The 288,358-nt window shown below is 39.3% G+C and overlaps 2 long non-coding RNA genes across 2 annotated transcripts; one reads left to right on the forward strand and one right to left on the reverse strand.

Annotated features, from left to right (window-relative positions):
• Positions 1-18,692: 18,692 nt before the first annotated feature.
• On the forward strand, positions 18,693-217,198 carry LOC149150686 (uncharacterized). The gene is made up of 3 exons (XR_016263085.1): positions 18,693-19,060; positions 20,385-20,502; positions 216,399-217,198. It is a non-coding gene; the product is annotated as an uncharacterized LOC149150686 (long non-coding RNA).
• LOC149150687 (uncharacterized) lies at positions 205,595-228,142 on the reverse strand. The gene is made up of 5 exons (XR_016263086.1): positions 227,594-228,142; positions 215,044-215,216; positions 214,638-214,847; positions 205,934-206,586; positions 205,595-205,745 (listed from the first exon to the last, which is right to left on the reverse strand). It is a non-coding gene; the product is annotated as an uncharacterized LOC149150687 (long non-coding RNA).
• Between the last annotated feature and the right edge of the window lie 60,216 nt (positions 228,143-288,358).

Here is a 288,358-nt window from a genome sequence, read left to right on the forward strand (position 1 = left end):
TTAGACGGGGAAAGTGGACAATACAACTGTATTCTGTATTTGAAAGCGTGGTTTGGCAACAATCGTTCCCTTGAACATGGCACTCCCTCAGATAAACCTTCATTTTGATGGCCTCTCAATATGAACCCTACCAACCTATGAGTTTTAGCCTATATACCCTGATGTAATTGCATCTCTGTATCCTAACACTCTGTAGTGTTCATGAGTCTAGTGCTATCTGGTTAAAACCGTTGTCGTGCCTTCTATTGTTCAAGGGTCCCCATTTGTTTCCTCTATCAACCGATCATACATATCCTTTCATCATGCCCTCCGTTGTTTAGACCCAAATGCTTAAAAGATTCCTCAAAAAACAAAATCATTCTTGTTCGATTTCGTGTCGACTGATGTAGGACATGTCATTGCCTACCTTTCGACATGTTTCTTCCTATCAACTTCAACACTTTATCTAGGAAGATAACCGAGAAACACATTCAGTGCCTTGGTACTTGCAGACATTAGTGGTAGGTTACCTTGTGTTTGATCACGGGTTTTCATTATTGGCTCCTGGTTAAGCGATTCTACGAGTGTTCAACGACAAAGAAATCTTTCACACTCGCTAGTTTGCACTGTGCATCTTGGAGACCATCACCATTATCGGTGGCCTTCCTCGCATCTGTTAACGATCTCCATTATTGACTGGTAATCAGATGATTTCGTGCATGTTCGATATCAACACATCTTATCACATGTACCAATCTATGCTGTTCGGTGAAGCGGAAATCAAGACCTTGGGTAGAGGCTTGCATCATTCAGCCTTGTTTCCTCTCCCAAGCTACGGATATTGTTCTTTGGAGACAGCTATTTCAGGATGATCTATTATGACACTGGATCCGCTCTGTGCTTATTGGCGGCCAGCATTGTTATATCTTAGAAGAGAAAATTACTCTGACATAGCTACTAAGCATGGGAATGCCCGACTCAAGACATGATTTTAGCAGTTTATATATATGTATATGTGTTGTATCAGGTTTTCCTTGCCGCCCGAAACTTCTCTCTCTCTACAAAATTTTGACAGAAAATTACAGTTTTAGTAAAGTATTTCGGCCATCGTCTCTGCCTCTGATCTCATACTTTAGGGGGCATCTGTTATAGGACAAAATGACCTCCTCATCAACTCAGAGGTGAAAGACAGGATGACTGAAGCAAAGACCACAATTGCAGGCCTTGATTCCACACTAACACTCTCTGCACACTGCTAACCTGCTTTATAAAGCTTGTTACCAAGCATAGAGGAGTGTTAGTCACCTTGCTAACTCAAGTTGTTAGACCAGGGGGAGCGTTAGTGAAACTAAGGGATGTTCAGTGGGTCAAGCCAATGAATCTGCTCACAAATATCTAGATATTTATCCCTAAATTTGCTCAAGAAAAGCAAGGAAACTCCAAAAATCGAATTATTTGGGGAAATTCCAATATGAGAATGAAGGCAAATGGGAAAAAGCTTGAAAACAGGGCAGGTTCATGGCTTTTGCCCTAATGAACTCTAGGAGGAGCTTGGCAACCCTAATTCGATTGCTACATAAGCAGCGAGAGGGCCATTGTGAAAGGGGTCAGAGCATTTGGAAGGATAGCCCATTAAGCTGTTGTGAAATTGTCATACACTTGAAGAAGTGAGCTGAAAGAGAGAGAGAGAGAGAGGAAGAAGGGGCAAGGGAAGGCTAATACAACGGATGGTTCTAATCACTCTTCCACTATAAATACAGAACTACAGTTATGTTCCCTACTCCATAGTGTCGGTAATGTTGTTCATTTATTTGTTCATTATAATGCTTGTCAAGATGAGTAGTTAAGTTATACACTAATATATGTTTATTGTGCATTCTTACATTAGTTTTCAAGAGCGTATGCTGTGATTGGTTTACCTTGGCCTTTGTGTAGGAATTGTCTTAGAGCCGGCCTTGAAGGAGTTCTTCTTGTCGCATAGAGATCTCCAAACAAATCTAGAAGTAACTAAAGGTAAGCCTCTTTCCATACCTTGTCAATTTATGTTTTATAGATGAACATGTGCATAACTTGGTACCTTCTGCAGATAATCTTACAGTCTGTCGAAGGTCCCAGGAAGGCCTTTGAGGGTAGTTTTCATCCTACATACACTGTGCATTTTACCCCATAGCAAAGAAAAATGTCCAACTATTATAATAGGGCATTTCATCCATCCAAAAAGTTATTGTATGGTGAAGATAATCAATCTAGTGGCCAAAGTACTTCAACAACATAATCTAGATGACTATATTCTAAATAAGGTCAAGAAGAAGGCTAAAGAAAAGCCACCAAAGAATCAAATTATGGTTTCTAATTAGAATTCTATTGCTTCATCATCCGATAAATGGATTTTAGACACAATTTCCTCTAATCATAAGGATGTATCAAAGCATTCTTCTTTGATATGTTGCACTAGTCCCACTACAACTTCTCCAACACCTCTTTTTGAGGGAGATCTTCAAGATGGTTTTGTATAATCTCTGAATCAAATTTATGATTATATTTTTAGGATTTGATTTAGAATTCCACAGGGAAGCCATTATAGATCCAAGTCACATGCTATGGATACTCTATGGTCAACTAGTCAACTATGGGCAAAACTACCAAGTCATAAGGAATTTGTTTTCAATTTTTTGGTGTTCCATGAGCTGCCATTGTAATTTTAAGTAAGAACAAGGCTCAAACAATAGAAACATGATTCTCATAGATGGCATGTGATAGATTCATTATTTGGTTGACCAACAACATCATCCTTCTTCATAACAACTACATAGTTGACATAATGTGCATTGTATTTTGAGGGGAGAGGGTTTCTTCCCACTAGATTTTCATGAGTACCTAACATGGTTACAAATTGCTAGGATTCATTGATTGTTTTAACATAGTCATTGTGCATGGGTACCTAACATGGTTGAGAATTATTGGGACTCATTGACTAGCATAATCCCTAGTTGGGCTTTAGGAGGTGTTGGGAACATTGCACTTAGTTGTTCATTAGGGCCTCATTGAGACCTACACTTTTTCCATCATTAGAACCTCTTCCAGACATTATTAGGGGAACATATAACCACTTTTTATTCACTACTAGACATTCCCTATTATTGGGTACATTTTCTATTTTTAGAAGGTGTATTCTCAGCAAGGGGTTTCCACCAAGGATGACATGTGGCATTGACTGTCATTGATTGGAGGATAACATGACTAATTTTACTCCGTTATTTTGAATTATACCATGCCTGAGTATCCATAGAGTGTCTGCATAATTCCTCCCACATATTTAGTAGTTGCCACCTAAACTTATCTCACCTACCAAGTGTTACTTGACTTTTAGTCCTATTTTGGAATTTGACTAAGTCTAACTGAGTTAGTTTTTTGCATGTGAGAATTGCACGAGAATTGCTAATTAGTTCTAATGGATTTCTAACTCCACTTACTTCTAGTTCACCCCATTATTGGATATTTTTATAATTTTGGGTCTCCAAGTCTAAGTTTGACTTACTTTCCAACTAGGGGAAAGTGCTTTTGAGCTATGCTGAGTGCATGCACATGGAATGCCAACATAATTCCAATTTGTTCTTCCTCCCGGAGAGTCCATATATTGTACTCATATTCAACAATCATCAACATATGATTTTATGAGTAATTCGAATTGTCTCCTTGGTTCATTAGTTATTTTCCAACTAATTTCATTCTCTTTTCTTTCTTGTTTTGCAAGTAGCTAGTCTAGTATTTTTCCACACATAGATCATATGATCATGCTTAAAATCCAACACACAACAATTATTTTTCTTTCCCATTTCCATATACAACCACATCTTATTCTACTTGGTAAAACATAGAAATTGAAAGAGGTTCAAGGGTTGTACATTGCACATTGAGATCCTTGGAGGCTACATATCTATTTATTCAATGTCTGGAGGCCATATATTAACCTCTCCCTCCCTCACCCTTATGCTCATGTTAGAAGAATTTCAAGTTGCGCATAGGTTGTATAGGATGTGCATACCCTTGATTACCTACCTCTCTTTCTTTGAGAGCATTGGTTCTATCTCATTTCTTTTCTCAAGAAGCCAATTCAATCAATTATCAATTAATTGCCATCTTATATGCTAAATGATGACACACTCTTACATAATTCATGAGTGACCTCTCATAAATGTGCTAATTCACTGCCTTTTCATTTATACTCTAGATATGTGCCATTTCTTTTATATATGGTTTATACAATGTCTATCTCATATATGTTTTAATGGACGGTGTTCAAAGTTTGGATTAGGGCTTGTTATTTTAAATGAGTAAACAAACTTTACATTCCATAGATTACAAGTATATTAAAGACAACATTTATATTTGTAAGCCCCTAACTAATGTGTTGGATAACATAGTACTTTTGTTTTGATAAGAGGAGGGTAACCATAATTATCCTCTTAGTTGATTGGTGAACAATTTGGCATTATGTTGAAGAACCTTCGATAGTGGCTTCTTCTTGTATCAAGATTGCCTTGTAATCAAAGCACTGCAATTAGAACTACACACACACAAAACCATGATAATGTCTCAACCTTGATCTATTTGATATATTCTAACACAATTGGAATTTCACATGTGAAGGAGTTGTGTCGAAGACAAGGTTATCAGAGACAAAGTAATTGCAATCTTGGATATTAGTGGCATTGTCAATTGGTTGCTTGCGTGCAAAGTACACTGGAGAAGATGTCGTGTCACCAATCTTGAGTAGTTGCCTTCAGAATTGTTACAAGAACGCATGCCTTGTATCCATTCTTAATAGTGATTTCTTTGTTGAAAGCCATGCATAGAGAACATAAAATTATTTCCACGAAATATTTGTGTTTGTGAAATTAGTGAGCCATACGTCCCTTGTTTATGGATCATAACTCACAATCACTTTGTGTATCCAATCCTAGATTCAATCTTTAAGTTAAAACTTTGAGTCAATATAATATGGAGTTTTGACTCACAGCCTCCCAGAAGACCTGCAAATAACACTTTGGTTCTCAAACCAACAACTTTGATAACATATTAAAGAAATAAAGAATTACAAAGACGAATATTTATGAATTCCAAAAAAAAGGTAGTGTTTAAAGGCAGTAAAATAACGTTGAAGCACAATTAAACATAATTCAATATAAACTCCACATGAATCTCTTTGGTGAACAATTGCTTACTCTATGTGGGGCCTTTGATTTAGTCATTTGTAATGGCTTGACTAGATGGGAAAAGTCCGGTAATTTCACTTGCAATACTTACAATGGAGCAAGTGTGGTAGATTATGTAATTTTCTCGCATGGTTTGTGTGGGAAAATGGAAGAAGTTTTGGTTGGAGATTAGCTGTGGGATTTGAAATCAGATCACAAGCCAATTTTTTATGTTTCTCTTGGATTGGAAAGAAATAATTAGAGTAAAAAATTCAACAAGTCCAACAAAATCTCCCACAAGGCAAAATTCTTTTGACCCCAGAAAATTGTAATACCTTCAAAATGACGCTATAGAGGCTCTTCGAGAAGGAGAGAATTACAATTCACAGCCTTCATAGTCATGAATTAACACATTTAATTCAATGCGCACTTGCAAAGTGCAAAAGAACAAAAATTAAGATGTCTGAAACAAATTGCTTTCTGGTTAATGCTTGGTTTGACAAGGAATGCAAAAATGCAAGGAGAATCTTACAAGCAGTTATTAAGCAAGAAAAAGACTGATTTCATGGTTTCAAGGAGGGAAGAACTAATCTTCCTCGGGAAAAATAATCCCAAATTATTTTGGAAGGAGCTCCAACAGAAAATGATACAAATTGGAAATAATATTACAACTTCTAAATGGTTTGATTATGCAAGACAACTCTATGAGTAGGTTCCCAAGGTTGACCCTTCCCCCTTGGTCAACATTGATACAGAACTCTTCACGGTACAAGAGGTAGAGATGGGTATCAAGAAGTTGGGTGTTGGAAAAGCAAAAGACTTAGCTGAACTCCAAGCAAAATATCTAAAGTGGGGCTCAAATATTCTTGCACCTCACATTACAAAAATCTTCAACAACATCATACAACAAGGGCACCCACAAATTGGAGAACTAGTCTGGCAATACCTATTTTCAAGAGCAATGACGTCAATTATCCCTCCAATTATAGGACCATCATGATAAACCCTTTGTTTGCAAAGCTATTTGGAAGCATGCTAGAAAACAAAATTAGCAAGTGGGCAAAAGAAAGAGATAAGCGTGCTAAAGGGAAATAAGGTTTTAGACCTAAACATTCCACAGTTGATCATTGCATAACTTTAAGGCACATCATTGAAAAAGTTTGGGAGAAAAAGGAAGAAGTCTTTTGTTGCTTTGTTGATTTCAGAAAAGCGTTTGCCGCAGTTCCTAGGGATAAACTTTGGCACAGAATGGAGGAACTTGGGGTTCCTAAACATTTGAGAGCAGCTTTGCATAGGCTGTATGAAGAGGTGAAAGTCAAAATTAGAACTTCAGCAGGTGTTGGTACCATTTCATTGCCATCATTTTCTTCTAGAAATCCATCATTTGTCTATCTTTTTCTCCCATAAACCCCTCATAGTCCATTGAAATTGATTAATCAAAGCATTATAGTTGTTAATTTACATTATATTTTTTTGTGAATTTTTATGTTAAAAATTAAGAATTTTCAACAAAATTTACAGGATGTCATAACTTCCTGTAAATGGTTTATGATGTGACACGTGGCATGGTAGGAAAGTCAAAACAAATGATAGGAATGTGATTTGGAATGTACATACATGGTGAAATATCTATTCAACAACGAATCTAAAGCTCCTAAATACATGGTCAACGTTGGTCAAACCCAGCCTTTTTGGTCACAAAAGCAGCAAAAAGCCAGAGTTTCCCAAACTGATTTCATTTTGCTTTGGAAATCAGTTAAGAATAGAAAAGACAAAAATCACTCTTTTGTAAAAGCAGAAACATCTGCATAATGTATGTACATTCGATTTAGAGGGAAAGTTAGTGAACATAGGATAGGAGACAAGCAGATAAAAGACTACGTATTGTATTGTCCAGAACGATTATTATTCCTGTGTATTGTTTCCAGAACATTGTTCTTGCTTCCAGAACTTAATTACAGTCATCGTTTTACCCTTACAGTGTTTATGCGTTAATATTCTCATTGCTTGAAGTTTCTTAACTGTGCTAGTGAAGCGTGGACGGGCCCTACGTGGAATTGGTATACTTTTATTTTCATTTCCATAGCGTTTTCGAATCTGAATAGTGTGAATAGCGTTTAATGTTATTTTCTTGCATGTGAATTTATTGATTTGATTAGAAGTTCTTGCAAATAATATTCATGGTCATAGCTTGAGAATTCGAATGCTAGATCATTGAACAATATCTTGTAAAAGATTTGATCGATCATTAGATTTCAAAGCATCTCTATGTACTCTGTTTTCATGCATTTAAAATTTCAGTGTGCTTAAAAGAGCTTTTGGTTTTCATGAATGCTTAGTGTGTTAGTTGGAAAGAGATTTTGTGGATAATATCCTTGTAAGAGGGTTGAAAACTCAGCCTAGCAACACGCTGTTTCTTTAGAACAGTTAGATAAATTAGATGATTTGAGTGCTAAAGTGTGAGAGGAAACATATTTCAACCTCCTGTAAAAGAGTGTTGTAGCCTGTCACAGTAAACACTTAGTTAGGTAGATGAGATCCTTGTAGGTCTATAGACTTTAGACACGTGCCTCTAAGTTTACCTACCTTGGTTGATATTAAATCTAGTCTAATCTAGCACCCTAGATTGGCCACTACATTTTGGCGCCGTTGCCGGGGATCGAACCAGCTAGATGAAATGAGGCAGCAAGCAGAGGAGACAACACTCCTAATGCAGAAACAAAGGAAGCAATGGCATGATGCACACATCAAGAAGAAACAGTTCAAAGAAGGAGACTGAGATTTACTCTTTGACTCTAAATTCAGAGATCATAAAGCCAAATTTACCACACATTGGATGGGACGATACGAAATAGTTCAAGTTTATGAAAATGGATCAGTCAAGCTTATTACCATTGATGGAGAAGGCCACCCCTTTATTGTCAATGGCCATCGGTTGAAACTTTACCATAAGCCCATAAGCAAGGAGGATTTTCTTCAAACTGTATCTCAGCAAAGGGAGGTTGAGATATTGCAGCCTTTAGCTGTGATATCTCTACCTTAGTTCATTTCATTTCAATATATATATATATATATATATATATATATATATATAATAAATAAAATAAATAAATAAATTTAATAATGGTTTAGATGTGAAAACCAGACTCTGGCACACTCTAACCCAGAATTCTTACTTGAAAACCAATTCTTTGGCTGGTAAGAATTCCTTGTTCTATTTGTTTACTGTTTGGTTCATCGCTTCAATAATGACTTGAGGACAAGTCAAAGCTTTAGTGGGGGAGAAGCATCAGCATTTTTGTTTTCCTTATCTCATCTCCTCATTGTAAATTTTCAAAGAGTTTGTTTCAGCACTTCAGTATTTCAATAAAGAAGTTGTTTTTGTCTTTGTTCTAATCAGAGGGACCTGTTCAAAGTGTAAATGCAGTGGGACCTGTTCAGAAGATTATGTTACCAGCACTAATATTAGAGGGACCTGTTCAACAAACATTAAAGGGATTTGTTAAAGACTGCTACATCAGGCTACTTCAACAAAGTTTCAACAGAGTTTCAAAGGTTTCTTATCATCAAGGCTACATCAACACCAAAGATCAAGGAAGTTGCACACACATAGTTCTTCAGATTTCAAAGAAGTTGCACACACAACATTCTTCAGATCTCAGAGGGACCTGTTATATCCAATTTTATCTCAGAAGGGACCTGTTATGGACAGTGAAGATCAGTCCTACCTGTAGTAAAGATCAGTCCTACCTATGCATGCCAACTCAGCTCTTGGTCAACCATCAAAGTGTAATGTATTGTTGTAATTTTTATTTTTAACATTTAAAATTCTTGAATTATTTTAGTGTTAAATATAATGATCATGATTGCTTATGATCAATTTCAAAAACACCCCTATACCCATCACCCTTGTAACATTCCTAACTACTATCATTTCCGAACACATTCTAGTCTATTGCCATATTCTTCGTACGATTTTCTCCTACACCACCCTTCAAACCTTGTCATTGAATCGGCCATCAAACCTTATCATCAATCCATCATCTTCCTAATTGGCCAAGTACAAACAAGTAATGGACAAGTGGTGAATCATTGAAGAGCCAAGTGTTAAACGATTTCATTCATTTCTTTTGAATCGGCCAAGTTATAAAATGATCGTTTGACCCAAGTCAACTCATGCAACAACTATCCGTTATCATCACTCCAACATTCCTTATATGTCTACGGTGTTCTCATGATTGTACCTATGGAAACCAGTACATCGCCTTTGTCTTTGTGATATGAATGCACTCTGCATTATCATTATAGTAAATTGGGTAAGGTCGGTTGTTAAAGTTTCATTTCATTCTCAGTTCGTAAAAAGGGCGTTGTTATACTAGTAATTCAAACTCTGTGATTTCAAAAAAAAGGCCGAGAACAATAGGCGCTTCAAAGGGAGAGCATAGTAATTGGGCTCACCACGAGTTTCTACCTCCGCCATAATCCGAGGACATTAATCTGGTCGCTACCTAAGTCATTGAAAAGGAGACCCCGAGAACAGAGGGCGCTACCAGGTCGGTTGAGTGGAGCGCAAAACAGAGGTAACAAATCAAGAGACCCTTGTTGAATTATTAAGCAAAAAAAAAGGGTTAGAACAGGAGTTTCTTTGTCAAAATGACCAATAGAGCAGAGCCTACGACATTTGATAGTTCCCAATATCATGACGACTGCATTACAATTTTAAGGGAAAAACAATGGTTATCCTTCCTAGAGAAGTTTAATGGGAACAATGAAGAAGTAACCAAGCAGTTTGCATTTACATTTAATGGAGAGAAAGCATTGATAGGCAACTTCTATTTTAGGATTTCAGAGGATACCATAGCACAAACCCTGGGAATCAATCCAGAAGAAGAAAAATATTTCAAAACAAAACAATTTAAGGAAAAATCATGGACTCAATTCATGTCTAGGTCAAGGGTGTCCCTAGAAGTTGGCTGATGCACCCATGGGATGAAATGGTGTACATTATTCAGAAATTTATTATGTGTGAAGGTCATTACAGCATAGTCTATCTATATCACATTAAACTCCTGTTGCACTTAAAAGGGCAATGCACCGTCAGTTTACCTTACTTCCTCTTACAGAGCTTGACTAAAATGGCAAAGACCATTCAGAAACGAAAGAGTAATGAAGATAAAAGCTTGTGTCATTTTGGGTTGATTAAAATTCTAATTGAATTTGAAGTGCAGAGGAGCGGAAAAACATGGAAGGAATTTTTGGTTGCTAATCAAATCAAAGATGGAGAAGATGAACAGGAACAACAGTAAGAACGCACTGAGTATATGCTTGATATTGATGAGGAAATCCCTGTGCGCAAGTCAAGCAATGTTCCTCCACACAGCAGTGCAAGACAAAATTTTCACTACATATACAAGAAGATCAAGGAGAATACAAAAGACCCAAACACAAGAAGATCAACCAGAGTCAAATGCACATGCACCGATGGACATTGAGAGCAGTGCTCATTCACAGCCAGGACCGGAAGCCGAAATGGAAGTCGAGAGTAACAATGGACAAGGGAAAGAGCCAGCACCTGCAAACAAGAAACAAAGGAGGTTAGAAAAACAAATTGAAAAGCTAAAAGAAGAATTGATGGAGGCCAACATGCTGGAGAAGGTCATTAAGAAGGAGAATGAAATGTTGAGAGTTCAAAGCAAGGAAACTCAACAGAAAAATGAGAAGCTGAAGGAGCAAATCAAAGAACTTGAGGCTGAACAAACCGACATTTGCAAGTGGGCAACCAAATGGTATACTCAAAAGAAAGCTCTCAAAGAGAAATACAAGAATTTGAAACATAAGCTCCACGTTCAGAAAAATGCCCAAGCTCAGAAGAATATAGATGCATTGTTACAAGCGGCAGAGGCACAGGCAGGAACATAGTATAAAGGGAGCACATCAGGATTAGCATGAGGAAATGCTAAATCATTGAGCTTGGGGGAGATGTTGGTACCATTTCATTGCCATCATTTTCTTCTAGAAATCCATCATTTGTCTATCTTTTTCTCCCATAAACCCCTCATAGTCCATTGAAATTGATTAATCAAAGCATTATAATTGTTAATTTACATTAAATTTAATTTGTGAATTTTTATGTTAAAAATTAGGAATTTTCAACAAAAATTACAGGATGTCATAACTAACTGTAAATGGTTTATGATGTGACACGTGGCATGGCAGGAAAGTCAAAACAAATGATAGGAACGTGATTTGGAATGTACATACATGGTGAAATATTTATTCAACAACGAATCTAAAGCTCCTAGATACATGGTCAACGCTGGTCAAACCCAGCCTTTTTGGTCACAAAAGCAACAAAAAGCCAGAGTTTCCCAAACTGATTTCGTTTTGCTTTGGAAATTAGTTAAAAATAGAAAAGACAAAAATCACTCTTTTGTAAAAGCAGAAACATCTGCATAATGTATGTATATTCGATTTAGAGGGAAAGTTAGTGAACATAGGATAGGAGACAAGCAGATAAAAGACTGCGTATTGTATTGTCCAGAACGATTATTATTCCTGTGTATTGTTTTTGCTTCCAGAACTTAATTACAGTCATCGTTTTACCCTTACAGTGTTTATGCGTTAATATTCTCATCGCTTGAAGTTTCTTAAGTGTGCCAGTGAAGCGTGGACGGGCCCTACGTGGAATTGGTATACTTTTATTTTCATTTCCATAGTGTTTTTGAATCTAAATAGTGTGAATAACGTTTAATGTTATTTTCTTGCTTGTGAATTTATTGATTTGATTAGAAGTTCTTGCAAATAATATTCATGGTGATAGCTTGAGAATTCGAATGCTAGATCATTGAACAATATCTTGTAAAAGATTTGATCGATCATTAGATTTCAAAGCATCTCTGTGTACTCCGTTTTCATGCATTTAAAATTTCAGTGTGCTTAAAAGAGCTTTTGATTTTCATGAATGCTTAGTGTGTTAGCTGGAAAGAGCTTTTGTAGATAATATCCTTGTAAGAGGGTTGAAAACTCAGCCTAGCAACACGCTGTTTCTTTAGAATAGTTAGATAAATTAGATGATCTGAGTGCTAAAGTGTGAGAGGAAACATATTTCAACCTCCTGTAAAGGAGTGCTGTAGCCTGTCACAGTAAACACTTAGTTAGGTAGATGAGATCCTTGTAGGTCTATAGACTTTAGACATGTGCCTCTAAGTTTACCTACCTTGGTTGATATTAAATCTAGTCTAATCTAGCACCCTAGATTGGCCACTACAGCAGGCATTTCTGAAAGTTTTAGAAGCGATATCGGGGTCAAGCAAGGTTGCCCACTGTCTCCTACCCTTTTTGGTTTATATATCGACAAGCTTGAGGAGTGGTTAAATTCACAAGGGGGTGATGGTATCTATTTGTGCAAGTTTATTATAAGGCTTCTTTTGTATGTAGATGACCTTATCCTGATTGCTAAATCGACTCTTGGTTTGCAAGATCACTTACTATCCCTTGAGCATTTTTGTGAAAGTGTGGGGATGCAAGTCAATATCAGCAAAACAAAAGTAGTGGTCTTCTCTAAGAAAAGAAAACATAATCAACATAAGTTCTACTTTGAAGGCAACATTCTGGAAGAAGTTGCGGATTACAAATACCCTCGGAATTGACTTCAACAAAAATCTAAGCTGGAATAGTTGTAGAAAGAAAAGAACAAGGGGGATTTTCTTCAAACTGTATCTCAGCAAAGGGAGGTTGAGATATTGCAGCCTTTAGCTGTGATATCTCTACCTTAGTTCATTTCATTTCAATATATATATATTATATTGTATATATATATATATATATATATATAGATAATAATAATATAAATAAAAAGAAAATAAATAAATAAAGTTAATAATGGTTTAGATGTGAAAACCAGACTTTGGCACACTCTAACCCAGAATTCTTACTTGAAAACCAATTCTTTGGCTGGTAAGAATTCCTTGTTCTATTTGTTTACTGTTTGGTTCATCGCTTCAATAATGACTTGAGGACAAGTCAAAGCTTTAGTGGGGGAGAAGCATCAGCATTTTTGTTTTCCTTATCTCATCTCCTCATTGTAAATTTTCAAAGAGTTTGTTTCAGCACTTTAGTATTTCAATAAAGAAGTTGTTTTTGTCTTTGTTCTAATCAGAGGGACCTGTTCAAAGTGTAAATGCAGTGGGACCTGTTCAGAAGATTATGTTACCAGCACTAATATTAGAGGGACCTGTTCAACAAACATTAAAGGGATTTGTTAAAGACTGCTACATCAGGCTACTTCAACAAAGTTTCAACAGAGTTTCAAAGGTTTCTTATCATCAAGGCTACATCAACACCAAAGATCAAGGAAGTTGCACACACATAGTTCTTCAGATTTCAAAGAAGTTGCACACACAACATTCTTCAGATCTCAGAGGGACCTGTTATATCCAATTTTATCTCAGAAGGGACCTGTTATGGACAGTGAAGATCAGTCCTACCTGTAGTAAAGATCAGTCCTACCTATGCATGCCAACTCAACTCTTGGTCAACCATCAAAGTGTAATGTATTGTTGTAATTTTTATTTTTAACATTTAAAATTCTTGAATTATTTTAGTGTTAAATATAATGATCATGATTGCTTATGATCAATTTCAAAAACACCCCTATACCCATCACCCTTGTAACATTCCTAACTACTATCATTTCCGAACACATTCTAGTCTATTGCCATATTCTTCGTACGATTTTCTCCTACACCACCCTTCAAACCTTGTCATTGAATCGGCCATCAAACCTTATCATCAATCCATCATCTTCCTAATTGGCCAAGTACCAACAAGTAATGGACAAGTGGTGAATCATTGAAGAGCCAAGTGTTAAACGATTTCATTCATTTCTTTTGAATCGGCCAAGTTATAAAATGATCGTTTGACCCAAGTCAACTCATGCAACAACTATCCGTTATCATCACTCCAACATTCCTTATATGTCTACGGCGTTCTCATGATTGTACCTATGGAAACCAGTACATCGCCTTTGTCTTTGTGATATGAATGCACTCTGCATTATCATTATAGTAAATTGGGTAAGGTCGGTTGTTAAAGTTTCATTTCATTCTCAGTTCGTAAAAAGGGCGTTGTTATACTAGTAATTCAAACTCTGTGATTTCAAAAAAAAGGCCGAGAACAATAGGCGCTACAAAGGGAGAGCATAGTAATTGGGCTCACCACGAGTTTCTACCTCCGCCATAATCCGAGGACATTAATCTGGTCGCTACCTAAGTCATTGAAAAAGGAGACCCCGAGAACAGAGGGCGCTACCAGGTCGGTTGAGTGGAGCGCAAAACAGAGGTAACAAATCAAGAGACCCTTGTTGAATTATTAAGCAAAAAAAAAAGGGTTAGAACAGGAGTTTCTTTGTCAAAATGACCAATAGAGCAGAGCCTACGACATTTGATAGTTCCCAATATCAGGACGACTGCATTACAATTTTAAGGGAAAAACAATGGTTATCCTTCCTAGAGAAGTTTAATGGGAACAATGAAGAAGTAACCAAGCAGTTTGCATTTACATTTAATGGAGAGAAAGCATTGATAGGCAACTTCTATTTTAGGATTTCAGAGGATACCATAGCACAAACCCTGGGAATCAGTCCAGAAGAAGAAAAATATTTCAAAACAAAACAATTTAAGGAAAAATCATGGACTCAATTCATGTCTAGGTCAAGGGTGTCCCTAGAAGTTGGCTGATGCACCCATGGGATGAAATGGTGTACATTATTCAGAAATTTATTATGTGTGAAGGTCATTACAGCATAGTCTATCTATATCACATTAAACTCCTGTTGCACTTAAAAGGGCAATGCACCATCAGTTTACCTTACTTCCTCTTACAGAGCTTGACTAAAATGGCAAAGACCATTCAGAAACGAAAGAGTAATGAAGATAAAAGCTTGTGTCATTTTGGGTTGATTAAAATTCTAATTGAATTTGAAGTGCAGAGGAGCGGAAAAACATGGAAGGAATTTTTGGTTGCTAATCAAATCAAAGATGGAGAAGATGAACAGGAACAACAGTAAGAACGCACTGAGTATATGCTTGATATTGATGAGGAAATCCCTGTGCGCAAGTCAAGCAATGTTCCTCCACACAGCAGTGCAAGACAAAATTTTCACTACATATACAAGAAGATCAAGGAGAATACAAAAGACCCAAACACAAGAAGATCAACCAGAGTCAAATGCACATGCACCGATGGACATTGAGAGCAGTGCTCATTCACAGCCAGGACCGGAAGCCGAAATGGAAGTCGAGAGTAACAATGGACAAGGGAAAGAGCCAGCACCTGCAAACAAGAAACAAAGGAGGTTAGAAAAACAAATTGAAAAGCTAAAAGAAGAATTGATGGAGGCCAACATGCTGGAGAAGGTCATTAAGAAGGAGAATGAAATGTTGAGAGTTCAAAGCAAGGAAACTCAACAGAAAAATGAGAAGCTGAAGGAGCAAATCAAAGAACTCGAGGCTGAACAAACCGACATTTGCAAGTGGGCAACCAAATGGTATACTCAAAAGAAAGCTCTCAAAGAGAAATACAAGAATTTGAAACATAAGCTCCACGTTCAGAAGAATGCCCAAGCTCAGAAGAATATAGATGCATTGTTACAAGCGGCAGAGGCACAGGCAGGAACATAGTATAAAGGGAGCACATCAGGATTAGCATGAGGACATGCTAAATCATTGAGCTTGGGGGAGATGTTGGTACCATTTCATTGCCATCCTTTTCTTCTAGAAATCCATCATTTGTCTATCTTTTTCTCCCATAAACCCCTCATAGTCCATTGAAATTGATTAATCAAAGCATTATAGTTGTTAATTTACATTAAATTTAATTTGTGAATTTTTATGTTAAAAATTAGGAATTTTCAACAAAAATTACAGGATGTCATAACTAACTGTAAATGGTTTATGATGTGACACGTGGCATGGCAGGAAAGTCAAAACAAATGATAGGAACGTGATTTGGAATGTACATACATGGTGAAATATTTATTCAACAACGAATCTAAAGCTCCTAGATACATGGTCAACGCTGGTCAAACCCAGCCTTTTTGGTCACAAAAGCAACAAAAAGCCAGAGTTTCCCAAACTGATTTCGTTTTGCTTTGGAAATTAGTTAAAAATAGAAAAGACAAAAATCACTCTTTTGTAAAAGCAGAAACATCTGCATAATGTATGTATATTCGATTTAGAGGGAAAGTTAGTGAACATAGGATAGGAGACAAGCAGATAAAAGACTGCGTATTGTATTGTCCAGAACGATTATTATTCCTGTGTATTGTTTTTGCTTCCAGAACTTAATTACAGTCATCGTTTTACCCTTACAGTGTTTATGCGTTAATATTCTCATCGCTTGAAGTTTCTTAAGTGTGCCAGTGAAGCGTGGACGGGCCCTACGTGGAATTGGTATACTTTTATTTTCATTTCCATAGCGTTTTTGAATCTAAATAGTGTGAATAACGTTTAATGTTATTTTCTTGCTTGTGAATTTATTGATTTGATTAGAAGTTCTTGCAAATAATATTCATGGTGATAGCTTGAGAATTCGATTGCTAGATCATTGAACAATATCTTGTAAAAGATTTGATCGATCATTAGATTTCGAAGCATCTCTGTGTACTCCGTTTTCATGCATTTAAAATTTCAGTGTGCTTAAAAGAGCTTTTGATTTTCATGAATGCTTAGTGTGTTAGCTGGAAAGAGCTTTTGTGGATAATATCCTTGTAAGAGGGTTGAAAACTCAGCCTAGCAACACGCTGTTTCTTTAGAATAGTTAGATAAATTAGATGATCTGAGTGCTAAAGTGTGAGAGGAAACATATTTCAACCTCCTGTAAAGGAGTGCTGTAGCCTGTCACAGTAAACACTTAGTTAGGTAGATGAGATCCTTGTAGGTCTATAGACTTTAGACATGTGCCTCTAAGTTTACCTACCTTGGTTGATATTAAATCTAGTCTAATCTAGCACCCTAGATTGGCCACTACAACAGGCATTTCTGAAAGTTTTAGAAGCGATATCGGGGTCAAGCAAGGTTGCCCACTGTCTCCTACCCTTTTTGGTTTATATATCGACAAGCTTGAGGAGTGGTTAAATTCACAAGGGGGTGATGGTATCTATTTGTGCAAGTTTATTATAAGGCTTCTTTTGTATGTAGATGACCTTATCCTGATTGCTAAATCGACTCTTGGTTTGCAAGATCACTTACTATCCCTTGAGCATTTTTGTGAAAGTGTGGGGATGCAAGTCAATATCAGCAAAACAAAAGTAGTGGTCTTCTCTAAGAAAAGAAAACATAATCAACATAAGTTCTACTTTGAAGGCAACATTCTGGAAGAAGTTGCGGATTACAAATACCTCGGAATTGACTTCAACAAAAATCTAAGCTGGAATAGTTGTAGAAAGAAAAGAACTTTGGGGGGTTGGAAAACATTTTATGCTTTTCAAAATAGGTGTAGAGAGGCAGAGTTATGGGACTGGAAAACCACTCAAACTCTTTTTGGGCTTCTAGTGATTCCAGTGATTCTCTATGGTTGTGAATTGTGAGCTAGCAGTACCTCCAACATGCAGTGGAGACAAATTGAGAAAATTCAAAAGCATTTGATTACAAACAAATTTAAGATTAAAAGTGCAGTTCCTTATGATATCTTGTTAAGCGAAACAGGGACTGCTCCTATTGAAGCAATTGCTATAGTGCGAGTCATAAGGTATTTAAAAAAAATTGTGCAAATGCAAGAGGGTAGAGGGCCTAATGTTGTCTTTAATGATAGATTGTGCAAGAGCAAAAAAACTTGGATGCAGCAAAATAACAAATGGTTTAGTAAATGGGGTATTTGCTTGAACGCGTGTCCCATAAACAACGAAGAGATAAAAGCTTTTGTTATGGAAAATTTCCACAAACGTACTTGGGATAAGGAGCTAGGAAAAAAGAAAAATTACTATATTGAAGTGTTTAATCCCACTCATAATCATCAACCAAAAGCATACATAGAGGCCAATATCTCTTGGAGAACCAAAATTCTTATTGCTCAGTTAAGGACTAATTCTTATCAACTCCGTTGTGAAATAGGGCGCTGGAAAAGGCCAAAGGAAGTGTGGGAGGAAAGGGTATGCATTTTCTGTTATTCCGGAAAAGTGGAAACAGAAAAAACATTTCATTTTAGAATGTGAGGCCTTCAAAGACAACAGGGAAAGTTATGTAGATATGCTGGCAGTTAGCTCTTAGGATAATCTATTTAGCGAGGGGTTTGTCGAGAAGCTAGAAGTATTTAATTTGAAGCTTCACAGGAAAAAGGCCGAATACATCAAACAAATGAAGAAGCAATCTGTCCCATAGACTATCTTTAGCCTAATAGACGTTAAAATAATTTATTTCTTCTTTCTATCTAAAAAATAGAATACTAATTCATAGTATTCTCTTGCCCTTTTAATGCCAATATTTTGCGAGTAAACTCATTAGAGATTCAATGCCATCCTCCCCGCCAGCAGAGTAAAGATTCCATGTATTTTCCAAAAAGCCAAAAAGCTGGGACAAAAGCAGAAAACAGAAAAGGACGAGGATGATGGGAGCGGAGGATCGTGGGAGAGAAGGTGGATTGATGATGGAACTGGCGAGGAAGTGAACCAATAGACGTTGCAGTTCCAATCGAACGTTAAATGCGCCTCTATAAATAACGATTTGCCTCTCATTCATTCATACCCAATCCATCAGTTCAAGAAGAAATGAGTCCATCAATATGAATTCAATAAGAAATGAGTCCATAGCCATATGAATTCAAGAAGAAAGGAATCCATCAATATGTCCATCCGCGTCGGTGTCTCGCTTCAGTTTATCATCTCAGATCAGGTAGGTGTGTTCCCTGGACAAGGCCTGTATACTTGCGTTAAATCAATGATTGTCATTCATAACTCTGCATTGTGTTTTGAATTTTGTGTGTTTATGCATGTTCTTTGTTTATAATTGAAGTGCTTATGCTCAATGCCTATGGTGGACTAGCCCCGGAAGACTCTGCTTCTTTATGCATGAGGAATTTACATACTCATGGATAAAGAGGTTGCATACATTATGTAATACACTAGCTTCTGAGAAACATAGAACAAAATAAACCGTTTCCCTTCCTTCTTGCATGTTATCTTCGAATTAGCTGGTGAGTTAATCCAGTGGTTAGAGGTTGGGCTTCGATAGGGCGAACTAACTTGAGTCAGGGTTTGAGACTAGACGAAACGAGTCCTGGTGCTCTGTTTTATGAACAGAACATGCAGATGATGATGTATGTTGGGTCACGTGTGGTAGCCTAGCCTTATTATTGTCCAGAACTTATCCTGTTCTTCCCCTAAATTTCATCTCATTTCTGTTTCGATTATAAGGCTGGTTGGGTGTAGCTTGAAATTAGTTTCCGTAGCTCTGTTTTGCTTACATTAGAAATGAACAGAGGAATTCAGTATGACACTTCGTTTAAATTTGTTCTCATTTCTGTTTCAATTGGTGGATTGGTTAGGTCCAGCCTCAACTTAGTTTTCATGACTGTGTTTTGTTTAAATTGGAACTTGAACAAATGAATTCTATATGCCATAAATTCAGTATGCAGCATGGTCTCTACTGTACAAAATTGATCTACATTACTCTCTTCATTATCCTTGCCCCCTTCAATTCATGTAATTTACTGAAATGACATGGTGTATCATGATAGAATTAAATATAAATATGAAGCTCAATATCATATCATATCGCGGATGATGTTGTTTTTTGCGTTCTTTTGTTTAATATTTTGTTTATAGCAACAACCTTAGAAGTTGATTGGTTGACTGTGAAAGAGTCCATCGTTTTTTCTGTCATAGTCAGGGTTTAGGGTTTAATATCTGGTTTTATGTTGTTTTGCATTCTTCTGTTTAAGAGTTTGTTCTCGCAGCCTGTTAGAATTTGATTGGTTGACTGTAAAGGGATTCAAACATCGTCTCTGTAACAGGCAGGGTTTAAGGTTTAAGATTTGGTTTATGTTGTTTTTACATTCTTCTATTTAAGTGTTTGTTAATAGCAGTAGCTTGTTAGAATTTGATTGGCTGACCATAGAAAGAGTCCAGTGTTGTTTTTGTAACAGGGAGGTTATAGGGTTTAGAATTTGATTTTCTTCTCGTTCTTACGATGTTGTACTCATCACGTTATATGGCAGAGGAAAATAATGAGAAGAGATAGAAGATTGCCATGTTGGATGTTGGAAATGGTGTGCATAACGTTGGATAGCACTTGCACCCTCTCACTCATTGACACAACTCGTTGTCTCCAAATTGGTACATACATTTTGCCCTTCAATATGTTGGCTCTATAATATTGTCGGCTAGTTTGCAGCGTAATGCATGGCATGAGTAGGAGTATGATGGAATGGAGAATAATGTGATGCTCAACAATCATATGATGGCCCTTTGAGTGTTTTGGTGGTTACATGATCTCCGGAAACACTCTTTAATATTCATCTTTCTTTTACATGTGTCTTTATAGTTGTGTTATGGAATTATATTATGCCACTCCCGCTTTGTTTGCAAAAGAGAACATACAAATACAACATATCTAAACCTTCTATAGTATTAAATCCATGTAAGGAAAGCATAAATTACAAGTTAACAACTACTAAGCAAACAACAGCTACAATAACCTAGATTGGTTATGCAGCATGATCTAGTCACATGCTAGTTATGTATGAACCAGAATCCAAATAATGAAAGACCATGTCAGGTATGCAATCATCAGTTTTAACATCATAAAAGAAGACCACTCCTGCAAGTTTTCCTACTTCCTTTACTTGATATTCTTTGATTTTCCAAGTTCTAGTGTTTCACTCAATAAAAACTAGGGTAATAATAATGGACTGAAGTTATTTGCTTTCCCTTTCCCTAGATAATTGGTTCCATTTAATCCCTCGTATGTATTTACTGAGCTAGATATATTTTAGAAAATAGTAGATTGATCTTTTTCTTGAACATGATATGTTTGATATTGTGCATTTTGTTTCTTTGCATTTTCTCCCTCTAGACTCATTTCAAAAGACTGAGCATCAGGACTCGCGTTTGATTGTATTGGTTCCTATGCACTTTCTTCCACTAGTCACATTCAAAAAGACAAAGCATTAGGAATCCTCTCATAGTTTAGGTATAAGAAAATTATCAATTTAAAAAGAGGAGACCAATCAAACTAGATTTATATGAATGACTTGTTAGACAAGGGGTGGGTCCTTGCATTTAGACTAGTTTGCCCGTATGAGAAGTTTGAAATATTATTTTGGGCCAAAAATTATGAAACTTGTGTGAACCACACACACACATATTTCAATTAAAGTTGTTCGCCAATAAAACTTAAGAATGTTATATACCTAAATTGTACTTGACACCATGATGAGAGTGCATATGTATATTACAATGCTTGATTTAGGTTTTGGGGTAGGGAAAAACATGGGTATGACCAAGAAATTAGCAATGACAATGATGGGGTTGTCATGGGCTAGGGCATGAGTTTGGACAAAGAACCAAGCAAGGATATTGGCAAGGCCATTAGGCATTGGAAGACTAGGAAAAAACATGGTTGAATACTGAGTAGCTAACAACAATTGTTCCATTTGAAAGCATCAATAATGGGGAAGTAAGATAAGAACCCTAATTTTTGTTGTTGTTCAATGCTAGTTCACTTTGTTCCATTACTCACGAGGCCTTTTGATAAGAACACTCGACCTCTTTATCATTTTAAACTTTCATTTATTATTTTAAGAGAAAGGATGCTTTGTCACGTGTATACAACATTTCTTATAAATACTTAAATTTTTGGAATTTCTTTTTAGGGCTTCCCACCTTCCATGTCTTTTCACCTTTATTTGAGTTCTTTTTGCCTTTTTATCCTTGTTGGGTTCAAATTACCTTATGCATCCTTGCCCAACAATTATCCTTAATTTAGGGTGCTTCCTCAAATAGGCGGGCTTCTAGAGCTACTTAATCTACAATATTATTGCTATAAGTTATTTGTTTATTTAAGATATTTCCCACTTTTCTACTAAACGTTGAAGGAAAGAAACTTTAAGGCTTTTTCCTAGTATTCAATCAAGTCAACATCTTTATAGGGGTTTGATTATATGCCATCCACTTTTATGTATTTCTTGGCAACATGAATGATTGAGTAGATGAGAAAGTTGAAACATTAGGCTTGAAGGTTGTTTGAATAACTTTTTCTTGTGCCTCCCAATAATAATAATAGTAAAAAGATTGACCAAGGTAGCCCCCCACATAAGATTAAAACCATAGAAAAGGGTTTTCCAAAAAACTTAAAATATAAAAATCTAGAAAGAACCTTTGAAGCATTTAGTGCTTGTAGTTAACCCCCAACGATAATAATAGTAAAAGGAGTGACTAAGGAACTGCTCACATAAGGTTAACACCATAGAAAAAGGTTTGCGAAAAAGAAGAAACGCAGATCTTGAAAGAAGTTGAGCACTACAAGCTTTCTGGAATGTAGGATTTTGCTATTTGACATTACAAGATTCTTGGAATGTATGATTTCATAGTGTGACATAATCTTTAGTGGAGTTTTGGTTGTAATTGCATCAAATTTTTTATTCCAACTCATTTTGAGTGAACATTCACCCCCTCGAAGGATATTGTTATGAAAAAAGTCATTTGTGGCCCTCTAGTAGGGATTTGATGAGAGTTGCCCATGAAACTAAAGAATTAGGCCTAGTGTGTCTATGGTGATGAGAGGCTGACCAATGTTAGAGTTGTTATGGCCAATATACATACTAATGATGATTTGTTTCCATGTATAGTGCTAGGGATAACACAAATGTCAAGCCATAGGGGGCACTATTATGGTGCCAACAAAGTTCAACAAGAAGGCATATTTGCCCATAGTAGTGCCCCCCACCCAATCGCAATTGATTTGCATGCCTCTTTGGACAGTAACCCCTCTAGGGATGTCAGTGTTAAAAACTCATTTGTAGTAATCAAACAGGGACTTGGCAAGACTTTCTCTTGAAGTTGAATATTTTGGCTTGAAATGTTAGGTGAGTCTTTTGTGATGAGAAACCAACCAATGTTAAAACCATCATGGCTAATTTGTTTATTGATATGCTCTTCCTTCAAGAGGTGATTGAGTTGCACTTGTTGATGCACAATTAAAATGGCGAACACATTGCTACTTCTCTTGAGGAAAACAAAAGGGGGTTATTTGTGTAGTTTTCTCTAGGCTAGTTCCTCATATTCTAGATAATGGGGTGGATTCGATGGTTTGGTGCTACTGGATGACCATCATCCTAACTTTTATGGTATGGGGCTTTTGTTTGGTGTATGCCCCTAGTGATCCCATTGGTGGAATCCAACTTTGGTGATGGATGGCCCAATCATTTGTTGAAAAATGCAAAGTGGCAGCTATTAATACCACTTTTGCTTAACCTTAATACTTGTGTTTCTTTATTAGATATTTCTTCATCAAACAAATATCAAGAGCAAAAATAATAAAGATAGTGGACACAGAAGTTAGGCTCCAAGCCAAGGCAAAACCCCTCCAAGGGGAAAACCTAGAAACTCTTCTCTTCTTATAAAATCAACTTCAAATGAGACAACAAAGACCCAAACCCTAGACTAAGTCCTCCTCCAAGTACCAAGTCAGCCCTTCCGATATCATAACTCAATCTTGCATCAACTAGCTTCCAGCTGCAACTTCGACTTACAACTTCGACTTGCAACTTTGACCCTGTCGCTGCTGTAGAAACCCTAATTCAACTTCTTCAAGAGATACTTCTTAGAGCAAGACAACTCCTCTCAAGGTCAACGAGGTCAAGACAAAATATTCGTTCTTCTAGCAACTCGATACTGTAACCTGTCTTACTGCAACTCTATCCTGCAATTTTGGCCTTCTAGGAAGTAGCAAAAACCCTACTTTTTCACACATGTGAGAGATTTACCCAAAAGCAAGATTTTCTTCCTTCTTTTCTCCTCCTAGACCTTTGCTCTTCTTTTCTTCTGCTTCCCAGCTACAGATCAAACTTCTTTTCTTGAGATCGAACTTGTGTGTGAGTGAGTCTCAAATGAGGTCGAACTGTTCCTTTATATAGCCTTTCCAAGGGGAAACCCATGCTTTACAATAATAACTTTTTATTTTCTTCTTTTGTTTGTTACATAAGATACATATTGAAATGAGTACAACAACAATTATGAAGACTGAAACTAGTTACATTTCCATCATCATTGCCTACTATTGAGTGGGTCCTTGAAGTGGGCTTCAACGTTATTGAGTGGGATGCGGAATTCATTGGAAGGCATGAAATGACTCTTTGATCTTTGATTAGATGAAAGGTAGGATTGCAATGATTGTAAAAGAATCACTCTCTTCTCTAGTGGAGTGGTACACTTGGTCCAATTGACAAGTGCGCAGTCATTGAATCCACGCTAGTCTTGATAGGTTATATGCAAATTCTCATATTACCACATTCTCCTCTAGTGGTGAGCAATTTGTCTATTTGAACTCGACTATTACTAACTTAAAGATTATTTTCCTATCTCCACTATTATGCTCATTGGCCTTGATTCATAGTATGAGGTTTACTCTTCCTTCAAGTGAAAAGTTTCTCTCCTTGAGTTTGAACAATGTCAATGAACTATTTCAAAGGTTTGTTATCTGGTGCCTTTTCCAATGGGGTTAATAATTTGATTTTATGGTGGGATGCAACCATACAATGCACAACCAAGTTTATTATGGGTTGGGGAAAGATGATTGCTATAACTAGAAAAGGAAAAGAAAACCAAGCTAAAAATCAATTTCAACATGTTTGACATTGAGTGGAAGGAAACCCTTTTAATGAACCACATCAAGTAGTGAGTGACTTGGAACCATAGTTTTGATTATTTGAAGGGTTTCCTAATGGCCAAAGGAGCTTAGATTAGGGGACGCATGCAATGGATGGGAGACAAGGATGCATCTTCTTAATTCTCTTTCCAACACCTAAAGAGAACAAAATTCATAGTGTTTGGTTTTGGGTGATCCTGGTGGCAATCTTACAATGGATGAGATGTAATTCTGATAGTTTTTTCAAGAACATATCTAAAGTATCTTCATTAGAATAACCTTATATCCATAGCATGGTGTTTTTATGCATCTTGTTAAATAGGTTGACCCCCAAAAGTTAGAAACTTATGAGAGGGTTTATCTTTATAGGGAACTAGAGTTGGACAAATTGGAGGCATCTATGAAGGAGCTCAAGAATGACAAGTTTCAAGGGTCTAGTTTTCAAGGATCCAAATGTAATTCCTCAAGTAGATGTGGGATGTTGGTAGCCCTACATATTTGAGTGTGTTAGGATTGATTAGGGAAAGAGGAACTTCTCTTGATTGGGCATTATAGGTTACCCATAAAGAATTTTTTTAAAATTGACTTTGATAAAGTCCATGATAGGATAAAATGGTATTTCATCCTCAACATGTTGGATTGGTTGGGGTTGGGTTTCTTCTATCGTAGTTTTGTGGAAGTGCTCTTTTTGTGAGCTTTCAACAAGGTTTAATGTGATTGGTATACTTCTTGATCCTATTCTTCTATAATGATCCATTTAAAAGGTTTCTATTTTTCCCCTCATACCCATGTGATTGCGTCAAATGTTTTGGTTTATATGTTCGATGTGGCTATGGTGCAACGAAAAATCAGAGAAACATCCTTACTTGGTGGGAATTGACTTCTCAAAGGCCATTTTTTGGATGACTTGCTTTAATGCTTGAATTAATTCAACAAGTTGTGAAGGATACCATACTTTTCTTGGAAACCTTTGTAGAAGTTTCTAGTGTGGTTGTGTGTGAGGAAAATACAAAAATTTCAATTATAGGTCATGATGATTCCCCTAATTAGGTGGATTATAAATGAAAGTTTATAAAATCCAGGGGGGGATCATTTGATATTTGGTTGTTCCCTTAGGTATGGAAGGCTCTCTCCTTGACTAGATGAAGTAAATAATGGCCAAAATTTTAAAAAACTTGAATCTTGGAGTCATGTTAATCTTTGGCTTTTTGGGAAGGCTATAATTGTTGATAAAGTTCTTGCGGCAAGGGCACATTTGTTATTCCTCTTGTCTTCTTTCTTCTCAAGTAGCCTATAAAACACTAGAGAATGTCCTTAGAAGCTTTCCATGGGGAAAGTGTGGTGGTGTGAAAGGGATTTCTATAATGGCTTGGGAGATTTGCTTTTTACCGAAGGATCAAAAGGGATTGGGTCTCCTTGACATATTATGCAGCCTTGCCTGTAAATTGGTAGTATGAGCAACAAAGGGTTATGCTTCATGGAAACATTTATTCTATCACTAAATTCAACATGCTCAATGCATTTAGTGTAGCAAAGGACCTTTTCATTTATGTGACATAATTTGATGTTAAGGCTTTTGTGCTTTTTCAACTCCCTTCAAAAGAATGTGAGTTGCACGGTAGATAATATCTATCTTTCTCACCTGCTAGTTTCAGGGGCCTTTGGAAAGTTAGTACTTGGTGTCAAGATTTATTTAGGAACTTTTGTCGACTAGCAATGAACTTGGTCTCTCAACTATATTTGTTGACAAAAGGTTGGCTAGAAGGAGTTTTTTCTATTGCAGGTATTTGTGTAATCATGAGCAATATCCATGGCTTACCCCATGTGATCTTAACCAAGATCAAATGTTAGACCGTTGAAAAGATTTTTTATGAGGCCATCTATAGTGTGAATCCTAAACTTTCCTTTTTAAAATGCAAGTCTATAGGTTGGGTTCATTTTGGAGGGATTGGAGATGGAATAGTGGTAAAAACTTCTAAATCCATGTGGCAAAAGACCTTTATGACCTTGCATGACTCACCTTCGACATTGGCTCATGATTAAGGGATCTTGAACCACATTGTTTAATGGGTGCAAGTGCACTTGAAAATTTATCTTATTTTAAGAAAAAAAGTGTGGGGTTGTCTTATACCTCACCAAGGCTTTGTTATCATGACTAGGCTTCATAAAGTTTATGTTAGGAATATTGCATGGATAATGTGTGGTAGGGATGAAAGGTGGATCATGTGTTTTGGAGATCTATGTCTGCTAAGATCTTTTGGACGTGTTTTAACTCTGAATTTCACTATTTCTTTATTGCCCTGCTTTATTGAGAAGGTCCTCTCCTATGGGACACTTCGATGATTAGGGACTGTTGCAAATATTTATGCCACATAGTTTGGCTCTCAATCGTTTGCTTTCCGTGGAAATATTGGTGTAAAGCAATTGCAAGTCTTGCGTCACAACCTTCATCATTTTCAGGTTTAGCTTTCTTTGAGGTTGCCAAACAAACGAGTTTCACATCATTCTTTAGATAAATGTAATGTTGGAATAACTAAGGGGGTGTTATTACTCAAAGCTATGAGGCCTCAAATACAATGTCTAGAAAGTATGTGAAATAAACTAATCATACTATCCTCTCATTTATGGGATGATACATGTCAACCAAGTGGGGATTCCTCCAAAAAAACTTGAAGATTAGGCTCAGGATGCGTGGGAAAAGTACTTCAAGCTTTGAAGAGTCATCGCTGTCCTGTTTAGATATGCAAAGGGAAATACAATGAACAACAAGAACTTTTGCTTTAAAATAGCAGATTGTGACTATTAGGATAAGCTAAATAAAGTAATAACTTAGAATATAGATGGTGCAATCAATCTGGTGTCGAAGAAAGAGGAAAACCAGTTAGAGGAATGTACTAGCATATTTGACAACTTGATTTCCACTAGTAATCAAGAAAAACATAAATGCGCAGCCACTGCCAAAACATTTGAAATCTTTAGATGATGAAAAGAGGAGCTAAGCAGTGTCTAGTTCATAATGAAAGCTTGAAACAAGTTTGCAACATCAAAGTGAGCCTCAATATTCAGATCCACTTAGTAAAGAAACCTCTAAAATTCTGTTCACATGTTAAGCCTCAATGATGAAAATAGAATGTGAAAGACAAAATGATGAGGAAAGAAAAAAAAGATGGAAAATGCTAAAGCTCCCTCCACTGATTAAACCCCCTCTTTATCTTTGAATTTGCTCAAATAACTTTCGCCCCTTGGAGTGAGTGCCCTTGTGCTAGGGTAACCTTCATCAACATAGTTGACAACTAGAGTTCCAATAGTAAACAAGAGAGACCATAGATAAAACTAAGTTTTCACCCACAAACATGAATGTGAAGCCACTGCCAAAACATATCAATTCATTCATTTGATGAAATGAGGAGCAGATTAGTGTCTAGTTCGTAATGAAAGCTTGAAGTCAGTTTGAAATATCAAAGTGAACCTCAATATTCAAACCCACTAAGTAAAGAAACCTTTGAAATTATGGTCACATGTTAAGCCTCAATGATGAAAATAGAATGTGAAAGACAAAAAGATGAGGAAAGAAAGAAAGATGGAAAATTCTAAAGCTCCCTCCATTGATTAAAACCCCTCTGTATCTTTGAGATTTACTCAATTAAATATGTCGCCTGTGAGAGATATTCTAGGCTTAGAGGTTTAAGCGGACACAATAGACTCCTAAAGGATGGCTCTACTTAGGTACAAGGCTTAACCAATGATAACAAGGAAATTTTCATCCCTTTCGAGTGGCCAAGTTAGGGCATGACCTAGGGTTTGAGTAATAACTTGCAAAATGGAATATCCTAAGGTCTAGGTGCCAAGGAAAAGGTTCTCAACAATGAATACAAGCAAGTCAATGGCATATGAAACCTTCAAGAAGTCCTCAAGTTGAAGCTTAACCAAACTAGGGTTCTCCCTAGGGTAAGAGAAATCATGGTGAATAATGGATGGATTACCCACCAAGGAGGTTGATTTTGAGGCAACCAAATGTACCCTTGATGTTGAATCCTTCCACACCCAAAAATTCCTCTCCTAGATAATTTCTCTCCAAGCCCTAATTAGGTCGCTTATCTTTAAGAGGGATGAATTTAGAGAGAGAAAGAAAGCGAAATTCAATTTATGGATAAGATAAGGTTTGATCACCAATTAGACAAGGCCAATGCCTAGTCCTTGGGTGGATGGAGTCTATGGATGTTATAGATTAGCTAATTCTTGCAAAGGAGTAAGGATGTTTTGATGCCCTTGCACAAAACCCTAGGTCTTTGATTTGTTGCTACAAAAGCTAGCAGGCCTTGGAGAGGGGCACCCTACAAGGCTAACACTAGACCAAGAGACAACAATGGGGTAGTGGCCCACTGTCACCACAGCGAAAACCCCAGCTCTTCATGGATTTTCACCTATGGGAGGAGTCCCGGTATGTGAGAAGGTCACCTAATGGATATTCCAAGTTTAGGGTACAAGGTGACACAATAAAGATTTCTAGAAGAAAGGCACAATTTAGGTTCAAGGCTCTTATTGGAGGCAATTCACTTTCTTGATAGAGGCCTATTCGATGAGGCGTAAGACCTAGGTTTTGGTTCATGAGTTGAGTGTTGGTGTAACCAAAGGTGAAGGCTTGGAGAAAAGGTTTCCAACTATATATATTAGCAAGTTAAAGGCTTATAAAAACCTTCAAAGAAGACCCTAAGTTGAAGCAAAACTAGACTAGGGTTCTTCCTTGGGCAAACAACTAGGGCACGAAATTTTATGGATATGATTGAAGTGGATGCCCACCAAAAGGATAGATTTTGTGGAAAATGCAATGCTCTTGATGTTTAGGCTCTCCAATCCCACAAGGATTTGCACCAAGCCCTAGTTAGCTCACTTGGCCTTAAAGGGGCCAAATTTAGAGAAAAATAAATTGTGGATCAAAAGATAGTTTGATCATCAACAAAATGGACCAGTCCCTTATTCATTGGGAGTATGGAGTCTATGACGTGTTAGATTTGCCATATAGTCACTAAGGAGGCCGAAATTTTGATGCCCTAGCACCAATACTTCAAGCAAATTATCTATGCAATGGAAAAATGTAGTTTTCATAGGAGAGCTAATGAAGGATCACCCCTAGAACATTCATTCACATGTTATGTATGAGTAATGCATGCAATAGATCATCTATAATAGCATTCAATATATCTTCAACAAATTTAGGCACAATTGTAAACCCTAGAATCAACAATACTTTAGACATGTAAAAAAATATATTCAACAATTAAGCGCGCTTGCAAGATAAGATGCAAAAGATCCACCCATTCATCCAAAGAATAGCTCCAAAGCACAATGATTTACCTCCAAGTAACAAAATACATAAATAGATCCAAATTATCCACAAGTATAAGAGGCTGAAAATGCACAAAATGGCCGAAAATCCAAGTGTGTTGTGATGATGAGATACAAATGAAGGCCTCCTCTATTTATATGAGGAGGCCGAATTCTAATTTAGCCTATTAGCCCCTTAAAAGGATAAAATAATGGGCAAGTAACACTCTAGGTCACAAGCCAACCTAGTAGCCAATGAAACAAACTCAATTTAACCCACACTGTGAGCCGAAATAGAGAATATGCTGTCATCATGCTAGCGTAAGCCTTCCTATGGCTAGTGTTGATGGCCAATGGTGCCATATGATGTGTAGAGGCCCTCTAAAACTATCCCTTAGGGGTTGGCCCCTAGGTCTCTGTCAATCTCCCTCAGTGGACCCAAATTTTGGTTTTGGGGCACAAAAGTGGTCTCATGGGTCTCTAGGTGGTCAAAATGTGTCTCTTGCTCCAACGCTGAGGGATATCAAGGTTGTGCTAGCCCTCCCATGTCTCAATGTGTGAGACCATCCTCCTCTCATACCTGGATTCAACTACGAACACTCATGAAGTTCTAAGCCAACTTGGGGCATGCCTGGTCTAGGTGCCTCATCCCATAAAAGTCATCAATGTGGGGCAAAGTGCTGGAACGTTGTGCATGCTCGGGGTGCCCATGGCTATGTGTGATGCTCTAATGCTACTCAGAGACCCATGGCTCTCAACACCTCACCTATGGATGCAAATGTGCTCCTCTGAAGGACTTGGGCCCCAGTTAAGTTGCCCAAGCCATGATAAAACCACCTAACAGTTACATACAATATCTAGTTCTAACATCTACATCATCAAGTACATTAAGTCATTTTTGCGTCTAATTGAACCAAGCTTGCAAGTAATGGAAAATTTGACACTTCAAACATGGCTTCCCTTCCAAAATTAAGGCTTTGAACTCATTATAGTGTTACCTCCCTAAGAAGGAGTGGTTAATATACCACCCTATTAAGTGTTTCCAACCCCCAAGGGGAGTGACATGTCCTTGGTCCACCCTTCGATGGATAAGTGTCAAGTGAATAATGATGGAATGATGGGGAGAAGACATCATGGCTAAGTGCCATGGTCAAAGGGACCAACTATGATGGGGCTCCTCATCCTAAGTGTATAGATGTTGGGAGGTAGCAATCGTGGATGCACGAGTTACCAATTTGGCGTTTGTTTCTCCACTTGTCTTGTGCGCCTTTTACTTTTACTTGATTTTTCTTTGTATTACTATTCCTAGCTCAAGGGTTAGAGCTTACTTTGTATGATGTATATCAATGTTTACCCCCTTAAAGGTGAGGCAACTCATTTCCCATTAGAGTAGGCACATGCAAGGGTTCCTTCATAATATGAAGAGCAACATGCGCTCAGTAACCGGGTGATGGCCATAATGAATGAGGTAGAGCTCATGCTAGGATTTTTCCCACATGCTAATGTGTATGTCCTGACCATCTTTTGCATTTTAATCTTCTTTTGTTTTTTATTTGTGGCCATTATTCGCTTTTTCCTTTTCTTTAGCTGCATCAAAATCCCAGGGCCAAGTTCTGAGGCCCTACTCAAGAATGAGAATGTTTGGTGCCAATTCCAGAGAACCAATGGTTAGTTGAGCACGAAGAAGGGAGGTGGAATACGGGTTCGTAATGTAAGATGGAAAGTGGTAAGTATGGAATAGGGAGAGATGGGACTATGCTATCTCAATTGGGGTTTCCCAAGTAGTGCCCTTCTTATACCCATTGGGCCATTAGGGGAGGCTCCAATGGACTAGGATGAAAGATTAACCCCCTTATTTAAGGGGAGGGAACAAAATGACGTTCAAAACCCCTCTTCCTTCTAGGTTACCCCATAGTCCTTGTTAAATGCCCAAAATACAAACAAGTGTAAGCACCCAATTGCAAAATGAACAAAGTAACTTTTGATTGGAAACCCACCTTCCAACACGCACTCATGCCAAATGGGCGAGGAAACATATGACTGACATAGGTGGCGGAGATATGAATGGCACATCGTCATTGGCTAGTAGTGGTTGTTAGGGTCTGCTGGCTGGTGGCTAGAAGAGATGGTAGGAGAAAAAACTCTCCTATGGGGTCATCAACTTTTGGTGGGTAACAGGATCAAAGACACTTGGCAGAGCTATAACAAGAGTTCACCAAGGGGATTACCATTCACATTCCATATATGAGTAAGGCATACAATGAGGATATCTAGCTTCTATACAATTAATCTTCAATAATCAATGGTGCAATGAAGAAATAACCATTACATTCATACATTAGACATAAAATAAAAATTCATCAATGACAAGGTACACTTACATGATGAAATACATGAATAACCCAATATTGATCCAAGTTCTTGTGTTTCACTCAATAAAAATTAGGGTAATAATAATGGATTGAAGTTTATTGATTTCCCTTTCCTTAGATAATTGCTTCCATTTAGTCCCTCAAATGTACTTACCGAGCTAGATATATTTTAGAAAATACTAGATCGATCCTCTTCTTGAACTTGATGTGTTTGATATTGTGCATTTTGTTTCTTTGCACTTTCTCCCTCTAGACTTATTTCAAAAGACTAAGCATTAGTGGTTTTGTGTTTGATTGTATTCATTCCTATGCACTTTCTGCCTCTAGTCACATTCAAAACGACAAAGCATTAGGAATCCTCTCATTGTCAAGGTCCAAGAAAATTATCAATTTAAATAGAGGAGACCAATCAATCTAGCTTTCTATGAATGACCTGTTAGACAAGGGGTGGATCCTCACATAATGCATTTGAAATAGTTTGCCCATATCAGATATTTTAAATATTCCTCTGGCCAAAAGTATGAGACTTTGGTGAACCCTACATACATACGTACACATATACCTATACACATATCTTTCAATTAAAGCTGTTCATAAATAAAACTTAAGAATGTTATATAAGAAATTGTAGTTGACACCATGATGAGGATGCATATGTATGTGGTTAGGTTTCTAAATCTACTTAATCTACAAGATTATTGCTATAAGTTGTTTCTCTATTTACTTAGAATATTTCTCACTTTTATACTAAAACCTTGAAGGAAAGAAATTTTAAGGCCGTCTCCTAGAATTCGATCAACACAAGATCTTGTAGGGTTTTGAGTATATGATGTCCACTTTTATGTCTTTTGTGGCGACATGAGTGATTGCTTAGATGAGAAAGTTGAAACATTAGGCTTGAAGTTTGTTTGAATAACATTTTTTCTTGTGCCTCTCTTACGTTAATAGAATACATCAAACTATTGTTAGATAAAGTGTCATTTCTCAAAATTTGTAAGTAATCGCTATTTAATGTTTTAGTAGATAAATATTATTAAGGTTAAGGAATTAACACCTTATGTTGTAGCTAGCCAATCCCATCTTTTCTTGCTAGTTGGGTTATAAGCTACTCATTTTGACATTGATGGGCATTTATTCTTTCGAAAGCTTTGTCTAACAGGACGCCCAATTTTTATATAAAAATTTAAAAACTAGAAGGAACCTTTAAAAAATTTAGTAGCTTATAGTCATGCCCCAACAATAATAATATTAGAAGGAGCAACTAAGTCACCTGCCACATGAGATTAAAACCATAGAAAGGTGTTTTCCAAGAAATCTTGAAATATAAAAAACTAGAAAGAATCTTTGAAGTATTTAGTAGCTTGTAGTTATCCCTCAACAAGAATAATAGTAAAAGAAGTGACTAAGGCACTACCCACGGAAGATTAAAACTATAGAAAAGGGTTTTCCAAAAAGAAGAAACACAAATCTAGAAAGGAGTTGAGCCTTACAAGCTCTTCGGAATCTAGGATTTCACCATCTGACATTACAAGATTCTTGGAATGTAGGCTTTTGTAGTTTGGCATAGTCTTTAGTGAGTTTTTGGTTGTAATTGCATGAGAATTTTTGGTCAACTAATTTTGAGTGAACACTTTACCCCCTCCAAGGATTTTGTTATGAAAAAAGTCATTTGTGACCCTTTAGTAGGGACTTTATGAGAGTTGCCCATGAAGCCACAGAATTAGGCCTAGAATGTTAGGTGGGCCATCGGTGATGAGAGACCTGTTACCACAAAATCGTGAAGGCCTTGGAGAGGGAAACCCGACAAGACAAAAGCTAGATAAAGTGCTAACAATGGGGTAGAGGCCTAATGTCAGCTCGACCAATACGCCTTGCTCTTTATGGACTTTCATTGATGGGAGGAGTCCCGGTAGGAAGGAGAATACTTAAAATAGAGATGTTAGGTATATGGCACAAAGTGATCAAGCTAGAGCTCATTCAAGAGAGAGGCTCAATAATGGTTCAAGGCTTCAAATAAGCAAAACACTTTCAAAGAAAAGCCCTAAAAAAGAAGGCTCAAGACCTAGGGTTTTGAGACTTTCGATGGTGATAGGTATTCAAAAGGTCAAGGCCCGAGGGAAAGTGTTTCTTACAATGATATTCAACTAAGCTAAGGCTCATGAAACCCTCAAGAAAGTCCTCAATTTGAGGGGAAAAAAGGCTAGGGTTTCCCTCTTAGAGCAACACCCAGGGCAAGAGATTTTATGGATGAAATTTGAGTGGATGCCCACCAAATTGATAGGTCAGGTAGCCTAAACCTATCTCTTGATGTTTAGACTCTCAAATCACCAAAAATCCCCCTCCCTAAAAGCTTTATCCAAGCCCTAGATTTTCGCCCTAGTCTTAAAAGGACGGAATTTTAGAAGAAGAAATTTATGGATGAAAAATGAGAATGATCACAAAGGACTTGGACTAGTGCCTTGTCCTTTAGGCATATGGAGTCAAGGATGTTCAAGATAAGCTAAATCACTTCTAAGGAGGCTAAAAACTAATGCCCAAGGTATCAATTTCTAGCATTTACCCACTTCTAAGGAAAATGGAATTTGAGGGAGAGTTATAAGAATTCATCCACTAGGAACATTCATTACATGTTATACAATGAGTATCATATACAATTCACAACTAGATAGCCTTTCAAAAAATAATTTTCAACAATTAGGGCACAAATAAGCATAATCTAGAAGCAACAATTCCATACATTAGACAATTTCAAAATAAAATTTATCAACAATATGCACTTACAAGATAACATGTAGTATATCCATCTATTCACCAAAAAAATAGCTCCAAAGACAATCCAAAATAGCTTCCAAACATCAAAATGCATCCAAGATACTCCAATAGCCAAGAAGGAAACAAGTGTGAGTTCTCTAAAGAGGTTTGAAATCTCCAAGTGATGATGATGAGAGAATAGAATTATCTCTCTCCAATTTATATATGTCAAATGATCTCTAATTTAGCATAAAAGCTCCTCAAGTTGTAAAATAATGGGCAAAACTAGGTGAGGTTACTAGCCAACTTCATAGCTAGTGCAAAACATAAAAATTAACCCACAAAAGGGGCCGAAATGTTGATGTCATGCATGTGTAGGCCCTTTGAGGGCATGCGTTTGACTCCTTTTGAGGGCATGCGTTTGACTCCTCTAGTTGCAAGTCGAGTGTAGAGGGCTCAAAAAATATGTATCCAGGGGTTGGCCCTTAAATGTCCATGTAAATCATCCCGTGGGCACTAGTTTTGTGTTTGGGGCACAAAATGGGTCTCATGGGTCTCCTCGTTCTAGAATAGGTTGGTTTTGGTCCAATGTTGAGGGCTTAGAGAATGGTGCTAGCTGTCCCATGCATCAAGGGGTGAGATATACCTCATCTGGTACTGTGTATGCACTGCTAAGCAATGGGCCTCATATTGGGTGTATAGATGTGAGGAGGGAGCAATTGTGGATGCATGAGTTACCCCGACCTTTATTTTTCCAACCCTGTTATTACCTTTTACCTTTTCTTGTTTTTTTTGTTTGTATTACTGCTCAAAGCTCTAGGAAATGAGAGCATGCTGTGAGTGGTGTGTAGTAGTGGTTACGCCCTTAATGGTGGGGTGGTTCATCGCCCACCAGGGGTTGGGACATGCAAGGGTTCCTTTTTAGTGATGTAATAGGGCGACATTGGCCCTAGGAACCAAGTGATGGCCATAGTGATAAGAGTTAGAGCTCATGCTTGGCTTTTGCCCATGTGCTAATACAAATATCCTAACAATCTTTTGCATTTTATAATTTTTCTTTCTTTTGTTTCTTGCTTGTGGGCATGGTATGATTTGATCTTTCTTTTAGCTACATCAACCTTCGGGGCAATGTTTCAAGGCACGACCTAGATATGTGGACAAGGGGAGAGGGGGGTGTGCTAACACCATGTGGACCCAATGGTCATGTGGACATAGAGGCGAGATGTTGGATAGGGCTCGTAATGTGTGGAGCAAAGTGATAAATATGGAACAGGAAAACGGGACCACGCTATCAAAATCGGGGATTCCCAAGTATCGCCCTTCCTAAATCCATGGGCGAATAGGGGAGTTCCCACTTGACTATGATTGAAGATTATAACCCCCTATTTGAGGGATCAAAATCATGGTCAAAACCATTCCTTCTTCTAAATCAATGCCATATGCCCAAATGAAAAACAAGCATAAGCACCCGATTGCACAATGAATAACATATCTTGTGGATCAGATTGCCCACCTTCTAACATGTGCTCTTGAGAAATGGGCGAGGAAACATATGAGTGATGTAGGTGGCGGAGATAAAGTGGCACATCACATAGGCTACTGGGTGGCTATCAGGGGGTGCTGGCTGGAAGAAGATGATTAGGAGAAAAGTTCCCCTACGGGTACCCACTTTTGGTGGGTAGCATCTGGCTCCGACTGGGACATGAGCTCACCGTAGAGCGCATGATCCATGTACTCGAACGGTGTTAAAATTGGCTACTAGGGCCAAACTCCGCATGGGTCATCTTATTTATGACAACTGATATTTTTTCTTGGATTCCTCTCTCCGAGAGGTGTAGGATTGATATAAAGATTATCTGATTCTGACATGTACAAATGAAGTTATGAATTTATTTTGATTATGGTCAAATTATCAAGGTCGGCCAGCAAACTTATGTAGGCTCAAAAGCCCAACAGTCATGTCTATTCATCCTCAACGTTGCATATAAATAGAAGGTAACTTAGCCTCATTTGGACACACTCATCTTCACACTTCTCTCTCTCTCTCCTCATTGATTGGGTACGGATTTCTAGGCCTCTCTCTCTCCACACGTTCGAAATTTCAAGAGGCCGAAATTTCAAGAGGTCAAATTTTAGGACAATTTGACCAAGCGTTGACCTCATTTGACTGAGTTTTTTTGAGGACTATCTTTGTTTGGGAAGGCCACATTTCTGGGCACAGAAATCGAGGCAAAACTTTGACTGTTGACTGCAGCTAGGGCTGACCGCAAGTGGGCTTTTTGACCAGACTTTGACTGGGCTAAACTTGACTATTTTGAGGGTTGTTTTATCTTGTTGTTTGGAGGATGAAGTTGACTGAAGTTGACCGATTTGGTAAGGGTCAAATTTGCCTTGTTGACCAACGTTGACTTTTCTGGTTAGGGCTCTTTTGTTGCTGCTATAAATTATCAGATTTGTAAATTGTATATCTCTCTCTGTTGAACTATTGAAGACTAAAAGAAGATTTGATCAAGGGTTTCCCCACATTGGGGTTTGTCCCTGGCTGGTGCCACATCTTGTGTCCTCTTGTCTTGGCTTGTCTTCTACTGTTTATGTTTATGTTCTATCTGCATTTTACTATGATGTTGATGTGATTTCTAATCTGAATATTGATGCTGGGCTAATAAAGAAATTGAAGTAAAATTGCTTTAAAGCATAGAACATAGCATTGTTGCCTAAAATTAACAAATGGGGAGGTGATGAGAACTCCAACAATCTCATGGAACACAAACCTGCATTCTGCACATCACAATACGACTATTGGAAGCATGTGCACTGAGTGTACTTTTATCACCCATGTTTTTTATCAAGTAATAAATCCATTCCGAAAAATAAATCTATTCTAAGTGCAAGTCTAATCTACCATGCAATCTACTCTAGCTTGAGAACATAATATGATGATAATAGCTATGCAAAAGAAACATGCAATGCAACCTGTATTATCATGCGTGCTATATTATTATGCTAATGCTAAGTATAGTCATACAAACAATGTAACCAACATATCATCAGATCGACATCATATTTCCTACTCCTATGATCAATTATGATATGAATTTGGGAGCAAACATAATAATTATGACACTCATATGCTAGGTCACAAGGGTGGGAGGTGGGAAAATAAGAGAGCCATACATCATGGAAGGGAGTTATGGATGAGGGGAATAAATCAAGCTCGTACCATCGAATCCTTTCATGTAAACAACGAATGGAGGATCCAACAATCGAGCTCATGAATTCCTTTTCAAGAGCCTTCTTAGTGGTGACATGCTTCATGGTGGCCTTAGGGGCACAAGGGGGAAAATGAGGGGATGGCTGGCACGGAGTATCCCAACAAGTGCGTTGTTCATTACAAGGATCATATTGAAAAGGGTCCACCAACACAGTTTCTTTAGTGATAGGAGGGCTCAATGATGACTCCTTTTGATCACTAGGGAGATAAGGACAGACAACGTCTCTATTAACATCACCATCGGTATCATAGATGGGATATTTGTCAAAACGATGGCTATTAACCTCCCATTTTTCTTCGTCAATATGCATGTTGTCTTCAATGCCAACTTCTGGGGAATACATGTTGAAGAAAAGTGTAACTAGGTTCTTTGTCAATGTAACTTTGATCTTTGTACTTGTCAAGAAAAAGAAATATTATTTTTATAAAATTATATGAATGAGTTTCTTGCTCATTCCATAGGTCTAGGAAAGTCAAAGAGTCAAGATTATGTTAAAGAGCTCTTTATGAGCATTTATGTAATGTACATGGGTCAACCTAGTGTCAAGAAGCCCTCCAAGACAAGCACCATTCTTCAACAAAGAAGACTACAAGCAAAACGATGAAGAGAACATCATGTCGGCCTGCAAAAATGAATTAAACAACTAAAATATGACATGTCGGCTCGTATAAATGACACAACGCTTCACTTGTTCAGGTAGGGTAAAAAATGGAGGCATAACCACTATATATACCCAGATAGGGTCACTGCAAAAAATGAAGTACCTCACATTTTTCTGAGATGATTTGGTGAAGAGCAAGGACTGTAATCCGCATTACAAGAAGGTATCAATTTAGACTCATCTACAATCTCGGATAAGGACAAAGACTCGAATTCACCATGACTGTTGGACGTTTACAGGATGGGATCCTCACAGTTAGGATGACAAACAGTGAAGCAATTACAAATATATACCACAAAAGTATAAGTCTTGGCATGGGTGAAAGGAAGAAGGTCTCGGATCTCTGTTTCAGAATACAATCATAATCTCGGCATCCCTTATGAATAGCTCTCACAAAAACATACACTATCTTAGCATACAAATTGTCTCGATGCAATACTCTATCAACATATTTTACATAGTCATGATCATAAACCCTCCAAAGATAAGGTCATAATGAAGAACGATATGATGACCTTGTAGATATAGTGAAGATCTCTATGGAAATGCAACAATGATGTTCTCAGTAAGTGTAGCAGTGATCTAGATGAAGGAGCACTCATGGTGCAACATTGATCTAGATGAAGAAGCAGTTTTGGTACAACTATGATGATAATCTTAACAGTGACTTCAAAGAGGATTGGTGTCTTGGTCTTGGAGTGGCATAGTATGTCAAGGGTCAAGGTCTTGGTATTCGTTAATTGGAATCTCTATAAGAAGAATTTTGTGCGGGTTTTCTGAGGGAGGGGTTTTTGCCCTGGCAGAAAGCCAAACATCTTGTGTTCTTGTCTCTTTGTTTTGATAGCAGTTTGATGAAGCAAGCACACACACTAATAATAAGAAGAAGATCAAGCTAAGATAAATTGTAAAAGCACTTCACAAATTGCTATCAAGTCTAGAAGAATCCTACTAATACTAATTGCCCTAGATTCTTCAACAATACATAGGATCACCCTCCTTGAGGTGCTCATGAGGCTCATCATCCAAGTCGACAACCACTGTGTGGATTGCCTGAAATTCACCTCCCAAGGATTCATTTTTGTCATGCATGTTTTCAATATCACCAGTAATAAAATCCTTGATAAAGGTAGGGCTAACCTCAACTTCACTGTCCATAGTTCCATTTTCATCATCAGTGTCTTAAATTAGATCATCCTTGTAATGATGGTTGCTTCCATCCCACTTTCCCTCATTTATATGCAAGAATTCACAAATGTCAATGTATGGTGAACCAATGGGGTCCCCCTTTCAAAATCTTTAGAGAGCACATCATCTAATATCGCTTCTTGTGCCCAAGAATCACCTTTATCATGTTCTTCAACATGGGTCAGGGGCTTCACAGAGATTTCCTCTTCATTCTATCATAGTCAATTCCCCAATTTGCAGTAAAAAATTCTTCCATATATCCTTCATCGACTTGATAATCTTTTATATTTATGGCATTGTTTGGGTCACCCCAACCCTCTTTTGGCTTATATAGCTCTAAGACCTCTTCGGGGATGGGGTAACATTGCCGGTGACCTGTTGTGAGCTACAATGTATTCCTTGTACAACATCACATAAGATGTTGACCGTATAGTGCTTGTAAGCGAGGTTTATGAGAGGGATGTCTGTAGGATTCTTTTCATATTCCTGTTGCATCTCACAAAGCTCCGTTCCTTGTTTGCTACATAAATTCAATAGGAAATTTTTATCGATGCATCCTTCAACTAGCTGTTTGCAGACTCTCCCTACATTTATTCACTTTGTCTTGCAGTATTTGGAGAGTTTCAGAATCTAAGACTTTATCATCATCTTGGTTATTGCAAGGCAAATCAGACATCATTTCTTCATGACGAGGACCCCCAAAGGTATCCTTCATATGGTCTATTCCTTTAAACCTTGCATAGTAACCGAATGTAGCATTGTCAGGGTGAATTTCTAGTGCCTTAAAGAATGCTTGCTTCACCCTACAAGCATTAGATCTTGAAGCTTAATGAAGAACAAGGGCTTTGCTCTTCCAATGGAGTCACCAAATAATGATCTATATTGATGATGATGTTGAATATTTCTGGACAATTGTGTGTTCTCAATGAGATGTCCAACGTTTCGGGTGAACACTTCACCCATCTTCAGGGAAAAAAAGCTTAATTGATGATATAAAGAGTGCCAAACCATGAATAAATAGTGCAAGAACACGACCGTTAGAGATGGTATATAGCTGTTAGAGATAGATAAAAGGATTTGAACGTTGATTTAATAATTAATTAATTTTAATTAAATTTATTATTAAATATTGAAGATTAATTATGATATGGTCAACTTGATATTATTGTTACAAAAAATATATTTTTTTGGATCAAGAATAATATATTTTTAATTTAATATTATTTGGATAGTGGATTGGAGTAAATTATGGCTAAGATATGGGGAGAAATATAGAAAATTCATGTTGAATTAGGAGATTATAATTTATTTCTAAATAAATGGAGAAATTTATAAAAATATATCAAGGATTGGAATAAATTAGGGGAAGAAAAATATAATAAGGTTAAACTTGGGAAATTATAATAAAGTTAAATTTGGTAAATTATAATAAATTAGAGCTAGATCGATATATTCAAGATTTGGTCAAAATGACAATAATGGCTGAAATTTAATATTAGAATAGAGTAGGACTTGACCAATTGCTAGTCAATGGGTTTGAATTATAAAATGGATTCGAATTGCTAGTCAATGGATTCAAAGCCTACTATTCATTTTTTGTCCTCTAATTTCAATACTAATCATCATCCTTAAGCCTCCACCCCCGCCTTTCCAGTCTCTTTCCTATTGTTAACCCCCCCTCTCCCTGCCCCCGCTCTATCCTTTATTATTATTAATATTAAATAATATTATTAATCCCTATGATTTCAAATTTATAATGTTTCTATCTCTCCTCCTTTTCTCTTTCTAATCATAAATTAATCCAATCTATTTCTAGTTTCTAAATTAATTTTTTTTGTACTTAATCATAATCTAATTCTTGTTCAAAATTAATTCTATTCCATTCTTTTCTAATGTTTATATTAGTTTATAGCTAAATTCTTTCTAATATTATTTAATAATTTGAGTCCATTGACACGCAATTGGTCAAGACCTACTCTATTCTAATATTAAATTAAAAATTTCAGCTATTATTGTCATTTTGACCAAATCTCGAATATATCAATCTAACTCTAATTTATTATAATTTACCAAATTTAACTTTATTATAATTGTCTAAATTTAACCTTATTATATTTTTCTTCCCCTAATTTATTCCAATCCTTAATATATTTTTATAAATTTCTCCATTTATCTATAAATAAATTATAATCTCCTAATTCAACCTGGATTTTTTATTATTCCTCCCCATATCTTCGCCATAATTTACTTCAGTCCACTATCAAAATAATATTAAATTAAAAATATATTATTCCTGATTCCAAACTTTTTATATTCTTTGTAACAATAATATCAAGTTGCCAGTCTCATAATTAATCTTCAATATTTAATAATAAATGAAAATAAAATAAATTAATTATTATATCAACGTTCAAATCCTTTTCTCTATCTCTTAACAACTATGTCCCATCTCTAACGGTCATGTTCTTGCCCTATTTATTCATGGTCTGACACTCTTCTTATCATCAATTAAGCTTTATGTCCTTGAAGATGGGTGAAGTGTTCACCCGAAACGTTGGACATCTCATCGAGAACACACAATTGTCTAGAAATCTTCAACATCATCATCAAAATATGAACTGTGGAAATCTACATACTAAAAAATGATCTATATTGTCGTTAAGGAAGAAAGTAAATATTTCATAAAGGTGGGTTTGCTTCTTCCCTGGCAACGGCGCTGAAATGGTACCACAAAATCTAGCAAGCCTTGGAGAGGGAAACCCTACAATACAAAAGCTAGATAAAGTGCTAACAATGGGGTAGAGGTCTAATGTCCCCTTAGCCAACACCCCTTGCTCTTTACAGACTTTCACCGATGGGAGGAGTCCTGGTTGGAAGGATATCACTTAAAATAGATATGCTAGGTATATGGCACAAAGTGATCAATCTAGAGCGCATTCAAGAGAGAGGCTCAATAATGGTTCAAGGCTTCAAAGAAGCAAAACGTTGTCAAAGAAAAGCCCTAAAAAAAGAAGGCTCAAGACCTAGGGTTTTGAGACTTTCGATGGTGATAGGTATTCACAAGGTTAAGGCTTGAGGGAAAGGGTTTCTTACAATGATATTCAACTTTGCTAAGGTTCATGAAAATCTTAGGAAAGTCCTCAAGTTAAGGGGAAAAGAGGCTAGGGTTTCCGTCTTAGAGCAACACCTAGGGCAAGAGATTTGAGTGGATGCCCACCAAATTGATAGGTTAGGTAGCCTAGACCTATCTCTTGATGTTTAGATTCTCAAATCACCAAAAAGCTCCCTCCCTAATATTTTGCTCCGAGCCCTAGATGTTTGCCCTAGCCTTAAACAGATCGAATTTTAGAAGAAGAAATTTATGGATGAAAAATGAGAATGATCACCAAGGACTTGGACTAGTGCCTTGTCCTTTAGGCATATGGAGTTAAGGATGTTCAAGATAAGCTAAATCGTTTCTGAGGCTAAAAATTGATGCCCTAGGTATCAACTTCTAACATTTACCCACTTCTAAGGAAAATGGAATTTGATGGAGAGTTATAAGAATTCTTCCATTAGGAATATTCATTACATGTTTTTTTTTTTAACAAGGTCGGATAGTTGATATATTATCAAAAGCTTTGTTGGAGCAAGCCCCTACTACAAAAGACTGCAAAAAAGGAAAAGCATCTAAGCTAGGAGATAGGAACGTAGTCTCTTCTCCTAGGCTAGTGTTCAAGACTTCATGTATTTTTATGGGTATTCTAGTGTACTGCCTAACAAACTGATCTATTAGAAAGAGGAATTTACAAGCCATGGATTCTCTGACAGTTTTTCAAGGCTTATAGACTGTTTGCTCTTGAGTTGGCTGTTTCTTCTTTTCATATTTGATCGAGTTCTCTCCTTCATTACTTGTGCTGCTGATTTTGTAATGTGCCACTGTGGTTCCATTTGAGTTGATTTCCTGTTCTTCCTTTGGCTTTGCATTCTGCTCTTTGTTTGTTGTGCTTCCTTGGGGTTGTAATGCCTGAGGTGCTTTTTCTTCTTTTGGCGTTGAGCGCTTTCCTTTTGTCGGGCCATTGGATTCGACGATCGGGGTTTTCAGTTTAATAGCCCAGATTAAGTCGCAGAGATCAGAATCATGGGAAGGACGCTAGAGATTAACCAGAGGTGTTGCAGTTTGGAGGAACTGTCGCTGCCGTCGATGAAACAAATCAACAGTCATCGGGCGCGGAAAGGTTCGAAAGATAATCAATGAGAAAGGCGGGATTAAAGGCGAAGGTGGTATTTCGGGCGGATAAGAAACCGTGAGTGGTAAAAAGGGGAGGGGGCCCGATTCCATTGACCGGGTGACACGTAGCAACGGAGGAGAGAGAGAAGACTGCTTTTCGGGCAGGTAATCTTCGAGCATGTTGTCGGCCTGAAATCGATAAGAACCGTCAGATCCGATGGGGACAGATCGATGGTGGGTGGAAGGGAGGGTTGATCGCCAACCGTCGAATCAGGCGCTAGATCAACGATCCAGCTTTGATCAAGATTGGAGAGAGGAGGGAAAAGCGGTGCGATGAAGGCTTGGGGGGGCAGACCCGGTGACATAATTAGGTGCAAAATTGCAAATGAAAGCTTATTTGAAGTCCGGCTTAAGCTCTCAATCTTAGGAATATTCATTACATGTTATTCAATGAGTAACATATGCAATTCTCAACTAGATAACTTTTCAAAAATTAATTTTCAATAATTAGGGCAGAAATAAGCATAATCTCGAAGCAACAATTCCATACATTAGACAATTTCAAAATAAAATTAATCAACAATAGACACTTACATGGTCACATGTAACATATCTATCCATTCACCAAAGATATAGCTCCAAAGACAATCCAAAATAACTTCCAAACATCAAAATGCATCCAAGATACTCCAATAGCCAAGAAGGAAACAAGTGCGAGTTCTCTAAAGAGGTCTGAATTCTCCAAGTGACGATGATGAGAGAATAGAATGATCTCTCTCAATGTTATACATGTCAAATGATATCTAATTTATCCTAAAATCCCCTTAAGTTGTAAAATAATGGGCAAAAATAGGTGAGGTTAGAAGCCAACCTCATAGCTAATGCAAAACATAAAAATGAACCCACAAAAGAGGCCGAAATGTTGACATCAAGCATGATTAGGCCCTTTTAGTGCATGTATTGGGCTCCTCCAGTGCCAAGTCGAGTGTAGAGGGCTCCAAAAATCCGTATCTAGGGGTTGGCCCCTAAATCCCCATGCAAATTATCCCGTGGATCCCAATTTTGTGTTTGGGGCACAAAATGTGTCTCATGGGTCTCCTGGTGATAGAATAGGTTGGTTCTGCTCCAATGTTGAGTGCTTGGAGAATGGTGCTAGCACTTCTATGTATCAAGGGGTGAGACAAACCTTATCTGGGCCTCAAATCAGCTGCCAAACCGTGCGTACACTACTAAGCCGGTTGGGGGCATGTTGGTCCAAGTGCATCATCTCATGAATAATGTGGGGTGAAATGCAGACTGCTGGGGTGTTGTAGGTGCCCATGGAATGGAGTGATGCTTTGCATGTGATAGAAGCCCCATGACTCTCAATGCTTCACCTGTAGGGTGTCATAATGATCCTCTAGTGGACTTGGGCCCTTGTTAAGTTGCTTAACCCATGATGAAAACCACCTACCAATCACACACAATGTCTAGTGCTGCGTCTTCACCATCAGGTACAATAATCATTAGTGCATCTAAGTGAACCAAGCTTGTTAATCATGGGCAAATTGACTCTTCATATGAGGCTTCCCTTCCAAATTTGGGGCTTTGATCACGTAATAGTGTTACCTCCCTAGGTAGGAGTGGCTAATAGACGACCCTAATAGGTGTTCCCAACCCCTAAGGGGAAAGACAGGCCCTTGGTACATCCATTAATCAATAGGTGGCATGTGAATAATGATGAAATGGAATGGGGACAAGGTTGTCTCAAGGTCAAATGCCATGGTCAAAGGGGTAGCAATGATGAGGAAATCCACATATTGATTGTATAGATGTGAGGAGGGAGCAATTGTGGATGCATGAGTTACCCTTCCCTTTGTTTTTTCACCCCTGTTATTTCCTTTTGCCTTTTTTTGATTTTTTTTTTGTATTACTGCTCGAAGCTCTAGGAAAGGAGAGCATGCTGTGAATGATGTGTAGTTGTGGTTACCCCCTTAGTGGTGGGAAGTTCATTGCCCACCAGGGGTTGGGACATGTAAGGGTTCCTTTTTAGTTATGTAATAGGGTAACATTGGCCCCAATAACCAGGTGATGGCCATAATGATAAGGGGTAGAACTTATGCTTAGCTTTTTCCCATGTGCTAATACAAATGTCCCGACCATATTTTGCATTTTATAATTTTTCTTTCTTTTGTTTCTTGTTTGTGGCGATGATATGCTTTTATCTTTATTTTAGATGCGTCAACCTTCGGGGCAACGTTTCATGGTTAGACTTTAATATTCCCAATGGAAATTTACAATGATAAACAAAGTAGACATGGTAAAAACATATACAAAAATTTATAGCACATCAAACAACCTGAAATCTCCATAAACTGCGTTGTGTTGAGCCATTTTATTAATATAATTATTGGGTGCAAAGGTAAATGTAACAGCCAAAATAAATATGTAATTAACTTTCTAATTAACATTAAATTTAAATTAGAGTGACACTTACTTGTGTTACCTGTGGTTGACGTCTGCTAACAGCAACAAGGTTTTGGGGATGACTCTCCACCCAACCGTAGGTTCAATTGCGCAAGGATTTGCTACAACTGGCCACCCTCAAGCCCTCAATCAACGTACTACTGCAAGTGACTCCTATGTCTTAGAACACCATTCTCCCAAGAGAATGAAAGATAGAATCTTGGAATGATGGAATGCAGGAATGCCTCTCATCTTCCTCACCATCTAATAAATAGAACAAACATTGGATGGGAAACCACATGTACACACTCCATGTGTCTACATGCGACTTTCTTTTGATTTTTAGCTTTCTTGTTTTATTTCTTTACTTTTCTTTTGATTTTTAGCTTTCTTGTTTTATTTTCTTCTTTTTGATAGTTTTCTTGTTTTATTTCTATTTATTCTTATTTAGAGCTTTAGTATGGTTATTACTATTTTTATTTTTATTATTTTTATTTATTTTCTTGTATATATTTTTAATATCATTTATTATTTAACATTTATGATTTATTATTTTTTATTATTTATTACTAAGTGATTTATTTATTATTTATATTATTATTTATTATTTTGTAGTATTTTATTATTATTATTATTATTTATTATTTATTATTAAGGGGAGAGATATTACATAGATTCCGAAAGTGGGAAAAAGGACAGAGATTCCTTGAGATTTCCTGGGGTGTTGGGGACTTTCGATGCCTGCTTGTTATACTAGTTCAACAGAGGGTGTTGGCAACATGAAGTAAATAAAATAATAAATAATAAATAATTCGACTTAACTTCAGGACAAAGTTCCTTAAAGTGGGAGAATATGTAATATCCCTCCCCTTAATAATAAATAATAAATAATAAAAATAATAAATAATAAATAATTCAACTTAACTTTGGGACGAAGTTAAGTTGAATTATTTATTATTTATTATTAAGGGGAGGGATATTACAGTAAAATCAGAAAGCATGCACTTGGGCTTGCTCAAGGCAAGCTAACAATATCCAGGTGATGAAATCAACTGCTCTAACATGCAATATGGTTGTCCCCAACAAACTCTGTGTTGTCCCAGTGAAAACTGCACTATTGGCTGCAAATAATAGTCGCTAGGGCCTCCTCCGGTGCTCAGAAAATTCCAGGAAATTAATCCCGACCTATCCACCAATAACCCACAAAAACCCATGAAGGAATTGGCCAAATGTTGACCTTAGAATTTCGGCCCAAATTTCCCCTAGCTCCTCTAGCTGTTGGCTGAATTGGGATCCCTGTTTGACCCCTCAAATCTGCTGAGAAAATTTTGGCAAATTACTTTTGAGGTCCTTGTCAAAAACGCAGAAAACCCCAAAAAGGGTTTGTCCTAGTTTTGATGCTCCAAAATTGACCCCAAATGCTTGGCCTTCCTCCACAAGCAAAAGATGTAACATGTAGCAAATACTGCGTTTGCTGCTCCGCCATGCTGGAAAACGCCCCAAAACACTTCCCCGAACTCCACCTCAAGTTTTAGGCCAAAACTCCCTTCACTCCTAAGCTCCCAAGTGTATCTCCTCCAAGCACTGTGCAGTCCCTGTGTTGCTGCTAGTGTCTCCTCCAGACAAACTCGCACTCCCATTGCTGGAACAATCAGAAAAGGATGGAACTCTCTCCTTGGGCTGGCAGTCGAAGTCCACCGAAGCAAGGGTTGAGATCTTCGCTCGGAGAGACTCGTGTGCTAAATAACACTTGCAGACTTGGCTTCCGCTCAATGTTGAAGAATCTAGGGAAAATGAAGTTAATGAGATTTTCTTTACATGATAACTATTTGTGAGGCATTTTAAACTTTTTCTTATTTGCACAATCTTCTCTTGATATTATAAGGGTGTGTCTTCTTAGTTCATCAAATAGCTACCAAAACAAAATAGAGAATGACACAAGATGTTGGCTTTCTACCAGGGCCATAACCTCTCAGTCTTTGAGAGGAAAACCCGCACAACATTCTTCTTATAGAGATTCCAATTGACTAATACCAAGACCATGACCCTTGACCTATTAGGCCACTATAAGACCAAGACACCAATCTTCTTCTTTGTCACTGCTAAGATCATCATCATGGCTGCAACATTGAGGCCATCTCTACTGCACCAGTGAGATCTTTATTACTGCTGCAACACCAAAGGCCATCACTACTGCACCATTGAGATCTTCACTACTGCTGCAACATCAAGGCCACTTCTAACAAGATCTTCATCAAGATCATGACTAAGATCATGATTACCATCATCCAAAATGCATGCTGAGATAGAGTGTCACTGTTGGATAACTTCATTACATATATACTGAGACCATGACTGTGTTTTCTTCCCGCACCGAGATCTTTATGAGATTGTTCATTATGCCAAGACAGTGATCATTGTGAGACTTTACTTCTGAGGTACCCATTCGAGAAACACAGAACCATTGTACTTATCCGAAGTATTGAACCACCATACTTATCCGAAGTACTGAACCACTGTACTTTCCTTCGAAAATATCAGATGAATCTGAGTTCTGCACCCATCTTTTGCGCAGACCCTAGTTGGGTATTTATAGTGGTTTCGTCTCCATAATAAGTCGACATGAGATAGTGAATTGTTGTGTCTTCATTTTATGAACCGACATGAGTTCCTTTTTGCATTTAGAGGCCGACAAAGAAGAGGATTGTGTGCTTATTGTTGGAGGGCTATTTGACAATGTTTGTGACTCAAATGCATTTGATACATGCCCAAGAAGGGTTCTTCCTACATGACATTGATTCTTTGACCTTTAAAGATAAATCCTAAGGCTCTCAATGGGAGCCATCTATACATAAAAAATCTTGCTCATGAAACCCATGAAGCAAGCATAATAAATTCATTTTCTTATTTGCTAAAATCATAATTATAATGTCATTATGAAGATTGAACCTAGTTACACTTTCTTTAACACTCAAGCGTGCTATGTCAAAGACAAGTTTCTGAGTAGATGAATGAATGACCAAAATGAGTGACTCAAGGCAACAGACAAATGTAACATCATATCTCAAAGATTATGAACACAATAACACTTTCTATCAAGTCAATCCATCAATTTAGGGCATTCAGTTTTACCATATGCCATCAAGACATGACCACAGGTAGTAAGAGATCCATAATATAAAATCTCATAGTTATACCTCTATAATCATGGTTACCATGCTTATTATTATTAATAGGATCAAGTTAGGTAATTCAATAAAACTTTACCAAAACAACAAGAGTGTCAATCTCTCTTTCCATATGATTTCATCATGCTTATCACAAGCATTATCAATAGTATCATGTATAAGGACTTATGCATGACAAGTATCAAGAGTATCATCTACTAGAGTCAAGGTGCTAGCCTTCTTTATGGGATTAGGATATCCAACAGATAGATGTTAGCCAAACATCAAGTATACCAATATATCAAGAACCAATATTAAGTGGCTAAGAATTTCATCATGTCTAAAATGTAAGATACTTGTTCAATATCAAGTGAATCATTCCATCATAAGAACCATGAATCCAAATCACTTTCACATGCATCTATGAGCCATTAAAGAAAGAGACATTCTCATCGTACCTTGGGGCTTACCTAGCCATCCATTGTTACAACTAGAATACAACATACCATGCATACCTTGTGGTATTCAAATACCTATGCACCTTTTCATTAGACATAGGCAACTTGTAGCACTTTGTCATCTTTTCATATAGTGCCTCTTTACCTTTTCCAACTCTAGCCATCTTTCCTGCATTTCAAATGATCCTCAAGAAGGATCCACTAATCACATCTCATCAAGGAGGTTAGAAACATCCATATACTCAAATACATATGCAGGAAGTATAAACAATAAACATAATAATCAAATCCATAAGTCTAAACAAAAGTAAGAGGCATCATAAGTCAAGAAATACTTATCTTCAATGAGAGGTGATCCTCTCCCTCTTGAACCAGCCATCACCATCCATAGTCCACATAACAATGTTACCTTTAATCAACCAACCAGGCCTACTAGGGATTATCCCATCTAGGGCTTCATCAAATCTTTCACAAGTGCTTGAGCATCTTCACATTGACCATGCTAGGTTTCATATCTCATATCGTTTCCATAAACTAGGGTTTCTCTCAAACCCTAACCCTAATAACGAAGTTGTTAGGGTTTTCTTCAAACACTAGAATTCTTTTAGGCCTCCACTATCCTCTTCTTGCTTCCATCAAAGGTGTCATCATCGGGGTGATCTCCATGACTGATACCATGTTAATTTTTTTGAGGGCTATATTGTTCTTTGCTTAGATAATTGCATTTCTTCATTAACACATTAAGTTCACCCCATATCATCATTACATTATTCAGATTTACATCATTATTCATCAGCATATGCAATTATGTAGAAAGAACATCATTATCATCAATGCAGTGGAACATAAAGGAACAATAGAAGAAAATCATGCACACATAGAGACACCAGTATTGGTCTGAGACTAGGGAAAAACTCACTATGGGGAAAACCTTTGCAAATTCTTCTTCTTCTTAGATCGTCATCAAATGGTTCAACAAAAGAGAGTACAATGATCCATATCTTCGTCTATGCATCTAACCAGTAAAACAACTATGACATCCATGAAATGAATCTAATCATGTTTATACTCAAAACCTTGACTCTGAGGACTGTAATGTACTATCACTCTCTGTAGTCAATTGCTGAACACTGCTGTCACTAAGCAGAGTCTTTGGAATATTCAAATTTCATCTTTTAGTCCCAGTTGCACTGAGAAGGAGATGTGCGAGCGTCTATCGTAGTCCTGGATGCTCCCTGGCGAACTGTATGAGTGCGACTGGGAACAAATACACTCAGAGCTACCTCAAACCCCCAGACGCACCCTTCACGCTATTGTGTGAGCGTCTGAGACTTCCCAGAAGCACCCTTGACCACTCTGTGTGTGCGTTTGGGGACCAAACTGCCCAATTTACTTCAGACACCCCAAACACTCCCTTTAGGCTTATGTGTGAGCATCTGAGGCTTCCCAAACGCACCCTTGACCACTCTGTGCGTGCATCTGGGGTAAAAAATACTCAATTACATGCGTGCGACTGAGAAATAGAAACCCTAGATTTGTGCGAGCTTCAACCCTGTAGTTTCGGACCCTTGTGCAAACAATCTCCGTCAGACCTATGCGAATCAAGACAACAGAAGAGAAGAGAAGATGGCTTGATCAATGTGTCCAAATAACCTTGAGGTCTCTTCTAAATATAGGCTTCCATGAGGGTCCACTTGATGTTGAGGCCGACCTGTCCAATTGTTCAGGTGCTTAGGGCCGACCTATTCCAATATACTTGAGTGGATAAAATAAATTCAAAAACCAACTTCTGTTTGTCCAAATGAGGTGATCTTTAGGTCTATTTTGGTCCTTTTGAAAAGAGGAATCTATTGCAATTATTATCTTCATAATATGAGCTGTCCAAAATGGAATTTGATTGCAGTTGCATAATTTTAACACTAAGTGAGTCCTCGATTGGCATGATGAAGAAGAGGGCTCCATGAATGATGGTCGAGGGGGTGGCCCCTTGATCTCCATGTAAAACATCATGTGATGCCCCAATGTGGCTCTAGGGCATAAGTAGTGGTCTCATGGGTCTCTTGGTGTAAAATAAGCCTATAAATTGCTCCAATTGAGGTCATAGAAGATGATGCTTTCCCTCCCATGTCTCAAGAATGAGACAAACCTCCTCTGGGCCTCGGATCAGTTGCCCAACCCTGTATAGAATGCTAAGCCGACTGGGGGCATTGCTCGTCCAAGTGCATCATCTCACATATAATGTGGGCAATGAACACGCTGTTGAAGGTACTGAGGCTGCCCATGGCATGAGATAATGCTTTATCACATTATGGAAACCCATGGTTCTCAACGCATCTCCTACAAGTGTCAATATGATCCTCTGGTGGTCCTAGATCTCATCTAGGTAGGCCAAGCCCAAAGTGAAACCACCGGCCAATCCTGTATAAAATCCAATGTGTTTACTTACCTTCCAATACAATAATTCATTAGTGCAATTAAGTGGATAAGCTTGTTAATCAAGGGCAAAAATGAATACTTCATAGTGGGTTTCTTTTCCAGATTTGGGGCTTTGAGTAGGAGTAGTTAATAGACCACTCTATTAGGTGTTCCCAACCCCTAAAGGGAAGGACATGTCCAAGGTACACCCTTCAAGAGGTAGGTGTCATGTGAATGATGAGGAGGTCGATTGGTACACAACGGTCTCAAGGCCAAATGACACGAGCTCAAGGGTGGTAATGATGAGGGATGTCCACATATTTGGGTGTATTAATATACGAGGGAGAAATCGTGGTGTATGAGTTACCTCGACCTTTGTTTTTCAACCCTTCTTAATTTTCCTTTTGACTTTTAGTGATTTTTCTTTTATTTTACTGTTCGGGCCTCCAGGGGATGAGAGCATGATGCGTATGATACCCCCTTAAGGCGGGGCAGTTCATTGCCCACCGGGGGTTGGGACATACATGGGTTCCTTAATGATGTAAGGGGAACTCATAGGGGCCATAGGAACCAGGGTGATGGCCATAATGATAAGGGGTAGAGGTCATATTTGGGTTTTGCCCATGCGCTAAATTTTATTGTCCTGACTATCTTTTGCATTTTGTAGTACATTTCCTGTTGTATGTAGCTATGTTATGCGTTTATCTATTTTTTTTTAGTTGCATCAACCTCCGAGGCATCATTCCAGTCCCGTACTAGGCATGTGGACAAGGGGAGGGGGATACCAGAGCTTTTTGGATTTCGTGGTCATGTGGACCCAGAGAGGGAAGATGATGAAATAGGGCTTTTAATGTGTAGAGGGTAGTGAAAAATGTGGAAAGGGAAAATGGGACCACGCTACCAAAATCGAGGTTTCCCAAGTAGTGCCCATCCTAAATTTGCAAGCCAGTAGGGGAGATCCCACAATATTAGGGTTGAGGATTAACCCCCTAGTTAAGGTAAGGGAGCAAGACTACAGTCAAAGCCCTTCCTCCTTCCAAGTCACCCAGTAATCCATACCCAAGCGTGCCCATGGAAAACAAGCATAAATGCCCAATTACATGATAAAAAATCATACCTTTGGGATTGGATGCCCCACCTTCAAAAATATGATCACGACAAATGTGTGAGGGGACATATGACTGGCTCTGGGAGCGGAGACATCTGACACAATATCGACTACACTGGTCGCTGTCAGGGGTTGTTAGCTGCCAAATGAAGACAAATCTAGGAGAAAATTTCTCTTATGGGATCACTCACTGGTGGTGGGTAGCATGACTGTTGGCTGGAAGAAGATGTTTAGGAGAAAAGTTCTCCTACGAGTGCCCACTTTTGGTGGGTAACATCTGGCTCCAACTGGGACGAGCTCACCGTAGAGCACATGATCCATGTACTGTAACAGAGAGGTGATGAGAACTACAACAATCTCTTGGAAAGCAAACCTGCTTTCTGCACATCATAATACAACTATTGGAAGCATGTGCACTGAGCGCACTTTTATCACTAATGTTTTTCATCGAGTAATAAATCCAAAGAATATCTCCAAAACACAATGATTTACCTCTAAATATCAAAATACATCAATAGGTCCAAATTCTCCAACAGTACAAGAGGGTGAAAATGCACAAGATGGTCAAAAATCCAAGTGTGTTGTGATGATGAGATACAAATGAAGGCCTCCTTTATTTATATGAGGAGGTCGAATTCTAATTTAGCCTATTATCCCCTTAAAAGGATAAAATAATGGGCAAATAACTCTAGGTCACAAGCCAACCTAGTAGCCAATGAAACAAACTCAATTTAAACCACACGTGTGAACCGAAATAGAGAATATGCTGACGTTATGCTAGCGTAAACCCTCCTATTGCTTGCCTTGATGGCCAATGCTGCCATATGATTTGTAGAGGCCCTCTAAAATTATCCCCTAGGGATTGGCCCCTTGGTCTCTGTCAATATCCCTTAGTGGACCCCAATTTTGGTTTTGGGGCACAAAAGTGGTCTCATGGATCTCTAGGTGGTCAAGACTCAAAATGTGTGTCTCTTGCTCGAACTTTGAGGGCTCTCATGGTTGTGCTAGCCCTCCCATGTCTGAAGGTGTGAGACCATCCTCCTTTGGCACCTGGATTCAACTGCCAACACTCATGAAGCGCTAAGCCCACTTGGGGCATGCCTGGTCCAGGTGCATCATCCCATAAGAGTCATCAATGTGGGGCAAAGTGTTGGAACATTGTGGGTGATGGGGGTGCTCATGGCTATGTGTGATGCTCTAATGCTGCTAGGAGACCTATGGCTCTCAACACCTCACTTGTGGATGCCGATATGCTTCTCTGAAGGACTTGGGCCCCAGTTAAGTTGCCCAAGCCATGATGAAACCACTTGACAATTACACACAATATCTAGTTCTAGCATCTCTACATCATCAGTTACATTTAGTCATTTTTGCATCTAAGTGAACCAAACTTGCAAGTAATGGGCAATTTGACACTTCAAGCAAGGCTTCCCTTCAAAAGTTAAGGCTTTGAACTCATTATAGTGTCATCTCCCTGTTACCCACCACCTGTGGGTGACACCCATAGGAGAAATTTTTTCTCCTAGGTGGTCCTCAGCCAACTGCCAACGGCCCCTTGTAGCCACCAGATAGCTTGATGTGCCACTATCTCTGCTGCCTGAGCCAACCATGTGGTCCCCCGCCCATTTGTTACGATCGTATGTTTGAAGGTGGGCTCTCCAAACCCAAGCGTATGGCCTTTCTTTGTGTAGTTGGGTATTTTTGTTTACTTATCATGGACACTTGTGGGCATGGATTAGTGGGGTGATTCGGCGAAAAGAGTGGCCTAGGTCTGTACTCTTGTCTCCTCTATCTGATTTAATGGTTAACCTTGGATCCTAGTCCCATGGGATCTCCTTTACTGGCTATTAGCTTTAGGGGTGGCACTATATGGAAACCCTGATTTTGGTTGTGTGGTCCCACTTCCCGATACTATATACATCACTCCCCTTCCATTCATTACAACCCCATTCATCATTATTCCCATCTGGGTCCACATTTGTCCATTTGGTCCACAAGGAGTTAGCCTCCCCCTCCCCTTGTCCACACCCTGGGTCAAGCCTAGAACGATGCCTTGGAGGTTGATGCAGCTAAAAGAAAAGAAAAAGCATAATTTGGCCACTCTCAACAAGAAATGTACCACAAAATGCAAATGATGGCTGAGACATATAAATTTAGCACGTGGGAAAAAGCCAAACATGAGCCCTACCCCTTATCTATGGCCATCGCCCTGGTTGCTATAGGCCCTATATGAGTCCCCTCCATCATTAAGGAACCCAGGATTGTCCCAAACCCTGGTGGGCAATGAACTGCCCCACCTTAAGGGGGTATCCATTGCTATACCCTACACGTCATGCTCTCATTCCCTGGAGCCTCGAGCAAATATGAAGAAAATCCATCAAAGGAAAAAGGCATATGAAGAAGGGTGGAAAAACAAAGGCCGGGGTAACTCATATACCACGATTGTTCCCTCTTACATTCATGTACCCAAGTGTGGGCTTCCCCTATTATAGCTACCCTTGTAACATGGCATGCGGCTTGGAGCCTTCCCTTGATCCCCACTCCATTCCATCATTGTATCACATGCCACCTATCACTTGATGGATGGACTATGGACATGTCACCCCTTTAGGGGTTGAAACCACCTAATAGAGTCCTTGGTTAACCCTTTTATTGAGCTTGGAGACACCTGTACATACCAAAGCCCACTATGGAAGGGCATGTCACTATGACGTGTCCACTTGATTCCATGATTTGTAAGCTCTTTTACTTGATTACTCTAATGATTTGTTGTACTCGAAGGCAAGGGGTCACATTGGATTTGATGCATGATTGCAGGTGGGTCTCCATTTGGGGTTTGGTCCAAGCCCTCCAGAGGGTCACATTGGCACTTGTAGGGTGAGTGTTGAGAGCCATGGGCCTCCACCATAGCAAAGATAAATTCATGGATCCCCAACACCATTCATTGATTGCTCGTGTTCCACCTTTTGGATGAGGATGATGCGCCTAGATCACCATGCCCAACTGAGTTCACAGTTGTACCATACACTTGGCAGACGTTCCAGGGCCCAGATGAGGATGTGTCTCACCATGGGAGACAAAGGGAGGGCTTATGTCATCATTCTAGCCCTTACAAATGGTTTACAGGCATTGTCGATCCACTTGGAGACCCATGAGGATGTCATTGTGCCCCCACACCCACTTGGGGACACCACATGTGACTTGCTTGGATATCAAGGGGCCAACCCCTTGATCACTGTGTTTGGAGCCTATTCTCTCAACTTGGCACACTTTGGACTCCACTAGGCCTTCTCAATGGCCCAATGACTCATCATGTTTACTATTTTTCCCTCTTGAGAGGCTTATCTTTCTATTTTGGAGCTATCTTGGTGGGCTTGTCACCAAGGCATATCATTATTGTACATTATTTTATTATTTGGGGCTAAATTAGGCAAATTAGGCCATTCAAATCCCCTATTGGATTGTATAAATAGATGAGAGGATGATTCATTTCTCTCATCATCACTTGGATTGGATTTGTAGCGTTTGTGAGAATTCCGCATTCCCTTCTAGAGGACGAGTTTGGTTTCGTGGATGAATTTTGATGTTTGAATACTATTTTCTTGGTCTTGGAGCTTCAAATTTGTCTTGAATTAATGATCGGAGATACTCATTGTCCATGTAAGTGCTCTTTTTCATGTCTATTCTTTTACATTTATCTTGTCACATGAATAATGTATGGGATTTTCATTCTCTAGATCTGAAATTTGCCCTAATTTATGTGAAATTGTGGAAATTTTGGACTTTTGAAGTGTTGCATATGTTACATGTGTCATGTATGATGAATGAATGTTCCTAGAGGTTTAATTTCATTGAATGCACCTTGATAAGTCATCAATTCTTGCACATCGAAGTATAAAATCCTTTGGTAGCCAAGTTCATGCCCTAATTTGCCATGCGAAGTTGCCTAAGGACTCCTTGATTGGGTAAAAGTTTCTCCAAATTTCAAAATCACCTTGACTCCATCTCTCCCAGGGCAAGGCACTGATCTAGCCTCTTGGTGGTCACCAAAACGAATATTTTTCTCACCTTTTTTCTAGGCCTAACCCTATTAGGTCACCTAGGGCATCAAGCGAAATTCTTTGTAGCCATCCAAAACCCTTGAATTTTGGTCCACTACTGCGCTGGGGTTTTCTCAAGAGGTCCTCCAAGTTTGAGGCAAATCCAATGGTGGAATCCTGAGATATAGCAAGCCCTAGCCACAAGACCATCTCTTTCCCTAGGTTGATTTGGGTTAGTGTCCTCACTTGGGTCATTGCATTTGTATTTCAAAAGAAAAATTGTCCTTTGATCCTATTCTCCTCCCTAAACAGGTCAAGCCCCTCTAGTGTTGATCAACTCCATATCCTTGACCTAGTTTGGGTCCACTTTGGTTCTTTGTGGTCCCACAACTTTATAACTCAAATTCCACAAGGATTGCATAAAAGCCATTTCTCCACAAGGATTCTTAGGTCTAGGAAGCTTCTTGTTAAGGGATATTCTCCAAACCTAGGCTTAAGTATCCTCTTAGCCCTTCCTAGAGAGTCCATAACCTTGCTTCTTAAGCAAGCAAGCCATTTAATTGAGTTTCTCTTCTGAATAGGCTCTTGGAATCACTCCTCATCTCATCATTGATCTATTCATCTTTGTGATTCCTGTTATACCGGGTCTCCTCCCATTGGTGAAAGTCCGTAAAGAGTAGGGAGCTTTAGCTGAGGTGACAATGGGCTAGTGATTCATTGCTGCCACTTGACCTAGTAGTAGCTCTATAGGATCCCTGCTAGTTTGAGTGGTAACATTCCCTAGGCAGGAGTGGTTAATATACCACCCTATTAGGTGTTTCCAACCCCTAAGGGGAGTGACATGTCCTTGGTCCACCCTTCAATGGATAGGTGTCATCTTGAGTGTATAGATGTGGGGAGGTAACAATCATGGATGCACACGTTACCAACTTGGAATTTGTTTTTCCACCCCTCTTGTGCGCCTTTTACTTTTTGTTGATTTTTCTTTGTATTACTATTCCTAGCCCAAGGGTTAGAGCTTACTTTGTATGATGTATATCAATGATTACCCCATTAAGGGTGATGCAACTCATTGCCCACTAGGGGTTGGGACATGCAAAGGTTGCTTCATACTATGAAGAGCAACATGTGCTCAGGAAACGTGTGATGGCCATAATGAGTGAGGTAGAGGTCATCTTAAGATTTTGCCCACATGCTAATGTGTATGTCCCGACCATCTTTTGCATTTTAATCTTCTTTTGTTTCTTATTTGTGGCCATTATTTGCTTTTTCCTTTTCTTTTAGCTGCATCAATCTCCCAGAGCCAAGTTTTGGGTCCCTACCAAGAATGAGGATGTATGGTGACAATCCCAGAGAACCAATGGTTAGTTGAACCCAAAGAAGGGAGGTGGAATATGGGGCTCGTAATGTAAGATGGAAAGTGGTAAGTATGGAATAGGGAGAGATGGGACTACACTATCTCAATCAAGGTTTCCCAAGTAGTGCCCTTCCTATACCCATTGGGTCATTAGGGGAGGCTACACTGGACTAGGATGAAATATTTGCCCTCCCATTTAAGGTGAGGGAACAAAATGATGGTGAAAACTCCTCTTCTTTCTAGGTTACCCCATAATCCATGTTAAATGCCTAAATTACAAACAAGCGTAAGCACCCGACCGCAAAATGAATAAAGTACCTTTTGATCAAAAGCCCAATGACTAACGCAGGTGTTAGAGATATGAATGACACATCGTCATCAACTAGTAGTGGTTGTCAGGGTCTGCTGGCTGCTGGCTAGAAGATATGGTAGGAGATATTTTTTTCCTATAGGATCATCCACTTTTGGTGGGTCATAGGGTCAAAGACACTTGGGAGAGCTATAACAAGAATTCACCAAGGGGATTACCATTCACATTCCATATATTAGTAATGCACACAATGAGGATGTCTAGCTTCTATACAATTAATCTTCAATAATCAATGGTGCAATGAAAAAACCATACATAACCATTACATTCATACATTAGACATAAAATAAAAATTCATCAATGACAAGGTACACTTACAAGATGAAATGCGTGAATGACCCAATATTGGTCCAAGTTCTGTGTTTGACTCAATAAAAATTAGGGTAATAATAATGGATTGAAGTTGCTTGATTTCCCTTTCCCTAGATAATGGGTTCCATTTAGTATGTCGAAGGTATTACTGAGCTAGCTATATTTTAGAAAATACTAGATCGATCTTTTTCTTAAACTTAATGTGTTTGATATTGTGCATTTTGTTTCTTTGCACTTTCTCCCTCTAGACTCATTTCAAAAGACTAAGTATTAATAGTCCTATGTTTGGTTTTATTCATTCCTATGCACTTTCTCCCTATAGTCACATTCAAAAAGACAAAGCATTAGGAATCCTCTCATTGTCAAGGTCTAAGAAAATTATCAATTTAAACAGAGGAGACCAATCAAACTAGTTTTCTGTGAATGACTCGTTAGACAAGGGGTGGATCCTCATATAATGCATTTGAACTAGTTTTCCCATATCAGATATTTGAAATATTCCTCTGGGCCAAAGATATGAGACTTTGGTGAACCATATATACATACATACACATATACCTATACACATATATCTTTCAATTAAAGCTATTCATAAATAAAATTTAAGAGTGTTATATACCTAAATTCTAGTTGACACCATGATGAGGATGCATATGTATGTAGGAAGGTTTCTAGATCTACTTAGTCTAAAAGATTATTGCTACAAGTTGTTTCTTTATTTAGTTAGAATATTTCTCACTTTTCTACTAAAACCTTGAAGGAAAGAAATTTTAAGACCCTCTCCTAAGATTCGATCAACACAAGATGTTATAGGGTTTTGAGTATATGATGTCCACTTTTATGTATTTTTTGGCGACATGAATGATTGCTTAGATGAGAAATTTGAAACATTAGGCTTGAAGTTTATTTGAATAACCTTTTTTCTTGTGTCTCCCTTATGATATAAGAAGACATCAAACTATTGCTAGATATAGTGTCATTTCTCAAAATTTGTAAGTAATTGCTATTTAATGTTTTAGTAGATAAACATTATTAAGGTTAAGGAATGGACACCTTGTGTTGTAGCTATCCAATTCCTTCTTTTCTTGATAGTTGGGTTAGAAGCTACTCATTTTGACATTGATGGGCATTTTTTTTGTCCAAAGCTTTGTCTAACAGGGGGTGCAATTTTTATATAAAAAATTAAAAACTAGAAAGAAACATTAAAACATTTAGTAGCTTGTAGTCATCCCCCAACAATAATAATATTAAAAGGAGAAACTAAGTCACCTGCTACATGAGATTAAAACCATAGAAAGGGGTTTTCCAAGAAATCTTGAAATATAAAAAACTAGAAAGAACCTTTGAAATATTTAGTAGCTTGTAGTTATCCCTCAACAAGAATAATAGTAAAAGGAGTGACTGAGGCATTGCGCACATAAGATTAAAACTATAGAAAAGGGTTTGTCTAAAAGAAGAAACACAAATCTAGAAAGAAGTTGAGCCTTACAAGCTTTTCAAAATGTAGGATTTCACAATTTGATATTATAAAATTCTCGGAATGTAAGCTTTTGTAGTTTGGCATAGTCTTTAGTGAATTTTTTGGTTGTAATTGCATGAGAATATTTACTATATAGTCAACTCAGTTTGAGTGAACGCTTTACCCTTTCTAAGCATTTTGTTGTGAAAAAAGTCATTTGTGGTCTTTTTGTAGGGACTTTATGAGAGTTGCCCATGTTGAAGAAATGTAACTAGGTTCAGTATTTATACATGTAATTTTGATCTTTGTACTTGTAAAGAAAATAAATATTATTTTTGTAAATTATATGAATGTGTTTCTTGCTCATTCCATAGGTCTAGGAAAGTCAAAGTGTCAAAATCATGTTAAAGAGCTCTTCTTGAGCATATTTGTAATGTATATGAAGCTACCTAGTGTCTAGAACAACCCTCCAGGACCAGCACAATCCTCTTGAAGAAAACGATGAAAAACTGTCGCGTCGGCCAACAAAATAATTTAAATTGAAGTAATATCGGCTAACAAAAGAGACACAACAGATCACTTGTTTATGTCGGATCATTATGGAGGCATGACCACCGCAAATGAGAAAAACAAAATCTCGCATTTTTCTCTGAAATAACTCATATAAGAACAGGGTCTGCAACTTCTCATATCTTGAAGAAGTACACTCTCAGATGGGATAGTTAGGAGAAGGATCTTGATGATAAGGTACAGTGATACCTTCACATTCCACTTTGAAATCTCGGTCAAGTTCAAGGTGCTGAAACTCGGATGGGTACAGGACTGTGTCTCTTTGCATAAGGATCAGACTTTGGATAGCATCACTGTGATTTCAGATGAGTGCTATTGTAATGGTTACATTCTCGACATAAGTCTAAAGATAAGGGTCTTGGTGCTACTCTCTATAGTCATAACCTTAAGCATAGTTATGATTCAATGGTGACTCGGTCTCAAGGATATAATCTCATTGAAGGAGAAACTATGTTGAAACAGTGAAGATCTCGGTGGTGCAGATACAATGATGATCTCGGAAAAGGTGCAGTGGTGATGATGATCTCAGCAGTATGAAGAAGAGGTTTGATGTCTTAGTCTTGGTGTGGCTCAGTCAGTCAAGGGTCATGGTCTTGGTGTTTGTCAATTGGTATCTCTATAAGAAGAATTTTGTGCGGGTTTTCCTCTCCAAGAGGGAGAGGTTTTGGCCCTGGCAGAATGCCTACATCTTGTGTTCTTGTCTCTTTGTTTTTGGTAGCTATTTGATGAAATAAGAAACACACACTCTGATAATGTCAAAAAGAAGATTGTGCTAATAAGAAAATTAAAAATGCCTCACAAATAGTTATCAAGTCAAGAAGAATCTCATTAACTACATGTGCCCTAGATTCTTCAACATGGTATCAGAGCTATGGTTGTAGTCTAAGGAAGGGCATAAAAGAGACACTTAAGGATCAACTTCAAGAAGGACATCAGAACAAGTTGAAGGAATTGAAAGATCAACCTTCAACAATTAGTATATAACAGCAAGACAATTCAAGATTAATCTCAGATAAAGTGAAGTCTCAATAATCGTGCTCAGAAGTCAGATCACTCTGAATATTCAAATGGTATAGATTGGTACAGGCTCTCGATGACACAGAACAATGACATATTCGAACTCCTCTATCAGTCTTGATGAGCACAACAAAGTATAAATCCTCAGTATATGAACTCGGTGGATACTCTATCTCGATGAAAAGGGGGTACCCCTGTGTCGACACTCTTATGATTTCTATCTCAGTGAGAACACTGTCTTGATGTCAACGTGATCACTGTCGTGGTCTCCTCATAATCGAAGTCTTTGACATATTCTCGGCATGATCATGGTGATACTCTTATAGACTTACTATATTCATCTTGGTCTCTGTTTCGGTAATTTCTTGGCATAAGAATAATGGTCTCGAAGATCCTACAGGAAACACACAATCTCAGTTTGACAAAACTATATCCACATTTTGATGAAATGGTATAGTTTGACGAAGTATTACATAAGCATGGTGATCTCAATACTACTCATGATGCTTAGTTATTGAGGATCTTAGGTAAAATGCCATCGTTTGGGTAACTCCATATAAGTCCTCGATACAAGGAGACATTTCTTCTCTGTCTCGACAAAAATTATACTTTTAGAAACTTGGGAAAGGAAGATAGACAATCTCTCTATACACAGTTCAATTACTATCTCTGTCTATGTTATTCAGTGACAAGTGCCTCTCTACACAATTCGTATGTACAGTGCTCATAGAACTCACTGTCTCGGGACAATGTCACGGCGATATACTTGTCATAGTTTCAAATCTTGTCCATGAACATGATCTTAATAGCATGATGCTCAGATCAGAGCATGAATTTGATGATTCCAAGTATAATAAGGTCCACTTGTGGGATGGCAGTAGCACAAGCATGTCAACAATGTGTTCAAATATAGGAGTCGTCGAAAGTACCTTGAAGATGAATTAGAAATCAAGATGATCTCAAGATCATAAAGCAATTTCAATGATGACAAGATCAAAAATGTCATGGTGCTAGAAGGTATCCAAAGAAGTCTTGGTAAAAGGATACTAGCAGTTCATGATGGGCAGCTCAAGCAAAGGAAGCATCAAGGTGAAGAGCTCCTCTTCACATGCCAAGTAAGTATTTCTCATGTTTAATCAATTTTTGGTTTAATGACTTCGGTTTGCAAGGTAATGGAAATGCTAGAGGATAATCATAATCCTCATAAAAAAAAAGGTCCTTGCATGAAATAAGGACGATAGTTATGGTCCTCATAGATGAGTGAAGTCGTTGAATGAGGTCTCCTTTGAATTCATAAGGTAGACATTAGGGAAGCTAGAAAAGGAATTACGAACAATATGGTTCTTAAAAGAACATTGATAGAAGGAAAAGAAAATTCATGTCACTGGATAGGATGGAAGAAGCTAAATGCAGCCCATGGTAAGAGGGAGTAGAATTCTTTAAGTTAGTCTCTCTCTATAAGTCTCCTTTTGGGCTCCTAAATCTTGCGAAGAATGTGACTACAATATATTATCGGATATGATGTGACATTATGGAAGTATTAGAAACAAGATCTCGTGACATCATCATGAGGGTGACTATAATCACAAGGATAAGTAAGATACCTCTGTCAACAACTTAGGGTTTCTATGAAAGAAGGAAAGTTGTAGGCAACAACTTTGCAAAACTCAAACATTTGAAGAATGCTCATCATGCATCAAAAGGGAAACATCTGCTGAATAGGGATCTGTAAGATCCTCAAGATTCTCTGATGGAATCTTCACTAGAAGATTCACTGATCCAAGGATGAAGCAGGTGTTTCTGTGAAGTTCATGAATAATGATATGATGACGTACGAGCAGTTCAAGGAGTTGAAGATGTTTCGATCAAGGAACCTAAAAGGTAAAATGAGGTATGTATACTTGTATTTAAGTTTTATAATGTCATGTTGTATGGTTGTAGAACAATACCTCTATCTTGAGAAGCATGATCGAAGGAAAAGGATCTCCTCCTCTGAAAGGATGCATAAAGACATAAGTCACACTAGATGAAATCAACATAATATGTCCTCATATGAAGTATGAGGTGATTGACTACAATGAAGAAACTCTAATTAAAAGCTGCTGGAATGGAATGTGTGAGGAAGGAAGAGATTGTGAGATATGCAACCATGATAAAAGGAAATCAACATCCAAAAGACCAAGAAGATTGGAATAGGAAATCTCCCGGAAAGATATGAAGACTCTGATGAAAGTTTGAAAAAGATGAAGACCCTTAACAATGGATATCTTTGGGAGATATGTTAGTATGTGTGCAGGATGTTGATACCTACAGAAAGTTATCGTGATGAAGAGCCACCTAGGTACGATTTGATTTAATGATATACTTGATTTCTTGAATAATATCTGGATAAGTTCATGCAGGGCTACTTACAAGTACAACTAGCATTCATGTGATGAATGGAAGAAGCATGATGAGGAAGAAGTAGTCATATGATGAAGGTTCCAGCTATGAAGAAGGCCACTTTCCATGAAGAAAGGGATGACATGGCGAACTAAGGAGGAAAGTGATAAATGACTATTGCCCTACAAGAAAGAAGCTCAACTAACTTTCATGACATCAAGAAGAGAAGTTGATCAAGCAGCTGAAGGACCCACGAAGAAGAAGTTGTTGATGTATTGAAGAGTCCCTCGCTAAGAAGAAGCTTTGACAGGTCCCTGATCAAGAGGGAGCTTGAATTAGATCACCCCTGATTACAAAGGAGTGGCAATTGTGTTTTTCTATTTCATGTGGCATGCACTAGACCAAGACTAACAACTGTAAGTCTAGATGAAGGCCATGAATGGAAATGAAGACACATGATAAACACAATATTCTTGTCTTCACCTGAGAAGAAAGAATGGAGGGTTGGGTAATCATCTGGCATTCGATACTCTTTGAGGATGTGTAGGGCATCCAAGCTAAGCGTAGGCAAAGAGGATTGATATTCTTTGAGGGCTGGGAACCCAAGATAAGAATAGTCCTAGAAGGTCATACTCAGTGAACACCCGGGTGGGTATGTACCTTGAGAGACAATGATGAAGGTGTTTATAAATCATTGGTCTCGCCAGCATTGTAGCTCATGGAATCGTGGAGAGATGGAGCTGTTAGTCAAGGCCTTGCACTGTGACAATGCTAGTTGATATGATGCTATATAAATGGGATTACCAATCCGATTCTTCTTATGAGAAATTCTTTAGATTGAGAATGACCAAGTATCATTGTAAATACCTCCCTATTTAAGAGGGAGTGTTGACGAAAATGTAACTAGGTTCGGTATATATACATGTAATTTTGATTTTTGTACTTGTAAAGAAAAGAAATATTATTTTTGTAAATTATATGAATGAGTTTCTTGCTCATTCCATAGGTCTAGGAATCTCAAAGAGTCAAAATCATGTTAGAGAGCTCTTCTTGAGTGTATTTGTAATGCATATGAAGCTACCTAGTGTCTAGAACAACCCTCCAAGACCAGCACAATCCTCTTGAAGACAAGCAGGGAAAACGATGAAAAACTTTGTCACATCGGCCAACATAATAATTTAAATTGAAGTCATGTCGGCTAGCAAAAGAGACACAATAGGTCACTTGGTTATGTTGGCTCATTATGAAGGCATGACCACTATATATACCCACCTAGGTCACCGCAAATGAGAAAAACAGATTCTCGCATTTTTCTCTGAAATAACTCGGATAAGAATAGGGTCTGCAACTTTGTATATCTTGAAGAAGTACACTATTGGATGGGATAGTTAGGAGTAGGATGTCAGTGATAAGGTACAGTGATACCTTCGCATTCCACTCTGAAATCTCGGTCAAGTTCAAGGTGTTGAAACTCAGATGGGTACAGGACTGTGTCTCTTCGCATAAGGATCAGACTTCGGATAGCATCACTGTGATTTCAGATGAGTGTTATTGTAATGGTTACATTCTCGGCATAAGTCTAAAGATAAGGGTCTCAGTGCTACTCTCTGCAGTCATAACCTTAAGCATAGTTATGATCTCAATGGTGACTCTGTCTCAAGGATATAATCTCATCGAAGGAGCAACTATGGTGAAACAGTGAAGATCTCGGTGGTGCAGACACAATGATGATCTCAGAAAAGGTGCAGTGATGATGATGATCTCAGCAGTATGAAGAAGAGGATTGATGTCTTGGTCTTGGAGTGGCTCAGTCAGTCAAGGGTCATGGTCTTGGTGTTCGTCAATTGGTATCTCTATAAGAAGAATTTTGTGCGGGTTTTCCTCTCCAAGAGGGAGAGGTTTTGGCCCTGGCAGAATGCCTACATCTTGTGTTCTTGTCTCTTTGTTTTTGGTAGCTATTTGATGAAATAAGAAACACACACTCTGATAATGTCAAAAAGAAGATTGTGCTAATAAGAAAATTAAAAATGCTTCACAAGTCAAGAAGAATCTCATTAACTACATGTGCCCTAGATTTTTCAACAACCCATGAAGCTGAAGAATTAGGCCTAGAATGTTAGGTGGGCCTTCGGTGATGAGAGACCTATAACCACAAAATCTAGTAGGCCTTGGAGAGGGAAACCCTACAAGAGAAGCGCTGGATAAAGTGAGAACAATAGGATAGAGGCCTAATGTCACCTCAACCAATACCCCCTACTCTTTATGAACTTTCACGAATGGGAGGAGTCCCTGTGGGAAGGAGATCCATTAAAATAGAGATGCTAGGTATATGTCACAAAGTGATTAAGCTAGAGCTCATTCAAGAGAGAGGCTCAATTATGGTTCAAGGCTTCAAAGAAGCAAAACGCTTTCAAAGAAAAGCCCTAAAAAAGAACGCTCAAGACCTAGGGTTTTGAGACTTTCGATGGTGATAGGTTTTCAAAAGGTCAAGGCTCGAGGGAAAGGGTTTCTTGCAATGATATTCAACTAAGCTAAGGCTCATGAAACCCTCAAGAAAGTCCTCAAGTTGAGGGGAAATGATGTTAGGGTGTCCCTCGTAGAGCAACACGTAGGGCAAGAGATTTTATGGATGAAATTTGAGTGGATGCTTGCCAAATTTATAGGTTAGGTAGCCATGTTTAGACTCTCAAATCACCAAAAAACCCCCCCTCCCTAAAATTTTGCTCCAAGCCCTATATTTTCGCCCTAGCCTTAAAAGGACCGAATTTTAGAAGAAGAAGTTTATGGATGAAAAATGAGAATGATCACCAAGGACTTGGACTACTGCCTTGTCCTTTGGCATATGGTGTCAAGGATGTTTAAGAAAAGCTAAATCTCTTCTAAGGAGGAAAAAAATTGATGCCCTAGGTATCAATTTCTAGCATTTACCCACTTCTAAGGAAAATGGCATTTCAGGGAGAGTTATATGAATTCTTCACTAGGAACATTCATTACATGTTATACAATGAGTAACATATGCAATTTTCAACTAGATAGCCTTTCAAAAATTAATTTTCAAAATTAGGGCACAAATAAGCATAATCTCGAAGCAACAATTCCATACATTAGACAATTTCAAAATAAAATTCATCAACAATAGGCACTTACAAGATAACATGTAGTTTATCCATCCATTCACCAAAGAAATAGCGTCAAAGACAATACAAAATAGCTTCCAAACATCTAAATGCATCCAAGATACCCCAATAGCCAAGAAGGAAACAAGTGTGAGTTCTCTAAAGAGGTATGAATTCAACAAGCGGTGATGATGAGAGAATTGAATGATCTCTCACAAATTTATATATGTCAAATGATCTCTAATTTAACCTAAAAGCCCCTCAAGTTGTAAAATAATGGGCAAAACTAGGTGAGGTTACAAGCCAAGCTCATAGCTAATGCAAAGTATAAATATTAACCCACAAAAGAGGCCAAAATACTTATCTAGGGTTTGTCCCCTAAATCTCCATGCAAATCTTCCCGTGGACCCCAATTTTGTGTTTGGGGCACAAAATGGGTTTGATGGGTTTCCTGGTTCTAGAATAGGCTGTTTATGGTCCAATGTTGAGGGCTCAAAGAATGGTGTTATCCCTCTCGTTTCTCAAGGGGTGAGACAAACCTCATATAGGCCTCACATTAACTCTCAAATCGTGTATAGATTGCTAAGCTAGCTGGGGGCATGATGTTCCAAGTGCATCATCTCATAAATAATGTGGGGCAAAGCACAAATTGTTGGGGTGTTGTAGGTGCCCATGGAATGGAGTGATGCTTTGCAACTGATAGGAGTCCCATGGTTCTTAGGGATTCACCTATATGGTGTCATAATGCTCCTCTAACGGACTTGGGCCTAGTTAAGTTGCCCAACCCTGGATGAAAACCACCTTCCAATCACACATAATGTCCAATGCTGCATCTTCACCATTAGGTACAATAATCATTAGTGCATCTAAGTGAACCAAACTTGTTAATCATGGGCGAATTGACTATTCATACGAGGCTTCCCTACCAAATTTGGGCTTTGATCACGTAATAGTGTTACCTCCCTAGGTAGGAGTGGCTAATAGACAACCCTATTAGGTGTGCCCAACCCCTAAGGGCAAAGATAGGTCCTTGGTACATCCATGAATCAATAGGTGGCATGTGAATAATGATATAATGGAATGGTGGCAAAGGGGTCCCAAGGCTAAATACCATGGTCAAAGGGGTAGCAATGATGAGGAAATTGGAATATTTGGTGTATAGATGTGAGGAGGGAGCAATCGTGGATGCATGAGTTACCCCGACCTTTATTTTTCCACATCTGTTATTGCCTTTTGCCTTTTCTTGTTTTCTTTTTTGTATTACTTCTTGAAGCTCTAGGAAATGAGAGCATGCTATGAATGATGTGTAGTAGTGGTTACGCCCTTGGTGGTGGGGCAGTTCAGCGTCCATTAGGGGTTGGGACATGTAAGGGTTCCATTTTAGTGATGTAATAGGGTATCATTGGCCTTAAGAACCGGGTGATGGCCATAATGATAAGTGGTAGAGCTCATGCTTGGCTTTTTCCCACGTGCTAATACAAATGTCCCAACCGTCTTTTGAATTTTATAATTTTTCTTGTTTTTGTCTCTTGCTTGTGGCCATGGTGTGCTTTTATCTTTCTTTTAGCTACATCAATCTCTCTAGAGCAATGTTTAAAAGCTCGACACAAATATGTGGAGAAGGGGAGGCGAGTGTTCCAACACCATGTGGACCTAATGGTCATGTAGACCCAGAGAGGGGAGATGGTGGATAGGGCTCGTAATGTGCAGAGGGAAGTGATAAATATGGAACAGGAAAATAGGACCATGCTATCAAAATCGGGGTTTCCCAAGTCTTTCCCTTCCTAAATCCATGGACCAATAGTGGAGGTCCCACTGGACTATGATTGAAGATTAACCCACCATTTAAGGTGAGGGTACAAAATCATGGTCAAAACCCTTCCTTCTTCCAATTCCATGCCATATGGCCAAATGAAAAACAACAGTAAGCACCTGATTGCACAATGAATAACATACTTTTCGGATCGGATTACCCACCTTCTAACATGCGCTCTTGACAAATCGGCGAGGAAACATATGACTGATATAGGTGGTGGAGATAAAGTGGTACATCACATCGACTACAAGGTGGTTGTCAGGGGCTATCAGCTTGTTGCTACACAATCTAGCAGGGGTCCTAGGAGGGGTACCTAAGGGACAACTACTAGACCAAATGACAACATTGGGACAATGTTAATTTTAGATAACAATGGTATGTTCTATGCTTGCAACAATTACTTCAATGGCCTTTTCATTTTTTAGCCCAATGATAATTTCCACTTAATTTCCAATAGCAATCACATAAACCATTAATTCACATTGACAGTAACTGTTGATAGAACATAAATAATAATTGTGGGAAGACAAGCCAAGACAAGAGAGCACAAGAATTTGGCTCAAGCCAAGAAAAAACCTCAAGATGGGGAAAACCTTGATCAAATCTTCTTATTATAAATATAAAATGTTCAACAGAAAGAAAGAGTACAACAATATAAAGTCAACGTCAAAATTGACTTTGCCAAATCACTGTCCAAAACAACCCTATCAAATCTGCAATCGTGCTCTCAATCAACAATAGTCAAATCAGCCCTAAGCAGTGAATAGTCAAACTTCCCCTCTTGAGCTTAGTCAACCTCAGTCAAACTCAAATTTCTTTGCTGGTCAAAGTCAGCCCAAAATAGTTAGCAAAACAACAATCAAAATCGTTGAAACTGAAGTCAGCCCTATGGTCAAACAAGGCTGTAGTCAACGCAAGTCAAAGTGCTCAGAAATCCTCGGTTTTTGTGCCAATAAATGTGGCCTGCTGAAACAGAGATTCTCCCAAAAATCGCAGTCAAATCTAGTCAGAATCACCTCGGTCAATGCAGGTCAAACTTTAGCTGAAACAGAAAAGTCAACGCAGTCAAAAGATGCCTCCTGAAATCCGCATGTGTGAGAGAAGTATAGCTGCCTGCAACTTGTACGACCCAATCAGATGATGAGAGAGAAGATTTGTTGAATTGAGATGATGCCAAATGAGGTTGGAGGTTTCTTTTATTTATATGAGTCGATGAGGGTCAAAAGACATGTTTCTTGGGCTTCATGAGCCTACATGATGTTGTGGCCAACCTTGACAAATTACACGTGTGGGCTTCACTTCAAAAACATATTCTCCTTGTCCGATTTCAGTGAATCTTATGTCAATTTTGGTCCTCTCAAAAAGAGGAATTCAATGCAATAATTATCTCCATCGAATGAGCTGTCTAAAGTGGAATTTGTCCCTAGTTGCCAATTCTAACACTCCCTCTCAACTAGGGAGAATTCCACCTGACAATATCTGACCATCGATCATCATGCCATCCTGTCATCATGTACAATCTCTGCATCTTGTCTCAGCTTTGCTGAACACTAATATAGATAATAAGAAGTATCAATTGAGAGTGAGTCACAATACCTTACCACTCTCCACTGACAAAAGTCAGTCCACATAACTAGAGGTAGAACCCCAATCAAACTTGATCCTGAATGATCAAGTTGTCGAACAACATGCATCCTAGACATAGGGAGTATGGCAGTACACAATACGTCCTTCCGTAGTGCTATGGCATCCTCTTTTCCCAACTCATTGGCCAGATGAGAGGTACTTCCCAAGAGTCCTGGACTACATGGGTGGGATGTATGCTGGGGCATCCGTAGGAAAAGGTGAACCACTCATCCTGCTCATATGCCATAGAAGAAGGTGACCACTCATCCTATGCATATATCATAAGCTATAGGGGAAGGTGGACCACTCACCCTATGCTCTCATATATCATCATAGGGTATCACAGGGGAAGGTGAACCACACTCTTTATACACAACGTACCTATAGGGGAAGGTGAATTACTGACCCTATGGTTGCACATAGCTCCAAGAAGTACAACAGGCCCCCATGAGCTCCTAGAGCTCAATGTGCAACTCAAGCGGGACCCTCATGGGAGGGTCCTTCCACGACCCCAAGTCTCTCTCGGAAGGTTAAGAACTTGACCTTCCTCAAGGGCTTCGTGAGGATGTCAGCAACCTGCGCATCAGTCCTGATGTGTTGGAGCCTTATTGCTCCCCGTTGTACTATATCTAGGATAAAGTGTTACATGATATCAATATGCTTGGAGCAGTTGTGGAAGACGAGATTCTCTGAAAGGCCAATCCTGGGATTCTCTGGAAGGCGAATCTCACTTTGGTTATCGCAATAGATAACGTTGGTATCCAGCACGTTCTCAAATATCTCACTGAAGAGCTTCCTCAACCAAACAACTTCACAACAGGGCATACTAGCTGCAATGTATACGGCCTCAATGGTGCTTAGAGCAACTGATTTCTACTTACTACTCACCCAAGAAATTGAAGCAGGTCCCAAAGAGAAGCAACATCCTGATGTGCTCTTTCCATCTACCACACTGCTAACCCAGTTAGCATTAGAATATCCATGTAGCCTCAAATTCCCAGCAGTGTATCTTAGTCCATAGTTGATAGTGCCACGAAGATATCTTAAGAGATTCTTTGCAGCAACCCAATGTATGTGATGAGGCTCAACCATAAATTGACTCAAAGTATTTACAGCGAAGCACATGTCTGTTTGGGAGTTCACCCAGAACATCAGGCCCCCCATACGTGTTCTATATTCAAAAGGATTTGCCAATACGGGCCCAACAACACTTCCACATAACTTCTTGAAGTTGAGTTCCATCACAGTAGACATATTCTTGCATTCCACCATCCCGCATCTCTCTTGTAGCTCTTAGCAATGTATTTTCCTTGAGAAAGGAAAATCTCGCTTGGCTTTTGCCAAACCTCAAGGCCTAGGAAGTAATGCATCAGTCCTACTTCCTTCATCTCGAACTCGGAAGTCAACTCCCTATTGTTGATAAATGAGAGGGTCTGCACTAGTCAGAAATAGATCATCAACATAGAGGACTAAAATAAGAGGCATGTCCTTTTCAACCTTGAAGTATAGGTTTGGATCGACATAGCTTTTAGTAAATCGCAGCTTCATGAGATAGCTATCAATCCTTTCGTACCAAGCCCTAGGGGCTTGCTTCAACCCATAAAGGGATTTCTTCAACCTGAATACATGTGTCCTTCGATCTTGTACTTCAAACCCCTGAGTTTGTTCCAAGTAGACTTCCTCCCGAATTGAGCCATGCAAGAAAGTAGTCTTGATGTCCTTTTGATTTAGGCTCCATCCTTGATTTGCAGCGAGAGAAATTATTGATTGGATAGTGGTGTATCGAGCAACCGGTGCAAATTTTTCGTCATAGTCCACTCCTTCCTTTTGAGAGAAGCCACGAGCAACGAACCTGGCCTTGTATTTTTCAGCGCTTCCATCAGGTCCATGTTTAATTTTATAAGCCATTTGGAGGTGACCACGGACTTGTCCTCAGGTCTAGGCACAACGTCTGAGACATCATTCTTCATGACTGATTCATATTCCTCATTCATTGCATCTTTCATACTTGGTGCTTTATGACTTCTTTGAATGTGCAAGGTTCAGCTTGAACAATAATACTTGTGGCAGCTAAGTACCCTTGATACCTGTTTGGCTTCTTACTTTTGCGAAATGTCCCTCTTGGAGCAGTATCTTTGAGCCATAGAGGTCTTTTCCTTGAGGTAGAGGAATCACCAAGAGGTGGATCAATAGGTTCCATTGGGCCATCAACATTGGGCATAGGCTCATCCGTCGGAAGTTCATATTGTTTTTTCAGCAGCCTGATCATCGTCCTTCCGTGGGATAGGGAGATCTCTGGCTTTCCCAAGGGCAGTGTCTTCATCAAAGGTAACATCACAACTTACTTCCACATCTCTTTGATCAGGTACATAGATTCTATATGCCTTTGAACTTTCACTGTAGCTAACAAATATACCTTTCTTCCCAGAAGCTTCTAACTTATTCTTTTTCCCTTTAGGCACATGAAAGTATACCAGACAATCGAAGATTCTAAAATGAGAAACATCAGGTTTCTTACCAATGAAGAATTCCTCGGGTGTCTTGAAATCCAAAGCTTGATGTGGACTCCTATTTTGAACATATACGGTAGTGTTGGCAGCTTCTCCCCATAATAATTTTGGTAGACCTTGATCATAGATCATGGCACAGGTGGCTTCCATAATTGTTCGATTCTTCCTTTCAGCAACGTCATTCTGCTTAGGAGTGTATGGAACAATTTTATCCCTCTTAATGCCAACCTCTTTGCAAAAGTCATTGAATTCATTTGATTCATATTCGGTTCCATTATTGGTCGTCAACGTCTTGATCTTCTTCCCTGTTTGATTTTCCACCAATGCTTTGAAAGAATGAAACCACTTGAACACTTCATCCTTCCTCTTCAAGAAATAGATCCATGTTTTGCGTGAGTAGTCATCCACAAATATTGCATAGTATAGGTAGTCATCCACAAATATTGCATAGTATAGGTATCCTCCTAAAGAAGTTACGAGCAAGATACTAGATAGATCAGAATGGACCAATTGAAGAATATTGGTTGTCTTGCTTTCACTAGAAGGGAATGGTCGCTTTGTATGTTTCCGAGACAACCTTGACAAACACCTTAATGGTTCATGTTAAACTTGGGCATACCTGTGACCATCTTCCTTACCCTAGGTAAGGCTTTGTAATGTAAGTGGGAAAATATTTGGTGCCATAATTCACATTGAAGAGAAGTATCACTCGCCAAAGCTCCCAAAGGACTTCCACCAACTTGATAGAGACCATCAACCCTAAATCCAAGAGTAAATGCATCTTTAGGGTTTCTATGCCAAATACATACCTTTCCATCAATGAATGCTACCTTGAAGCCTTTATCTTCCATCGCAGAAATAGACACCAAGTTCTTCTTCAAATCAGGCACATACAACACTTCTTGTAGATGAATGGTTTGACCTTGATTCAAGTGAAGAGTGACAATACCTATCTCTTTCATGGGGTAGGTGGCATTATCATCAAGTATGATCTTTAGATAAGTTTTTTTCTCAACCAAATTTGAGAGGGCCTCCTTGTATCCAGTGAAGTGTCTTGAGGCTCCACTGTCAATCAACCAATGATCCAAAGTATCCTGAGGAGAGGCAGTAAATAGAGCATAAATTAGATAGAAATCATGTTGTTTTTCTACAACATTACTTTCATCATACCTGACATTTCTTGTCCTTTTGGGAGGTTGACCATTTCCATTTCGAGCAGCTGGAGCATTCCTCTTTCCCTTGTTGTTCCTTTGATTGCCATTGCTTTTGTAATTGTTGTTGTTGTTGTTGTTGTCATCATCCCTTGGAGGATTCTTCTTGTGATGGCACTCTCTAGCATAGTGGTCGAACCTGTTACAATTGTAGCATCTTCCTTTGCCTCTTCCTTTGAATCCCTTCTTGGATCCTTGACCCTGTTTCCTTGGACCAACATCATTCTTCCTCTTAGCATGTGTAGAGAAAGCAATAGGTTCATTTCCATTGTTCGATTTATCTCTCTCCATCATCCTCGTCTCTTCTTGAGTGCATCTAGCCAATAACTCATCGAAACCAGGTATCCTATCATTGTTGAGAATGGTGGTGGTAAATATATCCCATGGTCTTGAAAGACCACCAAGAGCAATGAGAGTGAGCTCCCTATCGGCAACAACTTCTCCAATAGATAGCAGGTCATTCTTGATTTGAGTTATTCTCATGAAGTAGGATTGGATAGACTCCCCTTTATCCATCTTGATATCCTTCAACTTGTTCTTGAGAAAGAGAATTTGACTTGCATTGTTCACTTTGAACATCCCAACCAACTTATCATATATTTATTTAGAAGTTCCCAAATCAGAAATATAGGCAACCAAATGCTTTTGAATGGAGTCAATCAAAATTTTCTTTTCTTTGACCTCACCTTTTTTATACTTCATTTTCGCAGCAACAAGTGCATTTGAAGGAGGCTCCACCACTTTTCCTTGCACATAGTCCAATACTTCATGCTCCTCCAAAGTCAGGTCCAAAGTCATCTTCCATGCATGATAGTCAGATTTGTCATTGAGCTTGTCCTCAGTCTTGAAGTAAGATGTAGAGGCCATGGAGACTTGTCTAATAATCTTTGTCCAACAGATCTCTTAGTGATTGCTTCTCTCTCTTGCTTGGGCTTTGTCTTCACTTGGGCTCTGAAACCATGTTAATTTTAGATAACAATGGTATGTTCTATGCTTGCAACAATTACTTCAATGTCCTTTTATTAGCCCAATGATAATTTCCATTTAATTTCCAATAGCAATCACATAAACCATTAATTCACATTGACAGTAATTGTAGATAGAACATAAACAAAAACTGCAGAAGACAAGCCAAGACAAGAGAACACAAGAATTTGGCTCAAGCCAAGGAAAAACCCCAAGATGGGGAAACCCTTGATTAATTCTTCTTATTATAAATATCAAATGTTAAGTAGAGAGATAGAGTACAATAATATAAAGTCAAAGTCAAAATTGACTTGCCAAATCATTGTCCAAAACATCCTTGTCAAATCTGCAATCTTGCTCTCAGTCAACAATAGTCAAATCAACCATAACCAGTGAATAGTCAATAGTGAAACTTCCACTCTTGACCTTGGTTAACCTCAGTCAAACTCGGCCTTCTTTGTTGGTCAAAGTCAGCCCAAAACAATCAACAAGACAATAGTCAAAATTGGTGAAACTGAAGTTAGCCTTGTGGTTAACGCAGGTCGAAGATCCCAAAAATCCTTGGTTTTTGTGCCAATAAATGCAACCTCGTGAAACAAATATTCTCCCACAAAATCACAGTTAAATATGGTTAGAATCACCTTGGTCAATGTTGGTCAAACTTCAACTGAAACAGAAAAGTCAACGCAGTCAAAAGATGCCTCTTGAAATACACATGCAAGAGAAGTATAGTTGCTTGCAACTTGTACGACCCAACTAGATGAGGAGAGAGAAGATTTGTTGAGTTGAGATGATGCCAAATGAGGTTGGAGGTCTCTCTTATTTATATGAGTCGATGAGGGTCAAAAGACATGTCTCTTGGGCTTCATGAGCCTACATGATGGTGTGGCCGACCTTGACAAATTACACGTGTGGGCTTCACTTCAAAAACATATTTCTCCTTATCCGATTTCAGTGAACCTTAGGTCGATTTTGGTCCTCTTGAAAAGAGGAATTCAATGCAATAATTATCTCCATAAAATGAGTTGTCCAAAGTGGAATTTTTCCCTAGTTTCCAATTTTAACAGACAAAGACCCACTATTACCTCAGCCAGTGCCTCGTACTCTTTACAGACTTTCACTAATGGGAGGAGTCCTAGCATTAGGGAAATCACCAATGATGATATGATCAATGATAAGGTATGATGGGACTTCCAAGGCCCATTCAAAGGAGAGGCTCAAACTAAAGGCTTAATGCTTCAAAAGAAGCTAATGGCTCTCCTAGAAAGGCCTATGAGGTAACCTAGACCTAGGGTTAATGATATTCAATAATGACAAGGATCCCTAAGGTCAAGGTTCCTTAGATGATTAGGACCTCTCAAGAAGATTTTTAAGATGATTATATGCCTTTATATAAGCTTTCGCTATTCTTGAGAAGGACCTATATTGGGACCACATGAGGCCTAGCGTTTATGTATAATCGTGGGGGAAGACTCTCCAAAGTGCTCTCTAGGTCAAGGTGGGATGAGAGAAAGGGTTCGAATGATTTATTCCATCAAATAATGTGCACAAAAACACACCTAAACATTCAAGATGAGCTTCCAAAGTTAGAGCTAGGGCTTTCGTTTTCTCACAAATGAATCGTGGGAATCTCGTGAAACCTTGGGCAACTCTAGGGGAGACACCGACGCAGTACTTTATCCAAGTGGAATTGAAAAATTACCCCCTCCCCCCAAATAGGAATTCACAGCAACCCTAGTAAGGTCATCTAGGTTGGAGGCCAAAATTTTTGGGAGGAGAAAAAGAGAAGGGAAAAAGGGGTGATCACCAAATTTGCTTGGATCAGTGCCTTACCCTTGGGCTATGGAGTCCATGTGATTCGAAATTGGGCCGAAATTGTCTTCAAGGAGGCTAAAAAGTGATGCCCTAGCAAGCACTCTTTAACATTTACCTACACAAAATTAATGGACATTTATGGAAGACAAACAAGTTTTTCTCCACTAGGAACATTCACTTGTTATCAATGAGTAACATACATAAATTTGCAAGCTAACAATATTTTACAATGATATTCAATAGCTAGGGCACAAAAGAAAAAACTATGTACAAAATTTCTACACATTAGACATTTTTCATGTAAAAATTTTCAACAAGATTACTTACAACTACAAGATAACAATATATATATATATATATATATATATATCCAATCCAAGATCAAGAAGATGGCACTGAGAGAGAACGAAATTTCCGCTCCAAAAATATCGAAATGCATCAAGAGAACTCCAATAGACAACCAAGAGAAAATTGCAAAATTCTTCCAAGAGAGCTAATCCAAGAAGTGATGATGACGTTCAATAAAAATGAGGCTCTCATTTATTTATTTTAGCCTCTAAGAGTTTGAATTAGCCTAAGATGCCCCTAATAATGTTTTAATGTGCAAAATAACATCACTTTGGTGAGAAGCCCAACAAATAGCCATAAAATGTATGACAAGTCATCCAAATGAAACCAAAATGATGTAGAAATGGTGTAGGAGGGAAGTTGGAAGGCCTAAGTGAGTTCTCAAGTGCCATGATGAAGAAGAGGGCTCCACGAATGATGGTCAAGGGGGTGGCCCCTTGATCTCCAAGCAAAACATCATGTGGTGCCACAGTGTGGCTTTGGGGCACAAGTAGTGGTCTCATGGGACTCTTGGTGTAAAATAAGCCTGGAGGTTGCTCCAAATGAGGGCATGAAAGATGGTGCTTTCCCTCCCATGTCTCAAGGATGAGACAGACCTCCTCTGGGCCTCAAATCAATTACCAAACATTGTATAGAATGCTAAGCTGGCTGTGGGCATTGCTGGTCCAAGTGCATCATCTTGCATATAATGTGTGCAATGAACAAACTGGTAAAGCTGCCGAGGCTGTCCATGGCCTGAGATAACACTCTATCACATGATGGAAAGCCATGGCTCTCAACGCATCCTCTACAAGTGCCAATATGATCCTCTGGTGGTCTTGGATCCCGTATTGGGAGGCCAAGCCCAAAGTGAAACCACCTGCCAATCTTGTATAAGATCCAATGTGTCTCCTCACCTTCCAATACAATAATTTATTAGTGCAATTGAGTGAATAAGCTTGTTAATCAAGGGCATAAATTAATACTTCATAGTGGGTTTCTTTTCTAGATTTAGGGCTTTGAGCATGTAATGGTGTTTCCTTCCTTGGTGGGAGTAGTTAATAAACCACTCTATTAGGTGCTCCCAGCCCCTAAAGGGAAGGACATGTCCAAGGTACACCCTTCAAGCGATAGGTGTCATGTGAATGATGAATGTAGGAGGAAGTAATCATGGTGTATGAGTTACCACGACCTTTGTTTTCCCATCCTTCTCCATTTGCCTTTTGCCTTTTAGTGATTTTTCTTTTATTTTACTGCTTAGGGTGACAGGGGATGAGAGCATGATGCGTATGATATAGCAGTGAATACCCCCTTAGGGTGGGGCAGTTCATTGCCCATTAAGGGTTGGGAGATACATGGGTACCTTAATGATGCCAGGGGCACTTATAGGGGCCATAAGAACCAAAGTGATGGCCATAATGATAGGGGTAGAGGTCATATTTGGCTTTTGCCCACGCGCTGAATTTTATTGCCTCGACCATCTTTTGCATTTTGTGGTACATTTCCTGTTGTATGTGGCCATAGTATGCTTTAATCTCTTTTTTTTTTGCTGCATCAACCTCCAGGGCATCGTTCCAGTCTTGTCCCAAGCATGTGGACAAGGGGAGGGGGATACTAGAGCCTTGTGAACCCAGTGGTCATGAGAACCAGAGAGGGAAGATGATGAAATGGGGATTTTAATGTATGAAGGAGAGTGAAAAATTTGTAAAGGGAAAACGTGACCACGCTACCAAAATTGGGGTTTCCCTAGTCGTGCCCATCCTAAAGTTGCAAGCCAGTAGGGGAGATCCCACAGGACTAGGGTTGAGGATTAACCCCCAGTTAAGGTAAGGGAACATGACTACAGTTGAAGCCCTTCCTCCTTCCAAGTCACCCAATAATCCATACCCAAGTGTGTCCAAGAAAAGCAAGCATAAACACCCAATTACATAATGAAAAATCAGACCTTTGGGATAGGATGGCCTACCTTCAAACTTACGATCTTGACAAATGGGTGAGGGGACATATGATTGTTTCAGGGAGTGGAGACATTTAGCACAATATCGGCTACACTGGTGGTTGTCAGGGGCTGCGAGGCTGACTGGTGGTGGGTAACACTGCTGTCGACTGAAAGAAGATGATTAGGAGAAAAGTTCTCCTACAGGTACCCATTTTTGGTGGGTAACATCTAGCTCCAACTGGGACATGAGCTCACCGTAGAGCGCATGATCCATGTACTCGAACGAGGAGGTGATGAGAACTCCAACGATATCCTGGAACGCAAACCTGCATTCTGCACATCACAATACAACTATTAGAAGCATGTGCATTGAGCGTAATTTTATCGCCCATGTTTTTCATCAAATAATAAATCCACACCAAAAAATAAATCTATTCTAAGTGCAAGTCTAATCTTCCATGCAATCTACTCTATGCAAAAGAAACATGCAATGCATCCTACACTATCATGTATACTATATTATGCTAGTTCTAAGTATAGTCATACGACCAATGTAACCAACATATCAGCATATCAACATCATATTTCCTACCCCTATGATCAATTATGATATGAATTTGGTAGCAAACATAATAATTATGACACTCATATGCTAGGTCACAAGGGTGGGAGGTGGGAAAATAAGAGAGCCATACATCGTGGATGAAGGGAATGAATCTAGCTTGTACCATCAACTCCTTTCTTGTATACAGAGAATGGAGGATCCAACAATTGAGCTCATGAACTCCTTTTTAGGAGCCTTCTTAGTGGTGACATGCTTCATGGTGGCCTTAGGGGCACAAGGGGGAAAATGAGGGGGTAGCTGGCACGAAGTATCCCAAAAAGTGGGTTGTTCATTACAAGGATCATATTGAAAAGGGGCCACCAACACAGTTTCATTATTGATTGGAGGGCTCAATGATGACTCCTTTTGATCACGAGGGAGATAAGGATAGACAAGGTCTCTATTAACATCATCATCGATATCATAGATGGGATCTTTGTCAAAATGATGACTATTGACCTCCCATTTTTCTGTGTCAATATGCATGTAGTCTTCAATGCCAACTTCTAGGGAATGCATAAGATCACCCTCCTTGAGGTGCTTGTGAGGCTCATCATCCAACTCGACAACCATGGTGTGGATTTCCTGAAATTCACCTCCCAAGGATTCATTTTTGTCATCCATGTTGTCAATATCATTAGCAATAACATCCTTGATTAGGGCAGGGCTAATGTCAACTTCATTGTCCACAGTTCGATTTTCATCATCATTGGCGTAAATTGGATCATCCTCAAAATGATGATTGCTTCCATCCCACTTCCACTCATTTATATGCAAGAATTCAATTCACAAACGTCAACCTATGGGGAACCAGTGGGGTCCCCATTTTCAAGATCTTCAGAGAGCACATCATCTTATATCTCTTCTTGTGCCCAAGGAACACCTTTATCATGTTCTTCAACATGGGTTGGGGGCTTTACAGAGATTTCCTCTTCATTCTATCATAGTCAATTCCCCAATTCGCAGTCCAAAATTCTTCCATATATCCTTCATCGATTTGATAATCTTCTATATCTGTGGCTTGGTTTCTTCTAGCTTATACAACTCTAGGACCTCTTCGGGGATGGGGTAACATTGTCGGAGACCCTGTTTTGAGCTACAATGTAATTCTTGTACAACATCGCATAAGATGTTGACCGCATAGTGCTTGTAAGTGAGGTCTATGAGAGGGGTGTATGTAGGATTCTTTTCATATTCCTGTTGCATCTGATAGAGCTCCTTTCGTTGTTTGCTACATAAATTCAATAGGGAAGTCTTATCGGTGCATCCTTCAACTAGCTGCCACAACGCTCCCTATATTTATTCACTTTGTCTTGCAACATTTGGAGACTTTCAGGATCTAAGACTTCATCATCATCTTGGTCATTGCAAGGCAAATCAGACCTCATTTCTTCATGACTTGAAAATTTGTAACTAGTGTCGGCCTTCATAATTATATTTGAGTCATGATGTAATGAATTTGTCAGAAGAAAGAAAAATAAATTTTATTATAAAAGAAATTGACTTATTAAAGCATAAGTTTAATGCTTGGGTCAATGTTTTTAGGTCAAAGCCTCCATTGTAGGCTAAAAGGATTTATGTCAAGTCCTTGTCCTTGTCAATATGTAAAAGACCTTTCTTGGGCTTTATGTATCAAAGAAGAAATTTATTTTTTATGTAAAATACATCATTTAGGCCTCCTCTACCAAGTCGGTCTCATCAAAGGAATTCGACCTCAGACAAACACTATATAAAGGAAACAATTCGACTTCATTTGTTGAATCCACTCAAGAAGTTTGATTTGTAGAGTTGGAGGCAGAAAAAGGTTGTGAAGTTCAAGGAAGAGGAAGAAAACCCTAGCGAAGAAAAAGGAAGGCTTTGTTAAGCAAAAAAGCAGTCGAATTTTCTGTCTCCTTGTCTCACACGTGCGGACTTGCTGGATTGTTGCTGGGCCGTAGTTTTGGAGTAGCTGGGGGTCGAAATTTTGTATTGTTGCTGGGCTGAAATTCTGATGTTGTTGGGGGTCGAAATTCTGGATTATTGCTAGGTTGTAGCTGCTGGACAAGAAGAGACCACTGAAGGTTGTTGAATCATATTGGAAGGTTAACTTGGTGGAGGAGGAAGGTCATTTGGTTTGGTCTAAGGTCTTGGTCTATCTCAAATTGAATAGTGGAAGAGTTTGACAAGGTTTTCCCCTAGAAAGGGGTTTTAGCTCTGGTTGAGTGCCTACTTCTGGTGTCGCTGATCTTCATGTTTTGTTTTGATGATTTCGATGACACAAATATAAAAGAAGAACATAAAGAAGATAATAAGAACACAAGAATAATACAAGTAATTATCAACATAAAGAGATCTTTCTGCCTTTTTGATTTTCTAACACGGTATCAGAGCTATGGTGAAGAAGGAAGAAAAAGGCAGCTTGAAGATCTATTGAAAGGGTCAAAGGAAAGGATCATATAAGAGGAAGGTCTGCTATCTAAAAGAAGACTTGACAATGAAGTCTGAAAACAAGTTAGAAGGAGCCACCAACTATAGAGCATGGAAGAAAAGGATAGATCTTATCCTCGCTAAGCATAAAGTATTGGATCATGTTCAAGGGAAAGTTAAGAAACCTACAGATGATGCAGTAAAGGAGAAGTTCAGAGAAACCAAAATCTTGGCTATGAATTTGATAATAGACGGAGTAAAGGACAACTTAATCCCATACATATCCAACATAGACACTGCTCAAATGTATGAGACTCTCTCCAAGTTATTCACCATCAAGAACATGTTGAAATATGTAACTAGGTTCATTCTTCATAATAACATATGTAAGCATGATTTTATATATTTAATGTAAAGAAGAAAATAAAATTATTATTGTTATTCTTGAGGCATGGGTTTCATGCTCAATGTTATTTGTTTTATAGGTCAAGCACCCATTGAGTGCTTCTAGGGCTTGTCATTGAGTCTACAAGTCAATTGTGTGATTGTCATGTCTGGAAGACCCTTTTGGGCATGTTACATATTGTAAAGAAAATTTATTTGAGACAAAAATAGAGTCAAAGACCCTCCAAGATCTTGTCAACGTGCAAGCAACAAGTCGGCCTATCAAACAGTGAAGTCAGCCTCATAAAGTTGACATGTCGACCTAATGAGGCTCTCTAGAATCCTATATATAAGAGGAAGGTCAATCACATTTGACATCCATCCAATTACATCACAGAAGTTTGATCTAAAGACAAGGGGAAGTCTCATATCAAGCGAAGAAGGAAAATGACAAGAGGAAAGATAAATCGAAGTCTTTCAAGGTTTGTTTTGGGCCAATCTCTCACACGTACAGACTATAATTAGGGCACATTCTTTGTTGGAGAAGATGTAACTAAGTTCGGTCTTCATATATGTAATTTTGATATTTGTACTTATTCAAGAAAAGATAAATTATTTTTTGTATTATTTGTCAATGGGTTTCTTGCTCACTGAAAATAGGTTAAGCACATTTTGAAGTGCTTCTAGAGAGGCAAAGTCAAAATGTAATTATGAAAAGACCCTTTGAGGGCATGTTACATCATGTAAGTCATCATACAAGGTCAAGGAAATAACTCCAAGCATGGTCAAATCCTCTCCTAGCTCCAACGAAGTCTACAAGCAACAAAAACGATGAATAAATGTGAAATATAATGCAACTGTCAAGTCGGCCTAATGGACAGTCATGTCGGCTTGAGAGAGGAGGGACAGACCTCTATAAATAGAGGTTGTCCACTCCTCATTTGGACACATACACTCAAGCTCTGAAATCCGCAAGAAAGGAGGTGACAAAAGGGAAGAAGGACAACCAAGTAAAGGTGGATAAGAAGTCTGTTAGGGCAGCGAAGGAACAAGGAAGAACAACGAAGTTAAGGGGTTGCTTTCTAGGGTTTCTGCAGCCACACGTGCGAAGAAACTAAGGATAGTCTGCGGCCATATCAACAGGGGTACATTCTTTGTGGTTTGGGCTAGCTATTCGGTCAACAAAGGTCTCCCACTCCAGCATTGAAGGCAACCTCACAAGCGAAGGATAAGGGACTGGTTTTAGGGTCATACACAGTCACACGTGCGGTAATCTGAAGTTGTTCCTGCGGCTAGGGCAGCAGAAAACTACAGTCACACATCCACCCTTGGTTGAGGCTGAAACTAGGCCTACAAGGCCTACTACACTAGCGTAGAAGAAAGACCTTCAAGCGAGGAAGAAGGGCACTCCAACAAAGAAGAAAAGGAGGCTACAACAGTCACACGTGCGAGGTGCAGGAAGGGCTTGACAACAGTTTAGGGCAGCAGCATAAGAGGCCTATTTCGGATGAGCAGTTGGGTCTACAAGGTCTCCTAAGGACAACAAAGAAGGATCTCCTTATAACGAAGAAGAGGAGCCCTAATATTCTAGGGTATCCTAACCTAGAAGACAAAGTGCTGGAAGAAGTACCGGAAGATGTGTCGGAAGTGACAGTGCAGAAAGAGGAAGGATTTGACTCATGCTTGGAGGAGATCTTAGTCAAGGGTCTAGGGTTTGGCAGTTGTTCAAATAAGAAGCTTCAATAAGAGAAAACTTACAAAGGGTTTCCCTCTCAAGGTGGAGAGGGTTTGTCCTTGGCAAAGAGCCAAATTCTGTATTCTTCTTATTTTGTTTTGGTAGCAGTTTGATGAAGCACACACATATGCACTAATAAGAAGAAGAAGAAGTATAAGCTAACTAAGAAAAAGTAAAAAGACTTCACAAATTGTTATCAAGTCTCAGAGAATCATCACAACACTACTTTGCCCTAGATTCTCTTAACATTCTCAGCTACAGAAAGACTAAATTATAGTCAGGTCAAGAAGGTGAATCAAGGGTCAAAGAAGCATGAAAGTACAGGCGGAGTAGTCAAATAAAAGGATCCTATCCAAGCGAAGGTAAGAATTCGTCTAAAACTACCTCAAATTTGTCACACGTGCGAAGTGCAAGAGGCCGAAAATTACAGGTAAGAGAGGTTGAAGTTGCAGTCAATGTTCTTGGTCAAAGGAGAAGTGAAGGCTTCTAGAAGGCGAGTTTGACTTGGGTTGAGAAAGTGCTTCAAGGAGAAGTTTGACTTGGTCTTGGAGGGGTCTTGGTCGAGGGTCCTAGGTCTTGGAATTTGTCATTTGAAGTTCTATAAGAAGAGAAGATTTCTTGTAGGTTTTCCTCTCAAAAGGAGAGGTTTTGGCCCTGGTTGATAGCCTATATATTGTGTCCTCTTGTCTCATTATTTTTTATGGTTTGGTAGCTGTTTGATGATAAGAACATAATAATAATAAGCGGAAGAAGAAGCTAATCAAGCTAAATTTAAAATACATCACAAACAGTTATCAAATTAAGAGAAATCAACTAATTTGTTGCCCCAAGATGTTTCAACAAAACATTGGCCAAATAGCTAGCCTTAAGAATGAAATAAGGACAATAAAGATGGCAAAAGAGGATACAATGTCATCATATTTTGCAAGAATATCTAGAATAAGAGACGAACTCCAAGCAATACATGAAATTGTACTAGAAAAAGAACTCGTGATTGCTGCTCTTCTAGGTCTACGAAAATCTTGGAGTTCTTTTGCATCAGGAATTAACAGTTGAAAGGATACTCGAACTTTTGAACAAATGTGGAATGGCTTCAGTCAAGAAGAAGCAGAGATATCATTAATAGACAGCAAGAAGAAGGATGAAGAAGACAACACCTCTAATGCCTATTATGCTCATCACAAGAAGAAAGGAATGTTCTAGAAGTTCAAAGCACCAAAGAAGAAAGTTGACCTATCCAAGATTGAATGCTACAATTGTCATAAGATGGGTCATTACAAAAGTCAATGTCCCGAGAATCCAAAGAATAAGAAGAGAGATAGAGAACATGCAAATGTAGTCGATGAAGCTCCACCTAAGAAGAACAAGACTAAAGAATCTGAAGTCAAAGAATTACACTATTAAGTTTCCTCTTACATATCCTTCTTAGTCTACTATTTTAAGTTTTATGTTTTGATCTCTAAACTTTGTAGATCTAATATATCTTTTAGAACTTTTTGAATTGTTTTGATACGCTGTAGGTATCCCTCCGAAAGATTGAATTAAGAGGGAGCTTTCACCATTTTACCAAAAGATAAGTATAGTGTTCTTTGTTTTCATCTTTCATGTTTGGTTTCCTCCTCACATTGAGATTTGTTTGTATTGTATACTAATAATCTTTTCTTTATAATTTTCCTTAGTAGGAAAGCTTACAGAATACATAAAGGCTATGGAGGAGACTTCAAAGAAAATAGTTGAATCATGGAAAAAGTCTTGTTGCAAAGGAAGCCCTTCAAGAACTGAAGTTGTACAAGGTTTGTTAAAGAACAACTCAAGGTATGTTTTAAGATTGCAAGTTTTGTTACAAGGTTCTCTTCATGCAAAAGGTATGATCATTCTCTTTTGAAATTTGCTTTACTAACATCTTTATGTCTAGGTTTTGAATCATAAAGATTCTTGTTAGGGTGATTAATTATTAGATTGAATCTACCCTTATTACATTATCTCTTGTCATTTGTTTGTGAAACCCTAATCCTTAGGGTTCACGTTAAAACCCTAGCCTCTTGTTGCTAATGATATGTCAATGTTAATAATGAAACCCTAGTTTACTTAGGCACTGTTGATGAAGTCTAGGAATCCTATTCTCTTGAAGTTTAGGGTTTTGGTAATGTCGGGGTAAAAACCTTAGTCCTTTAGGGTTTGCTATAAATGTCTAAATGAAACCCTAGATCTTTAGGGTTTGGTGAATTAGGGTTTATAAGCAAAACCCTTGTAGTAGCTATAATAAGATCCTAGGAATGAAACCCTAGGTGTATATTTGTCTGTTTAAACCCTAGGTTGAATTGTTCGATGTATTGATCTTGGGTTTACCTAGTAGATATCGTTGTGAAATGCATGTGCATGATTATGAAATGCTAGATATGTATATGCGAGTATGCTAAACTGATTGTTGATACTCATGTTTTAGTCCGTGAAATCTAGGGTTTGTAACAAAAACCCTAGAAGAGATTGATATTCTAGGACATGATGATATTGCTTTCAATTATTGATATAATTTAGCTTTGATGATAAAATCTAGGGTTTGGAACAAATGCTAGTAGAGTCTGACATGTAATTCTAAAAGTATATTGTTGAAACCTTAGATGTATAGTACTATGATTGGATTGATATTACCGATATCTAAGGCTTTGTGTCTCGAATATGGAGTCTAGGGTTTATGACAAAACTCTAGCAAGAAGTTGAAGTCAATTATGTAAAAAGATGTAACCCTTGCTGAGTATGAACCGAACTAGGTTTAGGTATTTGTTGTTTAAAGTTCGAGTGTTTTGATGCTTCCATTGTAATTACATGATTTTGATTGACTTCATGCTTCTATCTATTTGTATTTGGTTGTACTTGCTATTAAATTTTTGCAAGTACATGATCTTCAAGATGTTGAAGATGTTCGTAATTGAAGATGATAATAACGATGAACATGATGAAGGGAGCTATAAGAATGATGATGATCAAGTTGACATTGATGCCATAAAAAAAAGAATGAAACTTTGAAAGGATGAAGTTACTTCGATATCATAAAAGAAGGAAGTTGTTGATCTCCCTAAGTTGAGAGGGAGCTTGGATAGAAGAAAAGATATATCTCCCCAATTGAGAGGGAGGGCATATTATGACAGTCATAGTGAATACCTTGAAGAAAGAATGAAACTGAAGATTGAATGAAAGTACTACAAATGGATTTGCAAAAGACTTGAAGAGTATTGAGACTGTATATGGTGCTACTGAAGAAGTGAAAGAAGAAAGCTTCCGACAAGTTGTATTTGATAACTTGATGATGATATGAGTAACATCAAAATGACTGAGTACCCTGAAGGTTTGTATTTACTTGTATATATCTTTAAAGGTTTATTACTGTTTGGGTTTGTGATTGCGCACACGACCTCTCCGTAAATAAGTTGAATTTTTGAAGCATGCTTGGATTGATGGATATATATCTGGTTTAGTTGATAAGGAGAGATGAAGCATCTTGTGGCAACAAGATGCTTGGGAGGACATCTGGCTAGCCTATGTGTTGATGTCTAGATCTCGAAGTAGGGAGGGTGGCATTGGTCATAGATCCCTGACCTTGGATACACACCTAGATCCCTTGGTTGGTGTTAGAGTGGAAGCCTAATGGTACCTATAGAGGTTGAAGCTTGGAACACACCTTAGTCCCACCTGATTAGAGTACCCTGGTCAGGTATCTAATCTATAGCATTGCGTGTGTTGTGACTCTTCATAGAGTATATCACTTGAGATCTTCCATGTACCTCTGTATATCTGCAATTATGAATGCCTCCCTAGTTAAGAGGGAGTGTTGAAAATTTGTAACTAGTGTTGGTCTTCATAATTATATTTGAGTCATGATTTAAAGAATTTGTCAAATGAAAGATTTTTTTTATTATAAAAGAAATTGACTTATTAAAGCATAGGTTTCATGCTTGGGTCAATGTTTTTAGGTCAAAGCCTCCATTGTAGGCTCCTAGGGTTTATGTCAAGAGTCCTTGTCCTTGTCAATATGTAAAAGACCCTGCTTGGGCTTTATCTATGAAAGAAGAAATTTAGTTTTTATGTAAAATAACTCATTTCGGCCTCCTCCACCAAGTCGGCCTCAAGAAGGACAAGTCAACCTCATCAAAGGAATTTGACCTCACACAAACACTATATAAAGGCAACAATTTGACCTCATTTGGTGAATCAACTCAAGAAGTTCAATCTGTAGTAGTTGGAGGTAGAAAGAGGGTGCAAAGTTCAAGCAAGAGGAAGAAAACCCTAGTGAAGAAGAAGGAAGGCTTTGTCAAGCAAAAAAGAAGTCAAATTTTCTCTCTCCTTGTCTCACTCGTGCGAAGTTGCTGGATTGTTGCTGGGCCAAAGTTTTGGAGTAGCTGGGGATCAAAAGTCTGGATTGTTGCTGAGCCGAAATTTTTGAAGTTTCCGGGGGTCGAAATTCTGGATTATTGCTAGGCTGTAGCTACTGGACAAGAAGAGACTACTGAAGGTTGTTGAATCATATTGGGAGGTTAACTTGGTGGAGGAGGAATGTCATTTGGTCTGGTCTAAGGTCTTGGTCTATCTCAATTTGATTAGTGGAAGAGTTTGACTAGTTTTTCCCCTAGAAAGGGGTTTTAGCCCTGGTTGAGTGCCTACATTTGGTGTCGTTGATCTTCATGTTTTGTTTTGATGATTGCTTGATGATACAAAGATAAAAGAAGAACATAAAGAAGATTATAAGAACACGAGAATAACACAAGTAAATATCAACATAAAGAAATCTTTTTGCCTTTCTGATTTTCTAACAACGAGGACCCCCCAAGGTATCCTTCATATGGTCTATTCCTTTAAACCTTGCATAGTAAGCAAATGCAGAGTCACAAGGGTGAATTTCAACCCTACAAGCTTTAAACCTTGAAGCTCAATGAAGAACAAGGGCTTCACTCTTCCAATGGAGTTGCCAAATAATGATATATATTATGATTATGTTGAAGATTTCTGGACAATTGTGTGTTCTCAATGAGATGTCCGATGTTTCGCGTGAACATTGTGAAAATTCCTAGATCTAACAATCTCAGGAATCCTACTACAACCAGCTGAATCTACTTCATTGAGATCGTAAATTACATTACAAACTTATTACAGATTTCTTCTTGAAACATTGAAGTAAATTACTGAAGCAGCCTACACCAAATTAAATATGATTCTGAAACATAGAAATTGAGCAAGGAAATACAAACACATAGGACATCGTTATTTTTGGACAAAAGTCCCCGGAAAAACCCAATGCAGGAAAACCGGTGCAACAACTCTGAGGGTTTTATTATTATGCAGGAGAAAATCTGAGTACAATTCTAGGATGCTCAACTAGCAATCCAATACAGAGAGAATACTGAACAAAATATTGGTGAAATGATCTCACCCTGTCACTGGGAGAATCAGTCACTGATCCTGCTGAACTGGAGGCTCTGCGTCACCCTTTGCGTGACCTCTGCGAAGAACTGCATCACTCCTGACAGTTTCTGTGTCACCTCTCTTGGGTATTATGCCGCTCCTCTTCTGGATCCTCTGCTGGCTGAGAAAATCAATCTTCTACCTCCTGGACTCACACCCTGGTTTCTGGCAACTAAAACTCGACTTCCCTCAGCAGGAAACTCGACTTCCCCTCAAGGACTGTGCTGCCTCTGCATTAGCACTGCGTGGGCCAGCGTCAACCTTCATCTAGACATCTTTCTGTATCTCTGCCTCATACTCTTCGGAAATTCCTTCTTCCGGATTCTCACTGCCCCTCTGCTGCAAAAAATCTCCTCAATCGATTTTTCCTCTTGAGAACTTCTCACTTCAGAAAATCGATTTTCTTGATCTCTGTGTGTGTCTTCCAAATGACCCTCAAGCCTCTTCTTATATTTTTTTGTTGGACAACCAACGACCTAGATTAAATCTTAATCAAAGGCTCGGATCGTTTTGGCTTGATCTGTGTTTTTTTATAGAAGTTTCACCCATGATTAGATTAATACCCATTAATATTTTAATTTTCTTAAGTTTAGACTTAGGAACCCCATTAAAAATATTAATTATTTTAATAAAATCACTTCTAGGTGGAATTTCCGAAAATGCTTTTTGGGTTCTTTGGAATACATGTGCCCAAGCCTCCCTACAAAATTTGAGGCTTAGAGCACATCCGATGCTACCCCAAATCAACACTCCCTCTTAGCGAGGAATGTGCTCTAGTAATATACTCCTACTGCATACTTCTCTGAATCTAAAGCATCGTCCTCTGCGCTGCTGATGTCTGACACGCTGTCCACCAACTACTATGCTGTTGCTGTAACTGTACTACTGCCTTTGACACTACCACTGCCAATGCTATATCTGTACTACAACTCCCTCTCAAATGCTGCATCTGCTATGCTGCTAACACTACATCCGTACTGCAACTCAGTTGCTAAGAGAGGCAACTGTAAACACCCAAAATTGGATAAGTATCATGTGGATACACCTTGGTGCTGAAAGCCTGATTGCTACTAGTCCCACGCTGTCTTCTGAAGCCATTGCATTGCTGAAGCTCTGCACTGTGCCTCCATGCACTGTTGCCTCTCTGGTAAGTTCTAGCGCTGCTAACTACTGTATCTGTCGCTCCAACACTCCATGGCACCAACTGAAAACTCCTCCATCCCGCTACTACTGACCATGGTCTCCCGTAGCAAGGTGATGATCCAAGAGGTGGGCTCCTCAAGGATCCTGCCCACCTGTAGCTCTTGGCTGTCATGGTGAAATCCTCTTGTTCAATCTTTGCGGCAACAACCTTAGGATCATGCTTCTCATCCTTGTCCTTTTTCTTCAAAGAACACTGGGATGCATAGTGGCCCATCTTGCCACATCTGAAACACTTCACCTTAGAGACGTCCTTCTTCCGTCTATGTTGTCTGTGCTGTCCCTTTGATGCAAGGGTTGTGTTATCCTCCTCCTCTACTTTGGGCTTTGACCCACTGCTGCTGCTGCTTCCGTCAAGTTTGACCTTGACCAGGTCTCTCCTCAACTCTTCTTGTTTCAGAGTTGCCCACATCTCATCCCAATTTGGCAATGCTGCTCTACCCAGGATACTCTGGACAAAGACTTGCCATTCATCTGAGGCAGAATTTAGAGCCAGTCTCACTAACTTCGAATCTTAAGGTGTGTGCCCCGCAGCCGACAAGTCATCATGGGTCTCCTTCAATTTCGTGAGCAATGGATCCACACATTCTCCCTTCTGCATCTGCGCAGATCTCAGCTTCTGTTCTAAGTACATCTTCCGCTGCTTGGAAGATCCCTGATACAATGTGGCCAAGGCATCCCACATTTCCTTAGCAATGCCTCTACTAGCAACGTGGAATACCACATGATCCTTGACTCCAGCCAGGATCATCCTCTTGGCCTTCGCCATCTCAACTATGTACTTCTTCAGTGGATCTGCATCCGCAGGGACGACTACCACACTATCAACATACGTCTTGAGGGCATGCTTATTTAGAAGGAAAGTCATTCTAGCCTTCCAGATGATGTAGTTGGATGCTCCGTCCAACTTGTCCTAATCCCTCAAGCCACTGGTTTCCATATCCTCCGAAAAATGTTGAACAACTCCCTCTTTCTCTCTACTGCATAGCTCCTAGGCTGCCTTACGCACTCCCTGATGGAGCTAGTGAGTCTGTTGTTCCTCTGCTGCTTAGTAACTGAGAAATATTGATTTCCTCGGCAAGAAATCACTGAGGAAGTATTCCCTCACTATGCGATCTACTTCCTTCTGACGACTTTTCTGCCCAACACTCAGCTTGTAGAAACTGCGTCCCTCTAACTCTGCGTGGCTCTGCGTAACTCCCTCTGCCTCGGCAAATTCTCGATCTGACAGTCTTACCTCTCTGTTAGCTCACTTAGAGAGAGACACCCACAAAAATACAACCCTCCTAGTTAGAACTGCACAATCCCTCAGGGGTTTCGAATTGCTGCTTGCTGTAGCAAGTTGGCCCTTGCTTTAGTGCTAGATCTGCTCTTCCCCCCCTGTTTCACATCAAAAACTCCGATTCCATGTGAAAATTCCTAGATCTAACAATCTCAAGAATCCTACTGCAACCAGTTGAATCTACTTCACATAGATCGTAAATTACATTACAAACTTATTTAAGGTTTCTTCTTGAAACATTGAAGTAAATTACTGAAGCAGCCTACACCAAATTAAATATGATTCTGAAACATAGAAACTGAGCAAGGAAATACAAACACATAGGACACCGTTATTTTTGGACAAAAGTCCCTGGGAAAATCCAATGCGAGAAAAACCGGTGCAGCAGCTCTGAGGGTTTTATTATTAAGCAAGAGAAAATTTGAGTACAATTCTAGGATGCTCAACTAGCAATCCAATACAGAGAGAATACTGAAGAAAAGACTGGTGAAATGATCTCACCCTATCACTGGGAGAATCAGTGATTGATCGTGCTGAACTAGAGGCTCTGTGTCACCCTTTGTGTGACCTCTGCACAGAACTACGTCACTCCCGACAGTTTCTGTGTCAACCCTCCTGGGTATTACAGTGCCCCTCTTCCAGATCCTCTGTTGGCTAAGAAAATTGATCTTCTGCCTCTCAGACTCACACCCCGACTTTCGAAAACTGAAACTCGACTTCCCCTCAAGGATTGCGCTGCCTCTGCATCAGCACTGTGTGGGCCAGCGTCAGCCTTCCTCTAAACGTCTTTTTGTCCTCTCTTTGCCTCGTACTATCCGGAAATTCCTTCTTCTAGATTCTCACTGCCCCTTTGCTGCAAGAAATCTTCTCAATCGATTTTTCCTCCCGAGAACTTCTCACTTCAGAAAATCGATTTTCTTGATCTTTGTGTGTGTCTTCCAAATGACCCTCAAGCCCCTTCTTATATCTTTCTATTGGACAACCAACGACCTAGATTAAATCTTAATCAAAGGCTCAGATTGTTTTGGCTTGATCCGTGTCTTTTTCTAGAAGTTTCACCCATGATTAGATTAATACCCATTAATATTTTAATTTTCCTAAGTTTAGACTTAGGAACCCCATTAAAAATATTAATTATTTTAATAAAATCACTTCTAGGTGGAATTTCCCAAAACGCTTTTTGGGTTCTTTGGAATACATGTGCCCAAGCCTCCCTGCAAAATTTGAGGCTTAGAGCACATCCGATGCTACTCCAAATCAACAAACACTTCACCCATCTTTAGGGACATACAACTTAATTGATGATATGAAGAGTCCCAGACCATGATTAAATAGGGCAACAACATGACCATTAGAGATGGGATATGGTTGTTAGAGAAAAGGATTTGAACGTTGATATAATAATTAATTTATTATTAAATATTGAAGGTTAATGATGATATGGTCAACTTGATATTATTGTTGGAAAAGATATAATTTTCTGGAATCAAGAATATTCTTTTTTTAATTTAATATTATTTTGATAGTGGATTGGAGTAAATTATGGCTAAGATATGGGGTGAAATATAGAAAATTCAGGTTGAATTAGGAGATTATAATTCATTTATAGATAAATGGAGAAATATATAAAAATATATCAAGGATTGGAATAAATTAGGGGAAGAAAAATATAATAAGGTTAAACTTGGTAAATTATAATAAAGATAAATTTGGTAAATTATAATACATTTTAGTTAGGTTGATATATTCAAGATTTGGTCAAAATGACAATAATGGCTGAAATTTAATATCATAATAGAGTAGGTCTTGACCAATTGCTAGTCAATGGATTTGAAGCCTGCTATTCATTTTTCGTCCTCTAATATCAATACTAACCATCCTTAAGCCTCTCCCACCCCCCTCACCTTTCCTATCTCTTTCCTATTGTTAACCCCCCCCTCTCTTGCTGCCTCTCCTCTATCCTTTATTATTATTAATCCCAAAATATCAAATTTTTAATGTTTCTATCTCTCCTCTCTCTCTTTCTAATCATAAATTAATCCAATCTAATTCTAAATTATAAATTAAAATTTGTTGTACTAAATTATAATCTAATTCTTTGTGTAAATCATCTTCCGGATTCAGATCGCATTAGGTTTGTTGTTATGATCGACGTTTCGAACCAGCAACGGTGGTTCATCATCAGGATGAGAAAGATTTATGGAAAACTGGTCTATTATTTAGATCAATAAATAGATGTTTGAGATGCACAACCGACAATTATCTTAAGGAGTATTAATTTAATTATTAAATTAAAGTTTTATTATTTTTTTAAAATTCCATTAAATTCATTATAAATTTAATTAATAAAAACTTTTATTATTAAATTATAATTCATTCAATTTGATCTTTATTATAATTAGTTTTTATTCTTAATTATAAATTTAATTAATAAAAACTTTTATTATTTAAATTATAATTTATTATCTTTCTCATCCTGATAATGAACCACTGTTGCTGGTTCGAAACGTCGATCATAACAACAAACCTAATGCGATATGAATCCGGAAGATGATTTACACAAATATGAAGATCGCAGAAATCTAATTCTTGTTCAAAATTAATTCTATTCCATTATTTTCTAATGTTTATATTAGTTTATAGCTTAATTCTTTCTAATATTATTTTATAATTTGAATCCATCGACTAGCATTGGCCAAGACTTACTCTATTCTCATATTAAATTTCAGCCATTATTATCATTTTGACCAAATCTTGAATATATCAATCTAACTCTAATTTATTATAATTTACCAAATATAATTTTATAATAATTTACTAAATTTAACCTTATTATATTATTCTTCCCCTAATTTATTCCAATCCTTAATATATTTTTATAAATTTATGGATTTATCTATAAATAAATTATAATCTCCTAATTCAACCTGAATTTTTTATGTTTCCCCTTATATCTTGGACATAATTTACTCCAATCCGCTATCAAAATAATATTACATTAATTATAATATCAAGTTGACCATAATCATAATTAATCTTAAATATTTAATAATAAATTAAAATAAAATAAAATAATTATTATATCAACGTTCAAATCCTTTTTTGTATCTGTAACAACTATATCCCATCTCTAACAGTCTTGTTGTTGCCCTATTTATTCATTGTTTGGCACTTTTTGTATCATCAATTAACCTTTATGTCCCTAAAGATGGGTGAAGTGTTCACTTGAAACGTTGGACATCTCATTAAGAACATAGTGGTCTAGATATCGTCAACACCATCATCAAACTATAATTGTGGAAATCTATAAACTAAAAAATGATCTATATTGTTGTTAGGGAGGAAAGTAAATTTTTCAAAAAGATGGATTTGCTTCTTCCCCGACAACTACACCAAAATGTTACCACAAAATCTAGCAGGCTTTGGAGAGGGAAACCATACAAGACAAAATCTGGATAAAGTGCTAATAATGTGGTAGAGGCCCAATGTCACCTCAACCAAAACCCCCTGCTCTTTACAGACTTTCACCGATGGGAGGAGTCCCAGTAGGACGAAGATCAGTTAAAATAGAGATGTTGGGTATATTGCACAAATTGATCAAGCTAGAGCTCATTCAAGAGAGAGGCTCAATAATGGTTCAAGGCTTCAAAGAAGCAAAACAATGTCAAAGAAAAGCCCTAGCAAAAGAAGGCTCAAGACCTAGGGTTTTGAGACTTTCGATGGTTATAGGTATTCACAAGGTCAAGGCTTGAGGGGAAAGGGTTTTTGACAATGATATCAACTAAGCTAAGGCTCATGAAACCCTCAAGAAAGTTCTGAAGTTGAGGGGAAAAACGGCTAGGGTTTCCCTCTTAGAACAACACTTAAGTTAAGAGCTTTGAGTGGATTCTCACCAAATTGATAAGTAAGGTAGCCTAGACGATCTCTTGATGTTTGAACTCTCAAATCACCAAAAATCTCCCTCCCTAAATTTTTCTCCAAGCCCTAGATGTTTGCCCTAGCCTTAGATGGACCAAATTTTAGAAGAAGAAATTTATGGATGAAAAATGAGAATGATCACCAATGACTTGGACTAGTGCCTTGTCCTTTAGACATACGGAGTTAAGGATGTTGAGATAAACTAAATTGTGTTAATTTTTCTGAGGGCTTACATTGTTCTTTGCTTAGATAATTGCATTTCTTCATTACCACATTAAGTTCACCCCATATCATCATTACATTATTCAGATTTACATCATTATTCATCAGCATATGCTACTATATAGAAAGAACAACATCATTATCATCAATGCAGCGGAACATAAAGGAACAATAGAAGAAAAGCATGCACACATAGAGACACCAAGATTGGTCTGAGACCAGGGCAAAACCCACTATGGGGAAACCCTTGCAAATTTTTCGTCTTCTTAGATCGTCATCAAAATGATGCAACAAAAGAGAATACAACAATCCATATCTTCATCTATGCAACTAACCAGTAAAACAACTATGACATCCATGAAATGAACTTAATCATGCTTATATTCAAAGGACTGTAATGCACTATCACTATCTATAGTCAACTATTGAACATTGCAGTGACTAAGCGGAGTCTTCGGAATACTAAAATTTCATCTTTTAGTTGCTGATGCATGAAGGAGGAGTTGTGCAAGCGACTATGGCAGTCCTGGATGCTCCCTGGTGAACTATATGTGTGCATCTAGGTACCAATACCTTCAGATTTGCCTCAAACCCCTAGACGCTCCCTTCACTCTACTGTGCGAGCGTCTGTGGCTACCCAGACGCTCCCTTGACCACTTTGTGCGTGTGTCTAGGGACCAAACTGCCCGATCTGCTTTAGAAACCCCAGACTCTCCCTTCAGGCTTATGTGCAAGCGTTTGAGACTTCCCAGACACACCCTTGACCAATCTCTGTGTGCTTTCGGGGACCAAATTGCCCGATTTGCTTCAAAAACCCTGGATGCTCCCTTCAGGCTTATGTGCGAGCGTCTGTGACTTCATAGACGCACCCTTGACCGCTTTGTGCGTGCGTTCGAGGCTGAGAATGCTTAGTTATGAGCCAACGACCGAGATACAAAAACCCTAGATTCGTGTGAGTTTCGACCTTGTAGTTTCGGACCCTTGAGCAAACTTCCTCTGTCAGACCTATGCGAACCAAGACAATAGAAGAGAAGAGAAGATGGCTTGATCAATGTGTCTAAATGAGCTTGAGGTCTCTTCTATTTATAGGTTTCCATGAGGGTCCACTTGATGTTGAGGTCGACCTGTCCAATTGTACATGTGCTTAGGGCCAACCTATTCCAATATACATGAGTGGATAAAATAAATTCAAAAACCAACTTCTGCTTGTCCAAATGAGGTGATCTTTAGGTCGATTTTGGTCCTCTCGAAAAGAAGAATTTATTGCAATTATTATCTTCATCATATGAGCCGTCCAAAGTGGAATTTGACCGCAGTTACATAATTTTAACACTCCCTCTCAAATAGGGAGAATTCCACCTGCCGATATTTGTCCATCAATCAATATGCCATTCAAGTGTCATCATGTATCGTCACTGATCATCTTTGTCATGTAGTCGTCATTCCATGACCATCTCAAGTATCTCATCATCACAAATCATCAATGTACATCTCAATCTATCCCTTGCTTATTCTTGCTTATCTCTTGATTGTTTCTGCTCACAAGCTGGACATTCTCGAATCTAAAAGAAGAAGAAGTTGTCATCAGAGGGGAGCTCAATATACCACCCTCTATCCATCGGGCTATTACCCAAAAACTTTACTAGCAGCCTACTGCTTCTCGTCCTGCTGCTCCCTTTGAACAACGAATTTCTGCCTCTGCTTCTAAGCTTCCCTTTCTGATCAAAATTGCTCTGATACCATGTGAAAATTTCACTATTGAAATTCTATTGCATCATCTGGATTTAATTCTTCTAACTAATAAATTAATTATGCAGTTTATTGCCACGACAACAGTAAATTAATCACACTGCAATATTCTCAAATAAAAATACTGCAGAAGATAAATTGGAATCTGAGAAAATAGTGGCACACACACAAAAATTGACATAGTTATTTTTGGATAAAGGTCCCCAGAAAAGCCCAACTTGGGAAAACCGATGCAGCAACTGAGGGTTTTTATTGTTCAGTAGCAGTGAGAAATTCTGAGTACAATTGGATGTCGAAATCTGGCAATCCTACAGAGAAAAATATTGGCAAAAATCTAGTGAGGAATTTTCCTCATCCCACAAGCAATCTGGGCTCTAACTGTCAGCTCCAAGTAAGCTGTCCAAACAGCTTCTGTGCACCCCTGCATCACCCTAGTGCAGTCCCTTCTACGCTCTGCCTGAAACAACTACTCCTCAAGCCATCCTGTCTACTATTGACTGAGAAACTCTCTTCGACACTTTGGGAAATCATCCTGACCTATGGAACTGAAAACGAGCTTCTCTTTAGCAAAATCGAACTGCCCTCTAGAGACTTCTACACAACCCCTACATTAGCTTCTCTGTGGCTATTTCTGCCTCTCTGTAAGCTACTCTCCGGAACTAGAATCTCTTCCTCTAGACTCACTGCCCCTACCCTTCTCTGTCTTTGCTTCCTTCTCTTGCTCGAACTCTTTTGGCAACTGTTGTTGCTGAACTGCTCAAGGAAATTGATCTCTAGTGTATGTTCCCCATCTACCATTCACCTCGTCTTATAATCTCCAGTTGGGAATCCAACGACCATGATTAAAACATAATTGATGACTAAGATCATCTCTGGATTGATTTGTATGATTATCTAGATGATTCACACCTTTCTCAATTAATACTAATTAATAAACCCCTTTTCCTAAGTTTATATTTAGGAAATATTTAAAGATAGGCTAATAATCTAATTGAGACACTTTTAGATGGCATTTCTAGAAATGATTTCTAGGTTATGGAGAACTCTCGTGTTGTAGACTCTCCTCAAAGTTTCGAGATAAGAACACCTTTGATGCTACAAAAACTAACATTGCTAGGGTAACCTTCATCAGTCTAGTTCACAATTGGAGTTCCAATAGTAAACAAGAGAAACAGTAGATAAAACTAAGTTTTCACCCACAAACATGAATGTGAAGCCACTACCAAAACATTTTAATTCTTTCAGTTGATGAAAATAGGAGTAGAGCAGTGTCTAGTTCATAATGAAAGTTTGAAATTAGTTTGAAATATCAAAGTGAACCTCAATATTCAAATCCACTAAGTAAAGAAACCTTTGAAATTATGTTCACATGTTAAGCCTAAACGTTGAACATAGAATGTGAAAGACAAAATGATGAGGAAAGAAAGAAAGATGGAAAATGCTAAAGCTCCCTCCACTGATTAAACCCCCTCTTTATCTTTGAGATTTTCTCAATTTACTTTCTCCCCTTGGAGTGAGTGCCCTCATGCTAGGGTAACCTTCATCATCAATGCCCCTTGTGGCTTCTCATAACGAAGAATGTAACTCCCATAGTTGGTGCACCCTTCATTACTGTTGGCTCAAAATCTAGTAGGTCTTGTAGAAGGGTGCTCTACAAGGCAAGCACTAGACTAAGTGACAACAATGAGGTGTGGCCCATTGTCACCATAACCACTACCCCCTATTGTTTATGGACTTTCACCAATGGGAGGCTTCTCGGTAAATAGGTCACCTATGAGAGATATTCTAGGCTTAGAGGTTTAAGGTGACACAATAGGCTCCTAAAGGATGGCTCTACTTAGGTACAAGGCTTAACCAATGATAGCAAGGCAATTTGTATCCCTTTCAAGTGACCAAGTTAGGGCATGCTAGACCTAGGGTTTGAGTAATAGCTTACAAAATAGAATATCCTAAGGTCAAGGTGCCAAGGAAAAGGTTCTCAACAATGAATACTAGCAAGTCAATGGCATATGAAACCTTCAAGAAGTCCTCAAGTTGAAGCATAACCAAACTAGGGTTTCTCCCAGGGAAAAATAGCTAGGGCAAGAGAAATCAAGGTGAAAAATGGATGGATTAGCCACCAAGGAGGTTGATTTTGAGGCAACCAAATGTACCCTTGATGTTGTATCCTTTCACACCCAAAAATTTCTCTCCTAGACAATTTCGCTCTAAGCCCTAATTAGGCTACTTATCCTTAAGAGGGATGCATTAAGAGAGAAAGAAAGCGAAATTCAATCTATGGATAAGATAAGGTTTGATCACCAATTAGACAAAGCCAATGCCTAGTCCTTGGGTGGATGGAGGCTATGGATGTTATAGATTAGCTAATTCTTGCAAAGGAGTAAGGATGTTTTGATGCCCTATCACAAAACCCTAGCTATTATCTTTGTGAGGGATTTGTTACTGCGAAAGCTAGCAGGCCTTGGAGAGGGGCCAAGAGACAACAGTAGGGTAGTGGCCCACTGTCACGACAGGCAAAACCCCCTACTCTTTATGGATTTTCACTGATGGGAGGAGTCCTGGTATGTGAGAAGGTCACCCAATGGATATTCTAAGTTTATGGTACAAGTGACACAACAAGGTTATGGATGTTATAGATTAGCTAATTCTTGCAAAGGAGTAAGGATGTTTTGATGCCCTATCACAAAACCCTAGCTATTATCTTTGTGAGGGATTTGTTGCTGGTAAAGCTAGCAGGCCTTGGAGAGGGGCCAAGAGACAATAGTAGGGTAGTGGCCCACTGTCACGACAGCCAAAACCCCCTACTCTTTATGGATTTTCACTGATGGGAGGAGTCCTGGTATGTGAGAAGGTCACCCAATGGATATTCTAAGTTTATGGTACAAGTGACACAACAAGGCTTTCTACAAGAAAGGCACAATTTAGGTTTAGGGCTTTAGTTCGAGGCAATTCACTTTCTTGATAGAGGCTTATTTGATGAGGCACAAGACCTAGGTTTTGGTTGATGAGTTAAGTGTTGATGTAACCAAAGGTCAAGGCTTGGAGAAAAGGTTTCCAACTATGTATATTAGCAAGTCCAACAGTCATGAAACCTTCAAGGAAGACCCTAAGTTGAAGCAAAACTAGATTAGGGTTTCTCCTTGCGCAAACAACTAGGGCACAAAATTTTATATATTTGATTGAAGTGGATGCCCACCAAAAGGATAGATTTTGTGGCAAATGCAATCCTCTTGATGTTTAGGCTCTCCAATCCCACAAACTTTCCTTTCCTAGGGATTTGCACGAAGCCCTAGTCAGCTCACTTGGCCTTAAAGGGGCCAAATTTAGAGAAAAGAAATTGTGGATTAAAAGATAGTTTGATCATCAACCAAATGGATCAGTCCCTTATTCCTTGGGAGTATGGAGTCTATGATGTGTTAGGTTTGCCATATAGTCACTAAGGAGGCCAAAATTTTGATGCCCTAGCACCAACACTTCAAACAATTATCTCTGTAATGGAAAAATGTAGTTTTCGTGGGAGAGTTGATGAGAGATCACCACTAGGACATTCATTCACATGTTATGTATGAGTTATGCATGCACTAGATCATCTAGAATAACATTCAATATATCTTCAACAAATTTAGGCACAATTGCAAAGCCTAGAATTAACAATATTCCATACATTAGACATGTAAAAAAAGATATTCAACAATTAGCCAGACTTACAAGATAACATGCAAGATATCCATCCATTCATCCAGAGAATAGCTCCAACGCACAACGATTTACCTCCAAGTATCAGAATACATCAATAGATCCAAATTCTCCACAAGTACAAGAGGTTGAAAATGCACAAGATGACTAAAAGTCCAAGTGTGTTGTGATGATGAGATACAAATGAAGGCCTCCTATATTTACATGAGAAGACCAGATTCTAATTTAGCCTATTAGCCCCTTAAAAGGATAAAGTAATGGGCATGCAGCACTCTAGGTCACAAGGGAACCTGGTAGCCAATGAAACAAACTCAATTTAACCCACTCACATGAGTCAAAATAGAGAATATGCTGACGTCTTGCTAGCGTAATCCCTCCTATGGCTAGCATTGATGGCAGGCCCTCTAAAATTACCCCCTAGGGGTTGGCCCCTAGGTCTCTATAAATATCCCTCAGTGTAGCCCAATTTTGGTTTTGGGACACAAAATTGGACTAATGGGTCTCTAGGTGGTCAAAATGCGTGTCTCTTGCTTTAACACTGAGGGCTCTCAAGGTTGTGCTAGGCCTCTCATGTCTCAAGGTGTGAGACCATCCTCTGGGACCTGGATTCAACTGCCAACACTCATGAAGTGCTAATCCGACTTGGGGCATGTTTGGTCCAAGTGCATCATCCCATAAAAGTCATTAGTGTGGGGCAAAGTGCTGGAACGCTATGGGTGTTGGGGGTGCCCATGGCTATGTGTGATGCTCTAATGCTGCTGAGAGACCCATGGCTCTTAACATCTCACCTATGGATGCTAATATAATGGTCTGAAGGACTTGGGCCTGTTACTACTCAAACTAGCACGGGACCTAAAGGGGATCCCTAAAGGGCAAATGCTAGACCAAGGGCAACAAATGGAGACTTAGCCCACTGTCACCTCAACTAAGGCTCCCTTCTCTTTACTGACTTTCACCGATGGGAGGAGACCCGGTATGTTATGGAGTCACTGATGAAGGATAAATCAATGAATAGATATCAGTGACCCAAATAATCCTCTTCCCAGAAGAGTTTGAAGGATGGAGCTTGCTTACTTTCTAAGAAAGGTACAATGTCTTCTAGGGAAAGGAAGGGAGGATTTGGGGGTTAGGTTTATGAAATATGACTTGTGAATGAGTTTCCCAATCCCTAAAATCCTTATTGAAATTAGTATCCTTGATGGTTCTTGAAGGATTGACTTTTCAAAGGAGCGGGACCACATGGGACCAACTAGACCCAGCCTAGGGTAGGAGGAAAGGGTATGGCAACCAATAATATTCTTACCCTAGACAAGGTGGGGTAAAGGATCAAAGAAAGAATTTTCACTTGAAGGTGTTGTATTGATCCAGTAAGGTACTAGCCTTTGGGGATGCTAGGGCAAAGTTTGATCTTGGATCTAGGGCTTGGCTTTTCTCATAACTCTAGTGTCGGAATGGCCTCAAATTTGGAGGAGGTCTTGAGGAAACACCAGCGTAGGAGGGCTAGGAGATCGAACTTTTTGGAGGGCTAGTTCATCGGGAAAATGATGCCCTAGGTGCCCCAACTTGGCTAGACCTAGAGAAAGGTGAAAAATATGTGATTTTTGGTGACCACCCCTTGGTAGATCAGTGCCTTAGTCTTGGGAGAATGGAGTCAATGATGAAATAATGAGTAGGATTCTTGATTCTTAGTCAAGGAGGCCTCAAGATCACTTTGCTAGCCTTATAGGTCAAGGAGAAGCAATCTTGCAGCGTTTATACTTTGATGTGCAAAGGAGATGGCTTATCAAGGTCAAGTTCTTTGATAGAATTACCCCTAGGAGATTTCATTCACATTGCATGGCCCATACATTGAGAGAAGCTATAATAGAGACAATTCCACAATTTTACGCAGTAAATACATGCAACAACTAGCCCTAGAAATAGCGAAAATCCCAGTCCAATGTATATGATAAGATAGACCAATATCCACACATCAAAATTCATCCATAAAGCTCCAATTCATACTCTAGGAAAAGTGCGAAATTCTCAAGAGAGAGAAAAGATCCAATCCAAAGTGATGATGAGATAATGAACTCATGTCACTTGTATTTATACACTAATGAGGAGTTCAAATTAGCGTCCTTGGCCTACATAAGCCCCAAAAATAAAATAATGTTCTAATAATGTAACTTTTGCTGACAAGCCCACCAAACTAGCCCACAAATGAAAGAATAAGCCTCTTAAGAGGTCAAATAATAATCTGTGCATGTCATAGGGCCCTCTAAGAGGCCTAATGAGATCCATGGGTGCCATAATGAAGAGTAGGACCCTCAAAAGAGACGGACAAGGGGTTGGCCCCTTGTTCTCCAAACAATAAACCTGTGGTGCTCCCAATGGGTGTGGGGGCACAATAATTGTTGATTTTGGGTAGCATCGGATGTGCTACAGCCACGAAAGTTGGTGGAGAGGCTATAGCACATGAGATCTCCAAGACTGTTATGAATAAATATATATGAAATAATGTAAAATAATATAAATGATAATAATCATAAATAATGATTAGTTAAACTAGTAATTAGGTTGAAGAGGCATGTCTAAATAAGACATGACTCTCCATGAAGAGACACCTGCTTGGTATATAAGCAAACCTCTTGTTCTCATTGTATAATCCTTCTTATTCGCACATTTAATATATAATATTTGTATCCTCATGGATATCTTTATATTCCAATTTTTTTGGAGTAATTAATTCGTAGAAGGAACTTTGTTCGCTTCATTTGGTATCAGAGCAGTTCGATCCTTTGGCTGCTTCACCGCTGCACAGAGCTCATTCTCTAATCCATGTCCTTGGCCATAAAAATTGTTAACTTTGTTGTCATTGTGACTGAAGCATTCGCTACAGCAAGCTTGGAGTTTCTCCATCACTAATTTCGTGAGAGGCCTTTGGCCAATAAAAAAAAATTCAACCAAAAAAATAATATTAAAAAAATATAAGTTATAAAAAAAGGGGTCAAAATCTAATACACGCCATACAAACAGAGCCGAATCGTATTCAGTGCTTGTTATGGCCACCAACCATCACCACCGACTACGCCAGATCACCACTTTTACCGCCACACCTGACTGCCATCACCGTCGTCCAAGAAATCGCCCTGCAAATCCATCGTTGACTGGTGCTACAGGGCTTTACCCCATCCGTTGCCCTTCCCTCACGCTGGTATTACTGTTAAAAAAACTAATTGTGGTGCCAAGAGGACAATTTTTTGTTGGAACGGACATATTTGCAGGGATCAAGTTTGGGTTTCCTTGAGCCTCTCACTCAGCCTGAAAACACAATCCATTCCAGACTTCCGGCATAAGTAATAGGGCAGAATCCTTCAAAAGTTCATTATCATTTGGATGCTGAATCATTGATAATTTAAAGGGCTTAGTTCTGTGGATTTAATTCTTCCTGTATGCAGAGGTATATTTCAACAGTTAAGACAATTCCCTTGAAAATAAATCACCAACTACATCTGAAGTTTACATTTTCACACTAGAGGAGGACGAGCTTGGTAATTTTAGGGGTTCAGTACCTAATAGGCCGAGTTTCTCCTTGCAATTAGAGAGAAGAATTAAATTAAAACAAGTGGCTGAGTTCTGAACTGATTTGTGAAATGTGTGATCTCTCTTCAAGCTGTTTGAAGTGCCTATTTGTTGTCTGAATATTTCCCATCGCTCCATCACATTCAAGTCAGGCTACATATCCGTTCCCTATATCACCATTCCTCCGCCATTTCCACTTCATCATCAGCCAACGCTATATTTCGTCCCACTCATATCATTGTGGTCAAACGTCATATTCTCTGCCTCATAACCTTAGTTAAGTTATAATTAAGTTAGTTAAGATTATAAAAGTTGAAATATATAGCTATAAGTTATATAAATTGAAATATTATATAGTTATTAAAAAAGTCAGAAATAGAAAGAAGAAATTATATAAAAAGAGAAAAGAAAAAAAGGGTTATATATATATATATATATATGTTTAAAATGAAAAAAGGAAAAAGGAATAACAATAAAAGTTAATAAAACAAAAAGAGGGAGATAAAATAAGTTAAAAAAAAATAATTTTTTTTTTTATTAAAAATAAATAAATTAAGAGGAAATTAGTAGAGTCAAGGTTATTTGAAAAAAAGAGGGAATATTTGAAAAAGATATATGGAATAAAGGGATTTATTTAAAAAAAAGTAATTTAAAAAGTATTTAATATTCAAGATGCAAAATGGAGCCTAACACAGAAATGAAGGCCAAAAGATTCCCAGAAACCTTACCCAGAGAGACGGTAAAGCACTATTTAGCATTAAAGGAACTATTCCAGGAAAAGATGTTATTATTTCTAATTCTCCAACAGAAGATACAAATTATATAACACCTAAAATCGTAAACCAATTAGTGATCCTGGAGTCAAATATAACTGAAAAATTAGACTTTTTGGCAATAAAAATATGACATAGCCAATTTACAGTTAAACATTGAAGATTATACATTTGTATCGCAATTCTCAGTTCACACCCTATGGAACAATCAAGGTGACATTATTTCTGGATCACCCTGGATGGAAACGGTAGGATCTGTCATCTTAAATATGAAGAAAAAGTTTCTAACACTCTCTTACAAGAAGAAGAAAATAACACTCCAAGATGTTACACTAAAACCAAATTCAGTAACGCCAGAAGATATATCAAATATTTCAAAAGTAATTTCTCAAGAAGGTAAAAAAGTATTACAAAATATGCAAAATGAAATTGACAAAATCACTGTTGATAGAAATGAAGAAGTCTTGCGACTTAGGGATCATAGTGAAAAATTACTAACACAAATTAAGAAGCTTAAAAAGGACAAAAAATCATTAACAGACAAGTTAGAGAAACTTAATCAAGAAGTATCGAAGTCTCTAGACATAACAATCCAGGTTGAAGATAAGGGAATTAATACCGAACCAGTCAATAGCAGAACTCAAGAAGAGGATCAATCAGTGGAAGGAAAAACACATTCACATGTTACAATCCAGATGATGAAAATTCCAAACAAAGATTATGTACCTAACTCAAAAATCGTAGTACCAGAAGGAAATAAAAAAATTTCCACACACCTAATAAGGGGAAGTCAAACCAAAAAGGTTCCCTATCAACATCCGAATCATGAGAGTAGACAACTCAACCAAGCTACGTATCGGGACCATTCAGAACAGAAACAACAAATTGATGTTCCAGAGAATAGTGATGTAACCTCAATCCAATCCTATGATGACAAGTCGTTACAAAATTCTAGTGATCAGAATATTGCACAAAAGATTAATCTAGGATGGTTTGATTCCTTTTCAGTGTGACAGTTTTGTTTGTCACTTAGAACATCATATCAACATGTATCGACAAAGATGACAGTTTTGAGACAGAAAGACATTCAAAACCGAAAAAGAGATCAAGCTTTTTTCATTAACAAGCTTTGAGGACAAAGCTTTTTGAGGAGGAAGGCAATGTTATGAATAAATATATATGAAATAATGTAAAATAATTTAAATGATAATAATCATAAATAATGATTAGTTAAACTAGCAATTAGGTTGAAAAGACATGTCTAAATGAGACATGACTCTCCCTGAAGAGACACCTTCTTGGTATATAAGCAAGCCTCTCGTTCTCATTGTATAGTCATTCTTATTCACACATTTAATATATACTATTTGTATCCTCATGGATATCTTTATATTGCAAGTTTTCTGGAGTAATTAATTTGTAGAAGGAACTTTGTTCGCTTCAAAGACCAAGAAATGGTTTGGGCCGAATCTAACCAATTTGGGAGATATTAAAATAATTAATATTTTTAATGGAGTTCCTAAGTCTAAACTTAGGAAAAATAAAATATTAATGTGAATTAATATAAAATTGAGTTAGAATGGTCCAAAAGTCATGGATCAAGCCAGATCTAATCTTAGCCGTTGATTAGGGACTTAATCTCGGCCGTTGAATCGTCAACGAGAAAAGTATAAGAAGAGGCTTGAGGGTCAGTTGGAGAACACACCGAGTTGATCAAGAATTCGATTTTCTAGGGCAGGGCTTGCTGAGGAAATCGAAGGAGTGATCAGAGTTGCAGTTGAGGGGCAGTGAATACAGTAGCAGAGAGGCAGAGATAGTACCGGGAGCATCAACACAGAAGCCAGGAGAGGGTTGACACAAAGCCAGCTAGAGGCCACGTAGAGGCAGCCAGAGGCCACGTAGAGGCAGCTAGGAGCTGCGTAGAGCCTGAGGAGGGCCAGCGTGGGAGACACAGAGGCTCCAGACACTGATGTAGAGCCCCGAGAGGTTGACGTTGGGCCAGAGAGGCTGACGTTGGGCCAGAGAGGCTAACACAGACCCTAGAGGCTGACATTGGGAGATTTCGTGGGATAGATTGGAGTTGGAGAGCTGGATAGGGTGACGCAGTCCTTATCAGGGTGACAGAAAGCAGCAGAAGAGCTACAGTGTTGCTGTGGGATCATTCATCCAGTGATTTAGTCGGAATATCTGTCTCCGACTGAGAGGTACTACTGCTGAGGGCATTCTCTGTTGGGTGAGCCATTTCTGGCACCCAAATTGTATTATGAAATTGCTTAATAATAAAACCCTCTGATAGCTGCTCCGGTTTTCCCGCATTGGGTTTTTCCGCGGACATTAGTCCAAAAATAACGGTGTCACTTGTGTGCTTGTTTATTTTAGTTGATGATCTGTATGTGTTGATACTGTACTTGTATTTATTTTCAGTATTTACATGGTAAATAACTTGTTAAGTAAATGAACAAGTAGGAAGAAATAAATCAGATAGTATAGGAAGAATTTCTAACGGATAGACTTAGAAATTCCAACATGGTATCAGAGCGAGGTTGCAGATCACAGGATAATTGTTGGAATTTCTAAGTTTAATTGTTAGAAACCCTTCATGTCCTTTACTGATTTATTCCTACTTACTTGTTCTGTTAATTAACAAGTTTTTTACCATGTAAATACTGGAAATAAATACAAGTACATGCTCAACACAATATAGATCATCAACTGAAGGAAACAAAACGAGCACACAAGTGACACTGTTGTTTTTTGGACCAATGTCCCTAGAAAAACCCAATGTGGGAAAACCGATGCAGCGATATGAGGGTTTTATTATTATGCAATTTCTGAATATAATCTGGGTGCCGAAACCGGCTCACCCAACAGAGAATAATCTCGGTAGTAGTACCTTTCACTTGGAGACAGATGTTCCTACTAAAACCCTGGATAATCACTCCGACAGCTTCACAGCTCCAATCTGCCCCACGAAACCCCAACGTCAGCCTCTAGGGATAGCGTCAGCCCTTTCTAGCCCAGCGTTTGCCCAACGTCACTCTGGCTTGGCCTGCGTCAGCCTCTGGAGACACTGCGTTAGCCCTTTGGCCCTCTGCGTCACCCAGGCTGGCTCTTTGAGGCACTGCGCAGCTCTTGGCTGCCTTTGCGTGAGCCCTGGCTGGCTCTGCGTGAACCCCTGGCTGGTTCTGCGTTCGTCACTCTTAGCTACTGTGCTAATCCTCCTGGTGCTATCTCTGCCTCTTTGCTTCTGTATTCACTACCCCTCAACTTCAACTCTGATCACTCTCTCGACTTCCTCAGCAAACCCAGCCCCAGAAAGTCGAAATCTTGATCAACTCGGTGTGTTTTCCAAGTGACCCTCAAGCCTCCTCTTATACTTTTCTCGTTGACAAATCAACGGCCGAGATTAAGTCCCTAATCAACGACTAAGATTAGATCTGGATTGATCCATGTCTTTTGGACCATTCTAACACAGTTTTATATTAATTCACATTAATATTTTATTTTCCTTAAGTTTAGACTTAGGGACTCCATTAAAAATATTAATTATTTTAATATTTCCCAAACTATTTAGAATCTGCCCAAACCTTTTCTGGGTATTGGAGATCTCATGTGCCTTAGCCTCTCCGCCAATTTTCGTGGCTAGAGCAGATCTGATGCTACCCCAAATCAACAATAACTGAAGGCATCAGCCGAGTAGAGCAGTAGTAGCAGAAAGAGCCGTCCCGAGTGACAGAAATTGTTCCTAGCAGTAGCAGCAAGGAAGGGGTGACGCAGAGAGCCTGCGTCATCAGTTCAAGCTAGGAGGAGGATCAGCACTGAGGCAAAGAGGGGCATACCTAACCTCCGCAGTGTCCGATCATCTTTCTTTGTCAGGAAGGATCGACGCTATGGCTAGGAGGTGCATATTTTGCCGTTGCCGAGATTGCGCAGAGCCTAGAGGCTCTAACCTTCAGATTGCTGGGGCATAGGAGGTTGTGGGTAAGTTGTGGAGTGAAGCTGGTGGGGTACTGTGGTCAGAACAGTACCTAACAGGGCAAAACCAAGGAGGAGGGAGTTGCTGTCGAGGATTTCTAGCCAAGAAATCTAGATCAGTGGTGCAGCGGCACAAATAATCGGAGTGGGGCATCTCGACATTGGCAGAGGGATTTCCAGAAGGGAAATCGAGGCTCAGAGGGAGTCAAATCGAGAACTTCCAGACGGGAAGTTGAGAGACTTAGCAGGAGTCGATCAGAGGACTTCTAAGAGGGAAGTAGAGAAACTCGAAAGAGTCGAAAGAGGAGTAGCAAAAAGGCAGTGAATAGGTTAAGAGATTAGGATAGACTGGACGGACCTTCGAACTTGTTAGTCTGGAAGGCCAGGATCTTGTCCATTCTAGACAGGTATCGCATCAAACACTTCGCCTTGAAAACGATAGCGATCCCAGTTGACCCAGCTGAAAATGAGAAGTACGAGGAGGCAATGGCCAGGGCTAAGTGCCCCATTCTTAATGGGGTCAAGGATCATGTGGTGCCACACATCGTTGAGAAGGAGACGGCAAATGAGATGTGGGAGGCCCTGAAGAAATTGTACCAGCATACTTCTATGCAGAGGAGGATGTTACTTGAAAACCAGCTGCGGTCATATCGGATGCAGAGGGGAGAGCAGATAGATGTCTTCCTCGGTGGATTGAAGGAGATCTGTGATCAACTAACTTCCATAGGGGCCACACCGGATCAGGAACTAATGGTGAGGACCACATTGAACGCAGTCTTAGAGGATTGGGAGGTATTTGTCCAGAGCATACTGGGCAGGGCGAGCCTTCTAGATTGGGAGGAACTGTGGGTGGCTCTTCGTCAAGAAGAGATCAGATGGGTGTCCAAGGCGGGGAGTAGCAGAAAATGGGTCAAAATCAAGGAGGAAGAAGAAGATACGGCTCTCGCATCTGCGGGAAAGCAGGAGAAGAGGAAGAAGAAGGACTTCTCCAAGGTCAAGTGCTTCCATTGTGGGGAACTGGGTCATTTTGCGAACTAGTGTCCTAGGAAGAAGAGCAAGGGAGAGGCTTCTGAGACCAAGGCTGCGCCAGCTAAGGTGAAGAAAGAAGCGGAGATTGATGACGACTGTGCCATGAGTGCTCATGCACCTCGAGAGAAGAGGTGGTGAGACATCAAGCTGTAATTAGACAGACTATAGGCGATGAGGGGCAGGATCCTCGAGGTACCCAACCTCTTGGATTATACCTTGCTACGGGAGCCTCGAAGAGGAGTAGCAGGACTAGTGGATGTCGGTAGAGACGGATGCGGATGGAGCGACAAAGAGTGCTACAGTGCAGGAGTCCCAGGACAACGTAAGGTAGCAGTGCGAGATGCATGGAGTTGTTGCAGCAACGCAGAGGTCTGTAGAGGGAGCACTTGTCAGCGACAGAGGGAGCTTCAACATTGGGAGCGTCTCTAGCCTGACAGAGATCTCAGAATTGGGAGAGTTAGTTATTTACTTCTCAGTAACTGAGTTGCAGTGCAACAGTTAGCAGTGGCAGTGTTATGGGTAGCACGATACAGCATGATGAGAGGGGATGCAGTGCAGATGTAGCAGTGGCAGGGCCATGGGTAGCAACATAGATGCAGAGGGAGTTGCCGTATAGATGCAACAGTGGCAATGGCAGGGCCATGGGTAGTAGTACATGATGCAGCAATGCAGAGGATGTTGGGCAGCAAGCTTATCATCAACACAGGCACTGATTTCGGATTATCAGGGTGATACTCAGTTAGGAGTATTACTAGAGCACAATCCTCGCTAAGAGGGAGTGTTGATTTGGGGTAGCATCAGATGTGCTCTAGACACGAAAATTGGTGGAGAGGCTATAGCGCATGAGATCTCTAAGACCCAGAAATGGTTTGGGCAGAATCTAACTAGTTTGGGAGATAAGTAATTAATATTTTTAATGGAGTTCCTAAGTCTAAACTTAGGAAAAATAAAATATTAATGTGAATTAATATAAAACTGAGTTAGAATGGTCCAAAAGTCATGGATCAAGCTAGATCTAATCTTAGTTGTTGATTAGGGACTTAATCTCGGCCGTTGAATGGTCAATAAGAAAAGTATAAGAAGAGGCTTGAGGGTCAGTTGGAGAACACACCAAGTTGATCAAGAATTCGATTTTCTAGGGTAGGGCTTGCTGAGGAAATCGAAGGAGTGATTAGAGTTGCAGCTAAGGGGCAGTGAATACAGTAGCAGAGAGGCAGAGATAGTACTGGGAGCATCAACGTAGAAGCCGGGAGAGGGTTGACGCAGAGGCATCCAGAGGCCATGCAGAGGTAGCCAGGAGCTGCGCAGAGCCTGAGGAGGGCCAGCGTGGGAGACACAAAGGCTCCAGAGGCTGACGCTGGGCCAAAGAGGCTGGCGTTGGGCCAGAGAGGCTGACGTAGACCCTAGAGGCTAACACTGGGAGATTTTGTGGGATAGATTGGAGCTGGAGAGTTGGATAGGGTGACGCAGTCCCTATCAGGGTGACAGAGAGCAGCAGAAGTGCTGCAGTGTTGTTGTGGGATCATTCATCCGGTGATTTAGCCAGAATATCTGTCTCCGACTGAGAGGTACTACTGCCGAGGGAATTCTCTGTTGGGTGAGCCATTTCTGGCACCTAGATTGTATTATGAAACTGCTTAATAATAAAACTCTCTGATAGCTGCACCGGTTTTCCTGCATTGGGTTTTTCTGGGGACATTAGTCCAAAAATAACGGTGTCACTTGTGTGCTTGTTTCTTTCAGTTGATGATCTGTATGTGCTGATACTGTACTTGTATTTATTTTCAGTATTTACATGGTAAATAACTTGTTAAGTAAATGAACAAGTAGGAAGAAATAAATTAGATAGTACATGAAGAATTTCTAACGGATAGACTTAGAAATTCCAACAATAATAACCTCATGGGTCTCCAAATGAGTTGAGGATACTTGTAGATTGTCTGGAAATGCTTTGATGATGGTGTAGGGGATGGCACATCATCCTACAAGTCCTGGGTCAGCTGCCAAGTGCTTGGTACATCTGTGGGGCTGGATGGGCAAAGGTGAGCTAGGTGCATCATCCTTGTCCAATGGGAGTATCTTGAGCATCCATGATCATCCTCGGGGATCCATGGAGTGCTGTCTACAGTTGTGGAGGCCCATGGCTTTCAACACACACCCTACATGTGCCAATGTAGCCCTCTAGAGGTTTAGGACCCCATATAGGGAGACCAAACCCAAGATGGAGATCATCTGCAATCCTGCATAAGATCCAATGCGTCCCCTAGCCTTCCAATACAATAAGTCATTAGGGAAATCAAGTAAATGAGCTTACCAACCATGGACCACAGGCGGGGACTTCATAATGGCATGCCCTTCCATAATGGGCTTCAGGATGTTCCAATGTCTCCTAAACTCCAAATGGGTTTAACCAGGTATCTTATTAGGTGATTTGTACTTCTAAAGGGGATAATATGTTCAAGGAACATCCTTCAAAAGGTGGTGGCGTGTTACAGATAGGTGAATGAAGTAAGGGATGAGAAGGGGAACCCCCTGGTCACATGTTGGGGTAAAAGAGTAGCTAATAAGAGGGAAGCCCACACTTGGGTTTATAATGTATAGGAGGGAGTAGTCGTGGCACATGAGGTGCCCCTGCCTTGTTTTTTCCACCCTTATTTATATGCCTTTTGCCTTTTTATGATTTTCTTTGATTAACTACTTGGGTCTCAAAGGGGCAAGAGCATGATGCATAAGATATAACATTGAATACCCCCTTTTAAAGGTAGGGTGGTTTATTTCCCATCAGGGGTTGGGACAATCATGGGTTCCTATGTGATGAAGGAGGCTCATAGAACCTGTGCGAACCAGGGTGATGACCATGATGATGGGGTAGAGCTCATGTATTGGCTTTTGCCCACGTGCTAAATGTGTTTGTCCCGACCGTTTTTTGCATTTTGTGGTACATTTTCCTTTTCAATGTGGCCAAATATGTTTTTATCTTTCTGTTTCGCTGCATCAATCTCCAAGCATTATTCCAGGTCTGACCTAAGGTGTGGGCAAGGGGAAGGGGCAAGCTAACCCTATGTGGACCCAGTGGAGGAATGTGGACCCAGGTGGGAGAAACGCTAAATGGGGTAATAATGAGTGGAAAGAGAGTAATATAAACAGATAAAGGAGCGGGACCACGTAACCAAAATTGGGGTTTCCCATTAAATAACATCCCTAAAGCCAAATGGTCAGTAAAAGAGATCCCAAGGGACTAGAATGCAAGGTTAATATCCAAAAGGGGTCTAGGGGACAAGGGCACGGGCCTAACCCATTATTTTCGCAGAATCACCCCATTAGTCCATGCTCATAAGTGTTCATGATAAGCAAACTACAATACTCAATTTCCAAATCACAAGGCATACCTTTAGGTTCGGGAGGTCCACCTTCAAACATACATGATACGATCATGACAGATGGGCGAGGGACCACATGGTTGGCTTAGGTGGCGGAGAAATGGCACAATGAGCTAGCTGGTGGCTGCAGGCTGAGGACCATCTTGGAGGAAATTTTTTCTCCTACGGATCACCCTCAAAATGGTGGGAACAGGGCCCCAGTTAAGGTTTCCCAGGCCATGATGAAACCACCTGAAAATTACACACATTATCTAGTTCTAGCATTTACATCATCAGGTACATTCAGTCATTTGTGCATCTAAGTGAACCAAGCTTGCAATTAATGTGAAATTTGACACTTCAAACAAGGCTTCCCTTCCAAAATTAAGGCTTTGAACTCATTATAGTGTTACGTCCCTAGGAAGGGGTTGTTAATAACTTAATACACCACCCTATTAGGTGTTTCCAAACCCCAAAGGGAGTGACATGTCCTTGGTCCGCCCTTCAATAGATAGGTGTCATGTGAATAATGATGGAATGATTGGGAGAATACTTCATGGCCAAGGGCCATGGTCAAAGGAATTAGCTATGATGGGGCTCCTCATCCCAAGTGTATAGACTTTGGGACGTAGTAATCATGGATGCACGAGTTACCAACTTGGCCTTTGTTTTTCCACCCCCCTTGTGCGCCTTTTACTTTTTCTTGATTTTTCCTTGTATTACTGTTCTTAGCTCAAGGGTTAGAGCTTATATTGTATGATGTATATCAATGATTACCCCTTTAAGGGTTAGGTAATTCATTGCCCACTAGATGTTGGGACATGCAAGGGTTCTTTCATAATAAGAAGAGCAACATGTGCTCAGGAACTGGGTGATGGGCATAATGAGTGAGGTAGAGCTCATGCTAGGATTTTTCCCACATGCTAATGTGTATGTCTTGTCCATCTTTTGCATTTTAATCTTCTTTTGTTTTTTATTTGTGGCCATTATTTGCTTTTTCCTTTTCTTTTAGCTACATCAACATCCGAAGGCCAAGTTTTGGGGCCCTACCCAAGAATGAGGATGTATGGTGCCAATCCTAGAGATCCAATGGTTGGTTGAACACGAAAAAGGGAGGTGGAATATGGGACTCATAATGTAAGATGGAAAGTGGTTGTATGGAATAGGGAGAGATGAGACTACACTATCTCAATTGGGGTTTCCCAAGTAGTGCCCTTCCTATACCCATTGGACCATTAGGGGAGGCTTCATTGGACTAGGATGAAAGGTTAACCCCCCATTTAAGGCAAGGGATCAAACTGATGACCAAAACCCCTCTTCTTTCTAGGTTACCCCATAATCCATGTTAAATGCCCAAAATACAAACAAGCGTAAGCATCCGATTGCAAAATGAATAAAGGACCTTTTGATCAAAATCCCACCTTCCAACACGCGCTCATGCTAAATGGGTGAGGAAACATATAGCCGACGCAGGTGTCAGAGATATGTATGGCACATCGTCGTTGGCTAATGGTGGATGTTAGGGTTTGCTCGCTATTGGCTTGAAGATATGGTAGGAGAAAAATTTCTCCTATGGGGTTATCCACTTTTGGTGGGTAACAGGATCAAAGACACTTGGGAGTGCTATAATAAGAGCTCACCAAAGGGATTACCATTCACATTCCATCTATGAGTAATGCATACAATGAGGATATCTAGCTTCTATACAATTAATTTTCAATAACAATGGTGCAATGAAAAAACCTTACATAACCATTACATTCATACAATAGACATAGAACAAAAAATTCCTCAATGACAAAGTACACTTACAAGATGAAATGCATGAATAACCCAATATTTATCCATGTTCTTGTGTTTCACTCAATAAAAATTAGGTAAATAATAATGGATTGAAGTTGTTTGATTTCCCTTTCCTTAGATAATTGGTTCAGTTTAGTCCCTTGAATGTATTTACCGAGCTAGATATATTTTAGAAAATACTAGATCGATCCTTTTCTTGAACTTGATGTGTTTGATTTTGTGCATTTTGTTTCTTTGCACTTTCTCCCTCAAGACTCATTTCAAAAGACTAAGCATTAGTAGTCATGTGTTTTGTTGAAGAATGTAACTAGGTTCGGTCTTCATAATTGTATTTGTCAAAAGAAAGAAAAAGAATTTTATTATTATTATTATTATTATGACTTATTAAAGCATGGGTTTCATGCTCAGGTCATCATGTTTTAGGTCAAAGTCTCCATTGAGGACTTCTAGGTTTTTTCTTGAGTCATTAGAGTCATTGTCCATTTAAAGAGACCCTTCTCGGGCTTTTCAATCATGTAAAAATAATTATTATTGAGTAAATTAAGTCATTTGTCACCTCCACACCAAGTCGGCCTACATGGGGGTAATTCGAACTCCTAAAAAGGGTATATATACAAGCAGTTCAATTCATTGGAAGATACTCACACACAAGTTCGATATCAAGAAGAGGAAACAGAAAAGGTGCAAAGTTGCGGATAAAAAGGAGAATTGCAGGAGAAGAATAAAATCGAAGTTTTGGGCTATCCCTCTCTCTTTCCTACGAAGTTATTGAGGTCGAAGTTCTACAATTGCTGGGGTCGAGATTCTGCTGCTACATAGGTCGAAATTCTGCTACTGCTTATAGGTCGAAGTTGTTGCTGCTAGAGAGGTTGAAGTTATGTTGGAGAGGTCGAAGTTTCTGCTGCTGCTACTGAGTCGAAGTTTCTGCTGTTACTAGGTCGAAGATTTGTTGTTGCATCTAGGTTGAAGTTATTGTTGGAAGGTTATCATCTGCTGAAGAAGGGAAGGGTTGACTTGGTGATTGGAGGAAGTCTGTGTCTAGGTCAAGGAGTCTTGGATCATCTCGTGAAACTAATAAAGGAAAAGTTGTTGACTAGGTTTTCCCCTAGATAGGGGTTTTGCGCTGGTTGTCCCCCTACATTTGGTGTCTTTGATCTTCGTGTTATGGTTTTGGTAATTGCTTGATGAACTAAGTTAAAAGAAGAACACAAGAAAGTTAATAAGAACATAAGAATATCACAAGTAATTATCAACATAAAGAAAATCTTTTTGCCTTTCTGATTTTCCAACATGGTTTCAGAGCTAAGGTGAAGAAGAAGGAAAAAGGAAGCCTGAAGATCTATTGAAAGAAGAATAAGTAGCTTTAAGAAGTTTGAAGAAGGGTCATCAAGGAAAAGGATCATATAAGAAGTCAAGCTTACTATCTTCAAGAACAATGTCTAACTCATTGAAGGGAGAAAACAAATTAGAAGGAGCATCCAATTACAGGGCATGGAAAAAGAGGATAGATCTCATCCTCGAGAAGAATAAAGTCTTGGATCTAGTCAAAGGAAAAGTAAACAAGCCTACAAATGAGTCAAGTGATGCAGAAAACGCAAAATTCAAAGAAATAGAAATATTGGCCATGACCCTAATGGTGGATGGAATAAACGATAACCTCATCCCATATATATCCGACATAGATTCTGCTCAAGAGATGTACAAGGCATTATCCAAATTATTCACAAACAAGAATCTTGGCCAAATAGCAAGTCTTAAGAATGAACTAAGAACTATAAAGATGACAAAGGAAGACACTGTGGCTTCCTTCTTTGTAAGAATAGCTAGAATCAGAGATGAACTCCAGGCAATCGATGAGATAGTACCTGAAATGGAGCTTGTAATCATTGCACTTCTAGGATTACCAACATTTTGGAATGCCTTTTCATCAGGTCTCAACATTTGGAAGGAAACTCCTACATTCGAATAATTATGGAATGTATGCACTCAAGAAGAAGTCATAATTTCATTAGTAAGCAACAAAGAGAATGGAGAGAAAGTTTCAAATGCCTATTCCACTCATAACAAGAACAAAGGAACCTTCAAGAAGTCTAAAGGGCCAAGATTGAATGCTACAATTGTCACAAGATGGGTCACTATAGAAGTAATTGTCTTAAGTATCAAAGAAGAGATAGGAATCTAGCAAACATTGCCAACTAAGTTTCACCAAAGAAGAAAAAGATGGAAGGATTTGAAGTCAAAAACCTATTTGCTAATGACTCTATGCCTTGCATATTTTTCTACTCTAAGTTTTGAATTGTTTTCCTTTATGCTTTGATTTCTAGTATTTATAGGTTTAACATGCTTTAGAAAAACATTTTTTATTTTTTTTAAAGTTATAGGTATCCCTCGAGATTGGATTAAGAGGGATCCCTCACCATTTTTACAAAGATAAGTATCTTACTCCATGTATTATCTTTTATGTTTGGTTTTCCTTTTCCTATCTAAATGTGTTTGTATTAGTGCTAATAACATTTCTTTTCATATTTTCCTTGTTTAGGAAAAACCTGCTGATATGTTGAAGGGCTATGGAGAAGATCTCACAAGACAAAGCATGATAGAAGTTCTATTGATGTATTATAAGTTTTGTCTAGAAAACAACTTAAAGGTATGTTTTAGACCATAAGCTGTGATTCTCTTCAAGATAAAGGTACATTCATTCAAATATGCTTTAGGACCTTTGAATCATAGAGATTCTTATGTGGGAGATTAATCATTAGATTGAATCTACCCTCGTTAAAATCATCATGTTTGTGGAACCCTTAAAGGTTCTCTATAAAACCCTAACCTAAGGGTATGTCAATGTTAATGGGAAAACCCTAGCCTCTTAGGGTTACTGATGAAATCTAGAAAAATTCTTTTAATGTTTGGGGTTTTGATGTTAATGTCATTGTTATGGAAACCCTAGTCCTTTATGGTTGGATGGTAATGTATTCCTAGACCTTGAGGTTTTGGTAAATTAGGGTTTATGAGCAAAACCCGTATAATATCTAGAGTAAGTTCCTAGGAATGGAACCCTAGGTGTATGTGTGTCCGTCTGATCAAAATCCTAGCCTAATAAAGATTGTTATATGTTTGACTTTAAATGTATTGATATTTGTCTTGGGTTTGTCCAATATATGTTATGATATGCTTGTGCATGATTATCCTAGATATGTATATGTGTTAACCTATTTGTTGATAAGTTCTAGGGTTTGTAACTAAACCCTAGTAGAAGTTGGTCATTTAGTTGAAACCTTAGATTGTGTTGTGATTGGTTTTGATTGTTGACATCTAAGGCTTAGTGTCTCGTAGATGGAATCTAGTAGAAGTCTAACATGTGAATTCTAAAGTTATTAGATGCATACTTGTTTGAATTGCTTTTGTGGGTTTGAAATATACTATAGTAGAGTATGTCATATCTCTGGAAGAAATATTGAGGCCCTAGATATAATGAGATTGATATCTTGATTGAGTTACTGATGTGATCTAGGGGTTATAACCTAACCTGAGCAAAAAGTTGAAGTTTAAAAGTATGTGTCTCTTGCTAACTATGAACCTAACTAAGTTTAGGTATTTGATGTCTAAAGTCCACTGCTTCCATTATTATATGATTATGATATAGTTAACTTCATTCTTCTATATATGTATTTGGTTATACTTGCGGTTTAAGTTGTGCAGGTACATAATCTTCAAGAGGTTGAAGATATTCACAAGTAAAGTTGATTTGATTGACAAGCATGATGAAGTTAGATGAATGATGATGATCAAGATGACTTTAATAAGAAGGGATGAAGCCATGAAAGATTCTCTGATGCTATGGAAAAGAAGTTGATCTCCCTAAGTTAAGAGGGAGCATAGATAGAAAGAAAGGGTATATCTCCCAAGTTGAGAGGGAGGGCATATTATAGTCATTATGGATACCTTGAAGAAATTGGAGGATGAATGTTGAGGTGTTGTTGAAAGAAGGAAAACACGATCCAGTTGAAGAATATGTTGCTGCATGTGAAGTAGGAAAGGAAGTTGTATGATTGTGGAAACTTCTGTCAAGATTTGGGAAGCCTCTATGTCCTATTGTGATAAATTGTGAAGCAACATCAAGATGATTGAAAACCCCAAAGGTTTGTGTTTACCTATGAGTATTTGAAAGGTTGCTATTGATTGAGGTTGTGATTGTTTAGGTAAATCCATCGAAGTTTTGGAAGCATGCTTGATGTTACCGATCTGTTTGATCGGGATAGATTTGATGTGTTGAGACATTGTGTGTAATAATGCTTGGGAGGACATCTGGTTGGCTTGTGTGCTGATGTCTAGTTCCCGAAGTGGGGAGGGTGGTGTTGGTCATAGAGCTTTGACCTTGCATTACGCACCTAGGTCCCTAGGTTGATGGTTAGCAGGTAAGCCTAATGGTACCTAGAGAGGCTGAAAGCTTTAGTCCATTTTAGTCCCACCTGGATAGATTTCCTTGGTTAGGAATCTAGTCTGTGGCACCGTAAGTGCCTAAACTCTTCATGGTTCATGTGTTTCGAGATCTTCCATGTACTTGTATATGTATATATGAATACCTCCCTAGTTAAGAGGGAGTGTTGAAGAATGTAACTAGGTTTGGTCTTCATAATTGTATTGATCAAAAGAAAGAAAAAGAAATTTATTATTATTATTATTATGACTTATTAAAGCATGAGTTTCATGCTCGGGTCATCATGTTTTAGGTCAAATTCCCCATTGAGGACTTCTAGGTTTTGTCTTGAGTCATTAGAGTCATTATCCATATAAAGTGACCCTTCTTGGGCTTTTGAATCATGTAAAAAGAATTATTATTGAGTAAAATAAGTCATTTGTCACGTCCACACCAAGTTGGCCCTTACCTGATCAAGTTGGCCTACATGAGGGTAATTTGAACTCCTGAAAAGGGTATATATACAAGCAGTTCGATGCATTTGGAAGATACTCACACACAAGCTCGATATCAATAAGAGGCAGCAAAAAAAGTGCGAAGTTGCAGATAAGGAGAATTGCAGGAGAAGAACGAAATCGAATTTTTGGGCTCTCTCTCTTTTTCCTACGAAGTTATTAAGGTCGAAGTTTTGCAGTTGCTGGGGTTGAGATTGTTGATTTCTGGTAGCATCGGATGTGCTCTAAGCCTGAAAAATTGTAGGGAGGCTAGGACACATGTCTTCCAGAATACCCAGAATCGTTTTGGGAAATTCCACCCGGAGAAGGTTTTATTAAAATAATTAATTATTTTTAATGGATGCCTAAGTCTAAACTTAGGAAATTAAAATAATTAAAGGGTATTAATTAAACTGGTGGTGAAACTTCTGGAAGAAGACGAGGATCAAGCCAAAATGATCTGAGCTATTGATTAGAATCTAATCTGGGCCGTTGGTTACAAAACGAGAAGATTATAAGAAGAGGCTTGATGGGCATTTGGAAAACACATTGAGTGAGAGATCAAGAGATATTTCTGAAGAGAGAAGCACAACAGTGGCCGGAGAAGTGATCGAGGTGATTTCTTGCAATGAGGGGCAGGGATAGATTTTGGAGGAAGTTTCCTTGATTTGGAGAGTACAAGGCAAAGAGGGTAGAAAGATGTCTAGAGAGGCCGACGCAGGGCCACACAAAGCTACGTTGTGGCAGCGCAGAGCTTCAGAGGGAGTCAGAAATTCTGTTGAGGAATAGTCGGGATCAAGTGCTAGAGTCGGGGTTTGAGACTGGGAGGACAGAGGGCCGAATTTTCCAATGGGTAGAGGATCAAAGGAGGTGCAACGCAGTGCCAGCAGCAGTGACGCAGTGATTGCGTGGGTGTGACGTAGTACTGCACAGAGGCAACGCATAGGCTCACCTCCAGCGCAGATCAGTGTCGGGTTTTCCAGTGACAGGGTGAGATCATCTCACTATCTTTTTGTCCAGTTAGATCTCTATATAGGATTGCTAGTTTGGGCATCCAAAGAATTGTACTTGAAAATTACTGCTTAATAGTACAAACCGTCAACTGCTACATCGATTTTCCCACATTGGGTTTTTCCGGGGACATTGGTACAAAAACAATAGTGTCACTTGTGTGTGTTATTTCTTTCTTGCTCAGATTCTTGTTTCCGCATATTATTTTAAGTTGTGAAGGCTATAGTTGTATTTATTTCTATGTTTACTATATAACACTGTAAATAACTTGATTCAGTAGGAGAAATATAATTAGTTGTTGCAATAGTGATTTTGGGCTTCTCGAATTTTCATATGGTATTGGAGCGCAGGTGAAGCAAAGGAGTAGACTGGAAAAGCCCAACGTTGAACAGAAGGAGGGAGATCGAAGTGCTATGTAGGTAGAAGATTGAATCCCCAGAGGGATTGCGTAGTCAAGGCCAAGAGGGCATGATTCTCAAGGAAAATCTCTCTGTGAGTGATTCGACAGAGAGGTAAGATTTTCAAATCGAGATTTGTCAGCGACAGAGGGAGTAGCGCAGCAGCAGGTTCAGCGCAAAGCAGTTTTCTAGTGAGACGCAGTTTTCTGCAACACTTGTTGGGGTAGAAAAACGTCAGAAGAGGGAAGGAAACAATATTTGAGGGAATTTCTTCATCAAAGAATTCTTAGCCAGGGAATTCGATTTCTCACTTGCTGAGCAGCAGTAGAGAGGAGCAGATCTACTAACTCCAGCAGGGAGTGCGTAGGCCAGCCCAGTAGCAGTGCAGAGGAGAGAGGAGGCAGTTCGACATTTTATTGGCAGAGATGGCAGCTAATGGGCTGAGAGATCAAGATCGGTTGGATGGAGCATCCAACTATGTGATTTGGAAGGCTAGGATCTCATGCCTTTTGGATGAGCATGATCTCAAGATGTATGTCGATAGTGTGGTAGTTGTACCTAGTGATGTAGATCCACTCAAGAAGTACAAGGTTGAGATGGCGAAGGCCAAGCAGTTGATCCTCGATGGAGTGAGGGATCACGTTGTATGTCACATTGCTGGCAAAGTGACGACCAAAGAGATGTGGGATGTCTTGGCTATGTTATATCAAGGATCTTCCGAGCAGCAAAAGATGTACTTGGAGGAGAAGTTGAGATCAGCAAGGATGGAGAAAGGGGAATGCATTGATCCGTTCCTATCAAAGCTTCAGGAAGTCCGAGATCAGTTGGCAACTGTAGGATCAACACCTCAACCTACAGAGATGGTGAGGTTGGCCCTGAATTCAGTTTCAGAAGAATGGAAAGTGTTTGTCCAGAGTATCCTGGGCAGAGAGAGATTGCCAGATTTAGAGGGAATGTGGGCCACTCTTCAGCAAGAAGAGATGAGGCGAGACTTAGTCAAGTGCAAACTTGATGGCAGTAGTAATAGTGGGACGAAGCCCAAGGAGGAGGAAGAGAATGCAACCCTTGCATCAAAGGGGCAACAAGAGCAACGAAAGAAGAAGAAAGATGTCTCAAAGATCAAATGTTTCCGGTGTGGTGAATTTGGTCACTACGCTACGCAATGTCCTCTCAAGAAGAAGGACAAGGACGAGAAACATGATCCGCAGGCTACAACCACAAAGATCGAGGAAGAGGAGTTCACCATGATTGCCCAGATACCTCCAGGGGAGAGGTGGGGTGATCTAGTACTGTAGTTCGAAAGAACTGCAAATGGGTAGGATCCTTGAGGAGTCCACCTCTTGGATCAATACCTTGCTATGGGAGCCCATAGAAGTAGCAGGATGGACCAGGGTTAGTTGGTTCAGAGGAGTGTCAGAGTGACAGTTGCATTGGCTAGGAGCGCAAGAATCGGAGCAGTGCAGAGCTAGTGTTGGCAGCAGTGCAGTTGGCACATAGAAGAGTCAGCAGCAACACAGTGGCTTTAGTGACAGTGTAGAGACTAGCAGCGGTCAAAACTCCAGTAGCAGATGCATCACGCTGAACACCTTTGGTTCAGTATTTTGGATGCTTTTCCGTTGTTGTTGCAGTAGCAACATCAATTGGAGAGGGTTGCAGTGCAGATGCAGTGTTGGCAATGACAAGGCCAACAACAACACGGATGCAACATTTGCGCAGTAGCTTGGTGGACAGTGATGTCGGACATCAGCAGCACAGAGGGAGATGTTACAGAGAAGGGTGATGCTTTAGCAGATTGCATTACTAGAGCACATTCCTCGCTAACAGGGAGTGTTGATTTTTGGTAGCATCTGATATGCTCTAAGCCTCAAAATTTGCAGGGAGGCTAGGACACATGTATTCCAGAATACCCAGAAATCGTTTTGGGAAATTCCACCTGGAGAAGGTTTTATTAAAATAATTAATTATTTTTAATGGATGCCTAAGTCTAAACTTAGGAAATTAAAATAATTAAAGGGTATTAATTAAACTGGGGGTGAAACTTCTAGAAGAAGACGAGGATCAAGCCAAAATGATCTGAGCCATTGATTAGAATCTAATCTGGGTTGTTGGTTACTCAATGAGAAGATTATAAGAAGAGGCTTGATGGGCATTTGGAAAACACATCGAGTGAGAGATCAAGAGATCGATTTCTGAAGAGAGTAGCGCAACAGTTGCCAGAGAAGTGATCGAGGTGATTTCTTGTAGTGAGGGGCAGGGATAGTTTCCGGAGGAAGTTTTCCTGATCTGGAGAGTACAAGGCAGAGAGGGCAGAAAGATGTCTAGAGAGGCTGACGCAGGGCCACGCAGAGCTACGTTGTGGCAGCGCAGAGCTTCAGAGGGAGTCCAAAATTCTGTTGAGGAACAATCAAGATCAAGTGTCGGAGCCGGGGCGTGAGAGCGGGAGGATAAAGGGCCGAAGTTTCCTCGCAGTAGAGGATCAGAGGAGGTGCAGCGCAGTCCCAGCAGCAGTGACGTAGTGACTGCGTGGGTGTGACGTAGTATTGCGCAGAGGCTCACCTCCAACATAGATTAGTGCTAGGTTTTCCAGTGACAGGGTGAGATCATCTCACTATCTTTTTGTCTAGTTAGATCTCTGTATAGGATTGCTAGTTTGGGCATTTGAATAATTGTACTCAGAAATCACTGCTTAATAATACAAACCCTTAGTTGCTGCACCAGTTTTCCCACATTGGGTTTTTCTGGGGACATTGGTCCAAAAACAAAGGTGTCACTTGTGTGTGTTATTTCTTTCTTGCTCAGATTCTTGTTTCCGCATATTATTTTACGCTGTGAAGGCTGCACTTGTATTTATTTTGTGTTTACTGTATAATACTATAAATAACTTGATTCAGTAGGAGAAATATAATCAGTTGTTGTAGTAGTGATTCGGGGCTTCTCGAATTTTCACAGAGATTCTGCTGCTACATAGGTCGAAATTCTGCGACTACTTCTAGGTCGAAGTTGCTGTTGCTAAGGTCGAATTTGTTGCTAGAGAGGTCGAAGTTTCTGTTGCTGCTACTGGGTCGAAGTTTCTGCTACTACTAGGTCGAAGATCTGTTGTTGCATCTAGGTTGAAGTTATTGCTAGAAGTTTATCATCTGTAGAAGAAGGGAAGGGCTGACTTGGTGGTTGGAGGAAGTTTGTGTCTAGGTCAAGGAGTCTTGGATCATCTCGTGAAACTATTAAAAGAAGAGTTGTTGACTGGGTTTACCCCTAGATAGGGGTTTTTCCCTGACTGTCCGCCTACATCTAGTGTCTTTGATCTTCGTGTTATGGTTTTGGTAATTGCTTGATCAACTAAGTTAAAAGAAGAACACAAGAGAGTTAATAAGAACATAAGAATATCGCAAGTAATTATCAACATAAAGAAAATATTTATGCCTTTCTGATTTTCCAACATGTTTGATTGTATTCAGTCCTATGCACTTTCTCCCTCTAGTCACATTCAAAAAGACAATGCATTAGGAATCCTCTCATAGTCAAGGTCTAAGAAAATTATCAATTTAAATAGAGGAGACCAATCAAATGCATTTTCTATGAATGACATGTTAGACAAAGGGTGGATCCTAACATAATGCATTTGAACTAGTTTTCCCATATCAGAAATTTGAAATATTCCTTTGGGTCAAAATATGAGGCTTTGGTGAAACATACATACATACACATATACCTATACACATATATCTTTCAATTAAAGTTGTTCATAAATAAAACTTAAGAATGTTATCTACCTAAATTGTAGTTGACACCATGATGAGGATGCATATGTACTTATGTAGGTTTCTAGATCTACTTAATCTACAAAATTATTGCTACAAGTTGTTTCTCTATTTACGTAGAATGTTCCTCACTTTTCTACTAAAAGTTTGAAGGAAAGAAATTTTAGGGCCCTATCCTAGTATTTGATCAACACACGATCTTATAGGGTTTTGAGTATATGATGTCCACTTTTATGTATTTTGTGGCGACATGAATGATTGCTTAGATGAGAAATTTGAAACACGAGGCGTGAAGTTTGTTTGGATAACCTTTTTTCTTTTGCCTCCTGTTGTTTCTCAGATTGTACAGGCACCGTGACAACGGCTCAAGGCGAGGGTTGTCACTCTGATCTCCGCCCACTCCGTTCTAGCTGTCTCCCAACAACAGGCTATGGGGGGTAGTCCCTATGGAAATGAGATGATGCAAAACAACTTGGGAACCAACTTGCCCGGGAGACACAATTGAGTGGCTTAGCAACTTGGTGAAAATTTAGCAAGATTTCGGATTCAATTAGATTTAAAATTGAGACCAATGCCTTATGGAGACAAAGGTTCTTGCTTATTATAGATTATGACCAAGTAACCAGATGGACAACCGTTGCTTATATGATTAACTAATCTATATGAGATGCGACTCTTATGATCTAAGTGTGATGCAAGGATGGAAGCCAACGGGAAGCAAGCAAAGGCTTGATCAATGATACCTCCCCCTGTGTTCCAACCACCCAGTGCCTGTGGCACTGTAGAGACTGTGGCTCTAGCCACTGCCAGATCACTGTATTAACCACTAAGAAGTGTTGAATCCCTCAAGCTAGATGAGAGAGGGTTGTCCTAGGAATCTATCAAGCAAACTTATGCTTGGAGGTAAGTTATTCATGCAACTACACTTAGGATGAAATGCAAGATCATGAGTGAGTCTTAATTTAAGATTGTTTAGATGATTTAAGTACTTAATGTTGATTAATTTTATGACAAGAGTACTTAACAATGTATTGAAAAACAATCTTAAACAAGACCAAGTGCTCAATGATACAAGTGCCAACAATAGACAAGAGATCCTCTATTCAATAATTAGCCAATGATATGCCAATAACCGCTGAGATAAGATAAATGCCAACGATAATGCTCTTAGACAATAACAACAATTAAGGATTGTGAAACACTTATCCACTTATTAATTAACCAATGATACAAAATGCCAATCACAATTCCTCAAAATGCTCCAATTATGATCTTATGTTAATATCACAATTGTTAATTTTAGGTATGTTCTATGCTTAGATCAATTTATTTCAATTTTCTCTCCAGATTAGCAATCACATCAGCATTAAAGTAAATTGCAGATAGAACATAAACATAAATCGCAGAAGACAAGCCAAGACAAGAGGAAACAAGATGTGGCGCTAGCCAGGGACAAACCCCAATGTGGGGAAACCCTTGATAAATTCTTCTTCTATGTTCTTCAATAGTTTAGCAGAGAGAGAGAGAGAGAGAGAGAAATAGTACATTTACAACAGAAGTCAACATTTTGACTTTCTATATCTATATGAGATCAGTTGACGACATGATACTTCAGCGGATTCTCCAAGGTGACTGCTTCACCTATCATAGTGTTGCATTTCGTCACGGTGTTGCACCTAGTCACTGAGTTGCTCCCATTACCATGCTGCAACTCATCATCATGCTGCACTTTATTATTATGTTGTACTTCATCGTCTCAATGCTGCACCCAAATATCACTGAGCTATTCTCAACATCATGGATCTGCATCTAATGTTGTACACATTGCTGATCTGCTTGCCATGTTGTACTTGATTATCAGTTGCACTTGTCACAGTGTTTTCACACAAGACATACTCAATACTACAATGCCTTGTTGCTACATCATGCTGTTGTCATACTTCTATTGCTTCATCATGCTGCAACACTATACTTTTGTTGCTTCATTATACTGCAATATGTATATCAGCCTTAGTTGCTTGCTATGGCTTGCAGCCTAGCAAAGCAGCTAGGCTATAGTTCCAGATTCCTTCAAGCATACTCAAACTAAACAATCCTTCTATTGTCATGCTGTCACCTACAACAATCCAATAGGTGCCATCTTTTGCTGCGGATAAGGAGACTCTTCATTTGCTGTGAGTGACTCCTCTAATCAGTGGATATGATCCCACTTTAGCTGTGAATGAAGGCTCAAAGGATATGCTGATTTAGGGCATCTTAGAACAACGTATAATGGCCTCCTAGAACAGTGAATAAGAGCTGCATAATAAGAACTTTAGGACAACGTATGAGGGACACCTTCATACTGCGTATAGGTACTCCTCTTGACAGTTACAGGTCTCCTGTTTAACTGCGGCCAGATCTCTTTGTATGACTTGACTGAGTGCTATTGTAAGAGCACCGAAATACAAGCATATACATATATACGCTGAGGCTGCTAGGAGACCGAATACTGTTTATTATGATGCCAAAACAGTGCCTCTGTTTTTCTTATGTAAATACACAGTGATACATCTGTAATGCGAGATTTGTCTGTTCCTTAAGCACCCGAGTTTATGACTGCACCTAAAGCCCAAACGAGGTGCAGTCAAACCCTTTGCTGCGGCTCAACTTCATGCGGAATTTCAGATGACTGCGGCTCCTCTTCATGACTGCGGCTCTCTGCGGCTACATGTCTTGACTACGGCTCTTCTTTATGACTGTGGCTCTCTGCGGCTACATCCCTTGATTGTGGCTAGGGCATCATTCTTACGTAGTCCAGCGTATACTCTTAGTGTCTCTCCTTCACCAAAACCCAAAGACGTGGAGAGGAGGAGATCACATGAAGAGTGTGTGACAAATGACTTCAAGTCCTCTTCTATTTATACTAAAATGTATAGGTTGAATAGACCTGACTGATGGGCTTCTGAGCCTACATAAGTTGTTGGCTGACTTGACAATTTGTCCATAATCAAAATAAATTCTTATCTTCATAAATACTTATCAGAATCGGATGATTTTTAGATCAATCCTACACCTCTCAATGAGAGGGATTCAAGAAAAATATCATCTGCCATAAATAAGATGACCCACATGGAGTTTGGCCCTAGTTGCCAATTTTAACAACAATGCCAATTAGATTTCAAATGCCCAAAGATACTCAATACCAAGGAAAGTTATGATTATAGTGCTTTAGTGAGTGAGCTTATTAAATGTGAAGTATGAACCTTGTGGCATATAAACTCATAAGGAAAACACAATGTTAGTTACTTCCACAATATCAATACTAGCAACGAGGAACAATAAAATGTAAAACTATGAAAACACTTATGCAATTTATGTTCCAATGAGCAACAAGTGAATAATATAACAACAGTAAGAGACTTATGACAACAATGAGTAAATCAATGTAGACCCAAGAAACAAGAAGCCTATGATAACCATAGATGCTCAATGAGATGCACAACACTTTGCTTAATGTAAATTATGAGTTTAGCCTACTTAAGATGCAATATTCATTGACATATCAGATTTGAAATAACTTATTAGAGCAGTAGAAAAATATGTAACCACTGACGAGTGAGTTAGTTATGCTACAACAAGTGCCAAATTGAGCCCAAAACTTGAAATTTTGAGCCCTCTTAGGTGTGTTATTCAGAAAATATTAGATCTGATTATTCAGTGATTATGCAAAAAAGTTCCAGCAAGCAAAAATGTAGATATAGGCTAGATTTGCAAAACCCAAGTGCCAAAAATTTAGGAAAAATTTATTATGCAATTTTAGAGTATTTTGACCAATTAGATAAGTTATTAGGGCACTTAAATCACTATTATGAAGATGAATTTACAGTTGTAACAAAACATAGATAAATTTAGGGTTTAGAGAGCAAACCCTAGGCCCAAGGCCTTGAAGATGAAGTTGCCCAAGTTACCAAAAATTTATGCAGTGATTTTTCACTTGAAAACACTAACTTTAAGCAACTTTTTCCAGCAAAACCTATGAAGTATTTAGTCCTAAAAATTCCAGAAATGGACAAGGGTCAAACTAGGGCTAGATGAGGGCAAGAGGCAAGGGAAGAGGCACAAGAAAGGTTGGAAAAGGCCTTAGTGGCCTAACGACTCAAGGGAAAGGCCTAGGAAGGCCTATGGCAAGCCCTAGAGGGTTGTTGTTTGGCTTAAGGGAGGGTTGAGAGGCGCTTAGGGGCTGCGGCCTAGGATTTTTAGGCCCTTAAGGCTTGTGACACCCTAAAGGGAGCCTCAAAGCGCAACCACAAGCCCTTTAGAGTTGTGACCTTAGGAAAAACAAGGGGAGGAGGGGGGGCCGAGGCCTCTAGGCGTCACGACCAGCCTCAGAGAGGCTCAAAACCTAGACGCAGAGGGCTAAAAGGATGACGTAGGGGACTAAGAGGAGGACGTTGGCCTTGGAGGGGCTAGATTCAAGCTCGGCAAGGCTAAAAAATGAAACCCCAACTTCAGAAAAATCAATCTCCTTCAGATCTGCAATTTTGCTCAATTTCTTCAATGGTTGGCCCTGCAAAAGTTTTTAGAGGCTAGATCTTACACTCAAGGCCTTAGATCTAGCTCTATTCTAACTTTCTCCACTTGATCTCACCTGCACAAATAGATTTACAAATACCCAAAACCCCAAATATCTACAAAATCTCAAAACCCCAAAACTCCAATTAGCAAAAATAATTTACAAATTATTTACAAAATTTACAAATATACAAGGGTTTTAAAATAAATTTTGAGAAATGATTTTTTTTTTTAGCCGAATTTTCTTTGATAAATAGCTAATAAAACTTTGGAAAATTAATTCACACTATAGCCTTAGCAAAGTTAAATCAACCACATAAATATCTGAAGTCCAAACAATGTCAGTTCATGCCCATAGTTTGTGAACTTGGGGACCAAGGACTGGGGAACCTGCAAACACTATATATTTTTCTCAAGAAAATTTGTTAGACATATGGCGAATCAAATCATTTAAGATAAACCCAAAATCTATCAATAGAATGATTCTATCCCCATCTAATGAAAAACAAATTTTAAAATTAATAAGCACAATATAAGAAAGCCCGTACCCAGCAAATCAATGAACACTGAACACCATGAACTGCACCCAAAATCTTTATCATGATTCAAATAAACGTTCCCAACGGGACTGTAGTATTATATCAATTCTTCTGCAGCAATTTTTTAGCCAAACATCAGATGGCTTTTGAGACAAATGACTCTAATTTAGAGATAAATCTTTCAAGTGAAAAATAACAGCTAGTTGACTTGATTCTCGTCAAAATAATCTTGGCCATTGATAAATCCTTGATGATCTTTTAATCTTAGCCGCTGAAAATGTTTATTTTGAGTAATTTTAGAATTTCTCATTAAATCCCTTTTTTATTAGCTCAAAATTAATTATTCTGCGCTAATTTCCTAAAAAATTTGACTTTGATTTAACCACCAAGGTCCAAGAACCCATTTTTTCTTGAAATTTCTAATATTCCCTTGGTTCGGGAACCTCCAAAAATTAATTTCTTTGAGACCCATGAATTTTTTCACTTGGAGAATAATTTCTCTAGACATTTTAATTTTGACTCTAATTAATTAAATTTGTGGCTTACGGTTTAATTTAATTTTGCCATAAAATTTAATTAATCAACACTTGAGGGGGTTAAATACTTTTTCCACCCTCTAGTTCAACCCTCAAAGGGGGAATACCTATTCGACTTAGACCCTCAAATTACATACCCAATTCTGCGACACAATATGATCTAGTATACCAAGTGATTTGTAATAAAATAATTTAGTCAATTAGCTTAAATTATTACCAAATCACTTTTACATAAGACTCGACTAGAACACTAGGACTCACCTAAGACTTTGTCGACAAATTCCACCCTAGCTTTGGGGTGAGGTTGGAGGAAAAATCTCCGCCGACCATCTATGTTTATAAACACAGATGAGTTACTGAAATGAAAAACCTCCTAGGATGAAATTATCAGCAAAATAATAGGCTTACCTAGGTTGTTACATACATTCATGGTCTTACTAGGATCATTTACATTAAAAATTTGCAGAATGGGTTTACAATTACATAGTGCTAATGGTTGATGATCTCAATCCTTTGAAAAAGAATATGGTACATCTTCTTCCTCAAAACTTTGACAAAATGTGTGCAACATCTGACTCCATATGGGAACACGTTGCTTCCATGAAGTAATGTGAGAACCCCAAAATCCTGCATCCAAGAAAACAAAAGTTCATCAAATAGATATCCATTCAAAATCGAAATCATTATGAATACATAGTCAATCCTGCTGGAATAGAAAAATCTACTCTAGCAAACTAAAATATAAAAGACATAACATAAATGCGTGAAATAAAACTAGCTAATGACATGAAATAAAAGGGATAGGGTTAGAGATACTATGCAAAAGATGCCCATGGCATCAAATGTCATCGATGTGGATCAATCTTGGGCATCTGTTGATTGACTGGTAGATCAATAGGCTGCTTATCAGATTTTCCTTGTTGAAATTTGACCCTCTTTGGACGGTGCAACTGCTCATCCTTGTGTTGCATATCTCTGTCAAACTGAAGCTTGCTTCTCTTTCTTCTTGGAGGAGGGGATGGGTAGTGGAATGAAGAAAAGTGACATATTGGTTGGAAAAACTTTGACTCAAAATACGGTGGATGATCCTGTGGAACAACCTCTTCACCATTCTCCAACTTCTTTCAAACTTCTACGTGGTAGCTATTACCCACCATTTTGTGGGTAATATCCCTAGGAGATTTTTTTTTCCAAGATGGTCTTCAACCGACAACTAACGGGCTCTTGTAGCCACCAGCGAGCTCATTGTGCCATTTCTCCGCCACTTGATCCATCCATGTTATCCCTTGCCTATTTGCCATGATCGTATGTTTGAAGGTGGGCCTCCAGAACCTAAAGGTATGCCTTGTCATTTAGAAATTGAGTAGTGTAGTTTGCTTAACATGGACACTTTTGGGCATGGATTAATGGGAGGATTTGGCAGAAAGAATGGGCTAGGTCTGTGCTCTTATCCCCTGGACCCCTTTTAGGTATTAACCTTGGATTCTAGTCCAGTGGGATCTCTTTTACTGACCATTTGGCTCTAGGGATGGTATTTCATGGGAAACCCTGATTTTGGTTGCGTGGTCCCGCTCCCTTTTCCGCTTATATTACCCTCATTCCATCCATTATTACCCCATTCATCATTTCTCCCACCTGGGTCCACATTCCTCCACTGGGTCCACATAGGGTTGGCATGCCCCTTCCCCTTGCCCACACTTTGGGTCATGGCTGGAATGAAGCTCGAAGATTGATGCAGCTAAAAAGAAAGACAAAAGCATATATGGCCACGTTTAACAGGAAAATGTACCACAAAATGCAAAAGATGGTCGAGACAAATACATTTAGCACGTGTGGAAAAGCCAATACACGAGCTCTACCTCATCGTCATGGCCATCACCTTGGTTCCTACAAGTTCTATGAGCCTCCTTCATCACATTGGAACCCATGATTGTTCCAACCCCTGGTGGAAAATGAATCGCCCCACCTTAAAAGGGGGATATTCACTGCTATATCTTATACATCATGCTCCTACCCCTTTGAGCCCCAAGTAGTTAATCAAAGAAAACCATAAAAAAACAAAAGGCATACAAAAAAGGGTGGAAAAATCAAGGCCAGGGCACTTCATGTACCACGATTGCTCCCTCCTACACATTATAAACCCAAGTGTGGGCTTCCCTCTTATTAGCTACCCTTGTACCCCAACACATGACCCAGGGTTGCCCCTTCTCATCCCCTATTTCATTCACCTATTTGTCACATGCCACCATCTTTTGAAGTGTAATATCCCTTTTCAGGGATATCCCTCAAACACAAGCAAACTCCAACCAGAGATGGACTGGATGGGCATTTACCAGATATGTCGCCTCTGAAAAGAGGACGAGATCTGGAGGCTACCTGGCCCTTTCCACACTCTGTGTAAGAGTATATGAGAAAAACACACAAGTGGTATAGTAGCCGGGAAGCTCAAAGAGATAAAAATAACAGTAGTGCAACATACAATAATGTATACATGGAATATAAGCAGATACTCAAGAAATGCAGAGAGAAATGCTAAGCCATTTTATTATACTGAGTAATGGAAAGAGTACAAGAGGTGATCAGAAAGATAGCACTTCGAATTGCACAAGGCAAGTGAAGAAATACACTCAGAATGGTAAGGAAATGGCCTCTCTCTAAACTGCGTCCAAGCTGCCGGAGCCCTGCTGTGCTGCTGCTACTGCTAGAATCAAGTGAGGATTTGGGGCTGTTCCCCTCCTCAGAAAATGCTGAAACTTTGGAATCAACCTCTGCTCAATAAACCCAGAAAAGCCCAGAAAGCTTTTCTAAAATAGCTGACCCCTGAAAATCACCCCCTTGAGGATCTATGTTATCCCTCCAGGCTCTGCGCTGCCACTAAAGAGAATCCTCCAAAACACTGCCCGAGACTTTGCCAAAATCCTCCAATATGCAAGGGCTGATCCCTTGCTCAATCTCCAAGCTCAAATCCTCCACATAAACCCAATCCGGAGCTCCTACCAAAAGAGACTGCGTCCTCCTCTCTCAAGACTGCGCAATCATCAAAATGCTCAGTTCCTCCTCAACTCCAAAGATCGATCCTCCTGCAAAAGACTGATGAAACTACCTTGCCCGAGCAGGCACTCGAAGTCCCCCGGGCTAAGGGTCAGATCTCCAAACGGAGACACTCGATGCACTAAACAGTGTTGTAGACAGGCTAAACAACTAACGTGCTTTAAGTCGAAGTGACTAGCTCAAATGCAACATAATCGAATGCCAAAATGAGGAGGCTCCTCTCTCCTTTATAGCGTTGGCCTCTCTCAAAACCCTAAGGCCCACCTCCTCCAACGTAGCCTCTCTCATGCCACGTGCTCCTCTCCATCTGTGAAGTCCCTCCAAGTGTCTACGTGGGCCCCCTTCTCTATGTGGTCCTTTGGCCCCCTTGGCTCCCCTTTAAGGTACAACGTTGTGCTACTAGGAAGTGACTTTATTCAAAAAGTGAGTTATGTCCCCCTTCCCTCACCTTTTTATTTATAAATAACTATAGAAGGCAAAATTGAACAAAATCGAATATTCCAATTAGCCATGGCTAATTAGGAATATTACAGTTTCCCCCGGCAAAATGTTGCTTGTCCTCAAGCAACTGAAGTGATGGATGTTGCAAAATTTTCTCACTCTCCCAAGTGGCATCCTCATCCGGTAAATTCTTCCACCTCACCAAGAATTCTTGGACCGTCCTGCTCCGCAGCTGCCTCTCCCTGGTATCAATAATAGCCTCTGGCTGCAACACCAAATGCCCCTCATCCTCCATGGGTGGTAGCTCATCTGTCACTGTCACCTGCTGCCCCAATGCCTTATTCAGGCATGATACATGAAAAACGTTATGAATCTTGCTGCCTTGGGGTAGCTCCAACTCATACGCAACCTGTCGAATCCTGCGTATCACCCTGTATGGCCCATAAAAGCGGGGCTTGAGCTTCTCAGCTCCCTTCTGCTTCAGTGACGACTGTCAGTATGGCTGTAATCGTAGGTAGACCAAGTCCCCTACCTCAAACTATCTCTCCACCCAACCCCTGTCAGCATACAGCTTCTGCTGGTTCTGCGCTGTAGCCATATTATCCTTGAGAGCTCGGAGAATATCTTGACTCTCTTGGATCCAAATCTTGGCTTTCGGAGCCTTGCTAGCACCAAACATCACGTCAGCAAAAGATAAAGGATGATATCCATACAAAGCATAGAATGGTGACATACCAATGGACATGTGATGTGTAGTGTTGTAGTAGTACTCCCCCAGATGCAGCCACTTCAGCCATGCTCGCTGCTGCCCATTGACATAGTTACGCAAGTAGCCCTCCAGCCACTTGTTAACTATCTCTGTCTGCCCGTCTGTCTGTGGGTGATAACTGGTACTCGGTGTCAACTCTGTCCCCACCAATCGGAAAAGCTCCTGCCAAAACCCGCCCATGAAACGGCTGTCCCTATCACTGATGATGGTCTTAGGAAGACCATGTAGCCTGAAGACCTCTCTGAAGAACAGCTTGGCCACCTACGCTGTTGTGTAGTGTGCGGAGATGGCGAAAAAATGTGCGTACTTTGTCAGTCGATCAATGACGACAAAGATACAATCCTTGCCTTGTACCATGGGCAACCCTGTGATGAAGTCCATCGAAATACACTCCCATTTCCCCTCCGGAATGTGAAGAGGCTGCAATAATCCCGTGGGATGGCTCATCTCCCCCTTGTTCCTCTGGCAAATATCGCACTCCCGGATATGCTGGAGGACGTCCTCCTTGAGGCCCTTCGATGAGAACCTCTCTCTAATGGCCCTGTAGGTTTTGGTAAACCCCTGATGGCTGACCAATGGTGAATCATGTGATGCTTGAAGTATCTTCTTCTTGAGCTGAGATCCCTCAGTCAAGAAGATCCGGTCCCTGTAGTAGATGATCTCATCGACTACCCTGTACCTGTCATCCGCCACCTGCCCATCCAGAACCTCACATGCAAATCTGTCCTTGGAGTACTCTACTAAGAGTCGAGCCCTCCAGTCTGTGTCCAAGCTCATAAGAGACAACGTGGCTGGTCTACGTGAAAGGGCATCTGCTACCACGTTGTTCTTACCCTTGACATACTCAATGTCAAAGTCATACGCTTGGATCTTACTGATCCACTTCTGCTGCCTCTCCTGTAGCTGTTTCTGCTCCAAAAAGAACCTGAGGCTGTTGTGATCAGTCCTCACCCTGAACCTGTTACCCACTAAATACTGTCGGAACTTGGCCAATGCATGCATAATGGCCAGCATCTCCTTGTCATATATAGAATACAACCTCTCGTGCGGAAGGAGCTTCTGGCTCTCAAAGGCTATAGGGTGACCTCCCTGCATCAACACTGCGCTGATCCCCTCTCCCGACGCATCACACTCCAAAACAAATGGCTGCGAAAAATCCAGCAATGCAAGCACTGGGCAGCTGCTCATAACCTCCTTGAGCCTGTCAAAGGCTTGCTGCGCTGTATTCGACGAACTGAATGCCCCCTTCCTCGTCAGATCTGTCAGGGGTGCAGCAAGCTGTGAGAAACTCTTGACGAACTTTCGGTAGTAAGTACAAATGCCAATGAATCCCCGAAGTTCTGTCACGTTCCTCGGCTCCGGCCAATCTCTGATGGCCCTGATCTTCTCCTCGTGGACACTCACTCCGTCCACCCCTATGATGTGTCCCAAGTACCCCAAACTCACACTTGGAGAGCTTGGCATAGAACCGCTACTCCTCCAAGATGCGCAACACTGTCTCAATGTGTTGGAGATGCTCCTCCCAAGTCCTGCTATAAATGAGGATATCATCAAAGAACACCAACACAAACTTCCTTAAGTGACTGCGGAAGATGTGATTCATGCAGGACTGGAATGTAGCTGGGGCGTTGGTTAGCCCGAAGGGCATCACCAAAAACTCAAAGTGCCCATAGTGACACCTGAAGGCGGTCTTGGGAATGTCTTGCTCCCTCACGCGAATCTGATGGTACCCAGATCTCAAATCAATCTTTGAGAAGAACTGTGCTCCTCTCAACTCATCCATCAACTCATCGATCTTGGGTATGGGGTACCTGTTCTTCAGGGTCTTCTTGTTTAGGGCCCTGTAGTCAATGCACATCCTCAATGTGCCGTCCTTCTTCTTCACCAACACCACGGAAGAAGCAAAAGGACTCGTGCTTGGCCGAATGTGCCCAAGAGCCAGCAACTCTTGAATGGCCTGCTCAATCTCATCCCGATAGGCCTTGGGATGCCTATAGGGGGTAGTAATCATTGCCTGTATGCCCTACTCAAGCTTAATGGTGTGCTCAAAACCCCGGTCCGGTGGCTGTCCCGACGGAATCTCCCCAAACACTGTGGCATACCGGTCAAGGATGGACTGTATCTCTGGGTGCACCGTTTGCCCGGTAGTTCCTGCCTCTGATGAACGCAGCTCCACTGCCCACTCTACGTCTCCCTTTTGGAAGATTGCCTCCATCTGATGAGTCGAAACAGTCTGAGGCGGATATGTGTGCTGTCCCCGTATCTTCTCATGCCTCCCTGTCTTCTCATCATCCCACTCCATCTCTAGGGCCTTCCAATCTGTCGTGACCTTCCCTAGAGTGATAAGCCACTGAACACCCAGTATCATGTTGGTGTCCAGAATATTGACCACGAAAAAGTGGTCAGTCAGTGTGTAGGTGCCCATCGTCACTGATAACTCTGGGACATAACGAGCACACACCATGGTCTGATCTCCTGGGACCAAAACTGAAAATCCATCGAAGCTCTCTGTCTGTATACCTCTCCGCTCAACCATCTATGCATCGATGAAGTTGTGGGTTGCCCCACTGTCAACCAAAACTGATACTCGCTGGCCACGTACTATCCCTCGTATGCGCAACGTCAAATACTTGGGAACTCCTCGCAATGCTGCAAGGGCCCCTCCGGTAGGTGCAAAAGCTGCACCACCTACTGCTGGTGGTGGAGGTGGCAAAGGATCCTGCGCGGCATGACTATCTCCTGCCTCCACATCATCCTCCTCATCCTCTTCCCCACTGCTCTCGGAGAAGACCTCAATAAAATGTGCTTTGCCAGTAGCACATCTATGTCCCAGTGCCCACGGCTCCTGACAGGTAAAGCACAACCGCTTCTTCTTCAGCTCCCTCCTGGCATCATCATCAATCTGTGCTCGTCCTGGATTCCCCTTTGGAGGCGGAATCCTCACATCCTTCCCCTTAGGCTGGAAAGCCTGTCTCTGGGGGTAAGGTGTCCGGGTCCTGGGTAAGGCATCTTGTAAGTCCTGGGTCCTGCTAATAGCATCCTGGAGTGTGGCTGGTCTAGTGGATTTGACTAGACCCCGAAGTGGCTCTGCTAACCTCTCAACAAACATGTAGATCCTCCGTGGCGCGCATAGATCTGGCACCATCACTGAAACCCTCAAAAAGTCAACAATGTAGGTCTTTGAGCTCCTGGTCTGTTTGAGTCTCGTTAGCTCAACAAAGTGTTGTTCCGGATCCCTCCAGTCAAACCTCTCTATCAATCTCCTAGTGAACTCGGCATATGTCGTCACTGTGGAGTGTTCGAGTGTAACCATCCCATGGAACCACCAGTCCTGGGCCTCACCATCCAAATGTAATGTCGCGACCTTGATGGCCTCTATCTCCGACATCTGGTTAAGCTGGAAATAGATGTCCAGCTTCTCCACCCAAGACTTTGCCGAACTGTTTGATGAACCATCAAAAGTAGGCAAGTGGAATCTACTATCTGTGCGGTGGGTGTCTCCATCATGATAATGTCGGTATCCTCTGTGATGGTCGTGGGGTCTACTATCCCGCTGGAGCTGAACAAAGTCTCTGAATGAGAGAGCATCCCTGAACTCCTGCCCATAGGCCTGGTACTCTGCAAAATAATTGCCCATATGACCGGGCTCTGCCTCCTGCTGGGCTCCGGCCCCCGTGTCTGCTCCTAGGAAAGTGGGCATGGTAGAGCGTGTAGGGGCATGTGAGGCCATCTGCTGAGTAGTATCACGTTGAGTGGCACCCTGCTTTGGCAAATGGTGGGATGTACCCGATCCCTCACCAACCTGGAAAACCCGTGGGTTCTCACGCTGTCTAGCCTCCACCGCCGTGAATCTCTGCCCCATCACCTCGATCTGCCTCGACAGATCCTGCACTGATTTGAGGAGCATGTCCGCAAATCTCTTCCCGTCCTCATCTGCCATCGGATCCTCCTGCTCTGCGTCCACCACAGGCTCCTCCTGTTCTGTGTCCACCACCCGAACACAGTCTCCCTCTCCGTAGGTGTTCTCCAACCTACGCTCAATATCTCTGTATTTCCTACCTCTGTAACAGATGTAGGGCTTCTCCCTTGGTGTCATAGACTGCTAGCTCCACAAGCTGAGCCAGATCTATGCTTTGATACCACTGTAATATCCCTTTTCAGGGATATCCCTCAAACACAAGCAAACTCCAACCAGAGATGGACTGGGAGGGCGTTTACCAGATATGTCGCCTCTGAAAAGAGGATGAGATCTGGAGGCTACCTGGCCCTTTCCAGACTCTGTCTAAGAGTATAGGAGAAAAACACACAAGTGGTATAGTAGTCGGGAAGCTCAAAGAGATAAAAATAACAGTAGTGCAACATAAAATAATGTATACATGGAATATAAGCAGATACTCAAGAAATGCAGAGAGAATGCTAAGCCATTTTATGATACTGAGTAATGGAAAGAGTACAAGAGGTGACCAGAAAGATAGCACCTCGACTTGCACAAGGCAAGTGAAGAAATACACTCAGAATGGTAAGGAAATGGCCTCTCTCTAAACTGCGTCCAAGCTGTCGGAGAACTGCTGTGCTGCTGGAATCAAGTGAGGATTGGGGGCTGTTCCCCTTCTCAAAAAATGTTGAAACTCTAGAATCAACCTCTGCTCAATAAACTCAGAAAAGCCCAGAAAGCTTTTCTAAAATCGCTGACCCCCGAAAATCACCCCCTTGAGGATCTACGCTATCCCTCTAGGCTCTGCGCTGCCACTAAAGAGAATCATCCAAAACTCTGCCCGAGACTCTGCCAAAACCCTCCAATATGCAAGGGCTGAACCCTTGCTCAATCTCCAAGCTCAAATCCTCCACATAAACCCAATCCGAAGCTCCGACCAAAAGAGACTGCGTCCTCCTCTCTCAAGACTGCGCAGTCATCAAAATGCTCAGTTCCTCCTCAACTCCAAAGATCAATCCTCCTGCAAAAGACTGATGAAACTACCTTGCCCGAGCAGGCACTCGAAGTCCCCCTGGGCTAAGGGTTAGATCTCCAAACGGAGACACTTGATGCACTAAACAGTGCTGCAGACAGGCTAAACAGCCAACGTGCTCTAAGTCGAAGTGACTAGCTCAAATGCAACATAATCGAATGCCAAAATGAGGAGGCTCCTCTCTCCTTTATAGCGTTGGCCTCTCTCAAAACCCTAAGGCCCACCTCCTCCAACGTAGCCTCTCTCATGCCACGTGCTCCTCTCCATCTGCGCAGTCCCTCCAAGTGTCTACGTGCGCCCCCTTCTCTATGTGGTCCTTTGGCCCCCTTGGCTCCCCTTTAAGTTACAACGTTGTGCTACTAGGAAGTGACTTTATTCAAAAAGTGAGTTATGTCCCCCTTCCCTCACCTTTTTATTTATAAATAACTATAGAAGGCAAAATTGAGCAAAATCGGATATTCCAATTAGCCATGGCTAATTAGGAATATTACATGAAGGATGTACCTTGACTATATTATCCCCTTTAGAAGTAGAAACCACCTAATATGGTTATTAGTTAACCCCATTTGGAGTTGAGGAGACATTGGCACATCTCGAAGCCTATTATGGAAGGGTAGGCCATTATGAAGTCCCCACCTGTGGTCCATGATTGGTAAGCTCATTTACTCGATTTCTCTAATGCATTGATGGCATTGTTACCTATTCTTCATTGTGGCACCCATGGACCTCATTAGGCCTCTTAGAAGGCCCTACGACATGCATAGATTATTATTCGACTTCTTGAGAGACTTACTCTTTCATTTATGAGCTAGTTTGGTGGGCTTGTCACTAAAAGTTGAATTATTAGAACATATATTTTATTTTTGGGGCTTATGTAGGTCAAGGAGGCTAATTCGAACTCCTAAGTTGTGTATAAATACAAGTGAGATGAGTTCATTTTATCATCATCACTTTGGATTGGATCTCTTCTCTCAAGAATTTCACACTTTTTCTTAGTGGATGAATTGGAATTTTATGGATGAATTTTGATGTGTGGATATTGGTCTATCTTCTCTTGGAGCTTCTCTCTTGTCAGTTGTGAATGGTTGGATATACTCTGTTACATGCAAGTACATGCTTTTTGGATGTTATTCTTGTTTACTTTTGTCATATACGTTGGACTGGGATTTTCGCTGTTTTAGGGTTAATAGCTGCATGCGTTTACTGTTTAAAATTGTGGAATTTGTCTCTATTATAGCATCTCTCAATATATGGGCCATGTAATATGAGCGAAATCTCCTAGGGGTAATTCTATCAAAGAATTTGACCTTGATAGTCCTTAATCATTTGAGTCAACCCCTTGATGAGATCCTTATCATTCTCATCAGTTTTCGCTTTGATCTTTCTTTCATCTCCATATTTTTCTTCGAAGGCGTCAATGATTGATTCTAGGTAATCGAAACTGTTAGCAGTTAAGTCATTACAGAAATCGAGTAAATGAGCTTCCTTGATTTCAATATTGATGGCATTGTTACCTAGAAAACTAGGCAACTCTTCAATAGCCTCAATGGCTTCATCCGGAATAAAATTCGGATAGCTTGGAATGTTAGTAAAATCACAAGGGGCGAACAAATCATTCATGATGTCATGCTCACTTGACCCTGAAATAGAAAATGGATACCAGAGAGAGGCTTTTGTCCAAGATTAGCAAGAAGTCTACGAGAAAAAGACTTCAAGTAGAAATCCTTGCAGAAAATGACATAAGTGGAGTCGCCACTTGAACAATTATCTAACTCTGAAATCCAACATGCAAAAATTAAAATTTAGTCAATTTCTCAGGTACAAGAAGAATTGTCCCCAACAACGGCGCCAAAAATGTTACTCTTTCCGCCTACTCCTACCTACAGTTTAGGGAGAAAAGCCTTCAACCCCACAAGGTATGGTTGGTGGCAGAGAACTCAAAGACGGGGTTGTCACACTGTTCCTGACTCTCTCCGTCTAAGCGATCTCCTAGGTTAGCTAAGGCAGGTGGTCCCTAATGAAAAGTCAAATTAAAAGTGATATGAGGCTCTGGGAGAGTGTTATAGTGAAAATGGATTAAATTTTAATGATTTATGAGCAAAATATGATATGAACAATAGCAATGAAAATCATTAACATGAGGAAACCATAAAACCAGTGCCTTATAAAGAATTTGCTCAACATAATAGAAGATACATTTGCTTAAAGTAAAGATGGAATGCTTTCAATAATGAAAGCAAAGTAACCCTGAAATGCGAACAAAAGAGGTTAGCACAAGATATTTGTAAGATATAAAATCAATTCATGAATCAAAACATATCTTGCGAAAAGTCAACAACTAAAAAATTTACTAAAAAAGTAAAATAGGAGATGCTAAATGGTAAATCAAGATGTTAATATGGAATTATACTTGAACATGAAATGAAAGCACTTATGACCAATTTGAAGAATCACAATACTTGCTTTGAAATGTTTCTTGAAAATAAACTTTGCGATATAACAACTCAAAATATCAAAAGACAAGTAAATGTGATGGAAAATGCTCTTGGTTAATTTTATTAACTACCTCTACAACAAGATTGCAATTGAACTCTTCAATCCTCAAACTTCACACTCGCCCAGAGATTTGGGTCTAGTGAGGAGTCCATAGAGAAATAAAGGGTCCCTAAGATGTTTACTTCAACCAACTTATGTTGAAGGTAAAATTTTAATGAGACTTGGGGCCTTCCTATATTAAAATGCCTAGATGAAGTGCAAATTGTGTTAATTCCTCAATTAAAATAATGCTACATGCAAATGCTTCAAAGAGAAATAAGATAGTTGCAAAACTTGAGAGACTAAAATGTAAATGAGCTCATATGTGTTTGCACCATTAAATGAAAAATATTCAAGTAAAATGGAATAGATTGCTCTAAGCTATAATTGTTTCAAAAAAATGATATTGCTCCAATAGTTTCCATAACATATAACATAAATTGACTAAGTAGTGAAACATGTACTTGAAGAAATTATGAAATAATTAAAACTTGCCAAAGTATGAAGTGTTTACACATAAGATAAGATTTGCTCAAGTTTACAATTTGGAAGCTTATGTATGTGAGAATTTAAATACAAGATTAGGAAAAATCTCATGTGGAGTGAAATGTGTTAATTTTAAGCATGCACAAAATGCAATTAAGTGCCGAAAAATTAAGAAAAAACTAAAAGCAAAATTAGTCCACCCACAAGAACCCCCCCTCTAAGTGAGGAAGGGGGATGCCTTGGGAAAAATTCCAAGCTCCCTCAAACAAAATTTTTATCTTTTATTAGCATTTGAAATGGGTAAAAATGTCTCTAAGAAGGTTGCCCACAATATGAGAGAGATCTTTACAAAGATAAGAATTTAATGAAGCTAGACTCTCTCCCAAAAATATAACGACAAGAAGCTTGAAGATAGAAAAACTTTCCAAAAGAGATTTACAAGGCTCAAAAGGCCCACGGCCTAGATGAGTTTGCAGCGCTCCCTCGAATGCTTACAGCCTCCCTAGAAATCAGTCCTTGAATGGCATGAGGGGGTCTTGCATAAACACAAGTGAGTAGTTTCCCATTGCTTCTCCTCAAGCTCCCTGCTGCTCAATGCTCAATCCTATGGGTTGTGTTACTGCTCAAACTAGCAGGGGACCTAAAGGGCAAATGCTAGGCCAAGGGCAACAAACAGAGACTTAGCCCACTGTCACTTCAGCTAAGGCTCCCTTCTATTTACGAACTTTTACCGATAGGAGGAGACTCAGTATGTATGGAGTCATCAATGAAGGATAAGTCAATGGATATGAGTGACCCAAATAAACTCTTTCCCAGAAGAGTTTGAAGGATGGAACTTGCTTGCTTTCTAAGAAAGGTACTATGTATTCTAGTGAAAGGAAGAGAGGATTTGAGGGTTAGGTTTATGGGATAAGACTTGTGAAGGAGTTCCCCAGATGGTTCTTGAAGAATGGTTTTTTAAAGGAGCGCGACCACATGGGGCCAAGTGGAACCAGTCTAGGGTATGAGGAAAGAATGTAACAACCAATGATATTCTTACCCTAGACAAGGTGGGGAAGGGATCAAAGAAAGTATTTTCACTCGAAGATGTTGTTTGACCTTGTGAGGTACTAACATTGGGGATGGCAGGGCAAGTTTTGATCCCGGAGCTAGGGCTTGGCTTTCTTCCCAACTCCACCACTGGAATGGCTTCGAAATTGGACGAGAGCTAGAGGAAAGGCCAACGCAAGAGACCCCAGGAGATCAATTTTTTTTTTATGGCTAGCTTGTCGGGAAATTGATTCCCTAGGTACCCCAACTTGTCTAGACCTAAAAGGACGTGAAAGAATATGATTTTTAGTGACCACCCTTGGTATATCAGTGCCTTAATATTTTGGAGAATGGAGTCCATGATGAATATGAGTAGGATTTCTTGGTTCCCAGTCAAGGAGGCCCTAAGATCACTACGCTTGCCTTTTGGGTCAAGAAGAAGCAACCTTGTAGCTTTTATACTTCAATGTGCAAAAGGAATGGCTTATCAATGTCAAATTCTTTGATAGAATTACCCCTAGGAGATTTCGCTCATATTACATGGCCCATACATTGAGATATTCTATAATAAAGACAAATTCCACAATTTTAAGCAGTAAATGCATGCAACAATTAGCCCTAGAACAACAAAAATCCCATTCCAACATATATGACAAAAGTAAACAAGAATAACATCCAAAAAGCATGTACCTGCATGTAACAAAGTATATCCAACCATTCACAATTGACAAGAGAGAAGCTCCAAGAGAAGATACACCAACATCCACACATCAAAATTCATCCATAAAGCTCCAATTCATAAGAGAGAGAGAGAGAGAAGAGATCCAATCCAAAGTGATGATGATAAAATGAACTCATCTCACTTGTATTTATACACAATTTAGGAGTTCGAATTAGCCTCCTTGGCATACATAAGCCCCAAAAATAAAATAATGTTCTAATAATTCAACTTTTGGTGACAAGCTAGCTCATAAATGAAAGAGTAAGCCTCTCAAGTGGTTAAATAATAATCTATGCATGTCGTAGGGCCCTTTAAGAGGCCTAATGAGGTCCATGGGTTCCACAATGAAGAATAGGACCATCAAAAGCAGTGGACAAGGGGTTGGCCCCTTGTAATAACCTATGGTGCTCCAAATGGCATGTGGGGGCACACAAGTTGATTCGGATTTAAACAGGGATCTTGGGAGGAGGCCCCCAAGGTCTAAAATATTGAAATGGATCTTGGGGGAAGAGACCCCCAAGATCTGAAAAGTTGAAATGGATCTTGGGGTAGAGACCCCCAAGATCTGAAAAGTTGAATTGCCAGAAGAAAAATAAGGAGAATGCCTAATAAACAAAACCACAAAGAAACTTTTATTTTAAAATATTAATGGAAATAAACCAGCTAGGGCGATGGTAGCTTATCTCTGAGAAGAGATGTGGTCGCTACATGCCTCTGAACTGTAAAGGCTACATTGTGGCGGACAATCTGTCCTTTTACGAAATGTGACTTGTTACTTATAGTATTTTCCAATTACAATACCACGGGTCAATTCCATGGATGAATGAATACCATGGGTGGATTTTACAATACCACGGGCGGATGCCATTTACAATACCATGGGTAAATTCCATGGGTGAATGAATACCATGGGTGGATTTTACAATACCACGGGCAGATGCCATTTACAATACCATGGGTAAATTCCATGGGTGAATGAATAATATGGGTGGATGAGTACCATGTGTTGATGCCATTTTCCATTCGGATCATTCCTCCCTCTTTAAGAAGCAATGGTCCCCATTGCATAAAGTTCCCTCCTGCAAAGCCTTTGTTGAATATGAAGAACCACTGAAGATAAGGGTTTTATGTGGTTAACCCAAAACCCTGATAAACAAAGATCCGAGGATAGAGATACCTTGTAATGCTTGTGACCAACTGTGATGCTAACAGTGTGTGGCCTAGCAAATGGACTTCGATGACAAGGATTTTGTGCAGTTGACCTATAACCGTGATGTTGGTTGTTGATGAAGTGGCAGGTGCCTACATAGCCTGGGGTGGGAGGACACATCTCCAAATAACCCAAGCCGAATGCTGCTATGCTAAAACTGATGAATGTGAAGCAGGTGCCTACTAAAGTGGGGTGGGAGGGCACGTCTCCAATGGGAACCCACTCCGAATGCTGCTCCAGACTTAAAATGGGCATAACTCGGCCAATATAACTCAGAATATTTATTATAACCTGTTTTTAGAAGCGGAAGGATCATTTTGCATCTTCCCATGAATTGGAAATCCTTATCTGGACAATCTGAGATCTCAGATTCGTGCTGCAACAGTTCCGCCGTCACAAAAATTCTGATAAAATAGCTGATTTTAAATCAGTGATATCTCCCACATCCGGACTCCGATTTGACCCATTTTTTTTTTGAAATTGGGTGATTTTTCGAGAGGAATTCAGATCTGGTATTTTTTTTTTGTAAATTTTGTACTAAATGTTTCAGATCTGATCTGAAAATTCGCCGCCCAAAACAATTCCTGCAAAAAAATGCAAAAAGAAAAATTCTTCTTGCTTGACCCAAAAAATCATAACTTGCTCTGATACCACTGATCCGGATTTAAACAAGAACGTAATAAAATACAGAGATAACCATAAAGACAAATATGTAGCGGAAATAATACTTCATTTCATTACTGTAAAATACTGAAATATGCTTACAAATAGAAATGGAAATAACCCAGCTAGGGCGATGATAGCTTATCTCTGAGAAGAGATGTGTCGGCTACATGCCTCTGAACTGTTCTCCAAAAAAAATTGTGTTACAATGAGGCTCGAGGGCCTATTTATTGTTGAGAAACAATGGAAAACCCTTCACATTCCAAAACCTAACCCTAGAAGATGAAATGCCAAATTGTGGGCCCCGTTTTTGGGTAAGTTGGTACATCAACTTCCTGGGGTCGCGAATTGGTCGTACTATCTCCGTTTGACGCGCATGATAGCCCGTTGGAAAGATATCTCCGAGGACTACGACGAAAAAGACGATTTTTAGAAAAAAAAATCGCTGGCGGTGGATTTCCCAAAAAACGTCGTTTAGGGCCTCAAAACGGCTCCAGAAGTTTAGGACCCGAAAAACTGCTAAAAATAGTAAATTGTGCTATAATTAAGGAAACTGACAAACTGAAAGAGACAGTTGTGGGGGTCCAAATGGGATAGGTGGGTGGCCATCAACATCCACCTGGATCACAAGTGTCCTCACGGGTCTCCAAACAAATCAAAGATGCATGTAGATCATTTGCAAGGGCTAGGATGATCGTGTAGGTGATGCCACATCATCGTGCATGTCCTGAATCATCTGCCAAGTGTATGGTGCAAATCTGGGGCCAGTTAGGCATGATGGATCAAGTGCATCTTCCTTGTTCAATAAGTGAGCCACGAGAAATCTCTGAATGGTTGTGGGGATCCATGGAATGTTGTCTGCGGCTGTGGAAGCCCATGGCTCTCAACGCACGCCCTACATGTGCCAATGTAGCTCTTTGGAGGATTAGGACCCCGTATAAGGAGACCAAACCCAAGATGGAGACCATCTGCAATCCTGCATAAGATCCAATGCATCCCCTAGCCTTCCAGTACAACAAGTCATTAGAGAAATTGAGTAAATGAGCTTACCAATCATGGACCACAAGTGGGGACTTCATAATGGCTTGCCCTTCCATAATGGACTTCGGGATGTGCCAATGTCTCCTAAACTCCAAATGGGGTTAACCAATAATCCTATTAGGTGGTTTCTACTTCTAAAGGGGATAATATAGTCAAGGTACATCCTTCAAAAGGTGGTGGCATGTGACAAATAGGTGAATGAAATAGGGGATGAGAAGGGGCAGCTCTAGGTCACATGCTGGGGTACAAGGGTAGCTAATAAGAGGGAAGCCCACACTTGGGTTTATAATGTGTAGGAGGGAGCAATCATGGTACATGAGGTGCCCCGACCTTGATCTTTGGACCCTTCTTTATATGCCTTTTGCCTTTTTATGATTTTTTTTGATTAACTGCTCGGGGCTCAAAGGGGTAAGAGCATGATGTATAAGATATAGCAGTGAATATCCCCTTGTAAGGTGGGGCGGTTCATTGCCCACCAGGGGTTGGGACAATGATGGATTCCTATATGATGAAGGAGGCTCATAGAACCTGTAGGAACCAGGGCGGTGGCCATGATTATGGGGTAGAGCTCATGTATTGGCTTTTGCCCACGTGCTAAATGTGTTTTTCCCGACCATTTTTTGCATTTTGTGGTACATTTTCCTATTGAATGTGGCCATATATGCTTTTATCTTTCTTTTTAGCTGATCAACCTCCGGACTTCATTCTAGGCCATGACCCAAGGTGTGGGCAAGGGGAAGGGGCATGCTAACCCTATGTGGACCCAGTGGAGGAATGTGAACCCAGGTGGGAGAAATGATGAATGGGGTAATAATGAATGGAAAGAGGGTAATATAAGCGGATAAGGGAGTGGGACCACACAACCAAAATTGGGGTTTGCCATGAAATACCATCCGTAGAGCCAAATGGGCATTTAAAGAAATCCCACAGAACTAGAATCCAAGGTTAAGACTTAAAAGGGGGCTTGGGGACAAGCACACAAACCTATCCCATTCTTTTTGCCGAATCCCCCCATTAATCCATGCCCAGAAGTGTCCATGATAAGCATACTACACTACTCAATTTCCAAATGACAAGGCATACTTTTAGGTTTGAGAGTCCCACCTTTAAACATACAATCATGGTAGATGGGGGAGGGACCACATGGCTGGCTCAAGTGGTGGAGAAATGGCACAATGAGCTAGTTGTTGGCTGCAAGGGGCTGCTAGCTGCTGACTGAGGACTATCTCGGAGAAAAAAATTCTCCTAGGGATATTACCCAGAAAATGGTGGGTAACAGGCTACAAAACAAAACCAATTGTTAGTGTGAAACTAGGAAAAATAAACCAAAACTAAATTACAATTTAACATACAAAATACTAGTTCAAGTAATGGGAGTGAACCCCCATACTTTCTTAGCTTTGGAAACGACTTTTGCATAGCAAATATAACTTTGAAAGAGCTAAAATCAAATAAGTATTTTAAATTTAAATGGATGATCAAGTAGTTATAGAGTAAGAAAACTCTCTCTTGCTCTTCACTGGATGGAAGACTTGGAGTGAAAAAATGGTTGTGTCTTGGATTGCTTTGACTTTAGGAGTGAGTTGATCTAATTGAGATTTCTCCCTTTTCCAGATGAATTCTTGCTCACAATACAAAAGATTTTTTTCTACACACTTGAACAAGTATTAGTTTGCAAAGGATTAGAGCAATATAATGAATAATATAAACCAAGCATTCCTCTTAAAATAAATTGGCAAGCTTATTCCTAGAATACTACTCTAAATCAATGATATGTGCAAGATAACTTGCACACATCAATCCAAGCAAGATGACAAGTATAAACTAATATTAGTTCAATATGCAAAGGAAATTAAACACAATAACAATAACATGAAAGGACATGACCTCATAATGCCAAGAGAGCACCAGCCAGATAGCCCCAAAGTTTTGATTATATTAAGAAAGTATGCAAGTAAAAAATGGCAGTTTCCTCAAGCCCAATAACTTATAACACGATACAACATGAGAGCCCATAGCCTCATTATATAGACAGTTGGGAGCAAATCCCAAGGAAGAATGCATGTGAGAACTAAACTTGGAGCAAATCCCAAGGAAAGATAAGTCAAGTTTGATGTGGAGAAGATAGAGACACTAGGGCAAAATCAAATTCCATATGTGCACCTCAAGGGAAATCGAATCACATATATGGCATAATAAACTCATCCATGAGTGAATCCAAGTACCGTGATAACTAAAGTCAACAATTGCAAACTCGAACTAAGTGATGCCACATCTATAGATAGCTTTGCATAGATCCCAGGAACTGCATGATCTCCTCCAAGAGAAACGCGTGGTCCTCCAAAGTGAAGTGCTAAGTGTAGAAGCACTCGAGCTAATAGTGAGAGAAGTCCCCACGAAATCCTCAATCCAAATATTCCATCGAATATTCCTTCAGTGCATGAGCTCTTATAATTAATTCAATTTTGCACATGTGCAACTGCTGCTTTATCTCTAGGAAATTCGATTTTATGAAATAATGGTGTATTTATGATGCAGTGTGCTCAGTCATCCTCCACATGTCCTTTGACTCAAATCTTTGACTTAGGATAATTTCCAAGTCATTTCCACGTCATTCTGTCACATGGAATAATTTATTTCTCTCTATTTTATTTAATTCTAGCCTAATTAAATACCACAATTTCCGTTAAATTCAGGAAATGTGGAGTTTGAAGGCCTCGAACACATTATTAACCCCTCAAAGTGTGTCATAGTACAAAGTTGAGGATGAGAGGTGTAATTTTTATTACTCATACCCCATACAACTTCTCTAGATAACACTTATTACATTACATATACAATTTTTATTACAATTTTTTACTTGTAGGAAATCTAAAATAATAAAAAATGACTATCTAGACCTAATCAAATTGTAATGACCCTTCTAAACTAATTAACTAATATAAGGTTTTAAACTTGATATTAAAATTGATTTGATAAACTTCATATTAAAAATAAATATGAGTTAAACTTTAAAAATAAATATGAATTAAACTTTATAATAACTATAAAATTTAAACTTTATAAATATATATAATATTAAACTTCATAAAATTAAAGTTTATAATAAAAAAAAAGATATAAAATTTGAAACCTTATGTAAAAGGTAACGCATCGACCAAACCTGAAATATAAGCAAAGTACATAAGATCAGAGGGATAAATATCTGAGAGTGAAATCATGCGGAGGTGTGTCGGGAGGAGGAAGAGCGGTGGCCATAGGCGGGAGGGTGGCCACCGCCAAGCCTGCAATTATAAAACCACTGATTTGAGCCGATCACGGGGGAGGAAGGCAGAAAAGAAGGAGGAGAAAAATCAGAAGAGAAGGGAGGACAAACCAGAGGAAGACAATTGACCAAGGGAAGAGCTTTAGGTATTCTGAGGTTCTGGGCACGGGGGACAGTGAGCTTCTGCGAGAAGCTTACTGGATTGAGCAGCCAGGCTCTGCTCAGTCTGGCTGGGTGGAATTGGTTTCCCAGTAATTGGATCAGAGTAACTACAACGCCATCAACTACACCAGAGCAACACCAGAGCAGGCAGCAGTTCAGGTAGGTGTCTAAAATCCCTTACGGTTACTGCATTTCAGTTTTGATTCTTACCAAATTTCAGTTTTGATTCTTACCGTATTTCAGTTCTTGGTCTTTACATATGGTATCAGAGGGCGTGTTCAAACCCTTTCAACCTCATAGGCCCTTATAGTTTTCAAACCTTGGTAATTTTCCTGCTTTTCTGTCAATCTTTTGCCGTGTGTCTGCATTTATTCTGTTGCATAGGTTCGACAGAGAAAAATATAATACCGAGTACCGACCCATCTGAACGCGGCATGAAATCCCCTTAGTTGATACGGAATCGCCATTCGGTCATTCCTGAATTGGTAAATAATTACTCCGAATATGTAAACAGTTCACGATTTTTATGACTCTGGAAGCGATTAAGACTTTTTATTGCCTTTTTCGATTTCTGACTGAGCGAATCATCTAGACGCACATTTTGTTCATCTCTTTCATCCTCTGTTTAGATAATCCCTGCGGTTTATTTTTGTTGCAATATGTTCCATGATTTTGGAATTCCTGTGAGAAGGGCGTTTATTTTTTTTGTTGTATGACTATTCGGATGATTCTTAAAGTGATAAATATGTACAGAATGGTTGTCGTGTGGTCGATAATGATTATTCATAGAGCCCTAGGAGCCGTTTTATGATGTTATTGCAACTTCATGGAGAGCCCTAAAACTTGGTAGTGTTTTAACTTATTGAAAGAAATTTCGGCAGAAGGAGAATTAGGTAACAGGAGAAGACTCACGAATTCGGGTTCGTTCTGAGTTATTCGAGAGTTGTTCTTTTTCCGCTCACAAACGCGTGCAGCTCCCTCTCACGAATGGTGTGCAGGGAACGGACGAAGAATTCACTAAAGTGATTAAGCCTGGTGTAAGATGCCTTATTTCGTGTCGGACGGTTAAACTTTTAGTTTCTAGTTATCCTTTTGCCGTGCGGTTGCATTATTCGTTCGAGCAGCAAAGCAGACTCATCCAAGGGCGGCTTGACACTCGTCATTCTGTCGTTTTGATTTAACTGAGCCTGTCTCACTAATTTCTGAGCTATGTCGAAGTCTTCGAGAGTTGACCCTGTTTCAAATATCATTTAGAAGAGCGTAGTTCTGGGCTCATAATATGAGGTCTGAGATTACCAAATCCACTAATCTACCTCAGAATTCGATATACTTGAATGGGTAATCAAACTCTTGACAAAGTCAACAAAGGGTCCCATCATTTAAGGAGTTTTTTTTTAATCTGAAGTCTGTACCACCGATGGGATCCAAGCACCGTATACGTCTGTGGGTGACTGAACTTATGATCTCACAGGAGTAGCCCTTCTGATAAAGAATTCGAATTGATTTAAAGCCCTTCTAAGACCTTGTTGGGCGCCTCATAGTGAAGTTACAAAAGGAGCCGAGACCCCTCAAGCTCATAGCTTTGGTATATTTCAAAGGCTTGACTTAATGCTTATGCATCCAAGAAAAGAATCCGAGATTCCTACTTCAGGTATATCCTTGACCGAGTCAATCAAAGGTTCAAAAGCAGTCACTTTGTTTTAAAAATATGCTTTGCAGACTTATGTATTTGCAGACTTATGTAGTATCATAGCATCACATTCCTATATATATATAGTTTAAAAGAGCTGACCTGTGGAGAGACAGACGCAATTCAATAGCCCATGACAAGTTCTTCAGCAGATTTTTCAAGCTCTGAACTAAGAGGAGGATGCTAACAAGCACAACACCCCTAATTGAAGGAATGTATTGGAAATATATAAAATGAAGAGAGTTGATGAGCATAACAGAGATGTTGCAATCCTTTTATTCTGATCGAGGAGGTACATTGATTCCTCTTGGATAACATCCCTTGTTTTATTCTAGTATTGATATGTGACCTTATACCTGGGTTTTGATATGTGACAACTTATAAGTTATGAAAAAATTCACATGATGTATTTACTCAACTTAATACCAAATTTTATCAAATATTTTGCATTAGTGATTTCTTCATTAGTTTTGTTTTATTCAAACAGGAATCTAAAGGAGGTGACCTAACCTTATAATGAGCATTACATCAGCAAACTGCAAGACCTTCAGTTTCCTTGTATAATACTGCAATTAACTCTCCCTACCAACTTAGGTGAGCAGAGCCAATGCATTCACCTTAGCACCAGTCTGGACAGAGTCTACATCTTTCCTATACTCATATATTGTGGATGTTATCTGTTCTGCCAGATCAACTTTAAATGCAGTCAACTGTCTAAAACAAGCATTAGACTAGTCACCATTGCGAGTTGTTATACACCCCTTCCAAAGGAAGGTGAACCCTTCTAACAGGTTCCTTTTTATGTTCCTTGATAGTAATCGAATATAACTTGATAGGTTCCCTGTTATGTTGTTTGATCATTCATAGCCTCCTAGAATTGCCAGTTTCAAGTTGAAGGGAACAACTAAATTTCTCAGGTAATATCTATGCAAGTTCTCTGCCAAATATCGTGAAATCTGAACTTATGATAGCACAAAATTTTCTATGAATCCTATTGCAGTAAATTTGCACTTGCATCAACCATTAAAGTGTTAGGTGCAATTTATAAAAACTACTTTTCAAAGCATCAGTTAGAGGACAAAACTGTACTAATTATATCCTTTGACGGAGTCATTCTTAAGACAAAACTGGTTCTTACATATCCTAATTTATTTCCTCCGTTTAAACCCAATCTACTTTTTATGATATACTGTTGAACTATATCTCTTCTAGATTTTAATCATGACATGTCCAGGGTAAATTTTCGGCTAAAGGTCAAACTGTTATGGAACCAAAACAACCCTTCATTTTATAGATTTAATCCATATCCAAGTAATATATTCTGAATATAAATATGTATGACCTTCCTTAAATGTAATAGCTAGATTGAGGTATGGCGGGTATGTTACTGGCATATATTGTAACGAGACATTTAACATTTTTTTTTCAATCGTGGATGTTATTTGGTGAATAAACTTTGGATGTCTTACCTTAGGAGCTTTTTTTCCGAAGAAATAGAGTTCGTAATTTCTATTAAAAAGATAATAACAGAGATTACATGTTGTTGATGCCGAAGCATATGCTGTAATGTGGTATAATCCACAGATCAAAGGATTTACATAATAACATCCTGTGATGTCCAAAAAACGGTGGATACTGTGCTCAGTATCCAAATCAAAATGTACCGGAATAACAGAGTTCATGTAGTAGTAAATAAAACAGGTATCTGAGGCATAAACATCCTCATGCTGTGAAAGATAGACATAGAGCCGATATAGTGCATAGCTGATATATACAAAAATAAACATGTAGATCAAAAAATTTCTAAGTATAGGGGGGATCCCCCTGTTGCAGGCCGTCGATGTATGGGCGGTGGTAGTAACTGTGCATGCCTTCTGGAGTGTACTCTTCAATCTGCCAGTCTCCTATGTGGCGATCCGCCGCTTCTTTCGAGAGCCGGTCAGCAAGCGCATTTCTTTCCCTGTAGATGTGAGAAACAGTGATCTGGTCAAAATGTGTTTTTAGAAAAACAATTTCTTCCAAGATATGTTTCAATGAATATGCATGACAAATAGAGATGTTGTTTGCCCAATCAATAACAATCTTTGAATCCCCAAAAATTTGAATTTGTCTGCAGTGTTTGGTAAGAGCAAAATAGAGGAGATGTCTCAAAGTGATCAGCTCAGCAAAGTTATTAGAGCCAGTCCCTAATCCCATTCTCAAGTGATAAAAATGTGAATCTGTTAGATGGAAAACAATACCCCCCCCACATCCTTGTAGGGGCGCAGCCCCGTCAAAATAAGCCCAGGGCATTTCCTTGTTAATGATTTCAGGCTGTATGTTCCGTGGGATATTAGATTTATGCTCAAAAGGGATTTCAGTGTAGGCCGCGCAGATAGATGGCGGAAGAAGATGCCAGTTTACTTTATAGTCCTAAAAAATAATGGCGTTTCGACTGTTCCAAATGTACCAGGAAACCACCAGCGGAAGGTTCCTGGCCTTTTCGGAGGACACCGCAATCCACCATTGATCCCAGGCAGAGAGTATATCAACACCCTGCCAGACAGTATTAATATTGAGCACCTGCGTGACTTGAGCCCATATATTCTTTGTGACTTCGCAGTGAAGGAAAAGATGGGCCGTCGATTCCTCCTCATTTTTGCAGAGGACGCACCAAGATGGTCCAGAGAAAGCCCGCTTCTTAAGAGTGGCACCTGTTGGGAGCTTATCAGCTATGATGTTCCACATATGAAGTCTGGTACGGGGCTGTGCTTGTAGCTGCCAGACATCCCGCCACCAGCTTTTAAGAATGTCCGGTTTCTTTGCTTCGATTATCTTCAAGTAACCGAGCTTTGGTGCATATGTACCAGATTTGGCTGGGGCCCAAATTATTTCATCTTCCTCCTCCTGTAACTTGATGTGAGTTTCGGTGAGGGCCCGTATGTAACCTTGCCAAAGTGCAGACCAATCCTCTGGCAGAAGCCAATGCCGATCCGTAACCCAAGCTTGTGAAAATATTGTTGATCGATGAGGGTCTCCGATCTGAGCCAAATATTTGATGCCTCTGTTGTTGAGATGTCGGATTAATCCTTCAGGCAGTAGATGAGCATTCCCAGAGCCGGGCCATGGATCTAAACCAATGCGAACCTGTGCACCATTCCCTATTTTCCATAGCAGGTTATCGCGGATTAGGGGCATAGCTTTTAGAGTAGCCCTCCATATTGCGGATATGCCAGAGTGGTTCCAAGTAGGTCTGCGAAGCCATTCCATAATGCTGGAAGGCCAAATGTATTTGTGGTGAACAACTTCCGCCCATAAGCTGTCCATCTTGATAAGTGACCAACCCTGCTTTGCAGTTAGAGCCTGTGCAAATGCTGACAGAGATTTAATCCCCCATCCTCCCCATCTCTTCGGCATGGAGACAAGAGCCCATCTGGTCCAAGCAAATATCTTGCCCTTTTTGTTGCCATTCCACAGAAATCTATTACAAATTTGTTGTATTTTTTGTAGAATTCCTTTTGGGATCCAAGTAAGCGACATCCAATAGACAGGTGTTGCCTCGAGCACAGATTTGATTAATAGAAGTCTGCCCGCTTTTGACAGTAGACGGTGTTGCCAGCCAATAATCCTCTTTTCAATTTTAGTTATGAGCCAAGTCCAGTGAGCCGCTTTATATCCATCCGGTCTTAATCTGAAACCAAGGTATTTGATACCATCCATCAGCTGGCTTTCCGAGAAGGGAAAGTGTTGAGCTGCCAGCAGAGATTCCTGTTGTGTGCAACGCATCAAAGATCTGGTGGATTTGTCCCTGTTTATTTCCATGCCCGTGGCTTTACAAAAGAGCAGCAGTATATCATTTAAAGCAATAATGTCTCGGACACTTCCATTAAGGAAAATTAATATGTCATCAACGAACAATAAGTGGGTAAGAGAAAACTGCTCAGTGATTTTGAGGCCGCTAATATCACCATTCCTTTTAGCTTCCGCAATGAGCCTACTCAAACCCTCCATGACAATGAGAAAGAGTAGTGGGGAGAGGGGGCATCCTTGCCTGATCCCCCTGTTAATATTAAATCTTTCCGAGGCTGCACCATTGATAAGGATAGCAAAGGAGACCGAGGAGACACATCCCATAATCCAGTTTATAAGTAGGTGAGGGAATCCCAGATGTGTAAGGATCATCTTGAGATAGAGCCAATTTACTTTATCAAAAGCCTTTGCTAGATCAATCTTTAATGAGATACCTTTAAGATTCTTCAGTTTTATGGAGTGTAGGGCTTCCTGGGCAGTGCCAATGGCCTCTTGGATGTGCCGGTTACGGAGGAAGGCAAATTGTTCAGCCGAGATATGCGAAGATAGGATAGGTTTGATGCGATTAGCTATGATTTTGGCGATAATTTTATAAAGGCAGTTACAGAGGGAAATAGGGCGAAAATCATTAAAGGATGTGGGGTCATCTGATTTAGGTATCAAGGCAATGAAGGTCTGGTTCATAGGAGGATGAATGTGCCCTGTGATCCTGCTTTCCTCGACGACAGCCAATAAGTCCTCTCCCATCTGATCGTAGAAGGCCAGGTAAAACTCCACTGGCCATCCATCAGGCCCTGGACTCTTATCCTTCTTAAACCATTTGAGAGTACTTTCTAGCTCTTGTGATGAGACTGGTAGGCTAAGATCTTCTCTGTCTTCCTGCCCAACAAAGCAAGGGAACTTTCCGGCAAGTCTGATGATATCAGGCAGATTGACATTGTTTGGGGCCGTGAAGAGTCTCTTGAAGTGTTCAACCCCCAACCTAGCAAGTTGTTGGTGTGTTGTAGCCCATCCATCTGGTTCCTTTGGAAGCTTCCAAATGGTATTGGATGCCTTTCTGCCGTTTGCAAGATTATGAAAATACTTTGTATTATGGTCCCCGCCTTTGAGCCAGATGGCCCTGCTTTTGAGTCTCCATAGTTCCTCTTTATCTTGCAATATCTTCGATCTTTGCTCCATCAACTGGCACAATAGAGTTTTTGTGGCATCGGATTGAAATCCAGCACCTCTCTCATCAGTCAGATTAGCAATCTGTTCTGCCATATACTTCAGGGACTGATCATCTCTATCCCGTTTTGCTCTTGCCCATATCTCAGTCAAAGATTTGAGCTTCTTTAGCCGAGCGCAAAAATCCATCGCTTTCCTCTGCTCTCTCAATGGGGGTTGAGATGCCCAGAAGTCAGTGACCAGCTTGTTATAGTCCGGGTCTTGGAGGTAACCAGCAAAAAATTTGAAGGGAGAGCGCGGCTTAGGTTTGTTGTCACTTATCTGAAGGAGAATCGGGTGGTGATCAGAGAGGCCCCCAGTTCCGACCCACTGTCTGTATAAGGGAAACATCTGAATCAATACTTCATGCATCATATATCTGTCAAGTCGCCTTCCAAGAGCAGCCTCACCAGTTCTTTGGTTGTGCCAAGTGGGGAGCTTCTTGTTCATAGGGATATCCACAAGGTGGTGAGCATCAAGTAACATGCTCATCTGCTCCGCAAGAGGATCATACTGCGCCTGATGAGCCCAGGTTTCCCCCGCCCCCAATGAGAAATTGAAATCGCCCCCAATGATAGTATTCTGTGTGATATGGTGACCAGACAGGAAATGTTGCCAGAAAGTTAACCTATTCTGGTTTGGCCCATAGATATTAATAAATCTGATCGGGATGTCGAGCTCTCCCAGAATAATATCCATTCCAAGAAATCCACAGCCCCCCCATGCCGAGATAGGTCTACTTTTTCTAGGGTTTATGCCGATAAGAAGCCCACCAGATCTACCACAGGCATCCAACCCATGTAGAACCCAACCAGGGAGCATAGCTTGAAGAGTTTTCACCGCCATCTCAGCAGTGCAGAGGGTCTCCTGTAGGAGGATAATGTCACATCTAGATTCATGAATGAGCCGCTTCAGAGCCAGGCGCTTTTTGGGGTTGGCTAGTCCCCTGCAATTGAAGGAGAGCCAGATCATGGGGAAACACAGGCTAGGGGCTCATTTGCTCTAAGTGCCCGTTCAATAGTAACCTGTCGGCCCATGGCGACATCCGCGACTGCATTAAGCTTAGCTGAAGAGATTTGGGATGGTCTACCACGCTTTTGCTTGCGGTGACGACCAGGGGATGAACCCAGTCCCAGAACATTAGTGCGAGCCCGGGACCGCAGGTGGTAATGATGTGCTCCAGAGGCGACCGGGGAGGGAGGGGAAGCAGGCCAATCCAAGGTAGGATTGTAGGAGGGGGGGGTAGTAGAGAAGGTGGGCGGAGGCGGGGCAATAGTACACAGAATGGAGGGGAGGGAGACATTATCTGTGCAGGGAGTCCGAAAGGAAGAGTGCATAGAAGATTGCAATTCATCAGAAAATAAAGGAGAACAGATAGGGATTGGAGCAATACCCGAATGAGTAGATGCTGCCTCCGCCGATATTGGTGCTGCCTCTGCTGTCTTGGATCGGGTACGCGGCGGCTCTGTGGAAGACAATGCCTTTCTTCGAGTGCTCTTATTTGCACTAACACCCCGCTTCTTAGTTGAATTCTCCTGATGTGCCAGACCACCAGTAGTAGGCATGTTGTCTCCTGCATTTTGGTCCCCGGTAGACTGCTGTCGAGGGCCTTTGGGATCCTCCGATGTCATCCCTGTAACCAATGGGCAATCCTTATACAGGTGACCAATTTTATGGCATCTACGACAGCGGAAGGGGACGCCCTCATAATCCAGTAGCTGTTTCCGGGAAACATGGCCGTGGTGCAGAGTGATCTTCTCCACTAGGCCCGGTTTGATATCCATGTGAACAAGAATACGAGCCATGGACCTATTGCCCGTCTTCTCATATGAACGGTCGTGCTCCAAGTATGTGCCGAGTGTGTTCCCAATCCTCTGGAATGCATACGGGCTCCAGAATTGCCATGGCAGTCCTGGAAGATGAACCCAGATGGGGCCGGCCCCCAATTGTTCTCTTTCCGGATCAAATAAGGGATCCCATCGCTTGAGCATGACAGGAAATAGCTCAATGTGCCAGTATTGTGAAAGAATCCACTGGGTGAGGTTAGGCCGATTGAAGTGCAAAGCAAACCAGCCCCGGGTGAGGACCATGACTTCTGGTAAATCCTTAAGCAGTGAACCCCAAATCTCCTCCACCCAGAGCTTTAATTGTTCGGCCGTGTAGGTGCGCCCACGAACCCGACCCACCAGGACTTTGCGAGAGGCTTCCATCACGTCTGGCAGCGGAGCTTCAGGCCCAAAGATAACACTGAAATCAGGATCAATAGCACGTAGGCATCTGCCTTTCTTTACCTTCTCAGAGCGCTTGCCAAAGGGGGTCTCCTTCAGAAGTCTGCGGCACGGGTCCGAGGAGCTGTGTTGAGCGGAACCCGCAGAGCGAGCAGGTATCAACGGCGGAGTGAAACAGCCTGACCGAATAGGGGAACGGGGAGCCGAGGTAGAAGTACCCGGGGGAAAGGGAAGGGAGGAGTGGGGGGGGAGCCGTTGGGTCTGCGGCATAAAGGAGACTGAGAGGGAGTGGGAGCTAGAAGGGGGCGGAGGAGGCGGGGGCGGAGGGAAGTCAGGTCTGATGTGGAGCTGAAGCGGAGCGTCCAGAGATGGCGAGGATTGGAAACAAGAACCCAAAATCTGAAGGGTAGCAGGAGATAACGGCGGGCAATCCAGCGGGGAAGCGGCTGCTAGAGTATACTAAGGGGATTTTTCCTTACCTTTGAGCGGCAAGTGCGGGTGCCGCGAAGAAGCACCTGTCTCGACCCTGAGCGCGACACTCCTCAGTGTTAAGCACGGTCTGCTAGTGTGTGCCCAGATTTCCTGATGGGGCATGGGGTCCGCTTCATAATCCACTATATCCTCTTCTCCCATTTTAACTGTCGGAGTGTAGAGCCTGAGTCCGTGAATGAGACGGGAACCGTCCAGCGGGAAGAACGGAGGTCAGTGCCAGAAGGTAAACGGGGAGGGGACCGCGGCAGAGAAAGACAAAAGGTATCCCGTGGAAATCGATACCGCTGTCGGTGTTCAGGCGGTCAGAGCTGTCGTTACTGTGAAGCTCCAGGTGCCAACCGCCATGAAACGGGGACCCTGATCCGAAACCCTAGCTAGGGTTCCACCATGGTTCATCCTCGCAGCCGCAGTCCAGAGCTCGCCCGTCACTTGCTCAAAACTTGTTCCAAGGGTCTTACCTTAGGAGCTTATAACCATACTTCTGAATTATTCATATTAGGATAGAATACCCTGCATTAGGACAAGGAGGTTGCGAGACCACCCTCCTTGACCTCGGTACCAGTGAGATCCGCCTAGCGGATAAAAATAGCAAAACTATACCCGTTTACGAATGTGAAGTTGCAAAAGAAAATTATGTGTTAAATTCGGTTGTCTACCTCAAAATTTTTATAGAAATTTTATTATGTGTTCAGGAACCATTACAATGGTAAGGACGTATGAGCAACGACGACGTGACCAGGCAGCATCACCCCCATTAATGCCACCACCGTCGTCATCATCATCCCCATCACAATCGTCACCACCTAGACCATTATCAATATCAAACGCCCCAGCGCCAGAGTTGACTGTGATAATGAACTCTTTGGAAGCCTTATTGGAGACATTAAAGGAATCAACTAAGGCTAAAACCAAAGAGGAATTTCAGCATGTAGCCACCAGTTCAGCGGAACCAAATAATTTTGAGCCCAGAAGATCGAAAGAAGACATTTCTAGGGAGCTTCAGAAAATTAGACTCCCAGAATTCTCAGGAGGTCGAGTAGGTGAACGCGCTGAAGCATGGTTAGAAGGAATGAACAGATGCTTTAGGTTAAGAAAATATTCTTCTTCTGCAAAAACAAAAATTGTCGTGTTTCAATTAAAGGAAAGTGCCTTGATTTGGTGGGGAAATCTGGAGAAGCAGTTACACCTTACATCGGATAATGTCCCTTGGGAACTATTTGAGGAAAGGTTCCGCGCAAAGTATTTACCTCCATACTTTCAACAACAGCAAGCCAGAGCCTTTCATACATTAATTCAGGGAAGTAAAACGGTGGAAGAGTACGAGATACGGTTTATGGAGCTTGTAAAATACATTCACTACTTAGACTCTGATGAACGTCAAGCTGAACGCTTCATATTTGGGTTAAATCCTCGCATCAGAGCCTTGGTAAGCATGTGGAAACCATCATCAGTAGCCGAGGCAGTCGAATGTGGTCGTTATGCAGAAGAACACCTTGGAATCAAAAAAGATATGGGGCCAACAGGGCCTATCCAATCAGGATTTCCAGGAAAGACTCCCCGAAACTTCTTCAGAGAAGGTAGCTCGAGGCCACCTTACGGTAACAGGTTTACCCCAAGAAATGTGGGGACAAGAGCTTCCATGGCAGTAAACACTATAGCCGCGGAATCATCAAACACCAGTCCATGGACATCTCGAGGGACTGCTAGTAGAGGAAGAAATTCGAGAGGAATCAACATGAGAGGACGAAACTCGTTCTCTAGAAATTCACGTCCTGATTCAAGAGGATCAACGCAGCTTAATTGTTGGGGATGTGGGGGACCGCATTTTCAACGTGACTGCCCAGAAGCTTCGTCAAATATATTGCATAGGACTGGAAAGGAACCGATATCAAACAATCGAGGTAATCATAAAATTCACGCAGTAGTCAGCAACGACCAAGCAACACATCAATCCACTGTAGTGGAATCTTCACGTATTATCAATGGTATAAAACTCAAAATCTTATTTGACACTGGTGCCACAGATAGTTTCATTTCGTCATATGCATTAAACAAATGTGGGTTGGCAGCTCGTAGACAAAATGATTTTCATCAAGTGGAACTGGCCTCAGGAGAACTCCAAACTGTGGGCTTGAGTGTGGATCAATGCAAAATTGACCTAGGGGTCTGTTCGACTAAACTGAAAGTTTACATCACAACCTTAGGAACGTATGATCTTATCATAAGTATGGATTGGCCAGAAGCTCACCAAGCTTGCGTAGACTGTTATGGGAAAAGGATTCTAGGCATAAATGATGAAGGAGAAGTAATCCAAATTCAAGGAATCAAGAGGGAAGTTTCTTTACGCTACATTTCAGCAACGCAAATGAAGCGTTGTTTAAGGAAAGGTTGTCAAGCTTATGCAATTCAAGAAGTAAGCCAAGGAAAAGGGCCATCCTTAGAACAATATCTGGTGTTAGCCGAATTCCTGGATGTATTTCCAAAAGAACTACCTGGATTACCCCCGATAAGAGAATTGGATCTCACTATTGAATTAAAACCAGGTACCCAACCGATCTCTAAAACGCCTTATAGAATGACAGCTCCAGAACTTCAGGAATTGCAAATTCAATTAAAGGAACTACTGAATATAGGGCATATTCGGCCCAGTACATCACCTTGGGGCGCTCCTGTAATTTTTGTGAAGAAGAAAGATGGATCTTTAAGATTATGCATAGATTATCGAGACTTGAATCGAGCTACAGTAAAGAATCAATATCCTATGCCTCGAATCGATGATCTTTTCGATCAAATGAAAGGAGCTGCTGTCTTTTCAAAAATTGATCTTCGCTCAGGATATCATCAGCTAAGGATTTCTGAAAATGATATTTCTAAGACTGCATTTCGGACACGTTTTGGACATTATGAATTTACTGTTGTACCATTTGGATTAACAAATGCGCCAGCCGTATTTATGAATCTTATGAACAGTGTTTTCCGTGAATATCTTGATCAGAGTTGCAGGAAGCGCCCCCCCCCGGATCCTAGGCCGGAATCGCGTCCCGTACGGAAGCGTTCCGGAAGCGCCAGCAGAAGCGCGATTCCATTTTTGACGAAGCGTGGTTCCGAGTTTTTGGAGCGATTCCTGGTTTTTAGGAAGCGTTGCCCCCGAAGCGCGCTTCGGAGGGCGCTTCGGGCCTCCGGAAGCGCCACGCTTCGGGCCCGGAAGCGCACGCTTCACGAGCGCTTCGGAGCGCTTCCGGAAATTTCCGCGCGGGCAAGGAATTAAACTTAAATTTTTTTTAATTTTTTTTAAAAGTTAACTTAACTTGCAATGAGGGGGTGGGTTAGGGTGAGTTTAGGTGAGGAATGAAAAGCATAAAGCTCCCATTCATTCCTCATTTTCTCACTTTGAGTTTATGAGAGTTGGAGAAGAGAAGAGAGGAGAGGAGAAGAGAAGAGAGGAAAGGAGAGGAGAAGAGAGGAGAGCTTGGAGGAGTGAAGAAGGAGGAGCTAGGAGAAGGAGGAGGAGCTTGGAGCAAGAGCTTGGAGCACTTCATCTACAAGAGCTAAAGAGGTAAGTTCAAACCCCAAACTCCCTTGTTTTTTTGAAAAAAAAATTGTATTTTTCTCCTCCCTCTCCTACTCTTTCCCATTGTTTCTACTTGTTCCTTTATTTACAGGTTGTCCACCACCTATATCCATATTCCAAGATGGTGTTCTTTTGGCTTCTATGTATCATTCCACTCTTGGTTTTAATGATGGCAAGGGTGAGGAATAGAGGGGAAGAGGAAGGGGATGAACTTGGTCCTAATAGTAGTGACCCAATGTATGATGAGGAGGAAGGGTTTGAAGAGGAAGGGGATGAACTTGAAGGGGACACTGAAGCACAAGATGGGAAAGGTACATCAACACCCTTGTGGAACTATGTGACCAAACTTGATGGGGGAAAGGGTGGTGGATCTTACAAATTTGTGTGCCCTCATGGTTGTCATGGAGGAAAACCATATACGGGTTCATATACCCGTCTGAGGAGGCATCTTTGTGGGGTGCTGGACAGTGATGAAAAAAAGGGTTCTGTGGGGGTACAAATTTGCCCAAACATTTCAACTGAAGAAAGAAGAAAATACATCCAAATAGAGATGGTTGCACAACAAAAAAACAAGAAACAAAAAACTCATTCTGAATCAAGTGCAACCTCTAAATTTGGTAGTTGCCCATTTCCTCATGGTACTTTTGCAACCTCTGGAGGTAGAAAAACAATAGGGGATTTCCTTAATGTCGCTGGGAGGGATGATGTGGATGGAAAGATAGTCTGTTTTCTTTGTGCTTGCGGTGTACCATTCAATGTGCTTCGCTCTCCCTATTGGCATGACATGGTAAAGGCCATCAATGAAGCCCCAAAAGGATACAAGGCCCCCAACTATGAGAAAGCTAGAACAGTGTTATTAGAAAGAGAAAAAGCTAAGGTTCAAAGAGCTTTGACACGTTTTACACATGAGTGGGTGGATTCTGGGGTATCCATTGTATCAGATGGGTGGACAAATATTAGAAACCAACATTTGATAAATGTTCTTGGTGTTTCTTCTAGTGGTGCAGTATTTATTGCATGTCATGACTCCTCCTCCATCAGTGCAACTGCACAAAACATTGCAGATCTCCTATTGAAATCAATCAAAGATGTTGGTCCGAATAATGTGGTTCAAGTGATCACAGATAATGCAGCAAATTGTAAGGCAGCAGGAAAAATTATTGAGCGTATTCATCCACACATCTTTTGGTCTGGGTGCCTGGTTCACACATTGAACCTTTTGATGCATGATATTGTGAAACACAAAGATTGTGGGTGGATTGCTGAGGTTTACAGGAAAGGGAAGCAGCTCATTAAATTCATCACATGGCATACAAGGGTAAACTACTTCTATGGCACTTACTCCAAGTTGCAATTGCTTAAAATTGCAAAGACAAGATTTGCTAGTTATTACCTCACCTTTAGGCGGCTAGTGAGGGTGAGACAAGCCTTAACTAATCTGGTGTGTGCTGAAACATGGGATGAAATTAACACTGACACAGATGGTGCTAATGCAGTCAAGGACACTGTTCTTGACAGTTATTTTTGGTCACAGGTTAAATATGTTTTGCAATTCACCAAACCAATTTATTACATGATCAAGTTTGCAGATTCAGATCGACCAGTAATTGGGGAGGTGTATGAGCAAATGGATAGCATGTTGGGGCAGATTAAAGACATTGTTGAGCCTAGAGATACCACCTTGTACAATTATATTCGTGTAGAAGTGCAAAACCGATGGGAAATGCTAAATATTCCATTGCATGCATTAGCATATGTTTTGACACCTAAATACTATCATCCATCATGGCTTTCAACACCAGCACCTGGGGGGGGAAGCAGGAAAAAACCACACCAAGATAGAGAGGTTCACGAAAAATATGTGGCTGCATTGAGTAAATTAATCCCTGATGAGGAGGAGGCTGCATTGGTACGGAGACAGGTGAGCAACTATACGCTCAACACTGGTCCATTTGGGAGCATGCATGCAATTCAAGATCGAGAGACTTTTTCTGCTCTTGAGTGGTGGAACATGCATGGAGGGGGTACTCCACTTCTACAGAGTTTGGCATTGTGGGTGCTATCACAGGTGGTAAACACTTCTTCTGCAGAGAGGTGTTGGAGCTCTTATTCTTTCATCCACAGTGTTAAAAGGAACAGGTTGAATTTAGACCGGGCAGAGAGCTTGGTTTATGTTCATTACAACTTGCGATTGTTGTCCCATTACTGTGAAGATGCAAAGTCTAATAAAGACTTGTTGATTTGGGACAAGAATCCAGAGGAGCCCAATTTGGAGGATGGAGTGTTGCGACTAGAGCAATTAGAGGATGCTCTTATCCAGGTATGTCCATTGTGGTATGAATTTTCCAATTTTCCCTTATAAAGCATTTCTCTAATTCATGTTTTTAATTTTTTTGTTAACTAGTGTTTTTTTTTTTTGCATGAATTTTTTGAGCGATTCTAGGATGATGATGACCGTGTTGATATGCCACCACCCCCACCCCCATCTGGTCCCTTGGTTCCTAGGTTCCATGGTTCAACACCAACAGCAGGGGGTTCTTCTTCATCAGTTTCAGTGCCACGACTTACACAGGGACCATCTTCTTCATTGCCACCACGTGGAGGCCCGCCATCACGTTCTATTCGTGGTGGAAGGAGGAGAGATTAGTAGATATATTCACAATCTACTACTTTTTGTCATAGATTACTCATTAGACTTGTAGACTTGTGAATTTGAATTTTGAACCTTTTTGGCTTGGCGGTGACCAAGTGACATATTTTGTAAACATTATTATTTGAATTTTGGACATGACAAATGTTGACAGTTGCTCACTTGCTAGATAAATCATAATATGCTCTATGTTTTATGTTTTATAATATGCTTAAATGTTTTATGTTTTATAATATGCTTAAAAATTTGATGTATGTTTGTAATAGCTAGAATATAGATGATTGTTGTACATACTAGTAACTACAATGGAATCATGGATGCCATATCTATCTTGATTTATGCAAAAATATGCATGTTTTCATGTCTTCTACAATTAATTTGGTATTTGGGATGTTTGTTTTGAGTATAAATGCAAAAAAATATAAAAATATATATATATATATATATAGCAGACGCTTCCGCGGACGCTTCGCTTCCTAGATTTTTGGAAAATGACGCTTTCGCGCTCCCGCTTCCGCTTCGCTCCCGCTTCGTGCAACATTGATCTTGATCAATTTGTGCAAGTCTTTTTAGATGATATTCTCATCTATTCCAAGAATGAGAAAGAGCATGAAGATCATTTGCGGATAGTATTGTCCTGCCTTAGAACATCAGTTGTATGGAAAACTATCCAAGTGTTCATTCTTTCAGGAAAAGATTCATTATTTGGGTCACATTGTAGGAATTTACAGGGTAAGTTCCTCAGAAAGAATACCAAGAGGACACCGCTCACAACCAGATCTCAAATCAAGTTAAAACCCTCAGAGTGCAAGGAGGGAAACAGTCCACGGCCTGTCCCAACGTGGGTACAGACAATTTATTAATCAAAGAATGAAAATTTACATAAGCTTCTCTCATGCACGGATTACCCGAACAATGACCCTCCATGCGCTTTAAATAGAACTCATGGACCAATCGGGTGTCAAGCCACGGATCAAGTGTCGGTAATACCGAGGTGAGAGTGAACCGTCGGATCACTACATATCGTGACCGTCGGATTGTAAGTTACAAAATGTACAACGGTAAAGAAACACACTTTACCTAACTCTAACCTAACTCTATACTAGACCAAGTTGAACTTAACTATATCCTATGTGTCGGAATATCCTAACATCCCCCCTTAAGAACAACTTGGGATAGGATTGAAGGATTTACAAATATGACACAATAGGAGAAGGAAGGAGGCACTAGAGCCTATCCCCCCTTAGTGACAACTTCCTGAACTCCAAGCATATATCGAAGTTTAGTGAACTTCGCCTCTGTGAGAGCCTTTGTGAAGATGTCTGCAACCTGATCATCTGTTGGACAATATTGCACTTCAAGAACATGGTCATGAATGAGCTTTCTGATGAAGTGCATGTGTAGTTCAATGTGTTTGCTGCGCTGATGCTGGACTGGATCTTTGCATAGCTGAATGGCACTTTGATTATCACACCAAAGTGTGGTTGGATGCTGCTGCTCAAAGCCAAACTCTGATAGGATCTGACGAAGCCACAAGGCTTCCTTACTAGCTTCCACGGCACCACGATACTCTGCTTCTGCTGACGAAAGAGAAATGGCAGCCTGTTTCTTACAAGCCCATGTAATAGGTCCTGAACCAAGAGTGAAGACATAACCGGCAGTAGACTTCCGATCATCAAGGTCACCAGCCCAATCAGAATCAGTGAAACCAACTAACAGAGGAGCTGCTTTGGCACTGTAATGAATCCCAAACTGTACTGTACCTCGAACATAACGAAGTATTCTTTTAGCTGCTTTCCAATGACTTTCACGGGGGTTTTGCATAAAACGAGCAACAAGGCCAACAGCAAAGGAAAGATCAGGACGAGTATGGGTTAAATACAAGAGTTTTCCGACAAGTTGACGGTATAAGGTAGCATCAACTTCAGGAGAAGTACAAGAGACTGAAAGTTTGACTCCAGACTGAAAGGGAGAAGTGGCTGGCTTACAGTCTTCCATGTGAAAATGACGAAGAATATCACAAGCATACTTGGACTGGGAAAGGAAAATACCCTCTTGGGATTGCAAGACTTGAAGACCGAGAAAATAGTGTAAGTGTCCTAAGTCTGTCATTTCAAATTTCTTTTTAAGGCTGGACTTCACATGGTTTATAAGGTTGGGATCACTACCAGTAAGAATAAGATCATCAACATAAAGAACAAGGATGATGAGAGAGTTGCCCACTTTCTTGGTGTAGACAGTATTGTCAGAATGACACCTAGAAAAGCCAGATTCTAAAAGAAAGCTATCCATTTTGGCATACCAAGCTCGAGGAGCTTGCTTGAGGCCATAAAGGGATTTCTTAAGTCGACAAACGAGGCTGGAGTCTGTTTGTATGAAGCCAATGGGTTGTTCCATATAGATTTCTTCCTGCAAGTCACCATGCAAGAAGGCAGATTTAACATCCATTTGATGGACTTCCCATTTTAAAGAGGCAGCAAGGGAAAGAACAAGGCGGATAGAGTTCATTTTGGCAACTGGAGAGAAGGTTTCAGTGTAGTCAATGCCTTCAACCTGTGAAAAGCCCTTAGCAACTAGACGAGCTTTATGTTTATCAACTTTCCCATCTGGTCCATACTTGGTTCTGTAAACCCATTTGCATCTAACAAGTTTGCGTCCCTTTGGTAGAGGAACAAGATCCCATGTATCATTTGTCATCAATGAATGATATTCTTCATTCATAGCTGTTTCCCAATGTGGATGGCCTGAAGCTTCTGCAAAAGTGTCAGGATCATGATTTACTGGAGCTTGAGCCAGTAAAGAAGAGGCTCTTTCAAACTGAGAACGTGTACGTCGCTGATCTGTAGGATCACCGGCAAGATCACCTGCTGCATCCCGAGTAGCACGGACCCATCTTGGAAGTTGAGGATCCTGAGAAGGTGGGGAAGGATTATCATCCTCGCTTTCATCATCAGAAGAAGAAATGTTTTCAAAGATAGAAGAGATAGGAAGAGGTGGCACATCCGCCGGACTAGGCTCGCAGGCCGATTTATTTTCATCAAATTTTACATCTCTTCTAATGATAACATTTTTGGACTTAAATGGAATAAGTCTATAGCCTTTTACATCTTCAGAATATCCAACAAAAGTACATTTCTCACTCTTAGGTTCTAAGGCTTTATGCTTTTCATCTGGAATATGGGCCCATGCTTCACTTCCAAACACACGAAAGTGACTTACATCTGGTTTAATGGAACTCCAGGCTTCTTCTGGAGTGATATTCTCTAGAACCTTAGTAGGAGTGCGATTGATTATATAATTTGCACAATTAATTGCTTCGGCCCAAAAACTAAGACTGAGTCCTTTAGATTGCAGCATACAATTAGCCATTTCCTTTAAGGTGCGATTTTTCCTTTCAGCTACACCATTTTGTTGTGGAGTGTATGGAACAGTATGTTGCATTTGAATTCCATTTTCGGTGCAAAAGTTGATGAATGCATTTTTAACATATTCTCCACCATTATCAGTTCTTAGCTTAAGAATTTGATGTCCAGATTGTTTTTCAACGAATGCTTTGAAGGCCAAAAAGGTGGTAAATACTTCGCTCTTGAGTTTTAAGAAGTATACCCAAGTGCGTCTGGAGAAATCATCAATGAAAGTTAAGAAGTACTTGCAGCCAGAGAATGAAGCAACAGGAAGAGGACCACATAAATCACTGTGCACAAGCTGTAAAGGGGCTGAGGCGTGCCAAGAGGCACGTTTGTCAAAACTGTCCCGATGATGTTTTCCGAGTACACATCCGGAACAAACACCATCTTTGCAAGATACCATAGGAAGACCTGTCACCATGTTTTCTTTACATAGATGCTGAAGGGAGCGATAGTTTAAGTGACCATACCGCTCATGCCAAAGTTTGCTCACTTCATCATTATGAGCAACAAATACTGAGGGAAGATGGGATGACCCAAAGTTGTGAAACTTATACAACCTTTTGGAATCATCAGCAAGACCAGTAGCTAGAATCTGTTTAGGATCTTTTAGATCCTTGATTACAACATCATGAGGTGAAAATTCAACAATTTTACCTTCACCTGAATGAGTTATCTGATAGACAGATAGAAGGTTGCAGGATAAGTTTGGAACACATAATACATCATTGAACTGACCATTGTCTAGATGAACAGTTCCAGTCCCTACAACATTAAGAGATCTATCATCACCAACATATATATTTTTGGTGTTACAATCATTTAAAGAAGAAAACATGGCTTGGTTTTTGGCCATGTGACAAGAGGCTCCAGAATCAATGAGCCACTCATGAGAATGAGAAGAAGAAGAAGATACATTTAATGCATAACCAGACTGAGATGATTGACGATGACATGCAGAAAATGCCGTTCCGGAAGTTGAAGTTGAAGTAGGCTCCAGATGGATGTTATGTTTCTTCATTGCGGCTTCCAAGGCTTCCATCTTCTTAAAGCATTTAGATTCTAAGTGGCCATCTCGATTACAAAAGTTACAATGTCTGTCAGTCTTCTTCCATTTGTTTTTATTGGTCTTGTCATATTGCTGAAATGATCTTTCATCTTGAGGCTGAGTTGGTTTAGGACCATTCCTTTGAGGATAAGACTTCTTAGGATTCTTTGAATTTGGTTGCTGCTGGGCGGCTAACGCTTTCGAGGAAGAGTTTCCAAGATTAAGAAGACCAAGGTGTAAGAGTTTTTCTTGTTCTCTTATTAAGGAAGGGGGCTTGTAGTCTTTGCCTTGACAAATGAAAGCTTCCCTGGTAGAATGGAAAGTGGAAACAAATACAGAGTAGGCTGGTCCCAACTTAGTAAGGATGGAATAAATAAGGTTACCATCTTCTTTCTTAACTTTAACACCTTCCAAGAGATATCTAAGGGTCTTGAATTTGGACAAGAAATCTTCAATGCAAGAAAAATTATTAGGATCCAAAGTAAGCAACTCATTCTCAAGTTGATGGGCTCTAATTTCATTTTTAATCCCAAAAACTTTAGCAAGTTTTTCTAATGCTTCATGAGGAGTTTCAATTTCTGCAATGTGGAATCTAAGATCAGGAGAAACAGACATTCCTATCAAACCACGTGCTTGATCTTGTCGATTTTCCCATTTTTCGGCCTTGTCTTCATCTTTGGGTTTCTTCTCTTGGTCTGTGGCTATTCTGAAGAGACCTTTACTTCTAAGTAAATCTCCCATGTAGGCTACCCATTGGAAGTAGTTAGTGCTGTCAAGAATGACTTGGCATGGACTTTCCATTTTTTGAAAAACAACTGAAGCTGAAGATGCTGAAAGTAAGTGGTCCAATGGATAGATCTCGAAAAAATAGGCGGTTTTAAAAAAAACGGCTCTGAAAAAGGCTTCCGGATGAAGAAGTTATGGCTTTTTGAAAAAAAATTGTTGACGTTGCCGGCAAAGTGCGCGAATGTGCGGGAATGAAAAAATCCGCCCCCACAAAATGGAGACTTGAACCCAAGACCTCTACTCTCTTAAAAGGTCTTTGAACCAATTGATCTATACAAAATATTTGAGAGAGAGAGAGAGAGAGAGAGAGAGAGGGGGGGGGGGGGGGGGGGGCCTCGATTTGCGTGCTTGCCTTGGGAAGACTCTTTTCCCCTACAAAACACAAAACACAAAACCCAACACGAATATCCAAAGAAAAACGAACCTTACGGCTCGAAGTTAGCTTTAGCCAAAAAACTAGAAATTTTAAAAAAAATCTCAAAGTTAGCTTTTAGCCGAAAAACTAAATATTTTTCTCAATGTTTCTGATTTTCCGAGATCACACTAAGGTGCAGGGAAAAGAGCATACGCATGAGAAAAATCCTTTCTTTCTGTTTCTGATTTGCCCAGATCGCACAGAGTCGCAGGGCAAAGAGCATACGCAGAAATGAAAGGTATAGATCCGGAAAAAAAAAAGGCTAAATAAACCGAAACCGAAATAAGCAGAGAGAAAATGACAGTAAACTGCAAAAAAAACACTGTATACCTCCCGATCTGAAAAATGACGCAGCTAGGGCTACCGGAAACCTTTTCGCGTGAAACGAAAGGGGTTCCTCACTGAAACAGATGCTCCGAACGCAACAGAGCAGTCTTCTCGGCCCGAAAGCAGTCAGAAACAGCAGATCTAGGAAACGACAGCCGCATGCAGTTCTACCGGCTTCAGATTTGGATCACCAACGGACGCGGCCCTCAAATAGCTCTGATACCATGTAGGAATTTACAGGGTAAGTTCCTCAGAAAGAATACCAAGAGGACACCGCTCACAACCAGATCTCAAATCAATACACCAGTATTTTTGACGTGGTTAAAACCCTCAGAGTGCAAGGAGGGAAACAGTCCACGGCCTGTCCCAACGTGGGTACAGACAATTTATTAATCAAAGAATGAAAATTTACATAAGCTTCTCTCATGCACTGATTACCCGAACAATGACCCTCCATGCGCTTTAAATAGAACTCATGGACCAATCGGGTGTCAAGCCACGGATCAAGTGTCGGTAATACCGAGGTGAGAGTGAACCGTCGGATCACTACATATCGTGACCGTCGGATTATAAGTTACAAAATGTACAACGGTAAAGAAACACACTTTACCTAACTCTAACCTAACTCTATACTAGACCAAGTTGAACTTAACTATATCCTATGTGTCGGAATATCCTAACACACATCATATCAGGTGAAGGGATTTTAGTAGAACCTGAGAAGGTAAAAGCGATCATGGATTGGCCAATACCGAAAAATGCACATGAGATACGAAGCTTTATGGGTTTAGCCGGTTATTACCGAAGATTTGTGGAGGGATTCTCCAAAATCGCAAAGCCAATTACAACCCTTCAGCGTAAAGGTGTTAAGTATGAATGGACCGAGGAATGTAATAAAGCATTCTCTGAACTCAAAAGACTACTCACCAGTGCACCAATCCTAAGAGTCCCAGACATGGACAAAGATTTTACTGTATGTACTGATGCATCCAAACAAGGGCTGGGTGCAGTGTTGATGCAGGATAGAGGAGTGATAGCATATGCTTCCAGAAAGTTAAAACCTCATGAAGAACTCTATGCTACTCACGATTTAGAATTAGCCGCTGTAGTGCTAGCTTTAAAGATTTGGAGACACTATCTAGTGGGACGAAGTTTTACACTTAAAAGCGACCATCAAAGTCTACAATATTTGTTCACCCAAAGAGACTTAAATGCCAGGCAAAGGCGATGGAGTGAATTCCTAAGTGAATATGACTTCGAAATATCATACATTAAGGGAAAAGAAAATGTAGTAGCAGATGCTTTAAGCAGAAGACCTCGGATATTTTCTCTCATACCCATTAAAGTAGACTTAAGACAACGAGTACTGGATCATCTTATAAAAGACAGCTGGTATTTAAAGGTAAGAGCAAGTCTTGAAGGTAATAGGGCAAAAGAATCTAAATTTGAGGGATATGAATTAGAAAACGATGGGATCTTACAATTCCATGGAAGGATGTATATTCCTGATGATAAAGATCTTCGAGATACCATCCTTGGGGAAGCCCATACAGCAGTATATTGTGCTCATCCTGGAGTAGGGAAAATGTATGCGGATACCAAGAAACTCTTCTTTTGGGCAGGCATGAAGCGTGATATCACTCAATTTGTTGCAAAATGTTTGGAATGTCAGCAAGTAAAGGCAGATCATTGTCACCCAGCAGGCCTCTTACAACCCCACGACATTCCTATGTCTAAATGGGAGACCATTTCGATGGATTTTATCACTGGACTACCTCTTACTTCTCAAAGGCAATGCCATTTTGGTAGTGGTGGATAAATTAACAAAAAGCACCCATTTCATTCCCGTAAGAGATACTTACGATGTTGCTGACGTAGCTCGAGTATTCATAAATGAAGTTATTAGATTTCATGGAGTACCTAAAAAGATTATATCCGATAGAGATTCGCGATTCACTTCTAGATTCTGGACTTGCATGCAAACAGCCTTAGGTACTCAGCTAAATTTAAGCACTGCTTACCATCCTGAGATTGACGGGCAAACTGAAAGGGTAAATCAAGTACTTGAAGACATGTTGCGAATGTATGTGATGGATCAGCAATCACATTGGGAAAAGTACTTACCCTTAGTCGAATTTGCATACAACAACAGTTACCACAGTTCGATTGGGATGCCTCCATTTGAAGCTTTATATGGCAGACCTTGCAGAACACCGTTAAGTTGGGACAGGTTAGAAGATTGAGTGATAATAGGACCAGAATTAATCCATGAAATGGAAGCGCAGGTAAGACAAATTAGACAACGATTAAAGGAAGCACAGGATAGACAAAAGAGTTATGCGGATGCTCACCGAATTGATAGGAGGTATGAAGTAGGGGATCAGGTCTTCATCCGCATCAAACCAAATAAAAGTACTATTCGATTCGGAAAAGGGACAAAGTTGTCACCCTGATTTATTGGACCGTTTAAAGTCGTGGAAAGAGTTGGACCTGTTGCCTATCGTCTTGCCCTGCCACCTCACCTGCATAGAATTCATAATGTATTTCATGTTTCTGTATTAAGGCATTATATAGTTGATCTATCTCATAACCTTCAATGGAAGGAATTGCAGGTATCGGACGAGGGAGTCGTAACGGTCGAACCGTCACGTATACTGGAATGTAGGGTTCGACAGCTGAGGAACCGCCTGGTGGACCAAGTTAAGGTCCAATGGGACAAGTATAGTCCTGGATCAGCAACTTGGGAAAATACAGAGGACATATGCCAAAGATACCCTAATCTATGTCAATTTTGAAGAACTTTAAACTATGTTTAGTATATATTTACTTCACTGCAATCAGAGACTCAGAAACATTTTGAATGATTATAGATATACGTGAAATTTTGTGACATAATATATATGTTTAATTTCTGCTGGTACATGGATACCAAAACGATATATGTGGTTCATTTTTATAGTTGTCAAGGTAAAGTTAAAGACCGTAAATGATTTTACTTCTGATAGAAATTAAGATATTATAAATCTGTTTTATTTATGCATGTCAACATGAACAATGGAATAGAAGGCAGGAAGTGAATACATTCTAGATGAAAGTCAAATGATATGCATGGAATATGGCAAAATATGTTATACTGTAATGTCATATGTGAATAATACATGAAGTTATTTTGAATATGCTAAATGCACATTTTACAAATGTATGGGTAAGTGTATGATTGCAGATAATGATCCAAGTCCTCTAACTGATGCTCTACCACTGAGCTATAGAGGCAGATAATGAATAGTTACCGGGATAACCACGTGATGACAGAACCTCAGAACCATTAAAGCTCAAAGTGATTCTATGATAAAGTATTAGCCCTAATTCTACTGGGAGGGGTGGAGGTGTTACCCACCGTTTATCCTCCGAACCCTGGAGTCATGGGAGGACTGTGTGAATCACGCTCCCCTAGATGTGTGATGATGACTGCCGGATGCCTACTGGGAATCAGGTCGGTATAACCGACGCTGTCACCTTAGAGTTATGAATGGTTAGGTCAGTAAAACTGACGCCATGGCATACTCCAGTAGAGGACGGATAGGATGGGAGCGGAAGAGATTAGGAAGGATAGGATGATTTTAGAATAGCTTGGGAACCTGGGTAGGGTAAGAATTATCCATTTAAAATCATAAACCTAAAACTCTAATTTTATAGTCTCTTGACATTAAAACAAAAATTTTGAAATCTAAGAAGGAAGTACCAATTACTATCGTAAGTAATCAGATAAAAAAAAAAAAAAAAACTCTAACTTCGGGACGAAGTTTTTGAAGGGGGAGTGTATGTAATGACCCTTCTAAACTAATTAACTAATATAAGGTTTTAAACTTTATATTAAAACTGATTTGATAAACTTCATATTAAAAATAAATATGAGTTAAACTTTAAAAATAAATATGAATTAAACTTTATAATAACTATAAAATTTAAACTTTATAATTATATATAATATTAAACTTCATAAAATTAAAGTTTATAATAATAAAAAAAGATATAAAATTTGAAACCTTATGTAAAAGGTAACGCATCGACCAAACCTGAAATATAAGCAAAGTACATAAGATCAGAGGGATAAATATCTGAGAGTGAAATGCATGCGGAGGCGTGTCGGGAGGAGGAAGAGCGGTGGCCGTAGGCGGGAGGGCGGCCACCGCCAAGCCTGCAATTATAAAACCACTGATCTGAGCCGATCACGGGGGAGGAAGGCAGAAAAGAAGGAGGAGAAAAATCAGAAGAGAAGGGAGGACAAACCAGAGGAAGACAATTGACCAAGGGAAGAGCTTTAGGTATTCTGAGGTTCTGGGCACGGGGGACAGTGAGCTTCTGCGAGAAGCTTACTGGATTGAGCAGCCAGGCTCTGCTCAGTCTGGCTGGGTGGAATTGGTTTCCCGGTAATTGGATCAGAGTAACCACAACGCCATCAACTACACCAGAGCAACACCAGAGCAGGCAGCAGTTCAGGTAGGTGTCTAAAATCCCTTACGGTTACTGCATTTCAATTTTGATTCTTACCGTATTTCAGTTCTTGGTCTTTACACAAATTCCACGATTTTTTTTGTGTGATATAGTATGGTAATATACATCGAATATAGACACTAGGACTCACCCAAGGCCTCACCATCAAGCCGTACTTTGGCTTTGGGGTAAATTTGGAGGAAAAAACTCGATTAATTGTTATGCCCTGGTAGGGAGATGATAATTAACCAAGTGAAAAAAACCTCCCAGAGTAATACTCACTTGTTGGCAAGGTCCCAAGCTAACTAGGCCTGTTACAGACTCAAAACTCATCATTACTAGCATCACTTATCACAATACCCTGCAGGGTGTGGAATCTGGGTATAAGAGAAAATGATGAGAAGTAGAAGTAGAGTTTAAAAACTCTGGTAATCTGAAGATATCTAATGGTACATGTGTCCTTTGGTACATATTTGGGCATGGAGTCTTCATATAATCATCAGGTGTCACTCCAGTGGTCAACAGGAGGTCGATGATGTCAAGAATGTCCAAGTCTGATGAGCGTTTCTGTAGATAAGAACTACTATTTGGGTCCATTATCACATATGAATGAGCCAACTAGTCTATATCAGATTATTATTGTTTTTCTTATATTTATTGATCACTATAGTATAAGTGGATAAATTGCAAAGACAATTCCCTTCCCATTGTATCCCTGACATGTGGTACAATATATTAGTTGTGATTTGGAGCAAATTTCCAACATAAAAAATCTGTAGCAATCACCACTAGTAATCCCCCAAATAGGATTATTTTTGAATGTAACTTTCAGATTCCAGTTGCTATACGATTCTTGAATGGAAAATCCACAGCGAATTCCAACTACAAACCTCGAATTTGAGGGAACACCTGTGGCAATCCTCAATCACTCAAACTCAAAACATCAGTGATCATTATAATGAAAAGATAAAATAAGAGTAGTTTTGATCTGTTTTGCAGATTTACATGCAAAGCACCAATAGTTTTCCCATATTTACCATATTTGTGATTTCCAAGACATAACACATCGATTGATCGTTTACAGCAAATACTTGATTCAATACAAACAAGAATTTAACATATTATAGCAATACCACCAATGTTTAATCCTCAATTAGTTCAAACTAGCTAGCACAAAAACTTCAAGAAAGAGCAACAAGTATAAATAACAAATCCAACAATTAATAATCAATCAAAAAATGATAAGCTTTTTGCCGGAGCTTAATAAACAACTATAAATATTGATAATCCACTGCAATTAGTGGTCTTGTTCAAAAGAGCAATACTACCTAGAGAACTGATCTTCCAAATTATTTGCTCTATCCATGGAGCTTTTTGCTATCCTCAAAACAGAATTTGCATTCAATCTTTTAGGTTTTTGAAGCTGCCCAAAGGTTTTGCCAAATGAAGCAATGAATTTCATTGATTTTCATAAAATGCTTCTGGTACTGAAAAAATATAGTTTGACCATGTGATAGACAATTCAAGCAAGTAAAAAATTGTGTACAATATTTCTTAGAAGACTTCATGTTAAAAGGAAAACTTGCATATTTTGGATAGAAAAAGCAGCTTAATAAAGATGGTCAATATTACAAAACAATAGACTGGATATAAAACTATAGGTAGAACTAACAAAATCCTAATTGTAATACAATTGATTGATTATTCTAAGTGAAGCCAACTAGATACATACAAGTTTTCATTTTCAGCTTTCTTTCCCATATCTTTATTGGAGGTGGAAGCTAACTTGCATGCATCTCGCAAGGTTGTTTTAGCAAGAGTATATGTTGCATTCTCATATTCCACACTTGCTTTTCCATGAACAATCATAGTCAGTATTGGAGGAATTAGTTGCTACATCAACTGAGTTGTCAGCTTTAACCTTCTCTTTACTTGAGGTACTGATCCTTCCCCTTCTTCTTGGTTATCAATCTCATCTTTCTCCTGTAGCCAACATAGGAATAATTTGGGTTCAGGAATGTTAATTTTAGATAAAAATGGTATGTTACTATGTTCTATGCTTTAGCACAATTTACTTCAATGTTCCTTATCAGCCCAATGACAATTTCCAATTATATCTAGTAGCAATCACATTAAATTTAAACACATTGACAGTAAATGCAGATAGAACATAGAAACATGTGTAGAAGATGTTAGCGCTTGGAATTCACCTAGGCTGAGATAGACAAACTCTCAAGGCTACATCAAACCATTTCACCTCGTAGCTAGCCCTACGAGGTATGAGAAGGCTCTCTCGGGTCAGATTCGATAGATCTTTCAATATGTTTAGGCTGACCAATTAATAATAAAGATCTTAGGCTAGTAAATTGATAAGGAAGTTTGATTTAATGATTTTTAATTAAATGACGGGGCTTTTCTGGGCTGCATGGGCAAAATCACAGCTTGAAACAGAGAAATATAATGACTACACAGGTTATCAACTGAGGCAAGGTAGGCATGCAATTTAACACCAAATCTGGTTTCAAATGGGATGGCAAGACTGGTGAGGAGCTAAGGAGGGCAGACAATAACTCTGAATCCTCCTTAAACAGTAGAAAACATTGAATGCGAACAAACTTATAGGAGGAGCATATAATACTATGAATTCCTACCTAATCACTTCATTTGTTCAGCTTGAAATGGTCATGAAATGAAATGGAACATAACTGATTACATATGAAACAAGGGAAAACTTATGCTAAATCAACATACCACATGAATCTCAGCAAACAGAGCTGTGAAATTCCATTCAATTCTCTGTCATAAAACTGTACAATAAAAAGCTCTCTGCTTCTCCAGCAGCTCCCAGCGCTCAGAAAAAACTCTCCTCTCTCCTATTCTTCTCTTACAAATCAAATTTTTATAAACTATCCTAAAACAAAAACAACCTATCAACCCACAATCTGGGCGCTGTTTGAAACTGAAATTACAAAACAATTCGAAAAGAGAAAATCCTTCTATTCTAAAACAGTACCATGTCCCTAAAAATCCTCTGATTGACTAATAAACATGGAGCGCAGATCTTTCTGAGGTCTTGAAATAGGAAATTGGTTCCTATTTTTCTGTTGCGGTTGTTGTCTTGGTGGCATGAATGAGGATCGGACTTAGTGCCTTGGCGTGGTTCCCTGTTTTACATTTGTCATTTGAATGAAAACTTAATAAATTTTTTTTAATGCAAATGCTTTTATAATCCATCTTTGGTGTCATTGGATGCTATGTAATCTGTTCAATAAACCAATCTCCTTACTATGCGCATCTGTATGGGTGGGAGAGCGCTATCTGGCACGCATCTTTGATGAATTTTGCCAGGCGCTGATACATACGCAAATGATGCTCCGTGGCCGGTCCACATAGCTTGAATTCTAAACTGTTTCAGAGATATGCACCCTCATGGCGTTGACATTAGTTGATGTGCAGTGAAAAGGGTCCTTTGGCGTATGTATGATTGATGCCAGTATAAATAATGTTCTGAGAAACCTTCAAGAAGTTCCATTTGAACAAAATTCTCAAACCTTTGCTGATCAAGAAGGCCTGTGGTTTCTTGACCAAGCAATACATCAACGTTTTCAATTATTGGAAGTGCTCACCTGATGCCACCGCCACCATCAAACTTATCTACAATATATAGATACTCTGTTTCTGCCTGCGCTGTCTAAACCGCTTCCAAACCGCTTCCATCAGCATAAACACAGGCTTATGATTTTTTATTTGATTTCTCATCTGACATACGAAACCTATGGATCGAATCTCGTTCGATAGAAACAAACAGCGGCACCAAAATGAGATTGCGTGTCTCTAGCCAGAGTTTCAACTAAGGCAGACATCCCAATCTTGGTTCTAGCTAACAATTCTTATCCCATGTCAAAATGACGCTCCAACAGTCATCCAACCTCTATCAATATACAGCAGGTGACAATGGCGATCAATGAATTTAGTTTTCTGCTTTGGAAATGCCATGGCCCCTTTCAGTTCAAGGAATAAGTCCTGTTGTAGAAGAAACTGCTCTTTGGCTTTCATCGCTGATTCCCTGCGCGAATGCATTCCAATGCTGCCCATGGAAACTGTCAGATGGACTACTTAAATAAGAAACAATGCTATCGGACACTGAATATTGGTGATTTGAAGAATGATCGCTGCTTATCCTACTTCTGCTTCCTTTACTAGTTGAAGATAACGAAGATCCATATAACTGAAAGCCATGCGAGCCAGAGTGAACTTTCAATATATGGCAACAGACTTTAACTCGAACTCCTGACTGCAATTAATTCCTTTGTTCACCAAAAACGTGCAATTCATAATTATAGTGCTCCTTCCGGTTCCTGTTAACATGTTTTTGACAAATAAATGCCTTGACAAACAGCTCCTTTGCAATCATCACTTTCCAGCAGAATTTATGGACCAAAAATTCATTAACACACGGTAGATGATATCCATAGAATACATGTAATACTTCCTCCAGTCATATTCTCCAAATCACTTTCTGAAAATAAGATCAGACCTTCAATCCGCCTCTTCCAGGCCCATGTGTATTATCTTTAAAGACCCAATCCTTTTATTCATTCAATAGAGTACATTCATTTTGTGATAAACACCAACGTCCATTAACAACTAACAAAATACTGTGTAAGAGCGTGGGCAAAGCACTGTATACAAAGCACTGTAACTCAATCAACCCTAATTGAACATATCCTTGGACCTTTGGAAAACCACCAAATTCTACATTTAGAACATCTGCATCAAACATCTGGCCCAGAAATTTGTACAGGCTATCATCATGGATATTTTCTTTCATTGCAGCGACTAATTTCATAATCCAAAGAATGGCCACCATCTGAAAGATTGTTAAACTTTTCTAGCTTCAAAGCTTTAAAGTCCAATGGAGATCTGTGAATCATGTTCCTATTCTTTACAAAAGTCTCAGAAATATAAGGATACCTATGGATAGCAGCCCTTTCAAAAGATTTTAATAATGGCATATCCCATGAATGATCACTGTCAGCAAAGTGAGGCAAAGTATAACCATTATACTTACTTTCAGACATTAAAGCGGAAAGAAATGGATTTGAGGGTAGACCATTCTGTGGCCAAGTTGTTCCTCTCTGATAATCTGAAATAAGGGACTTGTGCTTTCTACTTGTTGCAAACTCAGATAAGATGAGTCCTGAAGATGAGCTTGATTCCGAATCTATACAAGCCACTCCAGAACCAAGTAATGTCCTCGATCCTACTTCATCATAAACGCTTGAAGCCCCAGTGGCATGGTCACCTTTTTGGATTTCCTTGTCCACGGAAGTATTGAAACTTTATCTTCTGATTCACTTCATCTCTTAATATCAGACCTTCCATTAGGTGTTTTGTGTTCTCTGTCAGCTGATACTATCTGTTTTAACTGAAACATTGATACTACAGGACTGATATTTGGCACACTATCACTTTGAGAATCCCAATCTTCCTTTACAGCACTCGGCATTGTTTTGTCATCAACTGGTCTCAGATTTTGCCTGGAGGTTTCCCTTGCAGAATTTTGTCGATGTTGCATGTGCGCCAATGTCAAAATAAGATGACTCAAGTAGTCCCAATACAGTTGAAGAATTTAGATGCCAACATAAAGACATAATGGATGGATAATTGTGTATTGCTGCTCTAAGGGCCTGCAAAGCTTCGAAATGAATGACTGGATGTGCCACTGTAGAGAACCTCTGTACCATGATAATTGAAACCATATGAAGATAAAACTTGACCAAATTCATCAACAGTAGAGTCTGATGTATGCTTTGTTTTCTTTGTGCTTTTACAGAGGTAGGAGCTGCAATCACTGCCTTTTGAAGAGCTGGAGCATAAATTACACAAATTTAAACAACAAATTAATGATTTCTTCTTCAAAACAGGGTTTTGAAGAAGAATCAATCTCTGATATAAGACAGAGTCTAACAGAAGACAAGCCAAGACAAAAGGACACAAGATGTGGCAGATGCTAGGGAAAAACCCCAATGTGGGGAAATCCATTGATCAATTCTTATTATTCTTCAATAGTTCAGTAGGGAGAGAGAGAGCCCAAATATCAAATTAACTTGCCCAAAACATTCCTGTCAAATCATCAGTCAACTGCAGCCCTAACCAGAAAGTCAGTGGTGGTCAATCTAGCTTCAAAATGTCCTCCAAGCAGCTCGGTGAATAGTAGATAAATTCGGCCTTCCAAGAGGGTCAAAGTCAACCCAAAAATAGTTCGGTTAACCCAGTCAAACACTATTGTAATTTCTGCAGTCAGAGGCTGAAGTCAAACTAGTCAAATTGTCCCAATCACCTCGAAAATTGTGCCAATCAATGTGTCCTTCAAAAATCAAAATTCTGCCCACTAGAACGAAGTCAATGCTAGTCAAAATCACTCAAGTCAACACTGTCTTGTTTCCTAAAATTTCCGGCCTCCAAAATAGTCCTGAAATTCATCCTCCTTTTACACGTGCGAAGTAGGGAAGGTTGCCTCCAAGTTGTACAAACCAATCAAAAGAGGGGAGAGAGAGATATGTGATGAAATGAGTGATGTCCAAATGAGAGAGAGGTCACTCCTATTTATACACTTTGTTGAGGGTGAGGAGACACATCTATTGGGCTTCATGAGCCTACATTTGACTGAGGCCGACCTTGACAATTTGTGCATGAGAGAGAATAAATTCAAAATTCCATTTTTGCTTGTCAGAATGAGATGATCTTTATATCAAAATTGGACCTCTCGAAAAGAGGAATCCAATGCAATAATTATCTCCATCATATGAATTGTCCTAAGGTGGAATTTGGCCCTAGTTGCCAATTTTAACACTCCCTCTCAACTAGGGAGAATTCCACCTGTCATCAACATGCCAGCCTGTCATCTTGTACCACCATTGTCATTACAGCCCTGCTCTGCTCTGCTTTGCTTTGTTGAACCATGAAGTAATAATGAAGAAGAAGTGATCGAGAGTGAGTCATAAGATCATACCACTCTCCACTGACAAAAGTCAGTCCTTGATCCTAGATCAAGTTGTTGAACACCATGCATCCTAGTCATAGGGAGTATGACAGTACACGATGCGTCCATCGATAGTGCTATGGTCCCTAACCATCTTTTCCCAACTCATTGGCCATATGAGAGGTACTTCCCATGAGTCCCAGACTCCATGGGTAGGATGTGTGCTGAGGCATCGACAGGAGAAGGTGAACCATTCATCTTGCTCATATGCCATAGGAAAAGGTGAACCACTCATCCTATGCATATGTCAATTTTAGGGGAAGGTGAACCACTCACCCTACATGCATGTGTCCTGGTAGGAGAAGGTGAACCACTCACCCTGCACACATGTCAACCATAATGGGGTATCACAGGGGAAGGTGAACCACTCACCCTGTATTTAGCGCACCATTAGGGGAAGGTGAACCACTCACCCTGTATCTAGCGCACCACTAGGGGAAGGTGAATGACTCACCCTATAGTTGCTCATAGCTCCAAGAAGTATCCCAAGCCCCTAGCAGCTCCCGGAGCTCAATGTCCAACTCATACGAGATCCTCATAGGAGGGTCGTTCCACGAATCCAAGTCTCTCTCGGAAGGTTAAGAATTTGACCTTCCCCAAAGGCTTCGTGAGAATGTCTGTGACCTGCTCATCTGTTCTAATGTGTTGGAGCCTTATTTCTCCCCGTTGTACCATATCCTGGATAAAGTGGTACCTAATATCAATGTGCTTGGAGCGGTCGTGGAACACGGGATTCTCTGATAGGCGAATCCCACTCTGGTTGTCGCAGAAGATCACGGTGGTATCTAGCACGTGCTCAAATAGCTCACTGAAGAGCTTCCTCAACCAAACAACTTCACAACAGGCCATACTCGCAGCAATGTATTCGGCCTTGGTGGTGCTTAATGCAATCGATTTCTGCTTTTTGCTCGTCCAAGATATAGAAGCAGTCCCCAAAGAGAAGGAACACCCAGATGTGCTCTTACGATCCACCACATTGCCAGCCCAGTCAACATTGGAATATCCATGTAGCCTCAAGTTCCCTGCAGTGTATCTCAGACCATAGTGGATTGTGCCCTGGAGATATCTCAAGAGATTCTTAGCAGCAATTCAATGAATGTGATGAGGCTCGACCATAAATTGACTCAACGTGTTCACAACAAAGCATATGTTAGGATGGGAGTTTACCAAGAACATTAGGGTCCCCACAAGTTAACGATACTCGGAAGGGTTCGCTAATCCGGGCCCAACAACACTTCCACATAGCTTCTTAAAGTTGAGTTCCATCGGAATAGTCACAGACTTGCAATCCACCATTCGACATTTCTTTGGTAGCTTCACAGTGTATTTTCCTTGAGAAAGGAAAATCTCATTTGGCTTTTGCCAGACCTCCAGCCCTAGGAAGTAATGCATCAATCCTAGGTCCTTCTTCTCGAATTCAGAAGCCAACTTCCTCTTGCATTGATGAATGAGAGGGTCATCACCTGTTAGAAAGAGATCATCCGCACAAAGGACCAGAATGAGAGGCTTGTCCTTTTCAATCTTGAAGTATAGGTTCGGGTCAGCATCGCTCCTTGTAAATCCCAGCTTCATAAGATAGCTATCAATCCTCTCATACCAAGCCCTAGGGGCTTGCTTCAACCCATAGAGGGCTTTCTTCAACTTGCATACATGTGTCTCACGATCTTGAACTTCGAACCCCTCGGGTTGTTCCACATAGACTTCCTCTTTAAGCGAACCATGCAAGAAGGCAGTTTTGACATCCATCTGGTGTAGGCTCCATCCTTGCGAAGCGTCAAGGGCTATGATCGAATAGATGGTTGTATATTGAGAGACTGGTGCAAATATCTCATCATAGTATACTTCTTTTTGAGAGAAGCTTCGAGCAAAAAATCTGGCCTTGAACTTTTTAGCACATCCATCAGCTCCATGTTTGATCTTTTAAAGCCATTTTGAAGTGACCACTGACTTATCCTTGGGTCTAGGAACCACATCCCAAACATCATTCTTCATGATTGACTCATACTCCTTGTTCATTTCATCCTTCCAAACTTTGTGTTTCATGGCTTCTTCGAATGTGGAAGGCTCAGATTGCACAATGGTACTCATGGCAGCTAAGTACCCTTGGTACCTATTCGACTTCTTACTTTCACAAAATGTCCCCCTCGGTGCAATATGTTTCTCAACATCTTCAAGAGTATCTTTGAGCCATAAAGGTCTTTTTCTTGAAGTGGTGGGCTCACTAGGAGGTGGATCAATGGGACCCATCGGACCTTCAACATCGGGCATTGGTTCATCAGACGAAGGTTCATCTTGTTTTTCTACATTAGCATCATCATTGTCCTTCCTAGCGATAGGAAGATCTCATATATTTCTAAGAGCAGAATCTTCATAGAAGGTGACATCATGACTTAATTCCACTTCCCTTTGACCAGACACATAGATTCTATATGCCTTAGAAGTTTAACTGTAGCCCACAAATGTTCCTTTCTTCCCAGATGCATCTAGTTTGTTTCTTTTCTCTTTCGGCACATGAAAATATACAGGACAACCAAAAATTCTAAAATGAAAAACATCAGGTCTCTTACCGGTGAATACTTCTTCGGGTGTCTTGAAGTCCAAAGCTTGATGTGGGCATCTGTTTTGGACATACACAGCGGTGTTGGCAACTTCTCCCCATAAAAACTTCGGAAGACCTTGATCATGAAGCATGGCACAGGTAGCTTCTATGATAGTATGATTCTTCTTTTCGGCAACACCATTTTGTTCTACGAGTATCTGCGGTAGTGGTCTCCCTCTTAATGCCAGCTTCTCTACAATAGAATTTGAATTCATTTGAATCATATTCGGTCCCAATATCAGTGCTCAATATTTTGATCTTTTTCCTTGTTTGATTCTCAACCAAGGCTTTGAAAGAGCAGAACCATTTGAATCATATTCGGTCCCAATATCAGTGCTCAATATTTTGATCTTTTTCCTTGTTTGATTCTCAACCAAGGCTTTGAAAGAGCAGAACCATTTGAATACTTCATCCTTCTTCTTTAAGAAATAGATCCATGTTTTGTGAGAGAAGTCATCCACAAAAATAGCATAGTACAAATATCCACCCAAAGATGTCACGGGCAACATACTTGATAGATCAGAATGGACCAATTGAAGAATATCGATGGTTTGAGTTTCACTTGAGGGGAATGGTCCCCTTGTATGTTTTCCAGCTTCACATCCCTGACAAACACCTTCATGATTTAAGTTGAATTCGGGCATACCTGTGACCATCTTCCTTACATCAGGTAAGGCTTTGAAATGAAGGTGAGCAAATCTCTGGTGCCATAATTCGGATTGAAGAGAAGTATCACAAGTCATTGCTCCCAACAAACTTCCTCCAACCTAATAGAGACCTTCAACCCTGAATCCAAGAGTGAATGCATCTCTTGGGTTCCTTTGCCAAACACGAACCTTCCCATCAATTATTGACACTTTGAAACCTTTATCTTCCATCGCAAAAATAGAGACCAAGTTCCTTTTCAGATCAGGTACATATAGTACTTCTTGTAAATGAAGAGTTTGACCTTGATTTAAGTGGAGAGTAATAGTCCCAATTCCTTTCACGGGATAAGTGGCATTATCCCCAAGTATAATCTCCATATTTGTCTTCTTTTCAATCAAGTTAGAGAGAGCCTCTTTGTACCCAGTGAAGTGCCTTGAGGCACCACTATCAATCAACCAATGATCCAATGTATACGGAGGAGAGGCAGTGGTGAGGGCAGAAATAAGATAAAATTCCTTTTGCTTTACAACATTAACTTCTTCGTACATGGAGTTTCTTGACTTCTTGGGAGGACGACCATTTCCATTTTGAGCAGCGGGAGCATTCCTCTTTCCTTTGTTGTTGAACTTGTTCCTCCTCTTAGAATGAGCGGAAAAGGCGGTAGGATTGTTTCCATTTGAGGGCTTGTCTCTTTCCATCATCCTTATTTCTTCTCGAGTGCATCTAGCCAATAATTTATCAAATCCCAGAATCCTGTTATTGTTGAGGATGGTAGTGTTGAACACATCCCATTCTCTTGTAAGGCCTCTAAGTGCAATAAGAGTGAGCTCCCTGTCACCAATGACTTCTCCAATAGATAGGAGATCATTCTTGATCTCGGTAATCCTCATGAAGTAGGATTGAATGGATTCTCCTCTATCCATCTTGATGTCTTTCAACTTGTTCTTGAGAAAGAGAACTTGATTTGCATTATTTACTTTGAACATCCCAACCAGCTTGTCATACATCTCCTTAAATGTTTCCAAATCAGAAATATAGGCAACCAAAGGTTTGTGAATAGAATCAACAATAATTTTCTTAGCTTTAACCTCACCTTTCTTGTACTTTGTTTGTGCAGTTATGGATGCATTTGAAGGAGGCTCCACTATTCTTCCTTTGACATAGTCCATGGCATCATTTTCTTCCAATGTCAAATCTAGAGTCATCTTCCATGCATGATAGTCGGATTTGTCCTTAAGCTTGTCCTCGGATTTGAAGAAAGATGTAGTTGTCATTGGGACTAGTTCCAAGTCCTTGTCCAACAACTTCCCTTAGTAATTGCTTTTCCTCACTTTTTCTTGCGCTTTGTCTTCACTTGAGCTTTGATACCATGTTAATTTTAGATAACAATGGTATGTTTTATGCTTTAGCACAATTTACTTCAATGTTCCTTATCAGCGCAATGACAATTTCCAATTATATCCAGTAGCAATCACATTAATTTAAACACATTGACAATAAATGCAGATAGAACATAAAAACATGTGCAAAAGACAAGCCAAGACAAGAGGACACAAGATGTGGCAGATGCCAGGGAAAAACCCCAATGTGGGGAAACCCTTTGATCAAATCTTCTTATTATTCTTCAATAGTTCAGCAAAGAGAGAGAGTACAAATATCAAATTAACTTGCCCAAAATAGTCCTGTCAAATCAGCAGTCAACAACAGTCAACTGTAGCCCTAACCAGAAAGTCAACGGTGGTCAAAGTAGCTCCAAAATGTCCTCCAAGCAGCTCAGTCAACAGTAGATAAATTCGGCCTTCCAAGAGGGTCAAAGTCAACCCAAAAATAGTTCAGTCAACCCAGTCAAACACTGTTGTAATTTCTGTGGTCAAAGGTTGAAGTCAACGCTGAAGTCAAACCAGTCAAACTGTCCCAATCACCTCGAAAACTGTGCCAATCAATGCGGCCTTCAAAAATCAAAATTCTACCCACTAGAACGAAGTCAACGCTGGTCAAAATCACCCAAGTCAGCATTGGTCAATGCTATCCTGTTTCCTGAAATTTTCGGCCTCCAAAAAAGTCTTGAAATTCATCCTCCTTTCACACGTGCAAAGTAGGGAAGGTTGTCTCCAAGTTGTATGAACCCATCAAGAGAGGAGAGAGAGAGATATGTGATGAGATGAGTGATGTCCAAATGAAAGAGAGGTCACTCCTATTTATACACTTTTTTCGAGGGTGAGGAGACACGTCTATTGGGCTTCGTGAGCCTACATTTCATTGAGGCCGACATTGACAATTTGTGCATGAGAGAAAATAAATTCAAAATTTCATTTCTGCTTGTCAGAATGAGATGATCTTTATGTCAAAATTGGACCTCTCAAAAAGAGGAATCCAATGCCATAATCATCTCCATCATATTAGTTGTCCTAAGGTGGAATTTGGCCCTAGTTGCCAATTTTAACAAGGAAGAATAAAGATATTCATATGATGTCTTCAAATTTGAAAGGATGCATTTTTATTATTTAACTACTAGCAAAATAGTGATAGGAATACCTTAAATATAACCAGACCTTTTATGTGAAGCGGTTTGTTGCAGATGCCCATGCTAGCACAACATCATTGAAAATAAATGGTCAACAATAATTAAAACTTTTTCCCCTAGCTTGAACATTGGCTTAGTCTCCATAAAGAGACATAAACCGTCTCATACTACAAGGAATAAACAAAAAGAACCCCTGTTGACCACTACTGGTCAACTGCCCATGCAGTCCACCTCCTTTATGTTGGCAGAGAGGGGTAGCTCCTGAGCGACATGTCCGTGCCAGCCTACAGTCATCGACAGCTTGATCATTTTTGTTGTAAACCCAGTCTGCATGTTTGAATTGTAAATAATCTAAGCAGATCAGAGTCATGTATGTAAAGTTGCCTAGGTGGACCTAACTTTCTAATGATGATCTGCGTCCCGGGAGGTTTTTAGTCTCACCGATCCATGGATCGGCAGAGTTTTCCTTCAAACCCGACCCCAAAGCCGGGATGCATTTTGTTATTAGGACTTTAGGAGAATCCTAGCGTGTTAATCTGCTAGATTATAGTTGTGTCGCAGAACTGGGTGGTTTATGAGGGTCTATGTTAAAGTGGGTTCGTCCCCTTAAGATGTAAATTGTAAAAGTCATGATGTAATGTGTCTTGAGGGTTGAGAAATGTTTAAATCCCCTCATGAGTCCTAGGTCCTAGGTCCTAGGGGATGTTTCCAACGGTTTGGTTCAAATGATCCATTTAGAAAATAAATAAAATATTAAAATAAAATTGAAAAAATAAAAAAATTTGTGGAAAATTTATTTTGCCAGTTCCAGTCTTTTATTTATGCTGTACCTTTCGTGCTGAGATCTGAGCATAAAGTAGATATCTGGTTTCACTGTTGCTTAAAACGATTTATTTCTCTTAGTTTGCCAGATATCGTTATTCGAGGAACTTTGTGGTTTTTACTGGATATTTAAAGCATTGTTCTGATCATTTGATGATAGGTGATTGCTGTCTATGATTTATGCTCTTATATCACCTAGAAAGTAATCATTTAGGCACCAATCTCATAAGGCACTGGTCTCCTCAATTCGTCAAATCGTTTTAGTGCTTTTCCCTATCGTGCATCTCGTCTCCGAGCCCAACTGTTTGGCAGTTGGCCTCCATCACCTCACAGGGTCTACCCCCCTTAGTCGCGGGAGATAGGCTTAAACGGAGGGATCGGGGATCAGAGTGACAGCCCCCGGTCTGAGCGTTGTCGTGTCAATCCGCGCGACAACATTTTTTGGCGCCGTTGCCGGGGATAGAGTTTTTCTGTCCTTGGTCCTTGTTTTTCAAGCTTTTCCGTTCTTAGCTTCTTGTTCAAGTGGCGACTCCACTTCCTATATTATCTGCAAGAGTGTACACTAGAAGACATCCGAGCAGTCTGTGCAATCCTACTCCTGATCCTGAAAAGGTTTATAGGGTGCGATCACACAAACTCGCCTCTCGTACACTTCTTGGAAATCTTGGACAAGAAGCCCTCTCCGATATTCATTTGCTCTTTAAAAGTCAAGTTAAGCGCAGCACCATGAGTCTGTTTGCCCCTTGTGATTTTTCCAACATTCCTGGAGCCCCCAATGATATTCCATCTGTTGGGATAGACAAATTGCCTAGCTTTCATGGAGATAATGCCATTACTGTTAATTCCCATTTGCGTGATTTCAACATATGGATGGCTAAGTATGCTAGATCTCCTGATTTTGATCATGAAGATGTTAGGATGACCCTTTTTATCTTGACTCTAGGAGGTGATGCTCATGACTGGTATACAGAAAAACCTCCTAATTCTTTTGACTCTCTACAATCACTCATTAATTCATTTAGAGAAAAATTTGGAGATAAGAGAGAGGGAAGACATCTTGTAAGAGCTCTTACTCTGATGAAAAAGAGAGAAGACAAAACTGTTGAAGAATTTAATAGAAGGTTTAATAGTATTATTAGAGAATTACCTCAAGATTATAAACCTTCAGATAAAACTCTCCAAGATTTTTATATCGATGCCTTTGGTCCTGAACCATCTTATGAGTTAAGGCGTGCTAAACTTACTGATTATCGAGATTGCCAAGCCTTAGCTGTAGAACTTGAAAAGGACAAGGCAGCTTCTGGGAAGTCTGAAATCCCAGGCTTTGATAGGGCTGCTACGAAACTAAAGGAACCTAAGGGAAAAGCAGCCCAGGAGCCAGAAAATGAGCTTGTTCTTAAATTGCTTCAAAAAATTGAAACTATGGAAATCAATCATAACAAGGAGATAAACACTTTGCAGAATAGGTTAATTCAAATGGAAAGAGCGCAATCGCAAAATTTTCAGCCTCGAAATAATAATAACAGAAATAGTAACTGGCAAAGAAAGGGTCAATCTAGTGAGCAGAGGCCCCCTAATCCGCTTACCAATCTGGTGGATGATGCTCCTCCTTACTGTCGTGCTTGTGCTGATTTTCACGAAGAATCCTCTTGTCTCATTATCAGAAGACTTTTCGATAATGGAATGTTTGGGACAGGTGAGCAAATAAATGTGGTAGGGAGCAAGTTTCCTTTGCCCATGAATGATTGGATAGAGGTTAAGGAAAGAAGCTATGATGTTGTGAATCCTAAATCTGCTTTTAGTATAAATAACCTTGAAAACGAAGATGACATTTTGGCCAGGTTATATGGTGAGAAACCCTCTCCTGAGAAAATTCTTGAAATTGCTAGAGATAAGGGTTTAACGTACCAGAGAAGGGATAAAGATCAGAGCAGGGATCAAATTCCTCCTCGAACTTTAAACCCTGGTATAAACTCTGGGATAGATGTCGACTTGGGGAGTTGGTTTAACAATGCTAAAATCTGGGTTCCCGTGTCTGAGATCGCTAAGATCCCTTCCCAAAGAGACAAATTACTAAAAGCAATTCAGGGTCCTCAAGTCAATGCTTCTCAACAGAAGATTCGTGAGGTTGACTATCAGGATGCTCCTATTTACCTGCAAAGCGTAGATGCTGATAACAAGGATCATCAACCCTTCTTTATCACCTTGTTAGTCAATGGGTATAAATTGAATAACTGCATGTTGGATTCGGGTGCATCTGCTTGTGTTATGACTAAAAGGGTTATGGAACAGCTTAACTTAAGAGTTTCCAGACCCTATTATAATATATGTGCCATGGATTCCAAGAAAATCGAAGTACATGGTTTAATCAAGGATTTGCAAGTTCATCTTTCGGTTTATCCAGACATCATGGTTGTTATGGATATTGTTGTCGTTGATGTACCTGATGCTTGGGGTATGCTGTTATCTAGGAAGTGGGTCTCTGATCTAGGGGGAAGCATTCAGATGAATTGGTCATATGCTATGATTCCTTCTCCTAGCGGTGACGGTTTCGTTAGACTAAATAGAGAGCCTGAGAGGAAATTTCATGTTGAAAATCCTAAAAAGCCTCATAACGAAATAATTAGAGAGCAATCTGACATCGGGAACTATGCTATCCTGTCTAACTTCATAACTCCTCCCGATGAAAAGGTCAAAAGTCTTAAAGATGAAGTCTGGTATATGTATTTCGATGGTGCGTTCTCTAGTCATGGTAAGGGTGCTGGAATTGTGCTTAAGTCCCCCCTTGGTCACCAATTCAAGTTTGCCTATCGTCTAGAATTTGAAGCAACCAACAATGTCGCTGAGTATGAAGCCATATTGTTGGGCCTTGAATTGGCCAAAGCTTTGAAGATTAAGTTGCTTAGCATAAAGGGGGATTCCGATCTGGTTATCATGCAGCTTAAGAGCAAATTCACATGTAGAAATCAGAGATTAAGAAACTATCGGAATGCTGTGTGGGATACTATGGAGCACTTCGATGCCCTTAACCTTGAAGCAATTCCTAGAGAACTAAATAGTTCGGCAGATGAACTTGTCGTAGCTGCTACCACTTTCCAGTTGTCTGATGAGTTAATTAACGATAAAATTAAAATGGAGGTAATATTCAGACCATCTGTCCCAGACAACTCAGAGCATTGGCAAGTTTTTAATGATGAAAAGCAAGTCGTTCGTTTTCTCAATAGTTTAGACGAGTTTGAGGATTTCCGGTTAGTTTCTGACGAGGATGGGTCTTTAGATCATAGACATATCATAAATCCCACTCCCAGAAATGTGGTTGCCTTAGAGCAACATTTTGATCGGCATGATGCCACGAAACTGAGAGAAGAAAACAAGATGGACCCAGGTGAGTACCTTGAAGTCAACATTGGCACTTCTGAAAATCCGAAAATAGTTAAAATCGGTAAAGGTACTAGTTTGGAGGAAAGGAAAAAGTTAACCGATTTACTTCGCGAATATCGAGATGTTTTAGCTTTTTCCTATGATGAATTGAAGGGCTATAGGGAGGATATTATGGAGCATACTATTCCATTAAAGGACGAAAATGCTAGACCCTTCCGGCAGAAGCTTAGGCAGATTAATCCTAAGTTAGCCCCCCTGGTCCAGAAAGAGCTTATGAAAATGCTTGCAGCAGGGATCATCGCTCAAACTAGGCATTCGACGTGGTGTTCGAATTTAGTGATTGTCAGGAAAAAGAATGGTACAATAAGACTCTGTGTCGATTTTAGAAACCTTAATCTAGCATGCAAAAAGGATAATTACCCTTTGCCAAAAATGGAAACTTTGTTGCAAAGAGTAACTGGGTCTGGAATGATGTCATTGCTAGACGGTTTTTCTGGGTATAATCAAGTTTGGGTTAAAAAGGAAGATCGACACAAGACCACATTCACAACACCATGGGGCACTTTTGAATACATCAGAATGCCATTTGGGTTAACAAATGCTGGGGCTACTTTCCAGAGGGCCATGGATTATGCCTTCAAAGGGTTAATCGGGAAAATCATTGAAATTTACCAAGACGATCTTACTGTTTTCTCTAAAGATGGTATCAGCCATATAGATCATCTTAGGAAGGTTTTCGATAGATGCAGAGAATATGGAATTTCTTTGAATCCGGCTAAATCTGTCTTTGGGGTAACTGAAGGGAAACTTCTGGGTCATATCATTTCTAAGGAAGGAGTCAAGGTCGATCCTGAACGAGTTGAAGCAATTCAAAAGATTCCTCTCCCGCATAACCTCAAGTCCCTTCAGTCTTTCCTTGGAAAGATAAATTTTATTAGAAGATTTATCCCGAATTATGCGGAAATAGCTAAGCCCATTCAAAGTCTTCTGAAGAAAGATGTGAAATTTGTCTGGCAGGAAGAGGGCAAAAGGGCTTTCCAAGAAATCAAGTCTGCTATCGCGAAAGCCCCTGTCCTTGTTAGTCCTGATTACTCCAAAGATTTCATGATTTTTTCTTTCGCTTCTGAGGATACCATTGCCGGTGTCTTGCTTCAAAAGAATAAAGATGGTCATGAGCAGCCTATCGCTTTCATGAGTAGAGCACTTCAAAACTCCGAATTGAAGTACAATACCATGGAAAAGCAGGCTTATGCCCTGGTCAAGTCTCTTAAGCATTTTAAAACTTATGTGGGTTATTCTAAGATCATCGCTTTCGTCCCACATTCTGCTGTTAAAGACATATTAACTCAAACTGATTGCTTAGGGACTCGTGCTAGGTGGGTTACTAAGATACAGGAGTATGATTTAGAAATTAGACCCACTAAACTGATCAAAGGCCAAGGTCTAGCTCAAATGTTAGCTGAAAGTAATGAAAGGACTCTTGGTTTGTTCTGCCTTGACGATCTTTCTTCACCAGAATTAAGAAGGTTAGCTGAGCATGAATGGTATAAGGACATAGTTTACTACTTGACAAACCTTGCATGTCCTAACCACTTAGTCGCTCATAAGAAAAGGGCTCTTAGACTAAAAGCCACTAAGTACTGCCTTATGAAGGATGGCCTTGGATGGAGAAATCCAGAGGGCATAGTGCTTAGGTGTGTTGACGATGTTGAGTCCAAAAGATTAATCTCCGAATTTCATTCAGGATTTTGTGGTGGTCATTATGCCGTTAGAACTACTGCCCACAAAATCCTGAGAGCTGGCTATTATTGGCCTTCGATTTTTTCTGATGTGCACAAGTATGTTAGAACGTGTCAAGCCTGTCAACTGTTCACTAGGAAACAGAAGCTTGTTGCCCTTCCTCTACAACCTGTTATTGTAGAGGCACCTTTTCAGCATTGGGGTCTGGACTTCATAGGGAAGTTCCATGAAAATGCTAGCAATGGCTACTCTTGGATTTTGACTGCTACTGATTATTTCACTAAATGGGTCGAAGCCATTCCTGCTAAGAATGCCACTGAAAAGGTGATTATGGATTTCATTGAGAATAATATCATTACTAGATTTGGTGTCCCCGCTAAGATCACTACTGACAATGCCAAGGCCTTCAGTTCTTCAGAGTTTACATCTTTTTGTTTCAAATATGGTATTGTCTTATCTCATTCGTCGAATTATTATCCTCAGGGTAATGGTTTGGCTGAATCAAGTAATAAAAATCTCATAACCATTATCAAGAAAATAGTAGGAGATAACAAGAAGTCTTGGGACAGCAAAATCATGTATGCTTTGTGGGCAGACAGAATTACTAAGAAGAAATCTACTGGTAAATCTCCCTTTGAATTGGTTTATGGCTTGGATGTTACCTTACCTGTGCACCTAAAATTGCCAGCCTATCAGCTTCTCCAAAATTTTTCCACTGATAAAGATGTTGTTCAGAATAGGATAGATCAGATTGTGGAATTAGATGAGACTCGTCGGACGGCTTTCGAAACTATATGTAAAAATCAATCTAATATTAAGAAAAGCTTTGATAAATGCTCTAGATCTAGATCTTTGCAGGTTGGAGATATGGTTTTACTTTGGGATCGCAAAAATGAAAAACCAGGAAAGCATAAGAAGTTTGACAGCTTGTCGCTGGGACCGTACATCATTAGAGATATAGTTGGACCAAACTCATTCCACTTGAGCAGATTGGATGGTGAACCACTTCATCTACCAGCGAATGGCCAAATGCTCAAGCTATTCTTCAGAGATGATATCTGATGCCATGGGGCATCTTTTGTATTGTATTTCTATCCCTACTCCTTGTCTTTTCAGCATTTTATTTCTGTTTTTAGGATTAGATTTACTTTTCATGTTATTAGTTAGTCAATAAATGAAGAGCTTTTATCTTTCCTGTGCTTAATGTATATGATGATTTTGGAATGGACGCTACTTATTTTTATTTGTGTGTTGTATGGATGCAGATTCTGGATTCTCACATTCCTACCAGTGCAGCAACGTGTCCCCAAGTAGAGCCAGATGTTGACCACTACTGGTCAACTGCCCATGCAGTCCACCTCCTTTCTGTTGGCAGAGAGGGGTAGCTCCTGAGCGACATGTCCGTGCCAGCCTACAGTCATCGACAGCTTGATCATTTTTGTTGTAAACCCAGTCTGCATGTTTGAATTGTAAATAATCTAAGCAGATCAGAGTCATGTATGTAAAGTTGCCTAGGTGGACCTAACTTTCTAATGATGATCTGCGTCCCGGGAGGTTTTTAGTCTCACCGATCCATGGATCGGCAGAGTTTTCCTTCAAACCCGACCCCAAAGCCGGGATGCATTTTGTTATTAGGACTTTAGGAGAATCCTAGCGTGTTAATCTGCTAGATTATAGTTGTGTCGTAGAACTGGGTGGTTTATGAGGGTCTATGTTAAAGTGGGTTCGTCCCCTTAAGATGTAAATTGTAAAAGTCATGATGTAATGTGTCTTGAGGGTTGAGAAATGTTTAAATCCCCTCATGAGTCCTAGGTCCTAGGTCCTAGGAGATGTTTCCAACGGTTTGGTTCAAATGATCCATTTAGAAAATAAATAAAATATTAAAATTAAATTAAAAAAATAAAAAATAATAAAAAATTCATAAAACAAAGCAAAAACCCTAAATAATAAAATAATAATATTTTTTGTGAACACATGCAAAATATCATTTTTAAATAAAATCGACGGATGAGATCAAGAGATGTCTTGATCCTCATCAACGGTCGAGATCAGTTCTACATGGATCACCCAAAACTAGCCGTTGGGATCATTTCCTTCTTATAGGGTCTTAGGGGGTCATTTTACGGGTTTTATCTGATCTGTGAGTCTGTACTGAGAAAGCTCTCTTGTAATCTGATTTTCTGATTAATAAAAAGACTTTGGGGTTCAAAACGGGCTGGTGTTACTCTCTGGAATTGCTGTGAGATGTTCATTTTTCTGCATATTTCAGTTTTCAGCAGTTGATAATAGCTGTTTTTCAGAGTATTGTGAGTACAGGTATCTTGCTCACGTGCTAGGGTTTGAATGTTGTAGGGTTTCTAGGATGATGGCAGGTATCTCCATTATCTCTTGAAATCCAGCAGCATTTCTTGCCCTCTTTACTGATGGCTGCTTGAGATGTGCAGGAAATCTTTAGGTGAAGGATACTGGTGGGCATTTGGGGAAGTTCTGGGCTGAACCAGCCGACTCCCACAGGCTCTTCTGTGCAGAGCCCAGTTGATTGTGCCTTGGGTTAATCATTTAAAGTTTATTTTCTGTTTTACATGAGAGGTTTTCTTTCTGTTCACAGTGAGGTTCAAATTTCTGATATACTGAAAACATTACTGCAATTATTGTCAAATCTGGCTATCCTAGAGCTGTAATTTCCTTGTAATTCTAGGTAAATTTTAAAGTGGTTTTGCTTTGGAGTTTTGCATATATCTGTCGGGCTCTTGTTTTCTGTTTTCCAGGGTTATCATTACGCTGTTCTATCCGCCATTTTCCCTATTCACAGCAAAATGCATTTGACTTCATGCTAAATACGTTGCTGTTGAAGAGTATCCAAACCGCAGACAGACGAGCAAAGGCTTTCAGCGAAATTTCGTGGATACACAGCATTCATTCTCGGACAAGCTCCGCTTAGATCACAACATTTGCATGGCCTGGTCGTGGAGCTCCTGGGTACATTTCTTCAAGCGCTAGCAGGGTCACGTTTCTCAAACAGGTAGCATTTGCATTTCGTTTTCAACGTATGCGGAGGTATTGTTCTTTACATTCATTTTAAAGCATTTGTCTTTGAACATAATCGAGCTGTGTATTTGTTATCCGAGTGGCAAAGCGTCGTGCTGGTCAGCTTGTGATTGACGGTTAGGGTTTCGATGTTACGTCTGGCGTTTCTTTTGTTTTGACCCCTTTCTGACGCGTTTCAGTCCTTTGATGCGTTCTATGTATTTGGATCAGTAGCATAGATGTCATATATTGCCTTTTGAATAATTGCGCTAAACATTTTTCGTCTGATCCGGGGTTCAGTCTTTTTGTTTTCGTTGCAGATTGTCTGAGCGCATATTTTTCTTTCTCTTTGAGCCCATCACGTTAAAAGCCGTCGTCCTGTTCATTTTTCATGAGTAGAATGGATTTCTTGATTTTTTAGAACGCAAATCCGGATTTATTTCGAGCCATTTTCTCTTCCGAAATTTTTAGTTTCTGGTTCGAATCTTTGCGATTTGGTTTTTTCCGTCAGCGTATGACTGGTTTGTCCAGCGTGTTGATCTTTGCATCGGCCTGCAGCCTCGGACCCGTCTATGTTTTCTCCTGCCCGGATTTCCGTTTTCGCTTGAGCTGCACAAATTTTCGTTGGCATATCTGTCTCTCCTTTGGCGTTAACACAGGGCTACGTTAGCCTTCCTCTGGTGTCGGCTATGCTGCTCGGCTTGCTCAGACTTCATCGATACCTGCATTCGCACCCATCTGAAAACCCCATTCACGAAATTTGTTTTGCGTTTTGACTCTGTGCCTCACGTATCTGGTAGCACCTCCATCGAGCCTTGCCGTAGTTCGACCTGCACAGATAAACAAAGAAAATCCCTTTGCGGCTTGTTTTCATTCGATTTGCATGCTTGGGTCAAGATTTTTGTTTGTGCTTTCAGCGTTTGAGCTGCTGCCGTTAGTATAGTCGTAGGGTTAGCGTAGAGGTAGGTTTCATGTAATTTTGTTAATATTCCAATAGATGTTAGATTTATGTTTTAGTTTTATTTTTTTTTTAATTAGATTTTATTTGATTTAGTTTAGAGTTCTTTAAATTTTTTATGTATTAGCGTTAGTTTGGGTTGTAATTAGATTTTAAATTTGATTTTAATAATATAAAAAAAAGGGGGAAATTTTAGGCTTTAGTCTTAGTTTTGAATTTTTATGTAGTTTAGTTTTAGAATTAACTTAGTTTTAAAATTTTAATTTTTTTAGATTTTTTTTTTTTTAATTTAAAAAAAAAAAAAAAAAAAATTGAAAAAATAAAAAAATTTGTGGAAAATTTATTTTGCCAGTTCCAGTCTTTTATTTATGCTGTACCTTTCGTGCTGAGATCTGAGCATAAAGTAGATATCTGGTTTCACTGTTGCTTAAAACGATTTATTTCTCTTAGTTTGCCAGATATCGTTATTCGAGGAACTTTGTGGTTTTTACTGGATATTTAAAGCATTGTTCTGATCATTTGATGATAGGTGATTGCTGTTTATGATTTATGCTCTTATATCACCTAGAAAGTAATCATTTAGGCACCAATCTCATAAGGCACTGGTCTCCTCAATTCATCAAATCGTTTTAGTGCTTATCCCTATCGTGCATCTCGTCTCCCAGCCCAACTGTTTGGCAGTTGGCCTCCATCACCTCACAGGGTCTACCCCCCTTAGCCGCAGGAGATAGGCTTAAACGGAGGGATCGGGGATCAGAGTGACAGCCCCCGATCCGAGCGTTGTCGTGTCAATCCGCGCGACAACAACCCCATTGATATAAATTCACAGAATACTAACAACAACAAAAAGAAGTGAATTTGCTAGGTAGTAGCTCAAAACCTTGTAGTGGGAAGATGCCCTCAAGCTTGAGTAATATCTACATGCCAGGGAATGAGTTGTGACACTTGTTTCTTACGTTTACTAGGAAGAATTGCAACTAGAGCTCCAATGTTTACTTTAGATAAATAGTATTGGTGTTGATATGCAATGTGGCCCTCCATCATTAGCAATGACACAACTGTTGGGGTTTGCACAGTTACTGCAGATTCAACGTCTTTCATGTCTGACTGACTAGTGTGGCTGGTAATTATTGGTGCTAATCCTGAGCCAGGGAACAAATGCTCAAGATTTCTCCCCAAAGGAATCTGTTGAGAGTTTAAAGTTCCAGACCTTCCAGATTCACCCAAACTCTTATACATGGTAGCAATTTGCAAGGCTAAGAGTCTCTCACTAGTATGAGGCCAAAATTACATTAATATAGAATTCAAAATTTGTTGATTGAAATGATTTCTATCACCCACTCCTGAAGACAACTAAAGCATTTTGATAATTGATTCGACTAAAAGGTCAAGTTGAGTGGGTGAGAGAGCCCTACGTCTTAGTTTCCCTTTCTATAGCAGAATTTAAGGAAGAAATTGTAGATGGTGTCGCTGAATGGCAACTTAGTATTATTTTCCCTACAACAGCTACATCCTGTGAGCCTTGAAGTTGATGAGTGGTGATCATGTTACCCTGCATGTTGGCATGTCTTTGGGTGACTACACGTGGAATTGTTGATTGAGGAATTGATATAAGTTTTCCAGTGGCATTTGGGTGTTGAATATATTCTAACTGAGTTGAAGGATGAATATCAGAGGCTGCGAAGTATGGAGGTTTGTCCATCTTTACAACAATTCTCTTTTACACATGTTAGTGATGATCTAGAGGGAACACTTAATGACATTGTTGAGGTGGTCACTTGCAAGCTTTTTACTTCAGCTGTGGCAACATCACCTACCTTTGATAAAGAATCTTGATGAGTTGCTAAAGCTACACTCTTGTGGGCACTTTATCCTTTTGATGGATGGATCTGCCTATCCAATATTACATTTGTAGTTTGCATAGATGCACTTGTTTGTAAAGATCAATTTTGCATCCTTTGCAATAGTTGGGCTGGTGAACCCAGTCTAAATCCAAATCCCTGAGAAGAGAGAGCGCTTGATGACTGGTTATGACCAAAATGAGTAACTGAAACATCAGGTGAAGAAGATTCATTGGGATCAACAGATGCATTATGCTCACTAAATATAGTGTGCTTTAATGTGTCACTTTCATTTGGATTATCTGACTTGCTTAGAAGGTCAAGAACGTTTTGGCTGGATAGAAACAATTTATAAGCATAAATTGAACATCTTAGTATATTATATTATAGAAAACTAGTAAAAGCTGGTGGAACAACAAATAGACAAATTACTTAATAACAAAACATGAACCAAAACCTTACCTTGATAAAGATGTTGGTTTGTTTGAACCAGATATGTTTGTGTGGTTGCCAAATAAAGATGAGTTTGCAAAAGCATAACCTATAAAAAAAGGTATTTAGGATGTCCTCCTCCCAGTAGTTATCTTAAATTGGTTTGTAAATTTGAATTCGGAACATCCTGCAAAAGAAACAACTTCTTACTACAAAAGGGCTACAAACAAATCAAGCATATGGCATCATTCTAAGCATGAAGTATTGGGATAAAAGGATGCGCAATACTGAGAAATTGAACTTCTTACAAGGATCCACAGTATTCATAGATTAGATATTTCATTCGAGTCCAAATACATCGAATAAATTTAATACCTCTCATGCGTTCATAGTGTTATTTTGTGAGCCTGTCCTAACCACCTTTGACTGTGCAAAGTCTACCTGTTCAAGAGCCTTTTTCCCTTGAGAATTCATGTGCACTATTCCTCTCAGAGATGAGTCTTGTCTAACACTCTCTGCATGCCATTTTTTCATTGAATTCATTCCTACTGCCTGCTGGAGCATGTGCCTAGGGGGGCATTCTCAAGATATCATTTCCAAAACTTTCACCTGAACCAGTACTCATTTTACTCAGCTGGCTATATCCCCAGTGATTCATATTACTTAAAGATTGTAAATCATCTTCCCTTTGAGGACTTTTCCTAGTGTAATCACTTCCCGCTTTTGCACCCTGATTAGGATCACCCTTGCTTGCTATCTGACCAGTAGTTGTGTAATCATTTTGACTACATTGTGTCCTATTTATATCATGTGTATATCTCTGAGAACTTCATAGACATTGGGAAATGGATTTAAGGCTAGTGAACTATTGCCCTGCTGATAGAACAAAGTGTTTCCAACACGTCTGTTTTTGGCATAAGAGTCCAAAATAATATTGTTAGAATTGAACTCCTTGTATATACATATTAGTATAACTGGCATGAAGTGCTTTTTCCTTTCTCCAATCCATGTCCTTATGGAGTTCTGGCCTGAAAGTGACATGGAGAAGATCAAAACCATAAAAAATCCAGTAATGGTTAATTCATAATAAGATGGGCATACATGACATGCACAAGAACACTGGGCATTCTAATTAAACAATTCCCAAAAGTAGAGTTCAAAGGGAAACAAAAGTCATGGCAGATGTAGGTTTCTGGTGAGATTTGCTTTCTCATGTAGACCTCTCCCAAAAGGTGAGATATGCCATTTTTAGTAACAAAAGAGGCAAATTGAAACTCTTGGACTCAAAATCTAGGAGATTCAGTGAGTCAGAAAAAAAGAAAATTATATCCAGATTTCAAAGATGAGAGCAAATATTCACAAATATTTGGCATGCTTCAGTAATAACCTGAGTAGATTAAATGAGTAGAATGAGTAGATAATTAATTGGCTTCAAATCCTTCACCTGAAATAGTGGAAAGTTGGGAAAAGTGAAGACCTTCACTGGAAAATGCAACGCAACTCATCCAAACTCCTAGATTCAAAATCCATGAGATTCAATGACCCAGAAAATAGAAAAAAGCATCATGGCTTCAAAGGTGAGGGTAAATACTAAATATTCACTAGTTTTTTAGCAGGCTTCAGTATTCCTGCAGAAATTTGAATGTCTGACTGAAAGTATGTTGGGGAATGTTGAGGAGTCACTATTTAAAGCTGAATGTGAAGCTATTGGGAAAACAAAAAAGAATAGCATTCTTGCACATGCTGAGCACATATCTTTGAAAACATTCACTAGACAAAATCTACTTTGAAATTTCGTTGATGTACAAGGGAAACCCAACAAGTAGAGGAGAGGGCAGGGGCTGAAGGCTTGAAGCCTTTAACAGTATACAACTCCCTGAGGTCAGAGTTGATCCAGATACCCAAAAAGATAATTTATAACTTCCAGGTGCTTAGTAAGTATTTCACAAGCCTCTGGCCTTCTCTAGGCTTTGGTTTCATTGGTTTTAGCACTATCAATTTAGTGCATTATATTTCACCTTGAAAGTATAGTATAAGGTTGAGACAGGTTTGGGTTGATAGAAGTAAAAGAAGGGAAGGGTTCGTTATTTGAAAGAAAATAAGAATGGCCACATATTTTGGGCAAGATAAGACCAGGAAAAAAACAATACTTTGAAAACAAGTTGTATTGTTTTCTGATTGATCTTATTATAAACAATTTTCAGCCTAGATAAAAACATTTTGCACTTGTATTTTTTAAACAGATAAACAATTCAACGATGTACATACTACATACAAAAAAACATAAATATATAGGTCTAGTACAGAAAAACATTGTTAATCAATATAATATGTAGACAGATAATTAAACATTTAAACATTACACTAGGTGAGACACTGTTATGTAAAAATTAGTTAAATTAGGTTATTATTTAATTTTCAGTTTAATTAGATGAAAGGGCACGATCATAAGATCATGCCCTTTCCCCAAAGGGTGTCCATGGCGGTATATAAGCCAGGCATCCGCAATTGTAATATCATCATTTGTAATTTTCATCTCTTAATAAAATATTTACATATATAAATTTCTGCGTATCAAGCATTTTCTGTTCCATCTGGTATCAGAGCGGGTTCGTTATTCCCCACTTCCGCTGTGCTCATTGTTCATCTCTGTTGCTCACACCAATTCCTCTTCCGTCATATCATTCTCCACCCATACCCGTCCACTCCAACGCTGTCCGCATTCTGCCGTTGTCCATCCTGTACGCTCTCTGTTGCACGCTTTGCCTGCATTCCGTCGGTCCTGCTCCTGTCCGTTGACTTGACTCAGCTCTGTGGTATATCCATTGCCCGACAGTCCCGTCAACATCCTATGCTACCCTCTTCGCCATTCGAGCTAGCGTGCCAACGCCCTTACCCGCATCTACATCCCTGTCAACCTGCGGCTACGTGGAATAATTTCTGCGGTGGTTCCATGTGGTGACCTGCGGCTGTGTGGAAAAACCTCAGCGGTGAGCTCGAATTGTTATCCGCTACAAGGCTCTGTTAAAGTGTAATCTGCCCACGGTTGCTGCCAATCAACGCGGCTGTTGACTATCCAACGTGCCTGTCATTTCAATTAAATAGCGTTTCGATTAAATAGCGTAAAACGTAAATTCGTTATATATAGTTATAATATATAAATAACTATAACTAAATAGCGTTTCGTTATATATAGTTATAATATATAAATTACTATATTATATAGTTATATATTATACTATATATATATATTATAGTTTGAAAATTTTGTTATATAACATTATTTAAAAAAAAATATATATATTATTATTATTATTATTAATTAAATTAAATTATTAAATTAATTTAATTTAATTTTACAAAAAAAAAAAAAAAATAGCTGGCAAATAAATACACGCCCCCGCAAACCCGCTCAATGTCGACAATGACAATGGCGGATTTCCAAAAAAGGTTGTTGGATGCAGAGCATAAGATAAATAGCAACCACGATGAGGTCAGTAAAAGATTAAATGAAGTCGAGAGCACGCTGGGGGAGCAAGTGGACAAAATCAAAAATCTTGAAGATACGACAAATCGAATAGAGATAAAGATGGAAAGTCAACATGTCCAAACAGGAGTAAACTTCAGAGAAGTCTTAACAATGCTGAAAAGTCTGTGTAAAAAGTCGAATTGTACACCCGAAGAGCTATTAAAAGATGGTGAAGAAAATCAAGAACATCTCTCATCAGATTCAACAAAGTCAACAAATTCTCATGAAAAGGTTGAATCCCCAAGAAAATCAGCGACACCCCACCAAGAAGCAAGTAACATTGCCTTTACAAACAAGCAACTTTGGGATACCCTTAATAATCAACACCCTTTTTTTGCTCAACCATTAGCCACATACCAGAAGAGGGTAAAGGTTGAGATGCCTAAATTCGATGGGAACGAAAAAAACAATGTTGCATGGATAAATAAAGCAGAAGAATACTTTGAGATATATGACATCACTGACGATGACGAAAAGCTCAGACATGCATCCATGAAAATGGAGGGAGAAGCATATAACTGGTATATGTGGTGGAAAAAGACAACACACGTCATTAGCTGGAGGAGATTTAAAGATGCATTCTTCAAAAGATTCCAAGGTGTAAAGGAAGAAGAGTTCTTTTCAAAACTCATCAAATTACGACAAAAAGGAAGTGTGGACGAATACACTCAAGAATGGGAGACCTTAGTAACACGAGTACCTGGGCTATCAGAATCTCGTCTAATTCAGTCATACATCTCGGGACTCAAAACCCATTTACAAGTAGAACTTGAGATGCATGACATCTCATCAATAGAAGTAGCAAGACGAAAAGCAAAAACAGCCGAAAAGAAATTCGAACAAATATTTTGGTCAAAAGCCGAAAAAACATATTCAAGACGAAGAACACCTCAGTATGCGGACGCAAAAAATTCAAGATATGTTCCACCACATCGTCGTGAAGACGAAAAATCTAATGTGGAAGCGCAAAGGATAAAGGAGGGTAAATGCAAGCGCTGTGGTGAAAAGTGGGATCCCAAACATAGGTGTGCTAAAGGAAAAGAACCAAAGAACCTATATAATTGTGAAGCAACCAATGATTCAAACAGTGAAGATTCTGACATTGAAGAAACAGAAGATGCCCCAGATTTCTCACCAGAATTAGATGACGAAAGTATTCCGCAAGTATCATTATCAGCTATGACAGGTATATCACAACCTCAAACCTTAAAATTAAAAGGACACATAAAGAAGAACAACGTGGTGGTTCTCATTGACTCTGGTAGCACACATAATTTTTTGGATGCAACCATGGCAAAGAGACTCAATATTTTTTCATTTCCCTTACCAAACATGAAGGTGATGGTAGCTGACGGTAAGAAGATAGAAAAGGTGGGGAAATGTCATAAGGTTAAATTGCAAATTCAAGACTTCAGTTTAGAGTCTTCGTTTTTCACAGTACCATTAGGAGGAGTAGATGTAGTCTTAGGTGTCCAGTGGTTACGAACCTTAGGTACTTATGCCGCTAACCACCAAGTACAATTTATAAAATTCAAATGGGGAGGTCAAAAGTACAAATTACATGGGTTCCAAGCACCAGAAAATCAAATTGTATCATCATCTCAGATGATGAAGATGATTCGAAAAGGAGCACCTGCTTATGTAGTACAATGTCATCAGTTAGAAATGTTATCCGCAAGGATGACCAGTGAAGAGTCACCAGAGATACAAGAACTAATTAGGAAGCATGAAGAAGTATTTCAAGACTTACCTCTAAAGATGCCGCCTAATAGGGAAATTGAGCATACAATAGAAATCAAGGCAGGATCAGACCCGGTTAACATCAAGCCATACCGATATCCACATCACCAAAAAACAGAAATCGAGAGACTAATCCAAGACCTCTTAAGGTGTGGAATCATCTCGAAAAGTAAAAGTCCTTATGCTGCTCCAGTGGTGTTGGTAAGGAAGAAAGACGGGTCATTCAGGCTATGTATTGACTATAGGGGATTAAACAAAATAACAATTAAAAATAAGTTTCCAATCCCCTTTATCGACGAAATGTTGGATGAGCTACATGGCACAAGGTATTTCTCAAAATTGGACCTAAGATCAGGTTACTATCAAATTAGAATAAGATTAGAAGACATACCAAAAACCGCATTCCGAACACACGAAGGTCATTATGAATTTAAAGTAATGCCATTTGGATTAACCAATGCACCAGCAACGTTTCAAGCAACTATGAATGAATTATTTCGCCCACATCTCAGAAAGTTTGTATTAGTATTCTTTGATGATATTCTAATTTACAGTAAAACTTGGAAGGAGCACTTGCAACATTTGGATAAGGTTCTTACACTACTTAAAGAACACCAATTTTACGCAAAAAAATCCAAATGTACCTTCGGAAAGGAAGAAGTAGAATATCTTGGACACATTATATCCCATGAAGGTGTAAAGGTGGACCCTAACAAAATCAAAGCCATAAAAGAATGGACCAAACCTGTTAATATATCCAAGCTAAGAGGGTTCTTAGGTTTGACGGGATATTACCGAAGGTTTATTAAAAACTATGCACATATAACTGCACCTCTAACAAATCTTTTAAAGAAGAATTCGTTTATATGGGATGAGGAAGCAGGAAGGTGTTTTGAAAAATTAAAAGAAATTATGTCTAATGCTCCCGTATTAGCAACACCAGATTTTTCTAAACCATTTATCATTGAGTGTGATGCTTCTGGATTCGGTATAGGTGCAGTACTAATGCAACAAGGACATCCAATAGCTTTTGAAAGTAGGAAGCTCAATAAAAGAGAACGCCTCAAATCCACATATAACAAAGAAATGCTCGCTATCATGCACGCACTAGCTAAGTGGAGGCAATATCTTTTGGGAAGTAAGTTTTCTATTCGAACAGACCATAATAGTCTCCAACATCTCCTTCAACAAAAAACACTTTCCGAAGAACAACAAAAATGGATTGAAAAAATTGCCGCTTTTGACTTGGAAATATTACATAAAAAGGGTAAAGACAATGTAGTAGCAGATGCCTTATCCAGGAAAGATGAAGAGTCAACACTACTTGCAATGTCGGTTGTTGTTCCTGAGTGGCTTAACGAAATTCGAAGTGAGTATGCCAAGGATCCAGAAGTAACAGCAATAATCAAAAACCTTCCCAATAACTCAAAATTTGAGTGGAAGAATGATATCTTATGGTATAAGGGAAGAATATATCTAAATACAAATTCCAAGTTTAAGTTTAAGATACTCAAGGAATTACATGACTCACCGTCAGCTGGACACGTAGGATTCTTTAAAACGTACTACAATGCACGTCAATCTTTCTTTTGGAAGGGAATGAATCGTGATATTCAGAAGTATGTAGCAGAATGTGATACATGTCAAAGGAATAAAAGCGAAAATATTACGACACCAGGATTACTTCACCCCTTAAACATTCCAAATCAGAAATGGGAGGAAATCTCGATGGACTTTATTGAAGGATTACCAGTATCCGAAGGCAAGGACAAGATTTTCGTAGTAGTCGACAGACTCACCAAATATGCTCACTTTATGGCAATAAAGAAGTCATACTCAGCAAAAGAAATCGCTGAAATATTTTGCAAAAATATATATAAGTTACACGGTTTTCCAAAAGTCATTGTAAGTGATAGAGATGCCAAGTTCAAAGGTAATTTCTGGAAGGAATTGTTCAACCATATAGGAACTTAACTAAATATGAGTTCCGCTTATCACCCGCAAACAGATGGATAAACAGAAGTTGTCAATAAATGTTTGGAGGCCTACCTACGTTGCTACGCTACAGAAAAACAAAATAAGTGGGCTCAATGGTTACACCTTGCAGAATGGTGGTATAACTCCACCTATCATACATCAGCGAAAATGACGCCATTTCAAGCCCTATATGGGTATGAACCCCCGAAATGGAAGGATCTAGCTATTGTCCAAACAAATCTACCTGCTGTTAAAGATCAACTAGAAGAAACCCAAAAAATCGTCCAAATATTAAAAGAAAACCTAAATAATGCAAGGAATCATATGAAGCAACAAGCAGACCGTAACAGAACCGAAAGAGAGTTTGAAGTTGGAGAATGGGTATTTGTTAAGCTCCAACCATACAAACAATTATCCTTAAAACAAAAGGGAAAAAACAAATTGGCACCAAAGTTTTATGGACCTTATCAGATCAACAAAAAGATTAGCCAAGTTGCGTATGGTTTAAGCCTTCCAGAGACAAGTCGTGTTCATAACGTCTTCCACGTATCTTGCCTTAAAAGGGCCCTAGGTAACAATCAAAGAGCGCAAACAACACTTCCATCCCTAGATGATGAGGGAAGAGTCATTTTAGAACCAGAAGGTATTTTGTCTACTAGAGAAAGAAAGCTTCGTTATCGTACTATCAAGGAATATCTGATCAAGTGGAAGGACTTGCCCGAAGAAGAAGCTTCTTGGGAGAATGAAGCATTTTGTCAACAACATCCGTCGTTACGTATGCTTTGAGGACAAAGCATTCTTTTGAGAGGAAGGCAATGTTATGTAAAAATTAGTTAAATTAGGTTATTATTTAATTTTCAGTTTAATTAGATGAAAGGGCACGATCATAAGATCATGCCCTTTCCCCAAAGGGTGTCCATGGCGGTATATAAGCCAGGCATCCGCAATTGTAATATCATCATCTGTAATTTTCATCTCTTAATAAAATATTTACATATATAAATTTCTGCGTATCAAGCATTTTCTGTTCCAGACACCATTTGCTAAACTGCCTGTCCCTCCATGTGATAAATTTCCTCTCTGAGAGAAACAAGGTATATAATATTGGGTAGTCTCTACTTCCTTCTTGGATTTCCCTGTGAATTTTACCATGCTGAGGATATATCCCTATGATTGACTAATAGTTATCATTGCTGATTATAGAATTTGGGTTAAGCATACATCTGTAGACAGCCAACCCATGCAACTATTGTTGTTGACCATCACTAGAAAACTGCTAGAAAAGTATCAAACCTCCAAAGGAATCCAAGTGATGGATAACCTACAATTCTAAAGAATGTTTTTCTGTTTTGCTGGAATGTAAGTTGTAACATAGGGGCAACAAACATTAGCATATGCAATGAGGGAAAGCATTGCCACTAGTCCAAACAAATGAAAAAAAAATAAAAATATTACACAGGACATGAACTGAAAAGTCGATAAAATAAACAAGAACAATAAATTACCAACTATGTTTCTTCTTCCAACCAAACATTTTCATTACTTTGTTTTTAGATTTAACCTTGTACAAAAGTTACATAGAATATTAACTTACTTCTCAGGCATGATGTTCAATGCATGTTGCCTGATATAACCTATTAGTGGTTTAGGAGAAATGAATTCAGAAAAAGGCTATAACACTGACAACATAGAATAAAAAAGCCAACTTTAAATCTACATAATAATAAAAATACAGAAAACTGGAAACTGCAGCAAGAAATGTGTGTCCTTTTATTTTTTTCAATGTCTTTCTATCATATCCACTCAAGCGAAAATACAAAATAGTGAACATACCATTTCTGTGAGCCTCTCGCCTTTGGAATCTATAAAATGTCACAGTAGATTCCTTGGCCTTATTTTTCGCTTTTTTTGCCTGAGCAGCTGCTAGTCCAACAGAGCCAAAGCAATTCCACTTTCAGAATCTACGGTTTTCTTCCTTCCCTTATGATTAACAACAACTGTCCATCCTTCAGCTGCAGCATCAGCTTCTCTCTCTTTCCTTTCCTGCAAGATTTAGGTAATAGAATAAAATACTTATTCACAGACCTATAGTTATAATATAAATGTACATACAAGTCAACTTGTATGCAACTTGAGAACAACGAAAAGACTGAGATATATAAGATGATTAACTTGAGTTAATGCCACAATATGAAAATACATATAAATGCATACAACAACAACAAAAATGCTTGTGTACCTTCTCTTCTTGAGTTTCATGATTCTCCATAAAATCATCAATTTCTTGTTGCAGAAGTTTCAATCCAGGTCTCTTACTGTTGTAATCAAGAAGCCATTATGTCTCGAGGAAATGAAACATTACTCCTTGACAATAGTACAGCAGTCTCCTCATATATCAGTACCTTAGCATGCCTGAAAACAAGAGGCATGAAACCTTGAAATGTGTGGCTAAATGAATGTGATTAGGACAGAAATTCTAATTGCAGAATTCTAAGCTGCTAATTGAAGCATTTAAAAATACAGTTGCACCTAAGAAATAGAACACAATTAAAGAACTTGTTTGCATATGAAGTGAGTTATTTGAACAAAAGTATCCTTACTACATGATTGGTGAGACAAGACAAGAAGAGCATTAGACCAAATAATTAACCCTTCTGCATTATTAAATGCCCTGTATTTACTTGAAGGTTGCAGGCTAATGATATATAACTGTATATTTGTATTTCTCCCTTTCACAATTAAATCCATGCCTTAGTCTTAATTGGGAAAGGGAGACAGAGTAAGTTGAATCATGTTTTGGGCCACCTCACATGTACCATCAGTTATCATTACTCAAAAATGTTGACATGAGAAGGGAAGGAGAATAGACAAGTTTAAAACAGTGGTAGCTGTAAGCCCCCATGGCCTTGCTAGCTGATAGTGCTTGCACTAGGCAAACTTATATTGACTCCCATTGTAAGGGAATATGTTGAAACTTGAGACTTATGGCTACAGATTTAATTTCTAATTATTGGGTTCTCATGGGAAAACTTCAGAAAATCATATCAATCTACTTCAGCTGAAAGGGAAGATTGATTGCTAAGTTATTACCCAAGAGATGAATTCTATTGATCAGATATAAATAGAGGCAAAGTCTTATGTACTCTAAGGTTCCAGTCAGTATGTGTTATACTGAGTTTTAGCGATGCTGAGAGAGTACATGATCTGATTTCCACTATGCAAATTGGAGGACAACTTAAATAGATTGGACCGATTAAATTATGGAAAAGGAAGCATGAGTGGTAATGAACAAGATGCCCACAAAGCAAATAAAGCATAAAAGTGTTTGTATTGCTGTCTAAGTGCTATGTACAATGCACTCTCAAAGAGAGTGAGAGAGAAAAGTTTCTCTGTTGCTATGCTTCTTATAATACATACTATAGTACGAATATATTTCATTTTCAAAATTGTCTTCTTAGTTGCTTAAAGCAGTTCCATTTTGTAACTGTCAGAGACTATTCATCTTTAGAGAGCACCATGTGCTGTTGTTGGTACTTTGCACACATGTTAGGCTTCCATGATAGTCTTGGTAATAGTTGGCATTCTTGGATGCAGGCAAGTACACAGGAAACTTGAGATGTAAACGCACATGATGCGAAGGTGGGCATGCACAGATTGCAAAGGTGTGCATGTGCAGGATGGAACTTGGCACACAATGCTTATACACCAACTGTTCTTGAAGTCTTGCGGTGTTGTCCCTCAACCCCACCCATCAGCAGTGATGAGAGACTATCAGGGTCTCTGCCCCTTGGACCCTATGACAGGAAACACCAACCTCAGTGTTGGAATGCAGGGTTCACCTGCCTGGAGAGAAGCAGCAGAGGATGAAGGATAGGCACTTTTCAGCACACATGAGGCTACACACCAAATATGTGTGGCTAAACTCAGATCAGTACATATTGCAGCAGAACTATCTTTGCTTTTGTAATGACTTCAACTCAATCGGGACACTAATCCTAGACAAATACATAGAGTGGATTGACAAAAGCCTTAAAACGAATGGTTTATTCAGAATTGACAAGGCTGCAGATCAAGACTGCAGTCACACAGGTTGATTGAAGACCAGTTCATACACTCAGGTAGGACCAAACTAGGTGACAGCTGCACTCCAACTAGTCAGCTAACATCCGAATGCAATCCATATGACTTTAGAGGGTCTTCATGTCTCCTATATTCACCTAGTAAAGTTCTCTAGATATATGTTACAATGTGTTCTACTTCTATTGACAAATGTAGCTCGGATAGGCAATTCTTACACAGGTTTCAGTGCAAAAATGCAGGAAGTGATTCAAAACATGTCAATAACTCTATTTTGTAATTCACTTAGGATAACGTGAAATATCTTATGTTTTTCAGTTGAATCTAAGAAAGTGCATTTAATGCATTAAAGACATATACTAGATTTAATCTCAACTGTACATATCAAAATCAGATTAGGATTTTGGGGATTAAGGTTTCGGTAGATTAAGGTTTCAGAAAAGCTTAAATTAAGCTCCAAATTTCAGAAGAGATATTGAAACCAGTGCAACTTTTGAAATTCTAGAGATGGCAGTAAATGGGTGCAGCAATACATGAAACTTCATAAATAAACAAAAATTGGGAATCTTTTATTCCTGTGGTCAAAAAATATGTTAACCGTTGATTCATGTGTCCAAAAACATGTGAAACTTTGATTCGTGAGGTCAAATTCTATGATCAACAAAAATAGATAACATAAACTGAGGTAAGATAATTTATTGATGTCTAACGAATGACCACACTAGTAGGTCAATTGGACTCAAAGGTACTGTAAGTACAAGGTTCAGGTTAATGTTACAAGCATACATCTTCATATTCAATTATTTTGTGCCACATTAAAATGGAGATAGACTGGACAGACCAAACACACTAGGTATGTTACTAGTTTAACTACTACCTAAGGGTATGTTTTACATGTTTGTCAACCTTTGTGGCTGTCTATGTGCACATGCATGCAAGAATAGTACATATTCAAGTTGTGCTACATGTATAGCCCCCTTTAGTTCCCCTAGTCCTAAACTAGGGTTTATGTTGAGTACTTCCCATAACTCAAAGATCAGGCCCATACACCCAACCCTCTTTTTCAAAATCTTTGATACCCTGGGTAGCAATTTCCTTAAGGACAAACTGAAGTTGGACATTACCAGCTCCACATCCAGATAACAGTCACACATTTTGAGAGCATCATTGCATTAGTCTTTGTTCTTTCAAGGTTGATACCAAGGAAAATTTCATGTTCCGATGCTTGGAGTTTTCAAACATGGCCACACATAACATCTAAATTCTTGCTTATTCCCCCTTTCCAATCATCAATTTTCACATTTGGTCAGAATCAAAGTTCTAAATCTTAGATACATGAGTTCCTCATGGGGAGGTAATTCTCCCTACAGATAAAATATGATAAGGTAAGTTTATTTATGTCCAACAAATGACCACAAATGTAGCTCAATGTGATTAAGGAGCAACACTAGTGTAATACAAAGTCCGATTTTCATAACCTCTCCTAAATGATAAATCTAATCTACCAACAACAAGCAAAGATATAAGAACTAGTGCAAGGAAAATGAAATGAAATGAGTACAAAAGTGCAAATATATTCTGGAAGAGCATGTCAGATGGAACCCTAGGAGCCAAAACAGAAAGGAGGAAAGTCTCCTCCAAGTCCCCAATCACTGTAAAGACCCTGATACCTTGTCTGACAAGGTCATTTGGAGAATAATCGAGGCTAAGGGGACCCTTTTGCAGAATCCTAGGAGGGAAACTAGTGTGTGAATCAATGTAAAGAACTTGTCCACTCCTACCACTCAAGGCCAAGGGAGGGGAAAAGAAAACTCTGAATTAGCAAGTGTGTACTCAATGAAATGCAACTATCAATACTCTAAATGGAGAGAGTCTGTGCCAGTCCATGGATCTAGGATCTCCTAGAGCTACATAATTTGTTAGAAACATGACACCTAACCTGGGGTGTGGGACAGAACTCAAGTCTCTCTAAAGAAGGGCACCCACCTGCGCAGGAGGGGGTCTGGACAAGGCCCGCATCCTCACAAATATGATAGCTAGGAGAGTGCGTATATGGTTGTCATTTCCACCCTACAGTAGACCGAGCAACAGAAAAAACAAAAATTATCCACCCAGTCGAGTCAGAATAGGGAGGACCTGTGATCGAAAGATGTAGAGATTAACTGAGAGCTCATACAAATTAAGAGTTCCTTCACATATTTCGAGGACTGCCATTGACATTAGAAGCTCTACATTAGCACATATTAAAACTAATTTTCCTATGTACAAATTAAGAGTTCCTTCACATATTTCAAGGACTACCATTGACATTAGAATCTCTACATTAGCACATATTAAAACTCATTTTCCTATGTTTTATATGGGAGATCAGCCTTAAATGTTTGGAGAGACACATGCTTCTTGATAAGTGTTGCACATTCGATGGCACCTACTCTAAGAAATTTCTACCGAATCAGATTTGTATCCCCTTTAAGATAAGATGTAGAGATTAACTGAGAGCTCATACAAATTAAGAGTTCCTTCACATATTTCAAGGACTGCCATTGACATTAGAATTTAAGATAATTAATAAGAAAACGCCATACTCAATCTTGTGAGAACGCAATTTTTCATTCAATGACACCTACTCTATGAAATTTCTACAGAATCAGATTTGTATCCCCATACTGATAAGATGTAGAGATTAACTGAAAGCTCATACAAATTAAGAGTTCCTTCACATATTTCGAGGATTTCCATTGACATTAGAAGCTCTATATTGGCACATATTAAAACTAATTTTCCTATGTACAAATTAAGAGTTCCTTCACATATTTCAAGTACTACCATTGACATTAGAATCTCTACATTAGCACATATTAAAACTCATTTTCCTACGTTTTAGATGGGATATCAGCCTTAAATGTTTGGAGAGACACATGCTTCTTGATAAGTGTTGCACATTTCCTATCAAGGTAATGCACAAGATCCTTGTGCCAGAGCCTCCACTAAACAGTATGCCCAACCAGGTTGAAGGAGAATTTAAGATAATTAATAAGAAAATGCCATACTCAATCTTGTGAGAACGCAAATTTTCATCCGATGGCACCTACTCTATGAAATTTCTACAGAATCAGATTTGTATCCCCTTTAATGTTTGTACTCATCTTTTTTTTCAGTTTCACATTTAGGTAACAGAAGCATCTAGCTCTTCCTAGCAGTACAGTACAAAATGTGTTCAAGAGCCCCAGTCTCTTTTCAGAACTGTGAATTCTTGGAAAGCATGAATGATGTAGTAAGATACCTTATGCAAGTTTGAACCTGGTCACAGTGTGACTCCATATGCTAAAATAACAAGTTGCCATGATATAGAAACTCATAGAATAGATATGGATAAATCAATTTTTCAATAAATTTTGGATATACAACATATATAGATATATGTACAAAGTTACAAACAACTAACGGGGAATATAGAAAGCAACCTCAGTTCCTTGCTTAGAAGTTTTGCTTAAAACATCTTGGTCAAATACCGCTCTCAGAAAAACACTCCATATCCTCTTGTTGAAAACGGCACAAAAACTACATCTACAAACATTTTCTCAAAAAATGCCTCAGCAAACTAAAAAATGGTTTTGTTGCTTACTTTCATGGTGAAGAGTAGCCTCATAAAGCATCTTATTCATTTGTTTTAGCGAGGCTTGTTTTTGCAAGGCTTGTTTTATGATAGTGACCCTGAGTATCTGTGAACAAACATCTTTTTCAGCAAAACATGATATATACTCCTATGAATATAAAAGAGCACATAAGTACTTCCTCATGGTGTATTTTATTCATGATAGGAAAATTTTCCTCTAGAGCTATTATGCTATATGATGGGCAGTCTTAGCTGGTGATCTGATGCAAGGTTTTGAGGCCTATTTGGCATAAGACTGTTGCTATTCTAGAACAGAAAATGGAAGCCATTTTCATTAGTTAGTATATCCCCTTCTCCAATGTGATACTCATCAAATTAAGAAAGAGTTAAGTGTAGATTTGAAAAGAAACAACCAACAAGTAGCGTATTATTCCTTGTGTTCACCTTCATCTGATTTGTTTGTACAAGGAGGGATCTGTTCTAGAGAAGCATTTTATGGCCTAAAATACGTTGGGCCTCATTGTGTAGGGTGCAGCTCCTTGCCATGGTCAAGAGGTATGTTTTAAAGGGGATTCCACTTGGCACACAATCCTAGGTTGCTTCATTTCCTAACAAATGTAATTGTTTTATTTTTTATTTTGTGGTTGATGCATTTATGGGGGGAGGTAGTTATAGTAACCTAAGTTTATTTATTTCACCCTTAACCATTGTTTCCTATTCTTGGAGAGATAGTTGGGTCATTGGAGAAAGAGCCTTAGCTGCCTTTGCTATTTTGAGCTTGTAATTGGTTTGCATTTAGGATGAGTGATGAATCACCTAGATCGGAGTGCTCCCCTAGTCAGCACCTTAGTACATTATTTAAGGTAACTCCATTTGCTAGAGCTTGTTGTAGCTTACAATGGCCAAGTTGACCATCCTGCACACATTTTTAGGGTGTATTCTTAAGGGGTGAATTGGCTACTTCCTTGGAGAGTATGCGCTAGCTCACCCTGATCTATTGGGGGTATGTTGACTTACTAATAGTGATATGGGTGAGAGTATGGAGAGATAGTTGGGTCATTGGAGAAAGAGCCTTAGCTGCCTTTGCTATTTTGAGCTTGTAATTGGTTTGCATTTATGATGAGTGATGAATCACCTAGATCGAAGGAGTGCTCCCCTAGTTGGCACCTTAGCACATTATTTAAGGTCACTCCATTTGCTAGAGCTTGTTGTAACTTAAAATGGCCAAGTTGACCATCCTGCACACATTTTTAGGGTGTATTCTTAAGGGATGAATTGGCTACTTCTGGTCTCAATGTCTTGTATGTCTCTGTTACATTATGCATTTTATCCTTTGATGCAGTAAGTAACTGCAGCAATCTGTTATCTCTTTGATTGTAATTTATTTGTCTTTCTACTCTGCTCTCATTCATTGCTATATTGATATTTGTATAGTAAAGAATTTACTCCTAATGGTGCAGTGAAGTTGGTTTCAAAGGATTCATCACCATATAATGTAATAGCAATGGGAAGCCAGGACTATAGCATCACTGTGTGGACCACAGCCAGTCCATGCCCTATTTTTATTTTTGATAAGTTTTAGAGCCATTAGCTGAACATGATAATTGGTTTGATGCCCCAATCCAACTCTAAAGTTAATGATATGAGATTCACTATATAAAACACTTCTCCCTACTCCATAGAACAAAGGATCATCATCAAAATATGCCCATGCACCATCCTTACCCAATTCTACAGCAAAGGTACTGTCGTCTGAGGAAAACTCTTTTAAAGAATTGAGACCACATCAAATAGGAAAAGCACATTGAATAGGAAGAATTTGCCTATCTTTAAATAAGTTGACATTCCTAGCTTGCTAAATACCCAAGCTAGGATCTAAGGAAGTGCTTTGTAATCCTTCACTGAAGAGTTATGACACCAACCTCTTAGACCATTTTCAACTGTGCCACCAATTCAGACATTTTTCAACCTAGTCAAATGTTTAATCTCCCTCTAAACTTGCATAGTGTAGTTACAGTCCATGACAAGATGTTTATTGGTATTTTCACATACCTTGCATAAACTGCACCTATCGAGTCTTGCTTTATTCCTTCTCAGAAGATTATACCAAGTCAAGTCTTTTTGTTTAGTGCAAACCATATAAAATTCAAGCCTTTGAGGGATATTTAAATATCCAAACTCTCCTCCTCCACCACACATGATTCCTCTTCTCCCCATCTAAACTAATATCAATATATCTAGCTTTTGGGGTATAAACCCCAGAGGGGTTCTTTGACCATATGAGCTTGTCTATCTTCTTAGTCAATCTGACATGGCTAGACTTGAGTCTTGCCATAAAAATGCCCTAGGAATGAGCATCGTCACCTCTAAAATCTAATGAAAGCCACCTTTGACCTCCAAATAGAAGTAAGATTAGGAACTGCAATCTGAGAAAGATTAAAGTATCCTATCCCTCAACAAAGGAATCATATGGAGTCGTGGGTAAACATGGGAAATTAATCCATAGGGGGAAACCTTGTTTCATTCATATTGGAAGCTGGATGGTGGTTGAAGAGTTCTTTCATAATACCATGTGGTTGATACACTTGTTGCACCGCCCTTCATATTTTATCCAATAGTTATCATCTATCCCCATCTTCTAAAAGTCCAATCTGCTGACCCCGAGATCAGTGCTCTTGGAGAGGGATAAAGTTAATAAAACTTTCTCATGACAAGAGGCATCAAAGGAGAAAAAGCGACATATGATAGGTTGGAAACAAATAGTTATGCCTAAATTGGAATGAGAAGCAGGGATAAGAAGACCGGTAAACAAAGCTCCATGTGTTTCTCTCTGGCAGACAGATTAACCTTATCTAATAGTTATCAGCTATGTCCATCTTCTAAAAGTCCAATCTGCTGACCCCGAGATTAGTGCTCTTGGAGAGGGATAAAGTTAATAAAACTTTCTCATGACAAGGAGAAAAAGTGGCACCTGATAGGTTGGAAACAAATAATTATGCCTAAATTGGAATGAGAAGCAGGGGTAAGAAGACCGGTAAACAAAGCTCCATGTTTAAGAGTATATTGGTGCTTTATCTCTGACAAAAAAAAGTCTTTGTGTCAAAATTTTAAGGAAAAAAGATACATGGGGAATAGGGAACCTGTCCACCTTGTGGGAGTCATGACATGATGATGTCCCTAAAGGATCAAGCATAAGGAATAATAATCAAAAAAAAAGTTTAACAGATAATTAGATTTCCCAAGATGTCCAACATGGAGAAAAGACAGACTTTTGGGAGTATGCATGGGTTGGACACCAGCCTCTCAGAAGCATCCAAGCTCTGGACAGAATCAGAAAGGTTATGATCAATTTGGGGTGAACCAAAACAAAGGATTATTGGATCAGTCCCAACAAACTATTTGGGGTCTATCACTAAAATCAAATGGAAATATCCTTTAACATGGCCAACAAATGTCTCGACTCTCAACTGATGAGGTAAAGGCAATCAAGGAGGCTCTATGATTTAGATTCACTAAATTCCAAAGCGAATAAGATGTCTTGTGTTGAAATCCCACATCAAGAGGATCCTACTCACTTAAAGAAGGATATGGCATGGTTCTATTAGAAGAGCAGCAGATTCTTAGATTAAAGTCTGGAAGAAAATATGGAACCCAGGAATATGGCCCAAAGTTGCAGCATTTCAGTGGATAGCAGTCAAAGGGAAAAATAATTACACAAGAAAAATTGAAGAGAAGAAGTGTACAGTGCCCAACCAGGTCTAATGGATGTTAAAGGGATGAAGAAACCTATGATTACATCCTGACACAATGTTTTTTTGCAAAAGAGGTATGGGCATCATGGACTGAAATGTTTAGAACTGCTTCCCCTTTGAAACAATGAGTTCAGGAGCTAATTTGAAAATGACCAGCCCCACATGGAAATCAGAGGTTATCAGGAAACTATAGAAATGTATTACAAACTTCATATTATAGGAAGTCAAATGTCAATTGGGTTTATTTCGGGTGGTTAGGAGGAATGATTGTTATCCTCCCCGCCCAGGTTCAATTCCCACAAGTGATATGATGAGCTCATATCAAGTGTATTGTTGTAATGGCTTCAAGCCTTCTTGTTGAACAGTCTTGAGCCCTGAAGAATATCTTACCCTTTCCTACATGCTGGAGGGTGAGATGTTTTGTTACAGGGAAAAAAATTATGGGAAGTCAAACAAAGAAATAAGGAGCCTTAGCAGAGGTAGAAGCCTCCTCAGTTGAGGGGATAACCCTAATCAAATCTTAAGGATTCCAAAGGATTGAAAGATAAGACAGACTCCAAATTTCTAATTAACATCTTGAACAGGACGGCCAGAGTCAATAACTGGTTCACTGATGGAAACATATGCTGGATTTTGAGGGCTTTATAATGAATTGAGGTTTCCTTCTAAGTTCCAAGTTCTCACACACAAGGAAGTGACAGAATAAGTTGGTGGATTGGCTAGCCAACCAAGCCATTTTCAGAGAATCAAGCCTTGAGCTTATTAAGATTAACAATGTGATTAAGGAAGTGTAGGGCCTTAAGTTCATTTTTCTCTAACCTCGAAAATAATGGTGCAGGCCTTAAGTTCATTTTCCTGTCTTAATGGTGTATCATTCTTCATTTACATTTATGTTTTTAGTAATAAAATAGCTGATATTTTTTCCAATTAAAGTGATAAATTTAAAAATACTATGAATATCAATAATTTTTATGCATTTTGCTTGGCTTCAAAACAATCTTGCATTAAGGAGTGATTTGTGTAGTGCATGTCCTTTGCTAGGGCATTTTGCATCTATTTCTATCCCATTTGTATTTTTTGAGGCCAGAGTCTATGTATCCCTATTTTCCTAGTCAATAAAATACAAGATGTGTCATTACTAGGCCAATACAATATCTGAGCAATGGATAGACACTTAACAGTTGGGAAAGCTATATGTCCAGTTGCTAAACCTCCTCAAGGGTATCCTACTCAAAGTGCCACTGCCACAATTCCTTCACTCCCAACATCCAACAACAACTAGTTAAACATGAGTGTACTCCCTAAGAGATGACCATGGACACAGGCACAAGATGTCATTTCTCAATGCTTTAAAATGTATCACCCTTTCTTATAGGAAGGAGAGTGTGATGTAACAAATGTGGGCTAGTTCATCCATTCCTATGCGAAATTTCATGCCATGACTTAAACTCCACATAGTGAATCCATGTAACATTGGTACATATCATGTACCATGATCCATAAGCCCATCCAAAGAGCAGAGAGAAAACAATCAATACCAGCTAGCTACCATGTTTCCACAAGCTTTGTGGTTGATCCTGGGGGAATATTCTTCCATCACTAGTTCCACCTTACCTGTTTTGAAGTATTCATGTCATGTTATCAGCTTCAATTGCTCCCTCAAAGAGTTGGGGACCAATTCAATTCATCTAGATCCGTTGTATCCTGATTCACTTTCTTTCAAGCCTCCACCAAAGGCAGATGATCTTCTTACTTGGGATAAGGCATGATAGATTTCTCTACTCTTCTGTTATTGCTTTCAACGTTTGGTACAGATTCTGAGACCACTTCCTTGGGAGCCACCATATCTACTAGATGGTGTTGTTCACTCATGACATTCCACAATAAAGGCTTTCAATTGATTCTTTCATGGCATTAGGGCTCCCAAGGTTATGGGATTCCAAAGGAGTTCATGTGATCATGCTTTGGGAAATGGGCCATCACATGCCCAACCTCAAAACATGATGTATACCTAAAGGTGGTCTACTACTAGTTTGGAATTTGCTTCCAAACATGATCTTTAGCTTCTAGCCAAATCTCTTATAGCCGTGTTTTTGTAAAGTCAATTTCTATACAAATCTAGAGATGGGTTATATGATGTCTTTTCAAATATTCCAAACAACAAAATTGGAACTTTCCAAGTTTGGTTTTGACTGCTCTCAGACAGACAAAAGACTAGAATTGAAGAGGGTTGGGAAGCCAAGCCCCAATTAGCACAAATATTGAAAGTAGGGAACCATACTTTCATGCAAAAGGCTAACATGACCCAAGGGTCTAGAATGGTCTAGAGTGCAAAGGGAGAAGTAGATGCTCCTATCCACACACCAAACACTACTTTTTAGGACAACCATGAGGATTGGATCCCAATAGACAATAACCAAATCCAAGAAGAATAACAAGCTCCATTTCAAGTACATGATTAAGTCCCAAATACAGATGACTTGATCAAATTTTAAATTAATGTTCTGTGTAAAGAGAGAATCACTGTAAGAAGATTAAAGAACTTGACTCATCCCTACTCCATCTAGGGTTGGGAAGAAAGTCAGTTTTTATAAGCTAATGTAAAGGTGCTCCAGATTTATCTTGTTGGAGAGTGACATAACTCCCTTCTTATGATAGGTATAAGAATATGCATAGAAATATTGCTCATGTAGGGAGAAGGCTGGGAGAGGTGATAGACACAAACTAGGTAGATGGAATTCATTAATGGCAGGGGAACCAAGACAAAGATTAGAGGTATAAACCTCTAGATTACCTTCATTCAATATCAGTTTGAAGTGGTATGAAAAGCAGAGGAGTGATGGAGTCCTCACCATCATGCCATGGACATCCAATGAAGCTTGAAGACAACCGTTGTAACTTTCCAGGATTAAAGCATTTTCATGTTGGGCATCTATGAGCATGTTTGAAAGTGGTATGCAATAGTGCCTTAATGCAAAATATTGAGAAACAAATGGATAACCAAGGGTAGAAAAAATAACCTTAGAAAGGCAAATAACTTATCGCAGATGCTGATTCAACTATGCTGACTTTATTGCAATATAAATCTTCGTTCTCCAAGAAAAAAAATGGAGAACCGTTAAGTATAAATATATCATGAATTGTCCTCAACTCCAGTATATGGTAAGGTTAATTGGGACTTTCTCATCAAAACCATTCAGGCTTTTTGGATTCAATGAATTAGTGTTGAACTGGACTTTTGAATGCATATCAATTGCTCCCTGTGTACTTCTGGTTAATGAGAAACATTCCAATTTTGACAGAGTGTTAAGAGGATTAAGACATGGTTGCCAAGAGATTCTCACCTTCCTTTTGCTCCTACATCTTCACTAGCTTAGGCAACCTTGCCAAGAGATCTAAGAAATGAACCTGGTTGTATGGAAACCAACTCATGAACCACTGAGTAGCTTAGTAATCTCCCTGCTTAAGATAATAGTTTAATATATAAAAATATTATTCATACATAGGAAATCAAGCTTGGAAGACAAAAGTTCCCGATCTGCTGCTTTTTCAGACTGTTTTCAATTTGTAGCGAACTGGTACATGGCAGGATCTACTAGTAGTGCTGGATCAAGGACTGGATCTACTATTGTTGGTACTAGTTCAACTGGGCTGCTTCACTCTCGCCTCCGTGTAGCCACCAGATGCAATCCATCAATCCAAGGATATTTTCCATTCTACATCTTTTGCTCCTGAGGTTTCGAACCCCTATCCATTGTTCATAGCACCGCCCTTCTCACCGTCCTTTTGCTCTTGAGGTTTCAAACCCTTGTCCATAGTGAACAATCGATCCACACCTTCCTCCTGAATTTTGCAGTGGAATCCAATGTACAGAGAAAGAGCATCGAACTCTCTCCCAGTGTGAGAAGGAAAGGAAAAAGAGTGGCCGAAAAGTAAATTTTAATAGGTTAATTTTAGATTAGCTTAAAATGTCAATTGCCATGGTAGCGTATGTTGCTACTATTGAGGTTAATTTTTTTTTATTTGAGCATGTTGCCAATATTGGGGTTAAATTTTCTTTCTTAATTTAATTTTAATGCTAATTTTAATTTTTGAGCAAAAAGATGTCATTTTAAGTAGAGGCTATATCTAATGATTTTGAAAACCCAGAGAGTGATCATTTTGGCATGAGGGCATCAATAAAAACTATTGAAGAACTCCTTAATATAAACAAGTATGCTCATATAAAGAGGGAAAGGGGACATGAGGTTTACACATAAGGGTAATGTCTACTAATCCTTAAGGAGGTGGAAAATATCTTCAAATCTATAAATAATGTTATCAATAAACTCAACTAGTTGTAGGTAGCCCATTGTTTTCAGGGAACTTCACTTAGAGCTCATTAACACACTATTAGAAGCTAGCCATAGTTTAGTTTAAATTAGTCACTCATATTAGTCATTTTTAGTTGTATTACTTATTAGCTAGTCATATATTTTAGCCCAAGACTGAATTAGTCATTTATGTTAGTCATTTTTAGTTGGGTCACTTAAGATTGCTCATTTTTTGTAGTATTTCACTTGGAAAATTTGTGGTGTGTAGGAATTTATAGGGTAAGCTCCTTAGATAGAACACCAAAGGACACCACTCACAAACAGATCACAGATCAGTACACCAGTATTCTTGACATGGTTAAAACCCTCAAAGTGGGAAACAATCCATGGCCTTAGCCAGCGCGGTCACTTCAGGCAATTTATTAATGTAAAAGAAAGAAAATTTATGTAAGCTTCTCTCATGAACAGTCACCTAACAAATGACCCTCCATGCTCTTTAATAGAGATCATGGACCAATCGGGTGTTAAACCACGGATCAAGTGTCGGTAATACCGAGGAGAGAATGAACCGTCGGATCACTTCATGTCTAGAACATATCGTGACAGTCAGATTGTAAGTTACAAAAAGTACATACTAAAGAAACACACTATACCTAATTATACGCTAGACCAAGTTGTACTTAATTATTTCCTATGTGTCAGAATATCCTAACACCCCCCCTTAAGAACAACTTGGGATAGGATTGAATGATGTACAAAGATGACACAATAGGAGAAGGAAGGAGGCATTAGAGCCTATCCCCCCTTAGTGACAACTTCCTGAACTCCAACCATAAATCAAAGTTTAGTTAACTTCCCATCTGTGAGAGCCTTTGTAAAGATGTCTGCAACTTGATCATCGGTTGAACAATATTGCACTTCAAAAACATGATCATGAATGAGCTTTCTGATGAAGTGCAAATGTGTTAAAATTGGCAACTAGGGCCAAACTCCATGTGGGTCATCTTATTAATGGCAGCTGATATTTTTCTTGGATCCCTCTCATCGAGAGGTGTAGGATTGATCTAAAGATCATCCGAATCCGATAAGTATTCATGGAGATATGAATTTATTAGTGTTATGGGACGATTCGTCAAGGTCGGCCAACAACCAAATAAACCCCACTTATGCTCAACGTTTTAGTATAAATAGAGGTGGCTTTCAAGTCATTTCTACACACACTTGGGATCTCTTCCTCTCTACTTGTCTTTGGGTTTTAGTAGGAAAAGAGATCCTAAGGGATAACGTTGCCCTAATGGAGAAAGGCTCTACACTGCCCTAATGAAGAAGCCCTAACACAGTTAATCAAAAGAGGCTCTACGTAGTCAAAGGGAAACCCTCACCGCTATCATGAAGGAGATTGAAGTAGGCTCCCTTGTTGTCCTATAAGGGTTTACTATATTCCCTAAACTGCGATGCGTTCAAGCCTTGTCCCTAGCCACAAGTCTAAAGGGAGATCTCTGTTTTGAGGCCACAACATGGGAGGCTAGGGCAGCATGGGTTGGAGGACTGTTTCATGGGTTGAACAAAGTCCGAAGTTTGTTGTAGGAAGTCGTGATGCTTGTTGTGTTAGGCCGAGGCCTTGGGAGCCAAACGCTAGCTTGTTTAAAGGCTAATGGATGGTTTGTATCATCGCTGGAGGGTGTCATGAGCAGCAGTAGTGTTGTGTGGTAGGCCACATGCCATACCACTACAGCAAACCTAGCGTGGGCAGATTTGAGGGTTGTTTAGAGCCCTTACCTTCAGCGTGGAGGAGGAGCATCTCTCCTTGCCTAGTCCGCAATTTTTGAAGGGTTGTTTGAGGACTGTTGAGAGGAACTTAGGGCTACAGCAATATGCCCAAGTGCCCTAAACAGAATAGTCAGGAGCAACAGAGTGTCAAGCAGATTTGAAGTAGTGTTAGAGGTGCATTGGGTCAAGGATATTGACCAAAATTGGATCAGACTTGGAACAACCTGTGGGAACCACATGTTGGGTCAACATGGAGTGTTGAATACCCCAAAGGAGTGCAGCCTGATGTGATGAATGTTGTGACATAAACAACATAGTATATGACAGCTGTATACATAGTACAGCATAGTGCTATCAACATATAGTGATGGGTAGCAATGCAACATAACGTAAAAAGGGTGCAGCATGGTATGATGCATAGTACAATACTATGTATGATGCAGCTACATGGTTGGATGCTACATGTCTTCATGCAGCAGTTAAATACAACAAGCTTATGCATGGGACAGCTGCAATGACACTAGGACAGATGCAAGTGGGACAACTGCAAGCTTGGTGACACATGGGACAGCTGCAAGCATGAAGAATCATGGACAGCAGCAGCATGGTAAAGCATGGACAACAGCAAGTACAGTGTAGCAAGTACATTGGGACAACAGTAAGCATGGTGCAGTAGTGCTAAGCACTGGGACAATGGTAGCATGAGGTCCAGCATTGTGATGATGGGTGCAGCATGATGACGAGATGCAACACTATGATAGGTGAAGGAGTCACCTTGGAGAATCAGTTGAAGCAGCATGTCTTCAACTGATCTCATGTATCATCATCCTAGGAGATGATCTATGCTCTTATGTAGATAAGTCAAAGTGTTGACTTCTGTTGTAAATGTACTATCTCTCTCTCTCTCTCTCTCTGCTGAACTATTGAAGATCATATAAGAAGAATGGACGAAGGGTTTCCCCACATTGGGGTTTGTCCCTGGCTAGCGCCACATCTTATGTCCTCTTGTCTTGGCTTGTCTTCTGTGATTTATATTTCTGTTCTATCTGCAGTTTACTTTAATGTTGATGTGATTGCTAATCTGGAAAAGATATTGAGCTAACTGTGAAAATTGAAATAAATTGCTCTAGCATAGAACATACCTAAATTTAACATGGTGTCAGAGTTGAGGTGAAGACGATGCCCAAGCAAGAGTGAAAGAGCAATCACCGAAGACAGTGGCGAAAGGACAAAAGGATCAATGGATTCCTCATCCCTCTTCAAATTCACCAAGGGTGAAGTCGAACCAGAGTATATTATGGCTCAACGGAAGCTTTTGATGGCCTGCCTACAAATCACTAAAATGGGAAGTCCAGATCTCAAGGTGAAGGGAAAGGTAGATGCCTTGCTTACAATAAGTTCGGCCATTATGCGAAGGAGTGTCCAAATGGTTGGGACACATCTCTTGATGAAGATAACAATCATTCCAGGGACATCTTCAATGATCAGAGGAATGTCAGGTAATGCAAGTCATCAAGGAAATGGCCGACTCTTCAGAGAAAGCAAGGAACCCCAGGTATGAAGAATCAAATGTTGTTTCTGATAAGATAAAGAAGTGTTATCTTGTATTGGCCCTCTCCTTCAGATTCTTTGGGAATTTGGCTTATTGATTGTAGTGCTTCAAGGCACTCCATCAGATAGAAGGGTGCTCTCTCTAATTTGATAGAGATGGAAACAATCGTGGGATTATACTTGGAGCCAATGCCACCTATCCTGGAAAGGGTGTAGGAAATGTTGCCCCTCAATTGAATGAGGGTAACTCGATTCATCTACAAAATCCCTTTATGTACCTGATCTCAAGAAGAACCTAGTGTCCATTTTAGCAATGGAAGTCAAAGGTTACAAGGAAGCATTCATCAATGGAAAGGTACCTGTTTGAAAATAGAATTTTAAAAAGATGCTTTTTCTCATGGGTTCAGGGTTGGCAATTTGTATCAAGTTGCAGGATGGTCCATTGGGGATCATGTCAATTGACATATCTCATCTATAACACCGGAGGTCTACTTATGGGGCCCTACCCAATGTGAGTCAGATGGTGACAGGGATGCCTGAATTCAAGAAGAGCATGAAGGTACATGTCTGAGATGTACCGAAGGAAAATCCTACAAGGGGACCATTCCCCTCATGTAGCAGGTCCATAGGTTTGGAACAACCCGAGGAGTTTGAGATTCATGATCGGGAATCTCATGTATAAAGGTGGAAGAAAGCCCTCTATGGCTTGAAGCAAATCACCCTGAGTTTGATATGAGAGGATTGATAGCTGTCAGATGAAGCTGAGATTCACTAAGAGTGAAGCCGATCCAAACCATTGTTTGAAGGTTGTGGATGATAGACCTCTCATACCGACACCTTCTAAGAACGATCTATTTCTGATAGGTGCTAACCCTCTCACTTGTAGAAGTAAGAGGGAGTTGGATTCCGGATGTGGAATGGTAAACTACAAGCCTGTTACTACCTCGACGATCTTAACTTTCATAAGTTATATGGTGATGATGCCGGACCAGATTTGGGAAATGCCTCTGAGTTTCATAAACTCATTTGCATTGATGTTCTTGGTGAACTTCCGTCCGGATATATATTTTGCAGTTAGCATGGTGAGCTCATATTTGGTTGAGCCTCACTGGATTGGTGCCAAGAATCTTCTAAGTTATCTTCGGGGCATAATCTGTCATGGATTGAGATACACTGCCGGAAATATGAAGCTGCATGATTATTCGAATGCTGACTGGGCAGGCAGTGTGGAGGATCACTAGAGCACTCCTCGGTGCTGGTTCTCTTTGGATTCTGCTTTGATATCATGGATGAGCAGGAAGCGGAAGTCATTTGCTATAAGCATCGTCAAGACAGAATACATAGCTACGAGTATGATCTCGTGTGAAGCTGCCTGGTTGTGGAAGCTCTTCATTGAGTTGTTTGTACACATTATGAATACCATTGTGATCCTCTGTGACAACCAGGGGGGATTTGATTGTTGAGGAATCCCGTATTCAATGATTGCTCCAGCAGATAGACATCAGATACTATCTTATTTGGGATATGGTAAGTTGATGAGCGAGGAGGCTCCATCGTATTGAGACTAATGTACAAGTCACAGACATTTTGTCAAAGCCCCGAGGAAAGGTCAAACTTGTGACTTTCCCGAATGACTTGGAGTCGTTGAGAGACCTTCTTAAAAGGGTCCTACATGTTTCATGCATTGAGCTCTGGGAGCTTTGGGGGGCTTGGGGTACTTACTGGATCAACACACGACCATAGGGCAACTCACCCTCCCCTAATGGTGTGCTGTGTACAGGGTAAATGGCTCAGCCTTCCCCTGTGATACCCCGTGGTGACTTTGGGACAGGATGATTAGTTCTCCTATCGAGGTATCCTACCCATGCAGTCTAGGACTCATAGGAAGTACCTCTCATCTGATCAATGAGCAGGGAAATGGGGTTAGGGACCATAGTAGTACTATCGATGGACGCAACGTTGTATCTACCATATTCCCTATGCTAGGATGACCTCCATTGATCTGGGATCAATGAAACTGATCTGGGATTGGTATAAGTGGTTTGAGACACTCTCTTGTGATATTGATCTGGGATCAATAAAATTGACTTCGGGTCAATAAGAGTGATATGACACACTCTCTTTAGATGAAACTGACTTCGGGTCAGTAGAAAATGGTATGAGACATTCTCGATCAATTCTTCTTCTTCATGGTTCAGCAGAGCAGAGCAGTGCAAGGCACTGATGGTAGAGATAGTACAGTCGGACATATGGATCAGTGGATGGAGATCTCCCTAGTTGAGAGGGAGTGTTAAAATTGGCAACTAGGGCCAAACTCCATGTGGGTCATTTTATTAATGGCAGCTGATATTTTTCTTGGATCCCTCTCATCGAGAGGTGTAGGATTGATCTAAAGATCATCTGATTCCGATAAGTATTCGTGGAGATATGAATTTATTAGTGTTATGGGACAATTCGTTAAGGTCGGCCAGCAACCAAATAAACCCCACTTGTGCTCAACGTTTTAGTATAAATAGAGGTGGCCTTCACGTCATTTCTACACACACTTGGGATCTCTTCCTCTCTACTTGTCTTTGGGTTTTAGTTGGAGAAGAGATCCTAAGGGATAACGTTGCCCTAATGGAGAAAGGCTCTACGTTGCCCTAATGAAGAAGCCCTAACGCAGTTAATCAAAGAAGGCTCTACGCAGTCAAAAGGAGACCCTCACCGCTGTCATGAAGGAGATTGAAGTAGGCTCCCTCGTTGTCCTGTAAGGGTTTACTATATGCCCTAAACTGCTATGCGTTCAAGCCCCAGCCCTAGCCGCAGGTCTAAAGGGAGATCTTTGTTTTGAGGCCACAGCATGGGAGGCTAGGGTAGCATGGGTTGGAGGACTGTTTCATGGGTTGAACAAAGTTCGAAGTTTGTTGTAGGAAGTCATGATGCTTGTTGTGCTAGGTCGAGGCCTTCGGAGCCAAACACTAGCTTGTTTAAAGGCTAACGGATGGTTTGTATCATTGTTGGAGGGTGTCATGAACAACAGTAGTGTTGTGTGGTAGGCCACATGCCATACCACTACAACAAACCTAGCGTGGGCAGATTTGAGGGTTGTCTAGATCCCTTACCTTCAGCATGGAGGAGGAGCATCTCTCCTTGCCAATTCGCAGTTTTTGAAGGGTTGTTCGAGAACTATTGAGAGGAACTTAGGGCTGCAGCAGTATGCCCAAGTGCCCTAAACAGAACGGTCAGGAACAACAAAGTGTCAAGCAAATTTGAAGCAGTGTTAGAGGTGCATTGGGTCAAGGATATTGACCAGATTTGGATCAGACTTGGAACAGCCTGTGGGAGCCATATTTTGGGTCAACATGGAGTGTTGAAAACCCCAAAGGAGTGCAGCCTAATGTGATGAATGTTGTGACATAGACAACATAGTATATGACAGTTGTATACATAGTACAACATACTGCTATCAACATATAGTGATGGGTAGCTATGCAGCATAATGTAAAAGGGGTGCATCATGGTATGATGCATAATACAGCACTATGTATGATGCAACTACATGGTTGGATGCTACATGTCTTCATGCAACAGTTAAATACAACAAGCTTATACATGGGACAGCTGCAATGAAATTAGGACAGATGCAAGTGGGACAGTTGCAAGCTTGGTGACACATGGGACAACTGCAACATGGGACAGCGACAAGCATGAAGAATCATGGACAACAACAAGTACATTGGGACAGTAGTAAGCATGGTGCAGCAGTGGTACTATGTACAGCAGTGCTAAACACTGGGACAGCAGTAGCATGAGGTCCAACATTGCGATGATGGGTGCAGCATGGTGCAACACCGTGAGGTGCAGGATGATGGTGAGATGCAACACTATGATAGGTGAAGAAGTCACCTTGGAGAATCAGTTGAAGCAGCATGTCTTCAATTGATCTCATGTATCATCATCTTAGTAGATGATCTATGCTCTTATGTAGATAAGTCAAAGTGTTGACTTCTGTTGTAAATGTACTATCTCTATCTCTCTCTCTCTGTTGAACTATTGAAGATCATATAAGAAAAATTGACGAAGGGTCTCCCCACATTGGGGTTTGTCCCTGGCTAGTGCCACATCTTGTGTCCTCTTGTCTTGGCTTGTCTTCTGCAATTTATATTTATGTTCTATCTACAGTTTACTTTAATGTTGATGTGATTGCTAATCATATTGAGCTAACTATGAAAATTGAAATAAATTGCTCTAGCATAGAACATACCTAAATTTAACAAAATGTAGTTCAATGTGTTTGTTGTGTGATGTTGGACTGGATCTTTGCATAGTTGAATGGCACTTTGATTATCACACCAAAGTGTAGTTGGATGCTGCTACTGAAAATCAAACTCTGACAGGATCTGACGAAGCCACAGGGCTTCCTTACTAGCTTCAACGACGCCATGATACTCTGCTTCTGCTGAAGAAAGAGAAATGGCACTTTGTTTCTTACAAGCCCATGTAATAGGTCCAAAACCAAGAGTGAAGACATAACCCACAGTAGACTTTCGATCATCAGGGTCACCAACCCAATCAGAATCAGTGAAACCAACCAATGGAGGAGATGCTTTTGCATTGTAATGAATCTCAAACTGAATTGTACCTCGAACATAACGAAGTATTCTTTTAGTTGATTTCCAATGAATTTCATGTGGGTTTTGCATAAACCGAGCAACAAGGCCAACAACAAAGGAAAGGTCAAGACAGGTATGGGTCAGATACAAAAGTTTTCCAACAAGTTAACGATATAAGGTAGCATCAACTTCAAGGGAAGTACAAGTGACTGAAAGTTTGGCTCCAGACTGAAAGGGAGAAGGGGTTGGCTTACAGTCTTCCATGTGAAAGTGGCGTAGAAGATCACAGGCATACTTGGACTGGGAAAGGGAAATACCTTCTTTGGATTGCAAGACTTGAAGACCAAGAAAATAATGCAAGTGTCCTAAGTCTGTCATTTCAAACTGCTTTTTAAGGCTAGACTTCACATGGTTTATAAGGTTGGGATCACTACCAGTAAGGATAAGATCATCAACATAAAGAGCAAGAATGATAAGAGACTTACTTGTTGAAGAATCTAGGGAAAAGTAGTGTAGAGTGATTCTTTGATACTTGATAACAATTTCTGGATTATTTTACTTTTCTTTGTTAGCTTATTCTTCTTCTTCTTCTTCTTAGTGCATATGTGTGTACTTCATCAAACTACTACCAAAACATAAAAACAAGAACACAAGATATTTGCTCTTTTCCACGGCCAAAACCTCTCTTCTCTTGAGAGGAAAACCCTTTAGTGAATTTCTCTTATTGAAGCTTTTATTGATCAATGCCAAACCCTAGACCCCTGACAAGAGTATCCTCCAAGCACAAGTCAAGTCCTTCCTTCTTTCTGCACCTTATTCCCTAGCACTTCTTCCAGTACTTCGTCTTCGACACTTCGTCTTCCTTCTTCCGGCACTTCGTTCTTCTTTCAATTGTTGGTAAGTCTTGTTATACTTGCTCTAGAGGACAAGCCTATGATGCGAACCTTTCCATATGATGATTCCTTCACTGTCATGTCCCTTCTCAAACACATTTGTAACAGGGTGCTGCTACACAATTTTGCACAATTTTGGCTAAGGAAGAGAACCCATCATTTTCGACTTAGGGACTTAGGAGGCAATTCGACTTAATTTGGTTGCTAGTGGAATGTGGGGGCCACCCACATGGGAATTCGAATTGGCCCATTCGAATAGCTTGGAGGGAAAGTCGAATAGGTGGATGGAGGGGCCCACATGAGGCAAGGGAGGCCCAAGGAGTTATAAGGAGGGAGAAGCTCTCATTTTGGGATTCATTCATACATCTTGCAAACAAAATCACTTGACTGTTCACTCTGTTATTTAGCTGAGTCAACCGACTGTTTAGCCACGAATCTCTCAAGCGGGAGATTCAACCTCTACTTCGGGGGACCATCTGTGCCTACCCTAGAGAGGCAGTTCTACAATGATTTCAGGAGTTTCGAGGCAATGACATAGCACCACCAACCAATGCAGAGCAAGGAGTGCATATTTCTTGGCAACCAGGAAACACACAGAGGGAGATTGAGGCAAGCAGAGATCTGATTGCTTGTCCGGGAGTTGGGGAGTTGAGGTAGCAGCATTAGACTAGCGTTCTTGTTGGGTTTTACAGCCAGTTGATCCAGCATTCTAGCAATTCGAACTGCTGCGTTGGGGGATAGTGCAGAGGCCACGGGCAGATTTTCGTGGTACTTGGGAGCAGCTGAATTGGGCCAAGAGATCATCCGGGGAGTTAGGGATTGGATAGCACAGGTGAACTCAACATTTTGGAGAAGTTTTCAGGTGGATTTACAGGCAATTTCTAACAAGTCGAAATTGGTAGCTAGTGCTGAGGTGAGGCTCTAAAGGGGTTGAAAATCAAAAGTCTAAACCAACCAAAATCCTTTCTGGTTTTTGACAAGGATCACAAATATAAAGTTTCATAATTTTATGAGCACCAGAGGTGGGGTTTTAAGAAGTATCTTTGCAGCAAACAGTGTAGAATTGTTGGGGATTGAATAGTGCCTTTGGGGGTCGATTTTGGGAAGTCCAAATTGGGCCAAACCATTTCTGGGTTTTTGTGGGTTTTGGCCAAGGAGTCTGAGGTTAATAGCACATAAATTTCTGGGCAGTTTTAATGCACCTTCCGTCCATTCAAACTACAATAGAGCATCAGTTTCTGGGCAGCGCAATGCAGATTGGTGCAGCAGTTGGGCAACCTTTAGCTCAACCATTTTCCTACCTGGGTTTGGTCCTGCTTGTCCTTTCAGACAAGCCCAGGTGCACCATTCCATCATCTATTGTATTTGACTTGCAGAAATATAATAAAATGGCTCAGAAGTTCTCCATTTGCAGCTTTTATATGGGTGTTTGTTGAATATTTCGTTTTTGTAATTTGTTGCATGTATTATTTGCTTGTTATCACTTGTATTCCTATTAAGGATCATTACATTCACTTTCTTAACCAAATGAGCTCCTTCAAAATGTAGGTGCATACTGGATGTGACTGTCTAGCAACCCTAAATTCTTGCACGCGTGATGGTTAACTTGTTGTTGTAGCCTCTTTCCTTCTTCGCTTGAGTGCCCTTCCTCTTCACTTGATTGGGAGGCCTTATAGGCCTTGTTTACTAGCCCAAAAACAGAGAGATATGTCACTGTGATTTCCTATTGTAATGACCGCAAGCAAACCCTTCCTTTCTCGCACGCATGGCTGTGTTGACTCTAGAAAAACAGTCCCTTATACCTCGGCTTCTTTCTCCTTTCCTTCGCTACCCTAGAAGATTCCTTTTCGTCCTTTTGTTAGCCTCTTTACTGCATTGATTTCAAAGTGAAGTGAGTGCGTTGTATTGGAGTGGACAACCTCTATAAATAGAGGATTGTCCCTTCTCTTAGGCCGACTTGTAGGCTGACTTGATTTACTGCTTGTAGGCCAACTTGAAGAGTAGACTTCAAATGGTTCTTTGGTGGAGTTGCATGCTTGAAGGAGCTTCTTTATCGTAGGAGGAGACTTGACTTTGCTTGGAGGTTCTCTCTTTGACTTTAGTACATATTTATACAAGGTGTAACATGCCCTTACGGTCTTCAACTCACCTATAGAACTTTAAATAGTGCTAGACATATTTCAATGAGCAAGAAACTTATTGACATATATTATAAAATAATTTTTGTTTTTCTTGAATAAATACAAATATCAAAAGTACATTTATGAAGACTGAACCTAGTTACATTTCCTTTAACACTCCCTCTTAACTATGGAGGTATTCATACAACATTACAAGGTGTTTGGCTATTATCAATCTTGAAGAATTCACATAAGAGAAACCAGATTAGCAATCCATATGTTATAGCATCATATCCATCAACATTGTCATAGTGCAAGGCATTGACTAACAGCTCCATCTCTCTACGAGACCATGAGCTACAATGCTAGTTGGACCAATGATTTATAGACACCTTCATCATTGTCTCTCAAGGTACATACCCACCTGGGTGTTCTCCGAGTATGACCTTCTAGGACTATTCTTATCTTGGGTTCCCAACCCTCAAAGAATATCGGTCCTCTTGCCTACTCTTGTCTTGGATGCCCTACACATCCTCAAAGAGTATCGGATGCCAGATGATTACCTAATCCTCCCATTCTTTCTTCCCAAGTGAAGACAAGAATGTTGTGTCTATCTTGTGTTTACATTTCCATTCATGGCCTTCATCTAGACTTACGGTTGTTAGTCCTGGTCTAGTGCATGACCCATGAAATGGAAAACACAATTGTCACTCCTTTGTAATCAGGGGTGATCCAAAACTCCCTCTTGATCAGGGACCTGTCAAAGCTCCCTCTTAACTAGGGACTCTTTCATTCATCAACAACTTCTTCTTCGGGTGTCCTTTAGTTGCTTGATCTTCTTCTTTTCTTTGATGTCATGAAGTCTTTGTTCGGACTTCTTCTAGGTAGGGCACCATCCATCGATCACTTTCCTCCCTAGTTTGTCATGTCATGCTTCTTTCGTGGAAAGTAGCTTTCTTGTCATTCATCAGGTTTTCTTGTCATCTTGGCTACTCTTTTGTCATCTTGTCCATGCTTCAGAATATTCTTCTCATGGATGCTTCGTTGTACTTGCATGTTTACATGCTTTGACCTAGTAGCCCATCATGACTTCATCCTGATATTGCTTCAACATTGCTTTTTCTTTTGTTGGATGGCTTCTTCATCACAACATCTCTGTAGAGTAGAATCAGTTATCTACACCGTTTATATCTCCAAGGCCTTCATAGGTGTCAAGGGTCCTTTCTTCCTTTATCAAAGTTGTCCTACCTTCCTTCAGGAGATATCTTCAAAGTATCTTGTCAGACATTGATTCTCGGTGATCATGGTGTTCTTCCACATGCTTGATCTCTTTCTTCATTTGCTTCTTATTAGATAGATAGGTCAACCATCTAATGCTTCCTATGAGAGCATTTTTTCATTGCTTGCCTCCTGGACTTGTCAGCATTTCTTCTTCCTTCTCAGTCAGCAATCTTATGCTCCTTATGTGAACATATATATATATATATATGACCTTCATTGCATTGTAGTACATGCCTTCGAGCATGTCCTTGGTGAAAGAGATTCTTTCATACTTGATCATGTTATAGAACTATTCCCATGACTCAATAATATACAAATGATAACATGACTAAACTTTGATGCATACATACTTCATCTTGATTCTCCTTTGATCATCCTTTGGTGTGGCCCTTCTTGCTTCATCTTAGCTTGCCTGCATATCATCCTTTTCTTGAATCCTGTGAACGAGATTCCAAATGAGACATCTGCTTTGGTTCATGAACCTTCTTTTGAAGATTCCATTATAGGATCTTAAAGACCCTTGCCTTGCAAATGTTTCTTTTCTTTTGATGATGGAGGTCTTTTAAGATTCTTAATCATGATCAATTTTCCTTCATCATGGATGAGGCCCTATGCTAGGTATGCTCCTTCTATATGAATATCTTGAGCTATATCTACCATGCTCCTATATTCTAGAAGATATTTCTACTCGTGTATTTTTATTCTCATTATAGATTCTACATCTTCATGAGTATCTATAACTTTATGTACATCATGCTTCTAGATTCTAGGGGATGGTTCTAGCCATGCAATATTCCTACATGCTCCTATACTACTCAAAAACTTGAAAGAAGACTAGAAATAAATAGTTTGACTTAGTCATAGTAGAGATCCGGAGGATCTTCGTTCTTTTCTTTTGCTTATTTTCTTCTTCTTTCACCTCTTGAGTCATGTGACTTTCTTCCCTCTTTCTTTTGTTGTTGTTGTCCTTATTAAGCTTAGGACAATTCCTTTTGTAGTGTCCATATTCTTGGCATCCAAAACATTGGATTTTGGACATGTTTTTGTTGTTTGTTCTTCGTGGACCAAACCTGCCAAATTTACCCTTTCTCTTGGCCATGCTAGCAAATGCGTGCTCCTTTGATCCCACATCTTCTTTTGCCTTAAGTCTGGTTTCCTCTGTCCTCCATAGAGACTACATTTCACTCAGAGTGGTTGCTTCCTTCTTGGCATATATGCTTGATGTGAATTTTCCCCACTCCTCAGGTAGAGCATTGATTACTATAGTTGTCATCTCTCTATCATACATGCCTTCCCCAAGTTCTTGAAGTTGATATCTCATTTCATAGATTTTCATGTAGGGAGCTATTCCTTCCTTTGTTATCTTCATCTTGTACAATTCATTCCTCAGAGATATTACTTCTCCGGTTGTGGATACCGAGAATAGCTCTACTAGCTTATCATAAATTTCTTTCGATGTCTCGAATTTGGAGACATAGGGAATGAGAGTCTTTGATTGATTCTATAATAATCCTTTGAGCTCTTGTCTCATCCTTATTGTACTTGGCTAAGGCTTGAGTCTGTTCCTTAGTAGGGATAGTGATATTCCCTTTGACATGTTCTAGGAGTTCATTCTCCTTGAGAAGTTGTTCAGTCCTCTTCTTCCACGCAATAAAGTTATTGGTACCTACCAATTTATTGCTTTCCTTGCAAAAAGACATTGATGTATATTTAGAAGGGGACATGTACTTGCTAGATTTTTGAGATGTGATGGATTTGCTTCCTCCTTGAATACTTGATGGCTTTCCTTCCTAGGATCTTGATGTACTTCAAGTGAATTTGCTTGATGATGAGATTTGCTTGATGACTTGGAGCTTGATGTAGGTCCTGCTTTAATCTACTCTTCTTTGTAAGTGCCTTTATGTAAGGCTCTTCTTCTTGCTATGTAGACCTCCTTGATGAATGATGGATGTAGACCCTTCTTGACATTGAAGTGATTGAGACTTCTAGGCTTAATGCTTCAACCTTGTAGATGCTTCTGCTTAATGAGTGTTCTTGAGTTGTCCTATCCTTGATGTGTCACCTTAGCTCTGATACCATGTTGAAGAATCTAGGGCAAAGTAGTGTAGATTGATTCTTCGATACTTGATAACAATTTGTGGAGTATTTTTACTTTTCTTTGTTAGCTTATTATTCTTCTTCTTTTTATTATTGCATATGTGTGTACTTCATCAAACTGCTACCAAAACATAAAAACAAGAACACAAGATATTGCCTCTCTGCCAGGGCCAAAACCTCTCTTCTCTTGAGAGGAAAACCCTTTAGTGAATTCTCTTATTGAAACTTCTATTGATCAATGCCAAACCTTAGACCCCTGACAAGAGTATCCTCCAAGCACAAGTTAAGTCCTTCCTTCTTTCTGCACCTTATTCCCCGACACTTCTTCTGGTACTTCTTCTGGCACTTCGTCTTCAACACTTTGTCTTCCTTCTTCCGACACTTCGTTCTTCCTTCAATTGTTGGTAAGTCTTGTTATACTTGCTCTAGAGGACAAGCCTTTGATGAGAACCTTTCCATATGATGATTCCTTCACTTTCTTAACCAAATGAGCTCCTTCTTCAAAGTGTAAGTGCAGACTGGATGTGACTGTCCAACAACCCTAAATTCTCGAATGCATGATGGTTTACTTTTTCTTGTAGCCTCTTTCCTTCTTCGCTTGAGTGCCCTTCCTCTTCGCTTGATTGGGAGGCCTTATAGGCCTTGTTTACTATCCCAAAAACAGAGAGATATGTCAATGTGTTTTCCTGTTGTAATGACTATAGGCAGACCCTTCCTTTCTCGCACGTGTGGCTGTGTTGACTCTAGAAAAACAGTGCCTTCTACCTCAGCTTCTTTCTCCCTTCCTTTGCTGCCATAGAAGACTTATTTTCGTCCTTTTGTTAGCCTCTTTACTGCGTTGATTTCAGAGTGAAGTGAGTGCGTTGTATTGGAGTGGACAGCGTCTATAAATAAAGGATTGTCCCTCCTCTTAGGCCGACTTGTAGGCTGACTTGATTGGCTGCTTGTAGGCAGACTTGAAGAGTAAACTTCGGATGGTTCTTTGGTGGAGTTGCATGCTTGATGGAGCTTCTTTAGCATAGGAGGTGACTTGACTTTGCTTGGAGGTTCTCTCTTTGACTTTAGTACATATTTATACAAGGTGTAACATGCCCTTAAGGTCTTCAACCTTTTTCTTTTGACTATTTGACTCACGTGTAACACTTTAAATAGTGCTAGACCTATTTCAATGAGCAAGAAACTCATTGACATATATTATAAAATAATGTTCCATTTTCTTGAATAAATACAAATATCAAAAGTACATTTATGAAGACCGAACCTAGATACATTTCCTTCAACATTACCCACTTTCTTAGTATAGACAGTATTGCCAGAATGACATCTAGAAAAGCCAGTATCTAAAGAAAGCTATCCATTCTGGCATACCAAGGCCGAGGGGCTTGCTTGAGACCATAAAGGGATTTCTTACGCTGACATACTAGGGTTGGAGTTTGTTTGTATAAAGCCAGGAGGTTGTTCCATATAGATTTCTTCATGCAAGTCCCCATGCAAGAAGGCAGATTTAACATCCATCTAATGGACTTCCCATTTGAAAGAGGCAGCAAGGGAAAGAACAAGGAGAATAGAGTTCATTTTGGCAATAGGGGAGAAGGTTTCAGTATAGTCAATGCCTTCAACTTGTGAAAAAACCCTTAGCAACAAGACGAGCTTTATGTTTGTCAACTTTTCCATCTGGTCCAAACTTGGTTCTGTAAACCCATTTGTATCTAACAAGTTTTCGTCCCTTTGGAAGAGGAACAAGGTCCCATGTATCATTTTCCAATAATGAACGATATTCTTCATTCATAGCTGCATCCCAATCTGGATGGCCTGAAGCTTCTGCAAATGTGTCAGGATCATAATTCGTTGAAGCTTGAGCAAGTAAAGAAGAGGCTCTATCGAACTAAGAACGTGTACGACGTTGATCTATAGGATCACCTATAAGAGCACCTGTTGCATCCCAAGTAACACGGACCCATTTTGGAAGCTAAGGAGATAAAGGAGGATCCCGAGAAGGTGGGGGAGGATTGACATCTTCGCTGTCATCATCTGAAGAATAAATATTTTCAAAAGTAGAAGGGATAGATGTTGGAAATACTAGGGGGGGTGAATCAGTATTTCTTTTTCCCACTATTGTTTCACCAGTTAAAACATATATATTCAGAACACAAGATGAACAGCAAGAATAAATGCTTTTATTAATATAAACTGTGCAGTAAAATAGATACAATATACAGATGGTTACAATCAGTTTCCAAGCTCCAACTTGGACTTTGGTGAGGCTCCAACCTCCAGAGCACCAACTCTATTTCGCCAAGACACTAATCTTGGACTTAGGAGCACCAACTCCCAAGGACTTCAATCCTTCCTACTTCTAAGGTATCAACCCCAAGGACTCCAATCCTACTTACTTCTGAGGTACCAGCCCCAAGGACTCCTATCCTTCTTGCTTTTGAGGCACCAGCCCCAAGGACTCCTATCCTTCTTGCTTCTGAGGCACCAGCCCCAAGGACTCCTATCCTTCTTGCTTTTGAAGCACCAGCCCCAAGGACTCCAATACTGTCAAGGCACTTTTGATAATAATGTTCTACTCTCAAAACTCTTCTCTGTTGAGTTCTGTCTGGTTATAGTTTCTCTGTAGTCTCCAAGCTACAGCATCAATGATAACCAGTCTTCTCTTGAAGGAGTCTTTACAACTCTTCCTACCATTCACACAGAGTCTCCAATAGCTGACCTCTGATCATATCTCCACACTGCTTTAGTGAGTCCACTACAACTGCACTAAAACTTCGCATAAGGACCTGCTTTCAGTTCAAGCATATGTTCTAATGTCACGGTGAATGTTTCAGCAAGACTGCTTCTCTGCTGGCAACTTCTACCCTTCGAATTCCTCTTGTCCTGTTGGTCCTTCGGCCCTCTTTTTGTTCTGCTGGACCCTCTTTCTGTTTTGTTGTTTTCTCCAACTTTTCAACAGTGTTCAATAGTTGTAGCAGCCTTCACCAGTGTTCACCAGCAACTTCATACAACGCTTAACCATCTCTGCTGCTTCTACTACCTCATGTTTTGGTTCTTCGCAACACCAACAGCCCACACAGTCCTCTGTTTTTACTGTTTTATGCATTCCCATGCCTCTGTCCATTTGTTTCCTCTTACACCGCCTCTTAGGCTTCCTTTCTCCGCAGGCTCTTCGGCTTTCTCAACGCTCGCTTATCCTGTCAGTTTCCTCCTCGGTCGCTGTCATTTCCTCTGTGCTTGCTTGCTTCTTCGGCTTCCCGAATTTCTGTTTCCTCTGTCTATCCGAGCGTTCCAATATTCACAGGACACGTTCAATCAATGGCCAGGTCCAAACGATCCACCAAAGAACACATCTTCCCGGTTAAAACTGTAACAGCGCTCCTTTTGACAATGATAGCAGGCATACACAGAGCTTTACGGTGTAACGGACATGCCACATCCTATCGCAATCGCAATTGGCTTGATTCTAGTCTTCTAAGCTATCGGGAGCATTCCTTAACGTATCTCTGTCTCCAAACCCCGCACAAGTAATATATACAAATATTTAATTACATAGAGAATGTGATAAAAACAGTCCAAAAGACTAAGGGGCGGACTTCAAGCAATATTACACCTGCACCTAAATTGTATCAGGTCCATGCTTTGATATGCCTCCTTTGGTAACTCCTCTTGCTTATGGCTTGGCTATCATGGTGGCCTTGCTCCTGTCTCTTCATGGATCGCTCGGCTTCCCCTTGGTTTCATGTCATCCTCTAGTATCCAGAATATTGCCATATTGACATCAATGACAACCTAGGACAACAATCTCCCCCTTTGTTATTGATGGCAATATTCTTCTTCTCTCCCCCTTTGACATCAATGGCAAAGGAGTGCTCTGGGACTCCCCTTATCAAGCTGCTTCTGTTCTTCATGAATGGTAGATCTTCATGGGTCTGTGACTCCCCCTGTCATAGTGCTCTTCTTCTTTTTACTCAAGATAGAAGGATTGATGTTTTATCATCAATTTGCACAATATTCCCTCTTCATGTCTCAGAACTGCTTTATCATGGCTTCAACAATGCTTAAAGATGCTCTACTTTAATGCTTTCATTCAGATTGCAAACGGCCATACACCAAGTGTCCAAGTCCAAGCTTTTATGCTTCAATCCATATTGTTGTCTCCACTGGTAACATTGAGAGGCCTTCATAGTCCGAATCAAGAGAAAATGCCCCTAAGATTGTCTTTCTTGCTATCTTTCTTCATATCTGAGTTCCTTTGTGTCTTTGTGCTTCCCCTTAAGTTATTGCCATCTAGTATTCAATCATCATTGCATTTGGACAAAAATGTGAGGGGTTGTGCCTTACTATTGCTATATTTCTTAAGTGATCTGTATCAACTTAAGTTATGCTTGACTGCACAACATTCTCCTTCCTATGAGCCATCTTTTCCTTGTGTTCTTGTACATATTTCTGCAGATTCAGATATCCAATCTGTGACTGTCCTTTAAATTTATTATGTTGATTTGCATCTTCATGCAATGCTTCAGTTTTGTTATATGTTGCCAGCTGCTCTTACTTCAAACTCCATTCCAGATGTATCTGTTTGTTTGAAGACTGCCTCTATTGGTGTCCAAAGTTTCTCTGTTCTCACATTAAATTCCTGAGTTAAGACATAAACTTCTATGATAACAGCATCATGGTTGTTTGCCCTATTTCTTTAACAACAATCCAAAGAATGGTTACAGGATCATGTGTTCCAATGGAGTGCTCCTGAGAAATGATCTTCATCAAAGAATGATTGTTAATATAGCTCAACAAGGATTTCATAAGGACCCTTTCACTAATAGCTTCAGCAATAATGATCAAGAATCACATGCTCCCCCTAACTGTATGCATCATCTCCTTTTGGCAGAGTCTTCCCATCAAATGCTTAGATTGTCAAAATTCAGGCCAATGACATATGTTGTTGGTTGAAGAGCTCAAGGGACTTTTGGATTGTATTTCCTTCCTTCTCCATACTTGTATAACCTTCTTCTTTTCCATGGTTCTAGCTTGTGTAAGAGCCCATGTTAAGTTACAATCACGTGCCATATGACCAATGTTATGACACTTGAAGCATTCTACATTGCTCATAAATAAGAATTCATGATTTCTTCCTGCAAAATTGTTTCTTGGAGGTTGTCGGAGACTATAACATCTATCTCTATGAGATGGTTGGGACCATAACATCTATCTTTATGATATACTTTACAGTCTTTTGCCATGTGACCAAAGTTTGAACAAGAATAACAATAACCAAAAAATGAACTTTGGTACCTGGGAGATGGAGGTTTCCTTGATGTACTTCTGAAGCCTTTCTGCCTTGAGATCCTTTGATGATAACCATTGCCTCTCGCATCTTTGTCATCATCTACATTTCTTCTTGGAGCTAGTTTTCTTCTATTGCATTTGCTAGAACTGGGAGCATCACCATTTCTTTCTGGCTTCTTCACATCTCTTTTGTTTAAATCATTTTCATTCTTATTTGAGGATTCACCTGCATACCCGAGACCTGATTTATCATATGGACATCTGTGATAGCTGAGCATGTCATCCAAGGCTTGAGAGCTCTTCAAGATTTTGTTCATCCCTTCAACCTTTTTTCTGAGGAAGACAATCTCTTCTTCCAATCTTTCACACTCACTATTCTTCTTTGCAAGTTGTTCCTTAGTTTCTTCCTTGATACGAATAGCTTCATCTACTTCTATTTTAAGGGAGATGATATCTGACTTCATTTTGAAGGTTTCTTCATTCATTGCTTGACTGCTCTCCATTTCTTCCTTGATCCTTGTAGCTTTACATGTTTTAGCCTTGAGAAGCTTGCTGTTAGATTTTAATTTGAAGATTTCTTCATCCTTTGCTTTCAATTGATTCTTAAGCTTGACAAGCTCTTCATTCCTTGTTTGATCTTGGTCACTAGCTAGTGCTATCTTCTTAAGTTCCTTATTTTCCTTTTTCAAATTGTTAATCTCTTCCATGGCAGTGATAAGTTGAGCAAGGAGTTCTTCCACAAAATCTTTTTCATTCTCTTCATCTTATAGGTCTGCTTTAGCCTTGATGCCATCATTCTCATTTTCAGCTTCTATGATGGGTTCAGGATCTCCTTCTTGATTGATGGTCATGGTCAGTGCTCCTTTTGAGTGAAGGTCATGAAGTTTGTCCCATATGCCCTTTGCTGATGAGTCTTTTCCTAGATTGTTCTTTACAGAATTAGGGAGTCCATTCAAGATTGCCCTTACTGCTTTTGCATTGTACTCCTTGGATTCTCTATCCATCCTGCTATCATCAATCACTGGTTTCCAGATTTCAATGCCTTGAGTCTGTAAGAAATTCCTTATTCTTGCTTCCCATATATTAAAGTTCCCATTGAGCCTTAGAGCCTCCTCAAATTGATTGTCTTCTATTTTAGTAGTAGAGGGAGACACATCCTTAGGAGGATTGGAGACTTTCTTCCTTGACTTCGCCATTTGTGTTCTAAGGGTCAACCTTCAAGCTGTTAGGCTTTGAATGAAGGAACCTCGCTCTGATACCAATTATTGGAAATACTGAGGGGGGGGTGAAGCAGTATTTCTTTTTCCCACTATTATTTCACCAGTTAAAACATATATATTCAGAACACAAGATGAACAACAAGAATAAATGCTTTTATTAATATAAATTGTGCAATAAAATAGATACAATATACAGATGGTTACAATCAGTTGCCAAGCTCCAACTTGGACTTTGGTGAGGCTCCAACCTCCAGAGCACCAACTCTATTTCGCCAAGACACCAATCTTGGACTCAGGAGCACCAACTCCCAAGGACTTCAATCCTTCCTACTTCTGAGGCATCAACCCCAAGGACTCCAATCCTACTTACTTCTGAGGCACCAGCCCCAAGGACTCCTATCCTTCTTGCTTTTGAGGCACCAGCCCCAAGGACTCCTATCCTTCTTGCTTTTGAGGCACCAGCCCCAAGGACTCCAATCCTATCAAGGCACTTTTGATAATAATGTTCTACTCTCAAAACTCTTCTTTGCTGAGTTTTGTCTGGTTATAGTTTCTCTGTAGTCTCCAAGCTACAGCATCAATGACAACCAGTCCTCTCTTGAAGGAGTCTTTACAACTCTTCCTACCATTCACACAGAGTCTCCAATAGCTGACCTCTGATCATATCTCCACACTGCTTTAGTGAGTCCACTACAACTGCACTAAAACTCTGCATAAGAACCTGCTTTCAGTTCAAGCATATGTTCTAATGTCACGGTGAATGTTTCAGCAAGACTGCTTCTCGACTGGCATCTTCTACCCTTCGAATTCCTCCTGTCTTGTTGGTCCTTCGGCCCTCTTTTTGTTCTGCTGGACCCTCTTTCTGTTCTATTGTTTTCTCCAACTTTTCAACAGTGTTCAACAGCTGCAGCAGCCTTCACCAGCATTCACCAGCAACTTCATACAACGCTTAACCATCTCTGTTGCTTCTGCTACCTCATGTTCTGGTTCTTCGCAACACCAACAGCCCACACAGTCCTCTGTTTTCACTGTTTTATGCATTCCCATGCCTCTGTCCATTCGTTTCCTCTTACACCGCCTCTTAGGCTTCCTTTCTCTGCAGGCTCTTCGGCTTCCTCAACGCTCGCTTATCCTGTCAGTTTCCTCCTCGGTCGTTGTCATTTCATCTGCGCTTACTTGCTTCTTCGGCTTCTCGAATTTCTGTTTCCTTTGTCTATCCGAGTGTTCAAATATTTATAGGACACATCAATCAATGGCCAGGTCCAAACGATCCACCAGAGAACACATCTTCCCGGTTAAAACTGTAACAACGCTCCTTTCGACAATCATAGCAGGCATACACAGAGCTTTACGGTGTAACGGACATGCCACATCCTATCGCAATCGCAATCAGCTTGATTCTAGTCTTCTGAGCTATCGGGAGCATTCCTTAACATATCTCTATCTCCAAACCCCGCGCAAGCAATATATACAAATATTTAATTACACAGAGAATGTGATAAAAACAATCCAAAAGACTAAGGGGCGAACTTCAAGCAATATTACACCTGCACCTAAACTGTATCGGGTCCATGCTTTGATATGCCTCCTTTGGTAACTCCTCTTGCTTATGGCTTGGCTATCCCGATGGCCTTGCTCCTGTCTCTTCATGGATCGCTCGGCTTCCCCTTGGCTTCATGTCATCCTCTATTATCCAGAATATTGCCATATTGACATCAATGACAACCTAGGACAACAATAGAGAGAGGTGGCACATCCGCCGAACTAGGCTCATAGGCTGATATATTTTCAGCAAACTTTACATCTCTTCTAATGATAACATTTTTGGATTTACTTTGAAGAAGTCTATATCCTTTGACATCTTCAAAATATCCAACAAAAACATTTTTGACTCTTAGGTTCTAAGGCTTTATGTTTCTCATCTGGAATATGGGCCCATGCTTCACTTCCATAAACATGAAAGTGACTTACATTTGGTTTAATTGAGCTCCATGCTTCTTCTGGAGTGATATTCTTTAAATCCTTAATAGGAGTGTGATTTACTATGTAATTTGCATAGTTAATTGCTTCTGCCTAAAAATTAAGACCAAGTCCTCTATATTGAAGCATACAATTAGCCATTTCCTTTAAGGTGTGATTCTTCCTTTCAGCTACACCATTTTGTTGTGGAGTATATGGAACAATATGTTGCAATTGAATTTCATGCTCAGTGCAAAAGTTGATGAATTTGTTGTTAACATATTCTTCGCCATTATCATATCTTAGCTTAAGAATTTGATGTCCATATTATTTCTCAACAAAGGCCTTAAAGGCCAAGGACATGTTAAAGACTTCACTTCTTGAGTTTTAAGAAGTATACCCAAGTGTGTCTGGAGAAATCATCAATGAAAGTTAAGAAATACTTGTAGCTAGAGAAAGAAACAACTTGAAGTGAACCACATAATCGCTATGCACAAGTTGTAAAGGGGCTGAGGCATGCCAAGAGGCACGTTTTTCAAAACTATCCCGATGATGTTTTCCGAGTACACATCTGAAACAAACACCATCTCTGCAAGATACCATAGGAAGACCTGTCACCATATTTTCTATACATAGATTTTGAAGGGAGTGATAGTTTAAGTGACCAAATTTCTCATGCCAAAGTTTGCTCACTTCATCATTATGGGCAACAAATACCGAGGGAAGAGTTGATGACCCAAATTTGTTAAACGTATACAACCTTGTAGAATCATCAGCAATGCCAGTAGCTAAAATCTGTCTAGAGTCTCTTAGGTCCTTAATTACAACATCATGAGGTGAAAATTCAACAGTTTTACCTTCACCTGAATGAGTTATCTAATATATAGATAGAAGGTTGCAAGATAAGGTAGGAACACATAATGCATCATTAAATTGACCGTTGTCTAGATTAATAGTTCTAGTCCCTACAACAATAAGAGATCTATCATCACCAACATATATATTTTTGGTGTTACAATCATTTAAAGAAGAAAACGTGGCTTTGTTTTTTGCCATGTGATAAGAAGCTCCATAATCAATGAGCCACTCATGAGAATGAGAAGAAAAATATACATTTAGTGCATAACCAGACCAAGATGTTTGACAACCACATGCAGAAAGTGTTATTCCTGAAGATGGAGTTGAAGTTGAAGAGTGCTCCAAATGGATGTTATGCTTCTTCATTGTTGTTTCCAAGGCTTCCATCTTCTTAAAGCATTTGGATTCTAAGTGGCCATCATGATTACAAAAGTTGCAATGTCTATCAGTCTTCTTCCCTTTGTTTTTAGTTGCCTTATCATTTTGTTGAGTTGATTTTTCATTTTGAGGTTGAAATGGCTTAGAACCCTTTTTTGGTTTAGGACCATTCTTTTTAAAATGTTGCTTCTTAGTATTCTTTGAACTTGGTTGTTGTTGGGTTGTTAAGGCCTTCTTAAAAGAGTTTCCAGTATTAAGAAGACCAAGATGTAAGAGTTTTTCTTGTTCTCTTATTAAAGAATCACAAAAGACATCAAAAGAGGGGGACTTGTAGTCTTGTCCTTGAGAAATAAAGGCTTCTCTAGTAGAATGGAAGGTGAAAACAAACACAGAGTAGGTTGATCCTAACTTAGTAAGAATGGAATAGATAAGGCTACCATCTTCTTTTTTAACCTTAACACCTTCCAAGAGAAGTCTAAGGGTCTTGAACTTGGACAAAAAATATTCAATGTAAGAAAAATTATTGGGGGTCTAACGTAAGCAACTCATTTTCGAGTTGATGGGCTCTAATTTCATTTTTAATTCCAAAAACTTTAATGAGTTGTTTCATTGCTTCATCGAGGATATCAATTTCTGCGATATGGAATCTAAGGTCAAGAGAAATAGACATCCCTATCAACCCATGTGCTTGATTTTGCTTATTTTCCCATTTGGCTTGTTTATCATCATCTTTAGGTTTAGACTCTTGGCCTGAGACTATTCTATAAAGACATTTACTTCTAAGTAAATCCACAATGTAAGATAGCCATTAGAAGTAGTTGGTATTGTCTAGAATAACTAGGCATGGAATTTCCATTTTAAAAGAAACTGAAGCTGGAGATGTTGAAACCAAGTGTTCTAATGGAATGATCTCGAAAAATTAGGCCAATTAAAAAAAACGGCTCTGAAAATGGCTTCCGGATGAAGAAGTTATGGCTTTTTGAAGAAAAGTTGTTGAAGATGCCGACAAACCACGTGAATGTTGGAAAGTGAATGATAATGCTATATTTAAAAAAAAAATCTCCCCCCTTTCCAAACTTAATCTAATTAGTTCACTTTTAAAAAAAGATTACTTTAGTGACCCACTTTTATAAATAAGTGAAAGTCACTTTTACAATGGTACTTTATGAACTATCCACTAAATTGTAACTTAAATAAAAGATAAAGTGGCTTTACTATTATAATTGACTCACTTTTTATAATGGGTGAGAACACTTTTACATAAAGTAACTTTAAAACATAAGTTATATGTGCTTTTTGAAAAAGTAACTCAACAAAAAGAAAAACTTGAACCCAAGACCTCTATAAAATAACTTTGGACCAAGTGAGCTAGTTTAAAAGGAAAGTCACTTTTGGAAATCAGGAAGGGTTTTTTTTTTTTGCTCACTGAAGCTTTGGAGTGCGTGCTTACTTGAAAAACCCCTTTTGCCTACAAAACAAACACACAACCCAAAACTAACAAACAAAAGTAATCCAAGCCTTACGATTTGAAGTTAGATTTGGCCAGAAATTTTCCTCAATGTTTCTAATTTTCCGAGATCACCCTAAGGCGTAGCGGAAAAGAGCATACGCATGAGAAAAATCCTTTATTTTTATTTCTGGTTTTCCCAAATCACATAGAGCCGCGGGGCAAAGAGCATATGCAGAAATGAAAGGTATAGATCTAGTAATAAATTTTTTTATAGAAGACTATAGACTGAAATAAACAAAGAGATAAATAATTATAACTGCAAATAAAAATTGTATACCTCTAGATCTTAAAAATGACATAGCTAGGGCTGCCAGAAACCTTTTCGCGTGAAACAAAAGGGGTTCCTCACTGGAATAGATGCTCCTAACACAATAGTACAGTCCTCTCAGCCTGAAATCAGTCAGAAACAAAAGATCTAAGAAATGACAGTCGGATGCAGTTGTACCGGCTTCGGATTTGGATCACCAACGGATGCAGCCCTCAAATAGCTTTAATACCATGTAGGAATTTACAAGGTAAGTTCCTTAGATAGAACACCAAAGGACACTGCTCACAAATAGATCACAGATCAATACACCAGTGTTCTTGACGTGGTTAAAACCCTCAAAGAGGGAAACAGTCCACAGCTTGAGCCAACGCGGCCACTTCAGGCAATTTATGAATGTAAAATAAAGAAAATTTACATAAGCTTCTCTCATGAACATTCACCTAACAAATGACCCTCCACCCCCTTTAAATAGAGATCATGGACCAATCGAGTGTTAAACCATGGATCAAGTGTCGTTAATACCGAGGAGAGAATAAATCGTCGGATCACTTCATGTCTAGAACATATTGTGACCATCGGATTGTTAGTTACAAAAAGTACATACTAAAGAAACACACTTTACCTAACTATACACTAGACCAAGTTGTACTTAATTATTTCCTATGTGTCGGAATATCCTAACACGGTGACTAACTTTTTAGTCACCTAGTCACTAATTTCTCATTTTCTACAATGTTTGTTCACTATCCAAGCCACAATCAAAGAGTATAATCCTAGCTATAGGTCTGAAACAAAGAGTAAGGTTTGAGCTAAATGTCCAAAATAAAGAGTAAGATCTGAGCTACAGGTCTGGAACAAAGATCTGAAGTTGTCATAGATCCAAAACAGAGATTTGAAGTTCTCCCAAGTCTGAAACAAAGAGCTAAAGTTGTCACAAGTCCAAAGGTTTAATCCACAGAATAGGCTGAGGTCTGATTTGAGGTATAGGCTAAGGTCTAATTTGAGATAGGGTCGAAATTTGATCCAGAATGATCCACGAAAACCACAAAGAAATATCCAACCAAAAAACCAAAGGAAAAAATCCATGTCTTGCTCTCTTGATCAACTCTAAGGTTCACAAGCTATGAACCTTTTATTCTTTTGCCTTAGGTTCATATATCTTCTCGTGTACTTGACCAAATTGGAGTAAATGAATGAGGGAGAGATCTTTCTAATTTATATAGGATCAATCATTAACAGAGTCGACTTGTCTTTAGTTGAGGAGTCAACTTGTTCTTAAGAACCGACCTGTACATTTAAAGAAAAGTTTGATTCTATCATATTTGAGCTCCAATTCCTCTATTGTTATTGCATCCATTTCTTTTGTTTTTGGATCTCATTTGACTTATGTGTTTGGGCAGAAAATGGGCTTATTGAATGAGCACCGAATAATTCAAACTCAATCTTAAAGGAGCCTTAACACCCTGTATCTGAAAAGTTAATGTTAGACATTTGCAAAGCTTAATGAGGTTTCCAACATATGAGATCAAACCAAGATTTCATTAATTAAGGCATCTATGAGGATAATCCTAGAGTTGCTTCTAATATTCAGAAGGTTCTAACATCATTCAATAGGATATCCTTCAAGGTCTTAAAAAATGTGCATATAATTTTCTTAACAAGCTCAGGGAAGTGCCATAAATACTACACTCATGTAGGAGGTAATGGTATCTTTGTCCAAGGTGCGAAGAAGACTAAACAAAATGTATAACCATGCAATCCTTGCTTTTCCATCAATGGAAACTTCTCAACAATCTCCCCCTTTGGCATTGATGGCAACATCCTGAGTAAAACATTCAACTCCCCTTCAACTGATGGCCTATTTTATTCAACTTATTTTCTTCTCCTTTGACATCAATGACAAATGGGATGCTTTTTCAACTACTCCTCTCGTCAATAATGCTTATCATCCTTTGACTGCATCGTTCTCCCCCTATCTTCATCAAGCGCACTAGAACTTGCTTGATGATCTTGAACTTCTTCACCAATATAATCTGCATTTGCACTTGTAACATGGTCACCAAGTGGTTGGTTTTCAAAAAACATCTAGTACAATTGCTAAACTTGTAGTGAAGCTCTACCACTTAGGAAGATTGCGAATAATTGGAGAAGAATTGCAAAAGTATTCTTTTAAACTCTAGAAATTGGACTCAATAGAAGAAATTCCATCATGGTTTTCATATTTTGTGTCATTGGATGTGTTGAAAATTTCCTAATGTTAACTATTGAATTAATTCTCTAAGAGTGAGAAAAAATATGCTAGAAACATAAGTATTTGACCACAGAAGACCACAACACTTGCCTTGGATAGACAACAAAGGAGTTGATTGCATATCCTAAGTATGACAAGCTTTCATGTCCCAAGGAGCTCTGCCTTTCCAAGAACATCATGCTTGCTTTCAATGTACCCAAAAACCTCTTTGTAGTCCTTTATCTTTGACATCTTAGGCAAATCTTCAAGTAACTGAAATATGAGACCTCCTTCTACACAACCCATTTGGAAAAGTTAAAGCATAATATCAAGAAGCTTGGGTACAAGCTCACAATTGCTTTTTGCATCCTCGTCTGCAATAGATTTTCCATGTTGCATTGTGCATTCTCCAGCCCTCAAACCATTTTCTAACAATTGATTTTCATCTTGGGCTTGCACAGTCTTACTCTTAGGGTCTGTAACCTCCTGCATGTTAATTTGGTAGCTCAGTGACAAATTCCAACCATGGGACGAGATTCCTCTTTTCGAGAGGACCAATTTTTACTATTGAAGCACTCAATTTGGACAAGGGAATGTGTATTTTCTAATTAAAGCCCACATGTGCATATTTGATTAGGTCGGACCTAAAGCAAATTGGACACCCTTGGAAGGCTATAAATACAAGTGACCTCAACCTCATTTGGAAATCATCAATATGATCATTCTTCATCTTTATTTGGTTTGGCTCACATAGGTCTGAGATGGTTCGTGGAAAGTTCGCTCACACAGGTCTGAGATTGTAGGGTCCGAAGCTCGCACATGTACTAGGGTTTTGGTTTCCGACCGCATGCATGACATAGACAGTTTTTTATCATAATCGTAGGCATGCAGGCCTATGCACGTGGTTGAAGGGTTTCAGTTGCACGCATGACACTCCCTTCATTCGGTTGGGACCTAAGGTTTGGTTTTGCAATTGACCAAAGTTTTCGTCAGTTGATCGCAGGCATCTAAAGTAGGGTTTTGGTTATTAGCTTTTTTGGGTTCATCTTATGGATGTTGATGAGTTGATTTCGCTGGATAGGTTTATGATTGAAGATATGGATCATTGTACTCTCTTTTTTTGCATCATTTTGATGACGATCTAAGAAGAAGAAGAATTTGCAAGGGTTTTCCCATAGTGGGATTTGCCCTGATCTTCGACCAATCTTGGTGTCTCTATGTGTGAATGATTTTCTTCTATTATTCCTTTATGTTCCGTTGCATTGATGATAATATTGTTCTTTCTATATAATTGCATGTGTTGTTGAATAATGTTGTAAATCTAAATAATTTTATGATATTATGGGGTGAATTTTATATGTAAATGATAAAATGCAGTTATCAAAGCAAAGAACAATATAGCCATAAGGAAAATTAACATGGTATCAAAGTTGGGTTGAAGAAAAGTCATTGGAGATCACCCCTATGAAGACACCTTTGATGGAAGCAAGAGAAGATGGTGGAGACCTAAAAGAATACTAGGGTTTGAAGGAAACCCTAGGAAATTTGGTTATTAGGGTTTGATGGATATCATGAGGTTAGGGTTTGGAAGAAACCTTGGATTATGACAAAGATTGGAGATATGCACTTTAGAAACCCTAGCATGATCAACATGAAGATGTTCAAGCACTTGTGGCAGATTTGATGTAGCCCTAGATGGGATAGTCTCTATTAGTCTTGGTTGCTAATGAAGTTGGTTGAAATATTGAAGGCAACATTGTCATATGGATAATGGATGGTAATGACTCTTGAAGGTTGGTTCAAGAGGGAGTTGATCTCCTCTCATTAAAAGATAAGTATCTTTTAGATTTATGTTACCTCTTTGTGTTTTTATTCTTGTTTGAGTTTATTGTTTTGATTATTACTTATACTTCTTGCATGTATATTTGAGTATTTTGATACTTCTAACCTCTTGATGAGATGTGATAAGTGGATCCTTCTTGAGGATCATCTGAGATGCAGGAAAAGATGGCTAGTGTAGGAAGAGAAGAGCTACAGTTGTCCATGACAAGGAAGTTGACAAAGTGCTCTCGTTGTCAATGTCAAATAAGAAGATATACAAGTATCTGAATACTACAAGGTATATATGGTGTATTGTTTCAATGTTATGTTTCTGCTGCAAATATTGGATGCCAAGGTAAGCCCTAAGGTATAATGGAAATATCACCTTCATGAATGGCTCATGCTTGCATATGAAAGTAAGTTTGGTTCATGGTACTCATGATGAGATAGTGCACTTGGCATTGAACAAGAATCTTACTTTTAGACATGATGAGTTTCTTGATTCTATGAAGCTACTTAGAAATATTGATTTTTGATATATTGGTATACTTGATATTGGGAAAAAGCATCTCACATCTTAGACATAATGGATTTCTTGATCTTATAAAGAAGGCTAGCACATTGATTCTTATATATATGGTAGCTTGATACTACTGATTGTGTTTGTAACAAGCATGGTAACCATGATGATTTAAGTATAAGATCCCTCTTAAAGAAGTAATATAGTAATTATGATCTTTGAAGTATAATGTTAAGCTTGTTAGGTGCCCTAATCATAAGATTCTAACTCTTGATGAAAATTTGATGTCATGTTCATATGTGATGATGAAGTAATTGATGTTGGCATGTTAACATATGTGCTAGAACCTGATATAGTTGGATTTTATTATCTAACTGTTCTGTTGATGCTTAATAGTATTATGGAAGACAAGTGGTTGCTGATTAAGAGGGAGAAACTCTTCATAAAATCCCTACACCTATTATCATTTGCATTAGATATATACAAGATTCTTTATTGTTGAATTTTTTTTACATAAATAGACAAATATCTAATGTTGTTGGTCTGCAGCTAGTCCTGATCTAAGAAGAGAGGGTTTTTGTTATTCTAAGCCCCAACCGCATGAAATCAAGCTTATCAGTGCAGTTATAGACCTCCAGCCGCACGGAAGAAAGCCTATGGGTGTGGTTATGCCTGTAGGCCATAAAATATGAAGCCTCATGCATGAAATTAGAAATGCACCTAGAGTATGACAGTCCTATAGATATGGAACAGACATCAGAAAGTTTTATAAGCAAGGAATTTTGAATGTTTGACCTACTATAGAGAATGTGAACATGGTAACTAAACTTGTGTTTGTAGGGGACCGAAATATGCATATTAGTATGATATTTAGATTTGATCATTAAAGCTAGTACATGATTTTATTTGATAACAATTGCAAGAGTTTGACAAAGATTCAGCGTGTTGGTTTGACTTCGTAAGCATATTGGCTTGGATGATTGATGATATGTTTTGGCTTATGGATTGTTTGAGTTCACAATGATAACAAGTTAGAGTTTTGATCTGATTTGGTACTTGATGATTGATTATTTGTCTTGATGATAATGCTATGTGGGCATGGTGACGTTCAATGATTGATGTTGGCATTGTTTTTATATTGGCTTCATTGGCTTTTGGCACATTGGTTGAAGTATAAACATTTGTGATTTTTCCTTGGTATAAGCATCTGCATCTAATGACAATTCATCTTATGATGGTTTGATGGAATTTTGATATTGCTTAAATTTGTTGACATGACAATAGATGAAGTCTTGACTGGATATTTGGATATGAGCTCTACCTGTGACTTGGTCCAAAGAGTTTGTTACAGCGATATTGACAGAAAATTTTATGATTTTGATATTAGTTTTGATCGGACATCTAAGGCTTGATAAGTTGACTTCGTTGAATTGATTGCACTACATTGATTTGTGTAAGGATGAGCATATTGGTTTGGTCAAGTGTTATGTTTGCAGATAGCATTGTATGGTTTGAAACTAGCTCACCGAGCGTGGTATGCCCGCATTGACAGTTACCTCGTGAAGTTAGGAATATGTGCAAATCCAAACCTCTACTTCAAAAGTGGTCCAAGGTATAGCTTTAATTTTGGTTGTAGACATTGATGGTCTATTCTTGACAGGTAATGAGCCTCTAATGATCAAAGTAAGAGGGAGTTGGCCTCTGAAGTGTGAAATGTCAAATCATGGCATGATAAATTACTTTTTGAAGTTTCTCTATATTGTGAAGATATTGAAGAGTTTTTTGAAAGTGGAAACGCAAATCCTTAGACACTTCGATTGAATTTCAAGAAGTTATGAAGAGATATTATTGAACCTGACTTGGCAACCGATAAGTATTGATGTTCCATGTGAACACCCGTCTGTATATATATTTGTTTTGCATAGAATCTGAGTCAATTCATGATTGAGCCTCCTCATACACATTGAGTTGTCGTCAAGCACACTTCAATATATTTGCATGGGATGATCAATTTTTGGTCTGAGACATTCTTCCTGTGATATGTGACTGCATGGATGTACTGATGCTATTTGGGATCGTTGTTGATGAGATAAGCACATCTAGATGTTGCCTTAGTATGAGATCTACCATGATATTTTGATATAAAAAAATTGTAGCATTAAGCACGACCGAGGTTGAGTACGATGATGCTAGCATGGCTAGCTATGAATCAAGTTGAAGAAGCTCCTTGGAGAGTTGTTTGAGCAGGTTTTGGATATGACAAGGATACATTGCGATAATAATGAGCAGGATCTGATTGGCAGAGAATCTCGTATATAGTTGGAACCGAGATATCTTTAGCCAGTGTTGTTGTACGAAACAAGCTTAGGCTTGTGATTGCTTCCTCCATGAGAGGGAGGATGAATAAGGTGTCCTTTTGTGATCTATATATTTGTTCTAATATGATATTTGATTTGATGTGATGCCTGAACAAGAGGTTGTTGTTGTTGAGACATAATGATTACCATATATGAGCACGATGATATGTTTCTGATCTATAAAGAACATCACTGATCAAGAACGTTGAACCGACTCTCCCCCCCCTGTCTGAGCTCCCAGGGTGAGGAATTGAGATGAAAGGCTCCTAGGGTTGAGGGATCTCTGGATAATAGGGTCGTAGATGTTTCTCCCCTATCTGTTACCCATAGGGTTGGAGATGTTGCTCCCCTATCTTGGTCTTTGTAGAGTATACCCCAGTTGTCGTCATACCCACAATTTGGCTTGTTGTGAATATTGCTCCCTGTTTGGCCAACGAGTTGAGAGTGTACTTGGGGGTGTACAACCCAAGTTGATTATGATGCAGGTGATCTACCAAATGACTCTTGAGGGTCATTGTTGGGAAGATCAGTGGGAAATAGGATGAGTGGGGATGTGCTCCCTTATATCACCTATTGCTCGATATGGGGTTGGAGATGTTTTTCTCCCCAATGAGATTCCAGGTTGAGACTAAGCTCCTTGATGTGATTTCGGGTTGAGATGTGCTCCCTGATGTTGTTTTGGATTGAGCTAGGCTCTCTGATGTTGATGAGGGTTGTAGATTTGACTCCCCTCTAATGATTCCTGTGTAGTAGCATTGTGCTCCCCACTGGCAGTGATTCCGGGTGGTAGCAGTGGCTCCCAGATGGATAGAGGGTGGTAGCTTAGGCTCCCCTATGATGTCAAATTCTTCTTCTTTTCAGATTCAAGAATATTCAGCATATAAGCAGAGACAATCAAGAGATGAGCAGTGATGACATTTGATGACGAGATACTTGATATGGGATATGATTTGATGACATGATACTCGCGATGATTACATGATGCAATTGGAATCTCTCCCTAGCTGATAGAGAGTGTTAATTTGGCAGCTCAGTGACAAATTCCAACCATGGGACGAGATTCCTCTTTTCAAGAGGACCAATTTTGACTATTGAAGCACTCAATTTTAGTAAGGGAAAGTGTATTTTTGAATTAACTCCGACATGTGTATATGATTAGGTTGGCCCTAAAGTAAATTGGACACCCTTGTAAGGCTATTAATACAAGTGACCTCAACCTCATTTGGAAATCATCATTATGACCATTCTTCATCTTTCTTTGGTTTGCCTTGCACAAGTTCGAGATTGCAGGGTCTGAAGCTCGCACATGTGCTAGGGTTTTGGTTTCCGACCGCAGGCATGACACAAGCAGTTTTCAGTCATAACCGCAGGCATGCAGACCTATGTGTGCAGTTGAAGGGTTTCATCTGCACACACGACACTCTCTCCGTGTGGTTGGGACCGAAGTTTTTGTCAGTTGACCGCAGTGTTCAATAGTTGACCGCAGGCATCTAAAGCAAGGTTTTGGTTATTAGCTTTGTTGGGTTCATCTTATTGATGTTGATTAATTGATTTTGCTGGATAGGTTTATGATTGAAGATATGGATCATTGTACTCTCTTTTGATAAATCATTCAATGACAATCTAATAAGAAGAAGAATTTGAAAGGGTTTCCCCATACTGGGTTTTTCCCTGGTCTCCGACCAATCTTGGTGTCTCTATGTGTGAATGATTTTCTTCTATTGTCCCTTTATGTTCCACTACATTGATGATGATAATGTTTTTTTATAGAATTGCATATGCTGTTGAATAATGTTGTAAATCTGAATAATGTTATGATTTTATGAGGTGAATTCTATGTGCAAATGATAAAATGCAATGATCAAAGCAAAGAACAAAATATCCCTAAGAAAAATTATCACTGCAATGTCATGAGTGTAAATGTGGATGGATGGCCTAACTTCATCAATAATATTTGAATATATCCCATACACTATCTCTTTAGTCATGGCTAAAAATGGGAACATGATTTCTTTACAGATAAGACTGATGTTGATCGATTTGAACTCTCAAAGAAGGAACAAGAGGGGAGTTGTCTTCTACCATTAACTGCTCCCTTTCTCCTCATGGACTATTCAATTTTGTTTTGTTTTTTAATTTGAAAATACAGGTATCACTATCAAAAAATTTACAGAATGAATAGCTATTCGATCAGTTATGCACCAAGAAGTTGTGTTAAATTTGGCAACTAGGGCCAAACTCCATGTGGGTCATCTTATTCATGGCTGATAATATTTTTATTAGACTCCTCTCGTCGAGAGGTGTAGGATTGATCTAAAGATCATCCGATTCCAATAAGTATTTATGGAGATATGAATTTATTTTGATTATGGAATAATTATCAAGCCTACCAACAACTCATGTAGGCTCAGAAGCCCAACAGTCGCGTCTTTTCAATTATCATCAGATGTGTATAAATACAGGAGGACTTTTCCTCATTTGGACACACACACTAATCATCACATCTCTCTCTCTCTCTGGTGCGTGGTGAAATCTTGGACTGGTGCACGGTGAATCTTGGACTGGTGGACGACGAAGTCTCGAACTAGTGCACGGTGAATGACTCACCAGTGGAGACTTGACAAGTTCGATTTAGGGTTTGTTGCCCTAGTTTAGGGTTGATCTGGGGTTCGCTGCTGCTGATATAAATCAGATCCTTGTACTATTTCTCTATGTTGAATTATTGAAGATAAAAGAAGATTTGATCAAAGGGTTTCCCCATATTGGGGTTTGTCCCTGGCTAGCCGCCACATCTTGTGTTTCTTGTCTTGGCTTGTTTTCTGTCGATCGTTTAATGTTCTATCTGCACTTTACTTAATGTACATGTGATTGCTAATCTATGGATAATAATAAGAAAAATAAGTAAACTGCTCTAAGAATAGAACATACCATAACTTAACATGGTATCAGAGTTGAGGTGAAGACAAAGCCCAAGCAAGAACAAGAGCAATGACCGAAGAGAAGATTGGCAAGGCTATCCTAAAAGAACTATGGGGTCCTCAACACTCTTCCTCGCCGAAAACAAGCTCCATGAGAAAGCTGACTATCACGGATGGAAAATGTCTATCGATCTAACCTTAGAAGATCAAGGAGTGTTGGACCATGTGAGAGGCAATATTGTTGAGCCTCCATCAAATGCACTCGCTACTGCCAGGAACAAATGGAAAACCGGTGAAGTCAAAACAAAGAAAATAATTCCAGGACTAAATCAAAAAGAAAGGTTGGACCTAAGGGTGGAAGAAAAGGACGATGTTACTTTTGCGATAAACCAAGTCACTATGCAAAGGAGTGCCCTAATAGAAAGATCTCACATCGGGACGATGATCAAAATTCCTCTCATGGAAATCAGAGGAATGGGAAATCTAATAGCAAAGGTAAAAGGAGTGTTGGTAATCAAGGAAGAGGACAACCATTCAAGAAGGCTAAAAATTCTAGGTATGAATCCAACATTGTTGAAAATAAGCAAGATGAATATTATTTACCAGCTGCTCTATCTACCTCTGCTCCTTTGGACTCAATGGGAATTTGGCTCATTGATAGTGGTGCATCAAGGCACTTCACTGGTTACAAAGAAGTTCTCCATAATCTAATAGAGAAGGAAACTAACCTGGAAATTGTCCTTGGAGATAATATGAAATATCCCGTGAAAGGTGTAGGCAATGTCTCTCTTAAATTGAATCAAGGAAATACGATCCACTTACAGGATGTATTATATGTACCTGACCTCAAGAAGAACCTGGTGTCCATCTCAGCAATGGAAGACAAAGGCTACAAGGTGACCTTCAGCGATGGCAATGTACATATATGGAAAAATAATGTTAAAGATGCCTTTACTCTTAGGTTTCGAGTTGATTCATTATATCAGGTCGGTGGAAGTCCGCTAGGTGTCATGTCTTGTGACACATCTCTTCAGTCCGAACTTTGGCATCGTAGGTTTGCCCTCCTTCATTATAAAGCTCTACCCGATGTAAGACAAATGGTGACAGGGATGCCTGAATTCCGAGTAGAGAAAGAAGGTGTATGTCCGGGATGTGCCGAAGGAAAGCTCAAAAAGGGACCATTCCCCTCAAGCCAAAGCAAGACCTCCGATATATTACAGTTGGTTCACTCAAACATATCTGGTATAATGCCTATGAACTCCTTGGGAGGATATTCATATTACCTTATTTTTACAAATGACTATTCTCGAAAGACTTGGATATACTTCTTGAAAAAGAAGGATGAAGTGTTCTCTTGGTTTCAACACTTCAAAGCCCTGATCGAGAATCAAACCGAAAAGAAGATCAAGATCTTAAGGACTGATAATGGGACTGAATATGAAACTAACGAGTTTTATGACTTTTGTAAAGAGGCTGGCATTAAGAGGGAGACTACTACATCATATACTTCTGAACAGAACGGTGTGGCAGAAAGGAAGAACCGTACGATTGTAGAAATTGTTTGTGCCATGCTCCATGATCAAAGACGTCCGAAGTTTCTATGGGCCGAAGCTGCAAACACCGTTGTATATGTACAAAACCGATGCCCTCATCAAGCATTGGGTTCCAAGACTCCTGAAGAAATATTCACCGGAAAGAAACCTGATGTATCTCATTTTAGAATTTTTGGAAGCCCTGTATATTTTCATGTGCCGAAAGAGAAAAGGAATAAATTGGGTGCATCTGGAAAGAAAGGAATCTTCGTGGGCTATGGTGAAAATACTAAGGGCTATAGAATCTATGTAGCCGATCAAAGGGAAGTCGTGATTAGTCATGATGTCACCTTTGACAAAGATATGGCCCTCAGCAAGGTGGACAATCTTCCGACTTTGAGGAGCTCTCAAGAAGCCGATACCAGGGAACCGAAAGTAAAGGATGATGAAACAATGCCTGATGTGGAAGAACCCATGGATCCTATTGATCCACCTGAGCCTTCCTCTTCTAGGAAGAGGCCCTCTTGGCTTAGGGGGCTACTCGATGATGTTGAAGAACACAATGCACCCCGAGGAATCTTCCGTGAAAGTAAGAAGCCCAACAGGTATCAGGGATACCTGACCATCATGAGCACGATCATACAAAATGAGCCTTCATCATTCTCAGATGTCGTCAAGCGTCAAGTATGGAAGGATGCTATGACTGAAGAATATGAGTCTATTATGAAGAATGATGTCTGGGAAGTAGTTCCCAGACCCCAGGACAAGACAATGGTCACTTCTAAATGGCTTTACAAGATAAAGCATGCAGCAGATGGAAGTACGGAAAAATATAAGGCTCGTTTTGTCACTCGTGGCTTCTCCCAGAAGGAAGGTATAGACTATGACGAGATATTTGCACCTGTTGCCAGATATACCACCATCCGCTCAATCATAGCCCTTGCAGCTTCACAAGGATGGAACCTACATCAGATGGATGTCAAGACCGCGTTCTTGCATGGTTCGATCAAAGAAGAGGTCTACGTGGAGCAACCCGAAGGATGTGAGATTTATGATCGAAAATCTCATGTATGCAGGTTGAAGAAGGCTCTCTATGGGCTGAAGGAAGCACCCCGAGCATGGTATGAAAGGATTGATATCTACTTGATGAAGTTGGGATTCACTAGGAGTGAAGTCGATCCTATCCTTTACTTTAAGGTTGAAGATAACAAACCTCTCATACTGATGCTGTATGTGGATGACCTCTTTCTAACAGGTGTAGACCCTCTCATTCACAAATGTAAGAGGGAGTTGGCTTCTGAATTTGAAATGAAGGACCTAAGACTGATACACTATTTCCTAGGACTTGAAGTCTGGCAGAAGCCAAGGGAAATTTTCCTATCTCAAGGAAAATATGTGGTGAAAAAATTGGAAAGATTCGGTATGGTAGACTACAAGCCCGTAACTACCTCGATGGACTCTGATGTTGATTGGGCAGGCAATGTGGTGGACCGTAAGAGCACTTCCGGGTGTTGTTTCTCCTTGGGATCTACTTCGATATCCTGGATGAGCAGGAAGCAGAAGACGGTGGCTTTGAGCACCGCCGAGGCAGAGTATATTGCTGCTAGCATAGCCTCCTGTGAGGCAGTCTGGTTGCGAAAGCTCTTTAGTGAGCTATTTGGATTTACATTGGATACCACCGTGATCCTATGTGACAACCAGAGTGGGATTCGTTTATCAGAGAATCTCGTATTTCATGATCGCTCCAAGCATATCGATATCAAATACCACTATATTTGAGATATGGTGCAGCAGGGAGCTATACGGCTCCAACATATCGGTACAGATGAACAGGTCACCGACATTCTAACAAAGCCCCTAGGAAAGGTCAAATTTTTGACTTTCCGAGAACCACTTGGTGTCGTTCAGAAACTCTTTGATGAGGGTCCTGTATGATGTATGGAGCTCTTGAAGCTCCGGGGGGGGTACTTCTTGGAGCGACATATGACCACAGGGTGACTCACCATCCATTGGTGGTGTACGTGTATAGGGTAAAAGAATCAAAACTTTCCTTGTGACACCCCGTGGCGACTATGTAACAGGATGATTAGTTCTCCTGTGAGGTCTGGATGATGTTTTCTCCATACGATTATGTAGCAGGATGATTAGTTCTCCTGTGAGGTCTGGATGATGTGTTCTCCATGACGATTGTGTAGCAGGATGATTAGTTCTCCTGTGAGGCCTGGATGATGTGTTCTCCATGGCAATTGTGTAGCAAGATGATTAGTTCTCCTGTGAGGATAGGATTGATTAAGTTCTCTTGTCGAGGCATCCTACCCATGCAGTCTGGGACTCATGGGAAGTACCTCTCATCTGATCAATGAGTAGGGAAATGAGGATAGGGACCATAGTAGTACCGATGGACGCATCGTTGTATCTACCGTACTCTCTATGCTAGGATGACCTTCATTGATCTGGGATCAATGATACTGGTCTGGGACCAGTGGTACATACTCTGAGACTGACTTCGGATCAATGAAGGACTAGTCTGGGACCAGTGGTAGGAGTGGTACATACTATGACGCTAACTTCAGGTTGGTTGAGATTGGTCTGGGACTAGTGGTACGCACTCTGAGACTGACTTTGAGTCAGTGGAGGATGACACTGGTCTGGGACTAGTGGTAGGAGTTGTACTCATTATGACGCTGACTTCGGGTTGGTTGAGACTAGTCTGGGACCAGTGGTACATACTGTGAGACTGACTTTGAGTCAGTATGATGCATCCTCGATCATTTCTTCTTCTTCATAATTCGGACAAAAGCATAGCAGAACATAACAAAGCATAACAGAGCAGAGCAGTGCAAATTAGTACAGGGCAGAACAGTACAGATCAGTATAAGGTAGAACAAGCAAAGCAGAACAGGCAAAATAGAGCAGAGCAAAGCAAGGGTCAAGCTGTACAGGGCAGTGCATTTGATGGATGAATAGTAGCGACTGACAGACAGATTGTAGATGGAGCTCTCCCTAGTTGAGAGGGAGTGTTAAATTTGGAAACTAGGGTCAAACTCCATGTGGGTCATCTTATTCATGGCTAATAATATTTTTATTAGACTCCTCTCGTCGAGAGGTGTAGGATTGATCTAAAGATCATCCGATTCCGATAAGTATTTATGGAGATATGAATTTATTTTGATTATGGAATAATTATCAAGCCTACCAACAACTCATGTAGGCTCAGAAGCCCAACAGTCGCATCTATTCAATTATCATCAGATGTGTATAAATACAGGAGGACTTTTCCTCATTTGGACACACACACTGATCATCACATCTCTCTCTCTCTCTGGTGCGCGGCAAAATCTTGCACTGGTGCGCGGCGAAATCTTGGACTAGTGCATGGCGAATCTTGGACTGGTGCACGGCAAAGTCTCAGACTGGTGCACGGTGAACGACTCACCGGTGGAGACTTGACAAGTTCGATCTAGGGTTTGCTGCCCTAGTTTAGGGCTGATCTGGGGTTTGCTGCTGCTGATATAAATCAGATCCTTGTACTATTTCTCTCTGCTGAATTATTGAAGATAAAAGAAGATTTGATCAAAGGGTTTCCCCATATTGGGGTTTGTCCCTGGCTAGCCGCCACATCTTGTGTCTCTTGTCTTGGCTTGTTTTCTGTCGATTGTTTAATGTTCTATCTGCACTTTACTTAATGTACATGTGATTGCTAATCTGTGGATAATAATAAGAAAAAGAAGTAAACTGCTCTAAGCATAGAACATACCATAACTTAACAAGTTGTGAGTCACTAAAACCACTGTAAAATTTGCATTATTCTAAACACCCAATCAATTTTTTGATGAGGTTGTTGAGAAGCCATATATTCTACATTATCACTTGTTTCTAAAAGAAGTTAATTTTGCCTTCCCATCACTCTTGGATGCTTCACAGAGATTATTGTCCAAACAGTCAAAAAAATGATTAACAATAAATAATAAATATAGCAAAAGTACCTCCACCCATGTAAACCAATCCTTTGTAGCAAGTCTAGTCTTAACGATTACTATGCTCAAAGACATTGAAGAATAGCATGTCCTTAAAGAAGTCATGTTATATCCATTCATGGGAAATCCCTGTACAATTTACCCAAGGATATATGGAGGAAGGAAATTTCGCTCAAATTGTGCATTTTGGTGTGGATATTCAAGTTATTATATTCTTTGCATGCAACTCCTTCAAACTTCTTAGGTAGAATCTTAATTTGTAGAACGAATCTTAGATTTTGCCTTATGCACATAATTAGTCAGTGAATTGAACTGGTGTTTGGAACATTCTAGACAAGTTCAGTTTTTGGTTCAATTTGTTTTCTTCCCCGAACTTTTTTAGGATTCCTAGATAAAATTTGTTCTTTGATTTGTTTAGGAACCCATTTCATGCCACTTTTGTAGTCTCACGCCATATGTCCAAAATTGTGACATTGATAACATCTACATTGAACCTGAATAGTGGAGCAGTTAAATTGTAATAGCCTTTGGGAATTATGTCTAGTATGCTTGTAATCTTCCTTCTAAGGTTTTGATGATAACCTTTCCAATCATCCTGACAGTATGCTTTATAAATTCTAACTTTATGACCAAAATTAGTGCAAGAATAACAATAACCAAAGAAAAACCTTATGTACCTGGATGAGTAGTGTTTTGTTGATGACCTTTTGAAGTTATTCTACCTTGGAGGAGCCTCAAATCTTTATCAATCATTATTGATGCTTGCATTGTGTATAAATTCCTTGAAATCATCTGCATGGCTTCTTGGTGAAGTGGTTCTTCGAGAATCATCTTGATTTCACTGGGACTAGAGCTTTGAAGGATATGGCTCTCAGGTTTTACCTTGATTTTGCTTTTAGGTGATTTAGGGCTTTCATCATCTTTGCATGAAGTCTCACTTATGTATCCAAGACCTAATTTGTCAAATGGTGACCTTTGGAAACTAAGGATGTTATCTAATATTTGAGAACTTTTCAAGTTCTTATTGAGCTTGTCAACTTCATTTCTCAAGGAAACAATCTCTTCTTCAAGCCTCTCACAATCTTCTTCTTTCTTCATTAGTTGGATCTTCATCACTTCTTCTAGCTAAACTTTTAAGGGGATGACTTCTTCCTTCGTATCATCAATGTCATGTTTCGTTTCTTCAACATTTTGTAATTTATTCTTAAGTTCTTAACTTTATTTTCTCAATCGATTTATTTCTTTTAGAGAAGCAATCAGCTTTGCTTCAAGGTTTACTTTAGCCTTTACTTTAATGTCATTTTCACCTTCATTGTCTTTCATGTTATTGGTGCCTTCATCTATTTCCTTTGATTCATGATTATTCTTGTGTTCTTGTTCTACATACTCTAGTTTTGATTTAGTACGTTCAAAGCCAGATTCATAGAGTTTTTGTACTTTTTCCCAAAGACTTTCAGTTGAAGAACATTGACCCACCTTTATTTTTATAGATTCTGATAGACTACTTAAGATTGCCTCCATCGCTTTTGTATTGTATTCACTTGACTCTTTTGTAGTAACAACTAATTTCCATACCTTATATCCTAAAGCCATCAAATAGTACTCTATTATGTTGCTCCATGACACGTAATTTGTTCCATTGAACAATGGAGCTTTACCAACTTGATTTCCATTTGATTGCATGACTGAGGAGGAGATATCTTTAGAAGCTTTGGATCCTTTCCTTCTTATCTTTTCCATTTGTGTTCATAGGATATACCTTCTAGTTGGTAGGTTATGTTTGAAGGTATTGGCTCAGATACCAATTGTTGGAAATACCAAGAGCGGGGTGAATCAATATTTCTTTACAAATTTTATATAATGCCAATTAAGATCACTAGTTAAATCAGAACACAAGATGTGGAACAAGAAAGTAATTTTATTAATGAAAATAATGAGGATTCCAATCCTCTTATACAAAAACCTCAAGCTTCGACTTGTACAACAAAATATTTTACTCCTTCAAGGCTCCACTCTTGAACAAATCCAAGCACCAACTTGGTCAAAATGAGGACTCCAATCCTCACAATAATTCTAGGCTCCAACCTGGTCTCTCACAAGGCTTCAACCTTGTATGAGGACTCCAATCCTCAAATATCAATCAAGGCTCCAACCTTGTGTGAGGACTCCAATCCTCTTGGGCTCCAGCCTTCTCAATTTACTTCAATATTTCAAGGTGACTTCAGTACTTCCAAAGCTTCTTCAACAAGACTTGAAGGATGTCTCCAAAAATGCTTCAAGGATGTCTCCAATATTGCTCCAACAATGTCTGCTCAAAGGATCTTCAAATCTACTTCAACAAGTATCTACAAAAAACTGCTCCAAGATCTCCAACAGCGGCTTCAAGAGATCTTTAACATGTGCTCCAAGTTGGTCTCAAAATGTTGCTTCGTAATGTCTCTAAGGTATGCTCTGAGGTAAGCTCCAATGATTCTTCAAGGACTGTCCCAAAGACAGGTCCAAGGACTACTCTATAATTGTTTCAAGGTTTGTACAAGAGATGGCTTCAAAGATAACTTCAAGATTTTAATCTAGAGTTTTAAAAAGCTCCAAAGATATCTTCAACAATTTTCAAAATGTGTTTTCAACAATGCCCAAGGATGTCTTCAACTATGCTCCAATAATGTCTTCAATAATGATCCAAACAATACTCCAAGAATGTCTCCAAACAATTCTCTAAGAATATCATCATTTGCTACTATAGAAGTCTTCAAAACTGCTCAAGTAGGTCCACAAAGGAGAGGCTTCAAAGAATCATCCAAATCTGGTATAAACTTCGCTCATCCTCTATTCACAAAGTGATTACATATGTGTTTAATCTGATTTAGCTCTCAGAACTAAACCAAGACACAAGTTTGAGATTTAACACGAGAATCACAATCAAGTACTATGTTCATTCTCCAAGCCACAATCAAGGAGTATAGTCCCAGCTACAATTCTGGAATAGAAAGTTTTGAGCTATAGGTCTAAAATAGAGAGTAATATCTGAGCTACAAGTCTGAAATAGAGATATGAAGTTGTCACAGGTCAAAAACAGAGATCTGAAGTTGTCACAGGTCTAAATATTTGATCCTCAGAATAGGCTGAGGTCTGATCCGTGAGAGGGTCAAAATCTGATCCAAAATGATCCATGAAAACCACAGAGAAATATCTAACCAAAAAACCAAAGCAAAAAATCCACATATTCTCTCTTGATCAGCTCTAAGGTTCACGAGTTATAAACCTTTTATTCTTCTGCCTCAGGTTCGTATATCTTCTTGTGTACTTGACCAAATTAGAGTAAACAAATGAGGGATAGATCTTTCTTATTTATACATGATCAATCATTAACAAAGCTCACTTGTCTTTAGTGGAGGAGTCGACTTGTTCTTAAGAACCGACCTGTACATTTCAAGCAAAGTTTGATTCTATCATATTTGAGCTCCAATTCCTCTACTGATATTACATCCATTTATTTTTCTTTTGGATCTCATTTGAATTTTGTGGTTGGGCATAAAATGGGTTTACTGAATGAGCACTGAATAATTTGAAGTCAGTCCTAAAGGAGCCTTAACTCCCAGTATCTGAAAAGTTAATGTTAGACATTTGCAAAGCTTAACAAGGCTTCCAACATATGAGATCAAATAAGGATTGCATTAATTAAAGCATGTATTAGGATAAACTTGGAGTTGCTTCTAATATTTAGAAGATTCTAGCATCATTCAATATGATATCCTTGAAGGTCTTAAAAAATTGTGCATATTACTTAAACAACTCAAGAAAGTGCCATATATACCACACTCATGTAGGAGGCATTATTATCTTTGTCGAAGGTGAAGACAAGACTGAACAAAATGTATAACCATGCAATCCTTGATTTTCCATCAATGACAACTGATTTGAATTGGATCATTATATTGTTTGTGATCAATCTCGATGCATTTGGAGTGGAAAAAGTGGAGGAATCAGGGCACGAGGCCGTTTTTACCAGCAGGACCCAGTTAGGCGAAACGAGGTCTAAAACCTTTTGGGAGTGTATTGAGGCATCAAACGACGTTTTTTGGGGGTAAAACTTTGTCTCTATAGCACACACCTTTTCATGTTCTACACACAGAGACCTTTCCAACGGCGCAAGAAGCGCGTCAATCAAAGTCTGTATGCAAAAATTATGCCACTCAGAAGTTGACCTTCCTGTTTTCACACCTATAGTTCGAAAGGATGTCACATCAGCACCCATTATTCATGGAAAAGGGACTAGCCATGTGTTTGTGATGTAAAAGACTCTAGAAGAGTCTATTTTCTAACTCTAGTTAAGAGTTTGTGTAATCAAACTTAACCACTAGTAGGCTATTAGGTTGTGTTATAACCAGACCACTAGGAGGAAGAGGCATTCCATTCTTTCGAGAGCATTTTGTTCCATAAATGAGCAAATATAGCTAGGAGAGATAGGAGGTAGAGCACAAAGAGAGGATTTGTGCACTGTAGCAACCCATAGGCCACAAACATTACTTCTTTGTACCTGCAGCCATATTTCCAGACAGAGAGAGAGCGAAGCGACCTCATCTTCCAGTTGGGTTTTATCTTGAAAGGGTTTCCCAGAGAGCATATCTTGTGTCTTGTGTGTGTGTGTGTGCTTATTTTGTCGTTCTCTAATTTTCTTCATAATTTCCATTCGTATGCATACACTAATTACAAATAAATCCACAGATTTTAAAGTTTAATAAATTGTAATAATATTAAAAAATTCAGAGCTTTAATATAATATTATTAGATCTGTTGTGACAAACTATCCAGTGGAATATCCACAACAGTTTATGGATCATTTGGTATCAGAGCAAGTTTCTTTGGGTATGTGTGCATATTTGCAGGGGATCTAGGTCGGCGGGGTAAAAAATTGTAAAACCCTAATCATGGCCGACAAATCTGTAAACGAACCTCATGATCCTGCAGAGATGAAGATTTCGTTGTTTGAACAACAAGTTGCGGATATAAATCGCAATGTAAACATCCTCATGGCGGCCCTAAGCAATAAGTTGGGGATATTTGGAGAAGACGGGGGTTTGAATGCAGAGGACAAATCAGAAAGGGGATCGGGAGATCAGGAAAACACGGAGAACCATCCAAAGAAAGAACTCCGAAAAGAACAACCCAGTTCGAGTGTCATGAATTGTCCCGTTCAAAATGGAAGCAAAAGTCGATATAAAACCATACCACGACAAGATCGACACTTTGAAGTTGAACCATTGGTTGCAGCAACTAGAATTTTATTTCAGCGTCCATTAGAGCAAGGAAGGGAAAAATATCTCATTCGTGCGGCTGAAATTAGAGGGCCATGCACTGACTTGGTGGGAGAGCCACATGGAAACACTGAGGTTGGAGGGAGAACCTCCAGTGACTAAGTGGGAGGATTTCAAAACCCTCATTAAGTCATAGTTTATCCTATTAGGTACGTGGAGGACCAGTGGGTCTGTTGGCATTACTTCAAGCAAAAGTCAGGCCAAAGCGTGCATGAATACACCACAAAATTCCGAAAGATGGCTATAATGTTGGGTATCTCTCGAAAGAACCTAGATGTACTCCTCAAGTATTTGGGGGGTCTGCACTGCCATCTACATGAGCAAGTGACGTTGTCAAGCCCAAATCGGGGGACAAGGCTTGTGTATAGGCATAGTACCTGGAGAACATAGGCTTGAAAAGAGCGCAATCAAGTGGATTGAAGCAGAAGGAGCAAAAAGAAGCTTCTAAGGAGGGGAAGAAGAAGCAAAAAGGGGGAAAAGATAAAAAGACAACAACCATAACACAACAGTACAAAATTCCTAGCAACCACTGGAACATTGATGGCCATACATAGGAGAAGTGCTGGAAGTTGCATCCAAAGCTAAACTTGAAGAACAAGAAGAAAGATAATAGGAAGAAGAATCCCATGCCCATTGATCCGAGCAACCAAGTTGAAAGCAGCTCAGACGTGGATGAGAAGATCGTTTGTACATCAGTGCAGAAGGAGGTGAATCTGAGTAGCCTTCAGCAACAGGAAGATAAAGAAATAGCCAAACTCTTCCATATAAAGATATAGGTCAAGAAGACAAAGATTGATGCTATGTTTGACTCAGGATCACAGACGAATCTCATTGCAGTGGAGTTGGTCAAGAAGTTGGGGCTAGAAGTTCGTGATCATCCAAACCCATATCCACTGGGATGGATAAATAAGGATGCAAAGCTGAAGGTACCAAAACAATGGAAAATTAGATTTGTTATCAGTGTTGATTTTGTTGATGAAGTAGATCTAGATGTGGTTCCCCTTGATGTATGTGGAGTCATGTTTGGGAGTCCATGCTTGTACATGCATGATGCAATATTCATGAGGAGAGATAACCAGTACCGACTCATCAAGGATGGAAAATTTCATTGGTAAGTGCCAACCAAACCAAGAAATTGATAAGTTCCGGCAAGAAGTGTGTTTTATTGTTTTTAAGAGAAAGTCAGCCTGAAGATGAGTCAATAAGATGCAAGGCATCTCTGGAGGGGTGTATTAAGAAATAGAAACAACAATTGGAGGAGTAAAATCTTTTGGGGACCAAAAGCCTCCCAAAATGGGGAGGTGTGATCCGAATTGGATCATATATTGTTTGTCAACCATCTTGGTGCATTTGGAGTGGAAAAAGTGGAGGAATCGGGTCATTGGACTGTTTTTACCGGTGGGACCCAGTTTGGCGAAACGGGGTCTGAAACCTTTCGGGAGCGTTTTGAAGCATCAAACAATGTCTTTGGGGGGTAAAATTTTGTCGCATTAGTGTGTACTCTTTCATGTTATTCTACACATAGAGACCTTTCCAATGATGTAAGAAGCGCGTCAATTGAAGTTTGTATGCAAAAGTTATGTCACTCAGAAGTTGACCTTCTTGTTTTAACACCTATAGTTCGGGAGGATGTTGTGTCAGGCCCCATTATTCTAGAAAATGGGCTAGCCACATATTTGTGATGTAAAAGACTCTAGAAGATTCTATTTTGTAACTCTAGTTAAGAGATGTAGTCAAACTTAACCACTAGTAGGCTATTGGGTTGTGTTATAACCGGGTCACTAGGAGGAAGAGGCATTCAATTCTTTCGAGAGCATTCTATTCCATAGCTGAGCAAAGATAGCTAGGAGAGATATGAGGTAGAGCACATAGAGATGATCTGTGCATTGTAGCAGCCCACGGGCCACAGACATTACTTCTTTGTACCTGCAACCATATTTCCAGACAGAGAAAGAGAGCAAAGCGACCTCACCTTCTAACTGGGTTTTCTCCCAAAAAAGTTTCCCAGAGAGCATATCTTGTGTCTTGTGTGTGTGTGTGTTCTTATTTTGTTGTTCTCTACTTTTATACATAATTTTCATTCACATGCATGCACTAATTACAATTAAATCCACATATCTTAAAGTTTAATAAACTGTAATAGTGTATAATTTTCAAAGTTTTAATATAATATTATTAGATATGTTGTGACGAACTGTCCAGTGGAATATCCACGACAATTTACGGATCAACAACTGAACATTGTTTACATAACAAGACACAATAAAACAAGACAACACAAGCTATGTCATTACAACATCTATTCCATACTTGGTTGAATGCACAATAATTAGTAGGTGGATGGTAGAGATTTAACTTCCATAGAATATTCCAAGTAGTATACACAAATCAAAGACCGAAATTTATTTTCAAAGTAGTTATGCATTTTTTACCCTTTTAATTAAGTTTATTGATTAAAAAAATGTCATGTGAACAAGTGTCATATAAAATGAATTATGATTTTTCGGGCATGTGCTATAATAAGCCATGATATTGGCCCATAATATTGTAACAAAGTCTATTTACAAATTAAGAATCTTGTCACATGTTTTTTTTTAAATGTATATATGTTTTGTTTAACTTATATATTAATTTATTTTATCATTAATAATTATTATTATTATTTTAAATAGAATTATAATTTAGTTAATTTTTATGATTTTTTTAATTTAACAATCTGAGATGTATGATGAAAGAAGTGTTTTGAAGCTTATTATGAATTGGTGCATATTGACATTTACTAGCCCTTTAATTTATATGGTTGCATATGATTATTCTTCCTTTATTGTGTAATTAATCTACAATATTTGTATTATTCTTTGTTATGCTTTCTTATTTTTATTTTATTATACATATATAACTTTGTATCATAATTTTTCTTTGCTTATTATTTAAATCACCTATTTTTCTATTTTGTTTTTTAAATTTATAATGTTACATTCAAATTCAAATTCAAATTCACCATATCCTTGGGCTTGGAGTATGCCCTAAAACTGTTTTTGCTTGGCTAAGAGCTTGTTTTCCTCGAACATAGGGAAATAGGTTAACGGTCCAAGATCCAAGAGACAATTGGCACAAGCGAAGACCTGCCCCCTTATAGAGCATCGGGTCATTCCAGGGAGCGTGGTTTTCCTTGAATAATGGTGATGAGTCAACCTAAATAATTGTCCTCGCCGCTAGTTTGACAACTAAGTTATGATGATTTTCCCATTGTAAAAATAATCACAATATCTTTCCATACTCTTAATTTTTTCTTCTTCTTCTTTTTTAAGTTTTCATTTTCAATTTCTATCTTAATTTTTATTTAACTTGATTTATTATTTCTTATATTTTCAAATATATTTTTATAATTAATTTAACTAATTTAATAAAATATTTGTATTTTAGCAACAAATTAGTTCATATTAAACATACATGACTTAATTTTTAAGACAAATATATGACAATCAAACAAATATACCATGATAAATAAATAAATAATAATAATAACTATAATTGATTAAATACTTCCTTTTATTTTTATTAATCTATCACGAACATTGTTAATCCTTTTATAATTTATTAATGAATTTTTTTTTATGATATTATTTAATCTGTTATTTGGGAGCAGTTTCAATCTTTATTCAAAATATTAAAAAAAATAGTTTTAATAAATGATTAAAATTAGATTATTATATTATTTGTCATTTATTTTGATATTTTTAAGGGAAGGAAAAAAAATTAAAAGTGAATTTGGAAATTTATTTTAATAATAAGATTTAATTTGGTAAATTAAGGTTTGAAATTTTTTTAAGCCATTATGAGGGCATCAAATCACATGTTTTTGGGTCGTGTTGATCCATGTTTAGAGGCCTTTCCAATGATGCCAAAATTAAGTCAATTGGAGTTCACATGCAAAAGTTACGCCTCTCACGTTTTGACCTACCATATTGACTACCATGGTATGAGAAGATGTCGCATCAGTCCATGTTACTCACACATAAGGGGCTAGCCACATGTGGGCTTTCAAGAGTAGTCTAACAGGTCAAAAACCATAACTCTAATTGAGGGTTGAGGAAGTCGAAACCTTATGCCTAGACAATTTTTGGGCTTTGTTAAAAGATCGCGCCCATAGCGGGAGTGGGGTGTTCCATTCTATGTTATTGTATTTACTCCATAGTAAAGTAAGGCAACTAAGAGTGGGAATTTAGAGAGTAGAACAAAGATGGATAGAGATTATGTAGTAGCCTTATAAGACACAAGCCTTAGGTAACTCCATAGAGAGTACCAATTTCTTTGTATTTGCATATTTCCATATTAGAAAAAAGAGAGCAAAGAGGTCTCACCTTCTAATTGGGTTTTGTTAATAAATTTTTCATATTAAATCTTGTGTTTATTTGTGAATGGTGTTCAAGTATTTTTTATTTTTTATTTTTCTCTATTTTTCATATTTATGCATAAGAACTAGTAATTAATGATTTTGAAATTAACCTTACACAATAAAGATTATAATATTTTATCAAATATGCTGTGATAGATTTGTTTTAATGAAATATCTATAACCATTTATAATCATTTATCAAGAAGTTAAAAATTTACTTATTTTAATGTCATTTTCATGAAGTGGAAGTTGTACTTGCCAAAATTTAATGGAAATATCAAAGTTGAAGCAAGTGCAAAAAAAATTGAAGAAATATAAGAAAATCATCAATAAAAAAGTAATTCTCTACTTAGCTTATATTAGATGTTTAATTAAATAAATTTTAAAAACTCAAATATAAATAGATAATTTGATTATGTGGACTTTGTAATGCATGGAAAACTTGGATAGAGTCAAGGAAGTTCTATTTTTATCTTGTCCTTCATTTTCAGAGGCAACGATCTTAGACCATCTATTAATTCACTTTCCTATCATTCTAATAAAAATGTCCCAATCATTTTAAGAGTTTTAAACATGTGTTCTAGTTTTGGGGTCGTAATAATTTTTATTTGATAATGAGTTTTCAATTTTTTTAGCCAACACCTCTCTATCTCTATCTCGGATAAGTTTACCCTACTATCCAAGAAACTTATGTGTTGTCAATTTTATAGGACAATTTGGTAGAATTAAGTTTTATTTGTATTTGGAATAAAATAAATGATCTTTGTTTAGTTGTTAATTGTTCCTTTTTTCCCATAAATGTATTTTCTTATGTCAATTTTTACACAGAGATTTCAATTCATGTAGGAGGTAGATATGGAATTAGTGCACTCCCATTAAATACATGTGTTAAGGTGGGGGGTGTTCCTTGCATTTTGAGCAAGAGACCTCTCATTCACTCTCTTGCTTCATTTGCCTAGTTTAGATAACTCCAAGTATGTAACAGAAGGTCAATGTATTATGTTTGTTGAACTATTTGCAAAAGGTGAAAGTGTTGACATAGTTGATCATCCAACCCCCCTCTAAGGATTTTGAGTGGTCAAGTTTCCCATTATTACCTTTTCACATTGAAGAGCAAGGATTTGCATGAGACATTTGTTATAGTTTGAAGGTATGAGAATGCTCTACCATGGTGGTTTTTTCTTCTTTGTTATGTATTGTTAGTCATTATGCTATTTTAACCTTGTTTAAATCAATTTAGTCATGTCCTCAATGTAAACTTTTCCACGAGAACAAGGAATCATATACCATCAGTCATGGAGCTTTGTATCAACTACATCTTCAATGCGTTATTAATAATACTTAACAGATGCTAGAAGATTAACATGAACATTGTTCCCCTAAACATGAACCTACTTGGAAGACTTGAAACATTAAGACAACTAGCATTCAACTCATAAGATTATTCTTCTCAAAGTTAGGGGTCTAATTCTTAAGACCCTATAAAGATTGTGATTCCCAACAATGTAACAGAAAGGTTGGAGCCATAACAAGTTTTAGGCCTTGTTTTTGCCTAAGATGCACACCTGGATTAATGTGGGAAAATTCCTCAATTCCACTAGGTGTGGCCTTAAAAGGCGAAATGCTCAGAGAAGGGGTTGTCACATATTCCTAACTCTCTTTGTTTAAGCTCTCTCCTATCTAAGCTAAGGGGGGTGGTCCCCATGGAATATATCTAAAGGAAACTTGTTAAGGATAACAAGGCCTAGGATATAATTAGTAAGGCAATCACCATTCAATATAAGTTGAAATGAACTTAGAGGTTTGATTAGCAGGTATGATAGTTTATGAGCATATGGATATTAACAATATAGATAAATCAATTATATTCATAAGACATCCCACAAGGAAAATTATGATTAGACCAGTGCCAAATATATACTTACAAGAAATATATGCTTAGTAAGAAATTATGATAATACAAATAAAGTATGATTTTCAAGTAACAAGAATAGAAAGCTACAAAACAAGTGTTAGTGAAACAAAACTAAAATGGATTATATACAACTCTAGGATATGAGCAACAAGATGTAAATGAATCTTGCAAATTAAATGAAGCTTGTACTTTAAAGAGAGATGCTCAAATATGATAAAGTGACATCAAAGAACAATAAGAGTGTAAACAAAATTGTCAAGTACTAGAGCAATAAAATAAGTTGCTTGCAAGTAAATTAGGTGCTCACAATCTAAACTTGTACAATAACAAATTTAACACAAGATGAAACAAAGTTATTGTGAGTGTGTGAGACAAGTGGTCTTGGTAAATTTTAATTAAATGCCTAATCCAAGGTTTGACTTCCCCTCAATTCCCTCAACTTGGTAAGGAGTGAGGTGGTTGCGAGAAGGCTAAGGCCTCATTAATGATATACCCTTAGGACTTCAATACAACCCGTGTGCCTTCATTCCTACAAGGGACTCGACCACAAGAGAATTGTGAGGTCGTACACTTTAACCATTATTCCAAACTCAAATTTAGGGAGATTGAATGATAGTTAGGGAAGGTTGTCCTAGATGTCTATCAACCGAGCTTATGCTTGGAGGTAAGTTTTAGAGATATCTAAAATGAAAATTAGATACTAAGTTAAATCAAATGCTCCAAGTGAGATACAATTAGAAAAGAGGTGCTTCAAACTGAAATATCTTAAGGCTTATAAATAGCAAAGAACCATTTCACTTTGATAGGTAATTAATACTTTGAGCACAAGTTATGATATCAATGTGAGATTAGCTTAACAAGAAGCAAATGAAAATGAGATCAAGAAAATAAAGCTACTTCAATGAAGATGCCAATTAGATCTAATAGCCAATGAAATTACTCAATGAAAATAAAAGCAAGTTAGGTTAAGTGAATGATGAGTGATTTAAAACTACTTTGTAAGTGATATTATATCTTGTATGCTAATGCAACTAAATGATGAAAAGATAAAGGAAATTAATCTAAGTAACAAGTTACACCACTATCAAAGAGGTCCTCCTTCCAAATGAGGAGGTGGGATACCAAGGGGAAGAAACCCCAAGCTCCCTCGAAGGAAATATTTCTTTTATTAATATTACGAGAGAAACCCTCATAGAGAGAAGGGAGGGCCTAGATCTAGAGGAGGGTTTTGTTGTCGCTGCTACAACACCCTCCAAATTTTGACCCTCCCTTTGATCATGTGAACTATCGTTTCTAGTTGTTAGAGTCATCCCATACTTGTTTCCTAAGTTTCTAAGTCCCTTTTTGAAGGAATTCAAAGTGTCATCTTTTGTTAAGGGAAGTGTTGTTCTTTGTGAAAGGAAGTTATGCCACACCTTTAAGAGGCAGCTCCGGTGCTTTCTCTTGCATCAATTTATTTTGTCTATCATAGGGACATGCATTGGACTCATTCTCAAGGTATTGCACACTCTCTCGTTCTAGTTGACACTTGTGTCGCAAGGTATATTTTAAGTGTCGCACTTGGAGGTAAGTATCGTCTTGTTTTTGTTTCAATGGATGCATGTTGATTTTGGGTACTAAGGGTTTCGTTGCCATGTGGTTGGTCATTTATCAATGTGTGGTCATGTTCAAGTCTTTTTACATACTTTTCCTCTCATATTTTTCCTTATTGATCTCACGCTTAGTCAATTTTGGAGTTTCTTTGTCTTTGCAACTTGCCTGATCATGCACCAACCTTTTTGCCTCCTGGAATTGTGCACTGCACAGTTCTAAGTCACAGTGAAGCACCCTCTACCTCTTGGAACTACACATGGTGCAGTCATAGAGAACTGCCTCCATCAACTGTGCATTGCACAATCTTAATGCTTAGTCACTCAGGTCTGTCATCTGCACTTGCCCACTACATAGTCTTTGGCCATCCTTGCCCAGTGTTGCAGAATTCACACTTCCAATGGACAGTTGGGTCATCCATGGACCCTTCCCATGCTCAACTGTGTAATCGTCATGTCCTCTTCTTCATCAACTGCGCACTGCGCAATCACAGTGCCCAGTCATGCATCTTTGCTTCCTAGGCTTGCCCATTGTGCAATCCCTGACTTGCCTCTCTCTCAGCCATTGCGTATTGTGTAGTTAGAGTGCCTAGTCCCTCACCTTTTGCCTCATGCTCCTACCCAATATACACAAGAAGGCATTTCCTCTAAACTTTGCACATTGTCCCAACTTCGTCAACATGTTGCATGAGAAACAAGATAGACTATGAGATTTTGGGACTGTTGTCGTCTTGTCATGAGTGAACTCTATTTGCAGGTGTTATTATATTGACATGGCAAGATGGTGCTTAAGAATGATATCAAGGAGATGGTACAAGAAGACACTTATGAAATTGAGATATAAAGAGATCATCAAGCAAAGAGATAAAGGGACACTAGACTACGACAAAAGAATGAAGATCAATATCACATTGAAGACTTTATATTGTAATCAGCCCTTTGGAGGATGAATATGAAGTACAAGCAAGACCTATCATGAATATGTGAAGATAACAACAAGGAGAAAATATTGGCATTGATATATTATAATGGAGTTCCATATCTCCATCGTCAAGTCATGGCTTCTCAAAGTGTCACTATAAAAGTCATATGTTGTCAATGTATTTTGTCACAAATTTGTGGAATGTAATATTGTGTTTCGAAAAAATGTGAAAATGTGAAATATGTGGAAGCCCAAAGGTCACACATAGAATGTGAAAGGTCATGTAGAAGCTCAAAGGTCTCTTAAGAATTCCAAAAGTCATATGTGAGCTCAAGAGTCATGAGGGGAGGTCAAGGAAAAGACTTTGCACCTTGGCTTCTCGAGCTAGGCATAGGAGAGAATATTAGTCTTTTGAGAAGCAAGTAGTGGCTTAACATTCCACCATTGGAACTAGTGTTGTATCATTGTAATGGTATATCTTGGGGCTTTCACTTTATAATTTGAAGCTCTTGGATCTGGCGCACTTTTATGCATATGTCGTGAATGATTGTAAGACTATTCTTTTGTTGTTTGCGGAGTATGTTTATCTTTCTACATGCTAATGAAAATGAACTATTTTGTTGGATTTAGTATGCATCTTTGAATTGTGTGTTTATTGTTTTCACAATCATTATTTCTTTGGGAATTGTTTCGTAGATAACTAACGATTATTTTAGATATATCTGTGTGTCTTTATTAGGATAATATTATTATTATTCTCATTAAGACTCACTTTCTCTTCCATTTCGTGAAATAACCTTGATAATCTTTGCAATTGAATACATCACAGGGCTAACTTACTTGTTTATCTCGAAAGTATATGCGTTCTCTCTTGTGTTGACTATTGCAGCTAAGGCAAATCATTAAGGATATAACAAGTAGGATTATTTCCTGGATGGGGCTCCTACTCCAAACAGTGTGAGGCCTAATTGGGACTTCATATTGGGGAGACCCCTAATTATTGGCGGCATCTAGCACCATCAACAATTTCTAGCACTAGAAGGAGGACAACCCTTTTATGGTTGATAATTCACCACATTCACATAAATAACCCTCTGTGAAAGGTAGCAATTGTCCGAGCCCAACTCTAACTCATATATCTAAGAAAGAAGAGTCATCTCACTAAGCTTCGTACCATGCTTACGAAGTCACTTACGAGCAACTCCGGATAATTCGACCCATTACTCATCAATTTCTTATAGCTCTTGGATTACCTCCTATTACATTCGTTCTTCCTCATAAGAAAACAAAGAAAGAGACCCATCATGGTGTGTTGGTTTCTTCAGTGGGAGAATTGGTTACCACAACCCTTGAAGATTTAGCTGACTCTCTTGAAGAAACTTATCATCAAGAAGATCTTCCACCATTTATTAGGGGAAATATGAAGGAAACAGGGAGGACTTTGATTTTTCTGATGAAGAACAACCAAGAGATTAAGATCAACCGAATTATAATGAAAATTTGAACGGTTAAGGAGAAGAGTCTTCATAATCAGAGAGTGAATAGGAGGAGGATAACGAAGACATGGTCGATGACTAATTGGATTGGATAGTGCAAGGGCCTTTTGCTCTTCCAGGCAATCTTCATCACTTGCCAAAGCACCCGGAAAAGTTGCTTACAAAGTATGATTTAGACAAGAAAGCAAAGGTCGAAGATCACATTGATGACTTCTATTTGCATTTACGTATGTTATGTTTTGATGATGTTGCTTGTAGATTATTTTTGTACACTATAGAAGGTAGAGCGTCAGTTTGGTATCATAGCCTTCCACCAAATTCAATCCATAATTGGAGGGAGTTTAAATGGTTGTCCTTAGAAAAAAATGTTGATGATATAACTCCTTCCATGTTACTTAATGACTCAAAAACATTAAGATGGGGGGTAAAGAAAAGGTTGAGAATTTTAATAAGAGATTTACACGCATTTTGAATAAATTCCCTATTGATATGCAACCCCGCGGTTCAATTACTAAAGATTATTATACTACTACCTTGCCCACTAACATTTTTTTTTTGTAAAGAGAGTTGCGAAGGAAACTTTGGCTCTTAATTTTGTAGAAGCAATTGTCATTGAGAAAGACTTACGGTCTATTGGGGTCATTATTGATCAAGAAGATTCAAAGGACTCCAAAGAAACTAGTAAAAATTCCCAAGCCTCTTCCACTAAAACTAAAGAGAAAGATCCTTTTGACATGGAAAGCTTGACTAAATCCTTGAAGTTGTTAACCAATGAAGTATCTAAACTCAAAAGGAAGTCAAGTGAAGATTCTACTAATAACAAGTCTTTAAAGTCGTACATTAAGAAGAACATCAATCAACCGGCCAAGTTTTCATAAAGCTCTAATGTTGTATTCAACATTGAGAACTTGAGCATGGATAATTATTGTACTTTTTATCAAGAAGCACATTCAAAGAAAACATGCCCTTAATGGAAAAAAAACATGAATGTTGTGGTTTCTAATGTCATAGAAATTTTGTCAGCATAAAAGCATTTAGAGCAGACTCAAGAGATTGATGAACTAACCTCGACAGATGAAAACACAAATGTTGGTGATTCAATTTTCCCATTTGATCTTATCTTCAATAGTGATCGACAAGGTGTTGATGAGCCCACAATAGGTGAAGCTCCTCCTCAACAATCAACCAAGCAATACAACTTGAGGAGAAAAGGACCGGTGCTTGAGCAAGATGTGAGGAAGCAATTGTTGAGAAAAATATTACCTCCTAGTAATCTTGCTCAAAGCTCTTAGAACAAATCTGGGAGTCCTCGACCTCAAAAGAATGCTTCTGGAAATAATAAGAACAAGTTTGTCACTCCTGAGGTATCGAACAAAGGTTCACCATCTACCACTTTAGCACACCCTACCAAAGATGAGGATATTGAATATAATGCTATTGAGAATATAAAGAAAGCTCATGTTGATATTACCATCTATGAGCTAGAAAAATTACAAGGCAACATGAGTTGATCATCCAGGCATTTGCATTTCAGCCTCTGCCATGTAGAACAGTTTCTGCTTCTCAAGCCTCATCCAGTAAGTTTCCCATTATTCTCGAATCATTGGTTAATGCAACTAATATAAATTCTAGATCCACTTGCCCCCCTTTTCTTTTGACTTTTGAGATTTTCAACTATAATGTCGATAATTTCCTCGTTGATTCTAATGCGTCCGCGAATGTCATGCCTTTATCTGTTGCAAAGAAAATCAATGTTAAATGAGAATAGATTGATGCCAGAATCATACAATTAGATAGATCTATAGTGCATGCAATTGGAGAGCTTAAAAATTTTATAATCCCTTTATCAATAGACAATAGAGTTCACCAATGTATTGATATTGTCATTCTGGACATTCCCAAAGCCTATGGATTACTTTTAAGTAGAGACTAGTCTAGTAAGTTGCAAGGATACTTCTCCACAAACTGGTCGCATTTGTGGCTTCCTTATAAGGGCAAGAATAATCAGATTTGAATAGAGAGTGAGGCTTTCATGAAACATACCGTCACGACGCTTGAAGCTCCTAATGATTCGATTAGTTATGTGCATGTAATTTTTGGAAATTATTTTTTAGAAGTCAATCATGGATGTTATCTTACACAACCATCCCCTGTACCACTAGATAGATGGTTGTAACTCCTTCCTTGCAATCCAACTAGTGCTAATGACTTTTGTAACATATATGTAAATAGTACTAGTGTAGGAACTAACCCTCTTGTTGCTAACATCTGGGCTCTATATTTTGATGGTTCGAAAACATAGGAGGGTTCTAGAGCTGGTTGTATTTTGATTGACCAACAAAAGAACAAGTATCTAATCTCATGCTAATTGGAGTTTGGGTGCATGAACAATATTGCTAAATACAAAGCACTCATTCTAGGATTAAAGAAATCCATAGACCTCAAAGTGGAAGTGTTAAAGGTAATAGGTGAATCAGATATTGTCACACATCAGGTACAGAATACTATTCATTGTGTGTCACCTAATCTTAAAAACTACCAACAAGAGGTATGATGTTTTATTTCTTTCTTTTGAGCTTTTAATATTAATTTTTTCCTAGGGTTCACAATGCATTCGTAGACACATTAGCTAATTCTGTTGCTAGGTTATCACCATTTAGAGATGGATTTAGTGTTGATATTATTTATAAGCCATCTATACCTGATAATGTCACTAATTTACATGTCTTTAATGATGACCAACATATACTAGATTTTATGTCCACTACTGATGTGTTTAAAGATGTGGCGATAGACAAAGATGAACGCGAAAGGGCTTTGCAGGAATCAACTTAGACACAAAGAAAACCTCATGCCTAAGGGCGTGGTATCTTTAGAAAAGCTTTATGACATGCAAAACCACTTTAAGGGACCAATCAATGCAAAGCCCCATAGTTCCACACTGTCACACGAACAAGTTAATTTGGGTAATAAGGAAGATCTGAAATATGTGAATCTCGATACGTGTTGTCCTCCCTAA

This window comes from Pinus tabuliformis, chromosome 9, assembly GCF_031772625.1.
Source record: "Pinus tabuliformis cultivar Carrire ecotype Pingquan chromosome 9, CPIR1, whole genome shotgun sequence".
NCBI classification, from domain to species: domain Eukaryota; kingdom Viridiplantae; phylum Streptophyta; class Pinopsida; order Pinales; family Pinaceae; genus Pinus; species Pinus tabuliformis.